Here is a 274,128-nt window from a genome sequence, read left to right on the forward strand (position 1 = left end):
AGAAATCTTTATCAGTAATCAGGCAGTCCTACAGCCTGTCGATGCTACAGCCAATGTACTATCAAGAATTCCAACTTGTCAGGTTCTTATAATATTTTCACTTGGAAAATGCTGCAGAAACATATTGCTGTCCAAAAATGTATCAAGTTCAGGTACCAACAAGGGTGAACTGAGGCATTATCAGTTGCTCTGGGTTTCTCCCAAGGGATCTGATACTGTGGCAACATTTGGGAGGAGTATGGGGCAGGCAGCAGAATGAGATGAGCAGGGCCCCCAACTGCCATTGAATTAGTTTTATGCACATTGAAGAGAAATATTTCACATTAGCATCCTCAGAGTGGAAGAATTGGGAAGAACATTGTGATCTAAAATCATCTAGCTGCATTAATGGAATGTGACTTCTTCAAAGTCGACAGGATTACAGATTTAAGTTTTACATTACTGAAGAAGGCTCTCCAACCTTTCTATTGGGCATGTCTGTTAGTTTGAAAGCATGTCATAAAATGGCTGCCACATGGCACCATGGCTGCTCGTGAAGTATCTGCTTCCCAGGAGATAAGCCAATAGGATGCTTGTTATGGAGCAAGTAGATATATTTTCAAAGAAACCACCAGGCTGATCATTTTTATATGAATGTAAGTCTCATGTGGGACATAAAGACATTATTGGAAATAAAGTTGTGCTGGAAGCTGGAGCTTTTCAGTTTTCTTATTTTAAATTCATTTTTATTTTAGAAAGTAAAATGGAGCTTGGATCTAGATAGGCATCAAGGAAGGCTAAGTGTTATAAGCCACAAATTTAGACCCCAATATTATATATATGTATATGTATATGTATATGTATATGTACACACACACACACACACACACACACATACATACATATAGTAATTAGCTCTTGCTTACTCGCCTGCCCCTGAATTCTTTCCCCACCTTTTCACAGATTTTCTGTTATCGTGGTGACCATTTTGACATCATCATGGACATGCTTCCTTCTTTTTTTTCTTTTCATGATGTGAAATGCTAGGCTGGCCCAGATGTGTCTCCTTCCTGAAGAAGAGCTGGAACATGTTTTCACTGAGTCCCTTCATCAATATTCCAATGTCAACAACCACTCAAACCAAACAGAAACCCATGTTTTGGAGAACTGAATGAACAAATCAGTTAATTCATATTAAGCAAACATGAGAAAATCTTGAATTAATGATACATCTAGGAACTTTTCAGTGGAGCTTTGTATCCTCTGAGGTTCATACATATTTGCAGCTTAGCTGACTCCTGCACGGATCCCAGATTAATTCACTGTTAAACACAGGATTGTCAGAACTTTAAATGAAGAACAGGCAGATTATCTGGTCTGCACGCTACCTTTAAAACTCTGAAACTGCTGGATTTTCAGAGGGCAGTGCCTAGTCCTCTTCTCCATCTCTCCATAGAGACAGGTGTCTCAAAAGCTTTCAACAGAATTGTTACTGGGCCAGTTTAAAATGTGGATATATTAACAATAAACACTATTGTTAATAAGAACATCTGAGTGCATATGTACACATATGTGTGCAGAAACAGAAAACAAGAGAATGAGACAAAGAACATTGTATGCATGGTGTACATCAATGATCCACTTATTTCAGATGTGGCCACTGGTGTCATCTGGGGCAGAGGTTCCCCTTAACAGAGTGAGCAAAGGAGGCTCTAAAATGCATGAAGGTTGGCTTACCACATTTTGATGCAAGGTATAAAATACATGCTGCCATCTAAGGGGAGGGGCTGGCTGAAAGACACACACACACCCCCCTGGAGCTTCCAGAGTTTAAACTACTTTGTGTATCCCGTTGAAGGAAGCCTGCATCTCCCTAGCCTGTCCCAGCACACCTGCTTCTATATTAGGCCCTAACAAGGAAGAGACTGCTTCTCCCCGAAGCGTGCCAACACAGAGCATGACATGGAAATAAGCAAGGCCCTGAGCTCCCTGGAGGCCCCCAGCTCTTGTTTGTGCTTTCAGCAAACACTGAGCTCATGGCCTCCAGAGAGAGGAGCTTGCAAGTCCAGATTTCTCACACATTCAGACCCAAAGACAGCAGTGATGACAGTCAAGGATTTACGGCCAGTTTGTCAGGCAATCAAACGATGTGAACCCCCTCTTGACTGAACTTGGATACTCCCACTGCATCAGTCCTCTTCCTTGGCATTTCAGGGACCACAGATATAGTTCTTCAGGTGTGCACAAAGTACAACAGGAATAGGGTTTTACTCAGGGCCTTTCTCTGCTAGGGTTACAAACATTTTGCTCCAAGAATAACCTGCATCTTTACCCACATCCTTGAACTGTAAAAATCATGGAAGTGATGCATGGAGAGAGGGCAAAATTTCTCCATCATCTTTTCCTAGGAGTAGCTCTTTTTTTCTCCAGTTTACCAGCCTTCCAGAAGAGGAATAAACCCAGCAGAGATTGGGGCAGGGGAGGGAAGGGTATATGAAAGAAGAATGTTTTATATGCAGAATCAGTGCATAAAGTGGTTAAATTCATTTTCCGGGATGATTTATCCCTTTAAAGAGCCCTTAGGTTAGCTTCAGAGTATCTACAGGCAGTTTTTCATACTGCTTTCTCTGTCAGGGCTGGTCAAAAACATTTGTTTTTCCTTGTTTTAGATAGTGAGTAGGCTGTCCCTAACATTAGACAGAGTGAGGCAGCAGTCAAGGGCAGGAGATACCAAAAAAACATCCCCCAGCCATTCTTCTCCTCCTCCAGCCTCTCTTCCATTCCTATATTTCTGAGTCAATGCCTCACATTAAACCACACTGCAGTCTACTTTTGATGTAATGGATCATGTATAGCCAACGCATAGGATTTAAAGTTTAGCATAATGCCTGAATTGTTTAACAAATTAATAACTCAATAATGGCTTAGTACAATACCCATATCCAACCATCTTCTCCCAAATGTGGTCTCCAAGAAAGATCCTGGGCTGAGCAGAGGCAGAGGAACTCTAATGCAGTTTTACGACCAGAGGGCTGGGCTGGAACCAGGAAAATATAAGTTCCCTGCTTGGAGCTCATGGAGTGTCTTTGAGCTGTTCTCAGCCCAGCCTACTTTGTAGGATGATGGGGGGAGAGATAGTGAGAAATGACTCCCATGTATGCCTGCCTGAGCTCCTTAGTGGAAAGATCAGATAAACCAATAGATCTATATGCTACTAAAACTCTTGTGTCTGTTCGTTTGTAACTTTTAACTGGGTGAAACAGTACATCGTAGGCTAACAAGTTTTGAGCCAAGGTACCTCAAACGCATCCAAAATCGAGGACCCATGGAATAGAAACTTGGCAAATTTTATCAAACATTTTATGACATAATACAAAATGTCATAAAAACATTTCCTGTGGTCAGCTCCTGATGTTTGACTGTGCTATACAGTTCAGTATGAATGACATGGGCTATTTTCAAGGCAGATACATCTCTGAATATCTCCCTGAATTTTTAAGAACTTTTCCAGTAAAGCTCTGCTATTCCTGAAGGCATTGAGGGATCTGGTAAAGAAATATCTCTGAAATGATGACCCAGTGGGTCATGGGTTGTCTAGTACCTAATACATACATTGTCTGCTGAAACGACAGCCCCACAGTTAAACCTCAGGATGTCTTTGAGACATAAGCAAGCACAGTGGTAGTAGGACACTTTACACCCCTTAGCCTGGTCTGATAGAGACCCAGCAATGGATGCTGTACCACTGGAGTCCAACTGTCTATATCAGTGTTTCTTAACCTTGGCAACTTTAAGATGCATGGACATGCTGGCTGGGGAATTCTGGGAGCTGAAGTCCACACATCTTAAAATTGTCAAGGTTGAGAAACACCGGTCTATCTGCATTGGTTCCATAAGTGCAAGGGAGAAGACCCTAACCTTGTTTCTCTCTGAGCCTGCTTAGAGGGACGAAGTGCCTTGTGTCTTTCTCTGTGGTATGAGCTGCAAGGAGCTGTCTCCTAGCCCACATTATCATGGAGAAAGATTTACCATCCAAAGGATGCAGAAGAAGCCATTTATGTACATTTAGAGACCACTGCTGCCACTACCATCTATATCCTGATACCACCTCGCAATACTTTTATTGCTCAGCCAAACTGTTGTTATCATAGAAGCAGTCCTAGATGGTCTGCATTATTCCCCAGCAGGTGGATGAATTTTTGGAGAGAATCAGCTGAAAATTCAACCTGCTCCCAAGCCATATTCCATATGCAAGCCCTCTGCATTGATTACTTTTCTATTTTTGGTATCCAAAGGAAGCAAGCACTGCTTAAGAATGATAAATGAAAAACAGGCATCCCAAACAAAGAACCCCCTCCTCCTCCATTAAAGCTCACAACCAGGTTTATGGGGCTTGACCATAAGCTTACAATAATACTTAGAGATATGCTCCACCTAATTTGGGTGTTTACATCTGACAGCATCAATAAATCTGCAATATTCCGCCAGGTGAAACGTAGCCATTAGTTCAAAAAGTGAAACATTTTACAAAGAAGTTCTACCCTTTAAGCTTTGACAGAGTAAAGCAGGAATCCTGCATAATAAATAAAAAGAGAAAGAGGTGTTCAACTTTATTCGATTATTTCCCTGAGACCCTTGACTTCTTCCATACTAACTCATCATCTATGACAATAAAACTTGAGATTCTTGTGGTAATACATGGCAAATAACAACGGCAATAAAAACCTCGCCCACTGAAGTGCTTGGAAATGTGCAGCGTGGCTGCAGACCAAATGCAAGGATTTAACTGAAGGTTTTAGTGCTCAGTGGAGGTTTTAAGCAAATAGGGTGATTAATTACATTATGGAAGGGGACAGCAGCAACACCAAACAAAAATCCAAGCCAAGCTGCTAATACCCGGGTGGAGAGGAAGGCATGTGCTAGTTACCTGTTCTATTTTGCCCTTCCTTGCAAACCAGTCCTAGAATGTATTCTTCTTGTCCTATGTTCCAGAGCACAAGGGGTAAGGGCATTTTAAAAGAAATTAGCACACACTTCCTTCTGCTTTGTCTTTCAGCCTACATTTTGGGCAGGGGGAAGTAAAACATAATGCACCATGGGCATAGAGTGGGTTTTCCAGATGCTGCTTTCTCTCCCATCATTTCTGACCATAAAGGACTAATGGGAGGTGCAGCCTAGGACCTTCTGGAAGTCCATAGCATTCTCACACTTGTAGTTCTGTGATCTTATTCTATCCACCTTGAATAGTAGCTTTCTCAGGGAACCACGTTGCCCATATGAAACTTGCTAAAATGTGGGATTAACCTGCAAGATCCTCTTCAGGGTCCAAGTTCTAAATCTACAAAAGTTACAGTAGGGTCTTTTCCATGATGGTCATGCAATACTGAAATATCCTCCCCACATGGTAGAGTGCTTCTTTTGCATACAGAAGGTCCCAGTATTCAGATATAACTGGGAAAGAATCCTGCCTAGAGAGCTTCTTGCAAATAATGTAGACAATGATAGGCTTGATAAGCCACTAATTGGACTCACAAAGAAGCAACTTCCTATGCAACGTATCTGAAATTTACTTTCCTTCTTTCTCCAGAATCTATCAACTAAGGATACTGATTACATGTTGCATTTCTTCCCTTAAAGTTCTTCCCTGCCTTTCACAACTCAAAGCCTCTTTTTATTTTGCAAACCTTGGCCTTCCCCCAAGCTTGTTGATAACTCCTGGTGCTTGGGTGATGCAGTTTTGGTTATATGCACAACAACACCTGGACCATGGGCATTGGAAACAGGAGGAAGGGTAGTTCTTACATTTTTTGTTGGCTTAATATCTTCATAACCAACTATGTCAAGAGCAAAAGACAGAAAGCAAGCTATTATCATGTGACCAATGATACCTTTACTGAGTTTTCTAATTTTTGAAAAATTCAATTTTTCATAGACTCCCCAAGCAAAAAGATGTTTTGCAGCATGGGGCACAAAGTGAAGAAGTGTATGAAGTGTTGTGCGCAACACAGGGTAAGACAGAAGAAATACAAAAGTGCCTTTTAATAGAAATATAGATACACATTTAAAAAGCGAATGCCAGTGAACAAGAGCTGAGGATTTCTGCTGTTCACTCTAATCCAACAAGGACTGACAAGACATAGAAGTCTCTTTCTAACAAAGGCTGTGCCATGCTGGCAAGTCACCTCTGTATCTGCTCTTCCGAGGAAAGTTTCTTCCAACCAACCAGTTAAGACCACCCCATCTCACCCATACCCTCATTAGCTCACCTCTGTAAGGAAACAGAGAATGCAGAATGCTCAAAAAATAGACTTGCAAAACAGCAGTGATGCATTACATGTGCCCTCTCACTGGTAGCAAGATCAACGGACAATGCTATGCTTGCCATCAATTGCACAAGCCAGATCCCCTACTAGCTAAGCCCAGTGAGGAGACAGCAGGTCTGAAAGCATTCATGATGCTTTAGTGCCCATGCATACCCATAGGCATACATGCACACACACCACTGGATTCATTTTGTCTTCAGGGTGCCCAAAAGTTGGAGAACCCAACAGGAAACATATATAAGTAGCAGGTTGGTAGAAATAAAATCACTGCTTTCCACAAAAAGAGAAGCTACAGACCATGCCTTCTCAAACAACAGGGGGGGAAAAAGCTATAAAATATGTAGGCACCAACAGATGTCAGTGCACACATAACTAGCACACAGACTTAAATGGCTGAGCTCACTGAGGACCACCACACTCCCAACTAATCTCACCTGGCCCAGACTGTCTCTCACAGTGAGATGCTGCCAAGAATGTGGAAACAAGGACTGTGGGAGGCCAGAACACCTTTAAGAAAAGCTCCCCAGTGCAGGTCTCCTGAGTAGGGTCATGGCTCACTGACTGAACACCTGCTTGGCATGGAGAATGTCCTGGGACCAATCCCTGCCATCTCTAGGGGAGGCTGGAAAAGCTTTTGCCTTTTACCAATCAATATTGACATTATAAGGTTAAAGGATCTAATAGCCCGACTCAACAGGCAGTACAGGATGAAGGCGAAGAGGGCAAGAAACATGAAGGGCAGCAGAGATGGAGGGACAAGACCAGGCAGAGAGCTGGATAGGAACCAGCAACTCCTGGTGTGTGCCAGTTTCCATGATTAATACTTGTAGGGAGAGCAGGTGCATCTTTAGCATATTTAAAGATTATGCTTTATGCCATCAAGGTTCCAAATCAGTATCTGGAGACTGAGTCTGGATGGGGAGGAACAGACTCAGGCTCAACCCTAGTGAGACGAAGCGGCTATGGATTTTGAGACCTCCTGGTTCCAGAGCTTTTCCATCTCTTCTCCTAAATAGGGTACATGATTTGGGGATCCCCCAAAACTTACAACTCCTGCTTAAAGAGCAAGAGATAGCCATGGCTAGGGGATCCCTTGCACAAATTCATTTGTGCAACAATTGCATTCAATCCTGAATTGGGAGGCCCTCTTCGTGGTCACTCATGCCTTGGTCGCCTCCTGTCTGATTTCTGCAATGACACCAACATGGGACTGCTCTTGAAGATCACTTAGAAGCTACAACTGGTCCAGAATGCAGCAGTGGGGGGCAGCTATGAGTGCAGCTTGGTATTCTCATCTAACACTGCTACTTCATGAGCTGTACTGGTTGCCAATGGTGCTGGTTATCACTTTTAAAGCTCTTCATGGCACAAGGCCTGTTTTTTGTGAGATCACCTGTCTCCGATTATTTTTTCATCTCCAGTAAGATCAAGCAAAGCTGACATGCTCTGAGTCCCATTGCCTAAGCAATGTTATCTTATGAGATCCAGGAAACATGCCTTCACTGTTCTTGCACCTGCCCTATGGATTAGTAGTCCCCTAAGAACTGGATGACCCTTCCTACTTTTGCTAAGGCTTTTAAGATTTTTTTTCCCCCCAGACATTGGGTCAGGAGGTCTTCTGAACCTGTCCAGACTGGTTGGGCTTAATTGTTATATTGCCTCCAGTGTAATTTGTTTTATATTTGATTATATTTTTATACTACTAGTGTTGTTTTAATTGTATGCTGCCTTGAGTCATATGTGGAGAGGATGGGTATATAAATTGACTAAATAAATACATCTGAGGTGCTTTGAATTAGGCAGGTTCCAGGCAGGCAAGCCCAAAGCTGCCTGTCCTCCCACCCAAGAGACCACATCCCTGACCATCAGGGCACACTAGGCACTGCCATCAACCGCTAAGCCTGACAAAATTCCCTGGAAGGGAGCAGAACAGGGTCACCAGTCCATACCATGGTGGACAGTAGAGGAGGGTGGGCCTCCCCACTGCCACCAGACTAAACAAAGGGTACCAAAGTCACAAGAACCACAAGAGTCAATCTACCCATGAGGCTGGGCCAGAGAAGACAAGCTGCCCCCCGCAAGGTTTCTTGATTGGTCTCATCCACATGTAAAGCCCTCCCATCACCAGCCAGCTGGGCCCGTGAGCTGCACAGGTCATGGAGGTTGCCTTGGAACTGGACCTTCTGGGACTCTTGCCGAAGGGACTCCCAGATGTTGGCTGCCTCTTCAGGGCAGTTGGACAAAACCTGGGTGGCACAGGTGTGGAAGTCTTCCCAGGACCTGCAAGAAGGACAGACTCAGTGAGGATTATGCAAGCTCCTCTTCAGCATTTCATAACCCCTTCCAAATAAAAGAAAGCAATAGAGAAGAGAGTGGGAACACAATTCTTTTTGTATGGGTGAATAGTTATATGCCGTTCCCTTCTTTTTCAGATATTTTTCAAGAAGGGGCTGGTGTCAGCAACAGCCTTAGCCATGTGGCTAGAGGCTTTAGAAGCCCATCTTCCAAAAAGATAATGTTGAGAAGAGTCAAAAATTGAACATGAGTACAAAGAACCAGTTGTTTGTTAGCATAACTGTGATGCAAAGTGGCTGTAGACCAGCACTAGCCTTCTAAATCAAGTTCACATGATATTTCCTGTATTTCATTCTATCCCTCTGACCTGATCCTCCTGGATGTATTTAGACTGCACTGGAAGGACATCAGGTATCATGCTTCCTCAGAACTTTTATCATCTAAATTAGGAGTAGGCAACTCATACAAATAAACTCATTTCCCCCCCCCCCACAACCAACTGTCTGGGGAGGGTTGTAGGGTGTGTGTTAATGGTGGACACAAGAGGAATTTGCCAAATCCCCACCTGCTCCCATCATTAAAAACCCTCAAAATGCCAAAATGGGTCAAAAGTCACAACATCACCAAATGGCCTCTCATGTCCCTTCATAAAGTTCAGAAGTTGAGTTATGGATCTTGATCAAACAAATAAGTTAGCATTGCATTAGATGAAAACACATGGAAGTGCTGATGGAAAACAAACCTCAGATAAACCCATACAGAACCTTGCACAGATCCTACAGGGTTTAGGATGTCACATGCAGACTCAAAGCAACTATGTCTGCATCCAAGGTAGACACATAGTCCAACAGTCCCTTGAAACTGGCTGACCTGGTGCACATATCATATTAGCCATTGTTTCCTTAACTATCTCTGGATGACTAAATATTACACAAAGAACTTTAGGCTGGGTTCACAAATCATGTTCAGCCACATGATTTGCTTAACATGTTGTACCAACTCATCCTTTATAGTTTATAATCTATGGTTAATGGCTTTGCATTGTATGAACATAGCCAGTCAAGGTTTATTCAACAAATAATGAACCTTGACTTAGGGCAATATTTTAACCCAACATTATCACCTGGTCTTTAAGAGGTGGATGCAGGTAAACTGAACACTGATGTTCTGGGCCCCTAGATGGTCCTGAAGTTCAATCTTTGGAAGGCAGTGATACTTTCCTTAGATTTATGGATTCATAGCTGGGGAGAACAAGAGGTTTGTTTTATCTCTTTCTCAGAACTGGTGCTCCCATTAGATTTTAAAGGTCTATGCTGAATTATCAGACTGGGGAAAACTGGAGCCAGCAATACTCATTTAGACAGATGAATGGCTCAAGGAATCTTCTTGCAAGCTTTTGAGATGATCCCATGGGAACTTTTCTATTCCTGAAGTGATGAATCTGCACTCACCTACAGATGGTGTCCAAGTCCTCTTGATCCTGGATGGTGTCATCCTCCTGATGCTTCTGAACATTTTGAGCCATGCTGTCTCCAAGGCTGATCAGGCACTCTGCAAATCCCTTGTAGATGGTATTGCACTTCCCGCCAGCCACATTCACTGGCTGCTCCACTAGCACTGCAATGGGGTTGAAATTGAGATATTCAGACTGTATTATCTTCAATAGCTTTTCCCAGCTCAGACCTTTATAGATGTGTTGAATTATAATTCCCATAGTTCCTGGGAAGCATGCAGGGTAGGGAGATGGAGTGGTGGTTAAGCTTTCCTGGACTGTGTCCATTTTTTAGAGGACAGCATTCATCAAACAGCCCCCAGAGCAATGCTTGCAGTGTAGGCCAGACTGGCAAATTGAAAACTTAGAGAGAAAACACCTCATAAGATTAAAATAAATATTCTGGGAAGCTTCAAAGGATGTTGCTATTCAAGAACAAGAATCCTAAAGTATCCTGAAGCAGTTTCATCTTTCTCTAAATCTCAGTCCTGGAGACAGATTTGGGATAGTACAAAGCTCTGTATTTTTAGCCAGGTTAATACAACAGTGAGGGGTCATCACCTGGAGGTGAAGCGCATAGTTCACATAGAAAGGGTACTCCTTTCACCCCTGGCATCCTTCTATTTAAATGTTTAGGCAGCAGATAACGAGAGTGATTTCTCCAAAACTTGTAAGGCAGCTTTCTATTTTTCTTGAAGAACATTTATAAGGGGCAATCCAATTCTGCTGAAATAGTTTTAAGTTATATTGGGGGCCAGAAAAGAAGTAAGCAGTTAACTGTATGTTCTGTGATTCTTTAAATATTTGCATATATAGCCAAGTTTGATTTCTGGAGAGCTGAAAATAAGACCCTGAGACTGTTTGATTTGACTACTTATTTAATTTGGTGCAAAATTTAGAATGCTATTTTGACATATGGAGAACCAGTTTGGTGTAGTGGTTAAGGCACCAGGCTAGAAAACTGGAGACCGTGCGTTCTACTCCTGCCTTAGGCACAGAGCCAGCTGGGTGACCTTGGGCCAGTCCCTCTCTCTCAGCCCTAGGAAGCAGGCAATGGTAAGACTCTTCCAAAAATGTTGCCAAGAAAACGGCAGGGAGTAGTCCAGGCAGTCATCAGGAGTCAAAACTGACTCATGATGACACAAAAAAAATATTTTGGTGTATAAAACCCTTAATGGCTTAGTTAGATATAAGCAAGTATTCATCAGGGCTTCTGTCATCCAAGCCACTGAAAGCTGCAGTGCAACAAGGTGATTCAGAAAGATGAAGAAAAGCAAGAATTCAGGACTCTGGACAGCTCCCAGAAAGCTCTTCAAGAGATTCTGCGTTTGAGCTTCAGTACCAAGGACAACTTTCCAATAATAAAGATAAAACTAAACTACCCTATAGTAATCTGAATCCCCAAATCATGAACAAGATGCAGTGATTGAATTCACACATCATGCCAAGCTATAAATCATGGTATTCACATTACCAAAGCCGGGTTTGCACAATGCTTTAAGCCAAAAGCAAATGTATCCCAATATGGTTTAACCTTATGTGAGAACCTAGCCAAAGTACGGCACCCCACATTTTTGGCTGGATTCATTTGTTCTGTTGCTTTGAACTTCTCCCATCACTGAAATGCACCCTCAACAAGATAATGTAGCTCTCTGTGGGGAAAAACGTGCCCACCTTCTGGCTAGAAGTACAAACGGTTTGCATAAAGCATCTTCCTAGTATCTTCCCCCCTTATTGTTTCCTGTAACACTGTTAATCACAAAGCTATACAAATAGCATACTTCTGTTTAGCCAGCAAGATTGAATGTAATAAGGACTTATTCAGAATGCAGAATGGACACTGTCCTGAAGCAAACTGAGGTAGTTGTCCTGGATGCAGATTATGAGTGTCTCTTGAGAAGAAGTCAGAACGATAAACAGCATATCTTATCTTGCAAACTTCTAATAGCATGCCAATAAGTACCCTCTCAAGTAGCTATTGAAGATACCTAGGCTGTGTTTGCTATACATTTAGAAAGTAACAGGCTTAGTGTCTTGGGATCCCAGTGATTATGAAAAGGAAAATCCAAACTCCCTGCCAATCAGAGCAACTCTGTCCTTGTTATGAATGGGTATAGACTGCAGTCACAGATTTTATTAATTATCTATAGAACCCAGTGCTAGTTTGTATCTAAAAGTGACAAGCAAACCCTAGGTTCAAACAAAATAATCTCCATCAAAATCATGCACACAAACATGTTTTTTAAAATAAATATATATACTGTAGATGCACTTGTAACAGGATTATTATGTTTGATCTTGCAAGCATGGAGGTGGGGAGCATACAGTTGCAATCTTTTCTATGAAATAATTATTTTATTTTATTGTATTTATTTATCACACTTCTGCACCACCCATCTTGACAAATGACTCTGGGTGGTTTCAAATTCTGAAAGCTACATTACAGATTGCCATTTGGACACATTTCTCACCCTCAGAAGAGAAAAAGTTTTATCTGGAATGTAAATCTTTCCCCAAGAAAGCACCTTCCCACCTGTTGTCTAACAAGCCCATCCTGATAATTGGTAATGCAAGAGTTTTCCAGATCATTTGGAAGATAGCAGATTGGAGAAAACTGGAGTGAAACATGTGGCATTTTGTACTCAGATTCCTAGATAATGCCAATCACACAGCTCACATCTTATTTAAATTGCTATCACCTAAAACAAAAAACAAAAAACTTAACCATTGGATCCACCAAGAGCATCAGATATGGAGCACTAGGATTAATTATGCTGATTCTATCATCAAATCAAGGACAAGGCAATGTAAGACTTCACTCCAATGCAGACTTTTCCAGCCCATTAGGGTTTTAGCATCTTGACTTATATTAAACAAACAAAAATGATTTTCCCTCAAAACCAAGACAGGAGGGAAATTACAATTCACAAGTGCCTCCAGAAAGCCTGCTGATCAAGATCCTACACAGCTCATTTGTTTGTCTTTTCTTATCAGATTTTTAATAAGCCATGAAAAAAATATGGGAAGTTTACACATCCCCTACCCACCCTTCAGTAAAAATCTGTAAATGAAATAGGAAAATAAACATTTTCAATCTAATTGATGGTTAATTATATTTCAATATTGTCAGTCATGTTCTGATGGTGGTCTACTACTTCTAATAATAATTGAAAAGACAAAAAGGAAACTAAACTCAAGTCACAGAATGTAAAGCAGCATTAAACCATTAGCAGAATCAAAATGGCTCATTAAAAGATCAAGAATATAAAAGGGTCTTTGCTTGGTACCATAGAAGATAATAAAATCTATTGGGAGTACCTTTGGATGTGAGGTCTCATTACCAAAATGTTCTCTTTTCAGAGCTTAGCCTCTTGCCCTCACCCAGTTTACCTAGCATTTATCTTGTATAAGGCCTGGGATTCCTCTCTCCTACATGAATAAAAGAGGAAAACGGAGGGCTTGATGTATTTCATTCACACACACACACACACACACACACACACACAGGCTGCAAAAGTAACTTTAGGAAAACTGTGCCAATCATTCTTTTTCTAGATTGGTGCTCAGGACTGTTGCAAGGACCAAACTGGAAAGGACATTGGAGAACAGGGCAAAATAGAAATATAAATTAACAAATAAGTACCAGATGGAGTTGGGGAATCTGTGGCCCTCCAGCATCCCTCAACATTGGCTGGGATTAGGATAAACAGAAAAAAAAACCCATAGAAGATTATTTCAGTGTATGATTACTGCAGTGAGATTACTATATGCACGAAGATGGGAAGATTTGGCATGACCCACCACAGAGGAAGGGTTGGCGAAATTGACAGACTTGCTGAGATGGACAAACTGACCTCTTTGATTAGAGAAAGGACAATCTCTACATTTATTGGTGACTGGAAATCTCTTATTGACCTTTTGCATAAAAAATGAAAAAAAAGAATGTGATTTATAGTTCTGATAATTAGACAGGATAAACTATAGAAAGAAGAGAGTCACGATGTAACTTGAGAGAGAGAGGTTAAAATATAATTGTACTTATAACTGCTGTGAAGAATATTGGAAGCCACTTCTTTATATCTATAAATTTTTCTTTATCTTTCTCCTTTTTTTCTCCTTTCTTCTCCTTTTTTTCTTATTGCACTTTTAGCTTTTTCTGTTATTTCTCTCTTTCTTTTTCATTTTCTCTGTTCTATTTTAGTTTGTATTAGTTCTTATTATTGCTATACATTTTTTCAATAAAACAAACAAACAAACAAATATAATTGGCTGGCATTACAGGGCTCTACTAGCAGACAAGTAGTTCTGTTCTGTGGAATACAGTTGATCTCTGTAATGTATTAAAGGGCAGATCTCTGACCCTTGCCAATCTTTTCCCCATACTGAGGCACACACAACACAACCCAGGACCTCACCTGAGGACTTGTCCTGCCTCAGTCTCTTTTCAACAGCAAGAAATCATCCTCGTCCAGCCACCCCATTCTTCACTGAATTAAGAAATAGCAAGCCTCACATCCCATACCACATTGTAAGGAAAGTTCACCAGCTTGAACCAGAATCACCCAAGCTGATTAAGAGTCAACCCCAACAGCAGCAAGAGGAAAATTCATAGAATCTTTTTTAGGATCCTGGGGAGACCTGGACCCACTCCTTCCAACTTAAGATGAAGAATCTTTATGGAGCCTGGTAGACCTTTTCGGACTACAGTAATGCATTTTATTGAAAGGCATAAGCTTCCATGAGCTGCAGCGAGCTTTTAGAACAAAACTGAATTGCTTCTGAATTGCAGGTGGAGTGGAAAAAGAAAGAGGACGTGCAGAAGTTCCTCCTGACACTGGCAGGTAACATCCTTGAAGCAGGATAAGGGTCTGGGAGTTTTCAGGTAGGACCCAAACCCTCTCATTTTCAGCAAGAAGGCAGCCAGCGCCACTAAGGCTGAACTACCCGCGCAGTTGATCCAGCCCCTGCAGCCAAGAGGGCTCCCTGATTCAGCGCAGAATGCGTTTCAAAAAGTCAGCAGAAAGGTGTTTTGCCTCTCCCTCTTACGGGATCTTTGGAACAGTGAAGATGCTGACTTACTGAAAAGGGAGGACGGGTGCTTGAGTGGGACGGGAGAAATCTGCACTGACCGAGAAGGAAAGGTGTAGCAGCAGGAGGATAGGGCCCTCTAGAAACCGTATTGCCCGGAGGGCCCTCACCTTGGCGACAGTGTTGCGACTTCCAGCCAAGGGGGAAAAAGCACTCCCGAAGCTTGGAAGCGACGGTTCAGACGGACGGAGACAGACCTCTTCGAGACAGACGCGCACGCAGCCCTGCCCACTTCCCCCGCCCGCTGCGTCCTCCAGATGCGCTGAGTTACAAGCCTCATCATCCACAGGCGGCGCCGCCGTGGGCCCCGAGATCTGGCATTCCTGGGCATCTCGGAAAGGCTGCCTCGCCCGGGGGCCCAGCTCTGCCCGGGGCCGCCTGCGGCTTCCCGCAGCCACTTCAGCACCTTTCTCACAGCCTGGCCGCCCACTCTAAACCGTGGTTTGGCTGTGTGGACCCGGCACCTCGCCGCGGTTTAACCCCTCACCCCACCCGATACAGTGAACGAGAAACGGACTCCGTTGGCTCTAACAAACGCGAGGCTGCAGTTCCTGCAAACATGCCCCACGGTTGGGTTCGCACCGCGCGTTCAGCCCCAACCAAGCAGACCAGGCGTTGGCTTAGCACCGCCACGTGCGAGCCCAGCCCAAGCGCGCCCCCCCGATCCACGCGTTTGAATCGGGCGCCGCTTGCGCCTCTTCCGAACTCGCTCGCAAGAGGGACGGGACGGCCGTCGCCTGCCCGCCCGCCCCCATCCTGGCTGGAATGCCTTTGCCATCCGGCTGGCGGGCTGGTGCGCTTCCCTCCGCTTTGCACGCTCGTGTGCCCCGCTGAGACACGCTCGCTCGCTCGCACGCCGGCCCGTCCCTCTCCCTCCCGCCCCCCTCCCTCCAATCCGCGGGAGTCAGACGCACCCAGATGCAAGGCGAGCAGCAGCGCCAAGGCCCCCAGCAGCGCCCCGCAGCCCATAGTGCCTCCGCCGCCGACCGCTCTGGAGGGAGTCGGGCTGGGAACTCAAGGCTGGAGAAACGCCGTATGGCTCCGGGCGGCCACTCCGCCCCACCCCCGCCCCGCCCCCGGCTCCGCCCTGCCACTCGGAGGGAGCCCGGTCGCGCGTCCGGGCCGCCGGCTCGGGCGGTCGGGTTTCTAGGGAGCTACGACTGCGCCCCGTCGAGTCCCTCCTTTCGGCCTTTAGGGAAGTTGAAAACCCACTTAAAACTCACCATGCTGGGGGCGTGGGGCCGTGGCCCTTGTCACCCTCTAAAAAGTGGGTCCTGGAGATGGGAAACCTTGGCAGCTTGAAGATGGGTGAACTTCTACTCTCAGAACCCTGGCCCTTGAAGTCCACCCATCCTCAAGCTGCCAAGGTTGAGAAGCACTGGTTTATTGAGTAGCATGAACCTCATTTGAAGAGTGGGGAGGAAAATCCCCATTGATTCCTGCAAAATACTTTGGGCCAACCTTGTGCAACCATCCTCCGGATGATTCAATTTGTCCACCCAACCCTCGCTGGAGTGCCTGCTTGCAAGCACGGGGGCATGTGAAGATGCCTGGATCCCCTTGGAGGGCAAAGCTAATTCCTAGAAGACTGAATGGTGACTGGGGGCAGTGTGAAGGGTGGTCCAGTCTGAAGGGAGCCAAGTTGGGCAGCAAATTGGTTCTTTCATTGTGTTTGCAAATCTTTCGCCATCAAAGAAACAGGGACATTTGGAAGGATGACCAATGGCCCCTATCTGGCTTTTCTCAGAAGAGAGTCAACACAGCCCAGTCTTAGAAAGGCATTTCAACCCCCTCCCCCCCCAGCCTGATAGGAAGCCAGCTGGCAAGGAAACATTGCCCTTCTTTAATCCTTAAAGCGCTTCCCGGCATCCCAGCCTATCACTACAGCAGCATCTCGGCAGGCAGAATTAGAAAATTAGAATTAGAAAAATATACATAACCATGCGTGTCCCATTCCCAATCTTAGCAGCACTTGCCATGTTCACCTCTGAGAAGAAAAGACATGCTATGACTTCTCCTCACACCAGCAGTTTGGCCTTCAGAGCAGTGCTCTCCCTCCCCCTCCCCAGATGTGCTGGCCTCTGACAAGGACTTGACCTCTATAGCAGCTGCTTCCGTGGACAGATATGATCAGGGAGGATTTACAAGGTGCTGAGCAGAACACGCACACACACAGAGCCTCATACGATTTATTATTTCCTTTGCGCGCACCCAGGCTTTTGTCTCCGTGTTGGAAATTTGCTTTTTAAATAATCACCGTAATGCAGCACTGTTGGTGTTGCTGAAACCATCCACCCACTTTGCAAGCACAGCTATTGATCCCATGCCTACCCCAAACCCTCTACCGTTTGACCAGGGGTATTTCCTACAATGTCACAGCAAGTGGCAGCACCTCCTTGACTTTGGTGGGTCCTTGAAAAGCTAAGCAGAGTCAGCCCTGGTTAATAGTTGGATGGGAAGGCCCAGAAAATCCCAGAGCTGTAGATTTAATAAAATAGGAAATGTGTGCCCTCAAATCAGTCTTGATCCTGGCTAGTGGCTGGGCAGATCCCTGCATTATTCTTGGCAACATTTTCAGGAGTGGGTTACCATTACTTTCTTCCTGGGGTTGAGAGAAGGATTGGCCCAAAACTACCCAGCTGGCTTCCAGGCCTAAGGTGGGAGTAGAACTCATAGTCTCCTGGTTTTTAGTCCAGTGCCTTTAACCTCACACCAAACTGGCTCTCATAGACTAGATTACAAAATCAAAAAACATTCCAGGTGGAGGTTGTGGCAGACCACTTCCATGCTGATGCCAAGAAAACCACACGGTCCGGAGTTATTGGGAATCAAGGTCATCTCAAGGGTCCTTTTACTTATTTCAGAGGGCCCCACACATAAAGTCCAGCCAGCCCGTTATTACTCCCTCGGCCTGTGGCGAATGGAGAAACCTTTTAGTCCTAGGGTTTATTTCAAGAATACCTTGTGTGTACCTGGGTAGAAGGAAAGTTGGGCAGCCCTGTTCCATGCAGCCATGGTGAGCTGACTTCCTGCTGGTTAGCAGGACAGCTCTGTGAGAATTGCAGGCATATGCTGGAACTGGACTGGTGAACTCTCTCTGGAAGAGAGATCATTGAGATTATCCACATGACTCCGGACAGCTGCTACTCATGAGTAGACCATGGAAACTGCTGTTTTGCGGTTGGCTTATGAGTGGAGCGGCTGGGATTTCATCAAGCTCAAGCTCACAAAGCAGCCTTTTATGGACATTAAGCTCGACCGAACCTAATTTTTTAATCACTTTTTTGGATTATTATTTTTGTTGTTGTTGTTGTTTACTGGAGAGATTAAGACTCTTCAGACTGGAAAGGCTTTACTGTATTCATCGGGTGAGTTCCCTCCTTGGAGAACGACGGTGTAAATTTTATTTTAAAAGCTTTGAAAATATATGATTTTTTAGACTATGCAGCCAAAAGGTGCTTAGTATATGGATTTTGGAAAGTTAATAACAGATTAAGGGCCAGAAGGATTTGGAATTATAGCTCTGAATTAATTAGACGATATTTTCTCATGGGAAAATGGTGATTGCTTTGGCTTCTTCAAGATAAGGCGACCTTGAAGGTTGGACACTAGAGGGAGCTAGAGGATAAAGAATTATGGAGCAGAAACCTATGTTGCATGTTTTTGAATATTTATCTACTAAACTTCTTGATAGAATGGATCAATGGCTTGACAAGATGGACAGAGTGTGTTGTAATGAAGATATAGAACAGGAACAAGGTGCAATGGATTTTATGAAATTACCTTGAAGGGGAACTTAACTGTAATACAAATGGATCTGATGGATGACATATTCTCTGCAGGGGACGGACAGCCTGAGTTGTACGTTCCCCAGCGCTGCAGGCCGCAGCCCCCTTCCACACTCACTGACAAACCCAGCATTCAGTTTTCCCACTGGCTGATCTGCTCGCTTCACTCTAACCATGACTTTATGAATGAACCACATTTGGCTGGGCTGATGCAACACGCTGAGCCAAAGCAAAGCTTTACCTTTTAGGAATGCACCGGGAGAACCCCTGCAGGTGAGACCCAACCAGGATTTAAGGAACAGAAGAAACAGCTTTTTCTTTTCTTTTTTTTTCCTCCAAAAAGTCATTTATTGAACTTGTTTTTAAACATTATTCAAAAATGAAAGAGTAAGATTCTAGATAAAAAGGAAAGAAAAAAAATGTGGTGTGAACACAGCCTCCCCCCCCCCCAACTAAAGGAACTGTCTGATCCATAAACATGCTCCACCACACTGAGTAGCAACACCCCCCGCTCCCCAGATGGGGAAGGGAGCTTTGCAATCTGCCCCCAGCCACACGCAGCACAGGGGGAGGCACCTCTCACTACGGCTGCCGTGACTCTAGAGCCTGCCCCCCATCCTCTGGCCTTTTCCAGCCGGGCATGGAGAACCCTACGAAACCCCAGGGGACCCTCCCCATGGCAAGCTCTCAAATACTTAGGAAGTGGGACTCCGAACTCTGCAGGGGGAGGAAAGGTGGGAATTCATGTTTCTGCACATCGCTTGTACAAGTACAGAAAGAGACTTGCACAGAAAGTAAGTGTGTTTTGGACTCTATGGGACTAATGCACTGGGCTAGGATCCATCCCACCCGTTGGGCGTGGACGCGTTTCCGCAGCAAAGAGCTCTCAGAGGAGGAGAAGGGCAAAATGGAAAAAAGAAAAGCAGCCACACTTGGTCAGCCGTGACAGGCGCCGTTGAGCGAGAGGGGCCAGGCCTTGTTAGGACATGCTGGGGGCGACGAGGCCTTGCAGCATGATCATCAGGCGACGGGCAGGCTTGCTCACATTGTTGTGAGGCTCCACCTGCAGGAACTGGAAGAGTTTCTGGCGCACCTGGTTCATCACGGAGCCCATGTGGTCCCGGGTGATGGGGTCACTGTGATCAAGATGCATCACTGCCTCCTCCAGGTAGCTGCAGAGCGGGGAGAACACAGCCCAGAATAAGCAGGCCATCCTGGCTACAACACGGTCAAGGAGGGCCACATACCCTTAGCAAAATTCCATAGAAGTGTAGGAAACGGGCAGAATCCACCCTTATGGGGGCTTAGATTTCATTAGAAGTCTCTATCCTTTATGAATGCAAACTTGTGGGCTAAGACATGGTTTGCTTTGATCATGGTTAACTGAGTCACAATCGCTGGGTCCATACATTGGGCTAAGCCTTCAATCATGGCTTGCAAGCAGTAATGTCTGGGTTCACGCAAGGTAAGCCCAAAGCAAACAACATTTCCACTTAGTGAGATATGCAAACTACATTTACACGTCCTGTGAAGCCAGAGGTTGTTAAATGAACCATTGCAGCTGGATACACACATTGTTAAACCCTGGTTTGCAAACCACAGTGGCTGGATTCACTGATGTAGCATATTAAGCCAAAGGCAAATAAATCACATTACAGTGTAGCATGTTGTGTGAACCCAAACAGTATGTGGACAATGCCTTTAAGCAACTCCCTTGTTGTTTCAGTTCTATTTTGAGAAGAATTTCTGATATTTATAGATGCAAATGTGTGTTTGTGTCTGGCCAATGGCTGTTCAGCTCAAAAGCTGGAGAGGCAGCTGGAAACCGGTCCTCAAAGTTTAGTTTGGCTCCCTCCCACCCTTCACGGCCAGCAAAACTAAAATTATATATTAAAAAATGGACATAAGGCGCACATATGGTTGCTCTCTCTTTCTCCAATCCAGAATCTTTTTCTTTCTCATGAAAAGCACAGTCTGGCCAGAGAAAGTATCTACTGTGTCGCCTGCTTTCCGAATGAGGCAGAATGTACCTTCCTGTACACACCACCGAATCATACTCACTTGAGTTTGAGCTCTGTCCGGGCGCCTAAATCTGAAGACAGCTGCTGAATGAGAGACAAGAGGACCGGCTGGGACAGTGGACAAGGGTGCTGCCCAAACACTTGTTGAGGGTCAACTGTCTCACAGACGTAGAGGACCAGGTTCAAATCAGCTGCAGTGAGAGCCTGCAAGGGTGAAAAGGTGTATTCAGAAGATCCAGAGGTATGCTGGGATGTCTTGATATAATTGGAAAAAGCACCGGGGTGGTAATCCACAGAACGGCGATCCACCTGTGCTCCATGATTTGAAAGCTCACACTTCCACTTTCAAGCACTGGTAGCATTCCCATCCCAAATGGCACACGTGTCAGGGAATTGTTAAAACACACAGGGCCACGGTAGGTGTTTCAACCTTGAGAAGGCAGAAGAATGCTAAGGAGTTATTAATCTCTTCTGATTAATCCTGAATGCAAAAGCAGAGTCAATTACCCCAACGTGGCACTTTCAGGAGTGCAGGCCCTACTTATGGATGATGGAAGGGCAGGGATGGAGAAAGGGTGGCACATAAATATATGTGGTACCAATATGTTCAGGCTTAACATTTATACAATTCATTTATACAATTCATTTATACAATGAATTACACAGCTGTGTGTGGTGTATGTTAGCTCAACAGCATAAAAGCACCTGAGCCTTATAACCGGAGTAGGCAACATATAGTCTTCCAGATGTTGTTGAACAACCAGCCCCAGCCTTCCTGATTAACAGCGAAAGATGCTGGGAGCTGCATAGAAGTGACATATTCCTGCCTTTGAGAGAGACTCCTAAAAGGATGCCAGTAGATGTAGCTCAGCATTCTTGGTCTTGAAAAACCCTCAGTGGGTTTCCTTTATTAAGCCCTGCGACTGATCCCCAGAAGGCCTGGTAAGAAAACATTTCCATGGGCAGTTGGAAAGACTACCTGGCCTTCCAGTCAGAGGATGCATACCTGTTGGAAGGCTTGGTTCAAGTGTCCCTGCTGCAAAAGCTGCAGCATGTGAGCCTGCTGGGACTGGAAGTCCAGGTGAGTAGCAGGGATGGGCGTGCCTGCAGCTGAGCGCATCGCCTGCATGATGCTTGAGGTGACCGCAGCCTGCTGCTCCTTCATGGCCATGCTCACCTCTCCCTTGATTACTCGCTGTACCTGAGCCAAGATGGATTCCTGCATGCTGGACAAAAGGTGAAAAAGAAGAAAGGTCACAGGGATCCTACAGCACTGAGGGTGCAAAACACACAGGACAAAATACGTGTTCGGCACTCACTCAACACTTCCTTGGCAAACACCACTGTGCAGCAAAACAGAGTAACTGGCCCTGACTCATCCCATCCTTCTCTTGTGGCCCAAATACCCAATGAATGGCTTCATTCTATCAATTTTATTTAAGACTTCCCCAACCTGGAGCTCCCCAAATGTATCTGAGTGAAACTCCAAAGGGGGCACCAAGGGTTAGTGGGAAGCTGACATTTCTCCTTTGCAGGGCCTGAATAGGCAAGAGGAACAGCTTAGGTAGTCTATTTTGTGGAGTCAGCGAAATTCTAGGGAGATTTTTAATGTAGATCAGCGTTTCTCAGCCTTAGCCACTTGAAGATGTGTGGACTTCAACTCCCAGGATTCTGGGAGTTGAAGTCCACACATCTTCAAGTGGCCAAGGTTGAGAAACACTGACGTAGATCATAAATAATAGTTTTTCACACATTCTCTTAATTGCGCTGAACACAAAGACTTTTGGCAAGGTGAGGGAAAGGTTTTGTTTCTAGATGTTGGGAAGCTTCCAGTGCTGAGAAGTCTGGCTATTGTGAAGAAAAGGTAATCATCAAAGGTTACTGTGGCAGGCCAGGGAATTACAAAAGACATGGGTGCAAGTCTCTCATAATCATATACAGAGGCTGTAACTACATCAATTGGCTTGTGGATCTTGTCCATGGACCGCCAAAGGGACCCACAACTCTCGATCTGACTTGGGGCAAGTACGGTATGGACACCGCCACAGTATGTGATAATCAGCTCCTTCTACAGATGATGCCCACCTGGGTTCCCACAAACTCACTTGCCCACAATGACATGAAGCTGATGCTGGACCTCAGAATGCACACTGGCTGTGATGGTTGATGCCATTTGGTCAGTTGCACTCTGGAAGGAGTTGACCATCTGCCGGAGCTGGCCCAGCAAAGTGTCCCGGGCTTCTTGCTCTCGTGCCTTCTTATTCTTTAAGTGAGTCTCCAACTGCAAAATATCTATGAGAGAGGATTCACGAATGTTCAGCGGTATGACCGAAGCCTATTTTCTCATGTCCTCCATTTCCCTGTGCTGCTTCCCTTCATCTTTACTTCCAATCCCTGGTAATATGTCTTCACTCACCAAAACATTGTGCCATTTTTCAAACTGTGCCACAAGGCATAGGAAGTTCATGAATTTACATGAACCTCATCAAATGTCTTGCCTGGATTTCTGCTGTGGATTTTCCGTTCGTGCAAAAATGTGCAATCTAGAGATGTCTGAGACATTGGCCAAAGTACTGGTAATCTCCTTTGATGGACATTTTACCTGAAAATTCTGTAGTTTCCACCAATCCCAGAGGAGAGGGCAATCACAGAGAAAATGCACCCTATTCAAAATCTCATGGGAATCCCATTCAAGAACACTGTTTTTGATCTTGCTCAACAAGATTAACCACGATCTGTAAAGCCAAGATGAACAAAAAAACTCTTCTGAAACTTTCAAAAGAGTCTCCTGAAAATTGTTCCAAATGGAAGAGATTTCCATCGAGCTCTTCATGAGAATGCGTTCAGTCATGGCCAGCTGGATACTTCCATCAGCAGGGTAGCTGACTGTCACAGACACATGGCCTCCCAGTACAGAAGTTCTACTGTTAGACCCTAACGCCGATGTCCCCCACCACAAAAGCTGTTCAACTGCCATTCGCTTCACACCCTTTTGTAGACCATTACTCATATTTCCTGAATTGGGAGCAAACAGCAGGGAAACAGAAGGGCAACAAACAGGACGTACATTCTTGTGTGCCTTGCTTGAAGGTGTCGTTGATCTGCTGAAACATAGACTGGCAGCTCTTCTCAAAAGCAGGTAGAACTATACTCTGAAATGCCTCCCGAAATGCTGTCTGCATGGGCACCTGCAAGGTGTCGGTGGCTGCCCGGGCAATGGTGTCGGTAAGGTTCTGGAAACCAATGAGACAGAAATCCCAGAGGATGAGCAAAATGATCTGCATGCAAAAGAGGTCACTGAAGAAGCGGCACCTAGTCTCTTTGGCTGAAGTAGTAATGCTAATACTCTACGGCTGGCAGTAGCTTCAGACTAAATGGGTAGCTAACCCGAACAGAAGCAGCAGCACAGAATGTGCTCCTACATGCTCCAAAACAGGTCCCTTCCATAGCACTGATGGAGAGAAATGTTGCTCTTGGGAGTGTCTCACCTTCGATTTCACCAGTTTGGCAACGTTCTCCTTCAGTGTCCCTTCGATGGCTGTCAACTTGTTTGCAATAGTGTTACTCAGCTGTCCAGTGATGGGATCCAAGCTCTTAGATACACCTGGTTAACAAAAGAGACCAAGAGACCAAATCCTTTCTGTCAGGAGTAACTACGTAAGAAAGCCTGCAGGGGAGCACTCCCTGAAAAACAGAGGGAAGGCAACAAATACACCTCCAGGTACTAGAGTGCCCCTTCCAGAGTTTTACTGTAATCTTTGAAACATTATCCTCCAAATAACTCAGGACCCAGTTCCTTGAGAGAAATAACCTAAGGGTTGCAGCACTTCCACTTCAGTGTGATCTCCACAGAGGATGTTTTGCAAGCAGTTCATCATCTACTGTGCAAGACTTACACGGGGGAACTGTCTTCTTCATCTCCTCACGGATGGTCCTCTCCAGCCGATTGCAGGCAGCCGTAGAAAGGGACTGGGACAGATGTTGGGAGAGGTGCTCTTGCAGTTGCCCACTGCGCTGCTGTCCCTCAGCCAGAGCCTGTTCCAGCCTCCGCTCTGAGACGAAGAGTTAAGGAACGTGGAAAGGAAAGGGTGCACAGGCTATGTGCAGAGGTCCCAAAGATCAGGCTCAGATCTGGCAAGACTTCAGATATACAACTTAGTAAGGTTTGACGAGGCTCATATGGGGCTTAAGGCTCTCAGACACAAGATAGGGCATGGCTAACTAATAATTTTTAGTATATACTAGGAAGAAACCATTAAGCAGTTCTTTGCCCTCTAGCAACATGAAGGTGCAATTCCCTATTCTGACACTTTTTTCTTTTCAGAGCCAGCATGATGTAACGGACCAGAAGTTGGGAGACCCTGCCTAGGTGTTCTCACCAAAGAAAAGTGAGCTGGGATGATGCTAGAGAGAAGGTTTCTCAACCAGCGTCCTGTAGACCCCTAGGGTTCTGCAAGAGGTCACTAGGGATTCCCTGGGAGATCATGATTTATTTAAAAAATTATTTCAAATTTGGGCAACTTCGCATTAAAGAGGTTTCACTCTTTATTTCTAGTTGAAGAACACTGTTAATGCATATATACAGTCCTACCCATGAAAAAAATAAAATAATTTTGTAACTTCTGGCCTATATTTGAGCCTGAATGTGCAGGGGTTCCCTGAGGCCTGAAAAATATTTCAAGGGTTCCTCCAGGGTCAAAAGGTTGAGAAAGGCAGGTGTAGAAACATGAAAGACCACCAGAACCCAAGCCCACTACCATGATCACAAAACTCAGTGCCGAATGGGACAAATTCTGGCCAGAGAAGGGCCCATCCAGCCTCTTCTGGGGAGGATACGCTCCTGCTCCTGCTGGGAGTCGATCACCCGCTCAATGTGGCCCATAAGTGAGCTCTGCACAGCATCCAGATGATCTGCGATCCTTTGCATCAGTTCCATCTGATTTTGTCTCAGTTCGGCAATCTCCCTCTGCTGGGTCCTGAGCAGAGACATCAGCTCATCCTGGTATTCAGGAGCACCCTAGAGGGAGAAGGCACAAGATAAGCATCAGCATGCTGTGACTTTCAGTGGAACTTGCTGTTTTATTTCAGAGAAAACCAACTGAGTTCGTCGTTCTGCTGGAGAACAAACTGGACTCACTTACAGTGAACAGCCCTGTTTGGGAGAATAGCAGAAAATATTTATAAATGATGCATATGAAGAAGCATTTGGGAAGAAACATCTATTTTAATTAGTGGCTGTTGCCTCAGGATCAGAAGAACTGCATGGAATTTCCATGTTCCAATTTGCCTCCTTAATATGGATTTCCAATTTATTTATTGTCCTACTTAAATACATCAGTGGAGCTATGCTTGGTTCAGGCTAGACCTGGGAGCAATAATTTCAAAGGGCTTACTTTCTCCTGATAGAAAGTTTTAAGCATGTGAACAGATCACCTCTCAAAGTAACTATGCCAGGTTTTAAATTCCCAAGTCAATCTTGGATATGGGTGCAAATGATCCATAAAAATCCAGGGACAGGACCTTAACAATTGATATCATAACACAACTTATTAAAGCATAAAGGGACATGGGCTAGAGATGCCCTTCATCTTCTTTTCACCTTGTTAATTTTATCCCTCAGTTCCAAACCTCTGCAATTCTGGAGGAGGAGGAGGAAGGAACAGGAAGGTGTTTCTTATGGGGAAGAGAAACTGCAAAAAAAATAAAAAGCTTGCACTAACCTGCTGATCAAAGGACCTTGGGGACTGTGTCGCATCCCTAGAACTGAAGAAAAGGTGTTAGTGATGCACTGTACATGTTGAAACAAGTATCATTACAACTTCAGTGTAGATGGCACTTCCCTAAGTCGAAAATAACAGTTTCAATATTGTCTCCTGATAATTTCTCGCCCCAATAACTGAGTCAAGGACCTGTTTTCCCAACACCATGAAATAGAAGGACAACAACAACAAATGGAAGTTCGTAAGTAAAAAGTCCAAGGACAAATTCCTAGCCTAACAAAAATAGCAGTCTTTTCCAATTTGGTGCCTGCCCTGGTGAGTGATGGTACAACTCTTGGTATAAAGATGCAAGGAGGCTGACATTTTAAAATAGGTTGAACTGTAATGGTGGGCTTGGATATCATTTTTGAGAGAGAGAGAGAGAGAGAGGGAGGGAGAGAGAGGGAGGGAGGGAGGGAGGGAGGAAACTAGCTAGTCTTAAATGTTTCCTAGTATTAAGTACATGTTATTCCTGTTTTAATGTTTTGAGCTCATGGCAGAACTGTAATTCCAACAGAAGACTTTCTGGTTGGCAATGCCACCTTTTGGCCACTGTGCTCTGTAAGCAAGGCAGTGAATGGTGACACCCCTGGTGAAAGAGGGTATAGATGTTTTGATTGTGAGCCTAAAAATCTTAAGAAAATGTTGTGTGTGCGCGCATAAGTGTATGCATATGTTTATATCCATCCATCTGTCTGTCTTAGATTGGTTGCTAATGGAATGTCACTGTTTCCAACCATTTAAAAAATACACCAACCTGTCGTCTTTCTTCCCCTTCCTCTTCAGCTTTGGGGAGGCTCGAGGAGAAACTTTGGCCTTCCAGTCTTTCACTGGCAGCCGCTGGGCAGTCACTTTGGTCGTGAACCCACCCGAAGTGGAAGCCAAGCTCGCAACTTCATCATCATGATCGCTGCAGAGGGAAGAGAACGGGAAGTCAGCTTGCCAGAAGTCCCAGCAGTCTCAGATCAGCTCAGCAGTGGAATAAGGTGGCAATCATTTAGGGTGAAATGCCTCCCAAAGAAACAGCTGACAGAACTATTTTCCCTAACATGGCACCCTCTGGGTGAGTTTAAAAAGTCCAGAGTACTATTCGAACCTGTATGGAGGACATCAGGTTAGGGGAAGTGGTTATCAATATCTCCAGGGGCAGCACAGGTAGCTCCATTTTTCACCAAGAGAGCATGGCATCAAAGAAGCCTTAAAGTCATTTTTAGGATTTGGGTTCCTACCGTTATGGATACTGACAATTCAATCAATTTTCAGATGAATGAATTCAGGGCACTCTCCATCTAAATCCCAGTACCTTCACTTTGTATTTCCGTATTTCTCTGACCGTTATCAGTTTGCAAATGAATACCTATGCAGTCTCAGATAGGAGCGTGTGAATATATAATTTGGAGATTCGACCCAGTCAAATTTCTGAATCGGATTTCCAGATGTCAAGTCAAACTGATGGTTCGATGGGGACATCGCAGAGAATTGGATCAATTTCCTATACTGAATTTCAATTCCAACTCAAATGAGCTATCCAAATCAAATTTTGCCTGATTTGCTGACTTTTCATCTTGCGCAAGAACCTTTAAAATGCTAGAACAGTCCTCTGAGAACTAAAGCCCAGGTCTCCATTTCTTAAGATGCTGGGGAAGAAAACGGACCGTGTCCAGACAATTGTATTCAATATTCCTGGGATTTCATACCAGGTACCACTTTCCCCAAATTCATCTGTTTTGCTGTGCTAGAAGTTTCAAGCGCGGAAGAGAGAATGCACGCAGCCCATACCTCTGCTCAGCGCTCGCATCTTGGCTGTCATGCTGCAGCAGGCGGTAGCTGTGCCTGTGGCAAGAGCTCTTATGCTTCTCTTCCACTTCATTCCTGGGGCTGCATGGAAAAAAAATCAGGGGAGGCAAGTTGCATCAAAGCCACATGTATTCTGCTTTATAGATTCATGCTCCAAGAGTTAAGCACTTGGGCACACAACAGCCCCTGGAGCTTTCCTTTCTGCCTAAATTGCTCTACAGGATTCCAATTTTATTTCAGGCAAGTCTGTGGGCTCATCCCAAACACAGTCCTTAGAAGCATATCTCGGACCAGTGTTTTTCAACCCTGGCAACTTGAAGATGTCTGGACTTCATCTCCCAAGTCTCGATTTCTTAATGCTGGCTGGGGAATTCTGGGAGTTGAAGTCCAGACTTCTTAAAGTTGCCAAGGTTGAGAAGCACTGTCTCAGACAATGGGCTGTTTAAAGATCTGGGAGAAAGAGGCAAAGTTGCTCTCAATTGGCAGTCACAATACAGGAAGTACAGGAAGATGGAGGGGCCCCAGGCCAGGACTGGGCATATGCTTTCCACCAGAAGAGTCACAGATTAGCTCCCTGCCATCTCCAAAGGGGGAAAATAACTGGGTAGATTGGCAAAGACCTCTCTGCCCCCAGGAGAGCCATTCCATTTCCCTGTATCCTGACTAGCAGGGTAGATGGACAAGGGTCTGATATGTTATCACTTCTTTCCTTATTTAAAGCATTTGTAGTCCTGGAATAGCTTTCATCATAATTCAATCCACATAGTCCTGCTCTCAGGATGTGGCACAGAAACAAAAGATGATGAGCAGGGGAAAAGGAAAACATGGTAATCATGCCCCTGTTCTTAAGTTTAATCGTCCCTCTGATTTTTCTATGATGAATGCCTGCGTTCTTACACAGAGAAGAGGGCTGAATGTTCAAGTGTTCTTTTTATTTTAGGGCAACCACAAGAACCAAGTAAGTGACGGTCAAGATGGGGCATCCTCAACCCAGGGAAGAGGGACGGAGGCTGGGGTTACCTGTCTGCCATGCTGTTCCTGGTCTCCCGGGTGATGTCAGGAGCAGCTGGCCAGGGCTGACTCGCCCCGCTGTCCAACGCCACGTTTTCCTGAGGTAAGGCTGTCTCCAGCAGCGAAGGAGTGGTCAACATGTCCACCTCATTGGGGGCCATGTCCAAGGAGTGATGGCTCGGCTCTGAGCTGTGACGGTTCCGTGGAGAGAGCAGGTGCAGGGCTGAGGCGGCAGAAGCCATGCTGTCTGTGTGATGGCTGGAGTCCAGAATTTCCACAGGGAGGCCGGAAGGGGCTGCACCAAAGCTGCGCTGCAGGGTCTCGGAGGCAATTTCAGGGATGTCCTGGGACATGGCGGTGGAGGCCGAGGAAATGACGTCTGGAGAGCGCTCACGCGTTGGGGAGGACTGGGGCACCACCAGAGGCTCCACTTCCTCCTGCTCCAGAGCCAGAGGAGGGTTCCCTGGGGAAACCTTGGGAGGAAATGCAAAGAAGATGTCAGCCCTCCCAGGTAAACCAGACAGTTAACACGACAAGATGAGCTAATTCTGCTTTATCGTAAGGCTACATTAACAGAATCCTGCAAATCTGAAAGGAAAAATCTCCCGCCCTCCCTATTTATCCCTTGAGTGGTCAGGGTGGGTCTTTCCTAAGTTTCTTCTTTAGACCGTTACCCTCTCACGGACTCCCTTTCCTTTTATCTGATCGTTCCCTAGGTAGCATCTCTTCCCTTTCTCCTCCAAGGTCACTCTCACATTCCATCACAGAAGTTGATCCTCTTGTAGCAAGCTACTCCTCCTTCCAGGATCCTAGGAAGTTAATCCCAACATCTCCTGCCTACTTTCCCCTTTCCATCACTATGCCTGGATGATAATGATGATGGCTGAGTTCACAAAATGTAGGAGGGGGGACCTGTATCCTCGGAACAGTACATACAGTATATAGCTAATACAGGAAAAAGGACTTGAAAGATCTGAATAGACTAATTGTGTAACTACAGTCTAACTCTGTCTTTTTTAAATTTTATGATCATTCCACATTTTCATCACAGTGTTCAGGATAGTCTCTGTGGTTCCCGGATATTATTCTCACAATAATTCAGCAATGAAGGCTCATGAAAGACTGAGTTTCACAGCTGAGCAAGAATCAGAACTCAGGTCGTCATGGTCACCATACAACACCTCAACCTGGAATTTCCCAATCTGGGGGGAGGCTATATTCAGCCACAAAAATCTATCAAAGGCCATGCTGTCTGGTGTGTGTGTGTGTTATAATTTAGAAGGCAGCGGATTGGGAAGAGCAGGACTCATCCGTCCACTGCACTGGTTCTATTGCACAGTGACTATTGTTCTTAGGAAAGATTTCCCCACAAAGTGATGTGAAGGAACTGGCAGCCAATTGCATACAGAGGCAAAAAAATGGCCCGACGAGAGAATTCTAGGACTGACAGACCCATCCTTGAGACGATGTCATCTTGTGGGAACCAGGAGGTGTGCCTTCTCAGTGGTGGTTCATCCTTTGGCATGATCTCCCCTCTGACACACACACGCGGCTGGCTCCAACTCTGCAGGCCTTTACAAGTTGGGCAGCCATATAAATGCAATCAATCAATCAGGATCTATCTCCCTCCCACCCCAGTTCCTACAGTTTAGTTCTTAACTAGTCCACATAGCAAATTTGATTTTTTAATGTATACACAATGAATGCCTGCTTAAAAACCAACAGTTAAGTTAAAAAGTGCAGGGGAAGCAAGGTTATTGCTTTGGAAATCAGCATGGCAGACAGCTTGGACAAGCAAAGGAGTGGATGTTGCATGGAGGCTGTGGGGAGAGTCGAGAAGAATCACTATGGACTTGAGGAGAATCTACCTTACCGGGATGGGGACCTTTGTGGTCAGTTTGTCAGGAAGGCCAGGGAGCAGGACAGAATGATTCCGTGGGCTTGCCTGTAGACTCCCACTGCTGCCACTCAGCGTAAGACTGGCATCGAGCTGCATCTTTGGGCTTAGCGACATGTCCTCAGATGGCCTGTGGCAGAGAGAAAGAGGAAGACCAGAGTTAACAGAAAGGACACTTCCACCTCCTCCCATCAGAAACAACCTAGAAACAGGGTTCTCAGCTCTGCCCAGGCCAAGGGCCAATTCTGGTGTTTTGTAGCATGCTAAGCATTGCACTCCACAAAAACAGAGGACAGAGGCAAGACAAACATCATACCTGACCATTTCACTTGTCTTTGCATTTACTTTCAGTCAAATATAGCTAATAATTTGTTTTCAAGTCTTGTATTGAATAATCACTACTTGATAACCACTTCTGTAGAATTCTAGGGACTATATCAGAGACTTTCTGGAACTACATGCAAACCCACAGCCCCAGCTTCTGCATGCCTGCACTCAGGAGTTTCTGCAGCGTATTGTTAAAAAAGTCAAGATGGTGGCCATGATCCTGTGATCAAAGTTCCACCTGTTTTTTATGCCCATGTGCAACACACCCAACAAACAGGTGGAGTTTCAATTGCATCACTGTGGCTGTCATCTTGACGTCCGGACCATACCCTTCAGAAACCCTCCCTGCACTACTTGCTTAAGAAAGGTGCTCTGCTCACTATGTGAGAGAGAGAGAGACAGAATGTGAATGAACGAACGAGTTAGGAAAGATCCATAAAAGGTGATAGTATCTTCCCACAAGCCATTTTATCTGTGCAAGAAACAGGACTGCTGATGGAGTAACTGCTGATGCTGTCTAACGCTTGATCTTACAATCAGCATGTGTCACCTTCAGTTAGTAAATACAACATAGAATACAATAGTCCCAAAGTCCTACGAATGCAACACACCACTGAACTGTGCTCGGTCCTCTTTCTTGATCCAGGTTATAGTCGACATTCAACCCACGACTGGGCCTTACCTGGGAAGGGGGGGCTCGCTGACTGAAGGACTGCTCATGGTGGTCACAGCCGTGAGGGAACTAATGCTACTTCCGGGGGACCCTGTGATCTGGTACAGACAACAGAGCGTGTTATTTGGATGCAACGTGTGGGGGATCAATCACACTAAACTATATCTTTGTATTGTATTTAGCAATAACAGGATGTAAAGATTTGGGTGCTGTCTAAAATAATTTAGTCGGCTTAAGGGATACTGTGCTTTGTGTCTGCTTTCTGACTTCCTTTCTGACTCATGAACTCCAGTTAGCGCTAGAAGCAGACATGAATTAGTGCTGGCTTTGAAAATCAAAATGCATTTATCCCAGTAGGATTTGAAGCAAACCAGAATTTTCTCTCTTGAGCACAAGCTAATTCACTCTTCAAAAAGCTTCTTAAATAACAAACTTAGAAGTACAATGCCATCCAAAGAAGCTTCCCATTGCCCAACGGGGCTCCTCCATGCCCTCAACGGCTTCTTCTCTTTTAACCTTTAGTGTCTAGGAAATAATTGATGAAACCTGAATATAATTTTGATTGGGTTCTGATGGCTGCATGATGATATGCATTGTTAGTTATGGAAAAGCATACATCTAAACCAACTTACTACAGTCTGATTAGCAGAAGCTATTATTTTTATGTTTGTTTAAAATAAAAAAAAAATGTTTTGACTACTTATCCCCAGAAATTATTACTTGCAAACTGTCTACCCATAACTGCTGTTTAAACCTTTTTAATACTTGGAAAGTACATCCAAATAGCTTATTTTTCTGAAAGGAAAAGAGATATACTAGAAAGTATTAATAGCTTAATAAAGACCATAAATAGCCTTTAGCAAATGGGGAACAGCCTCCCTGGTGGGATTTCTACCTGCACTCTGATAAACCCAAAAATCCATTTATTCATACAGAATACTAGGCAATGCCAAGTCCTATAGTTTGCACTGATGAAGGTGGTGAGGAAACCTGGCCACCAGTCCGGCCAGGAGGAAGACCAGATGCCCCTTCTGATCTTTCTGATCTGAAAGAGATACCTGCTGCAAAGATGTGCTGGGAGTCATGAATGCGTCTGGGGTCATAAGCTTGGGTTTGGTGTCATTAGATGGTGGGAGGAAGTCCACAGGAACGGACAGTTCCGAAATGCGTCGCAAGTCAGGCTGTGAGCCATGGATGGATCCCTTCTCAGAGCCGCGCCCTTCCATGCCTAGGTCGGCCAGGTGATCAGGGAATGCTTCAGAACACAAAGGTACAGATTAACACAAAGGTGTGCAAAGAGGGAAAGAAACGGTGGGGCTTAGGCAATAAGCATGAATAAGGCAACAGAGTTGAGAGGAGTCACGGCAAACTACCTATCCTGAAGATTTGGCAAACAGAAAGAACTCACACATATCCAACACATATCCATGATTAGAAACACAGTCTCCTTCCTCAACCATCCCCTCTATAACCAACCAAAAAATGCAGCAATATGTGTTATTATGGCAAAGGTTTTGGGATATTTTACAATCATATTTTGTACTGATCGTATTGTAATAGCGTATTTATTAGTAAACTAGTGAATATTGGTAAGTATAAAATATAAGGTAGATTTTTTTCCTTTTCTTTCTTAGTTTGTACGTTTAGTTAGCTGGGGTTGTCCTCTTTTTAAAATTTTTAAAGTTTTTGTTAAAGATTATGTTGTTAATTGTGTATGTATATTTTTTTTAGAAAAATACAGGGCGGGAGGGAGGGAGGGAGGGAGGGAGAACGATCCCCTCCATAAAACCAAACTTGGAACCCAAGTTTATAAAAAGTACATATGCACAAATTTGGCTAATTTATTCCAGTCACTGAATTTCAGATTTTTTTTTTTAGATTGGTAAAGTCATTTATAAACAGCAAACAAGAAACAAAGGAAGAAATCTCTTACAGGCTCTGCCCAGAATTTGTCTGGAAAAAAGAGAGAGAGAAAACTCACCAAAGTCTTCGCGGGAGCCATGGGGAGGGCCAGGAGCAACTGTATCTGGACTGTGGAGAGGCTGGAACCTTATCTGTACGTCCTGAAGCGCCCTGCAACATTTATGCAGATTGCTTCCGGTTACACACTTCACCTGGCCTCACCGAGGCACTTCCTCCACTTAAATTCGCCTTGCACAAAGCCAGTGATGCCCTCACATCAGCACCTCTAACTTTCATTTCAGGGAGCGTGGAGGCCGTGACAAAATGAGAGGGCAGATGCTGAAAATACTTACTTGGTGTGGACACAGAAGAGTTTGATCAGCACCCCTGCTGCTGATCCCGTAGCACCAGAACCTTGAGGGCCTTCTGAAAAGGAAGAAGCGAAGGGAGGAAAATTACTCATCCCGTCTTGTCAACGCCAGCACCAGCCAAAGCCGCAAAAGGATAGGAGAATCTCCCAGACTCTAAACCAGTGTTTTTCAACCTTAGCCATTTTAAAATGTGTGGACTTCAACTTCCAGAATTCCCCAGCCAGCCACACAATTCTGGGAGTTGAAGTTCACACATCTTAAAATGGCTAAGGTTAAGAAACACTGCTCTAAACTCAAATAGAAGCAGTTTATGAACCTTGATTTTTTTTTTAGCTCAAGAGCCATGCAAGCCTTTGCATGGAAAGCAGTAACACTTACAAAGATAAAAATTTTCCTGTTCTTCCCTGAGCAAGCTAGAAAGCTTGGAACGTGAGACAATGGCTGGGCTCTGATGCCAGGCCAAGTCGTATCTTCTGCTAACTGCTGCTTGGAATACTATGGCTTGGGTTTCTAGACAGACACACACACACACACACACACACACACTGTATATACACATACACACAGTATATATAAACTGTGAAACAATGATGACACCATGGTTTATCAATTCACACATTCCTTTGAAAGAAAAAAGACAAAGGAAGCGGAGGGACATGACAGAAGTCAATCAAATGATAAGCCGTGTGAAGGAACTTGGGAGGGAACATGCTGCTCTTCCTCTCTCAAAATGCTAAACACCATTCAAAATGACCCAGACATTGAGAAATTCAGGATTATAAAAGCAAGTTTAGCTTCACACAGTGCAGCCTTTGCCACTGGAAGATGGACAATTTAAAGCAGAGATTAGGCCAACCCATGGAGGATGAGGCTATCCATGGCAATGACCTACAAAGACTATGCGAGAAGCCACTTAAAACCGGCTGCTGGAGAACACGTGCAGAGGGTGAGCTGCTTCTCAGCATCTGCTTGGCCAAACATGCAAACAGAACACTGGATGAGAGAGCCTCTGCGCTGATCACACCCAACTCTTGTTCTGGGCTGCTCCATCTCACGGAAGAGGCATCCATCGTTACTTACCAGCACTGATGCCATCACTCTCCTCTTCTGCTGACAGGACCTCTGTGTGCCTCAGTCGGCAGCGGGTGACCATTTGGATGCCAAAGCTCAGGACCGGGTGAGTCAACAGGAACTCTGAGATGGAGCTGAAGTAAGCCTTGCCCTCTTCTTGGTTCTGGACAAGTTCCATCACATACAAGACCTGGGAAAGATAATCTGTGGCATCAGGGATGTCAGGCTCAGCCCAAGAATGACAAGGAATCGATCCAGCCAAACTTCAGTTCTTCATTTGCTCACACCATATAGACAGATTCTTACCAGACTAAAGCTACTCTACCTAACCTAAAGGGAAATAACCTGGGAAAGCTCTAGTGTGGGGCTATTCTGAACCTCTTAGGCTTTCCACATTCAGTTTCTGGACTGTGTTTTCTCTTATCTTGCTCTCCTCCTTGGAATGTGCTCCCTCCTTCCTGAGAACCAGCAGTGTTACTGAAATCCACCACAAGCATCAGGATACAGAGCGAAGAACCACGCTGAGATCAGAAGTTTTAGCTCTAGTGTTTATTGTTCTGCTCTACAATACAAAATCTGCTAAACTGAGAAAGCACCAGCAATTCCTACCAGAAAAGCTCAGAAGACTAAGGTGGTTCCTTTCTGGATCTCTTGATAGGGAGGCAAAGAGAATCAGTACTGCACGTGTATTTTTCCCCCTGGAGAGGGCCCCCCTCTCCTTCATCAGCAATGTCCAGAACAAGAAGAGGCTGCAAGAGCAGGCATGCTCCCACCTTGGCTCAGGAAACAGGTAAAGCCCAGCGGAACAGGAGAAAGGTCAATTATTCTCCTCACTCCAGCTGGGTGGGCAATTAGAACCAGCACAAAAAGTTTGCCCCTCATGCAGGGAGTAGTGTCTGTTCTGTGGAATAGATCCGGATGGCCCTGATTCTGCTCGCCTTTCGCAAGGCACTAAGGATCCTTCAGGCATTCGGGCTGGGAGGTTAAGCAAACTCTGCTGATTGGTTTTATTGCTGTTTTTCTCTGCTGTAAGTGGGAATGTTTCTGTCTCTTTGTTACACTGATCACTGGTTTAATTTTACTGTTTTGGTTTTAACTGCAACAGTATCCTGCCCAGTCACTGCTATGAGACAGATGGCCACAAAAGCCATTTAGATAAATACATCATACTCTAAAAGGTGAATCTATTTGATCAGGGTTAAATTTTATATGTTGTACTATCTGGTAGTTATTAATGGGTTTTCTTTCTTGATCAGGAGTATATGACAAGGCTTTAAGGATTTGTCTATAAGTGAAGAGAGTTTTCTTTTGTTTTATTTTTTAGAGAAAAGGATAAGTTGGATCATAAAATAGATTTTTTTAAATTAAGGTTAAAATGTGTATGCTTACTCTGGTAGCTTTTAATACATCTTTGCTAATTAGGATCAAATGATGATTTTCTTGTAGTTTTATTATTAAGAAGGGATGTGATATGGGAAGAAGAGATTTTTTTTCTTTTTTCTTACTAGAGAAGGTGTTAACTGACTGAAATTGTTTATACATGTCGGGAGGGGGGGTGTCATCCTTTATATATCTTCTTTTTTCTTTTCTCTATTTCTTTGTATTTCTTTTTCTTTTCTTTTTATATTTTCTTAGTTTGTATTACTTTTTTATCTTCGTATATGCAAAACATTAATAAAACTATCATAAACAAACAAACAAACAAATACATCATACAAATAAATAAATAAAGAACCACCTACAGGAGTTATTTAATCAAGTCGCTACCACCAGTTCCAGATGGACATTCAATACATTAACAGAAGGCAGGAAGTCTGCCCTGCCTAATCTACCACAGTAGAAACACAACAGAGGTCTTTGTATCCCACACCCATCTGTTCTGCAGGATTTGAATGCCTACCTTTCTTTGCACATCACTCAAAATCAGGTACTCAGCTGAGAGATCCAGGCAGGCCTTCAGACTGGGAGGGATGCTCACAGAGCTAAATATATCTGGAGAAAACCTGAAATTGACAGTGAGAAGACAAGAATGGTCATGACCCACTTAGAGTAGGTGGGTGTTTTTCCTGGAAATCTGACTCTCTCCCCTTAAATCAGTGTTTCTCAACCTTGGCTGCTTTAAGCTGTGTCAACTTCAACTCCTAGAACTCCCCAGGTGGCATGGCTGGCTGGGGAATTCTGGGAGTTGAAGTCCACACAGCTTAATGTGGACACAGTTGAGAAACGCAGCCCTAAATAAAGGAATGTTAGCTACAGGAACACTTACTGAATAGTCTGTAGACAGGTCCATGAGACGGTGCACCACATTTTCAGTTCTTGATTCTGGTCTGCTCCAGTGATGAGAAACCTCCAAAAAGGAACCCTGCAGAAATGAATGGATGAAAAGAAAATGTTTGTTGAACTCCTGACAATTTCCCTGAGAATCTGAACAGGCACATTTTCAAGCATTTCAGCTGAAATCTTTTCTCTTGCATGCATGATAAAACTCTCTACTTTAAAAAAATCTGCTGGATTCTTCTAAGTAGTCCAGTATTTTTGATGGTTCAAAACACAGCATTTTAGAAAGTCAGGCGCATTACGCTATGTGACTATTGCACAGTCACTGTACATTTGTACCTAATGGATGGATGAGAATTCCAGCAGAGACGATGGAAGAAGCCTGTATCTGCTGGGAGATATTAACATTTCTTGGGTAGGACTACTCCTCTGCTTATCCCTTTCCTGCAAAGAAGTGGAGTGGAACAGTGGCGGAAAGGGGTCATGTTTTAAGGATGGGAAATCAGCCTCTGCTTCATGCCTTCAACTGGTCCCAATGTTTCAAAGTCTTAGCTAAAAGAAATCACTTAATAAGAACGAAGAACCTTGATGAAGGATGGGCAACCCAAACAATCATCTTAAATTCAAAAACATTCTGGGCTTTTGACCAGAACAGACTGTCTTTTCCCCAGCAGATCATTGAGGAATGAGAGAAAAGGAAGGGATATTATAAAGTGAAGGAAATAAGAGAGTACCAGAAAAGAAAGAGAGGGAGAGTAGCAAGAGAAAGGAGGAAAGGGAGGTATATTAAACTTAAGCTCTGACTGCCTACAGAAAGAAAGTATGGCTTGCAACAGGAAGAAAACTCCTCCTCCACCCCCTCCCCCAGTTGATTAATACTGTCATTCATGATTTTAGCTAGCTTTGCAGTAAAGCTTGGGAATACTGAAAGGCCTTTCCTGCAACTGGGAATCTTGGATACTCCAGGAAGATGTGTTCAACAGTTTTGAAAAAGGGGAGAAACCCTGCAAGGCATAAGCATGGGTGGAGACTTCCTGGGAAAGAAACGATCGTCGTTCATTTAGCTTGAGATAGTCCATCCCCGGCTGCTTTTAGCAGCCCCAGAGTTGTTAATTACAGAGAGAAAGGACCTCTTCCATCAAGTACCCACCTAGAGGTAAAACACACAGAATCAATGGGACACACTACACCAGAGAGTCAATAATGCTCTGTCACAACTCACTTTTGAGGGTCCTGCTCTTTTTCTAGAGCACAGAACCTCTTGATGAGAATGCAAGGTGGGTGCAGCTACTGTATTTTCTTCTACTGGCCAGTGTGCTTCCCTGTGAAGGTGGGCCCTTACCCCTTGCAAACCAGGATCATCACTTACTCTGGATCTTGTTTCTTATGGTTGTCGCAGAAGAGCAAACAGGACAGAGGTCTGCCCTCATGAGGTTTCCATTCATGGAGGCACCTACAGAAGAAATAAAAGAAACCGTGGCAATGTTCACACATCGTTCCAAGCCCCAGTTTGTTTTAACCATGCATTCCTGAAGAAGATATAATGGCTGTGTTCACAGTATCTATTAAGCTGTAATCCATGGTTTATAAACTACAATGGCTAGGTTCACCCATCACACTAAGGGAATTCCAATCAAGCCACTTCTTGGCTTAGTGTGATGTGAAAACTTAGCAGGTGATTGACAAGTCAACTTTTTAATAGTTGTAGTAATGAAATGGTTTCTACAACCCAGGGAAAGTTTCGGACACATCTCATACTTCTCTATTTCTGAAATTACCGTGGCTCATCTTGTCCTTCTATGTAAATCTGCCAGAATTTGACATAGCCATCGTGGCTTGCTGTAGCCAAGACAGTTCCATCAGGAGAGAGTGCTCCCTCACTCAGGCACTATAAAAGAACAGGGGATAAAAATAAAGAGCTTATCTTTAACCAAGTGGTGCAGTGTAATTGAAATATGATAATGAACATCTTTCTGCTAGTCTGGCTGGGGGTGGGGCAGGGCTATTTTTTAATAGTATCTATTCTGATAACTTTTGGTAGATCCATTTGTTCATAAAAGCCAGGCATCCTGGCTGAAGAAGCCATAATGTTCCTACAGGCGGCAAGTTTGTGCCTCATTTTGGACAAGCAGTTAAACAAATTAGGAAGTGGAAACTAATTTATTTATTTATTTTCTATCCCACCTTTATTATTTTTATAAATAACTCAAGGCGGCGAACATAACTAATACTCCTTCCTCCTCCTCTTTTCCCCACAACCACCCTGTGAGGTGAGTGTGGCTGAGAGGGAGTGACTGGCCCAAGGTCACCCAGCTGGCTTTCATGTCTGAGGCAGAACTAGAACTCACAGTCTCCTGGTTTCTAGCCCGTTGCTTTAACCACTAGACCAAACTGGAAACTATCATATGATATCAAGATCCAGAATTACAATGAAGTACCAGAAAACCCATGACCTGTTGGGTCATCGTTTCAGAGATATTTCCTTACCAGATTCCTCAATGCCTTCGAAAATGGCAGAGCTTCTAATGTACTGGAAAAGTTCTTAAAAATTCAGGAAGATGTATCTGCCTTGAAAGTAGCCCATGTTGAACTGTATAGCACAGTCAAACATCAGGAGTTGACCACAGGAAATGTTTTATGACATTTTGTATTATGTCAGAAAATGTTTTATGGTAATTTTTATGTCACAAAATGTTTGATACAATTTGCCAAATTTCTATTCCACAGGAGTCATGGGTCCCAGATTTTGGACGCATTCTGTAAGTTAGCCCATCTGAAGTCCCTTGGTTCAAAAACTGTTGTCCTACAATGCACCATTTCTCCCATTTAACCGTTACAAACACAAGAATTTTAGTAGTATACAGATACCCAAAGGATCCAGGAGTCAAAAGCTAAGAAGAACCTGATTTAAAACTGATTGAGGACATTGGTCCTGGATTATTAGAGGAACTTCACCAAAATCCTGAGTTTAGATTTAATGAAAAGCTCTTCATTGCTTATTTTCCGACTCACAACTCATTCATACTGGCTTATTGTTATATGCAAACACCACACATAACCCCAAAAGAACTTCTTGCTCTTAGTGTCATCAGCCATCTGAATGAAGGCCAAGATGAATTCTTGAGGTTCCTGAATTAAGACACACAGAACAGATAGCTGCAATTCCTAGCTCAGAAATTATAACAAGGCATATCCCCCTACACCAAGAGAATGGCTCAATGTTTACCGTGCTATGACCTTTCACCACAATATAGCCTTCTTTGATGTTGGTTACTTCCACTGGCCATGAACTATGGTTGGCTCTGATTATATCAAGGTCCCAGACTTCAGCCTGCAACACCAAGGAAAAAAGTGAGCAAAAAGAACATGCTAAGGCTCTGTTAGGAATCACCCCATTGCTTGTTTACTCTACATTTACTGACTTCTCTCAAGTTCTCTACTTTCCCTGATCTGGTGTCTTCTGAAAATACTGGACTACAACTCCTACCATCCCCTCTCCAAACAGCCACCGTAAACTGCATTTGCCCAAGAAACAACCATGGACCCGAAAAGGTAATTGTAATGGCTGATGGGAACCTCAGACCATTGGTACCCTAATAAAGCCTTTGGCCTTGTTACAAACTAGAATGAACAGACTCTAGGTATCACCATACTATAGTAAAAGACCGGGGGGTGGGGGTGGGAAGAGAGGAAAGTCATGATATACATTGCGTATACTATATTATTCAGTGCTTGCTTAGCACACAGAGGGCAAACATTAGCCTTATGTGATTCACCTAGTTTTAATACAGCCTCCTCAGCCAACCAGCTAAGGCATGTGAGGAATAATGCCTTAAGAAACTTGAACATCTAAAGAGGGATCAGGGTGACTATGCAGACAGATTGTTCTCATGTCTGAGTGTCAGGCAGAACTCATGGCTCTTTCATACCACAATCCATTATGATTCCCCTCTTTCATTTCAGAAGAAAAAAAACCTTTATTTGTTGTTCTCATTATACAAATGGGATTATGAAGGGATTCCATTTTCCTTCTGCCCATCGTTGCTCTATAATTTCAGAAAAAATGACAATCCAAGGCCTCTAAAGACTGGTCTTCTATGCCCTATGAATGATCCACTCTTATATCCTTTATAGCATTGCCTCATCCCTTCTGCCCGTTATTTGGGAAAAACGATCTAGCAGTGTGATGCAAGTAATACCATCATAATACTTAGTTTAGCATTTATATTTATACTGCACTTTCTTTGTCCCTTATACAACTCAAGGCAGCAAATTCCGAGTCACTCTCCTATCCAGCCACAGGGAACGTTTGGATGCAACAATAACTTGAGAGAGAGAATCGCTAAGAATTTGATCTTATCATTCATGCACTGCTTGCTCTCTTCTACATGGCTCCTCCTCCCAGGAAACAGCTATATTAGCCAGTAGATAGAAATGAGAAAGCAAAAAGCTTCCTGCCGCATCTGAAGCTGGACACTGGCTTGTCATTCTCTTATCACTCCAGAAGAAGTCGCCGCTCTCCAAGTCTGGTCTCTGGACTGCTAGTGCAATGACTCACTAGAGAGCTTGCTTCAGAGATGAATGGACCCCTTTGCTTCCTCTTGAGCTCTTCCTCTTCCCTTAGTGGGAAGAGCCACTTGAGTGAGAATATACCAGCACTGCTGCTCACAAAGTAGCAGTGACAATTCCCTGGACTGCTGTTACCCAAACTATTTCCTGCATGGCTTTCTTGCTGAACCCTATGCCACTGAGATCATGTTCTTGGAACTATTCCAATCATTGCTTTAAAAAACAACTTTATGCTAAGTAGCAATAAAGCACCATTTCCAAGAGGGAGAAGGAAAGCCAGAGATGCTTACTCTATCTTCATGCAACAACGCCAGAGTCTGACTGCCTTCTTCGCAGCTGTCCTCATTCTCATCAGGAATGAAGGGACACCAAATTATCCTTCGAAAGCTGTTCAGAGGAGTCCCATCTGGTCGTTTGATGTTCACCAAGATCTCTTCTCTGGTCACCCAAGTTAAGGAAGAGCATCATCATTCCCCTTTACAAAAGCCTCCCAGAAGCTTAATCTGAAAAGTTTTCTGATCTATCTCAGATGTGTTGGAAATAAATACACTGTTCAATGAGCATCTGATTCTACGCAATGCCCTTTTCTCATCTTTTAACAATAATGGCAAAAAGCCTACTTCCACTTCTAATAATCCCCACAAACATAAAACGGTGGTTGAGCTAGTAGATTATTAAACCATCACACTGTTGGTTTAGTGCACTGTGTGAACCTAGTCACTGTGGTTTACAAACCATGGTTCATTCCTTAGTAGTATGTGTGAATTAGGCTACTGAGGATTGTGCAACAGTTAAAACAAACAATGGCTTAGCAATGCATAGTTTTTAGCACTGGTTTCTAAAGTGGGTAGGGGAGCTCCATTTTTCCTATCTTGTTTTTAAAAAAATTGACAACTGTCATTATAATACAGTTGAGTTCTCCTTTTTATAGCATACAGTATTTATATTTCTCAGTTTGATAAATGTATCGATTATCTTCATTTTTAGCAAGCTTTGACAAAGTGTGGATTATAGAAGGGTAAAGCAACATTAGATCCTTAAGATAATTTAAGGACGGAGTCACAAATAGAACAGCTAATAACAAGACAAATTCTTAACATGAAGACTAGAATGTAAGAGTCTCTAAGCTAGTTAAAATATCATAATCTTGGCTGATTAAATCATAGTTGGTTAAATCAATGAGTTTTATTTACAATTTTTATTTGTGAGGTTAATATGCCATCTTTCCTCCAGAAACTCAAGGTAGTATATTCAGCATTCCCTCCAACATTGTTTTCTCCAGTTTTCCCAAAACAATGCTGTGGTGTAGGCAGATAAACTGCACAACAGACCAACCCGTATATCTACCAGTATTATGACCCTCTGCCATCATGCTTAGCCTTGAGGTAAGATACTGGATTTTTCCATTCTCCATAGTCAGACACCAGACAAACAGGTTGCCAGCTTCATCTAGGCAGGCCAACTGGTTGGAGTTGAGGTGAGCAAAAGCCAGGTCTGCCACACCGCCAGTGAAGCCTTTCAAAAGAGTCCGCTCAGCTGTGCTGACACTCAGGACCCGCACCATGGCAGAGCCGCTGCTGGCACCTGGAGATAAAAGGGCAAAACATACCTAGTCAAGAAGGCTGGAAGACTTCCTTCTATTGTAGAGGTGGAACAAGGTCCAGCACAGGCCACTGGACAAAACTAAGATGCAAAAGAAGCCCAACCTGAAACATCAAAATGGACAGTAGGAGGATGGAGATGTCTCACCTCTAATAGCATAGGCCAGATAGGCATTTGAGACAGCAATGAGGTTGCCATAGTAATACTTCTGCTCCCAGTCATACCTGGCCACTGGCTGGATTTTGACCTGGCAGGGAAAAAGAAGACAAATAACAGGTATACTACAGGAATCAATTCAACGCTTAACAAAAAGGAGTATTGCACCTATTAAAGAAGACCATCTTGGGATGCTCTGAGACAGCAAGCTGCAAAGGTGAGGAGGAGATGGCTACTGTTTAGTCTGTAATATGAGGAAAGCTCAGAGCAGTGTGAAAAAGAAGCAAACTTGGGCAGGTTTACCTTGTCAAATCATTATTTCTGAACTCCTGGATACTTTAAAAGGTATCTCAGCAACAAAGGGGAATCAGGAATGGTATGAAGAAGGAAAGAAAATGGTCTACTGCATATAAAGATGTTAGACAACACTTAACAAAACTTTTGCTCCTTAATGAGACATAAATAACTAGCTGACAATACTTGAAATTACAACTGCACACAGACAGATTGACAAAGTGGATAATATAAGTGAGCAATTTTAAGGGACTTTGTTAAAACAAATTGACTGATTGCCAGAAAAATACATGAAGGCAGATTTAAAGGGCCATCATTAATTTAGGATTGCAAAAGATTTTAACATTCTTTTGGGTTTCATCCAAATACCATCTAATGCATAGGGTTTTCCCACTCCTTCCGTCACAGATACAGGTAGTCCTCGACTTACGACTGTTTATTTAATGACAGCCTTGGAAAAAGTGCTTTTTAGCCTGCACTCGCACTTACGACCGTCGTACCATCCCTGCAGTCACGTGATTGCAATTCAGGCACTTGGCAACCGGCCCGCATTTAGGACTGGTTGCAGCATCCTGTGGTCATGTGATTGTGATCTGCAAACTTTTTTTGCTGGTTTCCAGCAAAAAATGTCAATTGGGGAAGCTGGATTCGCTTAACAACCATCATAAAAATGGTTGTAAAATCAGGTCTGGTCACATGATGAGTCGACTTATGACCGCAATGCCTTACGATGGAATTCTGGTCCCAACTGTGGTTGTAAGTGGAGGACTACCTGTATTCCTAAAGGGAGGGGTCTCTCAAGAAAGGCCTGGATTGAAAATGAAGGGGGTGGGGGAAAATACTGCAAATCTCCCATGCATTAACTGAAGTGTCTTCCAATTGATCTAGGTCTCTTTGGATCACAACCAGCCTATGTATCAAGCATATATCTCAAGCATGATGTCTGAACTTGTATCCAATATAAAATCTGCATCTGCCAATTCTCAATTTTTTCATATATTTTTTTCTATTATACCAACAGGACAGGTATGAGCTTGTCATCAGCAGGTTTGAAAGAGGGGAGTTATGCCCTAATAAGAAGGATCCTTCTGTTTTTACCTTATTGCTTCCTCTTGCTTTACTGGTGATGCTGGAGTCACTGCTGGCCACTATTTCAACATCTTTAGCAACGATCACCATACAGGTGGAATTATCATCTCCAGAGAGGCAGCTAAAAGGTAGCCAGGGGCAGGCAGTAGAGAGAAGAAAAGAAGTCAATCCCCAAGGACATTAAGGATGGATAACTTTTTCTGTGAGTTGTTCGAAGAATCAGGACTGTGCCCACAATACACACAAAATCAAGCAGATGACATTGTTATTGTGTGGTAGAATTTCCAAAAATGTATTTCCAGATCCAGATGAGTTTTGAATAAAAATGTTGCCCATAAATGAAAATAACCCAGACAAAGAACAATATGAACCAAGAACAGCAAGCCTCATCTGACTGTGACTACTCTTTACAACACAGATTTGTTCTGTATTCTTCTAAATCAGCCTTCCCAACCTGGTGTCCCTCCAGATATGTTGGACTTCTACTCTCCAGCCAACATGGCAATTGAAGTTCATTTGAAAAAAAGCAAGTTTAGTGCAAATGTGGCACTAAACATCAATCTGTGGGGCAGTGTACTAGCTTAAGCCTGGTTCAACCCATATCAGAAGCTACACACAACTTTACAAAGCCTTAATATAAGGGATAGATGGAAATCAAATCTTTGTAGGAGAAAACATTTGCCAAAATGCTTCTTGACAAGCTTACTCCAGCGGCCACAAATCACATATACTTTGGCCTCTCACCTTTGCCCCACCAATTAAGGTACCTACATGACTTGCTTCTCTTGTAGTGCTCCTAGAGGAACAGTTTGTGGCACAGGCTTAGCTGAGGATGAGCCATCTCCAGCTGCTGTGGAATCTGGCACCAGAAGACCGTTCAGGTCACCATTGTACGAACTGGACGTTCTCTGGTTTTCATTCACTGACCCTAAAAGATAGGTTGAATGGGGAAACAGAGAGAGAAACCAGTATTCATATTTACTTAGTCTTGTAACAGTGTTGTACATATTTTAAGTTAGCCAGTCTTCTTTTAGTGAATCACTGTGTACTGCTGACTTTTAACAGAAATGGTGGTATCTTTTCTAGAGCAGGGCAGACTTTAGATCTACCCATGGTAATTTTTAAAATCCCAGCAGCTTAATTTTGTGCAGGGGGAGGAGGAAGTGTCTTTCCATTCTTGCTGATTTTCTCCCCTTGACCAGGTCTTAGCATTAATAATTGAATGGGATAGAGTTCTTAATCTGGCTTTGATCTTGGAATCAGTCACCATTCCAGACGGTATCCAGTGCCAGATGTGATAGGCCACAGTAGTTGATTATCATGCTTCAGCATAACTAGTCTCACCTTTCCACTTGGCCAATAAAATGGCAATTTAAGGCAGAAGAAGCATTTGTTTTGAGCAGGCCAGTGAAGGAACTACTTATTCTGGTCTACTCGCTACCAATGAGACAAGTTCTCTTTTGAACTCCTACTTTCCTGCCCTGCCCCAATCCAGTCTTTTTTCACTGTGCCACCATCTGGAATGGCGATTCAACCTATCCTACTGGACAAGGAAAGAACAGGAGATTAAAAACCAGATCTGATCAAATGAAATTCATGCATCGTCAATCAAATTGGCCATGGTCTTTTAAAAAGCCACGAACCAGTTCCATTTCATGCATTCCCCAACTTTTCAAGGGCTTGCAAGACTCTCAAATGAAGTATATCAAGGTATCTGTATATTCACTTTGCTTATGTTTAAAGCAATTTACCTAAAACTCGTTTTAAAAAACCCTGGAATATAAAACCACAGGAATTCTCACAGAACACAGGAAGTATCAAAGCAACAGCCCATGTATTGTTATACTGCAGTTTTTATAAAGACAGCTGCACTCATTATTTATTACCGCTCTAGATGTTAAACAGCAAGTAAGGTTTGACAAAAGAGAATAAACACAGAGATGAGCTAGTGCATTCATTGCAATTATTCAAATGATGTATTTGTGGTCTATATTTATAGCTTTATACTACCAACCAGTGGTCAAAATAAATAAAATTATTGTTATTAACCACAGTGTGTTATGGAACAACACAAGTCAATTTCCATGCTGCTAAACATGGAAATTTACACCAAAAGAAAAGCTTAATGATGGGAACTTGACTATCAGGACGGATAAACAGCAACGTTTTAGCAATGTTTGCTTTAAAAAAAAAAGACACCACTTTTTAAAATGGCCTTTTAAAAAAGTGCAAATATCTCATGATTGGATTATTATTGAAACCAGTAATTCGAGTCAAAGAAGTGTCAATTATGTATCTAATCTCCACACTGAATCAGTGTCTCTGCATGAACCCTTAAATTTGGGTGGGGGGTGTCCATGCATGAAGCATGTTGTATGAATAGCTAAACAGGTTGGAGAGACAGATAGATGGAGTTAGTTTTAGGACCAAACAAGAACAAGAACCCAGATGGAAGGTTAACCCCTTAATTTGAGTGCAAGAAATGTGGGCCTTCTGATTTAATTGCCCACAATGAGTGGGGGAGGGGTGAGTAAGCCCCCTCCCTGTCCCTGTTAGGGCCACCTATCGTAATTGGATCAGGCTGGGTTTCCTTTTCCATGTGTGTTTGTGTACGTGTCTCATTTCCCACTTCTTTAGACTGCCTTATGATAACTCACTGGTGATATATAACTTTGCATGTTATTTTGCAATGATGAGAATGGGACAGGGCGGGCTGAAACAAGAAGAAACCCTGGCAGAAAAGAAAAAAAAAGACCAATGCAAAGAGTGATGCAAGGCTGGCTGGCTGGCTGGCTAGATAGGCTGTAAAAAATATCAGGAGTATAAATCATCACCTAGCTGTAAACTAGTAATGTTATAATAACGAACTTTTCATTGTTTTTTTAATCAGTATATGCTATTACTAAAATATGGTTTGAAAGGCAGATTTAAAAATATCTCTTTTTTCTCGTCTAAAATTGTGCTGCCTTAATTTTAATCAATCTATCCAGCCAGCCAAATGTTTGGTTTAAAAGAAAGGCATAATATACATTTTCACAAGTTACCAACAGATTCATTGTAATCTGTTGACTGGTATCCCTTCTATTAATCTCCAGACCCAGATTGCTTACTAGTGGGACATCACTATTTTAATTCCATAGAAAGGCTAAAACCTTTTTCATAACAGTCACAGAAGACTATGCATTCAAGAATGATGAAACCATTATACTAATGTAAACTGGCTTTAAAATGAATTACTGTCTTCTTCATTGCTACTGAAATTTTCCCAAACGCATTCATAGTAGCATTCATCAAAGATCTCCAAAATCATTCCTACTTAATCTTGATGAGCATGAACCTAGTGTGCATGTGAAGAAATGCCCTCCTTTGCTTCTCTGGAAGGCGAAGTGAGAAGCCTACATCAGCTACTAGAAATTAAGATGGCACATTTGCAACTTCCAGAAGAACAAATTTGGTCTTTCCTTAACAAAAGTATGTTTATTTGAAGGAACTAGGTAGAGATAAAAAGTGCTGAATTCTTACTGATAGTGAAGTATCAGGAAAGCCAGTTTGGTCTAGTGGTTAAGGCAATGGGCTAGAAACCTGGAGACTGTGAGTTCTAGTCCCGCCTAAGGCATGAAAGCTGGCTGGGTGACCCTGGGCCAGTCACTCCCTCTCAGACCCACTCACCTCACAGGGTTGTTGTTGTGGGGAAAAGAGGAGGAGGAAGGGGTATTGGGTATGTTCGCCGCCTTGAGTTATTTATAAAAATAATAAAAGCGGGATAGAAAATAAATAAATAAATAAGAAAGAAGTAAGAAAGACGCTCTGGGAACAGCAGACATACAAATAAAGTAAATACATAAAAGCACAAAATTGAGTTAATTTTTACTGGTAGTCCTATGACTGGATTTTTGACACTAGGAGACATGAATATTAATGACTACCAGTAACTCATGCAGAAATACAAAAACTAATTGCACAACAAAAATTAATAAAGCTCCTAGTGCAGATTTAGTTCCTCCAGAATTCTTAGAGATAAATACATCATGATTGGGCTTCAGTGTTAGCCCCACTCTTCACTGCTATAAATTCCTCCATAATAATCCCTAAAAACTGGCTCAATTCAATTACTCTTCTAATATATAAGAAAGGAGACAAGATCCTGCCAACTACTATCCAATTAGTCTTTCTGTAATGAGTAAACTCTATGCTAGATTCCTCTGCCACAAATTACAGGACTGGATGTACTCTGAGAACATTATAGTGCCAGAACAGGCTGGTTTTAGGGACAGACATTCCACAATAAATCAGTGCCTAATATTACAACATTTGGCAGAAGAATACTAAAAACTTTCAAATGGAGCTTTTTTTGCTGCCCTTATTGACTTAAAGGCGGCTTTTGACTCCGTTCTTCCAGAAAAACTTTGGAGGAAACTAGCCAATTTATTGATTGATCATTGTCTGCTTAATATGATTATTCAGTTACACTGCAATACCACTACGCAGGTTAAAGGAACTAATTTTGGAGATGTAACAGAGCCTATCCCCACTCATAAAGGGTTAAGCAAGGATGTATATTAGCCCCCCTATTGTTTAACCTTTACATTAATGATGTGGTGATAGTTTTTGCCAATTTAGACCTCCATCCTCCATCCCTCTCTCATTATCCAATATAAATTCTCCTGTATGTGGATGATGAAGCCATCCTTTCAGTTTCAAAAATTGGGTTCCATAGAGGTTTTAAGGAACTTTCAAAGTACTGTGCTAAATAATGTTTTGAAATAAACTACCAAAAAACTAAAGTTTTGGTCTTTTCCAGAAGATGCTCTGATAATGCATCAGGCTAGACAATTAACGACAGACCCATCGAGCAGGTGAAATCATTTAAATATCTAGGTATTTACTTTCAACCTTCTACATGCTGGGGTCATCAAATAAGACAGTGAGTTATCAAAGTTCAAAAAGTATCTCTAGCGATTAACAAATTTGCTAGTTGGTGGGGGAACAACTTTGTCCCCGAAGCAATTAAATTATTCAAGGCCAAAGTCCTTGGCATGATGCTGTACGGATCTCAGATGTGTATTTACAAAAACTTCTCAATCCTTGAACGAATACAAACAAAATTCTTAAAATCAATAGCACATATTCCTTACTCGAATTCTAATGCCGTCACCAGATTAGAGATAGGCTGCATCTCAGTTGAGGCCCGGGCAAGATTCTGGGCAAAATAAATCATTTGGGAACCTCATTGGTACATCTCATTCCATATGACATACATCAGTCTACTCCAAGAAAACAAATAGACCATGATCTGAGACAATATGGACTGTCAATACCAGCCCTACTTGCTTTGGGCCTAGAAAAAACCATGGTAGAACTTAGGTAGAAGGCATGGGATTTAGACATTCAGGGAGACAGAGCCAAAGTTTTCCATCTCCCTTACAGACAAATTGCTCTTTCCCCTTGGACACTTCCCAATTGCTTCTATAAGATTCTGTACACCCATATAGAAGGGTCTTCTTCCTAGCACCTAAAGATGCTCTTCCTACTAAGGTGGCAGCTGGTCGATATGCCAACCTTCCATATGAAGACTATGTATTTGGTCAAACACCGAGGCTGAGTCTATTTCACACATCCTTCTAAAGTGCCCACTGTACTCTCATTGGCAATCTAATACACCCTCACTTGAGCCTCATAGACTCCATTCATGAAGAGGAGATTGAGGTATTCTTACTAAGTGACCAATACCTGGGTCTTCTGAAGGCAGTAGCAAAATTGTTATCTATAGTCTTAGCTTATAGAAACTGTTTGGTACCTCCAATGAATTGCTAATTTTATAGGGTTTCTTCCTCTTATTTATGTATGTATTATTATGTATGTAAGTATTAATGGTGTATTGTATTTTAAATTTTGTGACTTGGTCTTGGACTGTAAATAAACAAACAAACAACCATTCAAAGAAATGAAAGAAGCTGCAATGCTTTGGGAGACAGGGCCAAGAGAGGCTGCCTAGGGAATGGTTAGATAAGAGACAGCATAGCCCGCAGCTGGGTATTGGGCGGGCCAAGAGGCTCAGAAGTGACCCTCCCTATTTTCTCAGGCTGTATAGGAGACAAGAGAGAACTGTACTTTCAGACTTGCAAGACTGTTAATGTAGCTTTGCAATAAAGTAGAATTGGCTCATCTGGTTGTGTTTCTTGTCTGGTCTACCTAGTAAGGCTGACAGCCTGCTAAGTTAGGGGTTTATTGCTGAGAAACCTAAGTGGATATGCTCAATGGCTGACTGCCTGATTACAGAGCCAATTCGAACAGCTTGGTTAACCAGATGTTGTCTACAATACTTGGCTTCTAAACAGCTTTTCAAGCATCAGCATTAGAGGTATCAGTCTCCACCCCACTGCAAGGGGGAAAGAAGGAGAAAGCCTCAAGAACCCAAAACAGCCAAAGCCAAGCTGATGACCTGCTTTACCTAGAGCAGTGTTTCTCAACCTTAGACATTTTAAGATGCACGGACTGTGACTCCCAGAATTCCCCAGCATGCTGGCTGAGGATTCTTGGAGTTGAAGTCCAGACATCTTAAAAGAACCACGTTTGAGAAATACTGATCTACAGGATTGGGTAAACTCAAAAAACTGATGTTGGGGAAAATAATAAAACAGAAAAAAAAAGCATTACATCTATCAAAGAAACCTGAACACTGTACACTGTATTCTGTGTATAACCCCAAGCCTTTGCCTCAGCCTGCCCGCCACCCGGGGCCCTTCAGATGGACCAGTGGCGAGGAGAGAAGCGGCAGCCCGACGCCCCTGCTGGGCGCCGGGTTGGGGAGAGACTGCTTCTCTCCCCTCGCTCTCTCCGGAGAGCACCACCGCCTCGGCGTCGCCCGGGCGGCAGAGCCGGGAGGAAGGGACTCCAGGCCGGGCACCCGCGCTGCCCTCCACCCCCGAAGCGAGGCGGCCCCGCCAAGCAACAGACCCCGCCCGAAGTTCCGCAGGGCCACCGCCCGAGACCCCCGCCGCGTCTCACCGCCCGGCCGATCCAGCTTGAGGATGTCGCGCAGGTGCTGGGTCGCGTCCTCGATATCGATGCTAGCGGAGGCCATCGGGCCCCGCCAAGGCCGAAGCCACCTCTCACTCCGCCTGCCGCCCAGTCAGGCCGAGCCCGACTCGCCGCCCCCACTTCCGCTTCCGGTCCGTTGGCCTTCTCTTCCCGTCGGAAACGGCACCCCGGCGGCGGGATTCCAGCGTCTCAGAAGGTACTTATTAGAAAGCGGTTCAAGGGGTGGAACGGCTGTGTAGAGGAGGGGGCGAAGGGGAAGCGCGTTGTTCACCCCCCCGGGCATTACATAGCTGGGGTTTGAGCCCTAAAAAGCGACAGAAGACGTATTCCTGTTGGTGAGCGAGCCATGCTTTGAATGTAGGGAGGCGTCCTTTTGAAAAAGCGGGACGAGGGTCGAAAGCTGCCTCGTTCTCTGATTGCGGGCATGCCTTTGGGTTCCATCAAACGAACATACAGATGTTAGACAGACAAACATACATACATACGAGGCTGTGAGTTCTAAACTGATTACGGAGTAAGCAACCAAGTATAGTGATTCTTACTTCTAAACATGCCCAGGGTTGCCCCGTAAACTTTTAAGAAGCCTGTAGAAGTTCTGCTGCTTAAGGAGCTGTGTGTTAAGCAGCCACCCTTCACGCACCATTTCAGTGATGCGATACCTCTCATTAGACTAGAAAACATTCTACCTTTTCTTTCTGCATAGAAAAAAGGCATATAAATACAGGCATATTTGATCACTGCAGATGAGTATCTGCCATCTTTTTACAAGTCCAAAGCCTGTTAAAAACTCTATGAAAATAAAAGGAGACACTTCCATACACTGTACTTACATGCAGCTTCTCCCGTAGAAAGGGAGAGCCAATAGCCTCAGGTAGACCTAAAGCCAGTCCCAGCAATCAAGAATCTGTATTACAGACAGGTATCGGTCGGCAAGAATGAGAAACGTGCTGCAATGCAGTTCTGCGTTAACCTGAAGTGTTATGTTCTTATAGAAGGATTAGCTTTGTCACATGTATCTACAAGTCTTGCAACAAATACAGTAATGTTTCCTATGATAAACTTTTCTTCAAGGTAGTCTGACACAAGGGCTGTGTGAAATACTGAAAGCTGACCACATTCATTTCTGTGCACTTCTTGCAAGTGTGGAAGGTTGCAAAGAAACTGCTTAGGAACACACATCGCTGTTTGAGTTGAATTCAATCTAGAATGGTGATATGCTGTATTGTGGAAAAGTATAGTACAGTCCGAAGTAGGACTGTACAATACTTGCCCATAACATCCTAGTTCAGACACATTTCCTTCCACCTTTCCACTGGGAAAGGTGGAAGGAAAAAGACGACAACCAGCAGCAAGGTGGATAGACTCAATTACAGTGGCAATGAAGGCACTGTTGGAAGAGCTGAAGGACCAAGTTAGGGAGATCATGATGGAGAAAATCTATCTATGCAGTTGCTAAGAGTCAACAACTTGATAGTACAAAATCAATCAATCGTACAGTGCTTCGTATATACATAGCCTAAGAACCAGTCCTTTGCAGAGCTAAGACTTTCTGGTAGTTTGCTTGGTGAAATATAAGCCAAGACCAGGTGCCAGTTAGAGCAGAAAATACAAAACTAGATTGATTCTCTACACATTCATGATCTCTTAACTGAATCTCTGCCTGGGCAGACTCAAATCTGCCATATGTAGTAAAAAAAAGATCCTAAAAGAAATGCTGTCCTGGAGACTGCCCAGATGCAGGAATGAAGATACCGTCTTCACCTACTTCTGATTGGTTCTAATGCATTATCAGCACATTAAAAGGATCACAAGCCAAATTAAATTTTTAGTGTATGATACATGTAAGAGGTGCTAAATTTTAGTATAATATAGTTTACTTTATTAAAAATTGCAACATATGTAACATGAAAACTGGCAGAGTCGAGGAAACATTTTAACTTGAAATAGTTTTCTACTAATCTATAAATTGCTTAAAGAACTATAAAGAATTGTTTCTTTGGCTGACAAGCACCTTTTGGCCCTACAAAATTCAGAGAGGATAATTTGAAAACAATTTTATTTTAGAGCAATTATCTCTTGCTGTGTATCAACTCGTCAGGGTTGAGCAAATTATAAAGTTGAAAAGGTGGGCAAAAAGGGGTGTACCCCTTGTTAACAAATGAACCGTGATAGTTTACGTAAATGCAGCCCCCTTCTTTTATCCCTAGAAAAAGGATTAGTTGTAAGATTATGGCTCCAGAGCAGATCTTGCCCAAAAATTCAGCCACTGCCAATTAATATGGTACATCTGGCCACCTGTCCATGGTCATTGCTTCAGTATAGCAATATAGCACCAGCATATCTTTTCCTTCATTTTCATTGTTTCTTAAATTTCTAAGCTTAGCCTTACAAAGAAGAGTGTTTATTAAAGAATCTTTATTAGTACATTTGCCACAGGTACAATCTTAAACAAGCCAAGGTTATACAGCCCATAACGGAATAGGTAGAGAACCTTACTCCACAAAATTTCAGCACATTTATTGGTAAAACTAGTGATGCTCTGCAAACCAAGCTTCACAATATCAAAGTCTGCTTTCTTCACCATGTACATCAAGTATCTGTTATTAAGCAGTGTGTAAACTCAGCAGTTCTTGAATGCAATTTCTTTTAAACTGTCAACTGATGCCAAATTGAACAGTATAGTAGCAAAGTTTTGGAGCATTTTTGTATCAAAGTGAAAAAAGGGGAGAGGAATTCTAGGGCTTATGACTTACCCATCAGGGCCTTGAAAACCTGCTTCTGTTACATGCCCAGAATTATAAAAACAGATATAATGCACCTGGTGGGCCACAAAATACAGTAGATGGGTTGTTAGCGTGGTGAGTCACATCTACACAGATCTGTTCTACACATATCCCAACAGAATATCACTTTCAGCATTTTTATAGAAAGAACTTAACACTGTTTATTTAATGAGCAGTTTAATAGCCTTAATCTATTTACATGTCATCTATATTCCCAGACCAAAAATTTTATTATCCTTTCTTGGAGCGACTAATAATGTCTTTAGGGTATTTGTTGCCCTTCTAGCATGCAATTATAAGGCAGAAATCGTTTAGATGAACTTTCTTTCCTCCAGTTTGAACCAGGGAAGAACGCAGCCTGTTCTTGCTCTCAGAATGACTGTCTCCAACTGCAAATCTTACATTCACTTAGGGAAGGGATAGTTCTTAATAGAATGCCATGTGCTAGTAATAGGAAGCTGAAGCAGCCACAGTTCACTGCATGTGGAAAAATAGTCACTTCTTCCTTATGGATGACAAAAGGCATTCCTCCTCTGCTTAACTAAAATGAGTAATGCCTCTTCAGGCAAAATATGTTCCTATGAATGCACAGTCAAGGAATTTTTCTAAGGCATTTTGTTTATGTATGGCTATTACATACTGCTCCATTAAGGCATATACAATATCCAACCCAAAACATGATACCATGCAATCCTTCTAAACATTCACTAGTCATACTGAATAAGATGATGCTATCTGAGATACCTAAATCAGCTGCAAATATCAACTTTTCCCCATCGCTAATTCTGCATAAAGAGAGTACTTCTCTCCCTGTCACCTGCTTTGAAGGCTCCAGTATTGGAAACAAATTCCACCAACATCACTAGTTCTCACTTAAACCTGTATGCAGGTACTAAGAAAGATGCTAACTTTTAAGACCCACTGCCGCAGACTGATTATTCTCAACTGAGGTCCTTGTAATGAAGCAGCTACGCTGATGGCACATATCCACTTAAAGGATTAGAATATGAGCTGTCACTTCCCAGAAGTAATGGCTGGTTGGGGATGCCAGTAGTCTTCTAGGTATAAAAACCACGCAACCCCCCCCCCCAAAAAAAGAGGTAGAAGGATCAGTGCCAGAATCCAGAGCAGTGAAGCCTAAAATGATGCTTAGGAGAGTTAGGACATTCAGAAGCTTTTTAAAATTGTGATAAGCTTCAAAATGCATTCCTTTAAAAAAAAAATTCAGTTGGTGTGTACAACAACCATTTCTTAATAGGCAAGGGCCTGAATTAACAAATTCAAGCTCAGTTCTTCCAAAATTGAACAGCAATAATTAGAACTGCATTTTTTTTGTTTTGTTTTGCTACTTATTAGCATTTGGAACTAGACAGCGTTAGCTTGACTGCCAGCACACCTTGCAACTTGCTTAAGTTTAGAAAGTAGAAAAATAGTCTCGGAATGGCATAAGGCCTGTGGATTCAAGATTGCCCAGCTCATATTAAGCACCTGGATGAACAATCTGGCTATTTTGAAGATACATTCCTTCTCCGTAGCTTTTGAGTTTATCAGCTTTGCAGCAAACAGTACTTCAAAACGTTTTAAAATACTGACCCAATTTAACCATTAAAATGGTGCTACTGGTGGCATCTGGCTGTTTTTTATTGCAACCAGAATACAGCAGACACTCAGGACATCAAAATAAGCCACAGACAATCATAGAATGGGATGTGGTTCCACTGGTCTGGACCAAGGTAACAGCTCATTTTGAAACTGATGTCTGAAGATGCTGAATGCTATACTGACTCAGCTTTTGAATATCAAAAGTAGAATGATAGAAAGATGCCAACCAGGAAAGATTAATGTGGAGAAACAAGCCTGAAAATAAGCACATGCGCATTGTTGCTCTTCTGCACAGTCTTTTATCTATATCTGTGTAACAGAATGGAAAAAAATGATTTGAGGTTCAGTATAATAAACTGATGTACATGTAGTTAATATAAATCCATGTTATGATTTTCAGGGAGAAGAAAGATTTCCTGTTTCAGGTTTGAAGCCATTATCCAGCAACAAATTCACGTAAGCTTTCGAACAAAAGCAAACGGTAGCACAAAGCATACAAGGAGATTTAAGGACTTTAAACTTATGTCCAGCCACATATTCCCAAAGCTAAGAATTCAGACACAGAGTTGGAAATACAAGACTCTCCATTTACAGACTGAACGTTCAACAATTTAAACTGTTAAGAAAATCACATGGTTTTATTGTATAATGTAGCACTGAAACATGTGAACAAAAAAAAAAAAAATCAATTATCTGAGCTGGCTTCAGGCTGGCTATTCTTTAATATCCTTTTGTTTCTTTGGGTTATTAGAGAAACTTGTCAGTACAGAAACAGAACCTTTTGTATTATGGATTCTTTCCGAGGCATGCTGGTATAACATACCCTTCCTTTGTCAAATGCAGCTAAGTCTAACTTCCAAACATCATGCACAAGGAACTCTTCTAGTGACACAACATAAAACTCTTCGGAAGGGTATGTCACAAGTCTTGCTTGCTTGCCATGGTGTGCAGATTTGTGTATGATATTTGGAATGTTCCATGGGTGTGATTAATATTTGTAAGAAGGAGAGGAGAAAAAAAAAAGACAGGTGCCTCAGGGATGCCATTTCAACCATAGTTGTGCAACGCTAGCCTGAACATGTCATTGGTGCAAACCCAAGCATCATTGATGTTCTTTAATAGAAATATCTGGTGGAATCCGATAACAGGATCTTCATCAGCCTGCAAAGACAAATTAAAAATAAAAATTTAGATGTTTTTGAGCAACACAAAATTCCTACAACTGGTGTCAAATTTCATGCATACTTCTTGCCTTATCAGCAATTTCTTTTTTACAGAAGCTAAGATTTGTCATTTTATCTCTGTGCAAGACCACAACATGCATTTTTAGTCATGATAATGCAGAATGTCATGAATAATTAAATACTGCTGGAAACTTAAGTGCAGTTCCTGACTGCTATAGTAATAACTCAACCTTCCCCAACTTAGTGTTCTCCAGATGACAGCTCCCAAAATTCTCAGCCAGGATAGCCAAAGCCAGTTGCCATCCTGACACATCTGGAGGGCACCAGGCTGTGGAAGCCTCAATAAGTGCTGCCCTCCAGGTAAAAGCTGTACTTATACGTACCTACACTTCTTTATATTTTAAAAAGTGCCTTAAAATAGTCAGAGGAAGGCCTATATTTATGTGAGAATGTAAGCTTAAATCTGGATAATGAAGTAAAGTTTCACTTTCAGTTAAAAAATATGGAAGACTTCTTTCTGATCCTGAGGTATGATATTTTTATGACCACCTAAGGTGGAAGTATTGTCTTCTCATATGGTCATCACAGAAATAAACTCCATATACTGCCTTTGTTTCTATCAAACATAATACTTTTGGTTTCACAGTATCACCAAACAAGCAAAACCTTGATTTACTTGGAATGTGATACAATGGACATCACATGTAATGGACCAAATTTCAGTCTAGACCAGTGTTTCCCAACCTGTGTGGACTTCAACTCCCAGAATTCCCCAGCCAGCCATATGGCCAACCACGTGTGGTTGGGGAATTCCCAGTTGTTGAGTTGAAATCCACACACCTTAAAGTTCCCAAGGTTGAGAAACACTGATCTAGATCATTTGTGTAATGATGTCATCACACAAATAACGTAAATCACTGTAATAATCTACTTTCCAATATAACAGACATTTTTGAACAATGGACATTCCCCCAATTAGTCTGTTAAAACAAGGTTACACTATAGCTGTTATTAAAAAGCTGAGGTACATGACATTACAAGACTAAGGCTGTGTTTGCAGATTGTACTAACTCTTATGCCCGTGTGCTTTGTAAACCCAGTCATTGCATATAAACCATATTTGTGGCTTAGTAAAGTATAAATTCAACCAACTGCGACCTGTTCAATTAATTATGGTTAAAGAAACTGTGGCTTAGCACAACAGGTCAACTAGATCTACATGTTAAATATTCTTTGGTAAAGATAAGAAGGAACCATGCCTATGGCCAGTGTGTTGTACAGCAATTGGCAGTCACAGTAACCCAAACTAATTTGCATCCTGGAACAGAAAAAAGGAACCTCTGTGCTGGTTTGAGAAAATCTTCAACTCCAAAAAAAATATAGAGGGCCAGATCTACAGTCTGAGACAATCCTTACAATTGCATGCCTATTCATGTCATGTACACACTCACAGAACTTCACTTCCTGAGACAAAACCTAAGAAGCAGCTTCACAGAAACATATTGATATTTCAGCGTTCCCAGCTAGCATACCATGTTGGCTGGGAATAGCAGTCCAATATATTTGGATAGTACCAGGTTAGGGAAAGCCAACACAGAACCATGGAGGAGGGATATAAGATTGTTTCCTAACAATCAGTCCTTTTGCAATCAAAAATTTACTTGTTTCTCTCACCACCCAAACTGGGGGAGTGCAGAGCAGCACATGGTCATGTAGATTCCAAGATCCTTTCTACCATTGCATTTTGAAAATACCAGGCCAAATCCATTCTTTAAGCCCACCTTTTCTGTGATGCCTTTTGTCTAATCCTTTAATCCTCCTTAAACTTGAGAGAAAGCACAGTGGGTACAATTGTGTTTGCCCACTCTTGTTTGTTTTTACTTCCTTTGGCATCCCCTTCCCCATCACTGCAGTAATTTACCAAGTCTAAGCTTCTTGCAGCTGAGACAACTTCCTATTTATGAACTGCATGCTCACAATGGATTAAGCTGTAACCTGCCCACAGCCCTGATTGTCTCCCTAATGTAGGACACAAGTTGCACAGAGGCACCTACAGGCATGAATGCAGACAGTTTTCAGACATAACAAGGCAAGCATTCATTGTGTGCCACTCAAATGTTCCAAAGTTCTAAGCAGTTCTATATCCAAGAAGTGTTAAGCAAGCAACTGACTGGTATTAAAACACTAAATTAACTATTTGGCAGCTGGTTCTGCAGAGAAAACTTCACTGCTCATTTCAGGAGTCATAAACCTGAAGCAATCAATACTGTCATACTGCAACCCTCCCTGGATAACACACAAGCAATGTTCATGCTGTTGCGAGATCAAGTGGGGCACAGGAACAAGCAGAATGCTTCTTACTCAGCGAGGGGCAGCGAAGATCAGAGTATGAGGCGGCAGAAGGCTAAACATTGTGGAGTGCTAGCCTGAAGACTTCATTGGTGCATACCCAGGCACCTTGTAAGTTTTTCAACAAAAAGGTCTGATGGAAACCTAGAATTTGGTCATCATCTGCCTGAGCAGGACAGGAGAAAAATTGTTACTAAGTATTATGATCTGAAAATATCAAATGCCAGTATCTTGGCAAAATTCTGTCAGGATTCTATTTATGGCACTTGCGTGGGATATGCCAAAATGGACTTTACTAACATCTGCAGGGTTTTCTGCCCTTACTGAATATTCAAAAGGAGCAGCATTGTGAGGAGGCAGCAGGGGCAAAATAAAACCCTAAGACACAACAGAGCTCGGTATGACTCGTAATAGCTAGTTACAAGCTGCACTCTCCCATTAATTGTTTGTTATTAAGGGCAAATGAATCATGCTATTTTATTAGGCACAAGTCTTGGAAATGCTTACAAAAAGTAACTTCTCTTCAGATAACCCAAACCTTTAAAAAAAGAATGGTCCCAGCTATAAAGTTTAGAGCAGATTTTAGGTTTGTTTGTTTGTAGTATTGATCTGCCTGAATCCAAGTAGACTCTACAGGCATTAAAAATAGTTTATAACATACAATGTAACAACAATAATCCTAGTGGGAAACCAAAATTAAGATTAGCACTAAGAGCTCCACATACAACAATTATCAAAGGCCTTCCAGACTAGTAAAAGTTTTACCGATTTCTGGAAGTCCATGAGAGCGGAGGTCACCCTCTCTTCAGGGAGAAGCTGCTCCAAAGGAGCTGCTCCAAAGAAGGCCTACCATTATCCTCCCTCATGCCACATCTCCCCACAAGAGGGGGACCTTCAGCAGGCATTCTCTGGTCATCCCAACCAGATGGGCAGAATCTATTTGGGAAAACCAGTCTTTTAAATACCCAGGTCCTCAAAACATATACAGGTAGTCCTTGCTTACCGACTGCCTTGTTTAATGACCATTCAAAGTTACAACGGCTGTTAAAAAAAAAAGTTTTGTGACCAATCCTCGCATTTACTGTACAATTGTTGCAGTGTCCCCTGGACACATGATTACCATTTGTGTGCTTCACAACCAGCTTCCAACAAGCAGATTTAATGGAGAACGTGGAAGTAAAATTGCAAGTCACAGTCACGTGATGTCTCACCTAACGACCACAGTGACTCACTTAACCAAATGGGAAGTGACACTGTAAGCCCATTGTGGTCACATGATTTTCTGCTTAGCAACTGCGGCGCTTAGCGACAGAGTTGCCAGTCCCAATTGTAGTCACTAAGCGAAGACTACCTGTAAGGTTTTAAAGACAGCAACCAGCACCTTGAATAGCACTCAAGAGCAAACTGGCAACTAATGCAGCTGCTGTAGCACTGGTGTGACATGGCCATATCACAACTGTCCAAACAGCACATAGGCTGCTACATTTTGTACCAGCCAAAGCTTCTGAATGGTCTTCCAGGGCAGCCTCATGTCAAGTGAACTGTAGTCCAACCAAGAGAAGATATGAGGATGAGCGATGAAGCTGTTACTTACTGAGCCAACTTAATGATCCTCTCAGCCCAATACTGTCTGTGTGTCTGGCAGACACTTTTAAAATCTTGTCCCATTCCTTCTACATGAGGCCTTAAACACAGATTGAATCTGGAGCTTCTGACAAAAACGTGTATGTTTTTATCATAGTAAAAGCAGAACCATATTAATTCTATCAATGGATAAAGGGTTTTAAAAAGTACTGAAAAGGCAAGGTTCTTTTTAATGCTTGCAACAGTACCACATTCATAACAAATTTCTTATCCAGTTTAGTCTGTTGCAGCAAATATAAACTAATAGCTGAGTCACTATTTTTGCTTTTACATTCCTATAGCAGGGAGGCCTTCCCAATCATAGGTAATCCTCTAAGTGGATCACAGATGCAATGAGACAATTTGAACATATGTAGCAAATTCTTTGGGGCCTTTTAGTCCTGAATGCCTGTTTTCCATGATCTGCATATGGGTCAACATGTTTTTCCTGTGACCCACTACTTCTTCAAGCAATAAAAGCTTATATTCTAAGATCCATGTAATCAGGCAACAAAGGAAGGAAGTCCAACACCTACTGATAAATGTCTATGTAATCTACAGTAGGTTACCAATAGTCTTCAATTCCCAGATGCTTAAAACGGCAGTATGTAAATCTATGTTGTTAAGAGTTCCCAACCTGTAATAGCTCACATATGAATTTGCACTTGCAGATTCAAGCAATTCCACCGTATGGCTTGTTGGATTCAGTGTGTGTCCTCCTTACCTACCACTTTGCATTAGGCTTGTTTCTAGTGTGTAATATGCTGTGCCCCATTTTAGGTTGTTCAACATCCTTAGGTTATTGGGAATCATCTCAACTCTGCCTGATCTGTCACCATGGGATAACAGGACTCTTTGCATGTAGCTTCATTAAGAGACTCCCATTTAAGTTCTTCAAAGAGTATCAGAATTGTTTGCAAATAGTTCTGGCCCTGCTTTTCAATTGGTCGCAATAAAAAGATTAATTACTTTGGTTCCTTCCTACCAGACACTATAGACAGCTTTTGCACCCTGTTCTAAATGTGCTCTAATTGTATGTTTGTTATTTATTTATTATCCCACCTTTGTTATTTTATAAATAACTCAAGGCGGTGGGCATACCTAATATTCCCTCCTCCTCCTATTTTCCCCATAACAGCAACCCTGTGAGGTGAGTTGGGCTGAGAGTGTGTGACTGGCCCAAGGTCACCCACCAGGCTTTCATGCCTAAGGCGGGACTAGAACTCTCAGACTCCTGGTTTCTAGCCCAGCACCTTAACCACTAGACCAAACTGGCTATGTTATAAATAGAGGAAGAGAAATTACGATAATTGCTAAGAAGAACCACTGTCATTTAATAGTTGGGTTTGTGCATTCAGCTTTATTGACCTGATCAAAAGTGGACTGGCTCATCTGTGATGCTGTCTTGAGACATTAAGGCTAGCTATCAAAGTTCTACTAGGTCATTATAAGCAAGCTGTGGAGTTGAACAGATTCTTGACTAGTACTCTAAATCACCATTTCCAACCAGGGTGACCTCCAGAAGTCTCACAATACTGGCTGAAGAACTGGAAACTGAAATTCACCCATCTGGATAGCACCCAGATTAGGAAAGGCTGTTTAAATATTTCTTCCATGCAACCCAAGGCTGAAAACAGACTTACTTTAAGTTGTCCAACTACCATACTGAGTATACAGCTGTCCGGAGTAGGCTGATGATCTTGGGATGTAATGCTGTGCTGTATTTTCTGAAAAGGAAGGCTCTGAAAGAGAGGGAGAAACACAGAAGGGTCTACAGGTGGTCCTCATTTAACGACCACTCATTCAGTGACCATTCAAACTGACCACAATGCTGAATGAGTGGTACTTACAAACAGTCCTCATACTTATATCGGTCAAAGCATTCCCACGGTCATGGGATCACCATTTGTGACCTTCTTTGCCAGCTTCCTACAAGCAAAGTCAGTGGGGAAGCTGGCAGGAGGTTGCAAATGGTGGCCACATGATGTCCTTACTTAACAACCTGTGGTGATTCACTTAATGACAGCAACAGGAAGGGCCAGAATGGTCATGCAACATCATGCTTTGCAACCACATCACTTAGCAATGGAAATTCCAGTCCCAATTACTGCCATTAAGTGAGGACTACCTGTACTTGAAATTCAGAAACTCATGGGGTAAAATGGCACTCGTTCACCTCCTGGGAAAGACTCTATCCAAATCTGTGGTGGATTCTCCTTTGTACATTTTAAATAAAAAACCTAAGTGATGATAGCATGCCATGAAAAAACAGTGCTCACTTACAGGAGAGTAGATTTTGATGAAAACGTTAGGTTACTACATCCAGAAGAAAAGATCAATTAAGACAAGAGTAGGTAGGCCATGGCCTGCATGCAGCCCCATCCCAAAAATGTCCTGTGAAAATCTGGCAGTAATATAATAAACTATAGTGGAGCAATTTCCATCCATCTTCTAAGTTTTGGGTCATTTTTCAAGATGGGAATGAGACCAATTCACCTCTGGGAGGCCTTGTGCTTTCTTTCATGGCCCCCATGTCTCAAATGTTGTCAACACAACTTAAGCAGTGAAGTATATTAGGAATCAAGTCCTTGTTTCAGAAATATTAGAAATCTGGCTGACAAACACCGAGGTCACATGATAGGTAAACCATTCTTAAGCCGTTGAAGTCAATGGGTTTAAGGGAAAGCTTTCTACTATTTTGTACACGGAGACTATAGCAGCATGTCAGAAGTCCCTTGTTTAAGCTTTGGAAAGCACACTGTAATGAATGTAGAAAATTCAAAATCCTGCAATTCAACTAAACCATATTTTGCTTAAAACAACATATGAAAGGTATATAAGCCAACAGTGTTCATCAGACTTCATAATTTTGCTGCTCATGGCAAATGTTTGCACCTTTCTGCCAAGTGACCAATCCTCTTCCCAACCCAGACTTTCACCTGTTCTGCTAATTCCTACAGCATGCCTGTAAACAATGTAAGCAAGCATTTTCAAATAGGCTGGCATGACTCCCAAAATTCTCAACCAATGTGGGCACTGGGGAAAGACGAAGTAATATGTCTCCGGGTAGGCCAGGTGTTGTTTGAATAAGATGTTAAAAAAGATGTTAGTGAAACCCTGATGGCAGAAATCTTCAAACAGATCTGAACCATGAAAGGGGTGGGAACTATATTATGTTGGGAGTATACACAAAGGAGTCTACAAAAAGTTTAAAATACATCCCCCCACCCCCCAAAAAAGCCTGGAAGCTGACTTGCAAAGTGACATTTATTTCACTGTACAGGTCAGGCACGTTCTAGAGTATGGGGAGGGGGATGTCTTATGTATGCTCAGGCTGAACATCAGGACTACAACATAGCAGAAACTTACTGAGAGTTTTTCAACAATAGCTGCTTTGCCCTGAAATTGTAGTCCTTCCCATGTAAGGCATGAGGCATCTATCTGAAACAACAATCAAAAAAGATACTCGTTTGCTTATTGAAAGAAATATTTTGTTTTGTATACTACCAATAGCAATAGTTAGGAAGATAAATTATGTACTTATTTTGTGTTTTTTGTGGTTTCATATTGTTGTTAACTGCCCAGAGTCACTTGTTTAAGCCACATAAACTGAATGAAAGAATAAATATCCTAGCACTACTAATATAAAAGGTACATATAGCCAATAGGTTTATAAATATTCAAGCATACTGCACGGTGAAACTGATGAGGCTGCACATCGTGATTTTTTCTCCTTTTTCATATGTTATTTAGAGGACAAAGATCTGACTAGAGGATATTTTTTTATTTTAGAATAGGCCTATAAATGGTAGTCCTGACAGGTGGAAGTACCTAGCCAACCTTGGCTACCTTGAAAAGCTAAGCAGGATTCGATTTGTTTAGTATTTGGAAAGGAATCTACCAGAAAACCTCAGGAATATAGGCCAGATTTGGAGGTAAAAGGAAAGGAAAGGAAAAAAAAAAAGGCAATGACAAACCACATCTGTACTGTTGCTAAAATAATTAAATAGATTACTCCACATTGTTACCAAGAGTCCAAACTGACTCAAGATAATCTTTACATTTTAGATAAATAATATAGGCCACATATTAGTGACAAAGAGTGATCACAATTATGCTTCTTGAGATTATATTAGCCATCAGACACTCCTAAACAACATTTTGAGGGTGCCAGCATTTTTGACCCCAGGGGAAGGTGGAGGTAAATGAGCAACGGTTCACAATAAAAACATCTGTTTCAGAGTTACTTACATATATTGCTCCTAACTGAGTCCTGTCTGTATCAAATAACTGATAGTAGTGCTGTACAAAGCTGGAACCAATCTGTTCCCAAATAGGCTTGTCCCCCATTCTGAATTCTCAGCTGCAGCCAGCAACTGAAAATAAAAGAAAAACACAGTGACTAAGGATATTTGGCTTTATCATGGATAGGTTGATGAAACCACTTGACCTAGTGTACAGCTGTTGTAAAAAGAAGACAAATTCCATGTAGGGGAACATAATGAAAAGAATCAAATGTTACATTGTCACCATCAATCTATAATGTGACCAAACTTAGAATACTGTTGACAGTTCTAGTCACGCCATCTAAAAAAAAGTTACTGAAGAGCTGGAAAGAATGTGAATATACAACCAAAACAATCTAGGGACTCCAGAAACTCCTCAGTGTGAGGTTATAACGGCTGATAACAGAGGATATAACAGAGATGCATAAAATTACCTGGGTGAAAAAACTGTGTCAAGAGAAACATTTCACCCTTTTCCATAATATCAGACGTTAGGGTTCACCAACGTGGCCAAATACTGGAAGATTCAGAACAATAAGAAGGACAGTACTTTACACAGCATATAATTAAATTATGGGTTTTGGAATTAAGAAAATGTAGTGACAATTATCAGCCTAAATGGTTTTAAAAGGGAAAATGAACAAATGGAGAAGATTAAAGCTATCAAAGACTGCTATTTGTACAGGGTATTATTCCCAATTTCAGACGATTTATATCCATACATCTGAGTATTGTATCTACGGAAAAGTTTTTTTTTATAGGCATTGTTGCAATGAAGCAACCAGATTATTGCTATTAAGCAAACGGTAATGAGCTGCTTCTTATGCCATAACCAAAAGGAACTTCATTTCTGAAAGCACTAATAGAACAAGGCCTCTGCATAATAGCAATACCATCTTACAAGCATGTTTGGTCAGTACCGACCAAGAATTAGATCTCAAAATCTGGGGTTAAATTACACTGAATGTAATGCTTTTACATTACAACCCCTCAGATTTTTAGCTATATTAAAACAGCCATGCAATTTCCCACTCACTCAAAACATGCAAAATTCACACTTCCTTGTAAATGGCCTATCGGCTCACACTTGAAACCAAAGTATACTTAAGTCAGTGTTTCCCGACCTTGGCAACTTCGTGATTGTGGACTTTAACTTCTAGAATTCTTAGCAATGGCCATGCTGGTTGTGGAATTTGGGGAATTGAAGTCCACACACCTTAAAGTTGCTGAGAATGGGAAACACTGATCTAAGTCAGGGTTTCTCAACCAGGGTGCCATGGCACCCTAGGGTTCTGAGAGAGGTGTTCCCTGAGAGATCACAATGTATTTAAAAAACTATTTCAAATTTGGGCAACTTCACATTAAAGAGGTAGGTTTCATTCTTTATTTTTAATTTAAGAACACTGTTCATGCATACACACAGGCCTACATGTGAAACGAATATAATAATCTTGTAACTTCTGGCCTGTATTTCAGCTTGAATGTGCAGGGGTTCCCCAAGGCCTGAAAAACATTTCAAGGGTTCCTCCAGGGTCAAAAGGTTGAGCAAGGTGAATCTAAGTATTTTTCCTGAACAATTTCTCTACCAATAGTGAACACTGCTGTGAGAACATAGTAGTGTGAGCTATTCTATGTCTTCTGTCCTACTAAAATACATGGACGCATAAATTTTTGCTTCCTCTGATAGGTAATCAAAATACTTTATTTTATGCTTCTCTCTTTTTTTATGCTAGAAAGTATAAAAGAAAAAAGTGCACTGGATACTGACCAACTTGATACTGAAGACAAGGGGAAAACAAACATTTATGCCGCATATTTGTATGGTATTTCTCTACTTCTATCTACTCAATACAGAGTAAATCATTAATGGAACTGAGTGTGTTGCAGTTAGCATAAATGAAATATGGAATGGCATTTGATTGGACGAAAACACTTTCATCAACCTGATGGGTCAATTACTTTTAAAGCAAGTGTGTTTAATAAACAGTGGTGGTTAATGCCAATTACAAAAAATAGGTTCAACTAATTTTTCCCCCCTTAAATGGTAAACTAAGCTTCCTTGTGAACCACAGCAAAGCTATGTAATTATGTTATAAGCAGGGCACTAAAGCTATGAAGTAAACCTAGTAAAGAGCAACATGGAAAATAATTCCCCATAGAAGATCCTAAGAAAGTCTTCCTGATTAGCATGCAGGAAAAATGGCCTCAGATTTCCTGAAACTGCTAGTCATGTTACCAAGTTAAAAAAAAAAAAAGATTAGGGGGTCAATTATTCTTCATAACCATTCAGGAAGCAGTTAGATAGCTCTAATGGTGACAAATGTTTGAAGCAGAAAAGAACAAGGTAAAAGAAAGAGACTGATGAGAGCTCAGAACAGATAGCTTAATCTGTCCAATGTTTTGCAACAGTACACACAGCTTGACTTGCACATTCATTTAATCTGGGATTAATGTGACCATGGAAACGTGGTCAGACAGTTGAGAAGGGTTTGCAGATTCTGGATAGCTGACTGTTCTTTAAAATGCTGGGTAGCCAGCATAAAGTATCAGTGGGGTTCTCCTACTTTGACACTGATGTTTCTAATTTAATGTAACATTACCTGTTTAGAAACAATTCAGCAGTGAAAGGAAGGCAGAACAGATCCGCAAAACTGACCTAGAGTGGCAAACTTTTCCAAGAGTACACAAAAGTTATAAATGGACATACAAGAAGATTCTATCCCATGGGGGAAAAAAAGTGCATGCCAGTCCCTCTAGATTTTTTGACAAACTGAAGCCCATGACCAAGGTGTAAGTTACACATCTCTTCAGAGTGATTACGCTTTGTTCTAGAACGAGATTCCCTAATAAATCTGCAATTCTAAGAAAAGTATATACACTTGCAATACATCTGTCAATTTTCCTTTCTCTATGGAGGATTGCCAAATAGTCTGAAGACATTTTAGCTGATTTTTGGTAACCCACTAACTTGTTAACATAGGGTTAGGTTATTTTTTTTGTAGACTTTGATTCTAACTTTTTGTTGTTTGCTTGAAGCCTGCTGGACAAGAAAAAATGGTTCCGAGTAAGTATTAAATATCTATAACTGCTAAATTTCTTTAATTTCAGCTTTTAAGTGACAATTTGGTCAGCCTCTAAAGACAAGGGTCAGTTAGCTTTAACAATTTTCCCCAGAAGCAGGTTTGTTCTAATGCAGGTCCTATTACTATAGCAATAAAATTCCCTGAATCCTATAAAGTGGTAGCCCCAATGTTCTAGTTCACAACCAAGAAGGTTCCTACAAGATATTTCTTTAAAAGTTATGTAGGGAAGGAACTGACAGTCTTCAAAGGAAAAGCTCACAAAGGAGATTATACTTTCTATATTAGGTACTAGCTTTTGAGCTTGTGCAGTCTATTCTGTTTTTCTACCAGAATCCTGAAATTCATCAATTGGAATTAGATGCAAAGTACTATCTGGGGTAAAGCCAGATGCAAAATCTTGGGGGGAGAGAGACAATTGCTTACTGCACTCCTGAACCAATGAACAGAAGCAATCTGTATATAAACAACAGGGATTCTAGCTAGCTGAACACCAACCAGGGTTTGGGCTTGAGCCAGCACTTCTGAAAACAGCTTCACTTGACCAGCAAATTGGACCACAATTCAGACTACATTAAAGACCATCAGATTAAAAAAAAAAAGAAGTTACCTCTCTCCTACTGATTGGTCTCAAGTTTTAAGATGCTGTGGTTTTTAATTTTTTTTCAACAGAATGGAATTTGCAAAACAGGTGAGTATATCCTGAAGGGAACAGGTGTATACATCCAAGAATAGGAGCTGTTTTAGAAACCACATAACTGTGTTCTGATTTTTTTTTTTAAAAAGAGGACTGTATTACAGGTAGTCCTCACTTAACGACCACAATTGGGAATGGATTTTCAGTTGCTAAGTGAATCAGTCATTAAGTGAATCTGACTCAATTTTACGATCTGTTTGTGGTGGTCATTAAGCAAATCACATGGTTGTTAAGCAAATCACGCAGTTCCCCATTGATTGTGCTTGCTAGAAGCCGGCTGGGAATGTTGAAAATGGCGATCACGTGACCACAGGATGCTGCAACAGTCATAAATGTGAACCAGTTGCCAAGTGCCCAAAACATGATCACGTGACCACAGGGATGCTACGACAGCCGTAAGCATGAGGACCAGCCGTAAGTCAGTTTTTCAGCACCGTCATAAGTCTGTACTGTCACTAAACAAATGGTTGTTAAGCAAGGACTACCTGTATATGACACTTACAAGCCATTGTTGCTACATCTTTCGTGATCAAGTCCACTCTATTTTGGAGTGACAGGCAGAAGGGGGGGGGTTGGGTGTAAGGGGAAGGTTATAATTCTTATTATTTAATGAAAACGTATATATTATTGCGGTATAAGCTTGCCAGAATACAGAAATACAAATTCAGAGATTTTACAATTCCATTCTATTCTGATTTTTTTATAAAAGTAAATGCGATGTAATCAGTCAGACCTTCCAACAGATACCAGCCTATCTTCTGTTCACCTACACTTAGGCCTTACTGGTCTTTCCAACGTACGTACGGTACCTCTGCCTAGAATTGCCAGAGTTTTCTATATCTCTTGCTGCCATCTGGATTTTTTGCTATCCATATCTGGGAGCCTTATATTTCCTGCTCTGTTACCATCTTGTAAAAGTAGACAAGCATAGCTATATATTTGCTCAGACTTTGCCAACCTGGTGGTATCTTTATATATTGCGGCAACTTCTGAGATCCTCATCCAGCATAATAGCTATACTTATAGGGGAAGCCCGGAGTTATAACTGATCCATTCAGAAGGCATCCAATTGCAAAAGACTATTAGCCACCAAACTGTTTGGCATCTGACTTGCATTACTATTGATCATCTAACATTTATAGACACCTAAGGTTTCTTATGTTTTAAATCCCTCACATTAAGAGTCTGCATATATTTACTTGTCCCTGCTTGACTATCTTTGGCACTTCTCAAAGCCTAGGATTCTAAAATACAGTATTGATGATTCTAAGTTGCCTATGAAATGGCGTAAGGCCACACACACACACACACACACACTCTTGGTGACCTCACTGCCCTCATTCATTTACACCAGCATATTTCCATGAAATTTAGTACAGCAGCTCAATTTCACAACTTTGATGCAGGTTTTTTGACACCTTAGCTACACTCTTACTGTTCAGTCATTGGTAAGTTTAAACACTTTTATAGATACTCCAACATCACATTATTTTCCATTAAGAAAATTATTCATGAGGTCATTTGTAATTTATCTTTGGATCATATCAAGAAAGAAACAGTGAAGAACTTCGGTAAGATATAGCTTGATACCAGTGTTCTTCAAACTTGGCAACCTTAAGATGTGTGGACTTCAACTCCCAGAATTCCCCAGGCTCTAGGAGTCGAAGTCCACACATCTTAAAATCGCCAAGTTTGAAAAACACATATATACCCATTTGAAAAGGGCCGAAAAGAAAAACTATTCTACGTTTAAAAAAGGGAATCGCTTTGCTGAGAGGAAAAGCACGCTGATCCACTGAGATCAACAGCACGGGACACCCATCGACCACGTGCACCGTTTACATCAGTCATTACCTTAAAAAAACAGTAAAAGCCTTGCGGGTGTGGCCTTTCACCCTGTCCAATTCCTCTATGCTGAATTCTCAAAAGAAGCCGTCGCAAAATAAAGGAGAAATAAAAAAGGAAAAAGAAATCTTCTTCACCCAAGCCCAGGGACTTTCAAATCGCGCGCCTGCGGTGAACCCCAAAAGCACGTGGCGAAGAAAACCTCCGCCAATGCCCACAGGGGCACCAGCCTGGCCATCCACAAGTGCATTCCCGCACGCGGGAAGTCCGGGTTTTGAGCATGGGGAAGGAGAAGAGCTGCCCTGGCTGGAAGGGAATATGCCCCTTAATCACCCGGAGGCGAGGAGGTACGGAAGAGTTGCGGCGCATCCACGGCGCACCGACACGCCCTTTTCCTGGCCCTTCCCTACCCTGAGGGAGGCTGGGGGAGAGGGGACAGCGCCCAGGTGCAGGCCCAGGGTCGGGGCCTCTGCAAAGCCGGTCGCCTCTGCTCCTGCGGCTTCCTCTCCTCCGCCCCTCCCGCCTCAGGCGCCCCGCGGCCCCCGCTCTGCAGCTCCTTACCAGGCTGATGGCGATGGCGGCGGCGACGAGCGCAGCCCGAAGCCCCCGAGCGCAGCCTCACCGTCTCTCGCCGCTTCGCCCTCCCCTTCCGGCCACGCCCCCTCGGCTGTCTGGCGGGCGCGCATCTTCGTGTCGCAGGCCTGCTGGGAAGGCGAGTTTCCTCGCGAGCCCTTCCCGTTCAGCGTTCCGCTGAAAAAGCGCGGGCACTACAGCTCCCAGCAAGCACTGCGCGGGGAGGCTCCCAACCCGAAGGGGCTTGGAAAGGGAGTTAGCTGCAAAAAGGCGAAGGAGGGGTTGGGAATGTGATTGACTGTTTGTTTGTTTATTTATTTATGGGCATGATGAAAGTTGTAGCCCAACTCATCAGGAGGGCGCCAGGCTGGCTTTGAGAAAGTCCAGCTTAGAATCTCCCGGTAGAAAGGATCAAAGAATTAGCAAGTATCTGAACATTTCTGGCCGGAATTATTTATTTATTTATTTTTCAAATTTTGCCACCGCCCATCTCCCCCGAAGAGAGACTCTTCCTGCCTATGCTATTTGAGGCTGCTTTCATTGATCTCCACCGATAATTGTAGCCTTGTATTCTAAAACAAAGTTCTAGAAGGCTACCGCAACTATGACTATTTCTGCCTTGGAAAAGGATTGAAACAAAAGTGATCTGGTTAGGGCAGCATCCTGTCCCACAAACTCACCATGTTTAACCACTGCGTGATTAGTTGGCTTTGCAAGCCTGAAAAAGTACTATTGAGAAAGGCAGGGTTTGTTTGAGAGCCAGTTTGGTCTAGTGGTTAAGGTGCTGGGCTAGAACTCAGGAGACAGTGAGTTCTAGTCCCGCCTTAGGCATGAAAGCCGGCTGGGTGACCTTGGGCCGGTCACTCTCTCTCAGCCCAATTCACCTCACAGGGTTGTTGTTGTGGGGAAAATAGGAGGAGGGAGGAGTATTTGGTATGTTTGCTGCCTTGAGTTGTTATAAAAATAATAAAGGTGGGATAAAAATAAAATTAATTAAAGCCATGGATAAGTATGGAATGTGAACAGCCTCCCCAGTGATATCTTTATTAAACTATCTTACCTAAGCACCAGAAAATCACAGGTAAAAACTTTTGCGTTCTTCAGAACTTTTCATCACTTAGAATGTGAGCCTTAGCCAGCCTGTTGCACTCAAGATGCATTTGCACTTCATCTTTCAGAACCCTCAGCATGGTCTCTGTCATGCTGGCAAAGAATTCTATCAACTGTAGTCCTAAGATACCATGAAGACGAGCAGTTGGGGGAGGCTGGATCACGTGCTAGATGATGCAAAGAGAACAGGAAAAGGCCAGTGTTAAAACTATGGAGTCTGCACAGTTACAGTTTTCAGAAGGAATGTGGGAAGAGGTAATGCATTCAGAGTAGAATCTCTTATGTATGGCTGTATCTCTTGGATTGCTGAAATGAACAAAAACAATCCTCTATTTTTTAAATATAAAAGTCTGCCTAATGTTGCCCAACTATGTATCAGTTTACTGGTGAAATGCATAACTTTCTCCATTAACATAAAACCAAAGGGAAAAAAATACTAAGTCATAAATCATGTTTAAACCACAACAGCTGTATTCAGAGAACCAGCCGAAACAAACTACGTTATGCCTTAAGACACAAAGTTTTCCTTAGTTTTGATTTAGCCATTGTGTTTTATAAAACATGATTCATGCCTTAATGTATTGTTTGAACGCAGACCTTATCTATTGAATTGGCAGGCAACTTACCATGGTTAAAAAAAACCTGGACAATAATTTTACTGTTGCAAAGTCAAATTAGAATATCACAGTTAAGAATAAGCCAGTTAACATGTCAAGTTTTATCAAGTTATACATAAGAGATTGTCAAGGTAAAGAAACTGGGATAAAAACCTTCTAGGCTCCATGGACAAACTGTACACTACAACATAACAAAACAAAATAGATTTTATTCAAATTAAGCATATTTGTTAGCACCTCAGGATAACCAGGAAAATAGAACAGTCCAACATAGATAACCAGTTCAGCAATCTAATCACCTGAACATGTTTTAGTGCATAATGATGGTAGAAAAATACCACATTGGTCACAACACACACCTTCAAAACACTCTCAGCCAGCTAGAATGCATAGGCATTTATTTACAGAGAGAGAAAAACAATGTATTGCCCAAGATCCTAAAAGATGAATATGAGCAAAACAAAAGGTGTGTGCCCAAACCTGACCTAAATGCAATACTCAATAGCAAAGGTATCTGCAGTTTCCTTTCCTGTATCGGAAGCATAGGGCAGCACTGAAATCTGCTAAATTTGGAGTTAGCAATTAAATCCAAAAATAATAGCCAAAGATGGACATTGTTCTTGGAATTTCTAGTCAAAAGAACTGGATATACTTTCTCAATGACTACAGCAGAGAGTTCATACAACCCAATGAATGTAAATCCTAATTTCCACTGTCATATCCTATACAGTCATTTACGCCAACTGCAGAAGAATGAAAGAATTCGATGAGTTTTATGACATAGTATAATAGGGAGAAAGAATAATCATGTTAAACATAGACTTTCATCATAGTATGCTTTCAAGCTTTTAAAATTATTTTACTTTCATTGTTGTTGACATGTACAACATATATAACCAATACATATGCCTGTAGTTTCTATTGATATTGATATTTAAAAAATTAAAAAAATACTGTAACCAAATTTAAAAAAAGAATTGGACAGCTGGCCATTCTGATCCTCATCAATTTCAGCAAGTCACAGCAGCTCCAACAAAATAAATGTTTAAGCCTGGAAATGCAAAAGTCAATGTACTTATTAATAAGATAATGCAAAAAGATGTGACAACTTAAAAAAACACCCTCAACCTGTATTTTACTGTTTCCTTCCTTTTAATTTAAACAAAAGTCTGAGTATCCCCTAAACAGCTGAAAAGACAATGTGCTGTGGTACATATTTGAAATATATTCTAAAGAGAGGCAACTACATATCTATATGGATGGATGCAGAGAAATTAACATCAGTTTGTGACAAAAGTAAGACCTCTTTCATCCTCACACATCTTGTAAGACAAATGGCAACAGTTTCACAGAGATACAAGCTGAACACTGACTTCCCCAATTGAAGTTGTATCAGACCACAACCAAAACCACTAGCAGGCTATAGGATGTCATGATTAGAGATTATAGGAGTTGTAGTCCAACGCATCTGGAGAATGTCAGGGTGAAAAAACTGCTTAGGACTTGAACTATGCACCCATTCCACTCAAGCTCACTTGTCAATCTATGTGCATGGCATTTTTTTTTCCAAGTCTTGAGCAAGTATTGATGATTCAGAAGTAGAAAGGTGTGCACAATCATGGGAAGTTAACCTCATTCCTCTTATGTTAGGGAGACTGTACCCCAGAAAAATAGAAAGGAAAAGGAAGGATACTGCTCCTCACTGGTTTTCCAGGGGAAAATCCCTTTGTTGTAAACTGAAACAAGCAACACTTGCATGCCCAGAAGAACATGGACTCATGAAATGATGGGAAAGCTGCAATAACCTCATCAGCTCTGAAAGAGGAATAGATGTAAAACAGTAACTGCAACAGCAATGCAGAGATAACATCATCCTGATCTCTTTAAATATTAAGGATTCATTTTGACAATAGAAATGGCACACTGCCTCAAAGGTTTTGGGGGTGGGGGGAGAAGAAACCTACCACTCTCTTTCATAAAAAGGAAACATAAATGCACTGATGGCTGTGATTTTTAACATGACATTTACTGCAGAATAATCCTGGTACAACGCTGTGACACAGTGCCCTGGCCGTCTTCATCTACTCCAGTATAAATGATTACAACCCAAGTGTGCCTGTCTAGAAAGTAACTAATTCTTTCCTCAAAATGAGCTTTGTACAACATGTGATTTGGCTGCAGGTGGCAGGCGCTCATGGTCTAGCTTTACTAGGGTAATGCTAAAAAGGGACTCGTTCCAACCGAGTCAGCATCACCCAGAGTACCACAGCAGCTACTGATGTGCCACCATGCTTGGAACAGTATCTAATACAAGGAGTACAGCATAAGCCGGTGACCAGAAACCCAGGCCATCTTTTAAAAGTATTGCAGCAGAGTCTCAGTTGGATAGTTCTCAGTGGGATAAATGTTAAGGACACGTGTTTGGGTCCTGTTAATGAAATCCAGGCCAGCTCACACAAAGAAGCCTGAGCTTCGGAAGCAGAGAACCAGGGGCTCAAAACTGGTCACTCACCCGTGGCAGGGCAGAGCTGCCTCAACAGGGCTAAAAATGTCATTTGGGCAGCTGCGCTGAAGCACCATTTGTCTTGACAACTGTGTTCCCCCCACTCAAGTCTTTTTGTCCAGCTGCAAGATCCCCTGTCCAGCACATTCATGGCAACTTGAGGAGCCGGCAGCCGACGTCAGAGGACGGGCAGGAGGGTGTGCCTCAGAGGCCGTGGCGCTTGCGGGCCCCCCCAGCCATGCTGGCAGCATGCAGCAAGCGGTCCTTCTCCCTGATCTCCTCGCGCAGCTGGGCCTCAGCCAGGCGGAGTCGCCGGATGCTGCCCTTCATCTCCTTCATCTTGACTTCCAGCAAGGCAATGATGTCCCGTTGCTCGTTCAGCTTGCGCAGCAGCTCCTCCGATGTGGTGCCCGATGAGAGGGAGTAGGAATGATCCGGGGGGCTGTCCACCAGGGGCCCGTTGTCTGCCAGGAAGGCCAGGTGGACGGGGGCCCCCACCATGGCCCCGGGGCCCCCGAGTTCCACCTGCACCGTCAGGTCGATCGGCTTGATATCCTCCCCCGGGATGCCGCCGCCGCCGCCTGCCGCTGCCCTGATGAGGCCCTGGCCCGGCTGGGCGGCTGCCCCTTCCTGCAAAGTCAGCAGCACCGCGGCTTGCGCGGCGGCGGCCGCCTGGGCAGCGGCGGCCGCCTGGGCAGTGGCGGGGGCGTGGCGGGGGCGCCTGGCCCCGCGGGCCCCTTTGCGCTCGTTGACACCCCGCAAGGGGAAGATGGTGGGGACGCGCACCAGGTAGGACTTGCGCCCGCCGGGGAAATGCTCGGAGCAGACGCGGTGGCCCGTGGTGGGCTGGAAAGTGCTGAAGCAGCCGCTCACGCCGGCGCGGGAGACATTCTTCAGCCACAGGCGGCGCAGCTCCGCGTCCTTCGGGAACGTGTAGAAGTGGAGCGCCTTGTCCCGGTGCGAGTTGTTGTAGCAGCCTGGCACGCAGCACGTGAACCCGGGCATGGTCTGCGCGGTGTGCCTGCCTCCTCCTCCGCCTCCTCCTTCCCCCGGCGGGCCCGAGGCAGCGGGACTACAGATCCCACAAGGCCTCCCGATTCCGAGTCCAAGAAGGCGGCGGCTGCAGCTCCTTCTTCAGCGCCAACGCCACAGCAGCCTACCCTCCCCAAAAGCGCCACAGGAAACGGAACTACCCGCCCCACAAAGCACTGCGGCGACACGGCGACGCCGGAACTATCTTTCCCACCGGGCACCGCGAGCAAAGACTTGGAGAGCGCGGTTTTCCTTCAGCCGGGGGGCGGGGCGGGAGGGAACTTGGAACTACTCGTCCCAGGCGCCATCATGGCAAGCAGCCTTCCCACAATCCTCTGGCAGTGCTCTATTATGTCTTTTATTAAAGCTACAGTTCAGAAGCCTGCTAGATATTACTTCTATTTGCTCTTCCTCTTGTTTTTCTTTTGGAGGCGGTGTCCTAATTGTTGTTTCTTTTCCTCATCGAGTCCATAAATATGCCTGAACAAACCTCACCTAGGAAAGCGCGGGAACTTTGCGAACGAACGGCCTATGAATTGTGGAAGGAATACAAAGGAAAAGAAACTACGCTTCCCACAATGCAACGGGCTCTCGGGTTTTTTCCTTTCACGCACGCTTAATTCCCCCCTGACTGCTTGGAACTCGGTTGCCGGGACAGCGGCGTTCGTTTTTCTCGTTGCCACGACAACCCTTTATTAGCCGCCGCAGCATCTGTAAGCCTTGGCCGTGGTTCCCTGAGGACCAGTTGGCTGGCCTGCTGTGATTCTCCCCAGCTGAAGTCCACCCCACTCATGAAAAATCAAATTTATGCAAAATAAACATTTTTTTTAAAGAGAACGCTGCTGTTGACATGGTTTAGCCTCTCATATTGCAACATCAATTAGAAACAGTATCTAATCTTCATTTTTGTGGACTTATAAGGGCAAAAATACCTTTCAAATTCCTTTTATAAATATCAAAACATTACTGGGAGGTGGCATGGATGTCTCTCTTCTCCAGTCAGATGCTGTCCAGATGTGTTGGGCTATAGCTACCATAATTTCCCTGCTGGCTGGAAACAAATTTGTCATATTAACTTGAGTTCTAACTCTAATTACAGTTATGAGTTGCTTGTCCTGAATATGTAGTACTGTACAAAATTTGAATCTAAACGTTTTCCCTTGAAAATGTTTCCCTTTGAAATCAAGTCTGAAAATATGCATTTGAAATCAAACAGAAGAGATCTACCAAGGGTATACGTTCCATCAAAGTAAGCATATGTTGAAAACATAGGATTGTGGTGAAATTGTGTAACAGACCCAGATGAAAACTTGGAATTGTATGAACTTTTAGATAATAAACTCACTAATATAAAAGAACAGAATAAACACCCACAGAAGATCAGGGGACTAAAGCAAGATAATTTATTGCTTTAGAAATTAAAGTGTGTACCTCTGTGCATGTTCAAAATCTGACCAGCCTGGAAGCTAAATCTTACTTCAAACCAGAAGCTTTTTTCAAATCAGAAAACAGGTACCAGAGAGAAGTAGAATAATTTTCATATACATACTACTAATGTTCCCAGGCCTTCTGAATTTGGTACCTGAGATGGATGATTCAGTCTGCCTATTGCTAAGGGTGGAATTACATCAAATTAGTAGCAGAAGAGCTTTGAAGATATGAGCTTTTCATCTTTCAGAAGGAAATCCCAGTGAGTTATGTATGTTTCCTTCCAAGTTATGTATATGATGTGCCAGAAGCTGCAGTATTTAAAAACCTTCCAAACAGAGACCTTTTTTTTTTTTGCAGCAAAAACTGCAAAGACTTTTGTGGCATCACAGAGAACAAAATATTTATTATAACATAAACTTTTGTTCATCAGATGCATGGAGAATTATTCTCATTTTGTGGTGAGAAAGGGGGAAACGCTAAATGGAGAACTTAGAAAAATGAAAACTAGGAGGTACACTTATAATGGAAAATGGTAAGTTTTGTGTGGGAATACCATTGAAACGACTTTTCTAATGCCATATATTGAGAGGAGAGCTTTTCCAAGAGAAACAACATTTTATTAATTCGTTTTTACTGCTTTCAGTAATATTTAGTGAGTTTCTTAACTTCACCAGATCTTCTTCTTAGTATCATTACTGTTTTTCTGCCTCTAGAATCCTAGTGGTCTTTTGTGTGTGTGTGTGTGTGTGCGTGCACGCCTTCGAGTCAGTGTTGACTTCTGGTGACTGCCTAGAAAAGTTTTTGCAGTTTTCCTGGCAAGATTTTAGAAGTGGGTTGCCATTGCCTGCTTCCTAAGGCTGAGAGAGAGTGACTGGCCCAAGGTCACCCAGCTGGCTTCATGCCTAAAGTTGGACTAGAACTTATAGTCTCCTGATTTCTAACCTGGTGCCTTAACTGCTACATCAAACTGACTCTCTAGCAGTCTTTAATGCCCTCTAAAAGCCACTTCCATTTCCAATTATTGACCTTGAATGATTCATTGAATTATGACTATCTACAACTGTCATGAAATTCTCCAGTTATTACTCTGTGACTTTTTTTTCCAGTGTTCTTTCAATATTTATATCTAGTAAGCATTTAATTAACTAGGTTTAGCTCAAAAGCAGCAACATATAAATATACAGTCATAATCAAACAATAAAAATGCAATCATAATCTTTTTAGCATAAAAGATTATGCTAAAATGTATCTTCACTCAGCAAGAAAATTCACTACGTACTTAGCTACTTTGCTCACTTCTGCATCACTCCCAAGACACAATCTGGAACAGCCATGTTTTAAAAAGTTTCCTAAATATTAAAAGTAAGGGTGTAGTTCTTATATTTGGTGGGAAGGCATTCCAAAGGAGGAGAGCTGCAGCAGAAAATGGTTGCCTCAGGGTCCTCGGTTGCACACTGCTGACTTAAATAGAAAGACTACTGTTGACTTTGATAGGGTTTGTGTTAATGTGGGCCTAAATAGATCAGAACCTGAGTTAATAAACAATAACCTCTATAACTTCTGGTCCGCTACCAAGTCCTGCAGATTCTAAATTGGCTCATGCCACATATTAAACCATAATTTAGTTTGTTTGGTTTTGAGTTAGCATGTTGTGTGAATCCAGTCTCCCAATCAGCCTTCCTCAGACTGGTGCCTTCAAAATAGGTTGGACTGGAAGTCCTTTATTTCCAGCTAGCATAGCCATGTTTGGAGTAGAAAGAAGAAGGTCCCCTTATTCACTGTTGGCCTTTAGCCAGCAAAATTATTTGTTCAGCTGGACCGGGATACTGTGGTGCCAGGTACTGGCAGCTGTAAAAGAGAACTGGAATCCTGAACCTTCTCAAGATTACACAGAAGAGGAAGTTACTGCAGGATGATTAGATGCTAAAAATTTAAAAAATGCAAGCGAGCTTTCTTCTTCTGCATGAGCCTCTTTTCTGCTTATCCCGGATGCGGCAGAATAGCCTTCCCAAACCTGATCGCCCCCTGCGATGCAAATCCCCACACTCTTGGGGCAATGGTAGGAATGGAAATCAGCTCCCTAACAATACGATACGATACAATACAATACTTTATTGGCCAAGTATGATCAAACATACAAGGAATTTAACTTGGGTGGAAGAGCTCTCAACATATCTACACAACTTCAAAAATAAACAATAACAAAGCAACAATGTTATTTACTAAAACCATACAATCAAGAAAGACAAAAAATTGAAGGAAAAAACACTACAGCTATCAACCAACACACGTTCATATTTAAAAGGAGAATTTATGGACAGCATACTGCATCTGTTGTCCAACATATGCATCTGTTGTCCAACAACATTTCCGGGCGGGCTGTATGAAAAACTACATCTCCCACCGGCCACTGCGAGGCAGGGAGGGTGGAGAGTTCTCGCGAGAGCTGCTCAGCGGCGGGGCCTGCTTGAATCGCGACGCGGGAGCGAAGCGGAGCGTCGGCTGGCTCTTTAGTCCCGTAACGGCCTCGGGGGTTCCGTTGGCTGCCAGGCGGTGGGAGAGCCATGGCCAGTCGTAGGAGCTTGCGAAAACAGCAGCCCCAGGAGGAACCGCAAGGGAGCAGGAGGTCGCTGCGGTTGTCTAGTAAAAAGGTGCGGGGGCTGGAAGGCTTGGGCGGCGGCACCCCCCCCCCCAAGCAGTCCAACAAGAAAAGTTCTGCTTTTTCGCTTCATCGTGCATTAACCAGTCTTCCGCCAACCTGGTGGGGGACTCCAGATCCTATCATCCCTAGCCCTCCTCCCTCCCCCACCTGTGTTGGACTACCATTCCCATTCCGGCCATACTTGCTAGACCTGGGGCCTCCGGAAGGATTATATCTGCAGTGCCCATGTTTTCTTGGAAAAAAATAAAGGACAAACCTGAAAAAGGGGCACATCTGAAAGAGGTTCATACGGATTTTTTTTTAAAATAATTGTTTATGATTATTGCTTTACAAAGGAAAATTCAAGAGTGAAACCAAGAAAATAATTAAATAAATTTAAAGGCCAAGTTACTGAAATAAGGGACTATCCTTTAAAATAAAGGGTGTATGGTCACTGTAATTATATCTCCCATCGTTCACAGCCAAGGTGGTGATCCTTCTCCCACTTAGTACTGAAATGCTGGAATACACCCCCCTTCCGAGTCAGCCTGAAAACCTGAGATTTGCCCATTTGCTGGGTGATGGTCTCTATGTATGGTTCCAGAGTAAAGACAAAGAACTTTTCCTCCACCTTATTCCAGTGATTTTTCCCTTGTGGTTACTTGAAAGAAAGACATTGTCAAGACATAGTTATTTGAGGGATTACTCTAAAACTCTATACGATTTCCTTTAGGGAAAGTGGCTGGCTTTGCATAATCCACTAGATTAGGCTAAAATAATACTGTGCAGCCATTGTTTTATCATGTAGGATGAACCAGGTGTTCTTAAGCTCAGAGTCACTTTGTGTGAGATGGGTGGCCATATAAATTTGACAAAATAAAATATGGTTTACTTGTTTGAGCAAGACAGGTTAAGTGAACTTTGTAATTCTGTATTGTGTATCCAGGTTTAGGGTTTAATGTGTTGAAGGGAGTATTAATGTGAAACAGGTCATTTAGAAATGTTAATCTGCAGGACAAGCATATCCTCTTCAAGTGAGCTGTGGGCCTTCTGTATGTTGACTCCTTTCTAATTTTTTCCCCCCTGCTTTTGCAAAGAAATCCAGCTATTAAAGGCTATTTGCAATAGAATCTCTTCTTAATCTCAGGGGTGAAAAATAACTTGATGGAGTGCTTATAAACATTATAGATGTGAATGGAAAAAGAATTTCCTCTTACTGAGTGGTCCAATGAAAAGGCCAAATACACAACAAAAGGGAAAAGAGGCATGTTTTTAAAGCATAATTAACATAGGGCTTCTTTGTCATGTAGGGAAACAAATAATAAATGAATTGGAAGTGTTTGAAAGAGGAATAAAATGGTAGGAAAAGTAGTTATTTTAAATGTGGCTATGTTGTCCAGCAATGCATGGTTGAAGTTTCATAATTGATTTTTAATTAGTACCAATCCATTGTAATAATTGCTCCTAAATCTTCCTGTGCTGGTCAGAATTTCAGTAGATTCTTGAAGTATTTTTTTTTCAGCTCTTTATCAATGGTGGTTTACATAGCAGGTGATTTTATCAGAATTCTAGTTTTTGCTACTGTATGAAAGTTATTCTGTTTAAATTATTACACTGATAAGAAAAAGAAGCATATAAGCTATATGGAGATTTATTACATGGCTTTTTATATAAAAATATAAACAGCTACAAAATATAGTCTTATTCAACCTAATTTTATGTAATAATAAGCAAAATTTTTAAAAAGGTGATGTCCTTGCTTAATTGTCTGTATTATGTATTCTGGTATTGAATTATGAGAGTGCACCATTGCTGCTTGGCTTTTACAACTGGAATTACCTTCTTTGGGCCGGTTTTATTTCAGGCTGTACCCTTCAGTTATCAAAGATCTCTGGCTTATCAGGGACCTACTACCTCTGCATTTATGGATTTTGCAACACCTCGAACTGTTTTTAAGAAGGTCCTACAGACACGTAAGTATGGGTTGGGGAGAGCAATGTTTCAGGTCATGCTGGATTGGAGAGGGACAGAATCATAGATAAAACAGAGGCATTGCTAATTATAGGCTACTCACAACAACAATAAAGGCCCAGAAACATATAACAACAAACATATAATAACAAAATGAGATACATCAGTAACAATAAACATTTAAAATTTTGAAAGAGTGATACAGAAAACAACAGGAGAGGTTATACCGTACATTAGTAAACCTCTTAAAAAGAATATTCTTCAGTTTCTAGAATGTTAATGAGGATAGACCTGTCTCAGAAGACAGTTCCAGGGCTTAGGTACAATCAGTGAAAATACCTTCTCTCTAGTGCATACCAGATGGACCTCAAGTGCTGCTGGGACATGTAAGAGGGCCCTCAAGTATGTTCTTACCAGATGGGCAGGTTCCTACAGGAGAAGGAAGTTCTTCAACTATCCTGGTCCTAGTCATTAATGATGTTCAAAATCCTCCCTAATATTTTGAATTGTACACAGCAACAGAAATTGGGATCCCATATAAGACATTAAGGTGTCTCATATTTAGGTCCTGTTACAAACAGGCTGTAGCATTTAGAAGCAATGGTCATTTCCTAATAATTGCCAATGACAACTTTACATAGAACACATTGCAACAATAATGTAACCCTATTATGAATCTCCCAGCCACATCACGATGTGTGTGTTATTCTCAAAAGACCTGCCTTCCAGCGTTTTTCCCAGTCTGGTTTCCTCCAGCATGGCCTTTGGTGGGGAATTATGGGAACTGAAATCTAATATATCCAGAGGGCACTATATTAAGAAGCAAATCATCTGAGTTGGTGCAGGGGAGATTTGGTGCTTTTTCTGTAAATAAATAGAATGGAATAAAAAGATTGGCTAAAATGTTTCAAACTGGGGGTTAACTTTTAGACATACATCTTCCATCTTTTCATTCTTCCCTCTGCATAGGTAAATATAGAGAAAGCTTTTTTCAATCAATAAACTTTTTGAAGGTAGTGGCTTGCCAAAAGTGCTATTTTCCGAGTGGCTTTTTGTTACACTGTGTTATGGTAATCTCCTTTGGTTCATTAATCTGCATTGTGAATGTTCACCAGCTTGACTTGCACAGTATTTATTAGCTGCAGTATGTTCCAAATCCAGAAGGATGGCTAGTAAGTCATCCAGATCATTTGTATCTTTGTATTGGAACAAGTGGGAGGAATACTCTACTCTAGGATACCATCCATCCAAGAAGAAGCCATCACTGTAAGTTCAGTGCATTTCCGAAACCAACGTGACCCTGAAGTAAATGGAACATTCGAAAATGTTTGTGAATGTTTAAAAATGAAGAATTCTTCACGGGGTAAAAGCATGTAGTGTTGTTCATGAGCAGAAACCTGCTCTGTTTCTAGGGCAGTGACATAGCTATGTTTTTGAAGCCTACCCTTTCTGAAATAATGTTCACTGTTTTTTGACAGAGCCAGTTGTTTCCCCTCTTGTTTCTGAAAAAACTGATTCTCCAAAATCAACTGATACAGTGTTCCATTTTCCTGTGAAGGCTAGTCCTTCCACGTAAGTGGTTTCTTTGTGTTTGCAGTAACTACAATAAAGGCTATAGACCTTCAGCTGTTTGAATGAGATGAGAGTTCTGAGGAGCACACTTAGGATCATGATGTAAAATTGCTGCGCTCCCAAGGCAAAAACAGTGAAATCTGTTTTTCTACAATGGGCATGAACAATAAAAGCAGAGGTTTTCAAGCCCCAAACTAAACCCTAAATAAAATTATTTCTGTTTCTCTTAGGATCAGCCATAAATTCCCATCTTTACTGAAATACGTTTAAGCAAGGACTTAATGATTTATTGTGTTATTTTTATTAATTAATTAATAACAATAAACATTAAGTGCTATTTTTAATGGCCAACATTTGCGAGTTCTGGGGATTGATGTTGCTAAAATCTCACTAGATTTTTTTGTATATATTTGGCATCTACCTCATGAAAATATTACTGAACCCTGCACTAAGATGTGGTTAGGGAAACCTCTCTGAATATGTTCATACAACCTAAATTAAAATCCATCAGATCACAATGATGTGATTTGTTTGGTTTTAATTTAGCAGGTTGTATGGACATATTGTTGTATGTTTGTGCAGTTATTAGCAGTTATGTGCTATGCCTGAATAATAATTGCTCATTTTGGTCCTCATTGAATAATATATTTTCCCTATTTCTTAATAAAGGGGAGTATTTCTATAGCTACTGTATGTCTGTTGCGTTCAGCATTGATTAAAAATTGAATAGCTGTATTGGTGTGTACGTACTTTCAGTGCCTAAAACTGTTTAGGTTTTGGTTTAAACACTATGAAGGCTTGTCCTTCCTTCATTTGGTGTTTTATTTAGAGAACAGTATTCTGCTAGCACTGAAGACCTGTCTTGTCAACCTTTAGCAATCTAGAAGTCAACCTGTCAGACTCCACTCAAAGAGATAAGTCTCGGATTGCGCTGCATCCAACTAGATCGAAAAAGGTCCGTCTCTCTGCATTTGAGAGAGATCTGAATAAGCAACTTCACTCAAGCACAGGTGAGTGTGGCCTTTGTAGGCTATTCTGGACCAAGTTTTGAAGTTTTTCATGAATTGTGTTGCTCCAAGGAATAAGGGAATAGTTGATAGTATGTTTTGACATTCTATGGGTCAGGTTAAAGTGTTAAGAAAATTACCTAAGAATCTGTTAGCCTGGATCACAGCACTCTTCTTTATGGAGACCAGATAATTGTTAGAAGAAGGAAGCAGAGATATTAATGGCTGGCTTATGCCTTGGCCAGCTAATGCATTCAGAGGAAGAGGACATGCCTAGCCTGTGAAATAGGCTAGGCAGTGAACATATTTACTACTGTACATTCTCCTGTGAATCAGCATTACTGCTGATTCCCATATTTAATTTCTCTATAATGCTGGAGAATGATCAAGCGACACACAGTGCAGTGACATTGCTCAGATTAAAGCAGGTCCAAGCTGTTCTCAGTTCCCCTCAAGCTGAACAGTGAAGTGAAATTAACAAAAACCCTGGGCATTAGATAAGTTATTTCTCATGCTTTAGACAGTGATATAAGTGGCTTCCAGTGGTAAAGACCTGCTTACTCATTAATTAGTATTTAAGTTGTAAGGCTTCCACATATAAGCAGCACATCTAATATATCTTAACCTCTCTTTGCAGCTCAGGGATTGCTGGACAGCACATCTTTGACAAAGTATGTTACAAACCTGTTTTGTTTTGTGGTTACACTCAAACTATTGTTCCTTCCTTTGCCTCCAGAAGCTTAACAGATGGGGATGAAATGTCAGGTAGAGATGGCAGAGGTTTGGAAAATACTTGGTTTCACGTGATGGTGCTGCAGTTAGTATAAGAAGTGGAGACTCTCAGGCTCAAGTGCTGCTTTTCCACTTTCCCCGTTCAAACAGTACTTAAAAACATAAGCTTAGAATCTCCCATGTCTGCATGTTTTTGATCCTCCAAGTTGCAAGCTTGCTCTTACACCTTTGAACACTGTATTTGAAGATTGAATGTGTTTTGTGAAGTATGTATTGGCACTTCCCATTTCAGCGCAAGCCTCTGCTTAATGAATTGTCATTAAAAGTTTCCTGTCTTTCTCTTCCATGCCTGAGTTAGAGGTCTTCACTTCTGGCCAGAACAGGAAAACACTTTCTGCTTCTTCAACCTTCGGGACACAAGAGAAACCAACAGCTTATTTAGTTCCCAGCCCTTTAGTGTTTAAAACTGTAATCTTTTCTGGGCCCAAAGAAGTTTTTCCTTGTATGAATTTCTGGCAGGATTAGCAGGCTTTCCCCCTCTCTTCTTTGAGTGCTAAATAAATCCGTGTGGGATTTTCTTGTAGTTTATTCTTGTACTTTTGCGGGGCAGGGGGGTACTGTGCAGCACTAGGCTTTGCATGTGCTTCAAGGCAGCCCTAGGCACAGGTAATTATGTTCCATTTGCTGACTATTACTTACGTATTGAATATTACTTATAATTATATTTCACTTATGTATTCCATTTATATTCTGCAGTCCTGATCAGTTAAACTCTCACTGCTGTCCTGTTCAGTTACACACTCGAGGAAGTATCTGTAATAGTATTAAACTGGAATTAGTAACATTTAAAGGACTGGCTAAAGAGGTGCAGCTTAACTGATTCTCCAAAGGCATGGAGAGTGAGGGCCAAATGCAGATCCTGGGGGGCTGCATTCTGTAGGCTGGGAATGATGCAGGAAAAGGTTTTCTTCTGTGTAAATGGACCTCAGAAAAGTATCTTGAGAAGAACTACTCCTGCAGATCTTAATGTCCAGGCAAATTTCAACCAGTGCTGCATGGCCTGGGTCTGATTTGCATGCGCTCTTCTGTTCTCAGGTCTCTTCAGATCTCTTTTTCAACCCCAGCACCATTGAGCTCTGGTGGGAGAAAAGGCTTAATCCGTAGGCCCAAAAATTACCGAGGAGTTAATGTGAAGGATTTTGAAGGGGGCCTTGAACAAGACTTGTTGCAGATAAAAGATTGTGAGTCTGATTTGGGGTATTTTTGTCCTGGTGTGTTTGTTAGAGAGCAGCCTGGGAACAGAGGGGTCAAAATGGGTTATAATATGTTCTGGAGACAGAATCAAAGCGTGGGGTGGTTGGGAAGCAGAAGTGAAATCAAGGTTGTATTTCCATCTGAAGGGATAACCTCTGTTTGAAATATTGCCAGCAGCACAAAACTACCTTGAAGACTTGCAAGCTGCAACACTACTGTCGAATGACACACAGGCTTATTCTGCAGAGACAAAACTCTTTCTCCAGTCTCATTCCAGTGCGGAGAATGGCACAGAGCCATCTAACGTCCCACCTGAGCTGGTCTTGGCGAGGCAGTCTTTAGCTAGTAGGAGCATGCCACCCATTAGCCAGACACCATTTGCCAGACAGGATGAAATGTCTGACATGGAAGTTGAAAGAGTGGCTGAAAGTGGCCAGAAAGCAATCTTGGCACCAGGAAGTGAAAGTGCTGTTGAGGCAGAAACTGCACCCAAGGAAAAGTCTGATCGTCACAAAGAAGGATGCCAAGAGAGCCCGCAGGATGCTGGAAAAGGATTGGTACACAGTCTGGCAAAGGAGAAGCTAAGTCCAGGTGCTGAAGATGCCAACAGCATGGAAAGCATTTCCATGAGAAGAATTGTCACTCCTCAAAGGCAACAGCAAAAGCCTTTTCATGGAAACAGTCCTGTTAAGGAATTCTTCAGTCCCAAAAAGCCTTTGAACACTGGTATGTTAGTTTCTGTGACTTGAGGAAAAAAGGCCTTCATATATAATTCTATGCTTTGCAATTATTATTTTTCTCTCCAATTGATAGATGGCTTGGAAGCTTCTGTTGCCTCCAAAAATTGTGAAAATGCTGCTATGATTCCTGGATTGCATCCAGGACAAGGTTAGTTACTAGTGTAACTTTCAGAAATGCCTTTCAGTATTTCTTTCTTTTACATTTATGTCTGAACATTGGTAACCATTTCCTAACTCAATTCTGCCATTCTAGGCATGAATGCAGTAAGATCATCCACCCCAACAGATGCTGAGTTCCCAGAAGCACCTCAAGGCCATCTCTCAACTTGTCTGAGTCAAAGGTCTGTCAGGCGTTTGGTGAATGAGATGGTGACACATATCATCAGGGGGCTGGATGACATTGTCCCAGCAGTTACAGGACAGGGTGTGGCCAAGGGTGGCCTGAAGGATGGACTTTCCCTGAGTGAAAGTGGTAAGTGTTTGTAGTTGGTGGTATACCAGTAAATGTGTGGAAGCCTTTGCAAGGATTATGTGAAAAACTGCCTTGCATGGAGGTTTGCCATCTTGTACCACTCTGGCCTTCGTTCTGGAATAATTGTCCTGCCCTCCACATAATTAATTAGAAGGCTTAACTTAGTGTTTCAGCACAATCTTTACATGTATAACGCCCAGGTTCAGTTCCCATCATCTCCAGTTAGAACTTGGAAAGAATCATGTCTCAGACACAGGAGAGTGACTGCCAGTCCGTGTTGATAATATTGAATTCAGAGATCTCACTCAAGGGCTGAACTAATGCCTCAAACTAAGCTATAATTATTTGGTTTTGGCTTAATGTATTTTGTGAATCCAGCCTTGTGCCCCTTTTTTGTGACTTCCAGAGCAGTTCTAACTAAAGCTGCTGAAAACTGAATTTATTTTCTGCCCTTTGGGATAGGAAACACACCAAAATTATCATCTAAGCCTTAAACATGGAATTTTAAAGAAATGAGTCTCACTCCAACACCTCCAAAAACTTAGGAAATCCAGCACTGTACACTTTCCATTATCATCCCAGAATACTAAAATTTGCCCGACTCCTGGCTTATGGGTTATTATGATATGAACCCAGGCAGTTATGGTTTATTCAGGTTAAAGAAGCCATAACTTAATGTGATAAAGCAGAACATTAAATGCGCAGCATCTAGCAATATCTCAGTACTTGAAATGGGGATGAGTTGAATGCAAAAGGTAGCATCTGAATGCAGCTTCTTTTTTGCTTGTTTTTCCTCTTAATGGCTCTGTTCTGCCAGAACGCTACTTTGAGCTAAACCGTGCATGTGAATGAAGAGGAAATGTGGAATGTTTGGGGAGGATCTCAAAGCAGTAGTAGACTCAGTGACACATTCAAGCAGTTGGTGCTTTTAAAAGGTGTTGATTAAATGTGTGTCCTTTCTCTGTGTTCTCTTGTAGCTATTGATATCTCCCAAAGGCCTAGGGTGGGAACTCCAAACAGACATTCAAGTGGAAAGACTCCAAAGCAGCTGGGGAGGACCCCCTTTAAGGAAATGAGAGATGGAACCACTCCACAAATGGGTGATGGAAGCAGAACAAAAGAAGTGTTGAATGTGGAAACTGAGCAGGTTCTGGGGTTTGAAGCTGAAAACAACCCAGAAGTTGAGGAGATGTCAGAATCTGAGAACCCTGGTAAGCTATCTTATAAGACGCTGAAATTGGCATTGGAGCAAACTTGGCTTATTAGATGCATTTCAAACTGGTTAACATAAGAAATTGACCCTGGGGGGCCTCAAAGGCAATTTAGACGTTAATCCTGGTCCTGAGTCAGCTCCATATGTTGAGAGCTTCATTCTTTTCAGACTGCCATGGTGGGGCTTCTCAAAGTGCAGTCCTCTCCTAGAGCATAACTTATTCTCAAATTATTCCCCACATCATTTGGGTTTCTCCAGAAGGCTTCTTTCTAAATTGAATAAAGCAAGTGATTTTAATATGAATCCCATAAAACTGAGTCCTTTAATAACTTTCCTTGGTATTATCTGTGAAGGAGGTGGTAGTGCCCAGAAGCTACAAACAAGTGCTGTGTGTGAATTGTTCACTTCTCACCTGTTCACATTTCCTGTGTGTTGGGGAGGTGGTGTGAGATTTTACCTTTCTTTCTCTCATCAGAGCCAACTGGCAATACACCGGCATTTGTGCATGCTAAAGCTTTTCACTGCACACCGCTGCTGTCCAGCCCGTATGTTTTGAAAGAGGTGGCTCCAAGGTATGTATATGGTTGCAAGGAGATAGAAATGCAGCCTCCGAACTGCTGAGTAGGGCAAGACTGGTGTGGTTGCCAGGAATGCTTTGCCTTGCCTCACTCTGGCTGCCAGACAAAAAGAGCTACAGCCTTCAGTGACTGGCATTCAGACCCAGTAGAGTCATTAAGAGGTTACACTGGGACCAGAGAAATTATGCTTCAGGTTCCCATTGAACTCTAGTGTTCCTTGGATAACTTTTAACCAGCCGTGCTTTCTCAGCCCAGCCTTCTCCCAGGAATGTTGTTATGGAGGTAAATTTAGGAGCAATCCCTGTGATTAATATTGCCACAAGCTTCCCATGGAAAGTTAGGATATAAATGTAAGGTTATCATAGTAGAAGTAAAAATAATATGTCATTATGTGCTTTAATTGGCTTTAACTTATTCTGTTGTACAATCCTAGCCGTAGTGGCTTTTTCAACAGACCATGGCTAAAAAGTTACACCATGGTGTGATAATTCAGGTGGCAAGAAATCTGAAAAAAATGCAGAGTCTCTGAATGTTTCAAATCAGAGACTCTGCCTTAATGAACTCCCTATAAGTGAGGCTGAGAAATGCTTCTTTAGGTTTCCAAGATTCAGTACCAGCATTGAAAATCCCTCACTGAAGTCTGTGTTAATTCTTCCTTCCTTGGTCTTGCCCAGCTATATGGGCTTGACAGCCATGTAGGTGTAGGACTGAGTTCACATGGTATGCTAAGCCGTAAGCCATAACTTATAAGCTACAGTGGTTGGTGTTCTTATAAAATACTAAGTCAAAAGCAAGAAATCCATATTGTAATAATGGAAAAGGGATGAACTGCCTTGATGTAAGACTGCCTCTCTAAAAGAAGCTTTATTGAACTTTCTGTCATGAAGCATCCATCCTTTTGCTTGGGTATTTTCTGAATGTGGAAGACATCTGTTATTCCATTCCATACAGAAACCTGTGACTTTCAGTTGACAATGGCTTCCTGTCCAGAGGTGTTCCCAGGATCAGAAGCTTTCATCAAAATGACAAAAGCAGGATTGTGCTATAAGCTCGGCCTCTTTCGTACACAATGTGTGACATCACAATGTACCTACAAAAGGGGGCAGAGTTTGCGTCATGACAATATTGCTTTTATCATTTCTGGCTCCTTGACCTCTCCTGTAGATGTATTTTTATCCCCCTTCCAGATCGTTGGCCATGCTGTCTGGAACTACCTGGGAGATGCATTTCTGCAACTGCTGGGGGTTTGTTGGTTTCCTCTTCTTGCAGCAGACTTGATTGCTTAGACAGTCTTTTTGGTATTTTTCTTGGAGGTTGCTGGTAAAACAGAGTTTGGTTCAACGGGTTCCAAAGCCAGCTAAAAGAGTATGCCGAGGAAAACGGGAGCCATCTCTCCCCAGCAACTTGGTGAAAAAAACGTTTACCCACTACGTTAAGATGCCAGTAGCCAAAGATGCTTTAGAGGCTGTGGAGAGGTGGTGAGTCATAATCATCCCCTTTGGAGAAAGATGTTTGCCAGCTAAACAGCACTGAGCTGAGAGAAAGTCAAGAATGTGTTGTGCTACCTTTCTGTTGAGATGACTTGGTTTCTTGCCAAGAAACCAATCTGCCCATAAGTATTTAATAGTACAAAAATCAGACCTTTCATTTTTCTTGAGGTCTTTCAGTACAGCCTGCCTTCAAAGGAGAGGGGGCAATGCTGTAACTCTCCCAGCTGACTTCAGGCTTCATTTTTTCAGCGTGAACTTGTACTTCAAGCATCTGAGCAATGACCTGGAAGCCTATGTGAGTCATGCTCGACGGAGGACAGCAGAACCAGCTGATCTGGAGCTCCTCATGAGACGGTAAGGGCGAGTTTCCAAGGTCTCAAGGGCACACATCAAACTGAAGGTATTTCAGTGAAGCTTTCCCCATTGTAATGCTCTCCAGTTGTTTTGGGGCTAGAACTCCTAGCCAGGACAATTTTTGGAAATTCTGAGTCATAATCACAATATATTTGACAAGCACCAGGTTACAGAAGGCTGTTTTTGAGACTAGATGGGGGCTTTCCTCAGCCGTTTCCTTGCTGTTGACATTGTGAATAGAAGACTTAATGTTTCCCCACTATTCAATTTCTTGAGAAACAGCTGAGCAATAGCAGAGAGAAATGTGAATGCAGAATTGTAGTAATTTCAGCAGAGAGGAATACTGTATTGGAAGAATGATAAATGTTGATTTGCTAGTTTCATGCTTAAGCTCAGTTTTATGCTTAAGCTTTATCTTTGTGCAGAATTTAAAAAATCAGGTTCTGGAATATCTGGGCTTATCATGAATAAGGTGCATGTTTGTACACATAGCTTCTCTCCCTTCTATTTCTTGCTAGAGAGCACAACCACCAAAAAATTGAGCAAGGAAAGTCTTCTGAGCCAGCGATCCTAGATTGTTGTTCCCTTTACCAACCAGATTTTATGGATGGAATATACAACTTGAGTAGAGAACTTATTTGCCCTGTAGCGAGTGCTCTGGATTTTATTTCTTAAATTCCATGCTACCCACAGCCTTAACAGCTCAGGGCCATTTACAGAGACAAAGAGGAAACTGGAAAGGCATGGACATTTGTTGAAAACAGACAAACACTACCTGATCTCAGCCATATTTCTTTTTGTCTTGTCTTCTTGTGATCCCTTTCCACACAATCCAGGCAAGGACTGATAACAGACAATATGCCTCTGAATGTGCTGGTGGAGCGGCATTTGCCTATGGAGTACAGGAAGCTGCTAATCCCTGTAGCTGTTAGTGGGAACAAAGTGATCCCTCAGAAACCACGATGAGAAGCTGAAGCACTTTGATGCTAGAGACAGAACATTGGAATAAGCAATGCAGGAGGAGGAAGACCTTATGAGGCTCAGCGAAGTCAGCAAAGTCGCCCAGTGTTTAACTAAAGCATGGGACTATCTCAGAACAGACAATGCTGAGTTGCACCTATTGTATTTCAGTTTCTGTGATATAGACAGGTGCCTCTGTCTATACTAGGGTTGCAAATAATATATTGTAAAGGCCATGTTCTGTATTACTTTAGAATAAAACTGTTTTCTCTGTACTCTTGTTCTCTAGCAAGCAAAAACAAATACTTTCAAATTTATGATTTGCTGTTTCATGGTGTGTGGTCTTATACCTATTTTACTAAACTTTTTCTTATATTCTGAAGATATTTGATTTAGAACATTGTTTAATCTTAGCTATTTGTTTTTCTTCCGTTTCTTAATTTACCAATTAACATCCAAACCCTATGTAGATGCAATTCTTAAGCCAAAAGTAGAGGTTGATAAATCAAGCTACAGGTGATCCGTGTCAGTTATGCAGCTATTCAGTTATGCGTATTCTGGTCACAATCCATCTATCCGGATAAACTGAGATGCGTGTGTGTAAATTTCCCCAACATATACATTTTTCCAGCTGAGACTGCAATGCAACATGGAAGAACAGCATAAACTATTCTCACAACAGTATCCCCCTTTCACATGTTATTGAGGGAAAGTATGCATTAGGTCAAAAACATGGACAAAATGAATTTTTCTCTCATCCCTAATCAGATTCTTTCATATCAGTTGCTATGCAAGATACTGGAAAAAGAACCCGCTAGCACAAAACCCTTGGATGTCAGATGAAGAGAGAAGAACAGTTATTAGGAAAAAGGTATGAGTTTATTGAGGCTTAACATTATTGCTTATGTAAATAAAGTGTACAATCTACTTTTAAATTACTAGTCTGAAAACCATCCATTTCCAATACTTGATAAGCTTCCCTTTTTCAGTGCAAAAATATGTTGAACTGCCAGAAAGAAATGGTTATGTTGTTTGGCTTTGTTATTTAGATTATCTATCTCTTCATCTGCTTGGCTGCCCTGGATTCTGTGTTATTAGTTTTTTCTACACTTTCAAGCCCCCAGTTGGGCTGTGGGTAATGGAAAAGTTATAAATATGATCTGAAATTTCTGAAAATGCATAGGTTTAAGCCACTTTAACATCCACTTGGCTGAACGGTCACTTTATAATAATTTCTTCATGGATTCCAGTTGCAGAATATTTATTGGTATGGAGAGAGGAAGTATTGCTACTTTTTGCAAACAACCTGAAACTTAAGTTCACCTTAAACTGCTCCTACATTACTGGAAATTAGTTATTCAGACTGAGCAATGGGATGCTCTAAATGTTTTCCATGGATTTTAAAATATATTTTAACAGCATATACAATGGACTTTGTAATGCTAAGCCTAAGAAAAGGGCTGGGATCACAGCTTTGCTTCTGGGGCTCAGTTATCAACTGTGAGCCCTGGCAGAGCAATTCTGTTCTCAGTTCTGTCTCAAATTTTATTATTTCAGAGAATCTCAGAATGGGAGAGGAGGTGGGTTGATTTAGATGCTGGGATGCTCTGATTCTTCCGCTGCGTGAGATTGGGGCATGTGTTTTGGCTCTCCCAGAGTAGTTCGTCGATGAATATCTCCAGCCATAAGCCTTTGCATCAGAATTTCTATAGGAATGGAGATAGCAGGGTCCAGTTGTTCTTTAGGAACTTGGAAGGCATAACAGATGTAAGATTCCAATGTTTGCTCAGTGAGGCCTTGGTCAATTATATAGAAAGCTCCCTTGAGGTCATCAGGCCTCACTTCCCTGGGAATAAGAGAGCAAAAGCAATCACTGAAAAGGGACCGACTTCTAATGACATGCTACATAATTCTTCTAAAGTCAATCATTCTACATTGCTAGCATTCTGCTTTCAGAGTTACCCCACTTATAGTTGCCTGTTCCTCCAAATTTACTACATCCAAAAAATGACAATTGAGAATAAAAACTTCAGGGTAGGGTATTTATATATTACATGTTTAGCTTACCCCTTTCCATTATTGACTGAGCTAATTCCTCCCTTGTCCTCCATTTTTTTTTAAACTAGAAATATCTAAAGATGAAAATATCTATAGTTTGGATCCAGACAAAGGCTACTAGTAAATGCAAATGAGAAGCAAGTGGACAAGTAGAAGATTGCAATGAAAGTTAATTGAATTTAGATCTAAACCACTGGGAATCAGCTCCCGCTAAGTTCAATGGGGACTCAACAAGTTGGACCTAATTCTCAGACTTGTACAGGTTTTGAAGATAAGATACTCACATCAAGGTTCCTAGTTCAGCACGTAGTTCATTCAGATATGTCTGTTTCTCAATCACATATTGGTTCCTAAGTTTTGTAATTAGAGGTTCTGTTTTCCCTTCCTCATCCTGTAAATGAATATAAGTGCTTTAGGAGTATGTGTGTTCATTGTTGCTATCCCCTTTCAGAATAAACATCTCCCTTCTCTCAACTGTAGGCAATTATTCAACATTATAATGAACATCTTTTTTTCCCACTGTTAAAGAACACAGAAGACTCTCTAGCTGGGTTTACATATTTCTAAAACTAAGGCTTGTTTAACCATGATTTCCTGGATAAACTATAATTGGCTAGGTTCATAAAACATGGATACAACTGGTGGCTTGCCATGGGGTCAGGTGAAGCCCTTTAGTTTCCCACCAGCAACGAAACCCCACATGCTGACATGTGCTCTTACTTTGCTGCTGTTCTGAATATAGGAGTCTAAATATGGGAGAATATGTCCACGCGGTTTGTTTTCTTTTATCTTGCTCACATACTTAGTTTAGCATAAATCTGAGAAATACTTGAGATGTAAGGAAATATAGAGATTCCTAGAAGAGATTCCGAGTTTGGGTATGAGAAAACTGAACAATGAAATAATTAGGAGTAACGTTATTTTATTAATTTAATGAAATTGTTCATCACTCACCCACCATTACAAATTTTTCCTGTGATCCCAGTCCTTGAGGTGAGGGTCAATCACATCAATCATTAAATTCTGCTGGGGATTTCTAAGATGCCATTCAAACATCATTGCAATCCTTGTTCCCATTACAGTTCCATATCCGCCCACACTGTTTGGTTTCATATTGCATGCTAAGCCAAACCCAAACAAATCATATGGGTTGTGATGTATGAATTTACCATTTGTGTGGAACCTTAGCAGAAGACCAAAGAGTTGTTGGCTTTCTAGATATTTTTGGAACAACTCAGCTTTAATGCTTAGATCTTTGAACAGAGATTCCAAACTTTTGGCTGTACCCTTATTCACTACTGAAATTTGCACAATGGAGGTCTACCTCTGAGATGTTACATACCAATGGCTTATCCTTTACTAAAAGGCTTTCCGTACAATGTATGAATTATTCGGGGTTGTCTCCCTATATGAGCTATGCTCCTTCACAACTGTCTTTTGGAAGGGTTTGTTGGCAAAAGCTAAGAGGAGAGCTGCTGTAAGCTATTTAGTTCTTAAAGGATAGCTATGATAGTACAGTAGGCTCTGAATTCAACCTAATTTTATTCCATCAGTTAAAAACTGAGTGGCATGATTGGAAGTCCTACAAAATCCTTTTAGTGTAGCAGCCTGTAATTTACCAACTGTGATGTATAACTTGGCATAAGGATTAGTAACACAATGTAAGCAGGCTGTGACACCCCCACGTGATGTCTGTGGGAGCCCCAAATATATTTGTATGTGTGTGTACACACACAGAGACTTGTATTCCAAGAATGGCCAAAATCTGGTGAGGTTTTTTTTCCACTTAGAAAGGTAGACCCAGTAGTGTTTTATATGCTTTCTTGGTGTTATGCCGAATTTTGCAATTTTAGTCTTATTTCGCATCCCAGCCTTTTCCCATAAAGACTGAACTGCTTCTTGTTCAATGCTCCAACTCACTTCTAAGAATAACAGCTTGTACAAAACAGTATCAGCATTTGGCTTGAAGCCTGCTGCATCAAGTAACTCCTGAATCTCTTCTTCTGTTTTTAGTGGGAAAGCTGTCCTTAAGGCAAGCCTAGAGAAGGAGAAAGAAAACGTATTAGCTTTGGGCATCTGTCTGAAACTGATACACAACTTTTTAAAAAATGAGGCTAATACTACTTATATTAAATTTTCCAAAAAGGGGGCAGATCAGTACCCGCTCAGAATGCTGGATCACTTGTTTTCCCTTCCCCTTTGACCACAGATACATTATTTACCCAATGCTCTGCCACCAAATGACCCATCAACCTGAGGGCTGCCCCAGTTTGCAAGAAAATAGCAATTTTGAGTGGTATTCTAGTCACCTTTTTGCAGTTCACAGTCTCTATTTAAAAAAAACAACAGTATAAAATGGTGGCAATCCAACCAGGACTGGAATCACAGTGGATATGGTGGGGTGAAACTTTACCTCCTCCTCCTATTTTTTGGCCCTAGTTTTGCTCCCGACACACCCCAAAAAGAATGACGCTGCCTTAGCTTTCTGTCTCTTTATCCACAGGTTGGAAGAAGGTCGTTTTCAAAGTAACTCCCTCCCATATATCCCAGTGCAAAGAGAAAACTGCATTTCAGGGAAGCTACCCAACAACAAACCTTAGATTTAAACAACACCCTAGATCTTTCAGTAATCTGGATTAGCATGGAGCCAAGATATTTGTAATAGTATAAAACACCAAACATCATCCTATGTCTGTTAAAAATGTATACATGTTTCTAGAGCTCCAATTCTGGTTTATTGTCCTGTTGCAAGTGCAGACTACACATCCTGGCTCTTACCTGAAATGCTCCTCTGACAGCAGGCCAGTATTTTCAGTGTCAGCAGCAGTCAGTTCTTTTAACAAGCTGTTAAGTTCCAGGAGGTGACTGTGGTATACTCCCTCATCCAGCTGTGAAGAGATGTCAGGAGCATTAAGTTGAAGCAGGGTTCCCCAATCTGGATCATCAGTCCCATCATCCTTAGTCAGCATGGTTACCCTCTGGAGCAGTGTTTCTCAACCTTGACAACTTTAAGAGTAGACTTCAACTCCCAGAATTCCCTAGACAGCATGGCTAGCTAGGGAATTCTGGGAGTTGAAGTCCACCCCTCTTAAAGTTGCCAAGGTTGAGAAACATTGCTCTGGAGGATACCTGAGCAGGGACATACTCATTCAAACATCATCTAATGAACCTTCTGATGTTGATAGGCTGGACATTGGGAGGCCCCCCATCAAGAACTAAAGCTCAGCAGGTCAAGTTATTTCTCTCCAGCGATGCCAGAATTAGGCCATTCATTCACTGAAACCACAGGTGCCTGTCAGGTTCTCTGGCCAACCTACTTTAAGTTGTTTTAAGATTATGCTGCTGCTGCTGTAATTGTTATTATTTTAATGTGGCATGTTGCAAAGCAAAGCACCAGCTGTAATAGTATTTTTTTTTCTAACAAAACCTCTAGGGTCAAGTAGGTCTCACAGACCTCCTTATAAAATAAAAATGATATGTTGGTGCAATGCTGGTTTACTTGGACATTTACCCATCCAACCAGAAAAAAAAGAGAAAACTAAGGTGGGGTGATCACGATTGACCACATTTGGGGAGGAGAGAGCTAGAAGGTACAGCAGGAGGTAAACTCACTCATGGCTGCTTTGTGGTAGCTACTGTGGCCACCATTTTGTGAACAGGCAAAGCTCTCCTGTAGAAATTATACTGTGGGGGTTCCTGTAACACATTCTGCCCCCTTTCTAGGTGCTTCTCAGCTGAAGCAGTTGCCTATCCCTGATATAAACTTAGAATTTTCTTTAATTCAGATTGCTAACATAGCTGTCCATCTATCTCATCTTGCAACTGCATCCCTGCCTTTTGTCTCTTTAGTGCCTGTCTCTCTGTACGAGATGTACATTAATTATTATTTTTCTTGGCTTTATTCTTTTATCCCGCTTAATTGGATTGGAACCCAGCACAAGATCTGATCCTAATAGGCAGGCCATATATATTTCAACTAAATAACTTGCAACAGAGGACAGGAACAGCAGCACTAGCCAATCCAGTAAGCAACAGACTATGATAGCCAGCTTGGTCAGTAGATGCAAAGTCACTAGCCTTTTAGGAAATGGACTGGCTTCTAGAAGCTGGAAAAGATATATCTCTTTTGGGGGGGATGGGCGGTAATTAAATTTGAACAAATAAATAAAATAAATAATAAGGACTTGAACTTCTACTCTATCAGAGAGCCACCAGTTTAAAAAAAGCTTTTCAGCATATTACTTATCCTAACCTATGGTGCAGGGAAATTTACCAGAAGAAAAAATAACTACAGTGATTGACGCTATTTCTACCCAGTCCAATAACTTTTGTGAGACTTGCTTTCATCAAGCTTCAAAATATCACTTCTAAAATAGCACACCAGCCAAGAACTGCTCCTGTCCTTTTGACTGTTGTCCCAAAGAAACCACCTCCTGCATGAGCAGATTTATGTATTTCTTGGGATCCTAAGCAAGTAAGATACTCACACATCCTGTCAGGACGTTAAGAAACAAGGACATTGTTTCATTTGACCGAAAGAGCTTGAGGTTTTCATAGATGGTGTAAGTCCAGTCAAAAGCAACAGCTTCACCGTATCTTTTCTGAAAGAAGCTTAGGAAGAATTCAGAGAGGCTAGATTGTTTTCCTTTCTGTAAAAGAGCAGGACATTTGGGAACAGATGCTCAGATGAAAGACCAAATTGAACATCCTGTAAATTGTACGGTTAGCAACTATATCGGGGTTTTACTTTAATTGACTACTAGACATTGAAAGAAGGAAGGATTTTTATTGAGCCTGAAGCATGCAGGGAGGGCAGAAAACCCTCCAGCCTCAACCGTAAATCCAAGATCCTTCCCACCAGGCCACAAGTAAGGGATGGGCTGCCTGAGGCCTTGGGTCTGCACATGGCCTTCTGCATTCTAGGATGCAGACCCCAGAACCCCCCTCCCAAAGGTGTTGCTAAATTGTCTCTTGTGAATATGACCACTTCATACAATACAAGTAAGGACAATAATTGCACTCTAATTTTAATTAACACTCTACATTTAAATCCAATTAAATTACGATTTTGTTTTCATCCTGCCCCCTCCACCTTTTGAAGTGTGCCTCTGTTATTGTGCATGGAGACCAAGGGCCTCCTGAGCCCCAAACCTTTTTTTCTCTTCTAATAAAACCAGCTGCTCCCTTATGGCCAGGTTGGGGAGGCACAGCAGGGAAATGTGTTAATTTAGTTGTGCTTTCTTGCACTGCTCTCCTGCCTTTTTTTCGGACTCAAGGCAACTTCCTCTGAGGTCTCCCTTCATTTTACCCCGATGTCCATCTTGTTGGGGGGGACTGGGCTGAGAAACACTGGCTCAAGTCCTCCAGGGAACTCCATGGTCAGGAGGCTCCTGGATCTCCTTGGGCTAAACCCAGCACCTTAGCTATCTATGCTATCCTGGATGTCAATTCTAGAGAGACTTCCCGTTGCCTCTGATACATCTGCAAGAGAAGGGAGAGGAAAATGAAAGACACCTGTTGATCTGATATAATTTTTTCCCTCCAGATCTCCCTCAGAAGGGCCACTACTTCCCGCTTGGACAGCTTCTTGTTTCTAACCAGGCCATCACACCTCAGGTACAGGGGAATCTTTTCGCTTCTTCCCTGTGGAGAGAAAGAGTAGCCTACTGTTGGCAACGTCAAATGTCTGCTTAGATCAGTGTTTCTCAACCTTGGCAACTTTACGACGTGTGGACTTCAACTCCCAGAATTCCCCAGCCAGCCATATGACCAATTCTTAAAGTTGCCAAGGTTGAGAAACACTGGCTTAGATTAAGACAACCCATAAACCCAACGCACAGCATTACGTTGTTACATGGGATCCCCACTGAAGTGGCTGCTGTGCAAAGCTGTGGAAGGGACACAACCAGAACACATTGGTGTACCTGATCTCACACTGGTGCACTCCAGGGTGCTTGTTGAGTGAGGTCAGGCTATTTTAAGGTTAGTCACCCCTGGCTCTGTGTGATAGCCAGGTTCATCATGAGACAAAGACAGGATTTCCCAGAATCTGCTGATCTCCAAGTGCATTTCAGCCAAGCTTAGAACATTTTGCAAAGCCTTTTAATAATTGGCTGAAGTAGAAAATATTTTTGTTTAGCAGGCTGGAACAAATTTCCTTTCTGAACACCCCACCCCCCACCTTTGGTCTGGAAGACTGAGAAGAGATCTCTACACTGCTGGGGTTAGACCAAGCTCTTTGGGTAAGTGAACCCCAGAAATCCATCTGAATTACTATCTGCAGTGGCAGAGAAGTCACGAGAAGGGCGGGTAAGCCCAGCCATACCCGTCCTGTGAAGGTGTCGCGCTCTCTCAGGAGTCCCCCGCCGATTTCCTCCAAAAGTACATCTACCAGCTGGTCACTTGTTTTGCCCAGCGACAAGTTGCTCCAGCGCTCAGTTCCACCAAGAATCACTTCTGCAGAAACAGGGATATAATATCAGACAGGGCAGGAATCTGAGATGAAAAGGAGCACTTAACACTATGCTCACATTTTTTATCCCCCAGCAGTAAAAATATGCGTAACAGAAAACTAGGGTAAGTATACATAGGCCTATGCTAAATTACACCTGCACATTTGTTCCAATCAGGGCGGGGTGTGGATGTCCGCTGGACGTTGATGAGGTCACTGAAGTACCGGTCTCGCTCCTCTGCAACTTGTTTGTGTACATCCAACATTATCTCATATTCTTCATGGAGGTCATTAAAATCTTTCTGAAGCATTGCCATCTGAAAGACAAGGAGCAAAGGATGGGAATGAGCACAAGGCCTGTAGTTTTGGGTAGGTGACCTTCTGGACTGGGGAGGTGGAAAATGAATTGCAATATCTACCAGGAATATTGTTGAAATCTGAATATGTAGAGGAGAAGCACAAACTCTGATCAGGCATAAATAGAACTAGAAAGAACCTCTTCCTACACAAGAAGATAATTTTGCTGATTTCTGGTTAAGTTCTGCCTGTACAGTGAGTGGGAAAGGACAGCCGATTCTTGATCTCCTCCTCCATAATGGAGAATCCACTAAACCTAGAAATGTAGGAAGGTTTCTTCCCTAGGTACCTTCTCAGCCAAATCATTATATTTTTGTTCCTGCAGTTCAAAGTCTCTTCTGGGCACAACATCTCCATAGTTTGCCTGCATGGTGTTCAGATCCACTTGAGCTTTGGTGAGGTCCTGGCGGGCTACCTTCAATGCAACCTTCAGCTTCACTGTGTCCTCCTCTAGAACATCTTTAAGAGAAAAAAAGTCCAGGAAGGCCCAAGGGACACTTGAAAATGGCACTTAATTTATAACCCATCACCAGAATGGGAGAACCTTCCCACCTGCTCCTACTAAGGCAGCCTCAAGTTCATCTCCCCTCTGTCCAATAAGCTTGATCCTTCAGATCACAAAGCAGAAAAAAAATCCACTGGCAATCAGCTGAGAGTAAAGGACAAAGGAGAATGGACAAGCCAAGATCCAGATCAGACAGTGCATGGAAGTACTTTTTTTTTAAATGTAAACCAGTTCTAGGGTTCCTATGAGCAGGATTGGGACTGTGCTGCTGTGGAGAAGAGGCTTCTTCCTTCTCACCTGCCAATGAATGAGAGTTTCTCTTCAGAGCATATTAATGCCTTTTGTGGGATGATATATTAAATTTATTTATTTCTTCATTCATTCATTCAGTTTAGGTACCACCCAACTCCCAAATGACTCTGGGTAGCTATATGTTGGAGAAGCTGCAGGAAAGGGAGTGTTAACCCCCCTCCTGTGGCATGTCCTTCTGCTCTTGCTGGAGGAACTATAGCAGCTATAGCCCCCCACCACCACCACCCCTGGATTTGAATCTGGGTCATTCTGCTCATGGTCCCAGCCTTTTAACGACTATCTAGCTAAGACTGTCTTAGCCTTGTTGTATTTTCCACTATGATCAATCTCTTTCTATTTTGCCACCTCATCCACACTTTTGCCCTTAGCTGCTTTCTTCTTGCTTACAGAAGGAGGTAAGCTTATCTCCAATGTATGTTGATCAGTCTAAGACACCTGAATGCACTGGACATGCCTCACAGCATCTGTTGGAAGACAGGAGGGCTCTGGCTGCTATCAAAGAGCTGGCCTTTCCACCAAAGGTATGGTACTTTGAACATACATTTTCGACTTTCGAACTGCACTTCAGCTTTGCCATTGTGAAGCAGAAGTTGATGACCTGGCTGTTGTTAATTGGAAAAACTGCAGCTCTTCTACCTTGCTCCTTGGTGAGCCTCAATTCCTCCTTCTGACGGTACATTTCATTGAGGTCCAAAAGCAGTAGCTTGCGGGCATCACACTCATTGAGATAGCGAAGATATTCCTCTGCCACTGTCTTCCGCAGTTTAGCCACCTATACAATGAAAGAAAAGTGGGAGGAGGCTACATCACTAAAGGTGCTATTTTCATTTCAGTAGGGGAAGCTCATTCTGTAGCATTTTATCAGCTAATTGGCACGTAACTTGGGTGGGCTTAGAAAACTCAAGAAAGTGATACCTCCTGAAACGACCGTACAGTCTAATCAAACAAACAAACATATGGGATGAATGCTGACCAAGAACCTGTATTCTAACATTTTATTTGTTGATTAGACTAACTCAGCCACTTGCAGTTTTTATCTGCTTTGGAGGATACCAAATATTCTACAATACTCTATCTCAGTAACATACTTTCTTCTGTTAGGTATATTTATCTAATGAAACAGCTTCCCTCTGTCCTAGGAACCAATAATTACATGCAAATCTGCTTTCTTTCTGCCTGATAATTACAATCATATTCCACATGAACTACTCCAATTGCTTCTTTTAACACAGTCAACAATGGAGACCTAGGGAAGGCAGTCAGAAGAGTTTTGAAAAGGCACAATTGTGCTAGCAAGAATGCACAATCCAATTTCTGAGGTCCAGCTGCTTAAAATATGAATAGGGCATGGTGAAACCTCACCTGAGTCTCTAGAGAACATTTTTCCTCCTGCATTTTGTCAATCAGCTTCAGCAAAAAGAGCCGTTCCTCCTTCAATTTTGTTATTTCAATTTTCTCTTGCTGTTGAAGAGCCAGGATTTGACGAGTACATTGATCAGAGGCTGTGACTAGAACACCATTCACTGCTTCCAGGGAGCAGATCTTCTCCCGCAGATGGGCTACAGGTAGTCAAAGACACACCTCCAAGTTACTAAAAGTCATAAAGACCTGTGGATATGGCCTTCTAAGAATGCTGGGTTTAGAATATCTTACTTTCTATATATTATTGGTATGGCATCTTTCCTTAGGACAACCATGTGCATTACTACAGAAAACCAGCAGTGTGATTCTAACCATGTTTCCCACCACTCTGCTCAATGGAAATTACTCTTTAGACAGTATTGATTAGGATTCTCCATAATCCCATTTACTGCCTGGAAAGAAGGTAAAATGTTTGGCTGATTCAGGGGCCTTGTTCGCATATAAGAACTGTTCTGTAGTTGAAAGTGGCACAAAAACCAAGAAAAACAGGTTCAGGGCTGTATGTGGGTGTGAGGATCATGACCCTTACATTGGTTCTGACAGTGGGGCTGAAAGTTGCTTACCCCTGCAGTAAATCAGTAACATTTGGTAAGAATGGATCATAGCTCTCTTACCTATAGTCAATTCATACTCCCTCTTGATGGAAGCCAACAAAGGTTTGTAAGTTTTGAATTCCTCCATGAAGCACTCAAATACTTCTCTAAAAGGCTAAAAAAAAAAAGAGGGGGAAAGGAGAAAGAAAAAAAAAATAGAAATGCTGTCAACTTTGTTATGTATATTATTATCAAAGCCTGACCATCAGCACTTCTGCTACATTTCTGACTGGAGGAACACACTACTCTAAGCCAAGTCTCTTGCTTCTTGGGTTGACTGCATGGATGCTCAACATGTAGCTTTGTATATGTTGTTGAACCACAAGTTTCAATAGTCTCAGCTACCAGGCCAACAGTGAGGAATGCCAGGAAATGGAACTCAGAAACATCTGGAAGCTCTAACATTCTGAACTCATGTGCAACCCCTTCATGATGGCTTCATGTCAGATGCCCCCAAGCCACTGTGGCTTATTCAACACAACATGGTTTAAAAAGTTCTCATTTAGCATTATATGCCATCAGCCTTTAAGAACCAACATAATGTCCCCCCATGTGTGACAGAATGTTTAACAGGCTTTGAGAAGACTGAAGAGGCCGCAAAGACAGTTAATGGAGAAAATGGGGCTGTAACAGAAGATATTCTTGTGACCAGAGAAGGGGAGGAGGGAGTGTGAAAAATAAGACTTAGATTGCCTTCATTACTCTAGTAATTAACTTATTAGGGAGGATTACTTCGAGAGGCTCTCAGGATTCTGTTATATTACCCTACTAGCAATCAAGTTCTTTCCAGAAATCCAGGTGCTCCTTGTTTCTTGAGTGTGACAGCTTTCCAGGGCTTGACGCTAAGTGACTATTTTGGCTAAAGTTCTGGTTTCCTATTTTGCACAATTTGAACCTGCTGAATCATCTTCAAGAGCAGCTCCAAGACAATGCATTACAGCAGCATTTCTCAACCTTGGCAACTTGAAGTTGTATGGACTTCAACTCCCAGCATTCCCCAGCCTGCTTCTCAAACCTGGAGTTTAAGTTCCTGGACTTTTCCTTTGGTCAGGTCGAGTGCTTGCAGCTCGGCCCGCAAATAGGATTCTAGATCTTCAAGGTAGCGTGGCTTTGAAGTTGAAACTGGCATTGAAGGTTTGTTGGTGCTGGAAGACAGAATATGAGTATTTCATTCTGATAACCATGCTTTCCGGGGATGGAAATTCAATACATATTGCTGCAATGACAAACAGCAGTCACGGAAAGGTAACCATCATGGTCACCACAGCAGACATGGCAGCTGAAAAACAAGTTCTCTTTCTGAAGCAGAGTTTCTTAGCTTTGGCAGCTTTAAGATATGTGGACATCAACTTCCAGAATTCCCCAGCCAGCATGCTTTCTATACTTCCTTTTTAACACTGAGGCTCTTTGTTTCAAATGATAGTGCCTTCTTCTTTATTTATTTTAATGGTGAAAAGCAAACATTTCATTTTGTAATCAAGGAATAAAGCTGACTTATTGAGCTAGCCATGCAGACTATAAATCAGGAATGAAACCACGATTCTTCAGTTCCATGAGCCAGTTGCTAAGTTTCAGCGCAAATGGAATCTTTCCGGGGCAAAGAGAGGCTCAAGAGGCAGCCCCGGATGGGCTAATGAAAGGGCTCAGAACAACTAGTCCTCTTTTTCTTCAAAATGCAGGAAGGGGAAAAAAAAGTGACGGGGAAACACTGGGGAATGGTTTCTTCTGCCTAGGCCAGTGTTTCTCAACCTTGGCAGCTTGAAGATGTGTGGACTCCAGCTCCCAGAATTCCCCAGCCAGCACTGGAAGTTGCTGTAGTTCCAGTATTCTGGAAGTTGATGTCCACATATCTTCAAGTTGCTAAGGTTGAAAAACAGTGTTCTAGAGAATCTTAGGAATTCCAACTGGGGGAATTACACACTTGTAACAGAATTCTAAGCATCCTTTGACCTGAAGTTTTATTCATAAAGCCTGAGGTGACCTATTCTCCAAAACTGCCATCCAACTTTTTTTTTTTTAATGTGACAGCAGGGATAGATGCTTAAATATATGGGGGAGCAACTCCAATTAACAATGGACTTTAACATCCAATACAGTATAATTGTTGCTGCTTTGTGTCCTAGGCTCACCATTTGGGAGACTGCCAGCTTCTCAAGCATGCCACTCGTTGCCAAGTTTGGCTCATGGCCTCCAAAAAATTACACCCCACCCCCCTGCCCTGTCTGTGCTATTCAGAACCTCTTACGATAGAGCACAATGCATTAGGAATTTAAAAACCTATTTTTAAAGCAATGCCTTTGGAGCTGCAAAATTCTTATTTCAAAATCTCTAGGCATGCAGTAGTAGTGGTGGAATGAAAAACGGGATGGTATTGTATTTCAGGATAGGCTTGTCTAGCCCAGTATTTTCTACTGGCAGAAGGTTTTGAAAGTTTCAGGCAGCATCTTCTTTCCTGCAATGCTAGGTTTCCAACCTGGTAATGGTTATGCAAACAGCAGCTGCAAGCTTTTCCATTATTAGTGAAAAGAAGGCAAAGGGATTGTTAAAAAGAAAATTGAGAAATCAATAGGGTATATTGGTTCTAAATGGGAATAGCTCAGTTGCCAACATTCTGGTTTCAATAGATCTTGCTAAAAAAGGGGTGAGACTCTTGCTTGGAAAGAACCACTTTTGGTTTGAGGCAGCTGCCTAAGAGCCTGACATTAAGTACCCCGTGCAATCATATCCTCTCTTGGAGATGCCAGGGATTCTCCCCTTGTAAATGCAGCAAGTGCCCTACTATGGACTTACAGCGTCTCCTCCCATTAACAGAGAGTCTACGGCTTCTCAACAGATGGGGGGGATCAAGCCATATTTTCTCACCCAGCAAATGACACTTTGAAGCTTGAGATCTCTCTCTCGCTTTTTATTATTATAGAAATTTTTAACAAGATAAACACAAGTTTTAGAGAAGAAATAAAGAAAATAAAGAAAAATAGTGACTAGATAAGAAAGAAAATAAAAAAAATAGAAAGGAAAGGAAAAGGAAAGGTTATAAAGATGCGGCTTCCGATCTTCTTGACAGTGGTTATAAACGCATTTATATTTTACCCTCTCTCTCTAAGATCATCATCATAATTTCCTCCTTCCCATGGTCTACCCTTTCTAATCATCAAACCCATAAATCACAAGTTCATTTTTTTCTTTCTTCAGCAAAAAGTCCATAAGGGGCTTCTAGTCACTAATAAATGAGATTATTGCCCTTTCCCTAACCAGACAAGTCAATTTTGCCATCTCTGCTAATTATATCATCTTCACCAACCATTCCTCCATTGTGGGTATTTCAGAGCCTTTCCATTTTTGTGCATATAATAGTCTTACAGCAGTTATCATATACAAAAACAATGTTCCATACCTCTTTTCTAATTGTCTATCCATTAGTCCCAGCAAAAAAAAATCTGGTTTCAGCTGAATGTTGATCTTTAAAATTCTTTGTATCTCTGTGTGTATTTGAACCCAAAATTTCCTGGCTTTTTTACAAGTCCTGGAGCCTAAGATGTCAATGCCACATCCATACTTACCTTTGCCAATCAGGGAGAGTGCATGGTTTTCGGTTCTGCAGAATCCCTTGCCCTGGTTCATAGGCTGGCCAGGTGGACAAGTGGCTGCTGCTAGAGTGGACCTGAGGAAGATGAAAATAAATCAATAATTTTTCATTACATACAACAGGCTATTTCCTCATTTATATCTATAGATGCAACTTTAGGAACAATGACAACAGTTTAAAAATCCAAATACAATATATTTCATTCTTGTGGGGAAGCATAATGACCAGGTGAATTGTGGGCTTAGCAAATTTGATGTCCCACTGTTGATAACTGGGATGAGGAAATAATCTGATTATTTCTCCTTAAAGTGGACTTGGGTGGGATAGTCCTTCAAACAGAAGGTTGTCCTCCATTGGATTTCCCCAAGAGATTTTGCTGCTTGAAGCAAAGGAAAAGATGGCATCCTCTCCCATTGGCAGAAACTTTCTTCAACATTGGCAACAGGACACTATTTTCCATGGTACCCGAAGATAACAGATTAACTTAAGAGAAGGCTGGAAAGAATGGCCTACTCCAACATTTGCTACTGCCTCCCAGCATCTGCTTCTGAAGAATGCATCCTCATTTTTGTCATGGAAGAGCTTGTCCTGGTCTACCATGAAGCCCACAATATTCAAGATTTCCAGGCAGTTTCCAAGACCTGAGACTGAAACTTGCTAGCGTAGGCTACAGAACTACGCAAATCAATGTTGTAAGAAATATTGGCCTTTGCCTATGCAAAAGTGAAAAGATGGGCTAGATTAAGTAGCTCTGCTCACCACATATTTGTGTTTCTTCTGAGATGAAACTTTCATAACAGGCAAGTTTTCACCAGTTACACCCTGAGATTGGTGGGACTTCTGAAATGAGACCCTGTAGTACAGCAAGAAACAGGAGTTGGAGTATTCATGATCAAAGGGAGGCTGAGTTACACAGACCTCCAATCCCATTCATACCACCATTTTCACTCCCTGAACTCTCAGAAACAACTTCAAGCTGACTCAAGTTTGTCCCCACTGCAGCTGACTTCTGAATCCCTGACCAATGGGACAGTAAGTAAAAAATGGCACTAAGCCAATTCATTCCCCCTACCCATGTTTATTGGCAATAAACTATCACTATGATGAAGAAAAGATGCTACAGAGCCATCTCTAGGACTGTGGCCTCATGTCAGCTAACCAGTCAAATGTTACTGCCTCAGCATGAAGCCACTACAGCTGACTCTCAGTGGGAAGAGCCTATGGCCTGGCAGATGGAAATTTGCACCAATAGAAAATCAGCCCATGCCCAAACACTGCACATTTCCAGTGTTTCAAGTAGAAAACTGGCCACACTGTGGTTTCTAATAGATTGCAACTCAGCCAGAAATAATTTGACTCAGTGGCTAGAAAGAGATGATGGCATGCAGTCACTGGGGTACACAGTCAAACTGGGAGTGGCATAAAGGCAATGTGCACTGGATTTTCAAAGCAAGCAAATGAAGTAGCTTTTAGTTGCTATACCAGTAATGTCCCTTTAGGGTCAGATCTCAGAGAAGCCTTCCCCAAGCTGGCACTCTCCCAATGTTTTGTGTGGTATCAAAATAACTGAATGGTGGCAGGTTGGGGAAGCCTGTAATAAAGACTGGAGGGGTTCAGATACAGTTTGTTGAGAAGCCAAGCCAGGACAAGGATTGGACTTTTGTAATATTAGGTCTTGTCCTTATTTTGCATGCAGGATTTGGTGCAGAGACTTTGGCTGGCTGCAGATGCTACAGGAAAGCATCTCTAAGGCTAATGAACTGTAATAAATAAATAAATACTCTATTGTAGCAGGCAATTGTGGCCAAAATCTCTAATAAAATAACCATGTTTCCTACACCCTCAAACATAAATTCAAATCATCTTCCACCAACTTGCTCTCTACCATAAGTGAGATCCATTTTACTACCTCTTTAAGTAAGGCAATATTCTGGTCAGACTGGAGGGTTTTTTTTTCAGTTCTTTTGTATGTATATCTTTTTAATTTCCAACTTTCTCTAACAGGCAGAGCTGATGCACATAACATTTCTGTGGTTAGCAACATAAACTGCCTTTAATGCAATCCCTTTTACACATATTTGTCCAAGGCAGTTTTTTAAGTGTGAGTGTATAAATTTCCTTAATGTAATCTTTCTCTCTTTTTTCTATACTGACTTCAACATAGTTTCAAAAAATGCAAATAGTTTTTTATACACACCCACACACACGTATGTATGTGTACATATATATATAATTCAATTTCCAGAAAAAAGTTTTTAGATGCTTCTTTTACTAGAAAAAAGTGCAGATTTTTAAATCAGTATAACAGATGTTAGCAGGCTCAATTCAATTGTCCATTTGTGTTGCAACAGTGACTGTTTTAACAGAACTTGCAATTCTATTCCTAAGACTGCTTTTGTACATATATATCTCCAAATGAGTTAGGCAACTACTCCCATCATCACCCACCCAGTCAATGTTTATGCAGTTGAAGATGATGAAAATCTAAACATCTAATTAATTTTCTCTTCATTATAGTTACCTTTTATCAACTTCCTGACCACCAGAGCTAGAATAATAAGAGAGAGACATAAGTTAATTTCCCCCCGGACCCGTTTTTAAAAAAAATCCACGCGAGCATAGGAAAATAAACAAACAAGAGCTCTTTAATTACGCCTCGCTAACAAAAAGCAGGTCAGTAGCGGCAGGTTACAGCCAGCCCGCTCTCGACCTGTAATCTGAATTACCCGCAGAAAACAGGCCGACGGGGTGGGCGGGGCGACCTGTTTTCTGCCAGCAAGTAAGGAACGAGATAGTGCGTTGGCCACGCCCATAGCGGCATCCCATGCAGACACAAGGAGGGGCTTGCGCAGTGAGGTCATCGTAGGGGCGGGGCTCGCATAACTTGTCCTGGAGGAGTGGAAGTAAAAGGCTTCCTGCCCTTCACCTTGCTGACTGGGACTGCTGGGAGTTGTAGTTCAGCCTTGCAATCGCGCCGGGAGCCCAGTAGCGCGGCAAGGTCGACAGCCAACTCCTGCAGGACAGCTGAAGAAACCAGCCAGGCGCAAAAGCAACGCGCCTCCCCTTCATTCCCACGAGCCCGGCGTGACAGCTCCCTGTCTCCAACCTGGACGAGACTCTTTCCCTACCTCTCCCCCTTACTTCAAGCTCCCTCCGAAGCGACTCACCCGAAAAACATAGAGGGGCTGCCCTTCATGACCGCGGAGAGTTGAACAGCCCGGGAAGACAGTTGACTGTGGTCGCCACGGCAACAGGCCCCGCCCCTCGCCGGCTGACCGAAGCTGCCTTCGCCCCCTAGAGGCGTCCCGCGGCAGCGCACGTGCAGTGTCCGCCGGCGGCTTTTTCGGCGAGAGTCCGGGCGTTCTCGGAGGCAGGCGGCTTACTTGGCCCGCGTACAACCAGGAAGGGCGTTTGGTTTAGGACGCTTGCGCGAGGGATGCTTGGCTTTTATTCGGGGGGAAAAGGGGGATAGGACCGTAACTGGCCGTGCCGCGAGCACTTCGGGGGAGGTTTATAGGCGATGTTCGCAAATTTAAGAACCACTTGTGGTGCACCCTACGATCGAACCCCGAAATATTTTTTTTCTTTTATTCATTCTTCTGCAAATGCGGCGCTGCAAGGAGGGAGAGATTGCGATCATGCATTTTAAATAGGCCTTTTATAGAGAGCATGTGCTTTGTGAGGAATGCTGACGTTACACGCGACATGGGTGACGGGGTAATGTTGTCTTCGGGATTGTATGGACGGATCTCGCTGTCTTCGTTCCCTTATTTCCCTTGTCACAGCTGATCTGCAGCTAATCGTGCTGTTTTTTTTTTAGTCAGAGCTCAGTGGATCCCCTCCGACCCGCTTCTTCTTCACACAGATATAATTTGCATCCACGCATCATTTTAGGTCGCACGACTTACTGTAGTCGCTAATAACTGCACGCCGAGCATTCAGCCCCGCTTGAAAGCACCTAGCGCACCTTCTCTGTGCACGGTCTTACTCACTATCCCGAAGAGCTTTGCGACGCAACCGAGCGGGCGGGCCCTCCCTTACGGGCTTTCTTGGGAGCTGTAGTCTTCAGTTCTTGGGCCAACCCAGCCCTAGGGGGAAGCTGGACTCGTCTTCCCATCATGCTGCGCGGCTCCATTGTGGCCGAGCCCGCCTCCCATTGGACATCCAAGGAAACGGAGCCCGCTCCCCTCCTGCTGACACAATAGTGGATCCAAGATGGCGGATGCGGGTGCAGCGAGCTTACCTGGGGGAGACTCGGCGCTGTCCCCGCCGCCGCCGCCGCCGCCGCCTCCCCCGCCGCCCGAGGAGCAGGAGTTGAGCCAGCGTCTCCGCCGACTCTACCCGGCCGTCAACCCAGCCGAGACGCCGCTGCCCCGCGCCTGGAGCCCCAAGGACAAGTACAACTACATCGGCCTCTCCCAGGGCAACCTTCGCGTCCACTACAAAGGTGGGGGAGACCGAGGCCGCGGTGCGGGGGGAAGCGCTGTTTCTGCTTGTGAGGACGGCGGGGCCTTCGGCTCAGGGGCTGGCGAGCGGAGTGAAGTGTTCCTCCCGGCGGAGGGGCGAAGGCCTTGCCGCCTTAGAAGGGGGCGAGAGGGGCTGTGGGCAGGACACTGGCAGCGGGCTCTTAGGGGGTCGCGCTGGGCTGGAGAAACCCTGACGGTCCCGCTTGAGAGGAGCAGCGCGAGAGAGGACTTCTGGCTTTCCATTGGGCAGAGCTGGGCTGCGCAGGGGTCCTCTCTGCCTGCTCTCTAGGGCCCCTGGGGCAGGCAGGGAGGCCCTTCGCCCGCTCCTTGCAGCTGCCAGGGCGAGCACTCAGTCTTTCGCCAAGGACTGGGAGCTGCTTTTGTGTCCCTTTTGCTTGTCCCCTGAAATGGGGAGGGATGGTGTGATTACCCCAAAGCAGCGTTTCTCAACCTCTGCAGCTTGAAGATGTGAGGACTTCAAATCCCAGAATTCTGGCTGGGGAATTCTGAGATTTGAAGTCTACCCATCTTCAAGCTGCCGAGGTTGAGAAACACTGCCCCAAAGTATACTTTACTTCAAAGGGTGGGCTGTGAGTCTCTTTTGGACAACAACAGAATAATAACAGCAGTGTGTTTCGGTTGCCCTGTCCTTTGTGCTAGTGCAGTAGAGCGCCTGCTGTTTTATCTGTAATGGAGCGTATTCAATTGGGAGCTTTCATGCAGCAGGGCTGGCTGGCTGCATGATTGTTTTCATGGAAGAATTAAAGAGGTTTGTGACCTGTCTCCTGCCTGTTTCCCTCCTCCTCCATATTTGTTTGAAACAGGACATGGGAAAAATCACAAGGATGCTGCTTCTGTCAGGGCTACCCACCCCATCCCTGCAGCCTGTGGAATTTATTATTTTGAAGTGAAGATAGTCAGTAAAGGTAGAGATGGGTAAGTATGTGGCTTAATGTATTCTGGTTACTGTGTTTGTTATCTTTTAGGAGAATTGGAGCTGACTTTACCAACTGTACTTTGGTAGGAATGTGAAATGTGGCTTTGGGAAAGGGTGAGTGCTTCCTGGCTTTGTAGTAAGGTATTGCACCAGCTGTATTTCAAAACAAGGAGCTGAGATCATTTTTTGGGGTTTGGATTCTGGTTCATTGGGAAGGATGCAGCTATGAATCAAGTTCAGCTCCAGTTCACATTTCTAAAAAACTGGTTTGACTTCCTGCTATCAAATACCAAGCCAGTGATATAAAATGAGATGAGGCATGCTTATTATGCTTCTTTCCTTATTGCTGTTCTGGGTAATTATACCATGTTTACCACTTAAAATTCCTATGCAGTTTTTTGGTGTATTGGTGAAATCCAATATAGCAGTTACTACAAAGGAGGAAGAGAAAAGCCATCCATGTAGCTATATAACTGAAACTATTGTTTCCTTGGTTACAGAATTGTTTTACTTATTCCTATGTAAAATGATTTTTATAAAGGAATGGGTACTTATGCTGGGTAACTCTGTGACATGAGATAATTAAGGATATAGATGGCCCACAACATCAGGTAGGTGAGAATTGCTGATCCTCCCCCAAAATCAGAACTTGCATAAGATATTTTTCAGTATAATATTTCAGCTGTAGGTGCCAATATATTATTCTGGCGTAGTCTAGTTATCTTTTTTACTATTATCTTACAGTAAGTAGTTTTGAGGTAATGGCTAATACCCTGAAAGTTTGACAGTTTTACTTTTCTGTTGGGGACACTGATGTAAAGCAGGAGGGTTTTGATTTTGGTCTTTCTCAACAAGACAAGGTGTTGAGAAAAAGCTTGAATGCTAAGCCAAGGCAGACACAGAACCATTCTTAAAGTAGATTTGGTCACTTGATCTACCAGAAATTGTTCCTGTAGAATGACAAACAGTTGATCAGTTTGGGAAAGGAGAAGAAAGATATGTTAGTAATGTGAATTAAACTAAGTTGGTTTGCTTTAAATAATTTGGGTGTTGTAATGGTAATGAGATCACATATATGGCCAGCAGGATATTGTAAATCACTACAAGGGTGTGGAGACTAGAAACACCTCTTCTCAATCCTGTTCCTCACTCTAATACATAGCAGTATTTTTATGTGCATTTTGCCCCAGTCATTAAAGTGAGAAATTGGATATTGATTACTCTTGGTACCTACTTACTTTAGGCATTGCTAAATTGCACCAGAGGCTTTGCAGAAACTATATCGTTTCATTTTTTTTTAATGTTTGGACAAGAAATACAAACAGTGATGCAAATTTAGATTTGTAAAGTTTGTGAGAAACAATCTTTATATCCCCTTTGTTATGTCTGGAGAGAATTTTTATTTTATTTTATTATTCAAATTTCTATCACCGCCCATCTCCTTCCAGAAAGGGGGACTCTGGGCGGTTTTATTGCTTTTGATTGCCTTGATACTGTGTTTCATAAGCTTCTGTTAAGATTAGCCCACCTAACTCAAAAACCAAATTCAGTGTACTTCTTGATGTACAGACTCATTTCAATATTGCTTTGATATTCTGTTTTTAGTAACCTTTTCACTAAGGTTATAACTCTTTTGCTAAATGAGGATGTGGGAAGCTCAAGGCACATTGACACCAAGTGTCAGGGATGCTCTGGATAGCTTCAACCACCATCTTCATTTAATTAAATGAATTGAGCTGCTAGTAATTGTAGGCTTTTATTTTGAATAATAAGGTAACAGTAGCTTTTAAAAGTACGTTACGGTACCCAGAATGGATTTGCTGTTAAAAAAGAGATTAGATTGAGGGATCCATTGTTGTACTGTACTTCCAGCAAATACCACCGAGTTATGAATATAGTACAGTGCTTTTTCTTATGTAAAGAATTGGGCTGGTTAATTTTGATGAATGAACAGAACAGCTATATAGGTTTGGAAATTCAAGGGTAATGATGGCAGCTGTTCTAAATTTGCAGTAGTAGTTCTGTGCCATACAGGCTGCCAAAAGGGGCAAATTTAATTCATTGTATAATTCCCAGAATGGTTATAAGGAATTATCATTAACTAGGTTAATAAATTCCCTTAAGGGCCCATGATTGCTGCATAATTGGTTTATGACCTATGGTGATGTGAAGATTGTGCTGCAAAGCGGTTTTAAATTAAAATCTTGTACATCTCAGAAAATAGATGCGTTATACTGGTAGCTTAATGATTGGCAGTAATGTGATAGGTGAGATCAGAAAATATTGAGAAATATTTGTGTTAGATTTCCTCCAGAATCTCAAGATAGGTTACACGGGGATTGCCACACAGCACCATTTGAGGTAGGTTGGGCTGAGAAAAAGTGACTGGCCCAAAGTTATCCAGTGAGTTACCATGGCTGTGGATGGACTTGAACCTGGGTCTCTCTAGTCCAGTGTTTCTCAGCTTTGACAACTATAAGATGTGTGGACTTCAACTCCCAGAATTCCCCAGCCAGTATGCTGGCTGGGGAATTCTGTAATATGAAGTTCACACACCTTAAAGTTGCCAAGGTTGAGAAACACTGCTCTAGTCATAGCCCATACTTTATTACTAATCCCATTCGCTAATCAGTCGATCTGCCCCAGGTGCCTGATGGAACCACTAGGTTTCCGAAGAGCACTTGAGGAGTTTCCTGAGGATTAGGATTGCACCTGAGCAGCCTCTCTGCTCATCAATCCCGGGGAGCCCTTTGGTTTACTGAGGAGGTCCAGGAGATGAAGGGGCAAAGGAGATGCCTAGAGTGCTACTGGCAAAAAACAAAAAGTGAATCCAACCAAACATAGGTAAGAACTTGCATTCAAGAATATGCTGATAAAAAACAGCAAATTACCAGCATTCCTTTGCTGTTATTGCATTGTCTGATTGCCACCAGGTGTCCTGTTTAAAATAACCAGATCCTATGAGGGAAGGATGGATTAGAAGAACATTATAGGGCCCTATGAGAGTTTTTGAGGCATCTGGAAGATAAAATCACTCAGATCTTCTCAGAGCTGATGCCAGCTAGGCAGGTTCTGTAGAGATGACTGAGTGTCTCACAGCTTTATCTGGGATAAGTTTGAGCCAGTTCCTCTTGAAGTGGAACAGGGTTATGTATGACATCAGCTCAACAACTTGTAGTCTGGGTCCTTGCCCTTCCTGGCTGGTGACAATCTCTAGGGAGATAACAGAAGGCTGGGTTAGGGCAGTGGTGAATACATCCTTAAATGAGGGGATAGTACCACCTGCCTTAAAGAAGGCAGTATTGTGCTCTCTCCTTAAGAAACCATCAGTCGACACTGCAATAAGACAATTATCTCCAACTTCCCATTTTGTGTTAATGTTGTGCATAAGGTGGCTGGATTGCAGCTGTGCAGAACCTGGAAGAAATTGAATAACTGGATACTTTTCAGTCTGGCTTCAGGCCTTGGTGTGGGACCAAGGCTACATTGGTTATGCTCATGGATGACCTTTAATGAGACTGAGATGGAGGGGGTTTGACTCTCCTGGTTTTGCTTAACATCTTAGTGACTTTTGATGCCATCAGCCATGGGATCCTTCTGGACTTTCTGAGGATTGGAAGTAGGGGGCTCTGTATCGTGGTAGTTCTTCTTCCTGAAGGGGCAATTCCTGGCGGTATTGGAGGGAGAGGAGAAGTTGTGCCCCAGGCCACTGGGTTATGGGATGCCACAGGGCTTGATGCTCTCCCCATTCTTATTCAACATCTATATGAAACTGCTAGGGGAGGTGATCCCTGACATAGGGTCTGGTATCAACAGTATCCTAATGATGCCCAGTTTAATATCTTGAAGCCTGGTCATGTGGTGAGGCCTGATAAGATCAGATGTAAGAGGCTCCCTCAGGTCCCTTCACTCATGAAATGTCACCTTCTGGGATCTCAAAGGCAGGCCTTTTCAACTGCCACTCCCTCCTTTGAAACAGCATTCCCCTGAGATCCATATGGCCCCAACCTAACTGGGCTTTAGAAAGGCAGTTAAAACCTGACTTTTCCAGCAAGGTTTGGGATGGATGTGTTATAAAGTGGTCTGTCTTGGAATGTAGTGTTCTGTTTGAACTAAGTTCATTTGTTGCCCTTGGCATAAAATCATGAATTGTTTCTTCTATCATTTTAATGTATCTTTTAATGGTATTTTACAGGTACATAAGCTACATGGAGTCTGTTATGATTAAAGTAGCATGCAAGGCCAGTAAAATAAATACACAATGAAATAATAAAAGGTAGCAATCATTCATGGGATTGAAAAATGAAACTTGCTGTTATGTGATTCTGGTGCTGCTTACCTCTGACACTCTGCATGAACACTTGATTCATTTAGCCTATATTTATAGTCAAGGATATTCTAAAGTCTCATTGGGATTTATCATAAACAAGAGCTAATCTAGAAAAGGAATTTGTGTACTATTTCTGTTTATTCTTTTGGTAAGCAAGCAAAAAGTATCTCAGTCTTTTGGCAGTTGAATGGCTGTCATCTTAATGTTGAGATGTGTTTTTTCAAAATGATAGGTTCGTTCCCCTGCATGTATCAGATAACTTTTAGGGCAAATGAAAGCCAACAAATTTTGGCATGAAGCAGGAGCTAAAAGATGTCATAAAAAGGTGAGAAATGAACAGTATGCTGAAGAAGAGGCAGCAAAGAAAGAACACAGAAAGAGCTCCTGAGAAAGGATATCAATTCTGTGTGAGCTACAAAGAAATATGTGGCTGCTTTAGTGAGTCAGCTCATTAAAGTTAATATGATTCTTAAGACAGCCACCTCTACTTTTCAATCTTGTGAGGGAGCCTGAATAGAGACAGATTGCTTTAAGCAATGAGAGAGGAGTGCTGTACTTTTACATAATTTTCTAACCATGTAGAACTCTAGTTAATATTCCTGCAAGTGACATGATGGTCTTGATAATCTCCCTCTCCCTTCTCTGTATATAGTTGTAGTATGGCATAGCCTTGTTAGTAGGTTACTTGGTTCAGTGCTTTGAAGCTTGATTGTAACAACAAGTAGAACTTCATTACATGGATTATGATCTCAGATTATGAGAACGGCTGTCCTACAGAAAGTGGCTAATACAATGTACAATAAACAATATTTATGTAATTTTCTGTATTGTTTTAATTGTTTGACTATTTTTTGATTATTGTTAGCCGCCCAGAGCTACTGGGCTGAGATGGGCAGCTATATAAACAAACAAACAAACAAACATGAATTGTCTGATTGTCTGAACTACTATGTCGTCTCTGGCATACAATGTTTATAAACATTTTAGAAATGTTCATGTGAGTTATTCAGACTTCTAAAATTCATTGCTCCAGCTCTTGTTTATAAAAGGATATGGAATATGTGCTGTTTTTGGTAGAGGAGTGTGTTGAGTACCAACTGGTAAGCATTTTAATTTTTCTCATGCGAAGTGAGCAATGCTGTTTTCTGGCATAGTACCCACAGCTCTGGCAGACTTCCAGTGACCTGCACATGAGAAGAAAATGAAAAATAAGTTGCTGTGTTCATTTTGACTTCCACAGCAGCTTTGGAAATGTATGACTTCTAATGTTGGCAGCTGCTTATTGGGCTTTCTGATATAAATATTTCTGGAAAGAAGAACAGTCGTATCTTTATGTTAGTGTTATGCTAGTGTAGCAGTATAGCGTAGTACAAAATCTCACTCATCTCCAAAATATCAAGAGCAATAGAATAAAAAGTAATTTTTCATTAGCATGTTGACTTACTAGTGAGAGAAACAGTGAGACATGAAAAAATGCAATGTGCCATATAAGATCATGTGATGATTTTAGAAATTCTGGGGTAATTTCTCCTCTTTAGGATTTAAAGTAAAATCTGGACTAGAAATCTTGGGGTTTGTTGGCTTTAGAGCATGTCATTTCACTACTATTCCCCCCCCCCCATCTTTAAGATACTACCAAAAATTTAGTATATCAATTGAAGCAGGTCTAGAGCAGATTAGAGTTCTAATTTTAATGAGTGTGTTTCTAAATGTATGATTTATAATAATAATTTATTAAGCTTGTATGCCACCCAACTCTTTTAGTTTAGCATGTTGGTCCTGTGAAGCATTTGTGTAATCTATACTTCCATAATCAGTCTTTCTGAACTGGTCACCCTCTAGACGGACAAGCTTTAACTTCTAGAATTCCTCAAACAGAAAGACAATTGCTGAGAATTCTGAGAGTTGAAGTCCACACATCTGGAGGGTATGTAGTTTGGATTAGGCATCACACAGAAAAGTTTGGTGCATACTGGCTTGCAAATAGGTGAGCTGAAGAACAGGACATTTATTTATTTATTTATTTACTTACTTACTTACTTACTTATTTACCAGTATCCTTAACCTTTTGTCATGCTATCTGGGGCATCTGAGAGTGTAGTTCAGCAACATCAGAGCATTCTCTGAACCCAAGAAGACAGGATTTGCCAGACTGACATTGTTTTAGACAGAACAGAATATTTAAATTGAATATTAGACCCTCTTGTGAAAACCTCTTTGTTCTGAATGAGGAATTTTATCTTCTGTGTGCCAGCATGTAAATGTTTCTAATACTTTGGGAGCAGAAACCTCTAAACCTAATAATGTCCAGAAAAATTCCAATCAAATAGATTTTGCTTCAAGTTCAATTACATGAAAGGTTTTACAATTTGTAAACATTAAAAATTGCCTGAACCTTGTAAAGCAGTTGTAAAGAGGAACTGCTCCTGCCAACAGAAGATAGCTCGCTGGAATTATCTCTGATAGACAATGCACTCTACTTAGTCACTGAAGGAGGAAATATCTCATGTGCAGCTGATGATGAGGCATGCATACTCTGCTGTAACAGTTGCTATTCCTTTTGCTGCGTGTTAATTTTGGTGTGGAGCAATGAAGCAGGCTCATAATAAAGACAAGAGGCTTAAGATACCTCCACCTTTACATCTGTAATATTCTCAAGCATTGTTTTACAAGTGTTGACTAAAATAATTTTGGTATTTTCTGTAATATTTTAGTGAGACATAACATTTTGTATCAGGGATAATAAGTTTTCCTATGAAGGGAAAATGAGCACACCAAGATGGCTTAATTACAGGCAACTATTATCTTTGTTAGATGGATGAGTTATGTTGTGAGTGACTTTAGAGAGAATTAGATGACAATTTCCACTGAACGATAACTTGAACTTCCTCCCATTTGGGCTGTATTTCCAGGTGGGAAGAGCACTGGTTGTTACCTTGCTTGGCAATTCTCTATTTGTTGAACTAATAAACTTCTGTTTGTTTGAAGGTACATGGGAATAGGACTCTCTGCCCAAGGTGTCAACATGAACAGACTTCCTGGTGAGTCACTGCTAAGAACTATTTGTGCTCGCTCCTGAGCTGTTCACTATGCTGAATTTGAAAAAATCCGGAAAGAAAAGAAAAAAGTTATCCCTGGAATCCACGTGCAGACTTTTTTTTAGAAAATATCACTTGAATTGCAAAAAATAGGAGGAGTCTGGTAGCACTTTTTCCAAAGGGTGGAAATGCAGTTTAATAATTTGTTTAATATAACCAATTGTGTTAAAATACATAAGAACAAATTTGGCATCAGGACTCAAACCATGGACAAAGTAGTATTGGAGCATTTCAATCTCTCAGGATACTCTATGTCAGACCTCAGAGTGACTGTTTTAACAGCAAACTCAAGTGAGAAATTGTTGAGCATCTGTCTCTCTCTCTCAAGGTTTCAGGCAATCTCAGGCAAACACAACAGGTTTTGGACACATTACAATTGTTAATTGATAGGTATTTGTAATCTGTCTCCCGTGTAATCTGCATAACCAACCTATCTTCCCCATCCTTTGCCCCCTCCCACCCCAATTTAAATCCTACCTCAAACTAGCCACTTTATGCATCTGATGAAGTGAGCCACAGTTCATGAAAGTTTGTGTTTTAAGATAATTTGTTAGTTGAAAAAGTGCTGCATCTGATTCTTTGCCACCATGGACTAACACAGCTCTTCTACAATCCCTTGAACTGAAGCTTTGTTTCTGTGGATAGATCTGACCATCCTATATTTGTAAATTTATTACGTTCCAGCCCTTGTGGCCTTGGAAGTTTGTTCCAAAAATAGGGGATACTGAATGTGCCAAGCAGTTCTAGTTTTTTTTTTTCTTTTTGTCTTCCACCACTTGCTCTTGAATCTTTGGTTTCTTTGCTTTTACTCCCAGGTCAGGCCCCATCAGCACTGCTGTTTTTATTTCTGCACATTCAGCTTTGAATTTCTTTTTGCTAAATGTAGAGTAATCTTTTGTGATTGCGTACCCTCTTTAGATGGGGCAAGAATGGGTAACCTTTTGTTAAGGGTCTTTTTTTTAAAAAAAATGTGGGCTACAGTGGATTAGGAAATCATGCAAAGTGGGCAGGGGCACATGGGTCAGCTAGGACTTTCCAGTTTTATTCGATTGTGGGGAATGGGGAATTTTTAATGGTGATAACTTGTTTGAAGTTATAGATTATGTATGAACAGTTGTAATGAAACCTGGCCATCCTTTACTGAAACTGTTATTGTAAAACTTTGTAAACACATAAACATATTGATAAAACTCTCTTATATATGTAGTTTTTATAATTTATTTTCTTTTTCCTATTTTTCTGTTCTATTTAAATAAATACATGCAATTTAAAAATAAAGGTAAAACTTAGGGCTACCAGATCTGGCTTGCAAAAAGTCTGGCCCAATTACTAACTCTTTGCTGCTCTCTAGTGATTGTCTGCATTTTTGCAGGCCAGGTTTTTTAGCCCTAAAAAGTATCAGCAGTTTTCAGCAGTGATAATCCAAAGAGGCTCTAGGCTATAAAAAGTGGATTCAAGGATTGGATGCAACCCTTGGTCACCAGATTTCCCACACTGAACTAGGATGCTTGGATTAAACTAGATGCTAATGTTTATAGAGCTACCCATTCATGTTATTTATTGATGGCAGTTCTGTTTGATCTACTCTTTTTCTAACATACTTAAGATGGAAAGTTTTGGTGCCAACAAAAACTGTTCTCTCTATCCATCTTTTCAAAGAATTTTACCTTTTCTTTAGTCAAAAGGCATTGAAAGCAGCTTCAAGGTCACCAAGAAAATGAGAATCCTTCTCTCGCTTTACAATCTAAAATAAGGAACAGTATTGAAAAGAAAGAGGGAAATGGCCAAACTGAGATGCCATTTCTTTCAACAACTACCTAGATGGGCAGGGTTTTAAGTAACGAAGATCTGGCAGCAGCTGCTAGGAAAATCCAAGATCTGCTAGCTTTTTAGCAGAGATGATGGAATACTTCTGCCTTCCCTATCTCCCTCTGCTTTCAGTCTCATGGAATGGCTGCTGATAGGAATTGGCAATAGTATTATCAGGATGGCACTCTCATCTTTCTCTGGGTCTCCAATATTAGACATCTGCTTCACTTCTGTTTTCTCATTATTAAAGACTTTTTACTCAGTTAAGCAGTTTTATAACTGTAAATTGGAAGCAGATAGTAAGATAATTCTACCCTAAACTTTACAGGGAGATTTCCCAGTCTTTTGTAGTTTCTTGTTTGGCATCTGCCCAGCCTCATCTTGCCTTCCTCTTCCATTTCCTGTCATTTGGGGGTGAAACTGTTCAGAGTAGAGAAATTTATTCCACAGTTGAGCCAATACATGTATCATACCTCCTCAGTTAAATGCACATCCCATTGGAAATGATGCACATTTGGATGCCTGCCTCAGTATTAGAAAATCCTTGGCACCGGGGATAGCACCTGGAATAATGAAAACTTCTGCCATTTGTAAGCGTCGTAGAATTACTATAAAAGTATGCTTTCATAAGGTTGAAAAGGTTCACAAAACAGGCTGATACTTCAGTTCAACGCTACTTAGATATTTAGATTTTTAAAAAGTTCTGTTTAAGCCTGTCTACTTTTTACGCATGTGACTTATGTGGCTCCACTTTTAATTCCTGACATCCGTCTTGTGTACTAATGAATAATTAGTACTTAATTGCAGCTTATTTCTTAATCTAAAATTGCAAATGCTTAATTGCAAGATCTCATGTAATTGATAGTTTCAGGTGAGATCTGTGTGAACACTATTAAGAGAATGTCCATGTGACTGGTGCTAACTGCAGACCTTTGGGGCTGCGTCTGGAATTGAATATCTTTGAGGCTGACTACTAGAAACATATTTGGTTGCAGCTTTTGAGATAATGGCCATTCGTTTGTTCAGATAGCTGGGCTAGTCAGACTTTTCCAGTAATGTCTTCCTGACAACACATCACTAGAAAGGACAGATGGTGAATGCTGTTTATAAAACTGTTCTATATGCCTGCTTAAGCTGATTTGGAAAAAGATGTTGGTGTACAAAGAGCAACTCTGATGGGAAAACAGTTACTCCAGTTACTGCTTTGGGCATCTGTGATATTTGTTGAGGTTCAGAGCTGTAAATGGCCAGAAAATACAGTAAACCTTAGTTTTTAACAAAGATTATGTTAGAAGTCAAATGTTCATTAAATTTGAACTTACATGATTGGCATCATTTGCATCAACCTACTTCATTTGCAGAATTATGTAGCTTACATAATTTCCGCTATTTGACATCATTTGCATGACATAAATTCCATCTTTTGTCTTGCTTTGGAAACAGTGGGGTTTGTCTATTATTTGGGGGTGAAGTCCAAAATTATGTCTGTTGCATCTGAAGGCAGCTGAATGGAAGTCCACAAAATTGAGTTTTACTGTAATCTTTAAAAACATTATCCTCCAAATACAGCAGTTGGTGACCTATTTAACATTTCCTGCCAGCTGTTATCTAATATTCACCTTGGTTCTTCAGTCCTGTGTAGACAGCAAAATTTATCCTAATGATTGTCATGTATTAAGGAGAGGCAGTGGTGCTGTTCAGTAGGCCTTTTGGGTGGGTTTGTATATCATGTCTTATGGTTTAATGTAATGTGTAATCCAGCTGCCCTATTTTATTTTCTATAAAACCTGTGAAGTAGGTTTAAACCATGATAGTGGCTAGCTTATAGCATCCTGTAAGATTCATGGCTAAGCCTGAATTTGCACTCTTTTGTAATGGCAACTGTGTAAGTTGCTGGCCCAGCATATCTGGAGGCACCACGTTGGAGAAGGTTGGTGTAAGTAGAACTCAGAGTGGCATCTTGCTTCGTGTAACTATTGGAGGGTTGCAAACACATTTTAGTCATCATCAGTAAGCAGCAATATTTATGGATTTTTGTTACTGAAACTTTCTAATCGGTGGGCGTAGAGTGACAACTATAATGCATATAAAAGGATGAGTGGTAGTGTTTTTTATATTGTGGTATAAACCTGTTTTTACTCTTTCTGAATTGCTTTAAGCATTTTTGAGGTTGTAGAAATGTACGTTGTCATTTTCAGTGACCACAGAACCTAAATAAGAACAAGAAACTAATTTGGGAGTCTTAGAAGTTCTTCATAATTTGACATAATTAAAAATCATACTTTAAATGGTGCTATGTTGGGTTGTCAGGATGATACAATAGAGGTAGTCCTTGTTTAGCGACTGCATCATTTAGCGAGTGTTCACAGTGACAACGGTGATGAAAAAGTAACTTTGTGACCAATTCTTGCATTTATGACCTTCACAGATCGGTAAAGCAAAGGAAAGCTGAAGTAAGATCGTAAGCACAGTTATGGTTTCACTTAGCAACCATTTTGCTTAACCGATTGTGGTCACTAAACAAGGACTACTTGCAGTTTTCTGATTTCTGATCTTCATTTCCTATTAGATGGCACAAGATGTTATGGCCTGGAATGTTTTAGTTCAAGATGGCTTCTTGCAGAATGTTATTTCATCCTCCCTCCAGTCTATAGCCATTGAGTATACTCAATCCTCTTCTGATTTTTTTTTTGAGGTTTCTAAGTTTTTAGAGTTTCTCTTAGACTTTTTGTACTTAGGGAATTCTTACCTAATATGTATTTCTTACACTGCACTTGGCAAGTTTAAATCCTGGCATCATCTTTGGAAAACAGTTCATGCATTTGTATGGCCATTTCCTTTCCTGTCAAAGTTGAAACTTCATGATTAAAAGACACTCCTCTCGTAGCCTTTTGTTGATGTAGAGCAGGAGCAGTCACTATTGCTAATGCGGTTTTGCAGGTGCTCTTAGCGGACCTCTTAGTTTGCCTCTAAAGTTTTTAGCTATAGCTTAATTTATAAACTTGTAATTTAAAATTTATAAAATATATATAAACAGGGAGCAAACCACACATTCTTTAGCACTGATGATGTTACCTAGTTGGGTAATGAAACGTCACCCAACAAATCAATCAAATGCAATCAAACAACAAAGCTCAGAGAGCACTAAGGACTCCACAGTTCAACCTTGAGCTACATATATTGTCTTCTATTGGTACAGCTTAATTTATCAGACTGTATATCCAATTGTCAGTCTTCCTGGTGCTTAACTTGGTGAGTGAAATGAAAGTGAGCCATAGCAGATGATTCAAGAGGGCTCCAAAAGGATATGGTAATGTATCCTGGAAAATGCTGGGGATTCCACTGCTAGGTTGTCATCTGGTTGTTCATTTCTAGATCATTGTTTTAAAAGTAAGATGTACCTACAAGCATTCCTAAACAGATAGTTATAAGTTTGGGAGTGTAAGAATGAAGTAGGTCATCCTGTTCCTGTTTAATTCTGAACTAAGTAGTTGTTTTCAGGTGGAGCACTTTAGTGTAGCTATATATTGTGTCATTTCAGATAAGGGTGTTGACAGCACTTGGAGCAACGTGACAGATCATAAGCAAGAGCATAAATTGTTATGTACCCAGTCATGGGTGTTTAAAACTAGCTTGGCCTCCATGATATTTTAACATTCAGGGTTCCTTTTGTAGCAGTGAGAAGAACACAGTTCCTGCTAATAAGCAGCTCTAGCATAACATGATTATATTGCTACTCTGAAACTAGGTAGTTACAAAATGGAAATGAAGTCACTCAAGCTACCATATTGTTTGTCAGATTTCATGCTGTATGTTTCATACATTTAACCATGGATAAATCAATTTAGACTTAAATACTTGAATTTAATTTCTTAGATGAAATCTATTTGTCCAGTTGTTGCCCTAGGAACATAGGGAATATCCTAGTATTTTTGGCTTGAGCGTGCCAGGACTTTTTACCCTGAACAGGCAGTCGGTTATTTCAGTAGCTTTCCTCTCAGAGTGGGATCCAGCTCCTCTGCCAGTGACTGCTTGTGGAACAGCAGAATATATTTAGTCCATGATTACTTATTGTGGATTGTGCAACATGATGCTTCAGTACCTCCTTGACTGGAAACTGTGGTTTATGTTCAAAGAGAATGAGATACGAGAAAAAAATGTCTTCAGTATGTGGCTAAACATAAATCTGTGGAAGCCACACAAAAACTCATTCTGTGACTATAAGACACTTTTGTATAAACAAAGAGGCCTTATTTACCCCAGATTCAAAAATACTATATAGGCTTTAGTGGAGGATCTTTTGGTTTTCCTGAAGAGGAGTAAGTACTTACCTGATTTGGACCATGGCAGATGGCTGGGATCAGACAGCGATCAACCCAGTCTTTTTTCTGCTGGCTGTCTTTTCCTTCAGTTTGCATGCAGCCACAGATTTTTGTGTGTGTTATTACTTGAATTGTTTTATATGCTTGAAAAGGGTTTATGACTAACTCAGACTGCCTGTATACCACAGATGAATGCAAACATACCTTCTCAATTTCTTAACTACTATTAAGTGATTATGAGAGTAGAGGATTGTGTTTCCTTCTAAGCCCCAAGTTCCTTTTAACCAGACCTTGAAACACAGATCCTAAATTAGGTTGAGTTTATTACTAAAACTGTTGGGAAAAGACTGGAATTCATGAAGAAGAGGGCCATGGGAGACAACCATCCTGTAGCTTGTGCATGTTATCTGCATGAGAGGTCTATGGAAATGTAGATACGAATGTGGACTTAGTTTCTTACAGTTTTACTTGGGTTGAAGACTCAAAAATCAGCCTGAAGCAGTACTTTCTTTACTGGCTATTATAGCCATTCTGTAGAGGAATGAGTTCTAGGTTTTGTACTAGCACTTTATTCATCTGCAGAACAAGTGTGCTATTCTCAAAATTGCCTGAGCATGCTGTTTTAAATGTTTGTATCGAAAGAGTAACAATAAGCAAAATATATTTCATACTGAAACCATTTGCTTTTGTTTAGTTAGTTGATTTTTATCCCACCTTTTGTACAGGAACTCAAGATGGAATACATAGTGCTGTGAAGGAGCACCATGTATGCTGCCTTGAGGATAAAAGGCAGGCTGTATATCAAAGAAATATTCCATGTACTGAAGGAGTTTCTGTTTTATATCCTTTTGTGGTCTTTTAAAATTTGAATATTAAATTCCAGTTGAAGCAAAATGGAAAAAACTAAAACAGCTCAAATCCGAAATTATTAAAGTCTAAATGTACCCAACACAGAGGATGCTGAATAATTAATAAAATGCTTAGTTGATGAAGTTGGATTGTAGAGTCATAAAATAAATTCAATTGTTAAGCAAAAACAGTTTGAATATACATATTAAAACTTTGCTATGCTAAAGGTGTTGCAATTTCTGGAAGTAACAACATTTTAAAAAAAACCCTAGTCTTAAAACTTAAATCTTATTTTGACAGCTAAATATGTAAATAATTCTCTATTTGCTGTCTTCTCTGTGTCTGGGATAGGACAGCTCATCTATCACAATCACCCCGCCCCCAATTATCTTTATCCCCCCTAACAGGCCTTTCCAAGCACTCTGGAAGTGGTTCAGGCCATGTTCTGGATTGATTTTGAGGTCCAACCCTCAGGGGTCAGAACATTCTATGAAGAAATGTTGTGCACATACCTAGAATCCTCCTTCATTACTAATGTAAATACTAGAAATTTCCTACCAATGTCACCAATGATTCTATTACTTCCTGTTATCAAGCATGTCATCTTCTAAACATGGGCTCTGTGTTCTTTTTGTTTAGGCTGGGATAAGCATTCCTATGGCTATCATGGTGATGATGGACACTCCTTCTGCTCATCAGGGACAGGGCAGCCCTATGGCCCCACTTTTACTACTGGCGATGTAATTGGCTGCTGTGTGAACCTCATCAACAACACCTGCTTCTACACAAAGAATGGGCACAGTTTAGGTAAGCAAACTGAACATTTGGTCCAGTTTTCTCTAGTATCATTTGAAATGTTGGCATGTTCATAAGGTCCCTATCAAAATGTAGTTCCATTCAAAGAACAGAGTGATTGGTTGTACAGTCAGGGCATTGTATGGGTTGTTCTGTTCCTAAAACTTCCAATACAGATTTATAGCATTATTTTGTGAGAGGAAGTACAGGTTTCCCTCACTTTATGTAATTCACTATTCTGCAACTGATTATTTCTGTTCTAAAATTCACTGAATGTGAAAAAAAATGCCATTATGCAATTTATGCAATTTATGCCAGTATAGTCAATTTGCGCCAAAGTCTGAACTTTTTTCCCACCAAAACTACTTGAACATTTTCTTGCCAAAACTCTTTTCTGCCCTCATTCATGCATTTACTATCATATCACATGGTTGTTCTAGTTGTGTGTCCCATCTCCCACTTACTTCTGTATGTGCAACAGCTACTCCTGTTCCTCTGGGGTCAAAACAGCCATCAACATCTTGTCCAGCCCCCTTTCCCCAAAGGAAAAGGACCTCTCTAACACTAGAAACAAAGGTGGATATATTACATTGTGCTGAAGCTGGTGAAGGATCTTCAGTCCTAGGATATGCTTTTAACCTGGGAGAATCTACTGTGTGCAACAGAACAAAGGAAGCCAATAATATTCATAGTGCTATGATGTAGTCTATCTTTTTGTCTGCTGTGTGCATTAGAAATATAGCTGTAGAAGAGAAAATGCTTTTATAGAACATGAGATAAGGAAGCAAACCTGTTTGAATAATGTAGTGCTTAAGGCTAAGGCTCTAAAAATTTATGAGTACATTTGTCAGTGCATTTGAGTTACAAAATTGGACACCATTCCCTGCAACTCCCTTTTTCCCACTGGTTCTGTGTTTTGCTTTATCCACATTTGGTTTATGCAAGCTTTTTGGGGAGTATAACTCTAGCATTGAGTTAGGTGATGACTGGGGAAGGCAATGGTAAACCACCCCGCTATAGTCTGCTAAGAAAACGTCATGAAAGTGGCATCCCTCTCAAGGGTCAGACATAACTCGGTGCTTGCACAGGGGACCTTTCACCTTTTTCACTTTCAACTCTAGCATAAAGCAAGGGAAACTTGTGTGCTGATTTAATTTTTATTCTTTATTTTTTTAGAATTGCTTATTGCAGATTGGGGGTAGGCAAGTGTAAGTGCTATTTACCACAGTACCAGATAAGTGTATGGGATTCACTGCAGCAAGATGTGGTGAAGACCATTGGCTTAAATTGCTTTGAAGGGGAACTCTACAAATGTATAATTGGTTTATTAGCAGCTTTTGAAAGTGAGAGTAAAACGGCCCCTTTGTATTCAAAGGGAGCATACTCCTAAATAACCACTTGCTGAGAAACAAGTTGGGAGATAGCTATTGTTTTCATGTTGAACTGGTGTAGGGTTCCCAGGAGTATTGGCTGTTTTGTTTTTTTAAATATAGGATTAGGTGAATGTTTAGTCTGATGTTTCTGCACACCAACTGCATGACTTGCCAGATGCTTCAGCTTTGTTCTTCTGAATTGCTTTACTGATAACTGGATTTTTCCCTCTGTGTAAAGAGGAGAAAAAAAATTGTATAGAACAGTCTTCATCAACCTGGCATTCTTCTGCAGCAGTTCCCAGAAGCCCCAGCTAGCCTGGCCAAAGGAGTTCTGGGAACCAACCCAGAAGCCAAGCCTGTTCTTAAAAGACTCTGCTCTTAATTTTGGGGATAATATTGTCCTTTTACAGCATCTGAATTACTTCTATCAGTAATCATATTGCAATTTTTTTTAAAATATCCCAGTCCTCTCTATGATTCTTGTCATCCTTTCCAGCCTGTAGCATTATTGTCCTATATGTGTTACAATTGCTGTGTTTGGCTAAAAGTGGAAACAGTTTGTCCTGATATGCTCCTGGTGTGGTAATAGATTTATCTTGCCTGTGGAACAACTGTGTTGCCAATGAGAAAAAGCCTATACAGTAGTATAAATCCCACTTAGGGTTAAGCTTTCAGAAAGTAGTTTGCGGCAGGAAGGGAGTAATAGAATGAACTCCCTCCCCAATAACATGAACATCAGTTATATATTCCAGCGCAGGTGCAGATGGACCCAAATTGGTATATAATACCAATCTAATGCACTTGGATCTGAATTCTAGTTACAGGACATTTCACTAAGTCCTTACCTGGTACCATTTTTGTTCCTGATTTCTGAATCTGTGTTGCATTTTACTAAAAAAATAAGCATGTTTGAAAGTAGAACTTCTCTGGCACTGTTGGTATGAACAACAGCTTGTATTTTTTGATGGTAACTCCATGGATGAACACATGCTTCGTATGAAGATGGTATCAGCCTCCATCTCTATCACCTTCATGTAGAGTTAGGAAAGAATAGTGCCTGAAAATCTGGAAAACAACTGCAAGACTGTGTTCAGATCACTGTAGCAGTGATCTGATTCAGATTAAGACAGCTACTTTTGTTTCTAATGGGAGCAAACTGTGGTTTGCTGAGATTACTATGACAACACAGGAATCTTTAATTCATTGTAGTTGAAAAAGAAAGAACCATAAGGTCTGCTGGAATTGATTTCTTCACAGAGGGACTCGTTGGGATAAAAGCTTATTAATGCTCTAGCTGAAACACAGTATTAAATTCTCAAAACAGTAGTTGGTGGTGCCGGAATGGAATTCCACACTATCTTGTCATTTAGATGTTGAAAGTGTACAGAGCTGGTTCAGATGTTACTGTTACCACTCTTACACAACAATACTAATCTTAATAATTTTAACATTTTGAAATATTTCTATTTTTCTAAAAGCAAGTTGGTGGAACTTTTTTTTCCTGCCAAGAGCCAAATGTCCATATGTTCTCTTTTTCTGATGCCACTACCCATTACCTTACCTTCCTTTTTTCCTACAGAGCTGGCTACTATTAGAGGGACTAATCTTATTGCTTAAAGTCTCGACTGACAGTTTACAGAGGGTTTTTGAAATGAGGCCCAAGGCTGCAGGTTGCCAGTCCTGCTTCCAAGGGTGAAATTAACACTTCATGGATGTAACTATTCTAATGTTGTATAAAATAATGGGTCTCTGCTAGAGGTGTGCAAAATGTTTCAAGGTTGAAATGTTCTGACACCAAAATGCCCTATTCTGATCTTACTGGAAGTGGTCTGACCTTGAAATTTTGCAGTCATTATGGTACAAATTCTTAACCGTTATGGTTTGCTTTACTTTTTTTTTGTAAAGTGTGATCCATGTTCATAGCATTTTACCAAGTAATTAAGGAGAAAAATCCAGATCCCACCCTGCAGCTTACAATTTAAATTTCATCACAGTAACAAGTGATTGAGATTGAGAAGAGAAAGCCATATATAGCAAGCTAAATACTGCATGCACAAATAGTCTTGCAGGTAGTTAGATTTCCTTGCAGCAGGAAGTGGTAAATGCAGCCACATTTTAAAAATAACATCTCCAACTGGAAAAGGGTGGGGTCTTATCTCTGTGCCCAGAAATACTTGCTTCCTACACACAGACTTATGTTTGCCATGTTCTCTCCTATCCTTTGATTCTGACTTTTAGGCATTGAGATTACAATAGGCAAAGTCCAATTTTTTTTTCTTAGTTATATGATACAAAAACTGCTGGTTGGGAGCTAGGTTTAAATTCTCCTCCCCATAATATCTGTAGATACTGAACTAGCAGAAGAAAAAAATTACTCCAGGCTTTTGCACTACTGGTTTAAGATTAAATATAAGCACTTCTTGCTTAAAATTAAGAATAAAGTTCAGATCAGCATTAGCACTCTCACTCTTCATTCTGTTAACATTGATATACAGTAGCAGGGCGTGACTTCCTGGAAAAATGACAACTTGGGCATGTCCAGTCATCTGTTTGAATGCATCTTCTGTTTCCTTTGACTCTCTTGGTGCATTAACTTAGTTATAGGCTCAGCAAAGATACTTCCTTTGCATGCTGCTTTGTTCCTTCTCCTAGCAGTAGGTTGTTTAATTACCTCCTGTACAATTATTTTAAAGGAACAGACTAACAACAAACAAGAGAAATTGCTCTGAAAAGTCAATTTCTGAAGCATGAATTGTCATTAACAGATCTGTATTAAATTAGTTTCCCCCTTTCTTTGTTTTAATTTTATTCCTGTGCAGAAAAACACACTGAAAACTTCTAGCTCAGATCCTCAGCCTTATTTTCAAAGGGCCAAATAGACTGAGAATTGGTGTGGGTCTGTGCCCATTAAACTATTTCACAGTTTTGTAGAACATGGGAGTAAGAAGTAGAATGTTGTGCCAATTACTCTAGTCAGTTCCTAGATAATCATGGACAAGCTTACTAGACACTGGTTTCAGAGTAAGCATACGTAATATCCTACCATGAGGTTTCTTAAGGGAAATGTGAGAGTGCGTTGGAGGTGTCCTTCATTGTCCACCAATTACATGTTTGTTGCTATGTTGTATGTATAACAAATATAAGTTTTAGCGAAACGAGCGGAAATCCTCTGTCTTGATTCTAATATTTTTTCTCTCACAGGTATAGCCTTTACAGATCTTCCTGTAAGTATAACTATATTTTATATTTCAACAAAAGATTGAAAAGATTGGGGTTGGAAGGAGGGTAGTGCTTGGGATGTATCTTCTCTTTATGTACCATCTGGAAGTGATTAGTATTAGGCTAGTAGCTTGGATGGAGCTCACGTTGCACTCAGAAAGGCAGGTTTCATAGAGAAATTAGTTGTCCCATGAGCTTTTGCTTCGGAAAAGGGGAGTAAATTGTTAACAAAAGTTCTTCCACATATTGGAAGAAAATTTTTTTAAGAGCAGTGATTTGGCAAGGATGTGGTCTGCTTCTCTAAAATAAACCAAATGGGACCTTAACCTGAAATGAAAATAAGCCTTTTCTGCTGCTGCCTTAACTGCCTTAAGTATACTAAAAATAACCTACACGTCGGTGAATTGTTAAGCAGAGTACGTTCACTAAGAAAAAAGGAAATTCATAGATTCTGAACAAACCACATCTGCAGGCCAGACAGTTTCTTGAATTACTTGTTGTAGTGCAAATTAATCAACTGACTACAGAGGCCAAAATAAATCAAACTGGGCTTTCCTTTCATTTAGCAGTTTTAACAGTTTTACCAAACTTTTACCAGAGGTTGCAAGTGATCCAACTGAGAAGAATTTTTGAGAGGACTTATGAAGATGATTCTTTGAAAGCTGCTTATTCTCTGGCATTTTGTCCTTGAGTGCCAGTAAAGATATGTATTGGTTCAGACTGAACTAACTACACAGTGTAGGCATAAATGGTTTTAATCTTTAAAGATTTTAAAGATTAAAACCACATGAGCAGGGGGCTGACTTATTTTTATTTATTGCCCAGGTGTGTGAGAAAAAGAAAGCAACTGTATATATTTTTCAAGTCTGATACAGAGCTCTGGTTTGTACATCAGCATCAGACCTCCAATTTCATACAAAAAGTCTTTAGATGCTCAATAGGTTCCTAAAACTGGATAGAATAAAAACTTAAAATAACATTTTGCAACTGTACAAAGAACAGAGGCCAGCACCATTGATTCAACTGTGCTGTAACAGATTGTTTTACAGCTCAAAATAGAAGTTTGAATTTTGTTTTGACTGGATGAGAAATTGAAGCCTATTTCCAAAACTGGGAACCGTTCCCTTCCAGTTTTCTTTAGCAATGTGGCTTTCTAAGCAGTTTCTGAGAATGGCACCTTTAAAGATACGCCTTGCACCATGCTTGTCCCATTCCCAAAGTTAAATTTCTCTAGTTAACTGTAACTGTTCAAAATACCATGTGAAAATAGAGAACGTTAATTTCTTCCTTGGCAAACAATTAGAATATATTATAGGACTTCTGCTGAGTGGAGCCTGCCTTACAACTACAGTCTGCTACATTTTCATTGTCTGCTTTTTGGAAAATTGATGGCCTCTTCAGAAGTCTGCAGTCTCTTTATCTGCTAATCTAGGTGCACTTTTTTCTTTCTCTCCTAAGATGCAAACAATCCCTTTTAATTTGATTTTGAGAAGTGTTTCTTGTCCTACGCAGACTCTTCCCAAATTATTTCCAGGGATGTATTTTCTGCTGAGTGCCCGTCATGTCTGCTTGTCCTGGAAACACCTTGTTCAGGCTTCCCTCTTTAAAAGGAAAAAAAAAATGTGTGTCTGTGCTTTCTTTCCTAAAGAGCCCTGGTTTTTTAACTTGGGCTTCTTTTTTTGGCAGGCCAATCTATATCCCACTGTGGGGCTCCAGACACCCGGAGAGATTGTGGATGCCAACTTTGGGCAACAGCCATTTGTGTTCGACATTGAAGACTATATGAGAGAGTGGCGAGCAAAGATTCAGGGCACGATTAAAAGGTTTCCCATAGGTGACCGGCTAGGGGAATGGCAAGCCATGCTACAGAAGTGAGTGGCAGCTTGGATTGCCTTTGAGTTAAAGCTTGTGTTAAATTCACAATCGCTGAAGAACGTTCTGCTGTAAAACTATATCCTCCACCGCTCTTCCTTTATTGGTTTTGTGTGGCCCCGAAGAGCAGAGGGAGTCCCTGCCTTGTGACAAACAGGAGCTAGCTGTTTTCCCTGCACCTTTTTTGCAGCTGATTGGTAGCACAGATATGCTGCTTGCTTTCTGCATAGCTTGATCATTTTTTTATTCCGTTAAGTAGAGGAGTCAGAATGAGAAATGAAGGGAAGATGATGATGATTTGCAAAAATTCCTGCTTTTTTATACAGCCAGATCTCAGAAAAAGTGAAGGAAAATCAGACATTATACATACGTATGCCCTGAGCAGAAGACATGCAAATCTGGTTGTTTCAGCTACCCCTACTAGAATGTCTCGATGAAGCATGACATGTTCAGCAAACAGGCCAATTTAACATACGTGTGCTTTGTTGTAGGATCTTCTGCCTCAGGGATTTATATATATGCCTAACTCCCCTTCAGTTAGAGTCTCTTGGGATAGTTTATAACATGAAGATTTGTCTAATATCTCTAGGTGTTTGTTTTTTTTGCAATAAAGGAGAAGAGTTTTATAAGTCAGCTGCAGACTTCAATAAGTCAGGCAATATACTTCATTTCAGATTTATTACAAGTTTCTCATACATTCTCATACATCTCATAGAACTATTTTCAGCTCACTTCTATAACACAATATTGATTGAAGGCATTTGTAAATGCAACGTTCTTCCTTGCCATTGCTTTTTAATTCACACGAGGAATTAAAGTCAAGAAAGTTGAACAGATTCTTCCCACTTAACATGTAAGATCTGTTCTCTTGGTTTTCATGAAGGTCTGAAGGTTGGTGCCTTCTGTTCCCTGCCTATGCAACCTTTTTCTGACCTAGTTTGACACTAGGAAGCAAAATCAACCACAATTACAGGGCATATACAACAAAGTGCATGCTAATGTGACTCTCCTAGAGGTGTCTCCTCCTTGTGCTCCCCTTTTTGTCGAATTTGTACTGACACTGATGCTCTTTCTGCTGCCTGCTTTTTATATTTCCTAGCATGGTCTCTTCCTATCTGGTACATCATGGATACTGTGCTACAGCGACTGCCTTTGCCCGTGTGACGGAAAGTACAGTCCAGGAGGAACAGATCTCCATAAAGAACAGACAGAGTAAGCTTATTTGTATTGCTGCTGTTGCTTTCCCTGAATTCTGAAATGTGCAGCCCTCCTGCCTGCATCATTATCTTGATGCAGCTGTAGTCCAGTTCCCTGCGCTGATGGGCAGGACCTTGGTGTCCTCTGTTGCTCCTGCTAGTTCTCTTTTATGGCTGGCATTTTCTGTTTTTCTGCATCTCACCTTTATTTTCTTCAGTTTACTGCTCCTAAACCAAACTATTTGATTGTTCTGGAAGCTGGGTAACTCATTCTTGAAAGGACAGATACTGTTGATTATCTTTCATATTACCCTTTAGGTTCCTTCACAAATAAGTTGAATTTCTGGCTTTTTGTCCCGCCTCTTGTGGGGTTGACTAGGATCCCAGTGCCATCCATTCTCCCAGCTGTTCAGTTAAAATTAGTAATTTATTGACTAAAATGGTAGATTGTCATGTTTGTCAATAGCTTCTAAAGTGATTTGCTGGAAAAGGATATTACTTCAGGAGTTTAGACATCTCATTCTTGCTTATCTTCCTGAACACACTTGAGAAACCCAGAATACTGGTGCATGGGGCTGTTTTCTTGTTTTCTGAGGACATTTTATTAAATGGATGGGTAAAACATCAGTACTTACAATGTAGCTAAAAAAAGGAATAGTAGGCAAAAAAATCTGATCCAACATCAGTAACTGTGGAACAATTAAACTGGAACATCTCCAAATAAATTATATTGCAAAATGGGATATTGCAATTAATAGGCCTATACATTTCCTTAATACTATTAGCAACCTATATGCCATCTCCAAGCAAATTTAAGGGACTGCTTGAAGCAAGAGCATCTGTTAGCTGGAAGATCAGGCAGGCTTCAGTGAAGGTTTGGCCTTTGCCTGATTCTCCAGAACCATGTTAAGAAGTACTGTTCTAAAGCTATAATCTCCTTATATGCAGTCTTCATTGACCAGCATTTCATTCTATTTTCCATGGTCTACTCTGGAGAGAATTGAAGGCTACCTTGATTGATTCCCCACTTACTGTTTCTAATAGCAAAATTAATTTAATAATTGAAAATAATAGAGTTTCATCCCATACAGGAGGAGAGGATTGATTGTTGGCTGACTTCCATGCGGAAGGGCTGCCATGAGTGGGGTCACGGCAGAAAAACAGCCTGCCGTGAGTTGTTGATGCTCCACAGGAGTCCAAAGGTTATCTATTGGTGCCTCGAGGATACAAGAGTTTGTCACAATTAACTTTGTTCTTATTTTTTATATATCTATCTGAAGCACACACTTCTGTAACATTCTCACAACCGGGAAAAATCCTACCTGAATGATTTATCTGTGGGTAAACCCAGTTTTATTATCTGGCTGATGTGAGATGATACACAGGTTATTGTGAAGCAGTAATATAGCCTACGTCCTAACAGTTCTCCTCTCACCTCCAGGAATACAAAAGCTGGTTTTGGCAGGAAGAGTAGGAGAAGCCATTGAAGCAACACAGCAGCTATATCCAGGGCTTCTAGAGCATAACCCTAACCTCCTATTCATGTTAAAGTGAGTACGGTAAATGCCTTTGTGCAAAGAACTGTGGTGTTTGGAAAGCCAGGAAGCAGAAATAGTGGCAGAGCGGCCTGGCCTATAATCTCTTTTTAGCAACTCAGTGCCAAAACATGTGAATCCTCTATAAACAACGAGTTGAGGGGCAGAATGGAACCTTCTTCAAATGAAGGGCTGCCTGTCAGAGAAAAACCGGAGGTGAAATATGATTTGACCTGTCCCAAATAATTGCAGCCCCCCCCCTTCTTTTTTGCAGGGTGGGGGATGCTGCTATAAGTAGCAACCCTTGATATTTTTTCAAATGGAAGGCAGCTTAGGAGGAACCTCCTTTTGGAGAAAGTGAATTGGGATGCTTTCTCAAACAGCTCAGAATAACTTCTTTTTCTTCTCACTTTTAAAATCAGGCGAGCAAGGACTGTAGGCCAGGATCAGTGATTTTACTTACAGAATGCTTCTTCCTAAATGCTGCAGAAAATTTAAAAGGCAGGCCCTCAGATTCACAATTTAATAACCTAGGTTGGTAGATCTCGCAGGGATCTGATCCTGCACCACTTTGGTGGGAGGATTGTGCATTTTTGTTCCGATTCTTTGGGAGCCGTGAGCCATTTGCAGTAGGAAGGTCAAACCAAGAATGCTATTTTCTCTGTGTGCTTCGAGAGAACTTTGCCAGTTGTAGATGTAGTTAATGCAGAATGTTAGTGTGCTACTGTATTTTGCACAAACCATTGCCCTGCCTATTCTTCTTTCTGTGTAATTTCTCACTCACCTGCCCTCCCGCCCCCACTCCCTGTGCATTTCCAGGTGCCGGCAGTTTGTGGAGATGGTGAACGGAACAGACAGCGAAGTGCGATTTTTCAGTGCCCGCAGCCCTAAATCACAAGACAGCTACCCTGATTCTCCTAATCTGAGTCCCAGACATGGCTCCAATAATTTGCACATTCACAGCACGGGTAGGCATTTGCTCCTCTACTAGATAAGCATCTCCTGGGCTTTGTGCTAACGTTGCACGCTTTCATTCTCTGTCTGGAAGCCAGTATTAGAACTTCTTCCCTAAATTCCATGCAGTTCTGTCGTGGAGAATCCACTGGTACCCATTCCATAACTTGGTATATGTTTCTGGCATAAGCTCTTTAGACAAGAGTTTATGCCAAGTAAGATTTTGGCGGTGACTTTATCAAGTTTGGTCCTCTCTCTCCCGACTTCAGGGTCTTTCGGTGAAGTAGGTTTGTTAAGCTGCGCCTAGTGGGGCTTAAACTTCCAAACCTTAAAAGAGAGGTGGGCTTCCCAACTTGACTTCTCTTTCTGTCTTCAGGAGCAGACAGCCCAAGCTGTAGCAATGGGGTGACCTCCGTAAAAAGCAAACAGAGCCACAGTAAATATCCTGCCCTGAGTTCGTCGTCGTCATCCTCTTCCTCATCGTCCCCTTCATCCGTGAACTACTCAGAATCCAACTCCACAGATTCTACCAAATCCCAGCAGCACAGCAGCACTAGCAACCAAGAAACCAGGTGGGGCAGAAGCTTTCTGGGAAGGGTCGGGTAATAGCCAACCATAAACACACTGACTCCTTTTTCCACAGTCCAGTTGAATTCATTTTCTGTATAAAAAATACTACTGTACGTTGTAACTGCCTCAGCATATGCTGGCAGCACCAAGCTGACCTTGGTTGATCTCTGAAGCTAAGTAGGCCAGGTCTAATTAGTGTTTGGACAGGATCATCCCAAGACTGTAGGCTAGATTGGAAAGCCAAAACAACACCAAAGAAGACAGTGTCAAACCACTTCCATGCTGCAGTCAAGAAAACTCTATGGATGTGTCCAGGAAGTCCCCAGGAGTCAAAGTCAACTTGAAGATGTAATTTTTCTGCTCCTATATTGGGAATTGGTAAATTTTCAACCAGTTAGTCAATTTCATAATGTACAACAACATGGGCACCAAAAAAAGTTTGTGGCCGATTTTAGCCTTGAGATTGTGAGAATGCCAGAATCTTGCAGGATTAACTTGCTTAATTTGGGGGATCATGTAGATGCGATTTGAGGCTGTTGTCAGTTGCTTTGGTATATATTCTAAATCAAATCCACCTGTACCTCCATTGATCTGTCTGCTTTTATCAAGGATATGTCTTTTCCTCTTTTGGCATTTCTTTCTCTCCTACCCCCTCCCTCTCCTTTTTAACGTCCTCCATCCTCTTCTTTCAGTGACAGTGAAATGGAGATGGAGGCCGAGCACTACCCCAATGGAGTCCTGGAGAATTCAGCCACGCGAATAATGAATGGCACTTACAAGCACGAAGAGATTCTACAGACTGATGATTCCAGCATGGGTAGGTCGGGGTGGGGGTGGGAGAAGAAGTGCTCTAATTGCTTTCTGAGAAAACAGTCCATTTAGCAAGAGTAGGATATATTTCTTACAGAAAATTATTCTACGTCAGAAGCTTTTTCCAGCCCGGTCCAGTATATTTAGCTTGTGCTGCAAAATATTGAGACGTGTCTAGGTGTAGGCAATCATTGGTCAAGTTCACCCATTACCCAAAGCCATAATGTGATCTGCTTGGCTTGGCTTTGTGCAAGCTCTCTTGGGCCATGGACCTGACTTGATTTGGACTGACTTGGAGCCACCCTTAAAAAAAGGTGGGGCAAGGGCGAACAAGTTGATGGTAAATTTGATTCAGTTTTCCTTATTTTAATTACAGTGAAATGAATTTATAGAAGTACTTTGAATATGCTAGCTCCCGTATATTAAAAATTCAAAATTGGAAGTAAGTTTGGGAAAGAGTCTATGTCTTGTTTTGTCCAGTGAGCTCAAATGCTAGGGGTAGTTTGTTTTTTTCCTTCTGTGCTTCTCAGCCATCTGACTGTCCACCTGCTGCTGTTCCTACAGATGTGGAAGGTGCTTGGGGGAATCCTGGTCTGCACATATCCTGGTGGCAGTAGCCAGTTCTTTCCCACTTGCCCTTCTGAGCCCTGGCTCCAAAGTCTCCCTGGTTCTCCCTAATACCTATGGATCAGTCCTCTGTGGGGACCATAATTCTCTGAGAGCCCCCTAAAGACTTTGGGGGATACAGTTTGGCTTACTGGATGTGTACTTTCAGCTTTGGGTGATTTGTAAACAGTGTTTATGGTTTAGGGTTATAAACCCATCTATTCTGGTTTATTCAACAAATAATGGATAAAATCCATCCTGGTTTAGCACGATGGGCTGACCCAGCTGTTGTTTCCAAAGGGCTGTATTTCAGATATGATCTGGCATAGAATTGAACTTCTGAAGCTTTAAGCACTCAGATATTCATGTCGGTGGATTTGCAGTCAGTACTGGAACACCAAAAAAAAGGTTCAAAGGTTCAAATGTGCTTCCAGTGAGGGGCTCTTGGGAGACTTCTGTATCCAGTGGGCTATATGGCTAATAATTTTGGGGGTAAATGGAGGTAAAAAAGGCAGATGCTTTGGTGCTGCACATTTGCCAATTCATCACATTTTCCCCTTCTCTCCAGAAGATGGCTGTCCCCAGAGGCAACTCTGCGGAGGGAACCACGCTGCCACCGAGCGGATGATCCAGTTTGGGCGGGAGCTCCAGATCCTCAGCGAGCAGCTATGCAGAGACTACGGGAAGAACACAACCCACAAAAAAATGTTACAGGTAGATGGCTTGACTGAATTTTTCACTAGAACTGCTACTATGCAAAATACATCATCTCTTATTTCTGTATAAAAAAAATATAAAGGGTTCGGCATTATCTGTTTAAAAGATGAAACCAAGAAGACGGTAACAGATGGTAAAGAGTTCAAGAATTTCAAAAGGGAACAAAATTGTCCCAAGCCGTTCTGAGCTTAGGAAACCATCACTGTCCTTGGTAACAGGAAGGAGAGTCACTGATGAGATGCTGTCTCTGATAGCATCCCCTTGGCATATCACGACACAAGGGTGCCATGAAGAAAGGGCTGCACAAAAAGAAATCCGGTGCCCACCCTCCTTGCCTTCAAGTAAACATCTCAGAGATAATTCCCCATAATGACAGGCAAGCTTGCTCTGCTTACTCACCCTGTTAGGTGATGGAAGCCCGTCCTGGCTACTCTGTCTAGAGGTGGAGGAGGACAACAGTGGGTCACCATTCTATTAACCAGCAAGCTGAGCCGCAAACTACTCACTCTTTCCAATTCCTGTTCCCTTTCCCACAATAATTTCTGTCTGTGTTAGACTGCAAGGTTCCAGTGGGCAACTCCATGTGCCCTCACCTTGTTTGTGTCTCCCCTGGCTTTGTGCTCCAGCAGTTTGCATTTTTTGCCTCTGCCAAGCATTTTTAGAAAGGGGCCAAAACTTTTACCCCTTTCCATCATGATGTCACCGGACATACTCCCTGTAGTAGTTGGAGTTCCTTCCTCCCAAATGGCTAAAGATGTTGCTGACAGACTGTTCTATGACTGATACAGAAAGACCCCACTGTAGACATGGATTCCTTCACAGAGATCTTCCAGGTGCCTGATGTATTCTTCTTGATCATGGTTTGTAGTTAACCCAAACCACAGTATGAATCTCTAAAGGGACAGTGGACAAGCTGTAGTGTTGCATCACTTGCCATTGCCACACCTGGCTCTTCAGCATAGCAGACTAATGGTTATTGGTTTAGTCCAATGTTTCTCAATGTTGGCAACTTTAAGATGTGTGGACTTCCAACTCCCAGAATTCCCCTGCCAGCATGGCTGGCTGGGGATTTCTGGGAGTTGAAGTCCACACATCTTAAAGTTGCCAACATTGAGAAACACTGGTTTAGTCAGTGGGTCAAATCATAGTCTTTTACAAGCTTCTCTGAACTGAACTATGATGGGATCAAAAATCAGTCTGCACCAACACCTTTTGCAGCCCTTCAGAACAGGTGGGTGTGACTTTCTTGCATCCTTTTGAGACAGTCGGGAAACACAATTGATTCTTGAACTCTTGTAGAGGCTTAAGGCATCAGTGCATTTCTGATCAAAATGATTTTTTCTGTCCCCACCCCACCCCCAGGGAGGACTGTTTTAAAGCGAAAAATGGATACCCTAAAGCTCTGCAAGGCCTAGGGTTCCCATTTAATCATTTAAACCACTCCTCAAGACCCTCCCCACTAATAAAATAAAATTGGCATTTGACCCCCACCTACTCTGATGATCTCTTTCCCATATCTATCTATCTATCTATCTATCTATCTATCTATCTATCTATCTATCTATCTATCTATCTATCTATCTAATCTATCTAATCTATCTAATCTATCTATCTAATCTATCTATCGTTTGCCACAGCACATCTCCCCCCCCCCCCAAAGAGGGACTCTGGGTGGTTTTTTTTCCATCTGTTAAAGAGAAAATACTTTCCACTGGTCAGTAGAGGGAGCTATAGCATTAGTATTGTTTCCTACTATTAAAGGGAAAAAATTGCAACTTATTTAGCTGAGAGATTTACTGTGATCAGAAATACCCCCCCCCATTTAAAAATCCCCCCCCCCAAGAATGTACAGATAGTCCTTGCTTAACAACCATTTGTTTAGTGATGGACTTACAATGGTGCTGGAAAAGCTGACTTGAGGCTGGTCCTCACACTTACAGCCATTGCAGCGTCCCCATGGTCACGTGATCACAATTTGGGCACTTGGCAACCAGTTCACATTTATGACCGTTGCAGAGTTCTATGGTCACGTGATTGCCATTTTTGATCTTCCCAGCCAGCTTCTGGCAAGCAAAATCAATGTGGAACTGCATGATTCGCTTAACGAACACATGGTTCACTTAATGCCCTGCGGTAATTCACTTAATGACCACCTCAAAAAAGGTCGTAAAATTGGGTTGGATTCGCTTAATGACCACTTTGCTTAGCAACCGAAATTCCAGTCCCCGTTGCGGTTGTTAAGCAAGGACTACCTGTATTAATATTTAAAACAATAAGGAAAAAATAAACACTGGCTCTGCCTAGTTTAGGAATGTGGCCCTTGGCATGCCGCACTAGCCTGTTGTGGCTCTCTGCTTAACAGTAGTCTAAGACAACCTTGCGTCTTCACGATAGGGTGGGCTGCTATGTCCAAGTGGTCTTGAAACCATGGGAGTTGTAGTCTTGAGGGCACCTGCAGAGCAGTAAGTGCCATTGGGACCGAGTAGTTTTTGCTGCTCTGCTGAGACCTCTTATTGCTCTTTCAGGATGCATTCAGCTTGCTAGCCTACTCTGATCCTTGGAACTGTCCAGTTGGTCAGCAGCTGGATCCCATCCAGAGGGAGCCTGTGTGTGCTGCACTCAATAGCGCTATTTTGGGTAAGGAGATGCCGGGGAGCCAGCTGTAACTTCTCTTTGTGCAGCTCTTGCTGCACTGAGATAGCTAATGTGGCAGGGATTTTGGCAGCATTTTTGCAAGTTTTGGCAAATTACCTGTGCTGGAGAGAGAGTGTATGTGAGTGTGGAAAAGGAAAAGAAAAGAAAGAAATGCATCTAAATGTTAAATGGTGCTGTTGTGAGAATGAACAAAAGAGATAGGACATGAAGATGAAAAGCAAATGTGGTTAGATTTCTGCTGCTTCATGTCACTGAGACAGGTGCCAGTCAAGGCAAATGTCATGGTACGTGACTGTGTGGGTGGCTGTTTAAAAAGGGTTTTTCTCATAGGGTGTTCTGTGAGATAGTTATAATGTGAAGGTTTTTTCCCCTGGTGTTTTCTTTCCATCCTGGGCTTCCTTCAGGAAGGTCTCACGAGCATTTGCCCTGAATCACTGCCATATTTTTAACAACTATGGGCTAAGACACCGAATGTACCATGCATTTTGTAGCAATGACTGGGAAGCTGGTAGAAGTCGTAACCCTTCAACATCCCATTTATTGAGAAAAATGGCTCTGGGTGTCCATTAGGGTCAAATTTCTTAGAAAATGGAAGTAGCTGTAGCCCCATGCTTTGTTTGGAAGTGTATCACCTCCCCTGTCCCTGAAAATACAAAAATAAGCCAGGGTGCTAGAGAGCACCCTTGCAGGCTAAAAAAGATGACGTACTGCGGTGTCACAAATTTGCTGGTTAGGAAGTGGCTATTCTGTTCAGCACCATTTTGGAAATGTCCCCGCCCCTCCTGCCAGCCATTTTGCGAGAATGGCCACAACAGGCTTTCAACATGTCCCCTGTGCCCACCAGCCCAAAACCTTGTCTGGACCACTAGGTGGGTAGGTGGAGGAAGGGAGGGGGGACGAGACTGAAGTGGCCTCTCTGGATGACCTCTTCCTTGTGCGTCTGTGCGCTGTTTCTCTCCCCAGAGTCTCAGAACCTGCCGAAGCAGCCCCCGCTGCTGCTCGCCCTGGGCCAGGCCTCGGAGTGCTTGCGACTCATGGCTCGCGTGGGCTTGGGCTCCTGCTCCTTCGCCAGAGTGGACGACTATTTGCACTAGCCACTGAGTGAGGCAGAGTGACCCCTCCTGTGCTGCCCTTTCACCTCTTCCTGCCTTGCGGTCTCTCGCCTGCACCTGCCCTCCACCCGCTGCCCAGCAGAAGGACACAGTGCTGACTGAGGCGGGGAGGCGGAGGAGGACCCTCGAGGCGCCTTTACTGCTCACCCTGGAAACTGCTCGCAGGGCCCCTGCCCCGCCCTGCCCTCCCATCACGGCCGCATCCTGCTCTGCCCCACAGCACTTGGCATCTTCACCGGTCCTTCTGATGTAGCGCCTTCTGACTTTAGGATTTTACCTTTATTTTATTATGTTATTTTATTTCTCTGACTGAGCCACCAGTATTTATACCTGGAGAGTTTGTGCTGAGCTGGTTTCTAATTCATTTAGAGATAAAAGTGTATCTGAGTTGGTGATGGCCTGTTTTTTGTTTTGATTTTATTTTTGTGTTCAGAGAAACGTATTGGCCTGTGTGCTACTTGGACAGTATTGTTCACTGTTGCTGGTCCTCGTAAAAAGCAAGAGGCTGAATGTGCTTATTGGAATATTAGCCATGATTTCCAAACAAAATAGCTGAACTTCTTTTTTCTGTGCCTATGACAGACAGGCCTGAGAAACCCTATGGATGCACTCCAGAAACTCTGGAGAAAGGCTGAGATTGGGAGTAAAAAAGTGCTCAGCTCCAGCCTTTCCCTGTAATAGAACATCCTGTGATGCTTGGAAAGAGAACTGCTGTTAGCTGAGTGTGTCCCCAAACTCCGTGGAGAATCAGGAAGATCTCTTGTGACAGTCAGACATTAGGGTGTCGCTGTGGGAATTTGTGGCTGAGCTACAACTTCCCAAGTTGCTGATCATTGGCCATATTCACTGGGGTTGCTGAGAGCTTGACAACCTCTGGAGGACCACAGGTTCTCCTCTCCTTCATCAGAGCAAGGAATCCTGGGCCTGCTACCAGGGGACCAGCACCTCCACTGTGACATGGTCATCTGGGAGGCAACTCACATCTAACTCTAAGACTTGTTACAAAGAGGAAGGGGAAGAAGGCTTGCCTGCTTCCTAGTCCTGGTACCCAAACACTGCCTGGAATCGAGGGGGAGTGGAAAATGGGAGCTATGTATTAGTCCAGCATTTTCTTTCCTTTTCTATCTGGCGATTCCTTTTCCTTCTATTTTCCTAGGATCTCTCCCTATAAAGTGGATAGATACCTCCATGCCAGTTGCTAACCATGAAAAGCTGTCATCAAAATGACAAGAATCCCCCCACAGCCATTCAGTTTATGAAGTCAGTTTTTATCTCACTGTTTCATTGCCTGCATATCTTTGATGTTACACCAATATGAGAATAGTACAAAAGCCTTGTTTTTATCTCGCTAGCCACTGACTGAAAAGGGGGTGCAAGCCAAAATTACCCTTTTTTAAAAAGAAAAAGGCAGTTTTAATCCGGGGAATAACCTTTTTTAAAAAAATAGGTAATCTATTTCCAAACTAATATATTGTAAGAATCCTTACAAAATACTGCTGGAATAATAGGTTGGAAGCTCCAGTCAAGTTTGATTTACATGAGGGATTTATAACTGTATGTCTTGTAGTACATCAGAGGAGTCCTGCTGTACTCATAGCTGTTAACATTTGAAACATCATAATCGTTGGCTTGCCAATATATTTCAACATTTTGCCTAGCTTTTAAAATACACTTTCTGATGGGAAAATTTTACAAAAATCCATAAATTCAACAGGCAAGACAGTTAAAACTAAGCACTTGCAGAAGCTAACGTGAAAGAGGCGGGTCGTTGATGTGATAAAATGCTTCCATTGATGGCAGAGAATTATATTAGCATAGAAATGGCATTTTTGGTTGAGGGCTTGTAGCTGTAATGACAAGAATATGCATCCTTGCACAAATGCAGTGCATTTGGAATGTTATGCAAGCATCACCAGGGTGGTGGAACCTGGGCAGCTAATAAGAATGTGCTTGAACAATTTCCATTAATTTCTGTGAGGGTACTGTCCATCCTCAGAAGAGACTAACTTCCACTTTCAGGTTTGTATATAAGACATCCAGAGTTGAGGGGATAATTAGAAGACCATGCATTACTGCTTCCTTGGCGGATCAGGACTGAACGTTAGTGCAAGACAGTGAAAAGAGAATGGGTCGACTAGGGAAAATACAGTTCCAGACTCTGGTTACATGCATAATTGGGCCATCATGGCTCTGCTGTGCTAGCTAGATCAAAATAAAATGTTCTCTTGTTTGCATTTTTGAGAAGGGCAAACATCTATTCATTATTCCTTTTGCCTGGATGGTCATGAAGTTGTATATTACTGTCATTTGGCTTTACTTTGCCTTAAACTTCTTAACGATTTGCAAGGCTAGTTTAGAAATTATAATACCAAGCCATATAATTACAGGACCACCAAATAACTAGTGGTGGCAGCTTAAAAACAGAATGATTTCTCCACCATCCATCCTTGATAAGTTCTGGAATGGCAAATGTCTGTATCAGACCACCACCAGCTCTCTTTATCTGGCTTGCTGTGTGGCAGCTTGCTTTTAGGCTTCGTGGTGGTTTCCAGTGTTGGATTGCACTTTTAGATGTTCACTGTCTTAAAATGGCTTCAACAAACCAATCTCCTGGTTATCTTGGGCAGATTTCTTTCCTGCTTGGTTTGTTTTCTCCTGTTTCCATTTCATCATCCCTTTTTCAAAGTTGCTTCAAGAGGTTTTTTTGGTCTTTGCTATCTGCTGCTTTTTCCAAGCTGTCATTTTTTTGCCTTCCTTTGCTTAAAGTCGAATGTTTTCATGGCAGTTTTTGCACTCTCAAATATTTTCTCAGGCAAGAAGCAAGTTGCCATCTCTAACTGGTGGTGGTGGTGCCAATTTTTGTAAAAGAACAAGGTTAAGTTTTCTTGATCAAAGACAATCTGCGTTTGATGACTCAATATTTTGATGCCATAGTCCTATAGGTACGGCAGATAAAATTTAATTTAGGAAACATTATAGTCAGCACTATGCTTGATTCAGAGATTCCTGAGTCTTGGAATGTGCATCCAAGACAATCAGATGTTTTAATACTAGTTATAATTGCTCTTAAGAGACCACAGTACATACATTGTGGAAAAGGATTGTATGAAATCCTATAGCATCTTTGAAGGGAAAAACTTTTAATTTGTGTTTGTGGTTAGCAACTTTTACCACATTCAAGGTCACAAAATAGTGCAGAAGCCTTTGAGTTCTCCATACTTACATCAGCAAAAGGGGCAAAGGAGTGGCTAGCATTAAAGCTACAGTTTAAATTTAGTCTGAATTTTAAGATGAAATCTGAAGGAGATTATGGATGAATTAGACTCTTAATTTACATGTGGAGTCTGGTTGTATCTAGCACATTTCTTGGGGATATATGTTCTTTTTGACACTGTCTGACTGGTTCTGTCATCCTGCCAGAAATCTTTTGCAAGCAATCCATCTAATCCCAGGTTTTAATCTACTTAATAAGCATTAAACAGAACAATGGTAACTAAGACTTGGCAACTGTTTCCTGATCATTTGCCATGTAGATCGTACATCAGATTGCAAGTCCCTGGCCTTGGTGTCTGTAAAATGGACATTGGAAAATCCAAAATGCAAGAATGTCACTTCTTTGATTACTCTCTGCCAGAGCAGTGGAATTATCTGCAATAATCCTTTCACAACTATGAAGACCACGGCTAATAGGAATTATAGTCCAACACCTCTGGAGAACACTAGAATGGGAAGGATGTTCTCTGTATTGTAGATGCTTATGTGGATTGTGAGGAGTTCCAGACCCCCAGGTAGCTGTCCTTGTGCAAAGAACAATCTCATCTTTCTTCCATGTATTTTTTGCAACCGGCGCCAGGGGTTGGCTGTAAATTAGTTCTAGCACTGGAATGTCACCTCCTGATGATCCAAAGTGGCCATCTTGATCTAGCTGCCAATCATAACTTTAAACAAAGGGAGCAACAGTCATGTCAGCAGGAGTTGGTGCTTTGTCTACCCCCATATGGTCCTCAGCATTCTGTAACCAAATAAAACTGCCCAGTCCTCTTACTCAACTGATTTCATTTACCATTGTTGGACTGGTGCTTGGTTTGGAAGTATTTGAAATGTATAATAGGTGCAGAAAAAGGTTAAGGATCACTACCAACAAGTAGGTTTTGGACTGAGGGTTTTTTCTTTTTGGCTGGAGTTTTAAGTATTGGGTGTCAGCTGCTCCTCTTGAACTAGCTGAGATTGAACTAGCAAGGGAGATTGCTGGCAGGCGTAATTAGATTACATTTTAGATCTGATGCTGAAAGAAAGAAATGAAATGTAAAGAGTTCTCCTTTAACAATCTCCTTTCCAGTTCCTCCCACTTGTTGCAAACTCAGGTACCAGCTCTAGCATGGAATCTCAGACCTTTTTGTTTCAGTGATTTTATTATGATACCAACTGTACAAATTTTTTTTAAAGTATCCTATCAAATAAATGGGCTGAGCAGAATGTGGGCTCCGAAAGGCTTCCATAATCTCACTTCTCATTTTCACTTTATTGAGGACTTGATGAATATCCTTCCAAGCTGTGCACATTGGGTCAGTTTCTGCTTAGTATTTGTGAGTTCAGTTAAACCAACTCTAGCATGAAAACCTTCCAAAAGGAGGAAATTTTAACTGACGAAAAAGAGAGAAATTGTACTGGAAATATAGAAACCCACATTCTGTTGTATTTTGACAGAATTATTTTTATTAAAATACGCATCTCTGCACTCACCAGTGTCCTGTCTCTCTCGCCTGTACGCCATGCTGATGCTTGTGTGTGTTATCTTTTGTTCTGTATTAAGCACTGGCTTTGTAGAAAACCCCAGGTTTGATTCTTGATATTTACAGGTAGGGCTGGAAGGGAATCCTGTCTGAAACATGGGAGGTCTACTGCCAGTCAGTGTGAGCCATATGGAGCTAGGTATGCCCTAGCTTGTCTTGGTCCAAGCTGCCTGGCCTTGTCTGTGTGTGCATACATGTGCATTTGTCAGTTCATATCTGTATCCAGTTGTCATTTGTACCTGATTGTACAGGAGTATAGCACAAATGTTTTGCAATGGGGTATGTTTTGGATTAATACATCTGAAATAGGATGAAGCTTTACCAGGTGGATTACCCATCAGAATGTGCATATAAAACACCTATTTTCATAGATTACACATTTGTTTTTTTTTTTTAAGATAATCCAGTATGATGGAGAATTTAGAACTTAGAATTTAGAACTCATGTGAATTCTAATCTTTGGATGACTTACAGTGTCAAATAAGAATCTTGGTAAATGTCAGCATTAATCTTAAAACCCAAGGAGCAGTTAACATTTACTGCTAAATCCTAAAATCAGCATAGTCCTCCAATTAAGATTCAGATGTCTTTGTTTTCATTACTTACCAGCAAAAAAGAATCATATTAACACTAATCCCTTGATATGTATGGTATTCACTGCTTGATCCATGTAAATTTTTAAATTAACCCATTGATATTTACGTTTAACATTTTTTAAACATGATTTTAACAATAGTGAATAAATACAGTTGAGGCACAAATCCCCCCCCCCCACATTTGGGGCAAATAGGTACACATTGCTAGCTTAGCTGGGAATCTTGGTCAAAAGCAAGCATTTTAATCATCCTCCTTTCTGTTAATATACAACAAGGGAGGGTCCTCCACCCAGATCTTGTTTAACTGCTGACCATAACTCCTAAGGGCCCTACAGTGTGAGACCATGGATTCTCCTTCCTCTATAATGATGTCGAATAATGGCTTGTTTGCAAGTTACGGCTCAAACGTCTATGCTCTTCCCTCTTCATCCCTAGTGATCTCGGGAATGTAGACAGCAAGGACAAAACTTTAAAAAAATAAATAGATTAAGAAATCTAAACATTTTGGCAGACTTAATAGGATAGGAGGGCATTGTAAAACCCGGAGTCCTACTGCCAATTTTCATGGTCTTCAGAATCCACAGTACAGAAAAAAGCCAGTTTTGATCTTAATAGGTCAGTAGTTGTATATCTCTTTAAATATGCCCCTCCTTTAATATTTAGGACATTAAAGCTAAGCACCAGCACTTTAAATTCCTTTGTACTCCTGATTCTATAGTTGTTTATCTGTTGAGGCCAGCCCAAGAACAGTGTTGAGTCAGTGTATTCCGAACTCCAGTTCTTTATTGCTTTCACCATACAGACAGAATCTTGCCAGACTATAGCTACTCTAACTGACCTAAGGGCAAATAACCTCGGAGACTCTAGGGCGGAGCTACTTTGAACCTCTTAACTTTCCCAGCAAAAGTCTCCGGAGCGTGGATCCTCTTATCTGCCTGGAATGCGCTCCCTCCTTCCTGGGAAGGAGTGGCAGTGCCGAAATCCACCACATCTGATAATAGAAGTGAGCAGGTTTAATAGCTGCTTGTTACTTGCATATGGTCCTTTGTTTTTTTCATGTTTTCTTTGGAGCATTTTGAAGACACTTAATTTCTCTGATTACATTTTAAAATGTCTTTGTGAGCAGCACATAACATTCAAAGCTTTCTGTCAGTAGACATTGAGTATGGAAACTAATTAGCACAATTACTGCATGAATTTCCTATAATCGAGATGCTGCTCCCTTTAAATGCCTAATATTCTCTTGGGCTGTCTCCCTCTGTTGAGTTGTGGGCCCCGATTATTGTTCTTTCAAGTCACATCCGGTTTATTTCCTTTGCCTAGACATTCTGTGCATTGTAACACATGGTTTCAGACAGTGGAGGTGAGGTGAGGTGGTTCATAAAACCCCAAAGGGGTTTTGAGAATGGTTTGAACCTGTTGGGCCTGAAGAAGCAGACAGAGTCCTTATGACTGTGAGCTTGGCCACCTGCTTCATAGATCCATGTCACCCTGTGATTGGTGAAGGCCGCCCAGGAGACAATGTGCTGCTGAGCTGTAGTGGTGGTCAATTCTTCATTGAGAGAGGTGGTTGTTCCTCTGCCTCTCAGAGATGTTGGTTTGCGCCCTCCTCAAGCAGCCATTGCGAGACCCCAGCATACTGGACAATTTTCATCCAACATCCAACCTTCCTTTCTTAGGAAAGGTAGTTGAGAAGATGGTCTCACAGCAGCTTCAGCAGATCTTTGATGAAGCGGATTATCTGGACCCCTTTCACTTGGGTTTCAGGCCTGGGCATGGGACTGAAACAGCATGGTTGTGCTTTTGTGTGACCTCTGGTGGTAGCGAGATGGGATAGTGTATATCCATCCTTGCTCTACTTGATCTCTCAGTGGCCTTTGATATCATTGACCATGGTATCCTTCTGGATTGGCTGTGTGGGTTGGGGGTGGGTGGCACTGTATTGTGCTGGTTGTCTTTCTTCCTCTAAGGCTGGTTCCAGTTGGTGTTGATCTGGAGCAAAAGGTCCCACCCTTGGCGCCTACTTTGTGGGGTTCTGCAGGGTTCAAATACTCTCTTGGCTCCAGTTTAACATCTTACTTGTGGGTGGGTGGTGTCATCTGTCATCGTGGGGTGAACCATCACCAGTACACAGATGATACTCAGCTGTACATCTCTGCCCCTGGTGAATTGAATGATGCTGTTAAGATCCTCTCCTGGTGTCTGGAGGCTGTGGGGGTTTGGATGGGGAACAGCCTTCAGCTCAACCCTGGGAAGACTGAGTGGCTTTGGGTTTTGGGGTCTTCTAGATCTGGGAAGTTACCATCTTTGGTGCTGGATGTGGTGGCACTGTGCAACATGGTGTGGACTCATGACTCCAGCTAAAGTAGGTGGCAATCATGGCTAGGAGGACCTTGATGCAACTTCGTTTTGTGCACCAGTTGTGCCCATTCCTTGATCAGTAGGCTCTAGTCTCAAGTCACTCATGCCCTGGTCACCTCACAAATGGACTACTGTAATGTGCTGTACATGGGGCTGGCCTTGAAGAGCATCAGGAAGCTGCAACTGCGGGCAATTATGTGTACTCATAGATCAGCACACATTTCACCTCTGCTCTGCAAACTCTATTGGTTGCCAGTTTGCTTCCAGTTTCAATTTAAGGTGCTGTTTTTGACCTTTAAAATCCTACATGACATGAAGCCAGGTTATTTGAGGGACCATCTCTCCCTAGTTACATCTAACCATCCCATCAGGTCCTGCAAAAGGGGCATGCTATGGGTCCTGTCTGCTAAGAAGTTTCATCTGACAGTACCCAGAAGGAGAGCCTTTTCTGCTGTGGCCCCTGCCCTTTGGAACATCATCTCACCTGAGGTTAGATTGGCCCTGATGCTGCTGGCCTTCCAGAAGGACTGAAGACTTGGTTTTGCCAAAGGGCTTGGGGATCCCCTGGAGATACGGAGGCTGTGAAATGTCTGTAAGATTTGGATTGCACTCTCCTATAGTTTATGTTTACAGTTTTTAATTGTTTTAGTTGTTTTTGACTCCTTTTGTAACAAATTGTTTTGGTAGTTGTTTGTTCTTTTTGCTACAGTATTTTAATTGTATGAGCCGCCCAGAGTCACATATTTGAGATGGATGGCTATATAAATACAATTTTTAAAAAGGGCTAAATAAAGGTACTTGTTCTCAGCTGCTGAGGACAAGACTTCATCCTTCCTCCTGTCCCATGGCCACGTTCATACCAAACTGATATCTCTCTATGAGATAGGATTAGAGTGCCGCTGAGCTTCCTTGCAGAGAAGAAGTTCATCCAGCAAATTCAAAGAGTTCTGAATACAATGGCAATAGTTTGAATATGGTGTGCAGCTTGAAAGATCAAATAGATACCTGTTTCATTTGGTTTCTTTAATTAATGTATACTTGTTCCCTGGATTTCCTGAAGAGCATGACTGAAATAACAGCCTTGCAGTTGTTTTCCATTCAAATCAGCATTGAGTGAATAAGAATGATCAGCAGGCTATGAGCCTCCCTCTGTTGACATGTGCTCAGCCCCAGGTTTTAGAAAGAATGTTGGTGGCAAGTTCACCAGTTGCTGTACCAGGCTCTTCAGCCTTCCTCTTTCCCACTCAACCTACCTGGGGAAGAAAAGTCCAAAGACAAACTAATTTCTAAGTGGAGCATTCCAGCAGAGATGGAAAGGCCTGATAGGTGTGGATCCCCTTGTTGATCGGACTACTCTTTTGGCTAAAGCAATCACTGTCGCTATCCCCAATATGTAGATGAAGTTTATTAGAAGTTCTAAAGGTGGGTGTTGCCTGTTCCTTATAATTGTGCCTCTTAAAACAAGAAGCAGCATTTGAAGCAAACTTTCAAGCAGGTTGGAAGCAGAAGCTGCAGGTCCCAGAGAGATGGCAAAGGCAGCCGACTTCTCCGTTTTCAGCGTTTTGGTGACAGGATCTGATCGGGGGATTGGCCTCGGTCTGGTGAAGAGGTTTCTGGAACTGCCCTGTCCACCCGAATGGGTCTTTGCTACAACTCTTGATCTGGAGAGAGAAGAAACCAAGGTGAGAATCAGTGAACACTGGATGAGGTGGGGAATAGTGGTTAAGGTGTTGAACTGAGGCTGGAATGACCTAGGTGCAAGTCCCCAGTTGGCCATGAAGCTCACAGGTGATTTGCGGCTTCCGGCGTATCTCTCAGCCCATGTGCCCCCAAGGGTTGCTGGGGGAGAAGAATTGAGACCCTCATGTACACCAGCTTAGGCTTCCAGATGAAAGATGGCAGAAAATGAGACCCAGAAAGCTGAAGAGCAGTTGGGGTCATGGTCTACTATACACCATGGTTTATTTTAGTATGACTTCTTGTATAAAACGCATCTGGCTGAGTCCAAGCAATCTGCTACTTCCTGGGCCTCCAACATTACCTGGTGGGGATGTCATGCCCGCAACATGCTATCTGACACCCACCAAGTGCCCTTCCCTCCCTCCTCCCTAAACTTTTCTTCAGATTCTTTAATGTTTTGAATGGGAAACATGAATGCTGGAAAGCAGAGCACCAGCCTCCAGCATAACTTGCATTTCCAGCAATGCTTTTTAGCTGCACAGGGACATTTTCACCCATATACATACCCCCCAGCACAGTCTCCCTTTCCCAACAACATGACAAAAAGTGCAGAAAAGGAATAGGAAGTAGCAAAGGAAAGAAATTAAGGTGAGGTAAGGAAAGGGAAAGGAAATATTGCTAAATCTAATATTTTCCAACCATATTCAATATACCCGTCTGTGCCTTTCCTTCCTTGGAAAACTGCCTTACTTCTACCCCATTCATATACCGCTTCTTGCTCTCTGGAGGGCTGCAGCCACTTCTGGATTTGCTTCCTGACAACTATTTGATAAGAGTGCCAATAACATATGCTCAGAATGCCAAATCTGCTCACTAGCCTGAAAAAATAGGACAGCCCCGTGCTGAACCATTAAATATGGTTTAGGGATCATAGTGACCGAGTCCAAACCAAATTAGATGATGGCTGTACATGCCAAATGTCAATCTTAGCACATTAAAACAGCTGTGACAGCAGAACTAGTAAAGCTGGAGATACTCTGCTTTAGATGATCTCCTCCTCCTCATTGTGCAATTTGTACTAATTTTGTAGTATTTGTAAATGTAGAGTCTCACTTGCCAACAGGGTGGGCAGATTATTCCTCGGATGATAGAGTTCAATCCCTGATCTTTCCTGCTGAAAGGTTTTGAGACAACAGCCAGGTGTGGAGATCTTCTTGAGCCCATCCAGACTGGAGTAGCTCATACTGGCTGGGTTCACATGTTGTGTGAAGCCTTAATGTGGCTTTGGGAAAACTGACTACATATATTCACAGCAGAAGTCTAACTAAATTCAAGCAGGAATGGTTCCTTATACACAGCTTGTTACACAGCAGGGCGAGCTAAGATGCTTAGAATATTTTTTTTTTTGAAGAAAAAGAGAGGCTGTTTATAAAATAATTTAAATGATTCAAATAGAAATGAGCAATAGCTGCAGAGGTCCAGAGCACAGTATAAAGACATTAAGTAGCAGCGGTTGGAGAAAAATATGGGGAATCTAGAATGCTTTTTCCTAAAAGGTTTTTTCTTATTCCTTTTTTGGTTTATTTGGCCTTTCTAATTTTTTAAAAAAATAATCATATTTTCACTTCAACCTTGATCGATTGATTGATTGCTCACAGTTACATGGCCGCTCATCTCACACAAGGCAACTCTGGGTGGCGTACAACAATGAGATAAAAACAATTAATGAAATTAATCACTATAAGAAGATAAAATGATTATTAAAAAGAATATTATCACAAAATTTTAAAATATACCAACCCTGCAGAGGGAGCAAGAATATCAGTCATAGTGGAGCCATCTAAGAATGTCTCCTATTCCCAAGGACCCCCAGGCCCAACAACACAACCAGGTCTTGAGGGACTTCCTAAGTGATAGCAACCTTTGCTCTAACAAAAAGATTATTTTATGTCTGTATATGTATGCTTTTCCCTTTTCTTTGTTTTTGCTTGTTTGTTGTTTGTTTTGCCTAATTAATAATAAATAAATAAATAAACAACTTCATACCCTGGTGACTTCCTGGTTGGATTACTGTAATGTGCTGTACATGGGGCTGCCCCTGAAGGCCATCTACACGTTACAACTGGTCCAGAATGCAGCAGTACATGCAGTTCTGGGTGCTCCACAGTTTTGCACATGTAACACAGCTGCCTTATGAGCTGCGCTGTTTTCCAGTTTCTTTTTGGATGCAATTCAAGAAGCTGGTTATCACCTTTAAAGCTCTGAATGGCACTATGGCCAGCCTATTACAGGACTGCCTCTCCCTGAAGGAATCTGCCTATCCCACCAGGTTGGATAAGGTGAGTGCGCTCCAGGTCTGTTCCTTTAAATGTCGTCAGGTGGGATCTAGGAAGTGGTCTGCCTCTGCCCTGTGGAACACGCCCCAAGATCCAGCAAGATCCTACCTGTCTAGCCTTTTGGGAGCCTTGAGTTAGGGCGAGGCTGGAGTCTGGTCAGTGTAGATGTTGCTATATGGAGGAGTGTTTATTTTGTGGTACCGGGAGGGGTGATGCTTTTATTGTCTTTATGTTTTTATTGCTGTTTTGCTGAGCTGCCCAGAGTTATGGTACAGCAGATTGGTGGCCATACAAGTCTTTCAAATAAACAAACAAACAAACTTGTTCACTGTTTCTTTTGATATTGTCCTCTTTGGGACCTGACTCAACTTGTTGCTTGCTTTTGATGTATAATAACAAATTTTAATTCTGAGACAAAAAATTTTTTTATTCCTCCAGGAGGTAAAAGAGTTGGCAGGCAAGCATCCAAACCTGGTCTTGTTGCAACTAGGTAAGTTTCAAGAGCCATATGCAAATGGGACAAATTTTGTACTACAAAAATACCCAGAGCATCCAGCTAAAAGCCATTGCTGGAACTAACAGAGTCTGCAGTATCACTGGTAGGCTTCTCTGTGGGTTTGTTTGGGTTTGACTATTATAATGTGTGACTTCCAGTTATGTGGTTTCTAAATTAGCAGAATATTTTATGGCTTCTGTATCTGGACAATCACAGGATAACAGTAAAGAGATAATCCGCCTGGACTCCCCTGATCAGAGGACATGGGTGGGGACAAATTGAATAAATAAATAAATCACTTAAAACAATGTGTGAAGACATTCCATGTCACAGCTTGTCTCTGCTTCCAAAAAGAACAAATCCCCCTTATTATTTAATTTCAGCCTCACCCTGAGCCTAATTTTTAGCAGAGTGCCACTTTATTTTTCAAATTTCTGTCACCGCCTATCTCTGCCCATCTCCCCCAGGGGGGCTCTGGGTGGTTTACAATAACATTGACTATTAAAAACCATCAAACGCATAAATCACAATGCAAACAACCAACATAAAAAAAAAATAGATAAAAAATCCAAGTGGCGAAGATTTCATTTGGTAGGGAGGACTCTACAACACCAGCCACCCCCAGGAAGAACTATTGCCCTTCGCATCCCAGGTGATGCGGCAGAACCAGGTCTTCTAATCCTTCTGGAAGGCCGAGAGCGAAGGGGACTGCCTCATCTCCGGGGGCAGAATGTTCCAAAGGGCAGGCACTACTGCAGAAAAAGCCCGCCTCCTGGATCCTGCCAAGTGGAATTCCCTTGCCGACGGGGTCTGTAGAATGCCCTCTCTGTGTGACCGGATGAGACGGGTCGATGTTATGGGGATGAGACAGTCCCACCAGGGAGCCTGGTCCCATGCCATGTAGGGCTTTAAAGGTGATAACCAACACTTTGAATTGGACCTAGAAGCAAACTGGCACCCAGTGTAGCTCACACAGCAGTGGTGTCACATGTGCTGATCTTGGGGCACCCATAACTGTCTGCGCGGCCGCATTCTGGACTAGCTGCAGCTTCCGGATACTCTTCAAGGGTAGCCCCATGTAGAGCACGTTGCAATAGTCTAGATGGGAGATGACTAGGGCATGAGTGACTGTTTGGAGAGAATCTCAAACCAGGAAAGGGTGTAACTGGCGCACAACACAAAGTTGAGCAAAGGCCCTTCTGGCCATGACTGCCACCTGCTCTTCGAGCAGGAGTTGTGAGTCCAGGAGGACCCACAGATTATACACCGGGTCTGAATGGGGCAGTGCAGTGTTGATGATCTTCAGCTGCTTGTTTCAGGTGGTGACTTTTTGCACTCATTGCTAATATTCTCACACACTTTTTGGAGTCAATGCTCCCAACAATTGGGCCTGGAATCTGTTGATTTACTACAAGGAGCCATTTAGCTGTATGGATCTTCTGAACATCCAATAAGCCCCTGCCAAACAATTTTGAAAGGGCATTTTGTTCTTGTTGAAATACTGTTATCATTCCTCAGATGTCACTGTTCTTGAGAGCATCCAGGCAGCTCTAAAAGAAGTGGAAAAGTGTGTTGAAGAAGCTGGGCTGACCCTCCTCATCAACAATGCTGGTCATTGGTTCTTTGAAAATCTAGAAAATGAAAATGCCAAGGATATGAGGACTCTATATTCAGTCAACACAATTGGGCCTCTGCAAATGAGTCAGGTTTGTTTATTACTTAATTTTTTTAAACCACATTTGAGCAAAGTACCTTCTATTATTTAACATAAACCTAAAGGGCTGAAACAACATAGTATAAATAAAGAAAACAGAATAGTAATGCTGAAAATGACGGTAGAGTGATTTGGAAGCAGGTGGAACATGCAGCATCCTTGGGCCATCTGCTCCATTTTGGGAGTCTTAGGTCAGAAGAACGTCTTCCGGGCCACTGTGACTTTTGTGGTTACAAAAGTCACCCATATTTCTTCAGAGTTGGTTGGCACAATCCTTAGAGATACTGAGGCAACATTTTGCCAAGTCATCTGAGATTATTCAAACCCTTGAGCTTTGAGGAAATAAAACAGTTCTTCTCTGTGAGATAAGCTCCACCAGAGGTGCGCTTGATCCCTACCCACAGGGCTAACCTCTGCTTCCAGGGAATGGAATGTGCCCTTGGTACTAGTGATGATGAATGGAGGTTATGCATCCCCTCTTCAAGAGGCCATCTCTTGACCCACATAGTCTTCCCAACTATTGCCCTATCTCCTACCTCCCCGCTGTCAGGAAGGTGATGGGAGAATGTGGTAACAAGGCAATTACAGAGAACTCCTGAGGAAGTGGATTATCTTGATCCCTCCCAGTTTTTGAGCATGGGATGGAGACTGCACTGCTTGTTGTTGTGGATCTCCTGTGGCAGGATCTTGACCAGGTGGCACCTCTCTTTGTCCTGCTTGATCTCTCAGCAGTGACTCCTGTCACATGAGATGTTGAAGGGGTGGGAGTCTGGATGAAGCCTGCCTTGATCATAGTCCCTCATTTCTGAACAGCTTTTGAGGTTGCAATTATTATCTTCTGTATTCTTTTTTCAAAAGCAATAAAAATATTGCTTTTCCAGAAAGGTTTCAGAGAGGAGATGAGAAGAATAACATTAATTAAGGTGTCTGGGGGTAAATATTGAGGGATATTATTGCATTATTTGTATTGTAGGTATTTATGTCTTTGGTGTTACTTTGTCTATCTATTCACTGTAAACGGTCTGGAGTCTTTGGATGAGGCACCATACTTATATGTTGCAAAGGTCTTGAAGTGGTGCAGAATTCTTGTGTGAAAATGTTCTTTTGCAGTCTTAGAATACATCCCCATAAGAACTGTTTCTCTTTGAAGATATTCCATTTGCAGTAATTTAATGGGCAATTAACAAATCAGCATGTTACAACTCTGTCGTTCGAACATTCCATCGAAATGGGGCCACCATGTTATAAGGCCTTCCCTTTGAGCCTGTCACCCTAGTAGACCTTAGGAGGTTGTGTTCACCTTCAATTCCTCTTTAAAGCTCTAAAAATAATCCCTAGCACTTCTGATTTGGTTCAGAAGAAACTGGCTACTACTAGAGTAGTCATATAGAATAGATGTCATATGTGGGGTCAGACTTTAAAAAGGGGCACAGGGGTTGTGATACAGTAAATTCCCTTGGAGATCAGCTTAAATTGATAGAAGAGCCTTTGGATATCCGATGCCAGCTTTTGATGACTGTCATTGCACAGCTTATTTCCTAAGTCCTAACTGCAACCAATTATTTTTCTTCTTCCCTGCAAGGCCTTTCTGCCCCTGTTGAAGAAGGCAGCCCAGAGAAGTCCAAGGCAAGGGCTGAGCTGCAGCAAGGCCGCCATTATCAATATATCCAGTGCCCTTGGCTCAGTGGAGGTTGTGCTTATTTGGGAGAAAGCACAGGCAGTTTCATACCGCTGCAGTAAGGTACCTAATGTGATTTCTGTTTGGATTTATCTTCACCCTCGCCTACATTTCCCTCTCCGATGCATGCATTTCCTTAGTTCTTTTTTCACCCATGTAGGCTGCTTTAAACATGCTCACCAAGTGCCAGTCGCTTGAGTATCCAGCCAATGGGATTCTGAGTGTCTGCATCCATCCAGGCTTGGTAAATACACATCGCAACCCATATGTAAGTCTTTTAATCTGGGAAAAGGAATAATGCATTTATATATGGACACCGGTGTACATGCAGGCCCTGACAGTATTAGTATTCCATTTATTTGGGGGTTTAGTATTTTGCTTACTAAATTCATAAGAACATACTCATGCAACAGTAAAAATATTGAATTCCTTTTTGAATGTAATGAAAATACTGATAATCATATACTGTAATCTGGATTAATAATTTAAAGTATATGTGCTATAGTAATTTTAAATTAAAAATTACAATTTCAATGATAAAAATAAAAACAAATTTAAAGAAAGAATAAAAAGAAAAAATAGGAGGTGCAGAAAAGAAAAAATAGAAATTAGAAAAGAAAGAAAAAATAATATAGTAAAAAAAAAAGAAATATATAAAGAAATGACTTCCCCCTTCATCACAACAAGTATAAAAAATTTTAGTAACCTTCTTTTAAAATACAACAAATGATCTCTTCTTCCCATATCCCATCTCTTATTTATAAACAAATCCTTAAAGCCTTGTCATTCAGTCCTGATCAGTAAAAGTCCATTAAGGGTTACCTGAGACAGTGACATATCGATTTTAACCTTGATCAAATAAACCAAATTTATATTCCTTCCTTTTAGCAATCATGATTTTTAGTCCCTTCAAAAATGTCCTAGGACTTGATCTCTTTTCATTTTTTCATTCTCCCTTCTCACAAAATTCTTCAAAGCTTTAACAAGCCTCTTTTGTAAATCCAAAATAGGAAAATTATCTAGGTCACTCTCTTGGTTTGTTATTTTTATATCCCTTTTAAGTTTTAAGACGTCACCCAATTTCTTTTATATGTCCAGCATAGCATCTTTTTCCATATTATTCTTGTAGCCTATCATTTGTAAGTGCACTTTCAAATCAGTCTCAATCTTGTCAGGTAAAACTTATTCCTATTCCATCTCATCTTTTAAATACAATCTATCTATAGAGGCAAATACTCTTAAATATAACTTATGGCTCCACTGTTCAAAAATATCCTTCAATTTGTCCAGCGTTAAAATATTTTGCTTCATTCTGTATTTGTAAGTTGAATTAAAGCGTTCTTCTCCTTTAATTGTAATCTTTATTTCCTTCTGGTTCCCTCTAGTGTCCAACCTTCAAAGTTCCATCCTATCATGTTCTTTTTAAAAGAATTCAAAACAAAAGCATTTTCCCATGGGAAGGGTTCTTATAATTAATTCCAAAATCTTATTTTAAATTTATCTGGACCCTTAGACTGTCTATAACTCTAAAATCAAAATTTTAATCACCCTTTTGCTGTCTATTAAAAAAAAATAAAGTCCTTAAACATGTATTTAAAACTTCTTTTGCTAAGGGTTGAGGGCAACTCACCCCGTGCTGTAAAACCTGTTGATCCAAAGGTTCATAATAGCTGAAACAAGCAGGTAATAAGCAATATCCAAAAGTGATTAGAAAAGGAAGTATGCGAACCCAGTGTCCTTTTTGAAGGCGCCAATCGCGGTTTCAGCAAGATGGTTATTCCCTCGTCTCCCAGAGCTCTAAACCCACCGAGGACTGCTGTCTTGCGGTCTCCTCCTGAGGACCAATTCTCTGGAGCATTTGTGGGTAATCGCAAGTCCTCCCCTTGTCTGGAGAAGAATTATGGAGAGCTGGTAATTCCACCATGGTGATTGGCTCCACTTTTAGTGGAGCTGTCCTCAGTTGGCCATTTCTTCCCTAGGGGTGCAATAATTATATGTAGAGACAATGGAGGAATGGAAAAGTAATGAAACAAGCTGAACATTGTCTTAAATAAAGCTCCATTTCCATTTTTTCTCTGAAGTAAATCTATTAAATCTTAGTTTCCCCTCTTGGAATCAATTGCACTTTGAATTGCTGAAGAGTCTTCCTATTTGTAGAACACTATTTCTGCAGGAAAGCATGTGCTTACTGTATATCTGAAATGACCAAGATCCAGTCCTTCCCATTTCTGCTTAAGATCTAAGGCAGGTTTCACACATTCTGTTAAGTGACATTTTTCTAAATGATGGCTTATTGAAAACTGGGAAAAGATAACACCCTAACTGAAAATGTCTGTTTTGCAAAACATAACGGTAGAAGGTGGAGATCATTCACCTAGCATTATGGACATTGTTGATGAAGGAGTGGGCAGCAGCTCTCCAAAGGGAGAAACGCACGCACAGTACTGATTCTCTTCAACTTCCTATCAAGAAATCAAGAAGAGAACCGCCTTAGCTTTGTGAGCTTTTCTGGTGGGAATCACTGGTACTTTCTCTGTATTATAGGGCAGAACAATAAGCACTAGAGCTAAAGCTTCTGACCTCAACGTGGTTCTCAGTCTTATATCCTGACACCTAGTGAGACAAATCATAAGAGTTGTGCTTTAACATATTAAAAGCAAATCTTTTGACTCAGTACCTTCCCTTGCAAGGCATGTTTATTTATGGTTCATTTAATTTATTCAATTAACCCAAATTTAAGGATTTACTTGATGCATTGGACCATAATCTGAGCATAGGGGCTGTGATCATATTCCTTTATAAACTAAAATGTGATTGGTCAGTTTAAGTGTCATACAAATTCACCTCCAATATTGGGGTTGAGTATTCATGGTGAGGAAGTCAGACCGCATTCTGCTGATCTGCTTAGGTGTGGATTCTGGGCTGGGCAGGAGTGACTTATGTAATCTTTCTTTGTGGCAGCCGGAAATCACCGTGGAAGAGAGCTCGAAAGGTATCGTGACTGTGCTGTCCATGCTTTCCGAAGAGGACAACGGGACCTTTCTGGATTGGTTGGGTTGTCGAGTTCCCTGGTGATCATCTGTCCCACCCTAATGCCATTGGCACTTAATACACTGAGAGGCGATGGAGCCTCCAATAAACCACTGTCGTGGAAGTTCTGGCCTTGTTCTTTTCATTCTTTCACAAGATTTCAAGCATCTGCATATATTATTGAAAACATTTTCTAAAGAAAAAAATAGTGGAACTATGAAGGACCAATGAAGCCTGTTCTGGGTTGGGAGGTTGGGAAGACTGACTCCACAAGTGTTAGGGAAAATATACTTAGGATCACAGAGGCAATGTCAATGTGAGAAATAACGAGAGCCCCACATGTCAAGCCAGAAGCATGGTCCACCAGTTTCAACTATTTTTTAGAACATATTCTCTCATCATGCACACACAGACAAACACACAAGCAAAGCCTTGTACATCCATACAATATCCTACTAAAAAGGAAGGGGGGGGGGGGGCGGAGAGATCCTGTTGCTGACTAATAGCCAGTTAGATGAACGGGAGTTGGCAGATTCCCAAGAAATCTTTGTGGACAAATTCTCTCTTTCCAACACCTTGATCCCATCGTTTCTACTCCATAATTCATGGTATTTGGGCTGGTGATCACCATAAGTCTTAATTCTCACATTTGGTTCTGGCTTTGTACACTTCCTTCTTAGCAGCCAAAATCAAAACATATTTCATGCTAGTTAGGTCTCTCCCTTTATTTGAAAGTATTTCCAAATATTTTCCAAATATTTTGTAGGGTGGTATGTCTCCCACCCAATAACACCCCCCCATTGTCTTCCCTGTGTCCTCAGTTAAAGCAAGCAGTGTTGCCTTTGGCAATCTTTAAATGAAGTTTACTGTATAAGAAGATAGAAAAGTGGGTGTGGCATGTTCCTCATAATGTTGCCTTTGATGATGAGAAGAGGCAACTGAACTAAACTTTCAAGCAGGCTGGAAGCAGAAGCTGCAGGTCCCAGAGAGATGGCAAAGGCAGCCGACTTCTCCGTTTTCAGGGTTCTAGTGACAGGATCTGATCAGGGGATTGGTCTCAGTCTGGTGAAGAGGTTTCTGATGCTGCCTTCTCCACCCAAATGGGGTCTTTGCTACAACCCATGATAATGAATGCAGAGAAAACGAGGTAAGAATCAGAGAGCATAGGATGAGGTGGGGAATAGTGGTCAAGATGTTGAACGGAGGCTGAAGTTGAACTAAGGCCAAACTAAGGCTGAATGTCTAGCTTGCATTTTGAACCCCCAGGAATATTGTGACCCACATATACATACAGACCAATTATAATCTTCCCTTCTGCAGCAACCAATGCTAAGCAAAGCACAGATTGAGCTCATTCTATTTAAATATTATATAGTTCCCTTTTCTTTTTTCCCTTTTCCTTAAATTTTATTCATTTTAATTATCATTATGTATTAACTTCTTTTTGACTGTATAATCAGTATTGTTTTTTCTTCTGTATAGCATACTTTGTTTTTTCTTATATTCAACCAAAAAAAAATCTTTTAAAAAAGCAATGCCATTCAAGACAGTGAAATAGAATAAGCAGAGGAAAGTAGTAAGCAAAATAGATTGAGGCCTAATGTATGAGGTAAGACCCTGAAAAGAAAACATAACTAAATCCAATTCACATCAACATGACTCAGGATGTCTCTCTAAGATTTTGTATCCTTGCTTCTACCCCATAAATTCAGAACTCTGCTTCATGCACTGTATTCCTAGAAAACAAAATGTGGAGGTGGGGACTCCAGTGCTGAGCCATTCACCAAGATTTACACCTGTGTTGAAACCAAAAACTTAACGAAATGGCTTCCTACATTAATTCACTCTCTTAGCCTTCAGCAATGGTAGTTGCTGGGCAGATTGTCCTCTATAGTGAGGGCCTGGTCAGTGATCTCTCCAGCTAAAAATCCTTGAATCAGCAGTAGGGTGTGGAGAGTTTCTTGGGGAGCCATATCTGGTTGGGTTAGGTTGAATGGACAAGGTTCCCAGGTTGCGTTCAGCCTTAATGTGGTTTGTTAAGGCTTGTTTTGTTCAGTCAGGAATATTGCACAGCTGCCAGCTAATGAAGAAGAAACTGCATGCCTTTGCTGCTTGCTCCTCCTTTTGATATTGTCCTCTTTGGCATCCAGCTCAAATCATGATCTGCTTCCTGTACGTAATTGCGAGTTTTAACTCACAGAGATACTCTGATCTTCTTTTTCCCCAGAAGGTAAAAGAGTTGGCTTGCAGACATCCCAATCTGGTGCTGTTGCAGTTAGGTACGTTTCCAGAGCCATGTGAAAATGGGGCAAATTTTGTACTCCAGGAATGCCCAGAGCATCCAGTTCTTGCAACTAACAGAACCTGTAACATCACTGGTTGGGTTCACTTGAAGTGGCTGGCTCAACAGAAATCAGCTTCCAGGACAGAAAAGTACAGGTAGTCCTCGCATAAGAACATTCGTTTAGCGATAGTTTGGACTTAAAATGGTGCTGAAAAAAACTGACTGACGACCAGTCCTTGCACTTATGAATGTTGCAGCATCCCCGCAATCACGTGATCGTGATTCAGGCACTTGGCAACTGGTGCATTTATGACTTTCACAGCATCCTGCGGTCATGTGATTGCTATTTTAAACCTCCAAAGCTTCAGTCAATGCAGAGTCTGGAAACTTGGATGACCTACAAGAGGCATCTATGAGAGATGGGCAACATATATCCCAGAGCGAGGGTATACAATCCAAAGTTTGGTGGACATCCAGATCATCCATGTGTTCTGCAGTTCTCTGTAATTGCCTTCCTCCCATGTTCTCCTCAACCTTCCCAAAAAGGGAGAGATGGGAGGTGGGGGGATAATTCTCAAAAGTCTGAGGTCAAGAGATGGCCTCTTAAGGAGGGGCACTTTACTGCCTTCTTCAAGCAGAAAGGCAACACCTCCATCAAACTCAGCTTGCCCTAAAGCCCAGAGCCCTCTCTGGAATCATGCATTAGCCATTGTCCATTGTGCAGATCTGGTGCACCTCAGGTGATGTTCCGAGATGTCACTGCTACCGTGTGTACAGATTCTCTCCAGCTAGTATCAAGCTCTGAGGAAATGTGTGTGATTTTCACCACAAAGTGCCCCACAAAAGGACCACAGGACTCTGGGAAGTTTTCTTCTGTCCCAGCACTCCCCAAAAGGGAACGGCTTCCCCCAAGGTTCCAACCTGCTCCCAAATCAATCTACAATTTCCACTTCTTTATTTTCAGCATTACAGTATTACTTTGCTCTCTAATTATTCTGACTTCAACCGTTCAATCTTTTTCCTTTAATAAAGAATCTTCCTTGCTTTGAAGGCTGTTTTGTTCCTAAAAAACAAACGAACCTGACTTATTTGCAGTGGGCCAATGGTATCAACCAAATAAACTCTCATCATATCCTTGGCATTTTCTGTTTCCAGATCATTGAATATCTTTCCTCACAGGTGTTTTTTCTCTGCTCATGCAGGCTGCTTTAAACATGCTCACCAAGTGCCAGTCACTTGAGTATCCAAATGATGGGATTTTAAGTTTCTGCATGCATCCTGGCGCAGTTAAAACTCGTCTCAACCAATCTGTAAGTTTTTTGATGTGGGAAGAGGTATAACGCATTAATACATATTCACATAACCATGTGCACATACTCAGACATATGAATTACCTACTAATGAGTACCTGAAAGTTTTAGTATTCTGATTACTTGGGTTTTTAGTATTTTATTTAATAAAATAATAAAATAATAATATGCTAGTGCAAAAATAGGTATATCAAACCCTTCTGTAAATGTTATGCTATAGTCTGAATTAAAGCATAACTTTATTGGGTGTAAAGAACTGAACTGGGTGTAAAGAGAATGAAGGAATGGAAATTTTAACAGAACAACATGGGCAATGTTCCCAACCCCCCTGTTCATTTCCATTTCTTCTTAGGAGAATATAAAATCTTGCCTTCCCCTCTTGGAATCTCTTCCTGTTTGAGCTACTGGTGATTCCATTTGCAGAACACTTTTTCTGCAGGAAAGCATGAGTCTTCATGTGAATTGACAAGGACTCCTTCATTCTGATACTTAAGACTCAAGGCAGGGTTGACACATTTATTTTGAAAATCATAATGGGGGAAGGGGGGAAGAGTCGCATAATAAAACAACTCATAAGAGTTCCACTTCAAAATATTAGAAGCAACTTTATTGACTCAATATCTGCACTTGCAAGGCATGCTCACCCATGGTTCACTTAATTTATTCAATTAACCCCAATTTAAGGATTTACACGATGCATTGAATCATCACCTGATCAAAGAGGCTGTGCTCACATGCATTTATAAGCTGAAATGAGATTGGCCAGTTTAATACAAATCCATGTCTATTAGGGTTGAAAATTTACATCCAACTGCATTCTACTGATCTGCTTAGGTGAGGATTCTGGACTGGGCAGGAGTAATTTTTAAACCTTATGACATCCTTCTTTTGGCAGCTGGAAATCACCGCGGAAGGGAGCACGTGAGGTATCGTGACTGTGCTGTCCATGCTTTCCGAAGAGGACAACGGGACCTTTCTGGATTGGTTGGGTCGTCGAGTTCCCTGGTGATCATCTGTCCCACCCTAATGCCGTCGGCACTTAATACGCTGAGAGGCGATGGGGCCTCCAATAAACCACTGTCCGTCATGAAAGTTCTGATCCTGTTCTTTTCTTTCTTTCCCAAGATTTCAAACATCTGCATATATTATTGAAAACATTTTCTAAAGAAAAAAATAGTGGAACTGTGAAGGACCAATGAAGACTGTTTTGGGATGGGAGGTTGGGAAGACTGACTTCACAAGTGTTACACAATATACTGTATATTTAGCTTCATATTCAGTCAATTTCATATAAATTCGTATAGATTTAGGATCTCAGATGCAATATCAGAGGGTGAAATAATGAGAGCCCCACATCTCAAGCCAGAAGCATGGTCTACCGGTTTCAACTATTTTTAGGACATATCCTTTGCACCTCCTTTTCCTCATACCTTGATCCCATCTTTTTTACTCCATAATTCCTGGCGTTTAGGCTGGAGCTCACTCTAAGTCATGATTGTCACATTTGGTTGTATCTTTGTATATTTCCTTCTTGTTTGATGGAAATACTTGGGTGTTTTTTTTTTATGGGGTCCAGGTTCTTGGATGGTCTTTGGTGGGACTAAAGATAAAGGACCATCATATTTGGACACTCCTGTCCTGCCACCAAGCCCAGTTCTCTATATCCCTCAAAAGCATGAATGGATCTACAAGAGATCTATGTCTTTTTATTATTGCACTCTTTAGGCCCATTTAGAGAGTAAGCATGTGAGTCCCTAAAATCTTGACAGGCTTTTGGGGCTAAGATGCAGTAAATAGGGATCTCATGTTCTAGCTTTGAAAGCTGCTAGAGTGTTTGTGTTTGGATCAGAATCACAAGATAAATTGATAATGTGGAATAATCCAAATTTGGAGATAGCAAGCAGAAAGAGGTTTTGCTGGGAAGTCTATGCCAAACATGGGATAAACACCATAAATCACTTCATTCATAATGGTTGTTTTAAAGTTTTGAAAAATTATAATTAGAACATGACTTGCCCGTAACTTCAGCTCAGCAATACATAAAATTGTAGCATGGACTGATGAAATAGGAATCTTGTAAGAATCCTTGAGCGAGGCAGTGCTTGAGTGAAAACAACAATACAGTGGTACTTGGAGTTAAAAAACAGGATGAAGGTCAGAATTACTTATATATCTGAATTGTGGCATAGTGAATTGGAATATCCAGTCTAAGAAAATCAATTGATCCAGATCCTAAAAAATCTAAAATATACTTGTTAGGATTTAAGCATGAAGTCAGTTTATCAGAAAATATAGCTTTGTATTTAGGAGGTCCACCAAAGAAGATTTAAGGAAAGGTTGGCTCCCACATTTTTTCTGTTGATGTTGCAAGGACTTTGAGGGTCCTTAAACTCATATGATTTGGTGTTGAACAGCCATAGCTCTTTCTGGATTCAAGTCACAGCATATTTTTATATAATTTTGGAAAGAAATAGGGACAAAAGATACAGAATTTGTCATTTTAAGAAAAGCTTTAGCTTTATTGAGAATGGAGCTGAGCACAGACAATAATCTTCATAAATGGAAAGAACATCCTCTTGATGTTAAGGGATGGATTCAAGATATGTGGTTATTATCTATTTCCTAAATGTCCTGATATTCCAATAATGGAATCATCTTCTGAGGCCATTTTTATATGGTGTACAAAGAACGATGAGGTTAAAAATTGACATAATGCTGTATTGATACTAAATTGGTACTAAATGGAACACTTATAAACATATTTTTATGTTTTGATTATTTTAGTCACTTTAATGCATGTAGGGATGGCTGTGTTATATACATCTTGTGTATGAGGAGGGTTAGTTTGTTGCATTTCACCACTGCAAAAGAAAAAAGGGTTATTTCTTACTACTATTTTGCTGGTCGGCATTTGGGCAACTGTGGCCTGACTGGACAAGTTCCCCTCAGTATTCTTTTGAACTGTTGTTGTTTGTTGTTTATTTGTTCAGTTGCTTCCGACTCTTCGTGACCTCATGGACCAGCCCACGCCAGAGCTTCCTGTCGACTGTCAACACCCCCAGCTCCCCCAGGGATGAGTCCATCACCTCTAGAATGTCATCCATCCATCTTGCCCCTGGTCGGCCCCTCTTCCTTTTGCCTTCCACTTTCCCTAGCATCATCATCTTCTCCAGGGTGTCCTGTCTTCTTATTATGTGGCCAAAGTATTTTCAAAGTAGTTTTGAACTGTGTCCACATCCTCTGGACACAAACTGGCTATGACATTAAAGGTAATGGACACTTTTCCACCCTTTTTCCAGCAATGAATTCGGTTCTAGCAGAACCACATAAATTATATTAAAGCTAAGGTTGCAAATGAAAACCACAAAGAATATGTGGGGTGATATAAATGCCGCCCTTATTGTCTTGACTGCGCCCTCAGTTAAAGCAAGCAACGTTGCCTTCGGCAATCCTTAAATGAGGTTTACTGTATAAGAAGATAGAAAAATGGGTGTGGCATGTTCCTCATAATATTGTCTCCGATGATGAGAAGAGGCATTTGAAGCAAACCGTCAAGCAGGCTGGAAGCAGAATCTGCAGCTCCCCGCAAAATGGCAAAGGCAACCGACTTCTCCGTTTTCAGCGTTCTGGTGACGGGATCCAATCGGGGGATTGGCCTCGGTCTGGTGAAGAGGTTTCTAGAGCTGCCCTCTCCACCCAAATGGGTCTTTGCTACCACCCGTGATCTGAAGGCAGAGAAAAGCAAGGTAAGAATCGGTTAGCTAGTTAAGAATGGCGGCTATTATAGCAAAATTCAAGTTAAATGCACAACTGTTTATTACACAATGCTACTTATACTGTATTATACAATAATAGTCATTCAGCTTACATACACATTGGACTTAAGGACAGACCTTGGGAACAGAAGTCATCCTTACCCCAGGGACTATCGGTATTTTCAACCTCCCAGGGATATTCTGACCCATCACACTCTTCCCTTGCATGGCAAGCAACACCATGCAACGCAAGGATTGAGCTCGTTCTATATTAACCTTATAGGAATTGCCTTTTCTTCTTCCCTTTCTTTAAATTTTTGTTTACTTTAGTCAATGTTATGTCTTACATTCTTTTAAACTGATACTCACTGTGGAATTATTAATTTTTCTTTTGTTTGGGGTAGTTGACATTTCCCTATTATTAAATCAATGCTATGCAATGCAGAGGAAAGGAAGAAGCAATAGTCAGTCAAGGAAATGGCGGCAAAATGCATGAGCTCCAGTTTTCATCAACAGGACTCATAAGAGCTCTCTGAGATTTTGTATCCTTGCAACCCTCCTTGCTTGCATCTCGTCCACACTCGGCTTTGTGCACCACATTCCTAGGAAACCCCATGTGGGGGCTGGATTTCCCTCCTGCCATAGTGAAGGGCTGTTTTGTGCCTGGCCCTCTAAGCCACAGCAAGCATTTTACAAGACCGCCAATAACACTCATGCAGAATGTGAGATGTGCCCCAGTGCTGACCCACTAACCGTGGTTTATAGCTGTGTTGAAAGAAAACAAATCACACCATGGCTATGTACGTTAGCTAGCTACCTTAGCCTTCAGTCATGGTAACTCTCTTTTTAAATTTTACTTAATTCCTGACTTTATACGTTTTCAAACAAATGTGCAAAAAATAAAAATGAAATTCTCTCAAGCCACCTGCCCACAATGTGACTAATAAAAACACAGGAAAAGACAAAAAGCCTGTCATTACAAATATATTCCAAGTTTGCCTGATTTTATAAATCTTTGAAAGAGGAAACTAAGTTTTCAATATTCACCAAGACTGTCCAAGAATTTTTTCTAAAGGGAAAGATAATGTGAATCTTCTGATTGGCAGAATAGTTAATTCTCTCAAAAAGTGGTAGTCATCTCTAAAACCCAATCCTTTATTTCTGTAGTATTCTTTCATCTCCTAAGGTACTATTCCTAGAGCATGACATCCCATCTTTCTTCAGAACATCTGAAGTTCCAAGTAGCAGGTATATAATTAAATACAATATGCGCTTCTTTAAAACCTAAAGTTTTCCCACAACATATCGTATGCCATTAGTCTGAGAGGGCTGCAAAAAAGAACATGACCATAACATATGAGTTAAAGAGCCCTCAGATTTCTTGCAACGCCAACACAAATGCTGTCGTCATTAGCCCATCCCTTCTGAAACATTCTAGATGGTGTCCAGTAAGTCCAAAAAGCCATCTTTGGGTGTGTTAATTTCAACTTCAGATCACAGGACATAAACAGCAATGGTTATTCTGGCCGATTGTCCTCTGCAGCATAGGACCTGGCCAGTGATTCCTCCAACTGAAAAGTTTGAAGCAGCAGGGGGATGTGGAGAGATTCCTGGGGAGCCCCAGCTGGTTGGGTTGGATCACCCTGACTGGGTTCACACATTGCATTAAGCCTTATGTGGTTTGTTAAGTTTTGTTTGTTGGTTTAGTAATAATGAACAGCTGCTGCTGAATGAGAAATACATTACATATCTTTCTCGTTTTCTTTTGCTATTGTCCTCTTTGCAATCCACCTGACATAATTCCCTGCGTCCTGAATATAGTTGTGAGTATTAATTCAGAAGAAAAACTATGACCTTTTTCTCTTCCAGGAGGTAAAAGAGTTGGCACGCAAGCATCCCAATCTGGTGGTGTTGCAATTAGGTAAGTGTCGAGTGCCGTGTGAAATGGGGCAAGTTTTCTACTTTGAAAATGCTCAGAGAGTCTAGCAAAAAGCCCCTCTGGGAAGGGCTGGCAAGCAGCCTCACTGGCTGGGCCCAGTAGATTTCTTCGGGGTGGGCTACAGCGGTTGTCTGACCAGAATTTTGTGCGTTGTAGATTAGCAGAATATGTTAGACCATCATATCAGGGCTGCAAAAATCTGGATAATGATGAAGTATCACTGTCAACAAAGAGAACAAAAATCAGAGTATCCATTTGCAACCCTGGTGGCTTAGCCCTGGTGGTGTCGCTCTGGTTTATTTGGGCTGGAAAACTTTATACTGAGGATTGGTTCACAGATCTCTGTTAGACATCCTGTGCATCTTTATGTATTATTTTATCCAAGGGCGTTGTGTGAACTCCATCAGTGTGGGTTTATTCAGTAGGTTGTGGCTCTGAAGCCATGGCTTGAGCATGATGTGCAAAGACAGCCTAAGTCACAGCTTGTTTCTGATTCCACAAAGCACAGACCTCTTATGCCTTTAGGCCCCCTTTGCTGGGGATCTTAAAGTTCTTATTTCTCCATAGTATGTTCTGGAGTTGCTGTTGAGACACTCAAGTCTTTGATGGAGTCCATGCTCTCAACCGCTTGAGGCTGTCTAATTGCTATTCCAGAAGGTGGTGAGTTGCACGGATGGACCTGCAGATCTTCTGAAGTTCCAAGAAGCTCCTATGTAGCAATTCTGAACCAGCACATTGCTGACGTTTAAATAATATTATTTTCCCTCAGATGTCGCTGATCTTGAGAGCATCCAGGCAGCTGTGAAAGATGTGGAAAAGTGTGTTGGAGATGGTGGGCTGACCATCCTCATCAACAATGCTGGCACTTGGGCGTTTACTGACCTGACAACAGAAAATGCCAAGGATATGATGAGAATTTATTCCATCAATACCATTGGCCCACTGCAAATGAGTCAGGTTTGTCTATTATTTAAAAGCCTTTCAAAGCAAAGAAGATTGCCTGAATAAAGAATAAAGGCTGAACAATTGCGTTCACTGTCACTGAAGACAGCAGTTTGGCACTGCTGAAAATAAATAAGTAGAAATAGTGCATTGACTCAGCAGTGTTCAATGCCACCAATCATGTTATACTTTGGGGCCACCGCTGAAACTGGATGAGAGCCAGTTCAATGTAGTGGTTAAAGGCACCAGGCTAGAAACTGGGAGACCGTGAGTTCTAGTCCCACCTTAGGCACGAAGCCAGCTGGGTAACCTTGGGCCAGTCCCTCTCTCTCAGCCCTAGGAAGGAGGCAATGGCAAAGCACTTTTGAAAAACCTGCCAAGAAAACTGCAGGGACTCCTCCAGGGAGTTGCCAGGAGTCAACACTGACTCCAAGGCACAGATTTGTTGCTTCCTTTCAAAGCAAGGAAGACTGCTTTATTAAAGAAGAAAGATTTGAACAGTTGAATTCAGTGTAACTAGAGAGTAAGGTAATACTCTAATGCTGAAAATAAAGAAGTAAAAATTGTACAGTATATTGATTTGGGAGCAGGTTGGAACCTTGGGGGTAGCCGTTCCCTTTTGGGGAGTGCTGGGACAGAAGAAAAAATTCCGGACTGCTGTGATCCTTTTGTGAGTGGTCAAAATCACACACATTTCCTCAGAGTTGGATAACTGCTGGAGAGAATCTGTACAGGGGGTGGTAGAGACATCCTGGAACGTCATCTGAGGTGCACCAGATCTGCACAATGGGCAATGGCTAATTCATGATTCCAGAGAGGCTCCAGGCTTTGGGGCCAGCTGAGTTTGATGGAGGTGATGCCTTTCTGCTTGAAGGAGGTGGTAAAGTGCCCCTCCTTAAGAGGCCATCTCTTGACCTCAGACTTTTGAGAATTATCTCCCCACCTCCCATCTCTCCCTTTTCAGGAAGGTTGAGGAGAGCTCGATATTGAGGCCATTACAGAGAACTGCAGAACACATGGATGATCTGGATTTGGGCCAAACTTTGGATTGTATACCCTCGCTCTGGGATGTATGTTGCCCATCCCTCATAGACCGCCCCTGTAGGTCTTCCAGGTATCCAGACTCTGCATCGACTGAAGCTTTGGAGCCATCTACAAGGGCAGCCCACAAAAGAGCATTAGAGCAGTTTTCCTGTGTGTGGTCAGGCCTGGATGACGCTATGAAGGTCCCCTTGCAGGGGGTGATAGAACATTTTGTAGCCCTAGATGCAGCTCATTCTGTCTTTTCTTCTCTCTACAAGGCCTTTCTGCCCCTGTTGAAGAAGGCAGCCCAGAGAAGTCCAAGGCAAGGGTTGAGCTGCAGCAAGGCCGCCATTATCAATATATCCACTATTGGAGGCTCAATTGAACTTATGGCTTATTGGGATAAAGGACAGGGAATTTCATATCGCTGCAGTAAGGTACTTAACATGTTTTCTTTGTGGAACTACCTGGACATAGTTGGAACCTCATTTTGCTTTTTGTTTTCAAGTAATTTTATGAATGATTATAATTGTAATAATAAAAACTAATAAAAAACTAAAAGAAAGATAGAAAAATAGAAAAATAGAAAGAAGAGTAAAAAGTGCAAAGGGAAAAAAATAGGAAAGACATAAAGAATAGAAACAAAAAAGGGAAATAAATAAAAAGAAAAATATAGTAAAGAAAAAAGAAATATATAAAGTAGTGACTCCTAACTTTTATCACAAGTATAAATAATTGTGGCAATTTTTTACCTCCTCTTAAATTACAGCAAATGATCTCTTCTTCCCATATCCCATCTCTTATCTATAAACAAATCCATAAAGCATCGTTATTTCCATCCTGGTATCAGCAAAAGTCCATTAAGAGTTACCAGAAATAACAGCATACAGGTAGTCCTCGACTTATGACCATTCGTTTAGTGACCATTCAAAGTTATGACTAAATGACTTATGACTGGTCCTCACACATATGACCATCACAGGGTCCATATGTTCACGTGATCAAAATTTAGGCATTTGGCAAATGGCATGTATTGATGATGGCTGCAGAATCCTGGAGTCACATGATAGGCATTTGCAATCTTCCCAGCCGGCTTCCAACAAGCAAAGTCAATGGGGGAAGCCGGATTCGCTTGATGACAATGTGATTCACTTAATGACTGTGGCAAAAAGGTTATAAAATCAGGCTTGATTCACTACACAACTACATCGCTTAGCGCCAGAAGTTCCAGTCCCAATTGTGGTCATATGTCGAGGACTACCTGTATCTATATTAACTTTGATCAAATATCCCAACTTTATATTCCTTCCTTTTACTTCCAACAGTCTTAATCTTTAGTCCATTCACTTCACAAAGAACTTGATTTCTTTTCATTTTTCCTTTGTCCTTTCTTCAAAGTTTTAACAAGTCTCTCTTGTAAATCCAATACAGAAAAATTATCCAGGTCACTCTCTTGGTTTATTGTTTGTATGTCCCTTTTAATTAATAATACATCAGCCAATTTCTTTTCTATCTTTATTTATTTTACTTATTCGGTGCTCACATTTATAGGGCTGCCCATCAGACAGAAGGCGACTCTGGGCGGTGTTCACTGTAACATCTCTTTTCATGTCATTCTTGTAGTCTGTCATTTGCAAATCCACTTTCAACTCAGTCTCTGTCTTGTCAGATAAAACTTGTTCCCCTTCATAACATCTTTTGGACACAGTCTACCCATAAAGGCAGATATTGCTGTTGATATTATTAATATTAATTAATATTTTTGAAAGTATCTTCAGTATTTCCAGTGTTAGAATATTTTGCACCATTCTGTGCAAGTTTATATGTTCTTCTCCTTTAATTGAAATCGTTAGTTCCCTCTAGTGTCCATTTAAAAAAAAAAAAAAATTCAATTCAAAACAAAAGCATTTTCCCATGGGAAGGATTCTTTATAATTAATTCCAAAATCTTATTTCAAGTTTATCTGGACCCTCAGAGTCTGTCTGTAGCTTTCTAAAATCAAAGTTTTAATCAATCTTTTGCTGTTTATTTAATTTTTTAAAAAGTTCTTAAGCTTGTATTTAAAAGTTTCTTTCATTAAGATTTGAAGGCATACTCACTCAGTGTTTTCAGACTTGTTGCTCCAAAGGTTTCTAATAGCTGAAAAGTAGTTAACAAAGAATTTTCTAATATGATCAGAAAATTATGTGAACTTAGAAACCTTTTAGGGGACGCGGTGGCGCTGCGGGTTAAACTGCTGAGCTGCTGAGCTTGCCGATCAGAAGGTCGGCAGTTCGAATCCGCACGACGGGGTGAGCTCCCGTTGCTAGTCCCAGCTCCTGCCAACCTAGCAGTTTGAAAACATGCAAATGTGAGTAGATCAATAGGTACCGCTTCGGCGGGAAGGTAACGGCGTTCCGTGTCGTCATGCCGGCCACATGACCACGGATGGGTCTACGGACAACGCCGGCTCTAAGGCTTAGAAACGGAGATGAGCACCGCCCCCTAGAGTCGGACACAACTGGACTTTACGTCAAGGGAAACCTTTACCTTTACCTAGAAACCTTTTAATGGTGCTGATTGCAATTTTCTCCCAGTGCTCAAAACCCTCTGAATACTACTGTCTTGTGGTCTCCTCAGGAGGAGCAACCGTCTGGACCACTTGTGGGTGATCTCTGGTCCTCTCCTTTTTCTGTAGCTGTGTGGAGAGCTGATGTCAGGGTTGAGGCAAAAAAGCAATGCTGAGCCAGGAATGAAGCTCTAGTTTTTTATTGTTTCTACCTTACCCAGAATCTTGCCAAACTAAGCCAAGCCAAATGGTGCTAGGGAGAAATACTCCAAGCAATCTAAGGCAGGCTCTGTCTCAGCTTCTTGGCCAGCTGCCCAAGGTCCTCCAAACTATAAGATCTTTTCTCCCCCTGGAATGCACCCCTTCCTCCCTCTCCTGCGACCTCCATAACATCACCTTCCCTCTCAGAGACACATTCCATCACACCTGGTCTACTCGCCAGCTCTTCATTCTTTCCTGCGGTCATCAGTTGTGCTGTTCACAGAGCCGTCTTCAGTCCACCCTTTCTTTCGCTGGAGGTTGGAACCTCCTTTTCCATTCATGAGTGTATCTGTCCATGCCTGCATGTCCCTAAACGTGCATTTCTAACCTATTGCTAAAATGCAGCACTGTTTGGAAACTGGTTACTGTCACAGCTGTGTGCCAGCAATGATGCTTTACTGCTGTCATCTCAGCCCTTCTGAAGAGTGTGGCCCAGAGTTTGAACTGGGGCAGAGTTCTTGTGTGAAAGTTCTCTCTTGCCACTTTTGAGCTCTTTCCCGCAAGAAGTCTGTCCAAATTCAGTTGGGCTTCTTTTTGAAAAAAGGGTTCATTTACCATTGAGACAGATTTACCTCTAACATAAAGACTGAAATTAAGAAAAATAGAAACTGCCTCAAAGGGGTTGTTTTTGAACTTTATTGCCTTGAAAAATGTTTACCGTTTTCATTCATTGTGTAAAATTGAAAAAGTCATTGTGGAAGAATGAACCAAACAGCATCAGTGGGAATAGTTGCAATTCAGGGCATGCAAAGCATACTCCGTATTTGCAAAACCAACGATTTAACAAAAATTTGTTTTGGCATCCTGGACAAGTTATTGAACAGACATTGGTAGATACTTTCATTTGCATGAGGATCCCATGTGTTATTACAGTCACAAACCTGAGTTTAAAATTAAACACCTTAAAAATAAAATAGGAATAAAAACAGAACAGAGGCTAAGGCTGTCACAGTTGGTGGCCAATTCCTCAGTGGGCAGTACATAAAAAGATCATAATTTCCCAGATGATCTCCCAGGTAAAGGGCTATATAACGTCAGCCAGTGTGCTCTGATGCAAGTCCATGCACCCATTTTGGCTTCAATCAGCCCCGCCTCCCTCCTTAATACTATGTTTGGACTGCAAGGGGCTACCTGGAATGCAGACCCGACCCTTTCAAGAGGAGAAGAGGAAATATAAGGTTGACACGGAACTGTAGCCTTCACTGTTGAGAAAATTATGTGAACAGCTTGGTCCCAAAATGAGATGTCCCAACCATATTGGGGCCGGTTGAAGCCCTGGAGAGGGATCCCAAGTGCTGGTAAAATCTATCTAGTTCTCAGCACCCTATGTCATGTTCACCGTTCCAATGTTACCGCTACATCGTAACGTTTCGCATGTCATTTGGCTGATGCGTGTTTCGTCTGGGAGGGGATGAGGATTCCATCTCGTGGGATTGTTATGTGTTAGCAGCTGGATTGGAATGTGTTTGGGTTATCTCCTGTGTTCAAGGTTCCTTTCCCAGGACATCAGCAGAAACAGTTACCAGCACCTGGGGGGGGGGGGGGAGTCTGCAACGGCAGGGCTAGGGGAGGGATTACATTTGAGCCGAGGGTTTTTAGTTTGTATTTGGCGCGCTTTTGCTCATTCTCAGCTTTCTCTGTATTTGCATACTATTCTTTAATAAATCAGATATCATTAAGTTCCTGCTTGTGAGTCTGAGTCTACTACGGTAGGCAATCCTTACACCCAAGCAGTAGAGGTGTCGAAAGCCATGATGGCCTAAATCCTGGCCGGAGCAGTGCAGGTGGTCAGCTTCCTGCCTGTTTGTGTCCTCAAGGAACTGCTTAGTCCACTTCTGGTGCCTCTGCCTCCTGTATCTTGCCAGCCCTGCATGACAGTTAATGCACAGTATCCTGTCGATCACAATTTATTGCAACCTTTTCCTCCCTAATACTTTCTTTCCTCATAACTTTTTATTTTTTCTTTGCTCATGCAGGCTGCTTTAAACATGCTCACCAAGTGCCAGTCTCTCGAGTATCCAGCCCATGGGATTCTGACTGTCCCCATCCATCCTGGTTTAGTGAAAACCCGTGACAGCCCAGTTGTAAGTTTTGTGACCTGGGAAGTGGTATAATGCATTCATACATATTCACATAATGATGTGGAAACACTCAAAGACATATGAATTACTACTAATGAGTCCTGAAAGTTTTAGTATTCTGATTATTTGGGTTTTTAGTATTTTATTTAATGAAATAATAAAATAATAATATGCTAGTACAAAAATAGGTAGAAGGATTCTTAGAAGGAAATCTACTAAATCTTGCCTTCCCTTCTTGGAGTCCCTTCATGTTTGAGCTACTGATGATTTGCAGAACACTATTTCTGCAGGAACGCATGTGGTTATATCTGAAATGACAAGGATTCTGCCCTTCTCATATTTAAGGCTCAAGGCAGGACTGACACTTTTATTTTGGAAATCATAATGTGGGAAGGGGGGGGAAGAGTCACATATTAAAACAAATCATAAGAGTTCCACTTTCCAAATATTAGAAGCAACTTTATTGACTCAGTATCTGCACTTGCAAGGCATGCTCACCCATGGTTCACTTAATTTATTCAATTAACCCAATTTAAAGATTTACATGATGCATTGGATCACTTGATCATAGGATCAAGGCTCATATAACATTGTAAGCTGAAATTAGATTGGTCAGTTTAATACAAATCCATGTCAACTAAGGTCGAAAATTTACATCCAACTGCATTCTACTGATTTCCTTAGGTGAGGATTCTGGGCTGGGCCTCACTGATTTTTAAATCTTATGACATCTTTCTTTGCGGCAGCTGGAAATCACTGTAGAAGAGAGCACGCAAGGTATCATGACTGTGCTGTCCATGCTTTCTGAAGAGGACAACGGGACCTTTCTGGATTGGTTGGGTTGTCGAGTTCCTTGGTGATACATCTGTCTCATCTTAATGCCATCGGCACACAATACACTGAGGGGCGATGGGGCCTCCAATAAACCACTGTCCGTCATGAAAATTCTGGTCCTGTTCTTTTCTTTCTTTCAGAAGATTTCAAACATCTGCATATATTATTAAAAACATTTTGTAAAGAAAAAAGTAATGCAACTATGGAGAACCAGTGAAGACTGTTTTGGGTTGGGAGATTGGGAAGACTGACTCCACAAGTGTTACAAAATATGTATTTAGGATCATAGAAGTAATGTCAGAGGGTGAAATAATGAGAGCCCCACATGTCAAGCCAGAAGCATGGTCTACCCATTTCAACTATTTTTAGGACATTTTCTTTGCACTTCCTTTTTCTTTCACCTTGATCCCATCTTTTTTACTCAATAATCCAAATTTGGAGATAGCAAGCAGAAAGAGGTTTTGCTGGGAAGTCTATGCCAAACACGGCATAAACACCATGAATCAGTTGATTCAGAATGCTTGTTTTAAAATTTTGTGATTATACTTTGAACATGCCTTGCCTGTACCTTCGGCTCAGCAATATATAAAATTGAAGCATGTACTGAGAGAATGGGAATTTCAGAGGAAGCCTTGAGAGATGCAGTGCTTGAGTAAAAACAACAGTACAGTTGTAGGTCAGAATTAGTTATATATCTGAATTGTGGAATGGTGGATTAGAATATCCAGTCTAGGAAGATCAATTGATCCAGATTCTAAAAGGTCTAAAATATACTTGTTAGGATTTAAGCATGAAGTCAGTTTATCAGAAAATACAGCTTTGCATTAATGAGATCCATCAAAGAAGGATTAAGGAAAGGTTGGCTCCCACATTTTTTCTGTTGATGTTGCAAGGACTTTGAGGGTCCTTAAACTCATATGATTTGGTGTTGAACAGCCATAGCTCTTTCTGGATTCAAGTCACAGCATATCTTTATATAATTTTGGAAAGAAATAGGGCCATTGTATTTCTAAGGTACAGAATATGTCATTTTAAGAAGAGGTTTGCCTTATTGAGAATGGAGCTGAGCAGAGATGATAATCTCTGTACATGGAAAGAATATTCTCTTCTTGATATTCAGGAATATATTCAAGGTATGTCTTTATTATCTATTTTTGAGATGTCTTGATATTCCAATAATGAGAAGATGACGCGATTTTTATGTGGTTCAAAGTTATTTCTTATTACTATTTTGCTGGCAGGCATTTTGGGCAACAGTGACCTGATGGGACAGTTTCCTCTAAGTATTCTTCTGAACTGGGTCCAGGTCAAATCCCTTTCTAGGTGTTCTTCCACCCATTACAAGGGGTGAGTAGGTGGGGGAGCAAGGACCTTGAAGACCCCCCTTCCTTGTGCTGCCAGTTCAGAAAATCCCCAAAGCTTCAGTTATGGGACGTTCACTCAGCTGCTGCAGACAAGGCCCTTCCTCTCCCCTGTTCCATGGTCATTTTTGACAAAACGGGCACCTGTATATGAACTGGGCTCAGAGGGCCGCTAGCCTTTGCAGAAAGAAGCAGGGTGTTCACCCAGGAAATGCAAGTGGTTCCAGCTGGAAAAGGAGGACACATCTTTGGAATATGGCCTGCGGCTTGAAAGGGCAAATGGGTATTGCTGGGTATGTGCCCATTTCACTGGCTTTCTTCAATGAACGTGTAATTTGTTCTCCTAGTGAGACAAAGAACTCTTGGACGGGTTTTTGCCTATCAGCGCTGAATGAATCAGAATGGCCAGTGGGGGTGTGGGGAGCCTCCCTTTGTTTACATGTGCTCAGGATCAAGCTTTGGACAGATCCTGGAAGCAGGTTTCAGAGGAAACTAGTGTCAGCCTCTGGGGCAAGACTCTCAATGCGTCAGGGGAAGATGGGTCCTAAGACAAGCCAACTCCTTGGTGGCACTTTCCAGTGGAAGGGGGAAGGCCATGAAAGGAATGAACCAGCCACATCCTCTGGACACACACTGGCTATGACATTAAAGGTAATGGACACTTTTCCACCCTTTTTCCAGCAATGAATTCGGTTCTAGCAGAACCACATAAATTATATTAAAGCTAAGGTTGCAAATGAAAACCACAAAGAATATGTGGGGTGATATAAATGCCTCCCTTATTGTCTTGACTGCGCCCTCAGTTAAAGCAAGCAACGTTGCCTTCGGCAATCCTTAAATGAGGTTTACTGTATAAGAAGATAGAAAAGTGGGTGTGGCATGTTCCTCATAATATTGTCTCCGAAGATGAGAAGAGGCATTTGAAGCAAACCGTCAAGCAGGCTGGAAGCAGAATCTGCAGCTCCCCCCAAAATGGCAAAGGCAACCGACTTCTCCGTTTTCAGCGTTCTGGTGACGGGATCCAATCGGGGGATTGGCCTCGGTCTGGTGAAGAGGTTTCTAGAGCTGCCCTCTCCACCCAAATGGGTCTTTGCTACCACCCGTGATCTGAAGGCAGAGAAAAGCAAGGTAAGAATCGGTTAGCTAGTTAAGAATGGCGGCTATTATAGCAAAATTCAAGTTAAATGCACAACTGTTTATTACACAATGCTACTTATACTGTATTATACAATAATAGTCATTCAGCTTACATACACATTGGACTTAAGGACAGACCTTGGGAACAGAAGTCATCCTTACCCCAGGGACTATCGGTATTTTCAACCTCCCAGGGATATTCTGACCCATCACACTCTTCCCTTGCATGGCAAGCAACACCATGCAATGCAAGGATTGAGCTCGTTCTATATTAACCTTATAGGAATTGCCTTTTCTTCTTCCCTTTCTTTAAATTTTTGTTTACTTTAGTCAATGTTATGTCTTACATTCTTTTAAACTGATACTCACTGTGGAATTATTAATTTTTCTTTTGTTTGGGGTAGTTGACATTTCCCTATTATTAAATCAATGCTATGCAATGCAGAGGAAAGGAAGAAGCAATAGTCAGTCAAGGAAATGGCGGCAAAATGCATGAGCTCCAGTTTTCATCAACAGGACTCATAAGAGCTCTCTGAGATTTTGTATCCTTGCAACCCTCCTTGCTTGCATCTCGTCCACACTCGGCTTTGTGCACCACATTCCTAGGAAACCCCATGTGGGGGCTGGATTTCCCTCCTGCCATAGTGAAGGGCTGTTTTGTGCCTGGCCCTCTAAGCCACAGCAAGCATTTTACAAGACCGCCAATAACACTCATGCAGAATGTGAGATGTGCCCCAGTGCTGACCCACTAACCGTGGTTTATAGCTGTGTTGAAAGAAAACAAATCACACCATGGCTATGTACGTTAGCTAGCTACCTTAGCCTTCAGTCATGGTAACTCTCTTTTTAAATTTTACTTAATTCCTGACTTTATACGTTTTCAAACAAATGTGCAAAAAATAAAAATGAAATTCTCTCAAGCCACCTGCCCACAATGTGACTAATAAAAACACAGGAAAAGACAAAAAGCCTGTCATTACAAATATATTCCAAGTTTGCCTGATTTTATAAATCTTTGAAAGAGGAAACTAAGTTTTCAATATTCACCAAGACTGTCCAAGAATTTTTTCTAAAGGGAAAGATAATGTGAATCTTCTGATTGGCAGAATAGTTAATTCTCTCAAAAAGTGGTAGTCATCTCTAAAACCCAATCCTTTATTTCTGTAGTATTCTTTCATCTCCTAAGGTACTATTCCTAGAGCATGACATCCCATCTTTCTTCAGAACATCTGAAGTTCCAAGTAGCAGGTATATAATTAAATACAATATGCGCTTCTTTAAAACCTAAAGTTTTCCCACAACATATCGTATGCCATTAGTCTGAGAGGGCTGCAAAAAAGAACATGACCATAACATATGAGTTAAAGAGCCCTCAGATTTCTTGCAACGCCAACACAAATGCTGTCGTCATTAGCCCATCCCTTCTGAAACATTCTAGATGGTGTCCAGTAAGTCCAAAAAGCCATCTTTGGGTGTGTTAATTTCAACTTCAGATCACGATTGTCCTCTGCAGCATAGGACCTGGCCAGTGATTCCTCCAACTGAAAAGTTTGAAGCAGCAGGGGGATGTGGAGAGATTCCTGGGGAGCCCCAGCTGGTTGGGTTGGATCACCCTGACTGGGTTCACACATTGCATTAAGCCTTATGTGGTTTGTTAAGTTTTGTTTGTTGGTTTAGTAATAATGAACAGCTGCTGCTGAATGAGAAATACATTACATATCTTTCTCGTTTTCTTTTGCTATTGTCCTCTTTGCAATCCACCTGACATAATTCCCTGCGTCCTGAATATAGTTGTGAGTATTAATTCAGAAGAAAAACTATGACCTTTTTCTCTTCCAGGAGGTAAAAGAGTTGGCACGCAAGCATCCCAATCTGGTGGTGTTGCAATTAGGTAAGTGTCGAGTGCCGTGTGAAATGGGGCAAGTTTTCTACTTTGAAAATGCTCAGAGAGTCTAGCAAAAAGCTCCTCTGGGAAGGGCTGGCAAGCAGCCTCACTGGCTGGGCCCAGTAGATTTCTTCGGGGTGGGCTACAGCGGTTGTCTGACCAGAATTTTGTGCGTTGTAGATTAGCAGAATATGTTAGACCATCATATCAGGGCTGCAAAAATCTGGATAATGATGAAGTATCACTGTCAACAAAGAGAACAAAAATCAGAGTATCCATTTGCAACCCTGGTGGCTTAGCCCTGGTGGTGTCGCTCTGGTTTATTTGGGCTGGAAAACTTTATACTGAGGATTGGTTCACAGATCTCTGTTAGACATCCTGTGCATCTTTATGTATTATTTTATCCAAGGGTGTTGTGTGAACTCCATCAGTGTGGGTTTATTCAGTAGGTTTTGGCTCTGAAGCCATGGCTTGAGCATGATGTGCAAAGACAGCCTAAGTCACAGCTTGTTTCTGATTCCACAAAGCACAGACCTCTTATGCCTTTAGGCCCCTTTTGCTGGGGATCTTAAAGTTCTTATTTCTCCATAGTATGTTCTGGAGTTGCTGTTGAGACACTCAAGTCTTTGATGGAGTCCATGCTCTCAACCGCTTGAGGCTGTCTAATTGCTATTCCAGAAGGTGGTGAGTTGCACGGATGGACCTGCAGATCTTCTGAAGTTCCAAGAAGCTCCTATGTAGCAATTCTGAACCAGCACATTGTTGACGTTTAAATAATATTATTTTCCCTCAGATGTCGCTGATCTTGAGAGCATCCAGGCAGCTGTGAAAGATGTGGAAAAGTGTGTTGGAGATGGTGGGCTGACCATCCTCATCAACAATGCTGGCACTTGGGCGTTTACTGACCTGACAACAGAAAATGCCAAGGATATGATGAGAATTTATTCCATCAATACCATTGGCCCACTGCAAATGAGTCAGGTTTGTCTATTATTTAAAAGCCTTTCAAAGCAAAGAAGATTGCCTGAATAAAGAATAAAGGCTGAACAATTGCGTTCACTGTCACCGAAGACAGCAGTTTGGCACTGCTGAAAATAAATAAGTAGAAATAGTGCATTGACTCAGCAGTGTTCAATGCCACCAATCATGTTATACTTTGGGGCCACTGCTGAAACTGGATGAGAGCCAGTTCAATGTAGTGGTTAAAGGCACCAGGCTAGAAACTGGGAGACCGTGAGTTCTAGTCCCACCTTAGGCACGAAGCCAGCTGGGTAACCTTGGGCCAGTCCCTCTCTCTCAGCCCTAGGAAGGAGGCAATGGCAAAGCACTTTTGAAAAACCTGCCAAGAAAACTGCAGGGACTCCTCCAGGGAGTTGCCAGGAGTCAACACTGACTCCAAGGCACAGATTTGTTGCTTCCTTTCAAAGCAAGGAAGACTGCTTTATTAAAGAAGAAAGATTTGAACAGTTGAATTCAGTGTAACTAGAGAGTAAGGTAATACTCTAATGCTGAAAGTAAAGAAGTAAAAATTGTACAGTATATTGATTTGGGAGCAGGTTGGAACCTTGGGGGTAGCCGTTCCCTTTTGGGGAGTGCTGGGACAGAAGAAAAAATTCCGGACTGCTGTGATCCTTTTGTGAGTGGTCAAAATCACACACATTTCCTCAGAGTTGGATAACTGCTGGAGAGAATCTGTACAGGGGGTGGTAGAGACATCCTGGAACGTCATCTGAGGTGCACCAGATCTGCACAATGGGCAATGGCTAATTCATGATTCCAGAGAGGCTCCAGGCTTTGGGGCCAGCTGAGTTTGATGGAGGTGATGCCTTTCTGCTTGAAGGAGGTGGTAAAGTGCCCCTCCTTAAGAGGCCATCTCTTGACCACAGACTTTTGAGAATTATCCCTTCACCTCCCATCTCTCCCTTTTCAGGAAGGTTGAGGAGAGCTCGATATTGAGGCAATTACAGAGAACTGCAGAACACATGGATGACCTGGATTTGGGCCAAACTTTGGATTGTATACCCTCGCTCTGGGATGTATGTTGCCCATCCCTCATAGACCGCCCCTGTAGGTCTTCTAGGTATCCAGACTCTGCATCGACTGAAGCTTTGGAGCCATCTACAAGGGCAGCCCACAAAAGAGCATTAGAGCAGTTTTCCTGTGTGTGGTCAGGCCTGGATGACGCTATGAAGGTCCCCTTGCAGAGGGTGATAGAACATTTTGTAGCCCTAGATGCAGCTCATTCTGTCTTTTCTTCTCTCTACAAGGCCTTTCTGCCCCTGTTGAAGAAGGCAGCCCAGAGAAGTCCAAGGCAAGGGCTGAGCTGCAGCAAGGCCGCCATTATCAATATATCCACTATTGGAGGCTCAATTGAACTTATGGCTTATTGGGATAAAGGACAGGGAATTTCATATCGCTGCAGTAAGGTACTTAACATGTTTTCTTTGTGGAGCTACCTGGACATAGTTGAACCTCATTTTGCTTTTTGTTTTCAAGTAATTTTATGAATGATTATAATTGTAATAATAAAAACTAATAAAAAACTAAAAGAAAGATAGAAAAATAGAAAAATAGAAAGAAGAGTAAAAAGTGCAAAGGGAAAAAAATAGGAAAGACATAAAGAATAGAAACAAAAAAGGGAAATAAATAAAAAGAAAAATATAGTAAAGAAAAAAGAAATATATAAAGTAGTGACTCCTAACTTTTATCACAAGTATAAATAATTGTGGCAATTTTTCACCTCCTCTTAAATTACAGCAAATGATCTCTTCTTCCCATATCCCATCTCTTATCTATAAACAAATCCATAAAGCATCGTTATTTCCATCCTGGTATCAGCAAAAGTCCATTAAGAGTTACCAGAAATAACAGCATACAGGTAGTCCTCGACTTATGACCATTCGTTTAGTGACCATTCAAAGTTATGACTAAAATGACTTATGACTGGTCCTCACACATATGACCATCACAGGGTCCATATGTTCACGTGATCAAAATTTAGGCATTTGGCAAATGGCATGTATTGATGATGGCTGCAGAATCCTGGAGTCACATGATAGGCATTTGCAATCTTCCCAGCCGGCTTCCAACAAGCAAAGTCAATGGGGGAAGCCGGATTCGCTTGATGACAATGTGATTCACTTAATGACTGTGGCAAAAAGGTTATAAAATCAGGCTTGATTCACTACACAACTACATCGCTTAGCGCCAGAAGTTCCAGTCCCAATTGTGGTCATATGTCGAGGACTACCTGTATCTATATTAACTTTGATCAAATATCCCAACTTTATATTCCTTCCTTTTACTTCCAACAGTCTTAATCTTTAGTCCATTCACTTCACAAAGAACTTGATTTCTTTTCATTTTTCCTTTGTCCTTTCTTCAAAGTTTTAACAAGTCTCTCTTGTAAATCCAATACAGAAAAATTATCCAGGTCACTCTCTTGGTTTATTGTTTGTATGTCCCTTTTAATTAATAATACATCAGCCAATTTCTTTTCTATCTTTATTTATTTTACTTATTCGGTGCTCACATTTATAGGGCTGCCCATCAGACAGAAGGCGACTCTGGGCGGTGTTCACTGTAACATCTCTTTTCATGTCATTCTTGTAGTCTGTCATTTGCAAATCCACTTTCAACTCAGTCTCTGTCTTGTCAGATAAAACTTGTTCCCCTTCATAACATCTTTTGGACACAGTCTACCCATAAAGGCAGATATTGCTGTTGATATTATTAATATTAATTAATATTTTTGAAAGTATCTTCAGTATTTCCAGTGTTAGAATATTTTGCACCATTCTGTGCAAGTTTATATGTTCTTCTCCTTTAATTGAAATCGTTAGTTCCCTCTAGTGTCCATTTAAAAAAAAAAAAAAATTCAATTCAAAACAAAAGCATTTTCCCATGGGAAGGATTCTTTATAATTAATTCCAAAATCTTATTTTGAAGTTTATCTGGACCCTCAGAGTCTGTCTGTAGCTTTCTAAAATCAAAGTTTTAATCAATCTTTTGCTGTTTATTTAATTTTTTAAAAAGTTCTTAAGCTTGTATTTAAAAGTTTCTTTCATTAAAATTTGAAGGCATACTCACTCAGTGTTTTCAGACTTGTTGCTCCAAAGGTTTCTAATAGCTGAAAAGTAGTTAACAAAGAATTTTCTAATATGATCAGAAAATTATGTGAACTTAGAAACCTTTTAGGGGACGCGGTGGCGCTGCGGGTTAAACCGCTGAGCTCTGAGCTTGCCGATTGGAAGGTCGGCAGTTCGAATCCGCGCGACGGGGTGAGCTCCCGTTGCTAGTCCCAGCTCCTGCCAACCTAGCAGTTTGAAAACATGCAAATGTGAGTAGATCAATAGGTACCGCTTCGGCGGGAAGGTAACGGCGTTCCGTGTCATCATGCCGGCCACATGACCACGGACGGGTCTACGGACAATGCCGGCTCTAAGGCTTAGAAACGGAGATGAGCACCGCCCCCTAGAGTTGGACACAACTGGACTTTACGTCAAGGGAAACCTTTACCTTTACCTAGAAACCTTTTAATGGTGCTGATTGCAATTTTCTCCCAGTGCTCAAAACCCTCTGAATACTACTGTCTTGTGGTCTCCTCAGGAGGAGCAACCGTCTGGACCACTTGTGGGCGATCTCTGGTCCTCTCCTTTTTCTGTAGCTGTGTGGAGAGCTGATGTCAGGGTTGAGGCAAAAAAGCAATGCTGAGCCAGGAATGAAGCTCTAGTTTTTTATTGTTTCTACCTTACCCAGAATCTTGCCAAACTAAGCCAAGCCAAATGGTGCTAGGGAGAAATACTCCAAGCAATCTAAGGCAGGCTCTGTCTCAGCTTCTTGGCCAGCTGCCCAAGGTCCTCCAAACTATAAGATCTTTTCTCCCCCTGGAATGCACCCCTTCCTCCCTCTCCTGCGACCTCCATAACATCACCTTCCCTCTCAGAGACACATTCCATCACACCTGGTCTACTCGCCAGCTCTTCATTCTTTCCTGCGGTCATCAGTTGTGCTGTTCACGGAGCCGTCTTCAGTCTGCCCTTTCTTCCGCTGGAGGTTGGAACCTCCTTTTCCATTCATGAGTGTATCTGTCCATGCCTGCATGTCCCTAAATGTGCATTTCTAACCTATTGCTAAAATGCAGCACTGTTTGGAAACTGGTTACTGTCACAGCTGTGTGCCAGCAATGATGCTTTACTGCTGTCATCTCAGCCCTTCTGAAGAGTGTGGCCCAGAGTTTGAACTGGGGCAGAGTTCTTGTGTGAAAGTTCTCTCTTGCCACTTTTGAGCTCTTTCCCGCAAGAAGTCTGTCCAAATTCAGTTGGGCTTCTTTTTGAAAAAAGGGTTCATTTACCATTGAGACAGATTTACCTCTAACATAAAGACTGAAATTAAGAAAAATAGAAACTGCCTCAAAGGGGTTGTTTTTGAACTTTATTGCCTTGAAAAATGTTTACCGTTTTCATTCATTGTGTAAAATTGAAAAAGTCATTGTGGAAGAATGAACCAAACAGCATCAGTGGGAATAGTTGCAATTCAGGGCATGCAAAGCATACTCCGTATTTGCAAAACCAACGATTTAACAGAAATTTGTTTTGGCATCCTGGACAAGTTATTGAACAGACATTGGTAGATACTTTCATTTGCATGAGGATCCCATGTGTTATTACAGTCACAAACCTGAGTTTAAAATTAAACACCTTAAAAATAAAATAGGAATAAAAACAGAACAGAGGCTAAGGCTGTCACAGTTGGTGGCCAATTCCTCAGTGGGCAGTACATAAAAAGATCATAATTTCCCAGATGATCTCCCAGGTAAAGGGCTATATAACTTCAGCCAGTGTGCTCTGATGCAAGTCCATGCACCCATTTTGGCTTCAATCAGCCCCGCCTCCCTCCTTAATACTATGTTTGGACTGCAAGGGGCTACCTGGAATGTAGACTCGACCCTTTCAAGAGGAGAAGAAGAAATATAAGGTTGACACGGAACAGTAGCCTTCGCTGTTGAGAAAATTACGTGAACACCATGGTCCCAAAATGAGATGTCCCAACCATATTGGGGCCGGCTGAAGCCCTGGAGAGGGATCCCAAGTGCTGGTAAAATCCATCTAGTTCTCAGCACCCTATGTCATGTTCACCGTTCCAATGTTACCGTTACACCGTAACGTTTCGCATGTCATTTGGCTGATGCGTGTTTCGTCTGGGAGGGGATGAGGATTCCATCTCGTGGGATTGTTATGTGTTAGCAGCTGGATTGGAATGTGTTTGGGTTATCTCCTGTGTTCAAGGTTCCTTTCCCAGGACATCAGCAGAAACAGTTACCAGCACCTGGGGGGGGGGGGAGTCTGCAACGGCAGGGCGAGGGGAGGGATTACATTTGAGCCGAGGGTTTTTAGTTTGTATTTGGCACGCTTTTGCTCATTCTCAGCTTTCTCTGTATTTGCATACTATTCTTTAATAAATCAGATATCATTAAGTTCCTGCTTGTGAGTCTGAGTCTACTACGGTAGGCAATCCTTACACCCAAGCAGTAGAGGTGTCGAAAGCCATGATGGCCTAAATCCTGGCTGGAGCAGTGCAGGTGGTCAGCTTCCTGCCTGTTTGTGTCCTCAAGGAACTGCTTAGTCCACTTCTGGTGCCTCTGCCTCCTGTATCTTGCCAGCCCTGCATGACAGTTAATGCACAGTATCCTGTCGATCACAATTTATTGCAACCTTTTCCTCCCTAATACTTTCTTTCCTCATAACTTTTTTTTTTTCTTTGCTCATGCAGGCTGCTTTAAACATGCTCACCAAGTGCCAGTCTCTCGAGTATCCAGCCCATGGGATTCTGACTGTCCCCATCCATCCTGGTGCAGTGAAAACCCGTGACAGCCCAGTTGTAAGTTTTTTTTAATGCATTCATGCATGTCCATGCATCTGTGTGCACACACTCACACATATTTGAATTACCTACAAATGAGTCCCTGATAATTTTAGTATTCTGAATATTTGGAGGGGGGGTTTGTGTGTGTTTTGTTTATTAGTAGAATAATAATAAGAACAAGAACAAGAACAATTTGTGCAAAATTAGATACGTCACATGTCTCTTTGAAAGTTATGTTTTGATTTTTAGTAACTGAGTTATATGTAAAGACAATGGAGGAATGGAAACTTAATAAACCAGCTGAACAGTGTTTTAAAAAGCCTCTGCGTCCACTTCCTCTTAGAAGGAAATCCACTGAATCTCACCCTTCCCTCTTGGAATCACTTTCCATTTGGGCTACTGATTATTCTTCCTATTTGCAGAACACCGTTTCTGCGGGGAAGCATGCGCTTATATCTGCAATGACCAAGACTCGGTCCCTCCCATATTTAAGACTCAAGGCAGGGCTCACACATTCTGCTAAGTGGCGCTTTTCTTAAACGCGGTTTATTGGATGCTGGGAAGGCATAATACGCTAGTCAAGAAAGTCTGTGTTGCAGATCGCAGTGGAGGAAGGTGGAGAAGATTCACATACTAAAGCAAACCATAAGAGTTCTGGATAAAATATTAGATGCCCGTGGTTGACTTGGTGGCTGTGCTTGCCAGACATGCTTACCCATGGTTAACTTAATTCAATCAATCAGCCCAATTTTCAGGACTGACATGACATACTGAACCATCCTCTGATCATAGGGGCTGTGTTCACATACAGGTAATCCTGGTTTAGCGACTACCGTTTCGACTGGCAACTTGGTCATTAAGCAAAGCAGTCACTAAGTGAAAATGACCTGATCCCAACCGTGCTTCCAATTTTACTTTAGTTTTTCCATGCTCCTTGCTACTTCCTTTAGATGAAGTGGGGTTCTTTCTCTTTCTCTTTGAGGACATCTTGGTGTGGGGTAAATAAGCCAGTGAAAATAAGAGTAGAGAGACTCTGCGAAGGCTGGAAATGTGAAACTTGGTCACTAAGTTTTTTTTAAGTAGTTTTGTAATTTTGAATGGACACTAAATGAGGTAGTTGCTAAGTGAGGACTACCTTGCCTTTATTAGCTAAAATGAGATTGGCCACTTTAAATGTCATATAAATCCACCTGTAATAAATAGGCTGAAAATCTATGGTCAAGAAGTCAGGCTGCATGTTGCTGATCTGCTTAGGTGAGGATTCTGGGTTGGGCAGGACTGATTCTTTAAACCTTATGAGATCCTTCTTTGTGGCAGCCGGAAATCCCCGTGGAAGAGAGCTCGAAAGGTATCGTGACTGTGCTGTCCATGCTTTCCGAAGAGGACAACGGGACCTTTCTGGATTGGTTGGGTCGTCGAGCTCCCTGGTGATCATCTGTCCCACCCTAATGCCATCGGCACTTAATACGCTGAGAGGCGATGGGGCCTCCAATAAACCACTGTCCGTCATGAAAGTTCTGATCCTGTTCTTTTCTTTCTTTCCCAAGATTTCAAACATCTGCATATATTATTAAAAACACTTTGTAAAGAAAAAATAATGCAACCATGAAGGACCAATGAAGACTATTTTGGGTTGGGAGGTTGGGAAGACTGACTCTACAAGTGTTACACAATATGTATTTAGGATCTCAGATGCAATGTCAGAGGGTGATATAACGAGAGCCCCACATCTCAAGCCAGAAGTGTTTTTTTGCACCACCATTTTCTCACACCTTGATCCCATCGTTTCTACTCCATAATTCATGGTATTTGGGCTGGTGATCACCATAAGTCTTAATTCTCACATTTGGTTCTGGCTTTGTACACTTCCTTCTTAGCAGCCAAAATCAAAACATATTTCATGCTAGTTAGGTCTCTCCCTTTATTTGAAAGTATTTCCAAATATTTTCCAAATATTTTGTAGGGTGGTATGTCTCCCACCCAAGAACCCCCTGATTATCCTGACTGCACCCTCAGTTCAAGCAAGCAATGTTGCCTTCTGCAATCTTTAAATGAAGTTTATAAGAAGGTATAAAAGTGGGTGAGCCATATTCCTCATAATGTTGCCTCCTATGATGAGAAGAGGTATTTGAACTAAACTTTCAAGCAGGCTGGAAGCAGAAGCTGCAGGTGCTTAAGAGATGGAAAGGCAGACAACTTCTCTGTTTTCAGTGTTCTGGTGACAAAATAAAATTGAAGGATGTATTGATGAAATTGGAATCTTGCAAGGATCGTTGGCAGAGGCAGTGCTTGAGTGAAAACAATACAGTTGTACTTGGAATTAAAAAACAGGATGAAGGTCAGAATTAGTTATATACCTGAATTGTGGAATGGTGAATTGGAATATCCAGTCTAGGAAGATCAATTGATCCAGATCCTAAAAGGTCTAAAATATACTTTTTAGGATTTAAGAATGAAGCCAATTTCTCAGGAAATATTGCTTTGCATTTATGAGATCCATCAAAAAGGGTCTAGGAAAAGGCTGGATATCACATTTTTGCTGTTATAGCATAAGGACTTTGAGGGTTCTTTAATCATACAGTTTAATCATTTAATCACAGCCATAGCTCCTTTCTGGATTCAAGTTACAGCACATGTTAAATACAGTGTATTTTTCCTTTCTGTGTAGATTATTTGAGTCTAATGTGTGTAAGGATGTTTATATTATATACCACTTCTGTATTTTTGAGGGGGGTGTTGGTTAATTTTGTTGCATTTAACCATGGTGGAGGGGGAAGGTTATTTCTTATTACTATTTTGCTGGCAGGCATTTTGGGCAATTTTGGGCTAATCGGATGAACACAAACAAATCTTTATTACAGTCAAAGACGAGCATAAGGAGAGTGGGGTGTTGTTGTTTATTCGTTTAGTCGCTTCCGACTCTTCGTGACTTCATGGACCAGCCCACGCCAGAGCTTCCTGTCGGTCGTCAACACCCCCAGCTCCCCCAGGGACGAGTCCGTCACCTCTAGAATATCATCCATCCATCTTGCCCTTGGTCGGCCCCTCTTCCTTTTGCCTTCCACTCTCCCTACCATCAGCATCTTCTCCAGGGTGTCCTGTCTTCTCATTATGTGGCCAAAGTATTTCAGTTTTGCCTTTAATATCATTCCCTCAAGTGAGCAGTCTGGCTTGATTTCCTGGAGGATGGACTGGTTGGATCTTCTTGCAGTCCAAGGCACTCTCAGAATTTTCCTCCAACACCACAGTTCAAAAGCATCGATCTTCCTTCGCTCAGCCTTCCTTATGGTCCAGCTCTCGCAGCCATATGTTACTACAGGGAACACCATTGCTTTAACTATGCGGGCCTTTGTTGTCAGTGTGATGTCTCTGCTCTTAACTATTTTATCGAGATTTGTCATTGCTCTTCTTCCAAGGATTAAGCGTCTTCTGATTTCCTGACTGCAGTCAGCATCTGCAGTAATCTTTGCACCTAGGAATACAAAGTCTTTCAATGCTTCTACATTTTCTCCCTCTATTTGCCAGTTATCAATCAAGCTGGTTGCCATAATCTTGGTTTTTTTGAGGTTTAGCTGCAAACCAGCTTTTGCACTTTCTTCTTTCACCTTCATCATAAGGCTCCTCAGTTCCTCTTCGCTTTCAGCCATCAAAGTGGTATCATCTGCATATCTGAGATTGTTAATGTTTCTTCCAGAGATTTTAACTCCAGCCTTGGATTCCTCAAGGCCAGCTTGTCGCATGATGTGTTCTGCATACAAGTTGAATAGGTAGGGTGAGAGTATACAGCCCTGCCGTACTCCTTTCCCAATCTTAAACCAGTCTGTTGTTCCGTGGTCTGTTCTTACTGTTGCTACTTGGTCGTTATACAGATTCTTCAGGAGGCATACAAGATGATTTGGTATCCCCATACCACTAAGAACTTGCCACAATTTGTTATGGTCCACACAGTCAAAGGCTTTAGAATAGTCAATAAAACAGAAATAGATGTTTTTCTGAAACTCCCTGGCTTTTTCCATTATCCAGCGGATGTTGGCAATTTGGTCTCTAGTTCCTCTGCCTTTTCTAAACCCAGCTTGTACGTCTGGCAATTCTCGCTCCATGAACTGCTGAAGTCTACCTTGCAGGATCTTGAGCATTACCTTACTGGCATGTGAAATGAGTGCCACTGTTCGATAGTTTGAACATTCTTTAGTGTTTCCCTTTTTTGGTATGGGGATATAAGTTGATTTTTTCCAGTCTGATGGCCATTCTTGTGTTTTCCAAATTTGCTGGCATATAGCATGCATTACCTTGACAGCATCATCTTGCAAGATTTTGAACAGTTCAGCTGGGATGCTGTCGTCTCCTGTTGCCTTGTTATTAGCAATGCTTCTTAAGGCCCATTCAACCTCACTCTTCAGGATGTCTGGCTCTAGCTCACCGACCACACTGTCAAAGCTATCCCCGATATTGTTATCCTTCCTATACAGGTTTTCTGTATATTCTTGCCACCTTTTCTTGATCTCTTCTTCTTCTGTTAGGTCCTTGCCATCTTTGTTTTTGATCATACCCATTTTTGCCTGGAATTTACCTCCAATGTTTCTAATTTTCTGGAAGAGGTCTCTTGTCCTTCCTATTCTATTGTCTTCTTCCACTTCCGCGCATTGCTTGTTTAAAAATAATTCCTTATCTCTTTTGGCTAACCTCTGGAATTTTGCATTTAATTGGGCATATCTCCCCCTATCACTGTTGCCTTTTGCTTTCCTTCTTTCTTGGGCTACTTCTAGTGTCTCAGCAGACAGCCATTTTGCCTTCTTGGTTTTCTCTTTCTTTGGGATGTATTTTGTTGCCGCCTCCTGAACAATGCTGCCAACTTCTGTCCAGAGTTCTTCCGGGACCCTATCTACTAAGTCCAGTCCCTTAAATCTATTCTTCACCTCCACTGCATATTCCTTAGGAATATTAGTGAGCTCATATCTAGCTGATCTGTGGGTCTTCCCTAATCTCTTTAGTCTGATCCTAAATTGTGCAAGAAGAAGTTCGTGATCTGAACTACAGTCAGCTCCAGGCCTTGTTTTTACCGACTGTACAGATGTCCGCCACCTTTGGCTGCAAAGGATGTAATCAATCTGATTTCGGTGTTGTCCATCTGGTGAAGTCCATGTATAAAGCCATCTCTTAGGTTGTTGGAAGAGAGTGTTTGTTATGCAGAGTGAATTGTCTTGGCAAAATTCTATCAGCCTGTGTCCTGCTTCGTTTTGTTCTCCCAGGCCATGTTTACCTGTAATTCGAGGTGTCATTTGACTGCCCACCTTAGCATTCCAGTCTCCTGTGATGAAAATAACATCTCTTTTAGGCGTGTTGTCCAGTAGGTGCTGCAGATCCTCATAGAACTGCTCTACTTCAGCTTCTTCAGCATTTGTGGTTGGGGCGTATATTTGGATCACTGTGATGTTAGATGGCTTGCCCTGAATTCGAATTGAGCTCATTCTATCATTTTTTGGGTTGTATCCAAGCACTGCTTTAGCCACTTTACTATTAATTATGAAGGCTACTCCATTTCTTCTGTGGTCCTCTTGTCCGCAGTAGTAGATCTGGTGGTCATTTGATGTGAAGTGGCCCATTCCAGTCCATTTCAGTTCACTGACACCCAGAATGTCTATCTTTAATCTTGACATCTCACCAATAACCACATCCAATTTGCCGTGGCTCATAGATCTTACATTCCAGGTTCCGATGGTGTGTTGATCCTTAGAACATCGGATTCGCCGTTCACCACCAGCACCGTTGGCCGCTAGCCGTCCTTTCGGCTTTGAGCTAGCTGCGTCATCACGTCTGGGGCTAGTTGAGCTCATCCTCTGTTCCTCCCCAGTAGCATTTTGACCATCTTCCGACCTGGGGGTCTCATCTTCCGATGGTATACCGACATATCTCTGGTTGTACTGATCCATTTAGTTTTCACGGCAAGAATACTGAGGTGGGTTGCCATTACCTTCCCCAGGGATCGCATTTAGTCTGACCTCTCTGTCATGACCTTCCCGTCTTGGGTGGCCCTTCACGGTTTAGCTCATGGCATCATTGAGGTGCTCAAACTCCAGCACCACGACAAGGTAACGATCCTTTGCTGAAGGAGAGTGGGGTAGTCAGTTAAAAGCATAGAAGGTACATTAAAATCTAATATAAGAAGCTAGAACACAAAAGTACATTAAAAGCTGATATATAAAGCTAAAACACAGAAATCTAGGTGAAAAGGAAAAAGGAAAAAAAAACCTAGAGGGAGGGGTAGGAACATTAGATGGGTGTGGGGGAGCATAAAGGTTAGTATATCTGTAAATACAGTACTCTAGTGTATTAAAATAAATGCTAGTTTATGGCATTGGGGCTAATGGGACCATTTCCTCTAATATTCTTTTCCCCTGGGTGCAGCTCAAATCCGTTTCTAGGTGGTCTTCTGCCCATTACTTAGGGGGCGAGTAGGTGTAGGAGCAAGAACTTTCAAGACCTCCCTTCCTTCTTCTGCTGGTTCAGAAAATCCCAAAGGGCTCTGTAGCGGGACTTCTACTCAGCTTCTGAGGATGAGACCCTTTCCTTTCCCTGCTCCACTTTCATGTTCCTACGAAACTGGTATCAATGAGGACTGGATGAATCAGAATGATCACCGGGGGATGAGCTTCCCCCTGTTTACTCAGGACCGAGCCTTGGAAGGGGGATCAGAGGCACGTTCCAAGGGGTGCTAGCGTCAGCCTCTGCGGCTTTTCTCTTCCCCTCTCAAGGCTTCCAGCAAGGAGAGGTTCTGCAATGGTATGTGGGAATGACCTTGGGAGACAGGAGGAAGAGCCCCAGACTGGACAACCATCAAGCAAAGGGTATCTCAGCCCACAGAAGGAAAAGGGGTGTGGGAAACGTTTCAGCAGGGACCCTCCCTAGTTTTCTGGAAAGTAAAAGGAAAGGTGGGGAGAAATGCTTTCAGACATGCAAGATTCTGTTACTGTAACTTTATAATAAAGGTAGTGTTAGTACTCATAGTTTGTGCTTCTTGTCTGGACCACCTCAAAAGGCTGACAGGTTCAAGGGAATCCAACTCCTTGGTGGCATTTCCAGTGGAAGAGGGGAAGGCCATGGAAAGAGGGGATCTGGCACACCTTCTTGGCTACAAAGTGGCTGTGAGATGGAGCATGACATTGAATGCAATGCATGCTTATCCACCCTTTTTCCAGTGCTGAATTCAGGAATAGGAGAGTCCTATAAAGTATACTGCAGCTGCGGATGCAAGTAAATCATGCAAATATTTTGTAGGGCAATATCTTTTCTTCCTTACAGGCCTGAATGTTCCTTTGATTAAAGCAAGCAATGTTGCCTTCTGCAATAATTAATTAAGTTGACTGTTGTGACCCAGCCAGACTTGTTGGAGTCTGGCAGCAAACAAATTTAATAATAAAGAAATAGATTTTCTCAGAAGATTTAAATGTAGGTGGGGTGTGTTCCTTTATAATGTTACTTCCCATTATGAGAAGAGGCATTTGAAACAAACAATTGAGCAGGTTGGGAGCAGAAGCTGCAGGTCCCAGAGAGATGACAAAAACAGCCGACTTCTCCATTTTCAGCGTTCTGGTGATGGGATCCAATCGGGGGATTGGCCTCTCTCTGGTAAAGAGGTTTCTGGTCCTGCCCTGTCCACCAAAATGGGTCTTTGCTACCACCCGTGATCTGAATGCAGAGAAAAGCCAGGCAAGAATCAGTGAACACTGGATGAGGTAGGGAATAGTGGTCAAGATGTTGAACTGAGGCTGAACTAAGGCTGAATATCCAGCTTGCATTTTGAACCCCCCAGGAATATTGTGACCCACAAACACGTATACACCAATTATACTCTTCCCTTTTGCAGCAACTAATGGTAAGCAAAGCACAGATTGAGCTCGTTCTATTTAAATATTATACAGTTTCCCTTTTCTTTTTGTCTTGTTCCTTAAATTTATTCACTTTAGGTTACACCTGTGTTGAAACCAAAAACAATTAACAAAACAGCTTCCTACATTAATTTGCTCTTAGCCTTCAGCAATGATAGTGCTGGGCAGATTGTCCTCTATAGTGAGGGTCTGGTCAGTGGTCTCTCCAGCTAAAAATCCTTGAATCAGCAGTAGGGTGTGGAGAGTTTCTTGGGGAGCCATATCTGGTTGGGTTAGGTTGAATGGACAAGGTTCCCAGGTTGCGTTCAGCCTTAATGTGGTTTGTTAAGGCTTGTTTTGTTCAGTCAGGAATATTGCACAGCTGCCAGCTAATGAAGAAGAAACTGCATGCCTTTGCTGCTTGCTCCTCCTTTTGATATTGTCCTCTTTGGCATCCAGCTCAAATCATGATCTGCTTCCTGTACGTAATTGCAAGTTTTAACTCACAGAGAAACTATAATCTTATTTTTCCCCAGGAGGTAAAAGAGTTGGCTTGCAGACATCCCGATCTGGTGCTGTTGCAGTTAGGTACGTTTCCAGAGCCATGTGAAAATGGGGCAAATTTTGTACTCCAGGAATGCCCAGAGCATCCAGTTCTTGCAACTAACAGAACCTGTAACATCACTGGTTGGGTTCACTTGAAGTGGCTGGCTCAACAGAAATCAGCTTCCAGGACAGAAAAGTATTTAATTTAGATGGCTCCACATGTTAGAAGGGCTTTCTCTAGAGCACATTTTGACCAACTAGATTCTATGGTAAGATATGGGAGGTTCCAGGGAGCTCCATTTGAAGAAAGACCACATACTTGTGGTGCACCTGCTGTCTGGAGGCATCACACATATACTGTTTGATAGCAAAGTCTATTCTGCACAAACGGCTGTTAGATCTTTATTTAGAAACTAAAGAATATTGGGACACCCTTACTTCTTACTTCCTGCTGGGAATGAATCTGCATATGACTAGCAAGACTGCAATGTTTATATCAAAGCCCATTTTGAACAGGATAGACTCTTGGGGTTGAGATTGGGGTTGACTGCAGGGCTGACAATTTGTGGATGCATATATTCTCCTGTTTTCTCTTTATTGGTTTTATCATTTTTTAATATGGACATATGATTGATCAATTCCTCCATCAAGAGTGGAGGAGGTCAAGTCAATCTCCCCGCATGGGTGTTGGACAAAATGTAACATCTGCATCGATCTGCGTTGAGAAGGGAAGGTGGACTGTATAGCCCAATGTTTTTCAAACATAGCAACTTTGGGATGTGTGGACTTCAACTCCATACCATTCTGAGACCCAAAGAACTGGTGGAATCTCCTTGCAGCCCTGATAAGTAGCTCTAGGTTATTTGGGCAGGCCAACTTGCTATTAGTTCACAGACCTCAGGAAGACATTGTGCGTATCTTTATATGTTGGTTTTGGGTCTGGGTGTTGCAGGAATACAATCAGTTCTGAGTTTAATCAAAAGGTTTTGGTTATAAAGCCATGACTTGGCTATAATGTGAAAAGACCCTCTGAGTCAAAGCTGAGTTTAGCCCTGTTTGGGGCTCAGTTCATAGCAGAGTGACCAGGTCATTTTGCTGTGATCTTAAAGATCTTGTTTTTAGGCAGTGCCTTCTTGTACTGCTGATACTCTTAGTGGAGTCCAGGCCCTCAACTGCTGGTGCAGGTAGTTGTCAGGCTGCTATTCCAGAAGGTGGTGAGTTGCATGAATAGACACAGATCTGCAGTTTCAGGAAACTCCTCCCTTGCAATTCCAAAACACCTTTTTGCTCACGTTTAAATAACGTTGCTTTTCCTCCGATGTCACTAAACTCGAAAGCATCCAGGCGGCTCTTAAAGAAGTGGAAAGGTCTGTTGGAGAAGGTGGGCTGACCATCCTAATGAACAATGCTGGCGTTTGGACATTCAACAATCCGGAAATAGAAAATGCCAACGATGTGATGAGAGTTTATTCCGTCCATACCATAGGCCCACTGCAAATAAGTCAGGTTCGTTTGTTTTTTAGGAACAAAACAGCCTTCAAAGCAAGGAAGATTCTTTATTAAAGGAAAAAGATTGCACAGTTGAAGTCAGAATAATTAGAGAGCAAAGTAATATTGTAATGCAGAAAATAAAGAAGTAGAAATTGTAGACTGATTTGGGAGCAGGTTGGAACATTGGGGGTAGCCGTTCCCTTTTGGGGAGTGTTGGGACAGAAGAAAACTTCCCAGAGTGCTGTGACCCTTTTGTGAGGCACTTTGTGGTGAAAATCACACACATTTCCTCAGTTTGATACTGGCTGGACAGAATCTGTACAGGGGGTGGCAGTGATACCTTGGAAGGTCACCTGAGGTGCACCAGACCTGCAAAATGGACAATGGCTAATTCATGATATCAGAGAGGGCTCCAGGCTTTGGGTGAGCCATGTTTACAGGAGCTGATTCCTTGAAGAAGGCTGTAAGGTGCCCCCTCATTAAGAGGCCATCCCTTGACCGAAGACCTTTGAGAATTATCCCCTCACCTTCCATCTCTCCTTTTTTGAGAAGGTTGAGGAGAACATGGGAGGAAGGCAATTACAGAGAACTGCAGAACACATGGATGATCTGGATTTGGGCCAAACTTTGGATTGTATACCCTCGCTCTGGGATGTATGTTGCCCATCTCTCATAGACCCCCCTGTAGGTCTTCCAGGTATCCAGACTCTGCATCGACTGAAGCTTTGGAGCCATCTACAAGGGCAGCCCACAAAAGAGCATTAGAGCAGTTTTCCTGTGTGTGGTCAGGCCTGGATGACGCTATGAAGGCCCCCTTGCAGAGGGTGATAGAAGAACTATCTTCAATCTGGCGGGGTCCAGGAGGTGGGCCTTCTCTGCAGTAGCTCCCACCCTTTGGAACATCCTTCCCCGGGAAGTGAGGTTAGCCCCCTCCCCCCTGGTCCTCAGAAAACAATTGAAGACCTGGTTTTGCCACCATGCCTGGAGTGGGGAGAGGAAGAGCCATTCTTGGGGTTGGTTGGTTCCCTAGTCCTGCCTGGGACCGGCCTTATCGCTTTATCAGCTGAATTAGATCTGACAGTACTTGGATTTGACTGTATTTTACAAATTTATTGACTATTGGTATTATTTATGCTTTTATTGAATTTTAAATTGTTTTATTGTGAAACATACAGGGTCCCCCATGTGGGGGAGATGGGTGGTGATAAAAATATGATAAATAAATAAAAAAAAATCAAACTTTCTGTTCACTTATGCTGGCTTTTGATCACTTGCATTTTGTAGCCCTAGATGCAGCTCATTCTCTCTTTTCTTCTCTCTACAAGGCATTTCTGCCCCTTTTGAAGAAGGCAGCCCAGAGTGTCATGTTCACTGTTTCAATGTGCAATGTACATCGTAACGTTTCACATGCCATGGTGCTGACGCGCGTTTCTGTTTGGGAGGGAGCTGCTGGGAAACCTTGTGCCAAGCTCTGTATCTCTGTTCATTTCAATGGAATGTGTTTGGGTTATGTGCTCTGTTCAAGGACTTTTCCCGCGGACCATCAGAAGCCATTAGGAGCACCTGGGATTGTGAGCCTGGGAAGATTTGGGGGGGGGGATCTCATTTGTACCGAGGGTTTTTAGTTTGCATTTGGCACATTTTTTCCATTCTCAGCTTTCTTTGTGATCCTGCATACTATTCTTTAATAAATCAGATATCTTTGTGATCCTGCTTATGAGTCTGATGGTGTTTTAGAACAGGCAATCCTTACATAAAGCTGAGAATCACCAAAGTTGTACCTTTAGCTCCTACCAAGATTAGTTTCTTGTGAGGGAAGTTAACGATGGCCGAATCCAAGCTCATGACCAGGAGACTTGAGGAGCCGACTAGCTTGATGCCCAAGTCAACGATCAGGAGCAGAGAACTGAACCTCACCCCAGAACCTTCAGGTTTCTGGCAGGATTCAGGTTCCAGCCCTGAGGTAGAGGAATCTGATGATGGGAGAGCACCAGAGCAACTGGCACCCAGCGAATCGCCTGCAGAGTTGATCACCTCGGATGAAATGGGAGAACCCCAGCCAGGGACGTCCCAGGCGTCCTGGAAGTATCGGTTCCCGCTGACCCCAAATGTAGAATCTACCATGGTATCAACAGGGAGACAGCCTAACACTCGAGGGAGGGAGGAATCTCAAACCCCTGAAAGGCTAAGAGTGGTAGAGGCCAAAATAGAATCGATGGAGTACATGCTAAAAAACCTGTCTCTGTCATGGGGGGGGGGGCAGCCGAGGCACGAAGGAGATTCCAGCTCCACACAATCATCCTCCATCCCCTCACCCAGACCGCCGGCGGAGTGGGGCTGGAGACAGTGCCGGGATGAATCTCCACCCTGCAGAGTTCGACCATCAGTGTCCCCACCCCGAGGAGGGAGAACTACTGTAACCTGGGGCCCAACCACTCAAGCAGCCACTGATTCAGCTCCAACAGGAGTGGGGGTGAAGGACTTTTCTATCAAGTTTGATGGGGATCCAACTAAGTTGTCTTTCTTTCTCACCAATGCTAAAAGTTACATGAGGCAGTTTGGACCATACTTCCCTTCTGAAGGGGCTAAAATAACTGCCATTGCCACCAAGCTGAAGGGACGAGCGGCTGACTGGTATGTTCAGTTAAGTGAGGCTGACTCCCCTGAGCTTGAGGATTTTGAGGAATTCATGTGGGCATTAAAGCTGCATTTTGAGGATCCTCTAGCCAAGGCAAGGGCTAAAAAGGCACTGAAGGATCTTACCCAGGGCCAACTATCTGTAGCTGATTATGCCCTGGAATTTAAGGCTTTAGCTGGGAAAATCCCCGACTGGTCTCAGTCAACCTTAATAGAATGGTTTAAAGAGGGACTCAACAGGGACATCCTGCGGCGGGCATTGTGTAGAGATGACCCAGAGACATTGTACGAATGGATCTGTCTGGCCGGCAAAGCTGAGCACGCCCAGCATACCTACATACAAACCAAACGACCTGAAAAACAACCAGCCACCATGAGGGGACCCCGAAGTGTTGCAACTGCTACCCGGCCAGGCTATAGAGCCTGGGAAGAGGAGAGAGATCGGCGCTATGCGAGGGGTCAGTGTCTCCGATGCGGAAAGGAAGGGCATCGAGCAGTTGATTGCCCAAAAGCTAAGGCTGGAGATCAAGCGGGTAAGCTGCCAGCCAAATCGCCACCCCCTTCGTGGAGGATGACAGCAGCCAAGGGGGCAGCTGACGCTGAAGAAGTACTCTACTTCTCGGGAGAGGCTGAAGACAACTCTAAGGAGCCGGCGGGAAATGCCAGCCACCTGCCATGAAGAGTGCCTGCGGGCAGGTGGAGGAGGATGGGTGCGAGGATGCTATGGTGAGTGCTGACTGTCCCACTCTAGCAGTAAAAGTGAAATTGGGCTCCCACACAAAGACTACAGAGGTCTGGGCTTTAGTTGACTCTGGGTGTTCCAGGTGTCTGATTCACCCTGATCTGGTTGCTACTTTGGACCTGCCTAGCTTTCCCCTCCAGCAGCCTTTGATCTTCACACAGTTGGATGGCTCAACGGCGAGGGGGGGGGGGGCGGCAACCCATTTCACTGGAACTGTCGCATTGCAAATGGGCAGCCACCATGAGACTTTAAAATTTATAGTGGCACCTGTTGGCAACCCCTTGGTAATTATGGGGATTCCCTGGTTGACCTATCGAAGCCCACATATAAATTGGGAACACAGAACTCTGACTTTTAAGGATGGGTTTTACCAAGCCCCTACCACGGAGAGGACTTCAAGTGTGGGGGTTGGAAGGGCTGCAATTGCCACGCCACACCCTAGTTTGGCACATTTAGAAGGCTTGCCCGATCGATACCAAGATTTTGCAGACATCTTTGGAGAAATGGAAGCAGATCAGCTACCCCACCATCGGAAAACTGATTGTGTAATAGAGTTGGTTCCTAACGCTCAATTGCCCAAGCCAAAAATTTATCCAATGACTCAGAAGGAGCTTGGGGCATTACGGGACTTTATCAACAAAAATCTGTCAAGGGGGTTTGTTGAACCTGCAAATTCCTCAGTTGGGGCCCCTGTGCTATTCCGGGAAAAGAAAGATGGCACGCTTTGACTCTGTATGGACTATCGAGGGTTAAATTCCATCTCAATTCTCAACAAGTACCCTCTTCCGCTCATGAAGGACATGTTAGCTCATTTGTCTAAGAGCAAGATTTTCTCCAAGCTCGATCTTCGCGAAGCCTATTTCTGCATCCGCATACGAGCTGGGGAGGAGTGGAAAACTGCTTTTAATTGCCCACTGGGTTCATTTCAGTACAAAGTCCTCCCTTTTGGGTTGGCAGGGGTGCCTGGAGTCTTCATGCAATTGATTAATGAAGTATTACATGATCATTTGTTTAAAGGGGTCCTGGTTTATTTGGACGATGTGCTCCTCTACCGAGGAGGAACACGAACGCCTTCTCAAACAGGTGTTAAGTAAGCTTAGAGATGCCAAGCTTTATGCCAAGCTTTCCAAATGTGAGTTTCACAAAACCCAACTTGACTATCTAGGCTATAGGGTATCTGACAAGGGCACTGAAATGGACCCTGAAAAAATTCAGGCGATTTTAAGTTGGGAACATCCCTGCACCCAGAGGCAATTGCAAAGTTTCCTAGGGTTCAGTAATTACTATCGGCAATTTATCCAGGGGTTTGCTGAGATTGCTTTGCCCCTTACTGATTTGCTCCGTACCAAGGGTTTGGGGGAGACACACAAGATAAAAAACCCTGGGGCAGTGCTGAATTGACACCTGAATGCCAGGCAGCATTTGAGAAGTTAAAAACCCTCTTCACTGCTGAGCCTATTTTACAGCACCCCAATCCTGAATGCCCCTTTGTGGTCCAAGTTGATGCTTATGACTCCTCAGTTGGGGCTCTATTGTTACAGAGAGATTCTGAAAATCACTTGAAACCCTGCGCTTATTCGTCCAGAAAATTTTCTGAAACTGAACGTTGGTGGCATGTTTGGGAAAAAGAGGCTTTTGCTGTAAAAGCCACTTTGGAGGCTTGGCGTCACCTCCTAGAAGGTGCTAAATGCCCTTTCAAGGTTTGGACTGATCACAGGAATTTGGAAGCTCTCCGCACCCCTCGGCATCTCAGTCCTAAACAAATTCGCTGGGCTCAATTTTTCAGTTGCTTTAACTTCCAGTTAAAATTTATTCCAGGAAAGAAAAACTTTCTGGTCGATGCTTTGTCACGTTTACCTCAGGACCTTGACCACATGGCAGATATAGTTGGAACTGTTCTCACCGAACCACAACTGGGCTTGGTTGCCGTCACTCAGAGCCAGACTCGTGTGCAGGCAACCTGCCCACAGCCCCGTCTGGGAAGCGGAAAATGCTAGTTCCTTGTCAGTTACAGAAGGACTTTCTCCAGGCACTGAAATCTGACATTTGGTTGCTAGCTAATAGAGACAATGTTTCTTTTGAAAACAGTCTGGCATGGGTGAAACACCGCCTCTATGTACCTGAAACTTTAAGAGCTGATGTTTTGCAGCGTTCCCATGATGATAAACTTGCTGGACACTTTGGTTTTGTCAAAACCTTGCATTTGGTTCACTGTCAATTTTGGTGGCCAACCTTAAGGCGTGATGTAAAAGACTATGTTGCTTCCTGTCCTGTTTGTGCCATGTCAAAGCATAAAGGAGGTAAACCACAGGGGCTTCTACAGCCAGTGGCCAGCCCATCCCGTCCCTGGGATGAGATTTCTATGGATTTTATTGTGGACCTACCTCCCAGTCAGAAGAAAACTGTCATTTGGGTTGTAAAAGATTTTTTTTCCAAACAAGCCCATTTCATTCCATGTGCGTCCATCCCGTCGGCCCCGCAATTGCCCCACCTATTTCTCATCCACATCTACCTTCTCCACGGTAGCCCCTCCTGTTTGGTCAGCGACCGCAGGACACAGTCCACTTCCCAGTTTTGGAAATCATTTTTAAAATTGATTGGCACCAAACAGGCGCTGTCCACATCGTCGCATCCTGAGACTGACGGATCTACTGAGGTTTTGAACTTTGCCCTTGAAGAATTCCTTAGAGTATACATAAACTACCATCAGGACAATTGGGTGGACTTGCTGCCTTTTGCTGAAGTGGCTTACAACAATGCTGTCCATCAAAGCACCAGGCAAACCCCTTTTCATGTGGTTTCTGGTCACGACTTTGTTCCCATCCCTGAGCTGCCACAAACCCCTCCCCAATCCTGTTCTGCCTCTGACTGGGCTGTTAAGCTGGGTGATTCCTGACCGGTGATTCAACAGGCTTTGGCTGATGCCCAGGCTGCTTACAAGTTTCAAGCTGATAAACGTCGTTCTTTGCAACACGATTTCAAAATTGGGGATCAAGTATATCTCTCTACCAAATTCATCAAGTCCCCACAGCCCTCTAAAAAACTTGCTCCCAAGTTCATTGGTCCTTTCCCTATTGTTGGTCTTATCAATCCAGTTACTGTTCAGTTGGACCTGCCTCACAATTTGAAAGGCTTGCACCCTGTTTTCCATTGCAGCCTGCTCAAGCCTGTCCACCCCTCTTCCCACTGGCATCCCCAATCTCCTCCTCCTGCTCCAATCATGATTGACGGCCAACAGCACTTTGAAGTCAATGAGGTCGTTGATTCTCGCAAGCTTCGAGGCACCCTCCAGTACCTGATCCACTGGAAACACTTTCCTCATCCTGAATGGGTGCCTGCTCGCCACATTAATGCTCCTGATTTAGTTAACCGTTTCCACTTGGCTTACCCTTTGAAGCCTGCCGCTTAGTGTTTTCTTTCTTTTGGGGGGGCAGTATGTCATGTTCACTATTTCAATGTGCACTGTACATTGTAAAGTTTCACATGCCATGGCGCTGATGCGCGTTTCTGTTTGGGAGGGAGCTGCTGGGAAACCTTGTGCCAAGCTCTGTATCTCTGTTCATTTCAATGGAATGTGTTTGGGTTATGTGCTCTGCTCAAGGCCTTTTCCCGCAGACCATCAGAAGCTGTTAGGAGCACCTGGGATTGTGAGCTTGGGAAGATTCTACGGGGGGAGGGATCTCATTTGCACTGAGGGTTTTTAGTTTGCATTTGGCGCGCTTTTTCCATTCTCAGCTTTCTTTGTGATCCTGCATACTATTCTTTAATAAATCAGATATCTTTGTGATCCTGCTTATGAGTCTGATGGTGTTCTAGAACAGGCAATCATTACACAGAGAAGTCCAAGGCAAGGGCTGAGCTGCAGCAAGGCCGCCATTATCAATATATCCAATATCGGAGGCTCAATTGAACTTATAGCTTTTTGGGACAAATTGCCGTCAGTTGGATACTGCTGCAGTAAGGTACTTAATGTGTTTCCTATGTGGAACTGCCTGCACATAGTGGAACCTCCTTTTCCATTCGTGAGTGTATCTGTCCATGTCTGCACGTCCCTAAACATGCATTTCTTACCAATTGCTGAGATGCAGCACTGTTTGGAAACTATGTGCTGTCACAGCTCTGTGCCAGCAATGATGCTTTACTGCTGTCGTGTCTGCATTTGGGGAAATAGCTGCACTTGGGGAAATACAAATAGCTGCACTTGGGGAAATACATGCTAAGCTGAGAAAATACTCCTTATTTGGAAAAACCAACTATTTGATGGGAAATGGTTTTGGCAGCCCAGGCAAGTTGTTAAACAGACCCTGACACACATTCTCACTTGTAGGAGATTGCAGAATAATTGAGATACCCCTTTCTTCGCTAGCCGGAGCAATGCCTGTGGTTGGCTTCCTTGCTCACTGTGTCCTGAAGGAATTGTTTGGCCCAATGCTGGTGTGCCTCAGACACCTTTCCAGAAGTGGGGGAAGGTTTGAGAATGTGTATTTGGATTGTTTTTAAGGCTTGTTTGATGTTACTTTTCTTTAATGATTTGGATTGAGATTAACAAGGTAAATAATAAATGTTTGCTTTGGGGTTTAATATGATTAAGATTGTAATAACTGTAGTATTATTAATTATAAGAGTAGAACATTTATGTGTTTTTTTAGTCTGATATTTATTTATTTATCAAATTTGTCACCACCCATCTCTTCCCACCAGGAGGGCTCTGTTTATAGTAGACAGAAATGTATCGAATGGTGGTAGGAAGGAAGGAATTAAATAAGGGTTGTTTGGTGGGGAGGGGGAGGTTGTTCAGGTGGTTTATATATATTTTTTCTTTTAATATAAGGGGAGGGAGCAATTGTATTTAGTGATCTTTATAATATGCTAATGGTATGATTTATAGAAATAATGTGATTTTGGTTTAATATAGAGTAAGAGATTGACTATGGGAAAGTGTTGATTATTCTTGCTGTTAAAAGTCGGAAGTCACTTCTTATGTAATCTTTAAAAAATCTTTTTTCATCTTGTGTTTTCTCACTTTTTAAGTTTTTTTCTTTTTCTTTGTAGTTTTTTGCTTTTTTGTAGTTTTTATCTTTGTTCTGTTAATAATTCTTATTTAAAAAAACAAGATGTTGACCTGAGGCTGAACTAAGGCTGAATTTTACTCTTCCCTTTTGCAGCAACCAACGCTTAGCAAAGCACAGAATGAACTCGTTCTATTTAAATAGTATATACTGTAGTTCCCCTTTTCTTTTTTTCCTTTTCCTTAAATTTTATTCACTTTAGTTTACACCTGTGCCAAAACCAAAAACTTAACAAAATGGCTTCCTACATTAATTCACTCTCTTAGCCTTCAGCAATGGTAGTTGCTGGGCAGATTGTCCTCTATAGTGAGGGCCTGGTCAGTGATCTCTCCAGTTAAAAAGTTTTGAATCAGCAGTAGGGTGTGGAGAATTTCCTGGGGAGCCATATCTGGTTGGGTTAGGTTGAATGGACAAGGTTCCCAGGTTGCGTTCAGCCTTAATGTGGTTTGTTAAGGTTTGTTTTGTTCAGTCAGGAATATTGCACAGCTGCATCTAATGAAGAAGAAACTGCATGCCTTTGCTGCTTGCTCCTCCTTTTGATATTGTCCTCTTTGGCATCCAGCTCAAATAATAATCTGCTCCCTATAGTAATTGTGAGTTTTAACTCACAGAGAAACTCTGATCTTCTTTTTCCCCAGGAGGTAAAAGAGTTGGCTTGCAAACATCCCAATCTAGTGGTGCTGCAATTAGATAAATTTCAAGGGCCCTGTGCAAACAGGACAGGTTTTGTACTACACAAATGCTCAGGGCGTCCAGCTACAAGCCATTTTTGGAACTAATATGACCTGCAGAATCTCTGGTTGGGTTCACTATGGTTTTTGGGGGTTTGGCTAGTATGTTGAATGACCCCAGTTATGTGGCTGTTAAGCAAGGACTACCTGTAGGTGGTTTCAATTGTAGTTAGAGAGTGAGAAGAGATCAAGTGTTTGGCCATTCTAGAATGAGGGGCCTCTTGGCTTAGTCTTTCCCACCATTTTGTTCTATATGTACATGAAACTGTTGATGGAGGTTGTCCATTGGTTTGAGGTGAGCATCATCAGAGTGCTGATGACACCCAGCTACATCTCTGTCCTGGAACTGAACAGGAGATGCAATGCAAGGCTGACCCCAATTCAAGGTGCAGGTCATCCCCTGTCAAGGCTTTTGGGACTCAGGTTTTTGATGTCTGAGAATCTCTCTCCCCAATATGTGGAAGCTGATAAGAGATGCAGCAGATTCCTCCCACATCAGCTATTGAAGGGATGGGGATCTGGTGGCCATCTGTCTTGGTTGTAGCCCCCCATCCTGGAATTGCTGGTGAGGTTGTCCTCTGATTGTATGTAAGTCAATTGGAGTCATAAATGGTAAAATTAAACTAATGGGCAAATAAACAAATGAACATGTTACACTAAACAAATGAACATGTTACACTTTTCTAAATAGGGCATTCCACCAGAATGGGTGACCATGTTAAAGGCCTTCTCTTTCGTTTCTGACAGAAGGCTGAAGCTAAATGTGCCAGCTTTGTTTACCTTCAACCTAACAAGAGTTTGAACACAGCAGTGCTGATTTTTGTGTGGCTTTTCTCTATATTTCTGACAAGTGTGCACATGTGCACCCATGGCCACAAACAAATACATGTATAACTCTGTGTTCAAATTTTAAGCTTCAGAATCCAATTTCAGCAGTATGGATCTGGAGTCTCTAATAGCTACAAAGAATGGATTGGGGACTCTTTGGCAGATCAATGTTGCCCACCCTTCATAGCCTCTCCCTTAGGCTTCTGGATATCCAGGCCAGGGCCGCAACTAGGATCTGTGTCACCTGGAGCAAACATGGATTCCACACCCATTTTGGTGCCTCCCCCAGCACAGCGCCCGGGGCACATGCCCCACTTGCCCCCCACTAGTTGCAGCCCTGATCCAGGCTCTTGATTAACTGGAGTTTTGTATCATCTTTAAGGACAGCCCACAAAAGAGCATTACAACAGTCTAGCTGGGATGTGGTCAGGGCCACCATAAAGGTCACCTGGAGCTAATCAAGACCTTCTGGTAAATAATGCTGGCTTTTGATTGCTGTCATCCCAGAGCTCTTTCTCATAGGCCTAACTGCAGCCCATTCTCTCTTTCCTTCCCCTCTCAAAGGCGTTTCTGCCCCTGCTGAAGAAGGCAGCCCAGAGAACTCCACAGCAAGGGCTGAGCTGCAGCAAGGCCGCCATTATCAACACCTCCAGCAGTGCAGGCTCTTTTGAAGTTATGCTTCTTTGGGATAGGTGGAAAGTAATTGGCTACCGTTGCAGTAAGGTAATGGGCAGTAATGTGGTGTATTTATGGAACTTCCTGCACAAAGACAAAACCTGATGACTGAGAGGAAGTGTCTTTCCAGAGATGGCTGTACCTGTCCTAATCTACCCGGGGAATTAGCCTGCATTTAGTATCCACCAGTGAGATAGAGCAGAGGGTAGAACACAAGGCAGAGCAGAAGGAGGGTGTTCTCCACCTGCTCATTCTTGCTCCTGTGCAAACAGCGTTGGGCAGGTCTTAACCAGTGCAGCGTTTTTCCGTGGCTCTCTTGCAGTCTTCGAGTATGCACCGCTTCACAACAGCTCTGCCCATTAAGACCCAATCCTTCCTTTTGAAAAGATTTCATTTGCAACTACACAGATCCAGCTCCAATGTAAAGACTGAATTAAGAAAAGAAGAAACTGTTGAACTGGTAGCTACTGTATTTATTTATTTGCATACATAACTGATTACTGTTTCCATTCACGTGTTTAACTCAACAAATAATTATAAAAGTTAGCAAAACGTTTTCGGTGAGAATCATTGCCAAAATGCTTCATATCTGGAAAAGCAAAACATTGAATCGAGTTTCTTTGGGCAGTCTGGGCAGGATTCTTAAGAGAGTCTGGGAGGCATTTTCTCCTCGGAAGAAGCTCCCATCCGAGCGGGTGAGGCATATGGTCAAACCACCATGATCCCAAACATGGAGAGCCCAGCTATATTTGGGCAGGTTGAAGACTTTAGCAGAGATTGGGGGTGCTTGAATTCTAGTCTTCTGCATCTGAGCTGTGGAGGTGCCCAAGATGATTTCAGATGGGGTCCGGGAAACTTAATAAATGAGATCCTCTTTCTTATCTATCTTTGTAGATTGCTGGGCATCTTACCCATTTTTTTAGAAGTAACCAAAGTGGATTTTGATAAAGCTATTTCAAAGCTATTTGAACTCTGATATTTCATTTCTGCCTCTTTGCAGTTCCTATTACCTCTCGAGTCATGGGATACTGCTTAGGGAAATTCTGATGTGCTTCCTCCCTCTCTCATGCCCAGGCTGTTACACCAAGTATCTTGTATCAGTTTATCATATTTTTTTCCTTCTATTGTCTCTTCAGTGCATCCCCTGCTCATCATTTTTGTTTGTCCCCAACAGGCTGCGTTAAACATGCTCACCAAATGCCAGTCACTTGAGTATCCAACCTATGGGATTCTGTGCATCTGCATCCATCCAGGCTGGGTGAGGATGAATTACAAAGATGTAAGTGCTTTAACCTGGGAAAAGGAAAAACCCATTCAGACATGCACACACATGCAGATGAATGACCTAATGATGAGTCCCTGATGTTCGGATTATTTGTATTTTTAGCATTTGGTTTACTTTCTTAATAATTAGGACAAAATACTAAAGCAAACACATAAATGTTCCTTGACTGTTAGGCAGACAGCAATTCATGTCACATGTAAAGATGATGGAGGAATGGCAGCCTTAACAATGCAAGCTGAACAGGTCCTAAACAAACCTTCATAAAGGTAAACTCATGGTTACCTTTATGTACTCACCAACATTTTTTTATTTCTGCAGTACATCTTGCCCAATCTGATCATAAGGGCTGGATTCACCTAACAGGGTACCCTACAGTGTGGTTTTCCCATTTACAATGAGTTTCGGTGTCATCTCTAATATGGATTTGGAAATCTTAGAGTCAAGACTTCAGATTTGATTTCATTCATTCATTCAGTAAATGTATATAGCTGATCTCCTTAGGTAAGGAAGTGTAATGGTAGGTGGGAAAGAACTTGGGAGACAGGAGGAAGAGGTGCAGACTGGACAATAGTCAGATAAGAGGGAGCTTAGCCCACAGAAGGCATGGGGTTTGTGTGTGGCAAACATCTCAGAAGGGACCCTCCCTAGTTTCTTGGACTGTAAAGGTGAGGGGGGAGTGATCTACTTTCAGGCTTGCAAGATGGATGTCAGCCTTGCAAGGGAGCCCAGACAAGAAGTCATGGCCGAATACAGTACGAAAGGGCACCGCCCCAGTACTTTGATGCACAGCTTCTTTGGGCAGGGAAACTTTGGATCAGGACCGGTTCAGAGATCCCAAGAAGACATTGTGTGTCTCTCTATATTCTTACATATTTGACCTTCTCTATGGTAGTATTGAAGCTTCTTATTTGATAGAAATATTGCTTTTCTTCCTCTGTCAAGTTCCATGTCAGCATTTGGGTTTTCTCTTTATTAAACTACAATAAAAGCCTAATGTAAGAGCACATTCAGTAGCTGTATAGGCTGCACTGATAATATTAAAGAGTCTTTAGATGAGTAATCTTAACAACGTCATCCACAATTAATTTCAGTTTAGGTTCTTGCATTAGTAGTCTGACCTCTTGAAGAATCCCCCAATTGTTCATAAGCCAATCCAACATATATAGAGATATACATTACATGATATACTTCTGAGATATGTAAACTGAAGATCAGGTTTGCCTGCCCCAGTGACACTGAAGTTTGGGTTAGTTCCAAGAACGGCTTGTAGCTGGACACTCTGAGCATTTTGTAGTACAAAATGTGTCCTCTTTACCCAAGGCCTTTGGAACTTACCTAATTGCAACACCACCATATTCTGATGCTTGCATGCCAATTCTTTTAGCGCCTGGAGAAGAGAAAGATCATAGTTTTTATTTTTCCCTGAATTAAAACCTGCAGTTGTATACAAGAAACAGGTAACAAGTTGATCTGGAGTCCGAAGAGGACAATATCAAAAGGGAGATGAAGCAGGAAAGGTACATCATTTTTTTTTCTCATTAGACAGCCAGTCTAATCAGAAAATTTTATTTCTGCAGCTAAGCAGAAGACCTTAGGATGGGCGTGGTGTAAACCCATAATTGTGCTTCCTGTGATGAGCACAAGCATTTGAAGCAAGCGTTTGAGTAGGTTGGAAGCAGAAGCTGCAGCTCCCAAAGAGATGGCAAAGTCAGTTGATTTCTCCGTATTCAGTGTCCTGGTGACGGGATCCGATCGGGGGATTGGTCTTGGCCTGGTGAAGAGGTTTCTGGAGCTGCCCTGTCCACCCAAGTGGATCTTTGCTACCACCCTTGATCTGAATGGAAAAGAAGGCAAGGTAAGAATCAGTTAGCAGAGCATAAATGGGGCAGGGAAATGTGACCCAGTGGCTGAGCAGCAGCTGGGTTCATGCACAACAGTAAGCTAGGGCTTCTTCTTATTCTGACCTATCTAACATGATACCAAGGATAATACCATGCTCAGCAGAATTTTTTGGCACCTGCCAAGTACCCTCCCCTAATTAATTTTTTAACAGATTCTTTAATTTCAAAACTCTTGAAGGGCAGCTAGAATGCTAGAATCAAAGCACCAACCTCAAGGCTGCATTTTAAACTCCCTGGGATGTTTTGACCCCATCCAATCACCCATCCATCCCACTCTTCCCTTTCATGTTGCGCAAGGATTGAGCTCATTCTGTATCAATATCATATGGATCCTTTCCCTCCCCTCCCCTCCCCTTCCATAAGTTTATGTTGATGATAGTATATGTATAGGACTGAATAATCACTGAAGTTCAGTATTATTTTTAGTACACAAGATACACAGTTTACTGTACGTGGGGTGAAACGTATAACCATTTTTTATATTTCGGATAATGCATATATCCATTTTGTAAACAAGCAATGCTATGCATATTGCATACCAGAAGAACAGATGAAACAATAGTAAGGCAAATAATTAAGATAACAGAAGGGAAAAGAATAGATGACTAAATTTAATTTGCATCAACACAGCTAATTACCTCTCTCAATGACAATGTATCCTTGCAAACCATCCTGCCCATAGGGCACTTCCTGCATTGCGCTGCTAGAAAACCAATGTGAGGGGAGGAATTCCTTCCTACCAGAAGAGAGGTTTCTGGTTGGCCACATAAAGCATGACAACTATTTTTCAAGACTAGATGATAACTTTCATTCAGAACTCCAAATGTGCCCACTGCCTTGTAAGAATTGGGGTCTCCTGGTGAGAGCCATTAACGGTGTCTTGCAAGTTTCAATAGCTATGTGGAAAGCAGACAAGTGACACGATGGCGTCATATGCTAATTAGCTATCTTAGTCCACAGCAAGCACAGCAAAGGAAGATTTGACAAAGCTGTGTCCTCAGTAGCAAAGGGTTTGATTCCTGGTTTTTCCAGTTAAAGTGCTTTGAAGCAATAGTGGGGTGTGGAGAGCCCTAGCAGGTAGGATTAAGCCATACTGACTGGCTTCCGATTTTGCATTAAGTCTGAATGTGGTTTGTTAATGTTTGTTTGTTTGGGTCAATAATATTGCAAAGACGCTGTCTAATGAGAAAAAAAAATGATGTACCTTTCCTGCTTCATCTCCCTTTTGATATTGTCCTCTTTCGACTCCAGATCAACTTGTTACCTGTTTCTTGTATACAACTGCAGGTTTTAATTCAGGGAAAAATAAAAACTATGATCTTCCTCTTCTCCAGGCGCTAAAAGAATTGGCACGCAAGCATCAGAATATGGTGGTGTTGCAATTAGGTAAGTTCCAAAGGCCTTGGGTAAAGAGGACACACTTTGTACTACAAAGTGCTCAGAGTGTCCAGCTACAAGCCGTTCTTGGAACTAACCCAAACTTCAGTGTCACTGGGGCAGGCAAACCTCATATTGAAGATCAGTTTACGTATGTCAGAAATATATCACGTAATGTATATCTCTATATACATTGGATTGGCTTATGAACAATTGGGGGATCCTTCAAGAGGTCTTGGTTATAAAGCCATGATCTGCATATAACGTGCAAAGAAAGTCTGTATCACAGCTTGTCTGTGATTCCATGAAGATCAAAACTCTTAAAACTGACCTGACTTTAGCCACATGTGGAATTCCGTTCCTAGCAGAGTGACTGGGTCAAATTCCTGCCACCTTGAAGTTCTCGTTCTTGGCACAGCCTTCCTGTGCTGCTGTTGAAACTCTCTTGTCCTCATGGGAGACCAGTCTCTCACTGCCTAAGTTGCTCTTCAAGAAGGTGGTCAACTGCACGAACAGACACAGAGATCTTCCATGGTCCCAGAAACTCCTCCCAGCAGTTCTGAAACAGCACAGGGCTGGTATTGAAATAATATTACTTTCCTCAGATGTCACTAATCTTGAAAGCATCCAGGCGTCTGTGAAAGAAGTACAGAAGTGTGTTGGAGAAGATGGGCTGACCATCCTTTATAACAATGCTGGCCTTCTATTGGGCAACAATCTAGAAAAGGAAAATGCCAAGGATATGATGGGGGTGTATTCCGTCAATACTATTGGGCCCCTGCAAATGAGTCAGGTTTGTTTATATTAGTTTGACTTTTGGGATATAACATGAAGACAAAGCAGCTTACTGTACTAATTAAATTAAAATACTGAAGAATTCAAGTCAATGTAATTAAACAGAGCAGGATAAAAATGCTGAGTGTTAGAAATCGTATGCTGATTTGGGAGCAGGTTGAAAGGTTGGAAATTTGGGTTTTTTTTCTCTCTCTCATCTTGGAAGGTGTTGGGTCAGACCTTCCCCAAAGTGCTGTCCCCTATTTGTCAGGCACTATGTGGTCAAAATCACACGTATTCCCTCAAAACAGACAATGGACAGAATCCGTAAAGATGATAGAGGCAACATCTTGCAAAGTCCTCTTGGATTCATTTTAATCCTTGAACACTGATGGACTGAACAGTTTTTCTCTGGGAGATGAACTCCAGCAGTGGTGGGCTTGAGCCTTGCCTCACCTGGTGAATCCATGCCTCCAGGGAGGATTCAGTACCTTGGTGCAAGCAGTGGTGAATGGAAGTGATGCAATTGTACTTAACGGAGCTGGTAATGCAGTCCTTCCTTATGGGGCTTCACCTTGACCTGGGTACTTCGACAGTTGTGACCTCATTTCCCATCTTTCTTTTATCCAAAAGGTGGTGGAGAACATGGTAGGAGGCAATTATGGAGAGCCCTGTAGGAAATGGATTATCTGGATCCCCTGTCAGTTTTCAGACTGAGCGTAGGATGGAGAACTGCATGAGTTCCTGTTGTGAATGTCCTGTAGCAGGACCTTGATGAGGGAGTGCCCTTCCTTGTCCCGCTTGTTCTCACAGCAGTGTTCAGTGCCACCAATCATGGCATACTTTTGGGCCACCTATGAGGTGGAAGATGAGGACATTTTCCTACATTGGTTCTGCTCTTTCCTGCGTAGGTCGTTTCAATTGTTGTTAATGGGTGAGAAGTGGTTAGCCCTTGGGCACTCCAATATGGGATGATGCACAGCTTAGCCCTACACCCCATTTTGTACATTGACACATGATGCATTTATGCCTTTATTGTGGTGGACCTGTTCAGAGTCACTGGATGAGGCAGCACGCAGATATAAATAAATACAGCCGTTGGGTGAGGTTATCAGTCTCTGCCCCTGATACAAAATAGATGTCATGTGCAGGGTCATACTAAATAAAATATCCCACAGGGATTGAGATAAAGTGAAGTCCCTGCAGAAAGAAGTTAAATTTGTCAGGTTTTTTTAATCTTTTAACCCAACAAAAGTTTGAACATAACAGTGCTGCTTTATTTGGCTTTACTACCTAACACACATGCACCTGTGCATGCATGGGCACACACAAACATTTAATTGTGTGTCCAAACGTTGGCATTCTGGAGTTAAATGTCAGCAACTTGGATCTGAGGGCTCCAACAGCTGCCATGAATTTGCTGGAGGGCACTGTGTTGGCTCTAGTTTGCCCACCCCTCGTAGCCTCTCTTTGCAAGTCATCTGTGTATCAGACTTCGCATTAACTGAAGTTTTGAAAGCATCTTAAAAGCAATCTGCATTGCAACAGTTTTGTTGGGAGTGTCAGGGCCAGGATGACAGTGTGAGGGTCTCCAAGGAATCAACTGAAGCTAATCAACTGACCCTTCCGATAACTGAGGCTGGCTTTTGACCCCTGCCATTGCACAGATCCCTTTCAGAGACCTGACTGCAGCCCATTCTCTCTTTTGTTTCCCCTCTCAAAGGCCTTTCTGCCCCTGCTGAAGAAGGCAGCCCAGAGAAGTCCACGGCAAGGGCTGAGCTGCAGCAAGGCCGCCATTATCAATATGTCCAGCATCTCAGGCTCAATCGAACTTATGTTTCTTTGGGAGACATTTAAATTCATTGCCTACCGCTGCAGTAAGGTAATTTTATTTATTTTTTCATTTTTATTTTTATCCCACCTTTATTATTTTTATAAATAACTCAAAGTGGTGAACATACCTAATACTCCTTCCTCCTCCTATTTTCCCTGCAACGATCCCCCTGTGAAGTGAGTTGGGCTGAGAGAGAGGGACCAGGGACCAAAGTCACCCAGCTGGCTTCATGCCTAAACCGGGACTAGAACTCACCATCTCCTGGTTTCTAGCCTGGAGCCTTAACCACTAGACCAAACTGGGTCACTGTTAATGGGAGTAATGTGGAGTGCAGGTGAAATTGCTTGCCCTCAGACAGAACCTGATACCTCAGAGGAATGGTCTTTTCAGGGTTGACTGCATCTGTCCATATCCAAATGTGCATTATAATCATGCACTGATTTATTACCTGCTGGTGAGATGCAGGAGAGTTTGGGAACACAAAACAACAGGGAGGGCTCACCCCTGCTCAACTTTGCTTTTTTTATAATAAAATGGTCCAGGCCAGTTCTTGTGTAGAAGTCTCCTCTTGAAGTCCCAGAGGACTTCTTCACAAGAATTCTGCCCAAATTCAGATGTAATTCTTCTTTGGAAGGTATCTCATGTGTAATGGACACAGATCTAGCTCCAGACTGAAATCAAGAAGGAACTCCCTTGAATTGATTGCTTTTTATTTTTTATCTATTAATTTATTTATTTTTGCACACATGCATGATTATCGTTTTCATTCATTGTATAGAACTCAACAAGACATTGTGAGAAAAGAAGCACAGCAATATCAGTGAGCCTATTGGTAATCTTGGGGAGACAAAGGATGCTAAACTGAGAAAATGCTCCCCAAAACAATTTGATAGAAGTTAAATTTGGCAGCTTGGACAGGCTGCTAAAAATAGTGTGGCAGACATTTTTACCTGTAGGAGATGCCTATGAGAGATAGGAAAGGTGAAGTGGCAAACCACCATGATCCCAAATATAGACATCCTAAGTATGTTGAGGCAGGCTGAAGGCCTTAATAGAGATCGAAAATATTTTATCCACACTTCCAGTCCTGCCACTGCAGATGTAGAGGTGCCCAAAGCAAATTTCAGAGGATTAATGACTGAGCTCAGAAAATGGAATAAATGAGATACTGTCTATGCTTCTTTGTTAGCAAGAGATGTGAGCATGTTGTTACCATCCTATCAGTTTTCTGAAACATAGCCAAAGTGGATGTGGAAATGGCTGTTGCAACCTTGATGTTTCATTTCTACTTCCTTGCAGTTCCTATTACCTCAAGTCAGGGCCGCAACTAGGGTCTGTGTCACCTGGGGCAAACATGGATTCCGCACCCATTTTGGCGCCCCCCCCCCAGTGCTCATTTTGGCACCCCACCAGTGTGGCGCCTGGGGCACATGCCCCAGTTGCCCCTCCCAGTTGCAGCCCTGCCTCAAGTCATAAAGAAACTGCTTAGAAAAAAATGGGACTGGGAGTGCTTCCCACTTCTCTCAGGCCCTCTTCTACCTTATATCTTGTAATGTATCACTTCATCTTAATTTCTCTTCTACTGTCTCTTCAATGCATTCCCTGCTCATCATTGTTGTTGTCGCCAACAGACTGCTTTAAACATGCTCACCAAATGCCAGTCGCTTGGGTATTCAGCTTCTGGAATTCTGTGTGTATCCATCCATCCAGGCGTGGTGAAAACATCTAACAGGGAGGTAAGTGCCTTAACCCGAGAAAAAGAAAAACTCATTCATACATGCACACATGTTTTGATGTTCTAATGAATTGGGTGTTTAGCATGTTGGCTGCTGTCTTAATAATTAGGACAATATACAACAGATTCAAGTACATAAATGTTCCATGACTGTTAAGCAAATAGTTATAACCATATGGATTGAATTAAAAAGTCATGTTATATGTAAAGATGGCGGAGCGTATCGACCTTAAGAAAGCAAACTGAAAAGGTACCGAACCAACCTTCATTCCCATTTTTCTCTCAGGGAAATCTACTGTATCTCTTCCCAACTTCCTTTCATGGAATCTCTGCTTGGTGGAGATACTTCAGAATTTTTCTACATTCAGCACATTATTTCTCCTGAAACGTTTATCCTTCTGTCTTGACTGTCCAAAATTCAATCCCTCTCATTGCCAGTCAAGATTTTAACGCAAGGGACACATTTTATGCTAAGCTATGTTTTCTTTATTTTTGTCTAGAAAAGCACAATATGCTAATTCTGAAAACATAATTAGTAAATGACAAGGAGGAGTGGGTAAATCACATCCTAAGGCAAAATTACACAGTGGAGGTTTCGATATACTAGAAATACCAAAATAGGGACACCCAACAGGCAAAAAATGGAAGGTGGTGGGATTGTCAGAGACCTTGGGGATAGATGTTGCCCCCAATTGTTACCTTGGCTGATTCAGTGGTTGTGCTTACCTGAGATCATCAGAATTTACTCAATGCACCCAAATTTATGGATTTACAAGGCTCACTTAATCAAAGGGGCTATTTTCATACCGTTAGATTCACTATAATGTGGCCGTCCAGTTTACAATGAGTTTAGGTGTCATGGAATTTCACCTCTAATGTGGAATTGAAGCCTTGGGGTGAAGAGATTGGGTGCCATTTAGCTGCTACCCTTCAGTAAGGATCTCAGGCTATGCAAGAGTGATTCTTCTCCAGTTTATGCAATCTTTCTTTGCGACAGGCAGACATAACTGTGGAAGAGAGCACACAAGGTATCATGACTGTGCTGTCCATGCTTTCTGAGGAGGACAATGGGGCCTTTGTGGATTGGTTGGGCCGGCGGATTTCTTGGTGAACAAACTTGTTCCTAATGCCATGGCTACAATACATTCCCAAGTGATGAGTCCTCAATAAACCGCTGAGCATCATGATAGTCTTGTCATTTTTGATCTTCTTTGTGCTGTATGCCTTCTTTTTCTGTGCGAAGTTGGTCTTCACTGCAGAGATTGTTACAAATAACATCCCGGCAGGCTTTTGCCTCTTTATCAGGGTTGCTTGAGTAAGAATGATCACTGGACTCTGTGTCTCCATTCTTCTGTGCTCAGCATCCAGCTGTGAAATAATTAAGGGGCAAGTTCCAGGGGATGCTAGTGTCAACTTCTAGGCTGTCTCTTTTCCCCTCTCAACTCTCTGGGAGAAAATAAGTTCCAAGACAAACTATGTCCTAAGTGGCATTTAGCTGGGGAAGCAGTAAAAGCTATGAACAGAGTTGATCTGCCACACCTTCAAGTAGAAATTGGTCCTAATATGAAACACACTTCTACTTGGATCAGGGGCTTTACTTTAACAAGCCTGTTTTTTTCAAAATATTTGCAGAATCCTTTACACTGAGAGCCAGACCTGTGGCATACTATACAGCTTGGCATCCAAACACCATTCTGGAAATCATTAACAGGAAAGAATGGCACACAGTTGAGTGCACTCAGCAGAGGAGCCCAAATCCCTCACCCCATACATATTTAAACAATGTATTGGATGGGTTTCTCCATCTTCCCTTTTTTGAGTCCAAATACTTTTCAGCATAGTTATTTTCTGGGCATGCTTACAAAATGCAATTAATACATTCTCTAACAGTGCCTTGGACACCAAGAGGAGAGTGATGGTATTAAAGCAACAAAAGAAAAATAAAGTTCACAATAAATAAAGGTTTTGCATGTTGATCTAGCCTTTCTCCAGTAGTCGATTCAGGAGCTGGAGGCAAATATCATACTCCTTCCTTTTTGTTTTACATCCTTACAACAACCCAGTAAAGTATTTTGAAGGTATGGACAGAAGTTAATAGCACAACATGGTTGTAGGATGGTATATCTCCCCCCGCCACCCATCGTCTTGACTGTTCCTTCAGTTAAAGCAATTAATGTTGCCTTCTGCAATATTTAAATGAAGTTTATAACAAGATCTAAGGGTGGGTGTGGCATGTAAATCGGAATAGCACCTTCTATGATGGGAAGAAGCATTTGAAGCATGTCTTCAAGGAGGTTGGAAGCAGAAGCTGCAGCTTCTGAAAAGATGGCAAAGGCAGCCAACTTCTCCATTTTCAGCGTTCTGATGATAGGATCCAATCAGGGGATTGGTCTTGGTCTGGTGAAGAGGTTTCTGATGCTGCCATGACCACCCAAATGGGCCTTTGCTACAAGTGTTGACCTGGAGGGAGAAGAAGCCAAGCTGAGAATTACCTAATGTAGGATGAAGAAGCAGGATAAGGAGGATAGGAAGACTATTGATGCCTTTGAACTGTGGTGTTGGAGAAGACTCCTGAGGATCCCATGGACAGGCAAGAAAACAAACCGATGGATCATTGAACAAATCAACCTGGAGTTCTCACTTGAGGCACAAATGACCAGGCCCAAATCATCCTGCTTTGGACACATTATGCAAAGACCCAGCTCTCTAGAGAAGTCCATAATGCTGGGAAAGTTGGAAGAAAAGAGAACGACCAGTGGCAAGGAGAATGGACTTCGTTACAGTGGCGATGGGTGCACCATTGGAAAAGCTGAAGGATCCGGTTAGGGACAGATCATCAAGGAGAAAAAAGTCTATGTAGTCACTAAGAGTCAACACCAACCTGATGGCATGTAATCAATCATTCAGTCATACAGAGCTTTGTATAATCAGAGCCTAAGAACCAGTCCTTTGCAGATCTGAAAGACTTTCCAGTAGTGTGCTTGGAAAGGTATTAGCCAAGAGGTATTATCCATGGACACCAGCTCGAGCTTCCAGATAAAAGGTGGCAAGGAAATACGACCTAAAAGCTGAGTAGCACCTGGGTTCATGCACCCTGGTAAGCCATGGTTTATTTTAACTAAGGCTTACTATATAAAACTCAATGGTTTGGATCAAAGCAAAGCTGTCAGCATCCATCCTCTTCAGTATATTTTGCATGGTACCTTTCACATTTTTTTTAAAAAAGGCCATGCTATGCAAAATCCAATGGAAAGGAATGCACAACAGACAGCTAAAGAAATTAAGGCATAAGGTACGACCCACCTTTGCCTTAGGCGTCCCACGATGCTTAAGCTCGCGCTGCCTCGCCTGACTTCATCCTTCCCAGCGCTCGAGGAAAAGATCGGCGGCGCCTTTAAGAGCGAGAGAGCGCGAGGGAAAGCGAATCGCGTCCTTGCCTCTGCCCCGCCTTCCCGGGGAGGAGGTCGCCGCTCGGGCGCGCCGCTCGCGAGACGGGGCCGCGCGCGCCGCCGACGTCGGGAGCGAGGCAGCGCGAGGGCGGGCGAGGCGCCGCGGCCCTTCTTCGTTCTCCCTCCGTCTCCGGCCGAGTCCCACGTGGGAAGGGGAGGAAACGGGGCGCCGACAGACGCGAGGTGGGTGTGGGGGGAGTGGGAGGAGAGGGGAAGGGGGCGGGGTCGCTTTGCAGGTGGCCGTGTGTATATGTGCCCGTATATGGGCGTGTATACGTGTAATGTGTATGCCCCACCTTCCTCTGTATCTACATATGCCTGAGTATGGACTGTATGAGTATGTCTACAGATATATCTGTCTACAGTTCTGTGTGTACACGTGTATTTGTTCATACGTGGGTGGGTGTGCATTGGTATACCCCTCTCTCTCAACGTACCCATTTAATACAGGCGTGACTGTGGGTTTATGCAGTGATTTATAGGTCAGGGATCCATCTTACACCAGAGAAGGACCTGCCTCTGAGTTACAGCTTTTGTTCAGCCTTGATGGGCTTGGTAGCTCAAAGCCATGCGTCTGCTTCTTATTTTATTTTTATTTATTTTATTTATCTAATTTGTCCCCGCCCATCTCTTCCTGTCGGGTGACTCTGGGCGGTTTACAACAATTGATTAAAAACCATAACCATAAATACACAGAATAAAATACAGTAATAAATAATATAAATAGAGGTAAAAATAAAGAGTCCAAGTGGTGAAGAATCTAAAACAGTCCAAGTGTGGGAGGAGTGGTCTATAGCAACCATCCCCATGTAGATCTATTCCCCTCTCCACCCCAGGCGAGCTGGCAGAACCAGGTCTTCAGACTCCGCAGAAAGGCCAGGAGCGATGGGGCCAATCTCACCTCTGGGGGCAGCATGTTCCACAGGGTGGGAGCTACTGCGGAGAAGGCCCGCTTCCTGGACCCCGCCAGATGAAATTCTCTTACAGATGGGGCCCGCAGCATGCCCTCTCTGCAAGATCGGGTGGGATGGGTTGATGTAATGGGGAAGAGGCGGTCCCTCAGGTAACCTGGCCCCATGCCATGTAGGGCTTTAAAGGTAATAACCAACACCTTGAATTGGACCCGGAAGCAAACTGGTACCCAATGCAGCTCGCGCAGCAGCGGTGTTACATGTGCCCTTCTGGGGGCACCAAAAACAGCTTGCGCAGCTGCATTCTAGACCAGCTGGAGCTTCTGGATACTTTTCAAGGGTAGCCCCATGTAGAGCACATCGGGGTCCCCCCCCCTGTCTTTTTCCAGGGATTGCTGCCCAAGGCACCTTTGAATAAGGTAAATCCATTTCAAATACTCTGTTTTAAAGCACAGGGCCGTAGGGCTTTGTGTTCTGGCAAATTCAGTGATAATGATTTTGATAGATTCCAGTCTGGCTTCTAATCAGAGGTTTTGTCTCAAAATGTCTCTGATTGTTTTGGTCACGGATATATAACGGAGAGATGGACAGGGAGTATGAGATCCTCTACTCCTCTTAGCTACCTTTTTGGCTGTGGAATTCTAGGCCAGTGTGTCTCTATGTTGGATGATGGAGCAGGCTGGGGCAGTGGCTTCACTCTTATTTGGTGAGTAGAGTTTAGAAAGCAGTGTAATTTGTGGAAGGGATCGGTTTTTAGCCCCATGGTAATTATTAGCTGATGCATGGGTCCTTCCACGATCCCCATTTTGTTCTTATCTACGTGAAGCTCTGCTGGGCAAAGGCCTTCCGCAGGGTGGGTTGAAATGCTGTTAATGCAGTGATGACACACAGCTCCACCCTCTTTGTTATCTTTGGGTCCCAAAGAGTTGGTGAGAATCTGAAATGGAATAGATCTGTAAGGAAGGATTATAGCCTCTGTGCTAATTATCTCACACAATATACAATGCATATGTAAATTAATTAAAGGAAATGTTTGTAGTGCATATTGCATACAGACAGGATTAAAATTCAAAGGTACATAGAAAAGCAATCAGACTGAGAAGCTTCATTGAAATTGGATGCTGAATAACTGCCCTTATTTTAAATAGGAAATTAGCAAATCAAACATGCGTTTTGTGAATGATCCTTTTTTTCCCCTCTCTTCTAGACACTATGGATGAAACAAGATGCTGAAGAGATTAGCTATAACTTGGGAGCTTTCCTCTGCAGGATTGAAGTGTGAAAGAAACACAAAATGAAAATGCTTCCTGGTGTTGGGGTATTTGGGACCGGGAGCTCAGCCCGTGTATTGGTCCCTTTGCTGAGGGCAGAAGGCTTCTCTATCGAGGCACTGTGGGGGAAGACTGAAGAGGAAGCCAGAAAGCTAGCTGAGGAAATGAACATTTCCTTCTACACAAGTCGGACAGATGATGTCTTGCTGCACCAGGATGTAGATCTGGTTTGCATCAACATTCCCCCGCCACTAACGCGACAAATTGCTGTGAAAGCTCTAGGTATTGTGTTTTTCCCATAGCAAGTTTTGGGTGTTGTATAAGAGTCAATATTCTCTTGGGTAGATGCCAACTGGAAGAAGGTCACAGTTGCTGAGTAATTAATGGCAGCAAATTGAATGTTTCATTCCAGAACAGTTTGTGTCAGAGAACCAGGAATTCTGTTGTCAAAAACCCTCGTGGCTAGTTAATTTCCAGTTGGTAAAGTAAAGGCCTGATGTTTGATTCTAACCACAAACGTGGAGGATAATTGTTACTCAGAAGATCAGACCATGTAAATATCCCATGGGGGCGGGGGGAATGATCACACCACCACATGCCCTTGCAGATACATAGATTGTGAGGAACACAAAGAGAAAATTAATACACAGAACATTTCCTTCAGAGGCTCAGATTCTCATATGGTGTGGGGTTCCTGTAAATTATTAGGCTATAGGGGAATTGCTTGTGCCCAGATACGTTTCATTTCAGTCTGTTATAAACAATACCAGGACTGACTCCAAATTTTTGTTCTCTTTTACGGGTACAATTTTCTGATAAACGTATTTGTTTTTCTTAGGGTGGATTTGCATAGCAGATACCACACATTTTTGACAGCCAGCCAGGGTTAATGCTATCTCACTTTCTTTAAACCCAAAATACAAGTAGTGCTTGTTTGCTGTTGTTGTTTATTCGTTTAGTCGCTTCCGACTCTTTGTGACTTCATGGAGCAGCCCACGCCAGAGCTTCCTGTTGGTCGTCAACACCCCCAGCTCCTCCAGGGACGAGTCCGTCACCTCTAGAATATCATCCATCCATCTTGCCCTTGGTCGGCCCCTCTTCCTTTTGCCTTCCACTCTCCCTAGCATCAGCATCTTCTCCAGGCTGTCCTGTCTTCTCATTATGTGGCCAAAGTATTTCAGTTTTGCCTTTAATATCATTCCCTCAAGTGAACAGTCTGGCTTTATTTCCTGGAGGATGGACTGGTTTGATCTTCTTACAGTCCAAGGCACTCTCAGAATTTTCCTCCAACACCACAGTTCAAAAGCATCGATCTTCCTTCGCTCAGCCTTCCTTATGGTCCAGCTCTCGCAGCCATATGTTACTACGGGGAACACCATTGCTTTAACTATGCGGACCTTTGTTGTCAGTGTGATGTCTCTGCTCTTAACTATTTTATCGAGATTTGTCATTGCTCTTCTCCCAAGGATTAAGCGTCTTCTGATTTCCTGACTGCAGTCAGCATCTGCAGTAATCTTTGCACCCAGGAATACAAAGTCTTTCACTGCTTCTACATTTTCTCCCTCTATTTGCCAGCTATCAATGAAGCTGGTTGCCATAATCTTGGTTTTTTTGAGGTTTAGCTGCAAGCCAGCTTTTGCACTTTCTTCTTTCACCTTCATCATAAGGCTCCTCAGTTCCTCTTCACTTTCAGCCATCAAAGTGGTATCATCTGTCTATCTGAGATTGTTAATGTTTCTTCCAGCGATTTTAACTCCAGCCTTGGATTCCTCAAGCCCCGCATGTCGCATGATGTGTTCTGCGTACAAGTTGAATAGGTAGGGTGAGAGTATACAGCCCTGCCGTACTCCTTTCCCAATCTTAAACCAGTCCGTTGTTCCGTCTGTTCTTACTGTTGCTACTTGGTCGTTATACAGATTCTTCAGGAGGCAGACAAGATGACTTGGTATCCCCATACCACTAAGAACTTGCCACAATTTGTTATGGTCCACACAGTCAAAGGCTTTAGAATAGTCAATAAAACAGAAATAGATGTTTTTCTGAAACTCCCTGGCTTTTTCCATTATCCAGCAGATATTGGCAATTTGGTCTCTAGTTCCTCTGCTTTTTCTAAACCCAGCTTGTACATCTGGCAATTCTCGCTCCATGAATTGCTGAAGTCTACCTTGCAGGATCTTGAGCATTACCTTACTGGCATGTGAAATGAGTGCCACTGTTCGATAGTTTGAACATTCTTTAGTGTTTCCCTTTTTTGGTATGGGGATATAAGTTGATTTTTTCCAATCTGATGGCCATTCTTGTGTTTTCCAAATTTGCTGGCATACAGCATGCATTACCTTGACAGCATCATCTTGCAAGATTTTGAACAGTTCAGCTGGGATGCCGTCATCTCCTGCTGCCTTGTTATTAGCAATGCTTCTTAAGGCCCACTCAACCTCACTCTTCAGGATGTCTGGCTCTAGCTCACTGACCACACTGTCAAAGCTATCCCCGATATTGTTATCCTTCCTATACAGGTCTTCTGTATATTCTTGCCACCTTTTCTTGATCTCTTCTTTTTCTGTTAGGTCCTTGCCATCTTTGTTTTTGATCATACCCATTTTGGCCTGGAATTTACCTCCAATGTTTCTAATTTTCTGGAAGAGGTCTCTTGTCCTTCCTATTCTATTGTCTTCTTCCACTTCCGCGCATTGCTTGTTTAAAAATAATTCCTTATCTCTTCTGGCTAACCTCTGGAATTTTGCATGCAATTGGGCATAACTCCCCCTATCACTGTTGCCTTTTGCTTTCCTTCTTTCTTGGGCTACTTCTAGTGTCTCAGCAGACAGCCATTTTGCCTTCTTGGTTTTCTCTTTCTCTGGGATGTATTTTGTTGCCGCCTCCTGAACAATGCTGCAAACTTCTGTCCATAGTTCTTCCGGGACCCTATCTACTAAGTCCAGTCCCTTAAACCTATTGTTCACCTCCACTGCATATTCCTTAGGAATATTAGTGAGCTCATATCTAGCTGATCTGTGGGTCTTCCCTAATCTCTTTAGTCTGATCCTAAATTGTGCAAGAAGAAGTTCGTGATCTGAACTACAGTCAGCTCCAGGTCTTGTTTTTACCGACTGTACAGATGTCCACCACCTTTGGCTGCAAAGGATGTAATCAATCTGATTTCGGTGTTGTCCATCTGGTGAAGTCCATGTATAAAGCCGTCTCTTAGGTTGTTGGAAGAGAGTGTTTGTTGTGCAGAGTGAATTGTCTTGGCAAAATTCTATCAGCCTATGTCCTGCTTCGTTTTGTTCTCCCAGGCCATACTTACCTGTAATTCCAGGTGTCATTTGACTGCCCACCTTAGCATTCCAGTCTCCTGTGATGAAAATAACATCTCTTTTAGGCGTGTTGTCCAGTAGGTGCTGCAGATCCTCATAGAACTGCTCTACTTCAGCTTCTTCAGCATCTGTGGTTGGGGCGTATATTTGGATCGCTGTAATGTTAGATGGCTTGCCCTGAATTTGAATTGAGATCATTCTGTCATTTTTTGGATTGTATCCAAGCACTGCTTTAGCCACTTTACTATTAATTATGAAGGCTACTCCATTTCTTCTGTGGTCCTCTTGTCCACAGTAGTAGATCTGGTGGTCATTTGATGTGAAGTGGCCCATTCCAGTCCATTTCAGTTCACTGACACCCAGAATGTCTATCTTTAATCTTGACATCTCACCAATAACCACATCCAATTTGCCGTGGCTCATAGATCTTACATTCCAGGTTCCAATGGTGTGTTGATCCTTAGAACATCGGATTTGCCGTTCACCACCAGCACCGTCGGCCGCTAGCCGTCCTTTCGGCTTTGAGCTAGCTGCGTTATCACGTCTGGGGCTAGTTGAACTCATCTTCTGTTCCTCCCCAGTAGCATTTTGACCATCTTCCGACCTGGGGGTCTCATCTTCCGATGGTATACCAACATATCTCTGGTTGTACTGATCCATTTAGTTTTCACGGCAAGAATACTGGGGTGGGTTGCCATTACCTTCCCCAGGGATCACATTTAGTCTGACCTCTCTGTCATGACCTTCCTGTCTTGGGTGGCCCTTCACAGTTTAGCTCATGGCATCATTGAGGTGCTCAAGCTCCAGCACCACAACAAGGTAACGATCCTTTGCTGAAGAGTGCTTGTTTAGCAACCACAATTGGGATCAGCAACTTGGTCGTTAAGTGAAGGGTCACTAAGTAAAACTGACTGTGCTTACAATCTTACTTCAGCTTTCCTTTGCTTTATTGATCTGCAAAGGTTGTAAATGTGATAATTGTTTCCAAAGTTAGTTTTTCATCAACATCATAATTGGAAACAGTTGCTGTACAAGGAAGTCACTAAATAAGGACTATCTGTATTTCTGTATGTATTTGTTTTGATGAGGAGTGATACAAGGGGAGACTTTTTCTTAAATTTCAGTAACAATATTGACATCCACAATGTTTTCCTATGCAACATAGCAAAAAAATAGTTATACTGACTGTTGAAGGAGTATCCAGAATGATTGCTTGGCCGTGTGCATATTATATATTTCAGGAGCACTATAAGCAGGAAGATTACTTAAGTATTTATATTCCTCTTAAATAAAGTTGAAATAACATCCCAGGCCTTCAGAACAAAAAGATTTTTTTTTTTGCAGAAGTTAAAAGAAGTGGTGTCTTCTGTGTATGACTGAATTAACTTTACATGTTCTGAGAATTTCTAAAGGACAAAATTCTATATAAACCAGCATGTTCCTGTGGCTTCACTGACCACTGGTTATCTACAAAGACTACAACAACATCTTAATCCTTAAATGATAGAAGAATGAACAACTTCAGATATCCTGAAAAAATGAAGCCTTAATGGCTGCATTTCTTATCAGTCCATCTCACTGCTATAACATGTGTTATAAAAACAAGCAGACAAGTTAATTTTTCATGGATGAATTGCTAAAAATAGCTGAATACATTGGGTTCCTGCTGAATCAGCACAACCACTTTAGGAGCACTGAAGTACTAAAAAGATGTCAAAAGGAATATAGAAAAAACATAAATGAAACATAAGCATCTGTTAGAGTATGTCTTGTCCTGCCCTCTATTTAATGGGGAAAAAACAAATAGTATAGAAGCATGATAATCCTTGCAGGCAGCAAAAAAATTAGAGTATAGCAGAATGTAAAATGAAAATAAATAGAGTAATAGGAAACACGAGTGCAAAAATAATCTAATTGGGATAAGAATGAATAAGAATGAACCTGATTAATAGCAGAAAGGAAACATTGGATTTTAGCCAGGAAACAGATCCAAGTTGGATAATCTGACAAGCAGATTTTTTCTAAAATTATCTGCCTAAAATTGCAATTCTGATCATTTGATCTAGATTAATGGGCATAGAAATACGAGGGTTTTTTTCCCCAGTTTGAGACTAGTAGTGTGCAAGTAAGAACACTGATGTCCCAAAAGACTTATCGTAAGCCCAAAGGCCCTTGGAATCCAACAAACCTTATTTTTATTTATTTTTTAAATATAAAAAACCTTAGCTAAAATTGCTTTTCAACAAATTGCTTGTAATGCATTCATATTTTTAGATAGTTATATGGGGGAGGAGGGAGGAACACAGGGCTAAAAAGTTTATTCATGTCTGAGTTGATTAAATTTAGAGATTTAATGCCTAACCATGAGCTCTTAATTAATAGGCTAACATTGCTATTTTAACAGGAAGTCTGATTTTCTCCCTAAATTTCTTTGTATTTTGTATATATAAGAATTTGATTTGGTTTTCCATACTTTCTTTAGCTGTTTTAAATAATCAGAAATGTCAGTACATTTAATGCTACATCACCATGCAGGATACACCTTCCCCTCCATTTTTTCCTTTTTATGAAAGTATCACTGAGAGATACTTATTAGTAGCTTTATAGAAAATAATCCCACTGCTTTGCTTTCTTCTCTGCATACATATGAAGGAGAAATCATAGATTTTGTTTTCACCTGCCTCTTGAGTTTAATTATCCTTTCAATCAGTTGGAAATTGGCTACTTGCAGTCACTGCTTTTGAAGGCTTCGTTTTTGTGATTGTTTGGGCGTTGAATAAAAAGACTCCTGTTGACATCTGAATTAAAATGCTATCCTTTGTTTGCAGGAATTGGAAAGAATGTAATCTGTGAGAAAGCTGCTACCTCTCTTGATGCTTTTAGGATGGTCACTGCTGCTAGATACTACCCCAGACTCATGAGCATTGTGGGCAACGCTCTGCGCTTTCTACCAGCTTTTGTCAGAATGAAGCAGTTACTTGATGAACACTATGTCGGCAATATTCTGGTCTGTGACGTGCGTGTGTATTGGGGAAGCCTCCTCAGCCAGAAGTACAACTGGATTTGTGATGAGCTAATGGGTGGGGGCGGGCTGCACACGATGGGGACTTACATCATAGACCTTCTCACCCATCTCACAAACCAAAAGGCTGAGAAGGTCCATGGGCTGTTGAAAACTTTTGTCAAGCAGAACTCGGCCATCAATGGCATCCGCCATGTTACCAGTGATGATTTTTGCTTCTTCCAGATGTTGATGACAGGAGGCATCTGTAGCACAGTGACTCTGAACTTCAACATGCCTGGATCCTTTGTTCACGAGGTCATGATTGTGGGGTCGGCTGGCCGTCTTATTGCTCGTGGGATGGACTTGTATGGCCAGAAGAACATAGCTCCCCAGGAAGAGTTGTTACTTAAGGATTCTCTGAATATTCATGCAGAGCTTTCAGAAAAAGAATTCAAAGACATCCCTCGTCTGTACCTCAAAGGGATGGTCTACCTGGTGCAAGCACTCCGTCTTTCCTTCCAGGACCAGGAAGACCAGCGAACCTGGGATCCCAAACCTGTAGCAATGGCAGCTTCCTTTGAAGATGGTCTCTATATGCAAAGTGTCGTAGATGCTATTAAAAAATCCAGCAGGTCTGGGGAATGGGAAACAGTAGAGGAAATGACTGAGGAGCCAGATACCAACCAGAACCTCTGTGAGGCAATTCAGAGAAATAACTTATAATGCAAATATTCTTGGAAAGCAGAACAATGGGAAATGGAGGTGGGTGGGTGGGTGGAGTGGGAATAAAGAGGAATAGTATGTATGTGTAAAGGGGGCACCTTTGGTTTTTAACCTTGGAGAGTTTTAACTATTGCAGATGTATGTGTCTTGGGTTACTTAAATTTAATAACTTGTGTATTGTTAGGAAAACTTGAATTGCCAGTTGCACTCAGCAGACAAGAGCTTTGTCCCCAAAACAGCTTTGGGGGACAAAACTCTTCTGTACCCAGCTCATGTATTATTGCAAGTTGAACATATTGGCATGTAGTGCTAGAGAACGCTGGTTGTTGTTGCTTTTAAAGTAGGAGTCCAAGTTATCTCTTACAGCTCTTGGCGGGGGGAAGCTTTCCCCAAAGGAACACAATGAGGCAAATCTTTAAAGTTGGTCCTTAAGGAGATTAGAAGGACAGGTTGCAATTGCTACAATTCAGGGATAAACCAGTAAAGATCATGTTTCTTCCCTGGGTTTTCCCAATCCTCATCTGGAGCACAGTGGTACTGTAAGACAAGAGCATGGGTCTGAGAGAGTTGCATTGAATTTACCCATTTCTAAATCTCCATGGTTAGATGCTCCTGACTCTTCCCACTGTTCTTCAGTCTGTCAGTGGAAGTAGAAGTGGAAGAAGATGGTTGGAGCAGAAAGCCAAAAGCAAGTGAAATGTGGGTGTATATTTGAGGATGGGGGTGGAGACAAAGGATTTAGAATCTTTTCAGTATTCCTTCCCTTGAAAAAAGAACATTCCCAATATCTTGCATTTTGCATGAACAGGGTGAACATCTGACTGTCAAATTTGGATCAAATTCTTGAATGTATTTGCTTTATTTTATTTGACAGCCCTGGATGGAATTTACTTGCTGTTTGTGCATATCAGTGCTTCTTACCCTTTTTGGCTGTTGTACGAGACTCTACCATTTCTTTCCAACATTTTTTATGCCTTTTTCCATGCTAACCAGTTCCACCAATGCTGACTGCTTGGCAATGCAAAAACCATGTCCGTAGCCAGCTTTGATAGTGAGAACATTGTGATCCATTTGGCTTTTTAACAAAGCAGGCATTAAAACTGTCAAAGGAAATAAAGCTGGCTTTAAAAATACACCCGTTACCCTTAACTATAATCTGGTAGGGCTTGGCATTTGTTGGAGACAATCCAAGATAAACTGCAGTTTAGTTTAGTGGATTGAATCAAACACTGGTTCCTTTGCCTCTCCCCCATTTTATCCTGTGGGAACCCTGGAGGAGATTTTACTACAGAACTCAAAGAAAATGACACTTAACTTTTTAATGAAGCATACTGTTTACTTGAATGTCATTTTATTTTTCTTACATTGTTTTCCTACTGGGTTTTAATCCTGTAAATTAATATAAAGCATTAACAAGCATGCCTCAGTTGTGTTCTTTTAAACAACAGTTTATAACAGAATGGAAACTAAGAATGGATACAGTCAAGTACCAGATCAGCTGCTCTGCTCCCTGAGGAAAAGATCTTAATTATTTTTTTTTCTCTTTTGTGACTTTAAAGCTATTTTTAGGCATCACAACTATATCTTATGATTAGCATTTCAGTTCTTGTTTACAACCAGTTTACAGTTGGACTAACAAAGTCCAGGGTCTGTACACCTTCTAGGAAAAGGCCAAGTTCTTGAATGACGGTTTTTCCCAATTTTTCTTTCCAGTACGTGATTAGTATGCTTTGGCGAGGACTGCTATGTTTAAAGCTTCACAGTGGCTGGGATGATAGACATTTGTGGTTAGATTTCATGCTAGGACACAAATAGCTGTGGGATAAAAAAAACGGTGCTGAAGAAAAGGCTTAATTACCATCCCTCTAAGGATGGGTTTTGGATCTATGTTTCTCCCATCATGCTGCTGTTTTCAGATACGGACACAAATAGGGAGAAAAGGTTTAAAAAGCATCCCACAGACCTATACCCCCCTTTTCAGTAGCTTTTAAAAGCTGTGGTTGGGAAATCTGATCTTTGTATGGTTAAGACCAGAAGACAGCATAGTGTATTAAAAGCCACGGCTTGTGAACAATGCGGGCACATAAGGTTTGATTCCAGGCATTCAAAGGTCTAGCTCCTGAATTTTTGAAGTCTATCCTGTTTATGTACTGTCACAGTAGGAAAGCTAGGGCTTTTGTTTTTTCAGATACAAGCTGATATAAAAATAATATTTAAGATTTTACTGCACAATTTGTCCAAATGCACAAAATAAGCACAACTCCAGGTGTTAACTTCTGCTTATATTTTGCCTTAGTCAAAAGAATTGACGTTTTGAAGTTATCAATTCCTCCTCCTCCCCCTTCTAATGTGAACAATTTGATTAAGTTAGAATACCCAATGTCTCTGTACTTCAGCACTAAGGAATCTTGTTCTATCTAGAAAGGTGGTGATGATGGAATTCTCTCTAAGGAATTCAGGATTCCTCAGAGATCTTTGAAGAGCCAGGCACCTGTATTTGCCCTAACAGACTTCCCTTCCTCCCTCCCTTCAAAGTACAAGCCAGTGATGGGAAGGTGGAGAAATAATTGAACCTAAAGATTTATTTGAGTAAATACATTTTTATTGACAAAGGACAGTGCAGTCCACCACACACTTCCCATCTCATACATCTTGTTTCCTGGTTTATTTTCAATTTATCAGAGATTACATTTTTTTCCTCCTCATTTTCCTCTGTTAAATAATATCTGTATCTGGATTCAAGGTTAGAAATACCATTCCTGTTCTCTGGGACTTCTTGTTCAAAACATGGTACTCGTGGTATATTACCCAACAATCTCAGTAACAATGTGTGCACGTTTTGTGTGTACATCTTTTTACTTTATAAAGAATAGACTATAAATGGGCACTTGAACATGCAAAAGTTACTTAAGACATCTGTGCCATCTAGTGGTTAGCCAGATGTTCTGGAAGACCCCAAAGCTGGGTTAGAGGGAGAAAGTCCTTCCCAGCTGCTATTAAAAATGCATGGAAATTAAGGTAGTCAGTGGCATCAGGAAGAAGCAGATACAAATTCCTACCATCCTTTCTTGGAACAACTACCTCATACAGTGGTTGTTACGGGAATAAATGTGGGAGAAACCGATGTACATCTTCCTTGGTAATTGTGTATAATTACTCAGCAATGCCCTTCTTAAGGGCTCAGGGAGGATGTTGAGATGAATGGACTGTACTACTCTGGTTCTTCTAATACTTGGACACTGGTTTATTTAGACAGTAGCAATTCTACTCCTGCTTAGACTGGCCCCATTTTTTCTCTATTTCACTGGCAAGGAACAAGACAAATACTTATAATTTGACACCTGACTACAATGAACAAAACTTGAGGAATTACACTCAGATGGGATATAAGGAGCATCTAGCAAAATTCCTGTCTCTGAAAAAAAAAACACTTGATCTCTTCAGGGAGGAGCTAGGCCTCCTGTCAGATGCAATTACTTGTTCTGTGGTGACAGTGGTGGGACTAGATGAGCTGCACAGACGCTGAGCATCTTATCAATGTCCACTTGAGTAGACTTATCTACCTCTGTTTTCACTACAGCTCCTGAAATGGTACTTGGTAGACTTCTTGGTTCCTTCCCTTTCTCTTCTGCAGCTGCAACAGAGAATAAAGGATCAGTATGGACTAATTTCTGTCCTAGGTGGATAAGGGAAGGCAACACTAGTAAGCTAGTGGCCTTTTCTGTTCCACGTCATAGATGCTTAAAAACATGTCGTAACTTCAGATTTAAAAAAAGGAAGGACACAGGCTTCACATTAAGAATAGCTTTAGCCAATCAGTGATCTTTCAGAGCAGCAGATTACATCCAACCTATTTTTCAATTCCACCCCAAGTTGGTTTTGGAAAAGGAGCTACTGTAGGTCCACCACCCTCTTTGTTTCCAGCTTGTTACCTATTGATGGAGCTATTCTCAGTTCTAGTGAGCCTGTCTTGTTCTCTAGGGTAGAAGGAACATCCATTTGGGGTAGATCATATTCCTTGTCCGATGGTCTGTTCATCTCTGGGTTGTCGTAGTTAATGTATTGATATAAAGGACGCAAACGCTGGGACTTTTCTAGAAGTAATGAGACAATGTGAAAACTGGAGATCAGGTAGCCTCTGAAGTGTAAGGAGCTATTAGTGAATACAGCTATAATACTCCTTAAACAAGATAGGGATAGCATGCAGAGAGTATGGTTTCTGGAATTACCAGCAGTTGCCATAGAAGGTATCTGTACTTTCTTTTGTGTAACAAAGTCGCATGTTGCATCTGTGTATTCATTTCCATTTTTGCTCTTTTCTCATACTGTGTGTGTTTGTGAGTGTGGGTATGCTAGGAAGCACAAGGCGGGCTGCATACTCACCACCCTGGATCATGTGGCCGGTGGGGGGACAAGAGAGGGGGGCTTAGGAATAGAGGAGTCAGCAGCATTCTGAGCCACAGCCCAACTGCCTTTCAATAGGAATGCACTGGGATTTTTTTTCTCTACACCCCAGGCCTGATCTGGATCATTTTCAAACTCAATCTTTCTTTTCTGGCTTTTCCCAACACACCTAATGTAGTTCTGTTCTGCTCAGGTTTTGGAGTTATCCTGCTGAGGGACAGAATCTTAAGGTAATAGGTGATAGAGGATGGATGGATGGATGGACAGACAGACAATAGACAGAACTTCTGGAAACTATTTGAGATGAGTATAGTCCCTGCATCTTTATATGACCTATTTTGGTACACACTTTGCAAGCCTGTCCAGCTGGTAAAACTATAAAAGTAAAACTTGCAAACATCCTGCTTATGACTTCTAATGAAAAATGCATTCATTCACTCACTCACTTTATATGGCACTCCATTTCCAGAGACTTTGAGTCATCTCTCCCTGCATATGGAACAAAGACTTTGGAACTGGAATTCCCATTCTCACATAGTGGAATGTGTTTGAGAAAAATCTTCTTGGTTGTCCAAACAAGTACTAACACTGTTCTTTCTTTCTGATGTCTGCATCAGAAATACATTTCTTGAAGAATGTCACAGACATTGTGGTGTGCTGGTTATGGAGCTGAGGGCAAGGTATAAGTAGCATTTGTTATAATTGAAGACCAACTTGAGAAACACACAGGCTCTATCTATCTATCATCCATCCATCCATCCATCCCTCTATCTATCTATCATCTCATCTTCCTGTTTTCATACTGAGAGAGAAAGACATATTTGTACCTTAAACAAACAGGATCAATTAATTCTGCAAAAGGAGTTCCTTATTTACAATGGGAGAAGGAAATAACATTCATAATAACTATTTTAATTAGTAATTATTTATTTGATCTAATATTTATGATTTAATCTCATTTATGTTCATTCTTCTGTCCTGACCTTTTTGGAATGGGACTCCTGGCAGAGCAGTCAACAGCTAACGTGGCTCAATTAGAGCTGTGCATCCATAAACTAAATGAATGCTATTGCCTCATTTTCAGACCCTTGAAATGCAGTACTTGCATCAGAAAGTAATACAATGAAATACTGAATATTCCAGGTATTGCCACTCCCTCAGATTCATGCTCTGATGCTAAGACTTTGATTTCTACCCACTCACTCTCTGTGGTTGCAGATTCTGGAGGCAGCGTACTCCCTGGGGTGGCAGGGGGGACTGGGGTGATCTCTTGAGTTGACTTTCTTTTCTTGGATTTCTTGGGCTGCTTCAGCACAAGGGAAGTTTCAACTTTGGAGCTCTCAGTCTCCTCGGCCCTTGGAGACAGCTTCTTGAAGTCGGCATGCTGAAAAGCGAGCATGTCAGAGTCAGTTCTGTGGGGCAGAAAGAAGACAGAAGAGGAGCAAGAGGGAAGGAATGGTGTTCCGGTCCCTTTCCCTTAACCCCTAACCTATCTTGGTACCCCATATAGCTAGGTCATTGTTGTTTGTTTGACTAAACCGTTGGTCTCTCCATGCGTTTTTCTTGCAAGGATTCTTACCAAGGGCAGAAGAAACAGTTAAGATGAAGTCTGCCTCCAAGAAACAGGGCCATGTACAACTAGTCTTGCCACTCGTGGGTCAAGAAGGCCTTATGGAGGATAACTACAGGGCTTTATTTTGCTATTTTAGGTGACATGATGTCATGTTCATCGTTTCAATGTTACAAACACATCGTAACTTTTGCATGTCATTTTGTGGATGCGTGTCTAGGTTGGGAGGGGAGGACGTTTCTGTCTCCTGGGCTGTTATCTGTATTCGGCTGGATTGGAATGTGTTTGGGTAGGCTACTGTGTTCAAGATTTTCTTCCCAGGACATTGGCAGAGACTGTGACCAGCACCTGCGGCGGGGAATTTGAAACGGTTTGGGTGAGGGGAGGGATTACGTTTGCACCGAGGGCTTTTAGTTTGTATTTGGCGTGCTTTTGCTCATTCTCAGCTTTCTCTGTATTTGCACACTATTCTTTAATAAATCAGATATCATTAAGTTCCCGCTTGTGAGTCTGATTCTGTAAGGGTAGGCAATCCTTACACATGATGCTTCCCATCCCATTCTGCATACAGAAGCCCGCTGACCTAGCATTTGAATCCTTTATCAATATCATTTTTTCCATACATAGTGGTCTCCTTCCAAAGTCAGGTTCAATCTCTGATCCTCTCAGGAGGATCAGTTCTTTCATTCAAGGCACAGCAGTTTTCTTCCACTTCTGCTTCCTGATACCCTGAAACCCTGACTCTGCGATACTAAGAATTCCTTTTCCTATATGATCTCCTCCTGAGCTATAGGGCACACATTGCTCACAACTTACTTGGTCATCCTTGCCTTGAAACCATAAGTAGTTAGCCAAGCTTGCAAAACTGAAACAGATTTGAGATTCTTGAACTCAGGAAACAAGTCTTGGTGTTGCTGGATTTCTTCCTCGTACAGCTTGGCATGGAGGATAATGCCCTTCCCATCTTCATGCCACTGGGAGAAGAGATGCCATTACCATTCATCGGTGGGGGAAGCCAATGGAGGGGAGGGGAGAATGTCCAAACATAATTTTCTCAGGAAGAATATGAAATGAATATTGTTGGGTGGGGCAAGTTACCTTTTAAGGCCTGGGGCATATTAAGAATCATGATTACATAAAGTGGGCTCACTCACAAAGTAGCTGACTTAAGAGATTTGTGTATTCCCCACATGGATGCTAGGGTGGGAATAGTGAGTCCTAAAATACTCACTTACCCAAAGGCAAACTGAACTTCAGGATGTTCTCTGCTATCTCAGTGGGGCCCACATGGAGGCCAAAGCCGTTTCTGAAAATAAATTATGATGCTAGATCTTGGATCTTTCATTAGCAGCATGCCAGGTTGCTGTTTCTTTATTATTTAAAAAGCTTTTAAAAAGGGGGGATAGGGAATCTGTGAGTGCTAAGGAAAGTGAGTGGGATCTTGGGGCTAGAGAAATGTTGTGGAGAAAAACAGCCTGTAGCCTTCCATAGTTGTAACAAATATTTCTATTTCTGATTGGGGTGAAGCACATTCCTCTCCCCTGGCCATTCCTGTAGGAAGTTATCCATTCATTTTCTTTGCAAGCATGTGGGTGTTCCCAATGTTTATAAGTCATATATCCCTTCCACTTCTCTTTCCTGAATTACTCATCTTTTACCTCCAGTGACTTGATGGTGGGATTTTCCAAGGCTGCAGCCAGCTGGAACAGAAAATGTGGAATTGTGGTCTTCCCTCCCAACTTCTTCTCATTAGGGCTTCTGGCACAGGCTGCCATCATCTGCCAGATGGGGGAAAAATCAGAAATGGCACAGGCTTTTGTATGTATTTTGCTGGACAAATAAAATAGCAGTTTTACAGTTTATTTACAGTTAGAAATAGTGGGTATCCCTGCTGTCAGGGCACCACTGCTTGAGTTGTGGAGAGAGAGAGAATTAAAAGGACTCGGTTGATGCAAAAGGTAGCAAGACAATTAACTTTCAGAATTGTACAGAAGAAAAATGTTTGCAAAGCAGGACTTTTGGATCCCTTAGTGATCAGCTATAGCAGCACAACTGGTTATTAAACCGTTTATGGTTATTAAACAGCCAGTTTGGTGTAGTGGTTAAGGCATCTGGTTAGAAACCAGGAGACCGTGAGTTCTAGTTCCACCTTAGGCACAAAGCCAGCCAGGTGACCTTGGGCCAGTCACTCTCTCTCAGCCTTAGGAAGCAGGCAATGATAAACCACTTCCAAAATCTTGCCAAGAAAACTGCAGGGACTTGTCCAGGCAGTCGCCAGAAGTCAATACTGTCTTGAAGGCACGCACACACAAACGCACACACACACACACAGGTTATTAAAACTGTTGTGGCCTTGATCTTTGAATTAAATCATTGTAAAAAGAGGGTTAGATAGGACTTACACTTTATGCTAAGTCATGGTTTTCTTAACTATGGTTTATGAAAAAGCCACAGTTGGCTTCAAACAATGCATGAATCCCATCAGTCATGGTTCAGAGACTATTATGGCTGAATTCACCCAATACACTGAACAACTAGCAAGCAAATAAAATCATGATAGTGTCATTTGTGAATACTGCCACATGGTCAGTCCAGAAGTAGGTCTCATGCCATCAATTGAATGTGGATTTGTATGTGGATTGAAACATGCAAAGACTACTGTAATGGTCAAACACTAGTTGACCCATTTGATTCAAGGGCTATCCTAAGAATACAGAATACAACTGAAACATGTAATGCAAAAGATTCTGGATAAACAAGTAGAAAGTGGAGTTTTCCTTGGCTGAAGGTTCTTAAAATGACCAAACTTGTTTTAATTTTTATTACTTCCTACAAATAATCATAAATATTACATTTTGTTAGGAACAGCTTCTCTTTTAACATTTACTGAAATAATTTTATTTTGAAGATGAAGTCAAAAAAATTAAGACAAAATTGTTCTTGAAATAGCTTAAGATTCATTCCTTGTAAACTGCCAAGATTCTCCTGGTTGCAATTGGCATAAATCAAAGGAATAAATATCATTTGTATGTGAAAAAAAATGAATGCCATTGAGGTTCTGGTGCCTTCACTATGAGAGAGATTTTTGAAAAGCAGTGAATTACACTATTAGCTTCCTTTATTCTCCCATGAACAATGCATATAAAGAACTTCCCACCTTTCTCATCACTCTGTTGTCTTTACAAAAGCAGGTAGCTAATCTATCATCAAGAAGACAACTAATATAAAATAAATAATAGGTCATGCCTTCTGTAATGAGGTAAGAAGGATGCAGCAACCTACATCTTCCCAAGATATTTATCATTTTTGAAGGTAATTGACTCAGCCTAAGATAAAAATGGCTCAGTTCCCATGGAAGCTCTGCGTGAAAATTAGTTATTATAACATCTTCTCCAGCAAGTGATGTCAACTGAACAAAAAGGAAGTACTTCTGATGTGCCAAGGATAGATAGCTTTTTCTGGTGCAGCTGTGTCCTTCTCAGTGACCAACAGATGTTCCTTCTGTAACTCAAGCTGCTCCTGCTGACCATTTTACTAAGCTGCTAAAGTTATCTTATTTACCACTGGATCATGAATCATGAGGATTCTGATAAATCCTGATAAGGATTTATTTTAAAAAGTTAAGGAGCTTCTGTTTCCTGTTTCCACTGATGCACACTTGTAAGGTATGGGCACCCTAACATCAACTTGGTGTCATCATTCAAAGTGAGGACTTCAACTCAGTGAATGCTGGCAACTCAAAAACAGAAGGATAGAGTCCTCACCACGGCTGTCTGTGACAGTTTTTCTAGCCTAAAGTGTTGGGGAGTTTCCACTGCTCTGTCCGGTAGAGATTGGTTAGTAGGCCTTGGAGATATTAGTCTGTCTTCCTTTAGGACCAGTTGCTAAGCTACAAGGTTCATAGCATTCTGCTGCTGCTCCATCAGTGGCTGGGAATCTAGATCCTTTCTTCTCTGCAGCTCCACAAATGCCTGCTACATTATCCATCAATTAGCCTCTTGGAGATCAAATAGTACAGTAGTGACTAAACCGCATAATATGTTAGCTACAGAAACCTGGCTGCCCTTCTCTCTGTTGTCATGCTATTGCAATTGTGCAAGACATAAATCAGTGGGCTTGGAAGGAAAAAGCTTGAACATTCATCACCAGTGGATGTTTTTCTTATATATCTAACCCTCTGCCCAATGTCTCTGGAGAAGGCATTAGTGCTAGGAAAGGTGGAAGGAAAGAGAAGGGGACAAACCAGCAGCTAGGTGGATGGACTCAGTTACAGTGGCGATGGACGTGCTGTTGGAAGACCTGAAAGGCCAGGTGAGGGACAGATCTTCATGGAGGAAATCGATCTATCTGGTCGCTAGGAGTCGAAAACGACTTGATTGAACGATTGATCAATCAATCAATCAAATAAATCATCTTTGTATGCTGCCCAGTCACTAATGGCCATATAAATGAAACTAAGTAAGTAAGTATTTTTAAAAAGGGTCCCTAGAAAAAAAATGCTGGCTGAGAATTTGGGGAAAGGAAGTCCAGCGCACCTGGAAAGGCTCCGTTTTGAACCTTCCAAGCAAGTACAGAGACAGGAAGACTACAATTCCCAGCAGCCTCCGCTCTGGTTCCAACCTGTACCAGGAAGTGTCGTTGCTAAGAGACCGGAGGCGGGGAGTCCAACTGTCTGTAGCCGGATTTTTGTCGGCATCGCTGCGCAGGAAGAGCCACGCGGAGCTTCTGGAGAGGATCGGCTCCAAATGTGAGTGAGGTGCTTCGTGGGGACGGGAGCAGTAGGGCGCCTGGGGGATCGGACGCGCTTCTTCGGGAAAGAGGTGGACCGTTGCTGCGATGCAGCCAGAGAAGGAGGCGATTCCTCCATGGGGGGAAAGGTCGGGGTCCTCCGGGCTGGTGGGAGTTGGGAAGCGTCATTCCCTGAGCTTGGAAGGGTGGATGGTGGCCACTGAGGGATGGAGTTCAGTTGCTCATGATATGTGGATCTTGCATTTCTTCCAGGAGCAACTGCAAGTGGGATGCCTAGCTTTGCACTTTGCTATTCACAACAATCCTGTGAGGTAGGGCGGCAAGTAGGACTGGCTCCAGGACCCCCAGCAACCTGGCTGGGGGGGAAACCTGAACCCGGGCTTAAAGACTGTGAGCCCTGCATTGCATTACCTCTAGAGGTGCCCAGAGTCGTTGAAAATTGGGTGGCCTACAAATTTAATAAATTATTGTTGTTGTGTTCTGTGATCAATATTCTCCAGATGTTGTGGTTGTTCATTTTGGGGGACGGATCCTTCAGACGCCAGGATCAAAGTGAGGCCATGTCTACAGATGTGACCAGGTTGAAAGTCTAGCACAGTGTTTGCAGTTTTCCCCATTCTTTCCATTTCTTGGGGTTTTCTCCATGGCTTACCAGTTCACTTGATGGGCTGCATTCACGCAACATGCTGGGCAAACTAACCACACCAGCTAGATTTCCTCAGCATGCTGAGCCACAAATTAGCTAATCATGGTTTCCCCAGGTATTTGGGCCAGGAAGTTTGGAAAGCTCTGCTGCTGGTGTGTTTTTTACGATTGGGACGTATTGTTTACCTTCGGTGTCTTGGGTCATTGCTTGTAACTGTTGTTTAAATAAACAAACAAACAAACTTCAGATCTGGCCACCAAAGAAGGTTTCAGCTGTAAAGGAAGGTTGTTTAAGCACTCTCACTAAGATGGTAGTCCCGGTAAGACACAGTGGAGCATTCTTTTGAGAAAATACACATTTTTCTTTTAGCAAAGTGTTGGTAACTCTGTTGCTGTAAATTAATAGGAGTAGTTGAGTCATGTTGGTTTAAGTATCTAGAAGGCAAGCTTGTGCTGAGAGGACCGGATGGGAATCTAACCAAAAATTTGGGTGCAGTCTGGCATAGGGCAGGACTTGCATATGGTTGACCCAATGTAGTTCATTTAATGTTTTATAATGAATGAGTGTATTTATATTGTGTTTTTTGTTTGAGAAACTCAGTGAGGTATCAGTCATTTTGTTCTTGTGATCACCCTATGAGTTAGTCTGAGGGTCCTTCCTTGCTGCTTCTTAAACATGCTATCAAGCCATCCTTGAATCAGTGGGAAAAAAAAAATACTGGCATACGTTTTTCTACCCCTAATGCTGTCTCTGCCCTGCCTCTACTTCTTCCTCTCTTGCTGGTGAAGTGGATGGGGGTCTATTGACTCAATGCAGAGCAGGAGATTGATGTATGGGGATCATGTTATACCATGGTTTGAATAAGCTGTGATATCTGGTTTACAAATCAAACTAAGTTATATAGTAAACCACAGTTTGGCTAGGTTTCATACTACCCATTATGCCAGAAACCACTTTATCTATGAACCCAGCCATAGATCATTTTGCATTAGAGTAGTGTTTCTCAACCTTGGCAACTTTAAGATATGTGGACTTCAACTCCCAGAATTCCCCAGCAACATGCTGGCTGGGGAATTCTGGGAGTTGAAGTCCACATATCTTAAAGTTGCCAAGGTTGAGAAACACTGCATTAGCGTTTGCTACAATTGGGAAGAAATGTGATAGACTAAGGTAAATGTTCCCTAGCCTTTGCATCTCCTAGTTTCCCCTCCCCAAGTTGGCAACTTGTTGATATAGACATGCTTTTCTTTTCTTGTCTGCCTGCAAGAGAAACTGATTGGCCACACTTATTTTCTGGGTTGACTAACTTGTTTTTGTGTTTCCAAAGGTGATTTCAGCAGCTGAGGGTAGAACAGAGGTACCACTGGTGTTCCTCCATGCTGCAGTAGCAGCATCCTAGTGTGAGTAGAGCAGCTGGTTGTGTGAACAGGCCCTGCTCAGTTGTGAGCTGCCACGGAACCAGGATGTAAAGCATAAAAACATTAGGGACCATGAATTCCTCCCTCTCTGTTGACTGACTGTTCTGTATTCTCACTGTGGAAATGAAGGTGTTTAGCCTATAGCACTAGCAAACCCACAGAGCCCTTGGAACTGGCCAGATCCCCAAATTTACCTCTTTAAAAAAATGGGAAACTTGCATGCTGAAAAGCAATGCTGCCATTCTCCATCACAGTTATTTCCAAAATGCCTCTAAATGTTTGCCCTGTACTACCTTTGGAATTTAAAAATAAAAAATAAAAAGGAAAGAGGTGGGTAGCTGAAGCCCAGGGCTTTGCTTGGCAATATGCTCCCCTGCCCCGAAAAAGGACCAATATTAACAAAGGCAGCAGAGAGAGGGGCCTGCAGGAGGAAGGGGGGATGGCTGGTACCATCGTGCTTTCTACCTGCCCATGTGGTAAGCCTTACATGGACAGGTAAGGTCTCCCATCAGTTACCTGTAAGGGTGCTACAACATGATCTCAAAATTCCAGATGTGCTCATTGGCCCCCAAAGGCAAGGACTCCTGTTGCAGCAACCAGCCTGAGTGAAACCTGCTAAATGTTAGGAGGGGCAGTTCTTACACCAGAGTGAAGTTTGCCTTTCCAGCAGCTTTCCCAGGCTGGAACTCCCTGCCCCTTGATTGCCCTCCAAACATCCGTTACAAAAGGGCCTCTTTTCTTCCCCTTTTAGATCCTTGCAGTTCTATGATTTCAGGCCAAACAGCCTTCCAACTGTATGTTTCTACTTGGCTCTTAACAGCCGTTTACCCTCCAAGCTGACAGAATAAACATATCTCTGTGCTGTGCCTGGAATGAGGCCAAGAGCTAATCCATTCTCCTCCTCCTCCTCCTCCTCCTGAGAGAAAAGCATTTGGCTGCTAATGCTGAGACAGGCCTGCTACTGTACCAGTCATTGTCTTTATGCAAAAGCAGGGAACATTCAGTTGCATTTGCTTCTCCTAGGTGCTAGGAAGGCACTGGAGATATTTAAAATCTCTTTCGGGACATTTCAAGGGAAGAGACCGCTGTGGTTTTGCTCACTGTCCCTATGCCTGCCTGGCTGCACAGGCAGCTTTGTCATACCTGCTGACACACTGGAGCTGCGATGGGTGTACCTGTCAGTGCAGGCAGATTACCAAGGCTTTGATGTCCCTCTGCTGTGTAGAAATGTGAGGCATGCTTTCCTGTGATACAGTACTTGGGGGGGAAAAGTGGGGGGGCTTACAACTGATTTGGTTTGGACCATGCAGCGTAAGCAGCCCTGATATTAATTGCTCTCGGAATCTCCTAACTTTGAAGAGTGGTCCCTGACTATGTTATGTAGACTAGAGCTTGTGGATATTGGATTTAGCTGCATCTGGAGGATCACAAAGGGCTTGTCCCTAATGTGAGGGGAGATTGGTAGAAGCAGGAGAAGGCCACCCTCCAGACAATCTGATCTCCAGCTGTTCAGAGCATTAGGGACCCAACCCAGACCTTTTGAACTGCCTTCAGGAACAAACTAGACCTCAACAAAACATTGTGATTTCAACAGGTTGACAACAACCATAATATAACCAGTCGTGTTCTGAAGCAACTGTAGATTCCCCCATACTTTCTCATAAGCAAGTCTGTGTATCTGCTGCAGTGGCTATTCTGGGGATGACTGAGGCACATAATGTGTGAATGGTGCAGTGTAAGAGAAGAGAAATACATCTAGTTTTGTGCCTGACATTTTCACTCCTTAATGATACAGTGGTTGATGATTGCATTTTTTCCTAAACATTTTCCTTCCAACTCCCTGCTCTTCCAGGTACCCTGCCCACACTTCATCAACGGTTCCATAGCATACTTTGTTCCTGATGCAACAGGTCTCCAAAAATGTGAGACCTTGCCATTCCTGGTTGGAAGCTAGGAAGTAAGTTTGAGATGTCGGAAGGTCCCTCCAGGATCACTGGACCCATTCCTCCAGACCCTACCCTTTGTCCAGGTTATTACAGACGCCCGCTATCAGGTTAGTGTCTGGAATTCTTATGAAGTCTCTTCACCACACAGGACAATAAGCCTTCCTCCATCCACAGGCTGCATGTTGTCTTCCTACATCCACAGTGAAATGGCGGGTTCTCTCGGGTTGTTTGCTCTGAGCGAATGCTCTCCACCCTTCCCTTCTCCAGAATGAGACCTTTCAAATTGCTGAACTGGAACTTCCATAACGCCCAACCTGTACGAACATCTCTAGGTCACTCTTTGCTCTGCAACTGATTTCTTTTTCCTGTTCCCTGCCTCTGGCTCCCGGAGGGTTTTCTGCAGCCAAAGCCACTGGTTCTGCTCTTAAGGTACTGACCCCTTCCTGGTTTTCTCTTTTTGTGTCTTTAGCACGAGGAAGGTTGGAAGGGAATGCTCTGAAACTGGATTTGCTCCCCGGCCCCATCCCTCCAGAGCCTAGCCTCTACCCTGGATGCTACAGTGCTCGCTGCCCACAGCCTCCTCCACGAATTAAGCCCAACGCCAAGGACATCTTGGAGATGGGACGGAAGGGCACTGTGGGTGTGCTCCTGAAGCTAGACGAGATCTCCTTCTTCGAGGAGTTGAGGCCCAAGCGTAAGTGGAGTGGCTGCCTATAGATAGCCAGATTCAACAGATGTTGGTAGAGTTTTGTCTCAGCTGCCAACTGTGCCTGTCGTTCCCCATGCCTGCCCTACCCTCTACTCTCTTGAGATATTGTGGAGCAGGTATGGCCAGGATGTCTTCAGTGACGTCCTGTCCATGAGGACATCCAAAGCAGCTTTCTTTTTCCTTCGGTGCAGGCAGGGACCACAAAGACCACGAGAAGGAGAATCTGAGGCGTATGAGAGAGATCCAGCGGAAGTGCAGGGAGAAAGAACAAGCCCGGGAGCTGAGCCAGCCCAAGCCTGTGAAAGCCCTGTGGAAGTCACAGAAGTATGAAAATGTGGAATCCAAAGTCAAGGCAAAGTTGCAGGTACCACCAAGGCCACGCTGGGATTTCCTTGCTGCCCTTAATTAGTGCAGTGGAGAACCAGTCTGGTGTATCAGTTAAGGCAGTGTCTCTTCACCAGAGCAACTCCCAGAATTCTTGGCAATAGCTTGAGGAGTTTGGAACCTGAAGTCCACCCATCTGGGAGGTTGCCCAGGTTGGGAAACACAGAGTTAAAGTGCTGCACTGGGACCTGGCCACGTGGTCTACTTGTGGCGCCCCCAGAAGGGCACATGTAACACCGCTGCTGCGCGAGCTGCACTGGGTACCAGTTTGCTTCCGGGTCCAATTCAAGGTGTTGGTTATTACCTTTAAAGCCCTACATGGCATGGGGCCAGGTTACCTGAGGGACCGCCTCTTCCCCATTACATCAACCCATCCCACCCGATCTTGCAGAGAGGGCATGCTGCAGGCCCCATCTGTAAGAGAATTTCATCTGGCGGGGTCCAGGAGGCGAGGCTTCTCTGCAGTAGCGCCCGCCCTTTGGAACATCTTGCCCCTGGAGATGAGGCTAGCCCCATCGCTCTTGGCCTTTCGGAGGAACTTGAAGACCTGTCTCTGCCACCTGGCCTGGGGCGGGGAGGAGAACAGTCATGCCTGGGGTTGGCTAGTGCCTTGAAGTACCCCTTCCATGCAAAGACTGAACGAAATCACAGCCATCTGGACTTTACTCTTATTTATATTTATTAATGATATGTAATTTTATAAGGCATTATAAAACAATATATTTACTTTAGTGAGTACTTTGTTGTAAACCGCCCAGAGTCCCTCCGGTGGGAGGAGATGGGTGGTGACAAATTTGATAAATAAATAAAATTCAGCTTCAGGCCCCCACAGTCACTCACACTCTGTCCAAGCTACTTTATGTATTTTGCCTTGAAATCCAAAGGATAAGCAGGATATAAATACAATTTTAATTTTGATTGTTTGGGGGTTGGATCTGTTGCCTCATTTGTGATAGGTTTCATTGTTTTTGTTGACACTATTGTGTGTTGGTTTTATCTTTGTATGCTGCCTTGAGTTGTGTATCAATTGGAAAGCTATATACATCGATCTAGTAAATAATAAATAAATTTTTAAAAACCCTGCCATCTAGCAAGGACAATACCAATGCGGGAACAGGCTTGGCAGTAGATCTCCTACTTTGCCCCATGGGTATGGAGCTCTAGATGTTTTTGAACAACAGCTGCCAGCTTCTCTCACCATTGACAGCTATAGATGCTGGGAGATATAGTTCAGCACCTGGAGGATCAGAGGTTCCCCACACAAACTTGGTTGCCAGCCCTTGATACAGAAGAGGGGACCAGCCCAGCCTTCCATTCAGGGAAGCAACTGCTTTTTGTAGCAAACTGGGTTCGAGTTTCCATCCATTGCTCTCCTGGCCTGCCACCAAGAGTAGCAGGACGGGTTGTCTCATCTGCTGTGCAAGAACAAGTTGCAGGAAGGGGGAGAAGAATGTCTGTCCCAAAGAATGGGTCTGTTTGACGTGGCAACAGAAGGTGGGAACGTGCCAAGAAATAGGACAAATCTTGCCAGCGTTGAACCAAATGTGTCTGTTGATTTAATGCATTTCTGTTCTTCTGTGGTGACGGCTGTTGCTGCTGACGGAGCACTTGGGATGGCGAGGAACAGCCTTTCTTAAAGTGTGCTTGGCTCCAGTTCCAAGGGACATAAATTATGTCCCCAGAATGGGGTCATGAGCCACAATTCAGAGTCTGACGGGGTGAGGACGAGACCAGATGGAATAAACTGAGCAGTATTACATTTACTGAGGGCACTGGAACTTCAATGGAGCTTTCTCTGAGTTTTCAGCTGGGAACTTTTTCTGGCCACACAGTACTTTTTCCACCTTCCTCTCTCAAGGAGCTGTTTCTTCTCTTTCGGTTTCGCAGGAGGATCCCAGTCCTTCCAATCCAGAGGCTCAGAAGTACTTGAAGGCCTATTCTCGCTGTGGCACAGGAATTCATCCGCGCCGATCACTGTCCCCCAGCCCTTCCCAGTTGTGTGAAATGGACTCAGGAGCTCCCCAGGCTCAGAATGGGAGCATCAAGGTGTGTGTATGTGTGTACTGGGGAGGGGAGGGGAGAGAGGGAAGGAAGGAAAAGGGGGCATAGGACCAGTAAAACATGACAAAAGGCACGTGCTGCCTCCACCCAACATGCTGAGCCATAATATAGTTTGAGAATGTGCTTACTGCAACAGACACTGCCTTAGTTCTTTGCCAAAGGTTATTTTTCTGGCTCCAAATGGAGAATTTTCATCTATTTGCAGTGCAGCAAAGATATACTGAACCTACCATCACCACACCTAAAATGCTGCCTTTGCCCTGAATAGCCTTTTTTTTTTTTGTCCATTCAATTGTGTCCGATTCTCAGAGACTGCCTGGACAAGTCCCTGCAGTTTTCTTGGCAAGGCTTTTCAGAAGTAGTTTGCCATTGCCTCCTTCCGAGGACTGAGAGAGAATGACTGACCCAAAGTCACCCAGCTGGCTTCGTGCCTAAGGCAGGACTAGAACTCACGGTCTCCTGGTTTCAAGCCTGGTGCCTTTAACCACTACACCCAACTGGTTCTCATATGACCAATAAAACATGACAAAATGCAATGTGCTGCCTCCGACATGCTGAGCCATAATATGGTTTGCTTTGTGGCACTGTTACGTATCATGTGAACCCAGATTGTGGCTTGTTCAACAATGCGTGGCTAAAACAAGTGTGGCTTACTGTGGCAGGTAAACTCAGAAAGCAGCTGGGCATACCAGATGCCCTAAGCCAGACTGCGGTTAGTTTGCCTCTATTCGTTTTACACACCCAGCCATCATACTTTGTTTGATAAATGGGGGTGGGCAACCCATATCTGAAACACCACCCTCCACAAAGCTCTGGCCCCAAGAAAATTACCCACCCCTGCAGTAAACCATGATTAAACAACAGTGACTTGGCCCAGTGGGTGAACCTAGCCATTTCTAGCTTGCCACCCCACAGAAGCTCTCTGCTTGCTATGCCCTCTTTTTGTCCATTCCAGGTCCAGGAGAAGAGCAGTAAGGTGGATTTTGTCAGCCACAATGCCCAAAATGCAAAACGAGCCTCGATGCAACGCTCACGCTCCCTGCAGTCAATGACCAAAGTCCTGGAGCAGAAGCAGAAGGACTTGGAAGAGTACAACACCAAGCAGAAAGGCCACGTCCCCCGCTAGTATGCTCTCTGGGCTGCCTGAGATGATACAGGTTGCATGCCAGCCTATCTAGAGGGTGGTAGATTGAGAAAAGCTGTGCTGTCCTTTAGCAGAGGGCAAGGAGTGGCCTCCTGGAAATCTTGGATAGCCACTCCTCTCTGGTACTTTAATATTTCAGAGCAGTGTCCCTCAACCTTGGCAACGTTAAGATGTATGGACTTCAACTCCCAGAATTCCCCAGCCAGCATGCTCAACATTGCCAAGATTGAGAAACACTGTTTCCAAGAATGCTCTTTCCAAACAGTCAAACCTAGCTTTGGAAACATAAGGCCTGGAAACATGTATTTACAAACCAACCAACCAAAAGGTAAGAGTTTTCTGCTTTGACAGCCTATTTTGCACTGCTTTGCTATCAGTGCTAGAAACTAAAATCTGTACTTTTGGATCCAGTTTCAAAAAGGGTGCTTCAGAGCAGACCGAACATCAGTCTGCAGCTCTTTAAAGCAGTCGTGTCTTTTCCCAGGACTGTGCAGCTGCCTTCCACAACCATGTTTCCACTGCACAGCTCTGCTATATCCTACTACTGTACAGCTTCCTTGTAGTTATCACCTCCTCCGAGTTCCATGGCTGAAAGGCCGGGTTTATAACCATGCCAGAAAAAGGGAGCATCTTGGTTCTTTGCTTGTGCTTCCTTCCTTCCTGCTCTGGATGTTGTCTCTGCTTTGCAGTTCTTGTGAGTGAGTTCCTTTTTCTGCTATGTCTAGCCTGATAGAGAGGAAGGACCACTGGCGCAGAGAGGCTGAGGAGCGCCTGCGTAACACGCCTGACCCTGACACGCCACCCGGCCATGCCATGATGCCTGAGAGCCAGCGGCTGGAAACACTCAAGAATCTCAGAGAGAGTAAGATGAGTGGAGGTGAAACCCTCTGAAGCTTCCTTATAGACGTGGACCACACACACTTAATCAGGCTAAGAAAAGAGCTGGGGGCTACGCTCACCTGAGACTGTCCTTCTGTGGTTCTAGCGTGTTGGAGGAACCCAGCCTGTTTGCATAGCTCAGTGTATTGTGCAAATGTAGAAAATAGGTAAATTTGGTAGCCAAGCTAAGCACGTTGTAGTGAGCAAAGCCATAGAGCAATGTTTCTCAACCTTGGCATTTATGGCTTAGTGAGTTTCGTGAATCCAACGAGTTGTGCTTTATTCAGCAAACCATGCGGTGTAGTAGGGCATCATGTTCGGGAAAGCCAGTCAAAATGATTAAGTAGATATCCCCAATTTGCATCGGCTCACAAATCAGAATGGCTGAGTTCACACAACCAACTACCCTGAAACCAAATAAACAACATGACGGCTTGGTACAACATGTTTATGGGTCAACTGAGATCTCTGAAGCGGACAGGCTGTCAGAATTGCACACTGATGATGCTCCTTTTCCTCCCCATCTCTTGCTTGTAGGCCAAGAGAAGCTCCTGAAGGACCTCCTGTTGCTTCCGGTGAGAATTGATACTCTGAGTGTTCAAACCCGGCGAGTTTCTTTAGAGAAGAAGCTGTCACAGATTGAAGAGGCACTCAAAATCTTTTCCCGAGCCAAAGTCTTCATCAAGTTGGACTCCTAGGCACGGAGGTGATGTTGTGCTCAGCCTCTTCACCCACTTGCACTCAGCCAGGTGGCTTTGGTTTCTCATGGTGGTCACCTTGAAGGAGGTTTATCTTGCCCCGTTGTCTCTTGTTCTTGCTGTAAGTACTGATTCTTTTCAGCGTGAGGAAGCAAACCTGGGTGTCTTAGTCAGGCATGGGGAACCTATAATCGTCCAGGTGGTGGAAGCCAAGACCTAGGATAATGAAAGCTGGAATTGAACAGCTTATGATGGGCCAAAAGAGTTGTTTCCCAAATAAACCTCCTTAAGCATGTCTTATTTTTCAGGCAAAGGGGAAAGAGTGCTTTTTAAAAAGAAAAAGCACACATTCTCAGCTCACAAGTATACTCAGCAGCTCTGCAAGTGTAGAGGAGTGTGCGCATTCTTAATTTAAATGATTGGACTGTTTTAAACAAATAAAGCAGGTTTTGTAAGTAAGCTGGAAATTGTGAGAGCCTTCATGAGCAATTTGGAAGGATTCTTCGTTGTTGGTGGTGTCAATCTTTTTTCTTTTCAGTGCATCAAACAGTTCCCTTTAATCTGAATAGTGGTCCTGCAAATCTCAGTTAGGGTGATTTTTCTCCTTTGAAGGAACTTTCAGAAGTACATTCTTTTGCAACTTCAATGAGAACTGGGGGGGGTGGAATGCAGAATTTTTCAGCCTCTGATGAATTTGTATCTGACCTTTGTTGATCTGGTTTCTGCTGCCATCTACTGGTAGACCCAGTAAATGTCTGAAGAAGCTTCACTGCAAATCAAGGACTGAAACCAAGTGTTTATTCTGCGGTTAGTGCCCTTAGCTAGTCTGGAATGAGTTAAGCTAATTGCTGCACATTACATTTTCTGCTTACACCATGCAAGGTTTGGAATAAAGACAGCTTCTACGTAGTCCAAGTATCCTGTATCAATAAGTTATTTGGACATACTGAAACAATCAATGATTTACCCTAAATTGAGAGGTTAGTGATCTGCTTTAATTTCTTCACTAAAGCAGTTTTAGTCTCCTACTGTAATACAGTACGAGATGCTGTACTATTCCATCTTGATCTGTCTGCCATCCTCAGCAAGATGTAAGTTTTCCACTAGGTGTAGAGTGCTAAGACAGAAGAGACATCAAAACACAATGGCCCCTGTTCCTATAGATCAAAGATGTGCAACTTGCAGCCCCTAACCAAAAGCCTTGGGCACAGCTCCCAGCATCTTTCCAGACATTGCCACTGAGTTGAGATGGACTTGGTCCCGTTAGCAGAATAAGAGAACATCAGTCTTCTAAGGGGGCAGTCAAGTCTGTCAAGGTTCCAGGCAATGGAATTTTTACTTGGGCAGCTGAAGATAAATGGTCAATGAACCTGGGACTCAACAAGGCATTTATATGGAGGACTAACTTGTAAACATTTTAAATCCCATTCATTGACTGTTACATCCTGGCTGCTTCATAGTTCTTTCTGGAACATTGCTGGGCAGCAAGAACAATGAAAATGTTGGCTATACCATAGATAGATAGATGATAGATATATAAATGCTTAGCCAGACTCCAAACCCTGCAGGCTGCATCTCTTTGCTGGTTGAGCGTTAAAGTGAACAAGAAGAATCTGTGTGTCTGCAATCTAAAACAGTAAATTAAGTTTCTGCACGACCAGTCATTCGAGTGCAATTAAGCCTGCTGTAGGAGAGAACACTGACTTGCTGGGATCAATAGTTTTGGCTTAAAAGAATCAGTATCTCTCTTCTTCAGATTTTTTTATTTTTTGCTGAAGAAGATTTAAGCAAATGTATCGTAACCATTTCTTAATCATTAATGAAAAGACAGGAGGAGGAGGTTTAGCAGGGTAGGGAGACTTTCACCTCGCAAAGACCCATACGTACATCAAGAACACAATATATACATCAAGACCTGGCACCTTAATGAGAAATAAGTTAGTTTCCCAACCTGGGGCCCTACAGAGATATGGAACTACAACTCCATAGTCAGGCAGATGGCTGACTTACAAGATCAGTCTTTAAAGTGCCAGAAGGTTCCCTGTTGTCACTGCAGGCCAACATGGCTTCCCTTCTAGAAAATGGAAATAAAAGTTTAGCCCAGGGGAGCAATTCCCTTAGCCATCTACCACCTCTCCACACATACCTACAAGTCCTACTAGCAGGCATTTAGTATCATCATGATGAGGAGAAGGCCATCTTGGGGGAATCTTCATTAGCATGATATTAGCATAGTACTTCATATTATCTCATGCAGGTGTCTTTGCTCAGTTTCACTGAAAGCCCTGGGAGTATTTCTTGCTAATGGGGGTGGGGGCTTTGTCCCTAATTTGCATGCCATAGAGCAGTGCTTCTCAACCTTGTCAACTTTAAGATGTGGGGACTTCAACTCCCAGAATTCCCCAGCCAGCATGGGGAAGTCCCCACATGAGAAACACTGCCAGAGACTGAAGAAGGGGCAGTTGCTGGGGTGCCTCCACTCCGCTGAACTGGCCAAGCTAACAATTCGAATGGACAGAGGTGCCCTTTTCCCAGACGGGCAATCCAGTTTCTCTCTCCCAGGGTTGTTCCCTTTCTTTTGTCTCCTTCTCCTACCCCTACAGCATGTTTCTTAAAACAAAAATAATGTGAAAGAGCACTACTTTAAAAAAAAAAGCCATGGTTTAATAGTCTGTTGCAATATATTAATCTGTGACACATGTCATAAAAACACCTAAAATCAAACATTCCATGAGAAGTTGGTGGAGGCAGGGCTTGGGGGTGAACGAGGCAAGCCCCCTCTTGGTTTCCTGGAATGCAGGTGGAGGCTGAAGAGAAGAAGGGGGAAGTGACAGGAGGCCTGTCCCTCTAGCTCCCTGGGAAGGGAAGGGAGCCTGGGGCAGCCAAGATTTGGGGGAAGGTGGGCTGGTCCCTCACTGCAACTGCCGCTGTCATCTTGGTCGCAGGAAGCAGCGCAGGTGCGTGACGGTGGGGCGCAGGTCCGGGTCAGCGAGGGCGAGCCTTGGGTTCCAGTCTCTAGATCTTACCTCCAATGGCCAGGGATGGGTCCCTTCCAGACTGACCTCAGAAACGCCGTGCTTCAAGTAGAACGGGAAGGAGAGACTGTTATCCCAAAGGCTATAGCGTGATGACAGTGCCATCCTCCTGGAGGCTGCCCGCTCGGCTGCCCCGGAAGGGGCTCCCGCTGCCACTGTGACTGTTCAGGGAGGGCAGCGAGCCTTGAGAGCTGTAGAGGGACAGGCTGTGCTGCAGGCTGTCAAGGAGACCCCCGTTGGGGCAGCTGGCAGGCAAGTCACTCTCAATGACCAGGTCTCCCTCTTCATCGCTTTCCCCCTCAGCTGTGCTACAGTTGCTCAGATACTGGGAAGCTGGGCTGGGTGTCTGCTGGCTGGGGGTGCTGTCCGTGGACACGCCGGAGCTGCCCGAAGCCTTGCTGCTGCGGATCACGTTGTTGCGTTGATTGGCTGGCTTGACAGTGATGATGAGGTTGTGGCTGTTGGCCACCATCATGTCAGTGACCTGGTCCAGCGACTTGCCTGCCACGTCGATGCCATTGACTTCGAGGATCTCATCGTTCACAGCCAGCAGTCCAGTGCTTTCTGCCAGGCCGCCCTTGACCAAGCGGGAGATGAAGATGCCAGGCACCTTCTCGACACCATGAGGGGCCACTCGTACACTGACCCCATCCCGGATATAAAAGCCCAAAGGCTTGTTGGACCCATGTTTATGTAGCCGCACACGCCGGTGGGTCTCGGGCAAGATGTCCACATCAATGATGGAGGAGATCTGGCGGAAGTCCTGAGGCATCCCAATCAACAAGTGTGGCTTGGCCCGCTGATGTGCTGGCCTCAGCAGTCCCTTTTTCTTCCGCTGCAGTGAGTTGGAGGCAAAGACGCTGGCATTGGCTTCTGCTGCAAGGAAAGAAAAACAAGCAAGTGTCACAAGTGCAATTTCTCTTTTCCAGCTATCCGTATCCTTCAGTTCCACCTCCGTATCCTTTGCTGTGCTACTTGTAGCTTTCAGCTATTCTGAACCACAGTAATGATAGTTGGCCCAGTTTCTTGGCACAGATCCCAAATCCATGCTTTCCAGCCACATATCACCTCCCATGTGTGTGTGCGTGCATGCATGCATATTTGTACCCACAAACATACCCACTCTGCCCATTTAAGAACAATGTTACCTGTCTATCCCTATTAGCTACCCACCAATACTAGGTGCCAAACACTGGATTTCCATCTCTTGATGCAACCTTTTCCAACCATACGTGTCTTCATGTCACCAAATGATCTATCTTTTCTGTGTGCTAGCTTTCTCCCAATGCTGGATATTTTGAAAGTGCCGGATGGTTTTGTGATATGAGAACAGTTTAGCATTTGGGAATGTACAGTATCCAAATGCAAAGGTGGTTCCTGGCTGGGAAGGAAAAACATCAGCCAGATGTGTCATTTTTGAGGTTCTCTAAGCAAGGAACAGCGATGGACCACATGGCTTCACCACCACAGGATTAGCTGCTTATCTATGTTACATAAGGCAAGTGTTTTCCCCCTTCATGAAAAGTTAGTATACTGTAGTATATTAGTTACTCTCTTTGTGGGAACTTTCTGCCTGATTGGGGTGGGGATAAAAAAAAGTTTTGATAACGGGGCTTTTACAGTTGCACATTTGAATACTGACCATACTGTGCAGGGGACTGCTGTGCAAGATGAAAAGCAACGGGGAGAAGGATCTCAAGAGACAAGAATTCCATTTCCATAGGCCGGTGTTTCTCAACCTGAAAAGCTTTAAGACGTGTGGGCTTCATCTCCCAGAATTCCCCAGCCAAGCTGGGGAATTCTGGGAGTTAAAGCCCACACGTCTTACAGTTGCTCAGGTTGAGAAACACTGCTGTAGGCACTAGAAGACAAATCCAGCTGAAATGTGGCATAGATCTTATTCTGCCCAGAAGTGTCTCCTCCTTGACCCAGATGAGAGTCTCACCCTACTTCTGAACCACATTTGCTTCTTCTAGGATTACATGGCACCAGGCTGGGAGGACTGCGAAGGGATATGAATAATTCAGTTTTAATCACGCTTTGAGTTGTGCCCTGCAGGCATTCCTCTGTAGCTCTCAGCTCAGAACACAAAGGGCCACAGCACTTAACCATCACAACTGCCAGTGCCCTGGACAAAGGGGAAAGGGGGCAACCAGCGTATTTGAATCCTGCAAGAATTCAGCAGAAATAACCTTCACCAAAGCCCCAGAAATACAGATGTTTAGGCTGCTAGTTCTTCCATACTGAACAAGGGGATACAAAGGGAGACGGGGTGTTTCTGTCCTAAATGCCATATGATAACTTAGTTAAATGCTTGCTAATCTAAAATAATCTACACGTTAGCATTTAAGCAGAGTACAAGACACAAATACACACAACAGTATAAACAGTTGAAATTATTATTTAAAAATTGATACGCCACAATAGTAAATCCGGGAGGAAAAAAAAAAGTCTGGCACGTAAAGAGTTGGGAAGAGAGAAGGAAGAGACATTTGCTTTGTAACTAACCCAACTATAATTTGCCAAAAGGTAACAACAGCACTGAGTGTGTGCCTTTTAAACTCTGCTTCTCTCCTAAGCAATGGGAAATGGAGGTACAAAAGGAAAACACCAACAACTCTCACACTTCTGCCAGGTTTATGCCATCAGAACAGGGATGTGAGAATGCAAAAGAGCTGGCAAGATCTGAAGACTACCCGTAAAGGAATTCCTTGTAAGGAAGGATGCAGGAGCCGACTTTTCAAGCAGGGGCCTCGGATCAGTCACTTAAAATTTTCCATGCACCAGCGGATGCATTAACTACAATGCCCATCACCCAACCTGCAGAGCCATGGTTAAACATTTGGAGGTGTAATCAAATGCACATGAAGGATTCCAGATTGGGGCAGGTTGAACTACTGACCCCTGAAGAACTTGGAGACAGGAAGAAGCAGCTGTCTATCCATTTTATGGCTGAGTGTGATGTACAAATTGAACAGTTCTCTCTGTCAGCCTAGCCGACTTCAGAGCTGGTTTTGAGAACAAAAGAGATAGTAGGAAATGACCTCCACAGAAATAACATGTAGCGAAAAGAAGCAATGTAATGTGATAAGATTGGAATATATCTTATACGGAGAAGCCACTGAGATACGGGTAAGATACAATTTATGAATGAATCCTGTGTATTAAGCCCAAGACAGAAAAAATGCAAGCAGCAAAGGGGCAGGTTTGAGCTATGGGGTCTCTTGTGTCATAAAATGGATTTGGAACCTAGGAACGACCTAGCTGGATCAAGCCAAGCCCTTCTCAGTCCTGCATTTTCTTTCTTGTGGGGCCAGCGAGATGCCTGCAGATACTCACAAGTAGGAGGTTGAAGATATACCCCGCTCCTTCCATGTTCCCTGCAACTGGGAGCTGGAATTACAGTATGCTGCCCCCAGCCCAATGTAACATGGAGCCTTCAAGACCAAGCTTACTCATCAGACCTGCCCTCCATGAAAATATCCAATCCTCTTTTAAAGCCATCCAAGTCAGTGACCATCACCACGTTGTGGGGTAATGAATTTCACAGGTTAATTATCGCTGTGTAAAACAAACAGAAATCCAGAGATCCCCATATTAGGAATAGGCAAGATGGTACTCTCCAGATGTTTCATGCTGATTCCAGCTAAGCCCAAACAGCAAGATTAATAGCAAGGATCTGGAGTTGATGTCATCCCCAACAGATGGAAGTCTCATTTATACTGTTCACAATTCTTTTTTCCAAGTGTAGGTAAGAGGACAGATTAATCATCCTGAGACCAAGAGGAGTGTTTGTGACAAACTGTATGTTGCTTGTGGAGAAACCTGACCTGCCAAGTCTGAACAGGTTGCTGCCATAAAGCTGGCACTCTGCTAATAATAGCCGGGAGCAAAGTGGCATTCACCATCTGAACTTATAAAAATGGAAGAATGTGAACCCCAGAAAACAAGCAAACAGATACCTGGAATACACAATGACCTGGTGGGTGCCCCACTTCACAAACAGAAGCAACACAATGCAGCCTTGCAAACTCATCTCCCAAAAGGAGCTAGCTGTATATAGACCGCAGATATTTTAATGCCCCAGATACATTATTTTTTCCCCTCTTTCATCCTGAAGGAGGGGGAAAAAATAAAATACCAGTGCTGTTTCCATTTATAATTTATCCTGCCTGGTTGCCTGGAGGAAATTCTTGCTCCCTGTAGGCAAACAGATGCATACTGTTTACCAGCCTGCTTGTCCAGTGAAAGATGGTGGAAAACCTCTCAGCAGAGTATGTAATATCCAGTCTTCAAATCTTCCCAAAGCAGAAGAAAGAGAAAGAAAAAGAAGGATGCCTTTCCAGATTGCCATGCCTAAATGGAGAACCTTGGCAGAGACAAATTCCAAGTTATAAATATCACTGTGTTTTTGGTGCAGCAGCTTATTTTTAGCCTGGGAGCCTGTGTTGAACAGCAGAAGCTTTTTCCCACCCCATGAAGTGGCCCAAGCTGTGTCAGCTCTGGGTTTTGCAAGAGCCTTAGACAAGATGTCATCCATCAGTCTCCCATTCCAAGTGGCTATTTTTCTCCCTTGACCACCAAAATGATATCACCAGTGTTCCCAAATTCTAGATAGCCACAAACCCACTACTGCAGGGTGTCTATACAATTTAACTTTAAGCAAATAGAGATGGGCCTTTTCCTGAGCCTGCTTTGATGCCCTCCCTTCAGCACTGCTGGCAGGAAGATTTCATGGGACTTATTCACAGAGACTTTGCCCCTGTGGATCCAGGGAGGTAGAAACTCTTGCCCATGTCCTCATACAGTGTCCTTTTTATGATGCCCAAGACATGCTCTGATCTCCCCCAATCATCTCTAAATTTGAGGGTCATCCTGATAGATTTTATGTTTATTTCTTTTTAAGGGATGCTGACTGTACACTCACACACTGGTGGCCAAATATTTTTATCAAGTTATACAATTGTGCAAAACTTTTAATTAGATATACTGTTTCACTGTTTTATTGTTTTCCTTTTTCCTTATAACAAAATGCTGGACTAAACTATTTTTCATCTATTGTAAAGGCTGGTCAAAGACCGTAATAAAGATATTTGAATTTGAATTTCTCCCTGCCTATCATCTCTCAGCTCAGCTCAGATGGTGCTATCACACACAAGAAGCTAGAAACAATGAAGGTTTCCACTCCTTGTGGGGCTTCGAAGAGACAGGAAGAGTGGAAGAAAAGAGAAGAGTTGGATTCTGGCAAGTTCCCAGCAGTGGCAATCTCTGATATGCACACCGATTCCAAAATAAATCACATCAATCCTCTCATCAACTTTACTGCTGCTTCCGGATGACAACAGACCAGTGAAATTGAAATCCAACTGCAGAGAGACATACCAGCAACTTTTTGCCAGTAGCTGCCAAGTTCCCACTGCTCTGCCTGAGGTTCTACCACCATTGCCTGTTCCAGATCCCCTTTTTTAAAAACGTTTTTCAGACCTGGTAGTTTACACAACCCTGGTAAACTGTGATTAACTGGCTTTTACTTTTCCACGATATACTGGAACATTATTTTAGAGGCCTTGTGAGAAATTAAAGTAAGGGCTAGGGCCAACAGCCTGGTATTGTCTGGAATGTGATGCTTATTATTACTGTTTGTTAAGAAAGTCCGTCAAAAGACTTTTCACCCAAGACAGTGACATTTGTTAGGCAGCAGAATACGATCATTTTCAGAAGAGGTTTTTGAAGATCCTGAAATGGCAAATCAGGGGCTAAGAATGTTTTTGTACTGCAGGTCAGGAATTTTAGGCTGTGCTAAGAAAAGTTATTTGTTTGATTTTTACTTATCATGTGGTACAAACCCAGACAACTAGGGCGTAGCATCAAACCAAGCTTGAATAAACCATGAATTAACAGCAGGCATAAATTCAATTCTGAATGTCTGGGATAGTATCTTCACATGGCTCCCCAATGTTTGATTTTTTTGTACCCTCATTCCAATCCTTCCAATGCTGGAATGAAAACTACTAGTATGCAAAAACCTAAACTCTGATGGAGTCAAATCAAAGTTGGACAAATACATTTATGCCGTTTTTCAAAATCTGCATAACAAATTTCAGCTGTCTGGATTTCAGTCCACAAACAACTTTGATTCCACTGTATTGGTTTGCAAGTTTCATTCTGTTGTCTCCAAAGATAAAATCTATATTCTCTTCTTTAAAGCAAGAGGGCGCTGCTACTGCACAGATAAAGTCAACTGTCTCTCTGACAAAACGGGGCCCTCCTGAATTTGAGAATCTGTTCCAGTGCCCGGATTCAGAGGGAAAAGACTGTGATACTGAAGCTATTAAAAGATCCTAAGTTGTAACTAATAATATTGCCTTATAAGGATCACACATAACCAGTCCATACTTTCCTATGGCCTGGCTAAATGCTCCAAGTGTTTTGGCAAGCAAACTTTTCTCCCGTGTAAAACAGCATCTCCCATCAAAGAACAGTACTAATGGATTAAAAAAAAACACTCTTAATTTGGAGTAACATTCTCTCTTCTGACCTTTAGAAGTCCTATTACTAACGCCATAGCCCTATTCAGGCATTTGCAGTGGGCAAAGATAAGGAAGCTGTTATCTTTCGAATGTCGCTAAACTGCAATTCCCAGCATTCCTCCCCATTGGACATACTTCCTGGGACTGCCTAAGAGTTGTGGATCATCAACATCCAGAGTGTCCCAGATTCACTACTAATGGGATTGAGCAAGAGTAAGTACATCAGGGATGATGTCCATTTGAGCTTCCCTTCCCTTTCTTCTGATTGCATCCCCATCATATATTTTCTTTATCATTTTTTTCTTCCCCTGCAGTCAATGGCACAGTAATTGTGAATGGGCACAGAAACTCAAAAATGTTGAAATTGCTGTCAATATATAATAATTGATTCATTTTACTATCTTGAATGAAGTTTGTTAATCTTCCTCAGCTGATAGGGACCTGAAACAATTGCCCTCAGTTTTACTCCTGAAAAATGCTTTGAAGAAAAAAGCATACCTCAGTGGAAATAGAGTACATTAAAGAGCAGGAGTTAATCCTCAAGGTGCCTCCTACCTCGCTTCTGGATGATGATCCGGAGAAGGGGATTGGCAGATGACAGTGCCTTGTGATAGTTGTCGTCATTGTTGATGGGAAGCAGATCTCCATGGATGTCTGTATATCCCAGGAGGACATCTGAACAGGGGATTTGGTGCACCCTCTGGATCAGCTGATAGAATTCCTGGAAACCACCCACACTGGACCGCTTCATGGCAAAGCGGCGAAACTCAGCCTCAAACTGCCCAGGAAGAGAGAACAGTCAGACACAGAATAGCAAACTGATAAATCCGCTCAACCAAGGCAGCAGAAACTTGGCCTTGGAGAGAACTTTTCAAAGCAGCAAAGAACTTTGGGCTTTCCTTTGATTCATCATTCTCTCTCCTCAAATGAAAACTTTTTTTACCCTGTTTGGAGAAAACAAACACATAGCAAAACACTCCCTTTGCTCACACCAAGCCATTAATAGGCTTTGTTTGGTTTTGGCTTAGTGTGATGGGTAAACTGAGGTTGGCTTGTAAGCAATGTGTGAACACAACCAATTGTGAGTTAGTCAAATTACAATTAAAACAAACCAGGGCTTAGTGTGATGTGAACAAAACACCCTGTAGCATCCTTAATACGCCTGAAAGTTGCAGTCCCTAACAGTTCTGAAGGACAGAGTATCCAACAAGATATTGGCATTTCAGAATTGTTTTTAACCATTTGGGGCTGCTGCTAAATACTGTACAGACATGCAGTTGATTCTGAGTAGATAGATAGCCTTGTGCTCAAGGAAGAGAGTAAAAGTTGTTTTCAGACAACAAATATATACAGCACAGCATTTTCTCTTTTATATTTTCTGCTTAAACGAAAAAATGGATATGGCAGCTGGTCATTTTACTAGAAAATATTTGTCCAGCATTGGGACAATCTGCTGTAGTTAGAATTGCATTTTGTTTACATGCTCGGAACATTTAAGATTTATTACAAGGAATCAGCAAGTCCCCTTTACATATTTATACTTAGTATAACTCATTAGCCCATTTCCTGCTATCAAAACCTTTGACTTAAATCACAGCTGACTGCAGTCATGCCTTGAATTTCTGGTCTTTCCAGCCAGCATGGAGCCCAGCAATCAACAGGATCACCCAGACGGAAAAGGAACGCTTTTTCCTTGATGAAGCCTTTCCCAACTGGTGCCCTTCAAATATGTTAGTTCTATGCTCTGAGTATCTTCAGCCAACTGCTCACAATTTGGGGACTTTCAACACACCTGGAAGGCACCTGTCAAGCCTTAGCAGCTGCTCACAACCTAAAACTAGATGTACTGAAAGGGAAAAGGGTATTAGGTAAAACAAATCTTGGCAAATGGATATATTTGCTTTAGCACCCAGTTTGTTTCTAAGTTCATTAGGGATTTTCTTGATCCTCTTGCTAACCACTTGTTGATGCCCTGGGGTGATGGCCTCCCATTTACCAGATAAAAAAGGAATGTGCTTTTAATATTTTGCAAACTACCAGCCTCTTTCCCATGTTCTGAGTAGCCCATTACAGTACCTGCATAGGTAAGTTTTACCTGTTAACTCTCTTCAACTGCACAGATACTTTTCAATCGTCTAATACATTATCATCTTGCAAACAATCACATAGTTATTTTTTTCCTATTATGAAATAAATGCCATGTTTTTATTATACTATTTATGGTTACATTTGTTTCTCATTATGTAGATTGCATTTTTCATCTGGAGAACTTTCATAGAACCTGTTGGAGGATCCAAATGGCAGAAGACTTTCCTTTTAAAATAGGTCAGCAGGATTGCTTTGTTCCAAGAATTTTATGTTCTCCAAAGGTAGATGTGAACAAAGAGCAACATATGGCCCAATATTAAAATAATTGATAGCTCCCAAGATTTGCATGCCAAAGGTCTCAGTTCCTTCAGGCTAATTTACAGAATTAGATTCCTTATTCAGTGCTGCCTCAGACAGAGGTGAATTGTTCCTAATCAGTACAACAATCAGTAATAACAAGGATTAATTAGGAGCAATTCATTTATTAATCAGGTTGGAATCGCACATCAAACTACACCATGGCTTGTTTAACTATGCTGCATTTGAATAAACCAGTTGCTTTGTACCACATGTCAAGCCACACACCATGTTTTTTAAAGCAGAGTCTCAATTTGTCCAACATGCTATGATCAACCCAAGCAAGCCACCTGATGGTTGTGTGAACCAGGTCACAGTGCAGCAGCCTTTCCCAGAAATGTGGAAATGCAGCTTCTATCAGCTACAACCAATATAGATAACACCACACTGGCTGGAGAGGATGATGGGAGTTGCAGTCCAACACCTCTGTGGGCCCCAGGTGGGGGAAGGCTGGTCTCCTCTGACCAGGAGGCATTTTTGCATGGTCAAACCTTCCCGAGAACTTGCTGGTTGAGGTACTTAAGTGGAGAGGCTAAAGATCACCAGGCCTTGGCACAGGGCACCACAGAGCAACCATTCCTCCATATGCATGGTTGGGCCAAGGTGGGGGATGCCCCTTTCCAACCCCACTCCACTGTCCCAAGACAAATCACTCCTATGCTTCCCCCCTTTTTTTCGCGGGGTGGGCACATTATAAAGGATACCCTCTTTTATGAAGAGTCCCAAAGAAGGCAAAGCCAGCAGCATCCCTGGATTGACAGCGGGTCGGTGCAGCGCGTCCGGATACCGCTCCCCCCCACAATCCTTGAGGGGCAACTTGCCACCGAGAAATCAGCTCAGCCGTCGCCCCCTCCCAGTTTCCAAGCCCCGCACTATTGCATAACCCGCCGGTGTTTTTCTTCGCCTGGGAGAACAACTCTGGGCGATCGCTACTCACGTACACGCAGCCCAGAAGCAGCGCGCGGAAATCCCTATAGATCGCAGCAAATAATCCCCATCTGGCCGCCGATGCACCGCCGAAAGACTTGCGGGGCGGGGGCACATTAAACAATCGCCCCGCACCGCCATCCGTTAGGCCGGGCTTAAGCGCCCGGCGCAGCGCTGCACCCAAGATAAGCAAGATGCGTCGCGCCCCCAGCAGGAGAGCGCCGCGTCGAGCCGTGCGAGAGACCGAACGCCAGCCCGGGAAGCGGCGGCAGCGGCGGCGGCTCCCTGGTGCACCTGCTGCGCGGCGGATCCAGCCGGGCAAACATTCCGCCGCTGCCTGCCTGGGCCGGGAGGCTCTCGCCCTGCAGCTCGTCCGTCCCCGAACCGGTAAAATTGCCGCAGCCTCTCCGCCGGCCTCGGAGGGCTCCTTCCTTGGCCACCCGCGGATTGGAGCCGCCGCAAATCTGCTCGCCCCTCTTTGCAAGCCCCCGGAGCAGACGCGCTCGCTCACCTTGCTTTTGACCTCGATGACCGGCTCCGAGCTGCGCGCCGGTGTGCGGTGGTGCTTAGCCATGCTGCGCCGGCCAGGCCGGGCCGGGTTGCCTCACCCGCCCCGCGGTGCTCGCCGCCGCTTCTGCCGGCTATTATTGCTGCTGCTCCGCCGCCAAACGGGGACAGCCAGCAGGAGGGGGAGGAAGAAGACAGAAGGGAGGGGGGAGAATTCGCCATCCATGACGTCACCCCCAGCAGTTTGAGAGGGGCCGCGCAATTGGCTTAGGCTGGCGGAGAGGGCGGGTTCAGAACGTCCGCGGCGTTCGGATGGAAGGTTGCTGACAACGTCGTCTAGGTAACCGGGCCCCGGGGCGGTCCAAGGTGTATCCCGCGGCGTGAGATCAAAAGAAATGCGAGTTGGACCGTTCGCCGCCGACCAGCCTCGCTTGGCTTCTTCCCTGGGCAGAAAGGAAAGCGGGGGGAGGGAGGAGGGAGGGAGGGAGGAGGGAGGGGAGGGAGGGGGAAGGGAGGGGAGGGGAGGGGAGGGGAGGGGAGGGGAGGGGGGGAGGAGCTCACCTGAGTCTTGGCCAGTCACCGCCGTCCTAAGAAGGAGGCGATTAACTCTCCCCCTTTTGTTTGTCTCGCTGGCTCGTTTTCGGGAGCATCCGGGAGGCGAAGCCGAAGCGAGCGACTCCCTCCAGTCGCCTGGGATGCTCTGCGGGCGTCCTGTCTGAGACCTCCGCAGGTGGGCTGGGCTGAGCTGAGCCCCTCGGCCTCTGTCCAAGCGCTGTGATGCGGTCCAGGGAGAGGCACAGGAGAACCCGGGAGCCTTGCCTGGGGTGAGGGAAACGTAGGGGGGCGCATCACGTTAAGAGTGGCCCTTGAACTGACTGACTGGTCGCAGAGAAGCTGTCATCCCAAGAAACCGCGTTCCAAGGCTGAGCGTGGATATGCAGTTCAGCCTAGTGGGTTGTGGTTAATTGATGGCTCCATATACCGTTTAAACCCAGGCTAGCGGATCAACTCAAACCACGATTGGGTTAATACAGATGAGCCTATCATGAAAACACAGCTGATGCATATGTCCCTTTCTGGATGTCTGGCTGTAAAGTGCCCTTAGTCCCTACCCCGGTGTTTCTCAACCTTGGCAACTTTTAGATGTGTGGACTTCAACTTCCAGATTCCCCTTGTCTGGGGAATTCTGGGAGTTGAAATCTACACATGTTAAATTTGCCAAGGTTGAGAAGCCCTGCCCAACCCCCAGTGGCCATTCTTGGAGGAATGACAGTATTATCTTGTTCTTTGCAGTGTCCCAACACATTTAGACAGCAGAAGGTGGTGGTGGGGAATTGATACATCTTTCTATTTTGAAGTGGAGTTGCCCCTAAAATCTAACAGCAGAATTTACAGAGGCTTTTTCACATACTTTGTGATTAAAAACTGTTAAATAGGAATGGTGCTACTTGTGACAATTTAATTAAAGGTCACACATTGAATTGATTTATTTTTATTGGGCAAATGTACTAAAGGTCAGGATAGCCCTGTCTTCCCAAATGACCCCACTTTGAAGCCTCTTTTACACTAAACAATGAAGCCCCTCCAAAGCCTGGGTGTAGCTTTAGAGATCTTCTAAAAGTTGCATGTGAATTGTAATGCTTACCAAGGGAAAATTTGAATTTTGTAGCAGTTACTTAAATCACGGTTAAAGGTTGCCTGTCCCCACCCATTTCTATTTTTAGGAGTTATCTTAAAAACAGTTCTGCATCCCTGTTTAAACTATATTATTCCTGAATGAATTTTTTTGGCTAACAGACCTTTTGAAACTCCCTCCCTGCAGATTTTGTTTTGCCCATTCTTTTCTTAAAAGGATAGGCAGAGCAATTAAAAGTTGTAGTACTTTACAGCTGAAAGTGATACATGTAAAAGTTCAATACACGGAATATATTTGTTTGCCTAAAGAGAGAGTGTGCTGCTTTGGATTCCGTGTTGGGTTGACCTGTTAAGTATTATGAGAGCTAAGAATTTACAGAAGGAAGGGAACGTAAGATGCTTGATGTCCTGAAAAGCCTTTTGAGATTCTGCACTAGCAGAGTATAATTCACAGCTGAGAACACATGTGCGGTTTGCTAGTGCAGAATCAGTGCAGCTTTATCCTTGGAAAGAGGGTCAGGTGCTCGGAAGTGTGTCGAGGAGTTCATAAAGGCAAAAGAGTGCAGATTTCTAAAAGGATGGAAAGAGCAGTGGTAATCACTGGGAGGACCTTTGTGTGTTATTTCCTTTGATACACAGCTGATGTTTTCTATGGGGACAAGTGGTCAGCTGTAGCCTTGATCCTTTTGTGCTGCTGACTCATCCAAACTCAGCAACTGTTTGGGGAAGTATGAAATAATAGGGCAGAGAATAATTAACTGCAGGTAGGTACTAACCTTAATATTGAGTAATTGCCAATGTGGTCAGATAGCTACTTCAAGCTTATTTTTTCCCCAGAGTCCCAAATATTTGGGAAGTTTTACTCTGTTTATTTTATACAGCCTTATATAGAAAGTGGTGGAGGAAAAGAACCTCTCTATTTAGATTTTCTTCATTTTCCCTCATTGCTATCCAGTGACAGCAATTTTTGGTATAGTGCAAAATGAGCCCTTTTCCCTAGCTGCTGCTTACCCCACCCCCCAAATAACTCTTATTTGTTTCAATCTGTTCCTCGGTCTCAGAGTTCCTTGTATATAAATAGGCTTCAGTCCAACAAAGTAATCATTGGAGACATTGATCCCAACAAAACTAAGAATACCTTTCCCTGGTAGATCTGTATGGCAATAAATTATGGATTCATACACACATCGAGACAAACCAGGCTGTTTTGTCTGGCAAAATATCACAGATTGTGCAACCAAAGAAACATAAGCAAAAACAATCAAGGGAATTTAAAAAGAAGCTCGAGGGCAGCAGTTAAAAATAGCAAGCTTTTTCTGCAGCCCTGCTCAGGTAGAAACTGCAGTTTCCCAATTAACATAGAAACCTGTAGTGTCACATCTCGTGAGACTGTATGTATGTGATGGTTCATGGGATATTTGTGGACTGGGGCTGGTGCTATGAGTTTTATACTGGTCCTTGTACAAGGAAGTTTGGGTTTCTTAGTGATTGTGCATCAAATAAAGACACAATTTAAAAAAAAAGATGATTTAGTTCGTTCTTCTATGCTTTGCTTACGAACTCCATGAAAATGTGATTTAACAAAAAAATCACAAAAGGTCCCACAACATCTTTTCTGTTTAAGAAGAGTTTCTTTGCCTCTTCTTTCTGCTTCCTTCCTCTTCTCTCCCCACTACAGATACAAAATGAAAAACCTCTTGGATTTTATACCTAGTTGTTGTATTTTATATCTGTAATTGTTTTTATAGATGTTAATTGTTGTTGTTATAGCCTTGATTTTATTGGTTTTATTGTAAACCGCCCAGAGTCTCCCTTTTGGGGGAGATGGGCGGTAGCAAAATTGGAAAAATAAATAAATAAATAAATAAATAAAAGCAAGGTGCGATTATGTCTCTGCTGTTTGCAGGCTTTAAAAATAGAAATGGAAGAAAGTAGACAGTGCAAGTCTTCAAAACCCATAAAGAGTAAATGCACCCTTCGCAACACACCCTTCCCAAACTCCGTGATGTATGTTTATGTCATGATGTTTAACTTTTTTTTAAAAAATTCCTTGATGCTATTCCTTTGTTATGGATCAAAGCCTTTCAATCTTTTTTTTTCCTTATTGGCATTTGCCAAGTTTTTCTAACACACGGGTTAGAAATGACCTTTTGTAAACATGAGGGGTGTGTTTTTTGCAGTTTTATTTCACTTTTTGTTTTTGTAGGTTTGATTATACATTTTAAAGGAATTGTCAAGCTTGGATTAAAATTTGCAGGAGCTGGTAACACCAGTGTGAACCTCCCTACTTATTTATCAATTTGGTAAGTGTACGAAGTATTTTACTTATCTTTATTCT

The 274,128-nt window shown here is 42.5% G+C and overlaps 15 protein-coding genes across 25 annotated transcripts; 9 read left to right on the plus strand and 6 right to left on the minus strand.

Moving 5' to 3' along the window:
• Positions 1 to 7,408: 7,408 nt before the first annotated feature.
• Positions 7,409 to 16,199, minus strand: NRN1L (neuritin 1 like). Its single transcript, XM_063312864.1, has 3 exons — positions 16,092 to 16,199; positions 10,049 to 10,214; positions 7,409 to 8,582 (listed from the first exon to the last, which is right to left on the minus strand). The coding sequence occupies exons 1-3, from the start codon at positions 16,144 to 16,146 to the stop codon at positions 8,297 to 8,299; spliced, it is 507 nt and encodes a 168-aa protein (XP_063168934.1). The 5' UTR covers positions 16,147 to 16,199; the 3' UTR covers positions 7,409 to 8,296.
• Positions 16,200 to 19,280: 3,081 nt separating this feature from the next.
• EDC4 (enhancer of mRNA decapping 4) lies at positions 19,281 to 52,942 on the minus strand. 3 transcript variants are annotated; one of them, XM_063313168.1, is made up of 29 exons: positions 52,790 to 52,939; positions 46,553 to 46,703; positions 45,791 to 45,902; positions 44,390 to 44,489; positions 44,035 to 44,224; positions 42,931 to 43,078; positions 41,298 to 41,402; positions 39,850 to 39,959; positions 39,441 to 39,524; positions 38,061 to 38,156; positions 37,695 to 37,797; positions 35,804 to 35,984; positions 34,706 to 34,778; positions 34,432 to 34,523; positions 33,509 to 33,705; positions 32,460 to 32,548; positions 31,427 to 31,580; positions 29,563 to 30,026; positions 28,525 to 28,623; positions 27,503 to 27,655; positions 26,707 to 26,749; positions 25,823 to 26,003; positions 24,883 to 25,038; positions 24,475 to 24,590; positions 24,054 to 24,219; positions 23,092 to 23,278; positions 21,993 to 22,212; positions 21,027 to 21,190; positions 19,281 to 20,137 (listed from the first exon to the last, which is right to left on the minus strand). In XM_063313168.1, exons 1-29 carry the CDS (start codon positions 52,863 to 52,865, stop codon positions 19,945 to 19,947), a joined length of 4,203 nt encoding a protein of 1,400 aa, XP_063169238.1. In that variant the 5' UTR covers positions 52,866 to 52,939; the 3' UTR covers positions 19,281 to 19,944. The 3 variants fall into 3 exon arrangements, with proteins under 3 accessions (XP_063169238.1, XP_063169237.1, XP_063169239.1); XM_063313167.1 differs by having other exon boundaries at positions 46,553 to 46,709; XM_063313169.1 differs by lacking the exons at positions 19,281 to 20,137; positions 21,027 to 21,190 and having other exon boundaries at positions 22,103 to 22,212; positions 23,072 to 23,278; positions 46,553 to 46,709; positions 52,790 to 52,942.
• Positions 52,943 to 55,222: 2,280 nt separating this feature from the next.
• Positions 55,223 to 72,948, minus strand: NUTF2 (nuclear transport factor 2). The gene is made up of 5 exons (XM_063312688.1): positions 72,833 to 72,948; positions 66,615 to 66,739; positions 65,733 to 65,804; positions 64,007 to 64,105; positions 55,223 to 58,368 (listed from the first exon to the last, which is right to left on the minus strand). Exons 2-5 carry the CDS (start codon positions 66,711 to 66,713, stop codon positions 58,255 to 58,257), a joined length of 384 nt encoding a protein of 127 aa, XP_063168758.1. The 5' UTR covers positions 66,714 to 66,739; positions 72,833 to 72,948; the 3' UTR covers positions 55,223 to 58,254.
• Positions 72,949 to 74,763: 1,815 nt separating this feature from the next.
• THAP11 (THAP domain containing 11) lies at positions 74,764 to 78,268 on the minus strand. The gene has a single exon (XM_063312921.1). The coding sequence runs from the start codon at positions 78,077 to 78,079 to the stop codon at positions 77,279 to 77,281; it is 801 nt and encodes a 266-aa protein (XP_063168991.1). The 5' UTR covers positions 78,080 to 78,268; the 3' UTR covers positions 74,764 to 77,278.
• A 3,804-nt stretch (positions 78,269 to 82,072) lies between these two features.
• Positions 82,073 to 94,597, plus strand: CENPT (centromere protein T). 2 transcript variants are annotated; one of them, XM_063312990.1, is made up of 13 exons: positions 82,073 to 82,188; positions 84,043 to 84,151; positions 85,628 to 85,721; positions 86,598 to 86,731; positions 87,366 to 87,399; positions 88,556 to 88,701; positions 88,889 to 89,440; positions 89,708 to 89,926; positions 90,904 to 91,137; positions 91,615 to 91,711; positions 93,031 to 93,195; positions 93,457 to 93,561; positions 94,398 to 94,597. In XM_063312990.1, the coding sequence occupies exons 1-13, from the start codon at positions 82,102 to 82,104 to the stop codon at positions 94,525 to 94,527; spliced, it is 2,106 nt and encodes a 701-aa protein (XP_063169060.1). In that variant the 5' UTR covers positions 82,073 to 82,101; the 3' UTR covers positions 94,528 to 94,597. The 2 variants fall into 2 exon arrangements, with proteins under 2 accessions (XP_063169060.1, XP_063169061.1); XM_063312991.1 differs by having other exon boundaries at positions 88,892 to 89,440.
• Positions 94,598 to 95,415: 818 nt separating this feature from the next.
• On the minus strand, positions 95,416 to 110,654 carry TSNAXIP1 (translin associated factor X interacting protein 1). Its single transcript, XM_063312920.1, has 15 exons — positions 110,565 to 110,654; positions 109,780 to 109,880; positions 107,235 to 107,364; positions 106,241 to 106,334; positions 105,567 to 105,763; positions 104,841 to 104,976; positions 103,677 to 103,846; positions 103,188 to 103,347; positions 102,905 to 103,035; positions 102,094 to 102,222; positions 101,067 to 101,228; positions 99,358 to 99,467; positions 98,500 to 98,617; positions 96,864 to 96,970; positions 95,416 to 96,367 (listed from the first exon to the last, which is right to left on the minus strand). Exons 1-15 carry the CDS (start codon positions 110,598 to 110,600, stop codon positions 96,112 to 96,114), a joined length of 2,037 nt encoding a protein of 678 aa, XP_063168990.1. The 5' UTR covers positions 110,601 to 110,654; the 3' UTR covers positions 95,416 to 96,111.
• A 3,361-nt stretch (positions 110,655 to 114,015) lies between these two features.
• RANBP10 (RAN binding protein 10) lies at positions 114,016 to 172,979 on the plus strand. Of its 2 annotated transcripts, none has more exons than XM_063313025.1 (14): positions 114,016 to 114,252; positions 115,096 to 115,207; positions 122,527 to 122,579; positions 130,256 to 130,423; positions 134,986 to 135,008; positions 136,690 to 136,874; positions 137,975 to 138,087; positions 139,513 to 139,621; positions 140,426 to 140,574; positions 140,937 to 141,132; positions 141,823 to 141,947; positions 143,115 to 143,260; positions 145,789 to 145,900; positions 172,931 to 172,979. In XM_063313025.1, exons 1-14 carry the CDS (start codon positions 114,021 to 114,023, stop codon positions 172,939 to 172,941), a joined length of 1,734 nt encoding a protein of 577 aa, XP_063169095.1. In that variant the 5' UTR covers positions 114,016 to 114,020; the 3' UTR covers positions 172,942 to 172,979. The 2 variants fall into 2 exon arrangements, with proteins under 2 accessions (XP_063169095.1, XP_063169094.1); XM_063313024.1 differs by lacking the exon at positions 172,931 to 172,979 and adding an exon at positions 146,882 to 151,768.
• On the plus strand, positions 155,726 to 165,824 carry LOC134504029 (C-signal-like). 3 transcript variants are annotated; one of them, XM_063313027.1, is made up of 6 exons: positions 155,726 to 156,462; positions 159,235 to 159,286; positions 160,811 to 160,998; positions 162,589 to 162,747; positions 162,845 to 162,952; positions 165,646 to 165,824. In XM_063313027.1, exons 1-6 carry the CDS (start codon positions 156,307 to 156,309, stop codon positions 165,757 to 165,759), a joined length of 777 nt encoding a protein of 258 aa, XP_063169097.1. In that variant the 5' UTR covers positions 155,726 to 156,306; the 3' UTR covers positions 165,760 to 165,824. The 3 variants fall into 3 exon arrangements, with proteins under 3 accessions (XP_063169097.1, XP_063169096.1, XP_063169099.1); XM_063313026.1 differs by lacking the exon at positions 155,726 to 156,462 and adding an exon at positions 158,488 to 158,799; XM_063313029.1 differs by lacking the exons at positions 155,726 to 156,462; positions 165,646 to 165,824 and adding an exon at positions 158,488 to 158,799 and having other exon boundaries at positions 162,825 to 162,911.
• LOC134504030 (C-signal-like) lies at positions 172,899 to 182,823 on the plus strand. The gene is made up of 6 exons (XM_063313030.1): positions 172,899 to 173,054; positions 174,933 to 174,984; positions 175,772 to 175,959; positions 177,246 to 177,404; positions 181,753 to 181,860; positions 182,604 to 182,823. Exons 1-6 carry the CDS (start codon positions 172,899 to 172,901, stop codon positions 182,715 to 182,717), a joined length of 777 nt encoding a protein of 258 aa, XP_063169100.1. The 3' UTR covers positions 182,718 to 182,823.
• Positions 182,824 to 184,973: 2,150 nt separating this feature from the next.
• Positions 184,974 to 195,452, plus strand: LOC134504083 (C-signal-like). The gene is made up of 6 exons (XM_063313099.1): positions 184,974 to 185,180; positions 186,999 to 187,080; positions 187,868 to 188,055; positions 189,342 to 189,500; positions 193,846 to 193,953; positions 195,256 to 195,452. Exons 1-6 carry the CDS (start codon positions 185,025 to 185,027, stop codon positions 195,367 to 195,369), a joined length of 807 nt encoding a protein of 268 aa, XP_063169169.1. The 5' UTR covers positions 184,974 to 185,024; the 3' UTR covers positions 195,370 to 195,452.
• Positions 195,453 to 201,489: 6,037 nt separating this feature from the next.
• LOC134504084 (uncharacterized) lies at positions 201,490 to 215,885 on the plus strand. Its single transcript, XM_063313100.1, has 5 exons — positions 201,490 to 201,645; positions 202,340 to 202,390; positions 203,667 to 203,855; positions 214,412 to 214,570; positions 215,697 to 215,885. Exons 1-5 carry the CDS (start codon positions 201,490 to 201,492, stop codon positions 215,883 to 215,885), a joined length of 744 nt encoding a protein of 247 aa, XP_063169170.1.
• Positions 215,886 to 217,145: 1,260 nt separating this feature from the next.
• LOC134504178 (C-signal-like) lies at positions 217,146 to 224,615 on the plus strand. 3 transcript variants are annotated; one of them, XM_063313260.1, is made up of 7 exons: positions 217,146 to 217,324; positions 217,539 to 217,662; positions 219,043 to 219,094; positions 219,691 to 219,878; positions 221,583 to 221,741; positions 223,325 to 223,429; positions 224,426 to 224,615. In XM_063313260.1, exons 1-7 carry the CDS (start codon positions 217,311 to 217,313, stop codon positions 224,537 to 224,539), a joined length of 756 nt encoding a protein of 251 aa, XP_063169330.1. In that variant the 5' UTR covers positions 217,146 to 217,310; the 3' UTR covers positions 224,540 to 224,615. The 3 variants fall into 3 exon arrangements, with proteins under 3 accessions (XP_063169330.1, XP_063169328.1, XP_063169329.1); XM_063313258.1 differs by having other exon boundaries at positions 217,147 to 217,264; positions 217,385 to 217,662; XM_063313259.1 differs by lacking the exon at positions 217,146 to 217,324 and having other exon boundaries at positions 217,331 to 217,662.
• Positions 224,616 to 226,965: 2,350 nt separating this feature from the next.
• Positions 226,966 to 236,137, plus strand: GFOD2 (Gfo/Idh/MocA-like oxidoreductase domain containing 2). Of its 2 annotated transcripts, none has more exons than XM_063313256.1 (3): positions 226,966 to 227,060; positions 228,996 to 229,341; positions 235,205 to 236,137. In XM_063313256.1, exons 2-3 carry the CDS (start codon positions 229,083 to 229,085, stop codon positions 236,101 to 236,103), a joined length of 1,158 nt encoding a protein of 385 aa, XP_063169326.1. In that variant the 5' UTR covers positions 226,966 to 227,060; positions 228,996 to 229,082; the 3' UTR covers positions 236,104 to 236,137. The 2 variants fall into 2 exon arrangements, with proteins under 2 accessions (XP_063169326.1, XP_063169327.1); XM_063313257.1 differs by lacking the exon at positions 226,966 to 227,060 and adding an exon at positions 228,840 to 228,862.
• A 14,066-nt stretch (positions 236,138 to 250,203) lies between these two features.
• Positions 250,204 to 257,047, plus strand: ENKD1 (enkurin domain containing 1). Its single transcript, XM_063312851.1, has 7 exons — positions 250,204 to 250,943; positions 251,306 to 251,530; positions 251,737 to 251,909; positions 253,817 to 253,975; positions 254,946 to 255,115; positions 255,860 to 255,996; positions 256,551 to 257,047. Exons 1-7 carry the CDS (start codon positions 250,859 to 250,861, stop codon positions 256,709 to 256,711), a joined length of 1,110 nt encoding a protein of 369 aa, XP_063168921.1. The 5' UTR covers positions 250,204 to 250,858; the 3' UTR covers positions 256,712 to 257,047.
• Positions 257,048 to 259,378: 2,331 nt separating this feature from the next.
• PARD6A (par-6 family cell polarity regulator alpha) lies at positions 259,379 to 270,300 on the minus strand. 2 transcript variants are annotated; one of them, XM_063312957.1, is made up of 3 exons: positions 270,160 to 270,300; positions 266,832 to 267,054; positions 259,379 to 260,619 (listed from the first exon to the last, which is right to left on the minus strand). In XM_063312957.1, exons 1-3 carry the CDS (start codon positions 270,220 to 270,222, stop codon positions 259,829 to 259,831), a joined length of 1,077 nt encoding a protein of 358 aa, XP_063169027.1. In that variant the 5' UTR covers positions 270,223 to 270,300; the 3' UTR covers positions 259,379 to 259,828. The 2 variants fall into 2 exon arrangements, with proteins under 2 accessions (XP_063169027.1, XP_063169026.1); XM_063312956.1 differs by having other exon boundaries at positions 259,379 to 260,622.
• Between the last annotated feature and the right edge of the window lie 3,828 nt (positions 270,301 to 274,128).

This window comes from Candoia aspera, chromosome 11 (genome assembly GCF_035149785.1).
Source record: "Candoia aspera isolate rCanAsp1 chromosome 11, rCanAsp1.hap2, whole genome shotgun sequence".
NCBI lineage: Eukaryota > Metazoa > Chordata > Lepidosauria > Squamata > Boidae > Candoia > Candoia aspera.

Excerpts from the sequence above, each read along its gene's own strand:
- THAP11 (XM_063312921.1), bottom strand. The coding sequence starts at position 78,079 with ATGCCCGGGTTCACGTGCTGCGTGCCAGGCTGCTACAACAACTCGCAC.
- LOC134504083 (XM_063313099.1), top strand. The coding sequence starts at position 185,025 with ATGGCAAAGGCAACCGACTTCTCCGTTTTCAGCGTTCTGGTGACGGGA. Across the intron at positions 185,181-186,998 it reads TGAAGGCAGAGAAAAGCAAG|AAGAAAAACTATGACCTTTT; the intron begins GTAAGAATCGGT and ends GTATTAATTCAG. Across the intron at positions 193,954-195,255 it reads AAACCCGTGACAGCCCAGTT|CCGGAAATCCCCGTGGAAGA; the intron begins GTAAGTTTTTTT and ends TCTTTGTGGCAG.
- PARD6A (XM_063312956.1), bottom strand. The coding sequence starts at position 270,222 with ATGGCTAAGCACCACCGCACACCGGCGCGCAGCTCGGAGCCGGTCATC. Across the intron at positions 267,055-270,159 it reads TCATCGAGGTCAAAAGCAAG|TTTGAGGCTGAGTTTCGCCG; the intron begins GTGAGCGAGCGC and ends CTTCCTGGGCAG. Across the intron at positions 260,623-266,831 it reads GATCATCATCCAGAAGCGAG|CAGAAGCCAATGCCAGCGTC; the intron begins GTAGGAGGCACC and ends CTTTCCTTGCAG.
- CENPT (XM_063312990.1), top strand. The coding sequence starts at position 82,102 with ATGGCCAGTCGTAGGAGCTTGCGAAAACAGCAGCCCCAGGAGGAACCG. Across the intron at positions 84,152-85,627 it reads TAAGAAGGTCCTACAGACAC|AGCCAGTTGTTTCCCCTCTT; the intron begins GTAAGTATGGGT and ends GTTTTTTGACAG. Across the intron at positions 88,702-88,888 it reads CTTGTTGCAGATAAAAGATT|CAGCACAAAACTACCTTGAA; the intron begins GTGAGTCTGATT and ends AAATATTGCCAG.
- LOC134504029 (XM_063313026.1), top strand. The coding sequence starts at position 158,593 with ATGCAGCAGTACATGCAGTTCTGGGTGCTCCACAGTTTTGCACATGTA. Across the intron at positions 162,748-162,844 it reads TTTCATACCGCTGCAGTAAG|GCTGCTTTAAACATGCTCAC; the intron begins GTACCTAATGTG and ends TCACCCATGTAG. Across the intron at positions 162,953-165,645 it reads ATACACATCGCAACCCATAT|CCGGAAATCACCGTGGAAGA; the intron begins GTAAGTCTTTTA and ends TCTTTGTGGCAG.
- GFOD2 (XM_063313256.1), top strand. The coding sequence starts at position 229,083 with ATGAAAATGCTTCCTGGTGTTGGGGTATTTGGGACCGGGAGCTCAGCC. Across the intron at positions 229,342-235,204 it reads AATTGCTGTGAAAGCTCTAG|GAATTGGAAAGAATGTAATC; the intron begins GTATTGTGTTTT and ends CTTTGTTTGCAG.
- EDC4 (XM_063313167.1), bottom strand. The coding sequence starts at position 52,865 with ATGGCCTCCGCTAGCATCGATATCGAGGACGCGACCCAGCACCTGCGC. Across the intron at positions 44,490-45,790 it reads AAGCAAGAGGAAGCAATAAG|GTCAAAATCCAGCCAGTGGC; the intron begins GTAAAAACAGAA and ends TTTCCCTGCCAG. Across the intron at positions 26,004-26,706 it reads CAAGGTCCTTTGATCAGCAG|GGTGCTCCTGAATACCAGGA; the intron begins GTTAGTGCAAGC and ends TTCTCCCTCTAG.
- TSNAXIP1 (XM_063312920.1), bottom strand. The coding sequence starts at position 110,600 with ATGAAAGTTTCATCTCAGAAGAAACACAAATATGTG. Across the intron at positions 101,229-102,093 it reads AAATTATATCAGATCAACAG|AAAGGAAAACAATCTAGCCT; the intron begins GTGTCTTTCATT and ends GCTCTTTTACAG. Across the intron at positions 96,971-98,499 it reads ACAAGCTGTTATTCTTAGAA|GATGAGGAAGGGAAAACAGA; the intron begins GTGAGTTGGAGC and ends ATTCATTTACAG.
- RANBP10 (XM_063313024.1), top strand. The coding sequence starts at position 114,021 with ATGGCGGATGCGGGTGCAGCGAGCTTACCTGGGGGAGACTCGGCGCTG. Across the intron at positions 135,009-136,689 it reads TAGCCTTTACAGATCTTCCT|GCCAATCTATATCCCACTGT; the intron begins GTAAGTATAACT and ends TTTTTTTGGCAG. Across the intron at positions 140,575-140,936 it reads TTTGCACATTCACAGCACGG|GAGCAGACAGCCCAAGCTGT; the intron begins GTAGGCATTTGC and ends TTCTGTCTTCAG.
- ENKD1 (XM_063312851.1), top strand. The coding sequence starts at position 250,859 with ATGTCGGAAGGTCCCTCCAGGATCACTGGACCCATTCCTCCAGACCCT. Across the intron at positions 251,531-251,736 it reads CGAGGAGTTGAGGCCCAAGC|GCAGGGACCACAAAGACCAC; the intron begins GTAAGTGGAGTG and ends CCTTCGGTGCAG. Across the intron at positions 255,997-256,550 it reads ACTCAAGAATCTCAGAGAGA|GCCAAGAGAAGCTCCTGAAG; the intron begins GTAAGATGAGTG and ends TCTTGCTTGTAG.
- LOC134504178 (XM_063313258.1), top strand. The coding sequence starts at position 217,507 with ATGGCAAAGTCAGTTGATTTCTCCGTATTCAGTGTCCTGGTGACGGGA. Across the intron at positions 219,095-219,690 it reads TATGGTGGTGTTGCAATTAG|ATGTCACTAATCTTGAAAGC; the intron begins GTAAGTTCCAAA and ends TACTTTCCTCAG. Across the intron at positions 219,879-221,582 it reads GGCCCCTGCAAATGAGTCAG|GCCTTTCTGCCCCTGCTGAA; the intron begins GTTTGTTTATAT and ends CCCCTCTCAAAG.
- NUTF2 (XM_063312688.1), bottom strand. The coding sequence starts at position 66,713 with ATGGGGGACAAGCCTATTTGGGAACAGATTGGTTCCAGCTTTGTACAG. Across the intron at positions 64,106-65,732 it reads CTATTGTTGAAAAACTCTCA|AGCCTTCCTTTTCAGAAAAT; the intron begins GTAAGTTTCTGC and ends CCTCTCTTTCAG. Across the intron at positions 58,369-64,006 it reads TGGTAGTTGGACAACTTAAA|GCTGATGAAGATCCTGTTAT; the intron begins GTAAGTCTGTTT and ends TTGTCTTTGCAG.
- NRN1L (XM_063312864.1), bottom strand. The coding sequence starts at position 16,146 with ATGGGCTGCGGGGCGCTGCTGGGGGCCTTGGCGCTGCTGCTCGCCTTG. Across the intron at positions 10,215-16,091 it reads GCTGCTCGCCTTGCATCTGG|TGCTAGTGGAGCAGCCAGTG; the intron begins GTGCGTCTGACT and ends ACCCCATTGCAG. Across the intron at positions 8,583-10,048 it reads GACTTGGACACCATCTGTAG|GTCCTGGGAAGACTTCCACA; the intron begins GTGAGTGCAGAT and ends TCCTTCTTGCAG.
- LOC134504084 (XM_063313100.1), top strand. The coding sequence starts at position 201,490 with ATGACAAAAACAGCCGACTTCTCCATTTTCAGCGTTCTGGTGATGGGA. Across the intron at positions 201,646-202,339 it reads TGAATGCAGAGAAAAGCCAG|GAGGTAAAAGAGTTGGCTTG; the intron begins GCAAGAATCAGT and ends ATTTTTCCCCAG. Across the intron at positions 214,571-215,696 it reads TTGGCTACCGTTGCAGTAAG|GCTGCGTTAAACATGCTCAC; the intron begins GTAATGGGCAGT and ends TGTCCCCAACAG.
- LOC134504030 (XM_063313030.1), top strand. The coding sequence starts at position 172,899 with ATGGCAAAGGCAACCGACTTCTCCGTTTTCAGCGTTCTGGTGACGGGA. Across the intron at positions 177,405-181,752 it reads TTTCATATCGCTGCAGTAAG|GCTGCTTTAAACATGCTCAC; the intron begins GTACTTAACATG and ends TTGCTCATGCAG. Across the intron at positions 181,861-182,603 it reads AAACCCGTGACAGCCCAGTT|CTGGAAATCACTGTAGAAGA; the intron begins GTAAGTTTTGTG and ends TCTTTGCGGCAG.